This window comes from Solanum stenotomum, chromosome 2, assembly GCF_019186545.1.
Source record: "Solanum stenotomum isolate F172 chromosome 2, ASM1918654v1, whole genome shotgun sequence".
NCBI classification, from domain to species: Eukaryota; Viridiplantae; Streptophyta; class Magnoliopsida; order Solanales; family Solanaceae; genus Solanum; species Solanum stenotomum.
This window is the reverse complement of record NC_064283.1, coordinates 56309229-56570083: the sequence shown is the minus strand read 5'-3', so window position 1 is coordinate 56570083 and position 260855 is coordinate 56309229. Positions and strand designations below refer to the sequence as shown.

Sequence of the window (260855 nt, the reverse complement as noted above, 5' to 3'; positions counted from 1 at the left end):
GGGGTTGGGGTAAAATAATAAAAATTAAAATTATAAATATCTTTTAAAAATAACTTTTAATATTTTTTTGGATGGGGTGGTGGTAGGGGGCTGGGTGTAGGGGTGAGGGTGGGGTAAAAAAATTGAAGTTAAATACATTTTTTAAAAACAAGCTTTAAATTATTTTTTTTAGGGAGGGGGGGGGTGGTTTAAGATTAGGGACAAAATAAATTGATTTTTTCAACCAAAAAAAATTGTAATTTAAAGTTGGAAGAAAGTTTTGGAAACCTTAAGTTTTGAAGGGAAGTCATTTTCCTTAAATTTGAGGAAAATGAGTTGATTTGAAAAACATTTAACCCAACCAAACATGAGAAAATTGAAAAACATTTTCCGGAAAATGTTTTCCTTCAAACCAAACACACCCCTAGTGTGTGCTATTAATGGTGCATTTTTAATTATATTTACTTCATCACGAAAAAAGGTAATCATGTGTATTAAAATAAGATCGAGGTACATTCTATTCAATAAATGAATAAACAAATAAATAAATGAATTAGATCTGAAATTCGTCAAAATTTCTTTTTGATAATCCATAATTGTTTTGGGGACAAAATTATTCATCACAAACTTGCAAGGATTATGATATTTCAAAAGAAATTAGCTTTTCTCAAGTTAAATCATAAAAAAATAATAGAATAATCAATCAAATCTTGATTCAAGCAAGTTTTATATATATAAAATACAAGAATTCATAATGATTATGTATAATGGTGAAAAATTGAAAAATTGATATTTGTTACATTAAAGCTAGCTCTTCTAGTATATAATCATGCCCTAATACTGATATCGAACACGAAACCAAAAAAAAAATCTTCTAGTAATTTGTTGTCCTCCTCCAATTAGTTTCCTCATTCTTTGAGACTAACACTGGTTGGTACCTAACCAAATTCATTGACAATGGTGTTGACACTTTAAGAATCTTGTCTTGTGACATGTTACGGCGGTCCACGGCAGTGCTACTCGCCGGATTTTCAAGAACACCGCCACACACCGCTGCCTTGGTCACCGCAACATCATCAGTAGAAATCTTTTGTTGCCTTGGATAGTAGAAATCAGTAGGAAAAAAGTAATATTGAAGCCCTGCCATTAATATTAAAAACTTTGCTATAAAATTTCTTTGAGTGATTTTGTATGTTGGTATATTATTTTTGGCTTTTTTGTTGTGTATTTTATAGATAGAGGAAAAAAAATTGGAAATCCTAAAAGGAAAAAAACAAACAAAAGATTTGACTATGCCTTGTTCATCAAGTAGTTCCCTTATTCAATTCATGTGTACCAACATGATTTCTAGAAAAGAAAAAAAAAGTTGTATAAAAGGAAAGTGGCTTTAAGGACAAGTGGAAAATAAAAAATCTCTTGAGAGTTGGGACTGGAAGGAGTAGTATAATATACCCTTACCATTTATTTTTTGACAAAAAAATTGTAGTAATATACTTTCACAAAATAATTTTGCGTACTATTTCACATTTATATGTCATTATTGATATTTGAGAAGTTAAATAAAATATACACTCCTTCGATTTCAATTTATTTATTTGAATTTGACTTGATAAGGCTTGGTCGTAAACTAAAGATATGTAAAATTTATTAGAATGACCTTTAATTTTGTGATTTTAAATATGTTTGTCTTTCTACAGGACCTTTAAGTAAAGAGACTTTTTTTAAAGGACTAAAATAGAGAGTAGGACAAACAAATTGAAACAAAGGAATAATATATTTTAGTTATAAATAACTCTTATTGTTATTTATTAGGGCTGTTTATTATTGATTGAACCTCCTCTTCTTCTTTTTTTTTTCTAGGATTTGACTTCTAATTATGTATATTGCTTATTAATATTTTTATAATTGATTTCTAAGATAAAGTTTCATTTATACATGTGATACATTTTTTTTTAGTTTGTCAAAAAAATGATACCTTCTCTTTTTTAAAACTAGTAAATCATGACATCCCATTTTATCCCTAATATCATGACCTATTGGGACTCATGTGGTATAAAATAAAAAGACACATGTAACTCTAGCAATTTAATTTTTTTTAATAACGAAAAAAATGAAAAGATTCTCACCATTATTCAAGTGCTATAATTTTTGGTATTTTGCATATATTTGGCTTACATGTGTGAAAGTTTGTCAATTTATTAAATTTTGTGCTCCTTCACATAAAGTAGGGATGGAGGGTATAAATGGTTTCATGCACATTTTCATTTATGTATTATTGTTGAGGTCTATCATGTAGAGGTACTCAAGTTTATGTGTGGTCTTTTCGGGTCGCCTCAAGGGTCTTGCAGGATCATTGGAAAGTAGTGATCATGATTCTTTAGGTGTGTTTGCCGAGTAATTTTTGTACAAGAAACAATGATATCTCTAATTATAACCCCCTTTGGAATGTAAAATATATCTCCTACCACCGTCTCCATAGAGTATGAGACAAGTATATGCATTTCGCTTAATTAGACTCAACATATTCTATGGTAATGGTTCTACAATATATATGGTCTATGGAGGCTCATATTTTGTGTGGTTCATGAGGTGTCAACTTTATCTCATCAAGGTTCAGAGCACAAAGGTCCTAGTACTTTCCAAGTGCAAGGAACCACAGAGGTGACTGCATGCAAAGAGCATAAGTCTCACTCACGAGGCTAAACAACGAGAAAATACTCGAACGTGAGAGAAAGGGATCACCCAACAAATTAATGGGTGAACACAAAGATAAGTGTTTATCAGTCAACATATACCACCATTACCTCTATCTCAATGGATTACTGTTGTCTATTGAACTTAATATTGGGTATCATTTGATTGTTTTCCAGTATGGTATAATCATGTATGTATAATGTAAAGAATATTATGGATGACATGAAAATATGCTATTTAAATACATACATGATCATTCTCAGAGCTTATCATATAATTGTTACAATAGCATGTAGAATACACTCTGTAGCAGAAAGTATAATAGAGCCTATCTACTTTTGTACAAAATCTCATATGCACCCTTACATCAAGTAGCTAATCTACCAATTGCTGCTCAAAAAAAAGCAGAAACCTAGTGCAAATACACCACAAGTCGACGACCATATATCCCACACGATCAACTTTCTGAAATTGCCTCTGTATAACCTGCATATTAGTCAGCAGAAATGAGAAATCCCTTTATAGTGAGTAAAATCAATAAGCATTGTCAAAGTTTGTCGTTCATCATTCTCACTTTCGACGTTTAGTGACTGGCTAGTTGTTCTTTGTAGCCTCACTATGTAGCTATAGCATTAAGAACTGCATAAATTGGCCTACACATATGTTAACTCTTAAGAGTTACCTATGAGTTTCCCTTTTTCATTTAGTAAATATTTTCCATAGGTTCTTTCGTCTAAATAACTGAATTAGAACGAATATAGGAATGTTTGCTCACCTTCATAATTCTTACAAGTAGTCAAAGAATTTGCCACCAATCTGACTTGGTTATACTTCTGGAAGAGGAACAACTGCTTCGAATGCTTCCACGAGCATTGCCACTCTTTTTTTCCTAGCAGGAGTTAGCGTGGTAACTATATGCTGCATTGCATAATCAAGCATCCATTTTTCTGCTTTTTTCCTTTCATCAGTCATTTGATGCCTCAAATCCACTTTTTCTGGTTCTTGATCAGGTGTTAGGGGCAAAAATTGAGGCGCTCGTGGGTTGAATTTCCTTGCTTTTTCAAGTGCCTTGATTGATCTCTTGAGGAGGATCAACTTCTTCAGCTTGCTCCAGTTCTTGGACTTTTGTGTCTCAGGTTTGTTCTTGGCTAGTAGAAGTGCTCTCTCTTCTTTTGGATCCTTCGTTTCTTGATCCAACATTTTTCCACCTTCAGTCGTGTCAAGATTTGTCAAGCTTTCTGTAGAATTTGAGCGAGTATTCGCTTCACCATCAGCTTCTGAGAGTTCCTGGTCCGGGATTATGTCACTGGTGACTGACTGTGTATCCGATGAATCATCTTGAATTGGCGTTGTAAGGATCTCGTTAACTGCCTCTCGTATGAGTTTGACAGCATCGTCTCTGCAGAAACTTCTCCCGTGGTGGCTTGGATTATGATCTTCCCTGTTTGTCTCAGAGAAATCCTCAAGAGAGTTGCACGTTTTCCTTTCAGATGGTGTACTACTGCTGTCTTCTACCTCATCATCAGTTCCATCAAGTAGTTCATTTCCAACTTTTGATGCAACGTCTGATAGCACATGTTGTGATATCATGTGCCACATGCTGATGTAACTCCGTTTGTCCGTCTGCCCCTTGGATGCTCCATCATCTTCTTTGGGATCAGACATTGATAATAAGAGAGAAAATCCACGAAGAGGTTTACGTGTTTTCTCACATTCTTTTGATGTCTCTTCCATAGTTACATTTTCTTGCATTGTTGCATCAGATGCTGAAGTTGAACTGTGGATGCTCACTGCAGTGAGTGAATTTTGGTCGCCAGCTGCAATTGAGCTCTGCGTTGTATCGGATGTTTCACTAGTAACGCCATCATGATTCTCAAGCTCCAACTTCCTGTCTCTCACAACTGACCCCACATCTTCTCGTGCTCCATCAACTGCATCTGAGGTTTCTTTCATAGAATCATTTGAACTATCTTCCCGATCTTCTTTCCGAGCTTTTCCTTCCACCAAATCCTCATCATTTGAAGCGCTTGTCACTTCATCCGACTTCTTCCTAAGCATAGACTGTCGAACATCATCATCTTTGTACATAGAGCAGTCATTTTCTTCAAGCTTTCTGTCTATGCCTGCAATAACTTTCTCTGCCTTACGCCCCGAATTGCCTGCTGTAGACATGAATTCATTCTCCTTTCTAGCTCTGGGCTTAGAAAATGCAATCTGGCTATTGTCGCCTTGTGGTGGAACCACAGTTTCAAATGCTTTTATAAGAAGTTCCACTTTCCTTTGCTGAGTTGGAGCAAGTTGACTTATCGCCTGCTGAAGCGCATAGTCAAGCATCCATTCTTCTCCTCTTTTCCTCTCATCAGCTGTTTGAGTTCTTAAATTCACCTTTTCTGCTTCAGGATCAGGATTCAACTGCAAAAACTGCGGCTTCCTTGGATTGATCTTTCTAACCTTTTCCAATTCCTTGACGAATCGTTGGAGAAGTATCCATTTTTTAAGATTGCTCCAGTGTTTTGGTGCTCTCTTCTCAGATTTGTTTTTCACTTCTTTTGGTGTTATCTCCTTCTTTGAGCCGCCAACGTCTTTTGTGTTCACAGTTTTTGCCATGGATCCTGCATCTACCTCCTCATTCTTGCTGTCTGAAAAATTCAGAAACATTCTTAAAGTGAATAAATACACACATTTTTAATAAACAAATGAAAGACAAATAGTGGTACTGATTCCTTACCTTGGATTTGATTCATTTCAAAGGATTCTTGGTCTACACTGGACTCACTTGTAACTGATTGGTTATCAGATTGAACTTCTGGAAGAAGAATCTTCTCGATTGCTTCTCGTACGAGTTTGATGGTGAAAAGCTTCCTCAATTCAATTTCTTGACTTTCTGCATCCTCATTTGCAGGTATCATTTCTCTTTCAGCAAAATCTGAACATGAGTCAGAACTTCCTGCTGAAGGCAATTTGCTAGCACCATCCTGTTGATTTTCTTCGTCGTTAGCGCCACTAGCTGGTTTGGTCTCAGGTTCAGCAGATGAGTCCGAGACCATATGCCTACGAATCAGACTCCACATGTTCATATACTTCTTTTTGGGTCTGGCAACTTCAGCTGGAGGACAATTCTGGGATTTTGAATCACCAACTGGACCTGATGTGCTATCAAGGTCCTCATTCGGATCAGCTTTACCATCCTTCTCCTGCATATTGCTAGCTGAAACAGAAGAGATTTCATTGCTACATTTTGCTCCATAAAAAATATCAAACACCGGTCTCGTTGTGATGGTGAATGGTCCATCTTTAGACGGTTCTCTGTTGTTACTTTCATTGTTATCAGATTTAGCAGCTGATTCTGTAACATTGCTATATTTTGCTCCATTAAAAAGATCAAACACCGATCTCGTTGTCATGGTAAATGGTGCATCTTTAGACAGTTCTCGTTTACTACTTTCATCCCCATCAGATGTAGAGACACCATCATCTTGCTTTAGGAGATGTGAACGATCCCTTTCCTGCACGAGACTGAATGCAGCTGATTCTGTAACACTGTCATCTTTTGAGTCACTCCGCCCTCGTGCCATACAATTGCAACACTCTGAAGCAGTAAGTAGGCTGTCCTTCTCTAGTGCAGAGTGTTTGCTCATTATGTTGAGTGTCTCCTTGTAACTTTGCTCCGGAAATGATGTTTCACCAAAGTCAATTTCAGCATATGCAATAGCCTCGTTTACATCGAAAACACCAGCATCTTCTGTTCCACTGCTTTGTTGTTCACCAAAGTCAATCTCAACAAGATCAGCATGTTCAATAGCCTCGTTTACATCGAAACCACCAGCATCTTCTGCAGCACTGCTTTGTCCACAAACTGAAGGATCAACACTGGAGCTCAATTGAGTATTTTCATCAGCAGTACTAAACTCTCTTTTTGCTCTAATGCTCTTTTGTGATTTCAACAATCTTTTCCTCCTATATACGCGTTTCACCGGGGGTGAAGGATCATCATAGTGTCCTCCATGGAGAGAACAATGATGATATGAACAAACTTTGAACTTAGACAACCTATCAGATTCAGTTTTTCCAGGATGAAACTCAACATGTTCCTTAAACTTAGAATCCTTAATAGTCGAAGAACACGTCGCCTTATCAGGAATTTGACAGCATTTTGAGGTACCCTTTTTAGATTTAAAACTAGCTTTGTTTATCAAAATCTTCACACTTCTCATACTAGTTGTTCTTGATAGAGTCTGCGAATATTTTCGCGGACTCCTACTTTGATCACTACTATCAAAGCTAGATTCACAACTATGATGTAAACAATTTTTACCTTGAGAACAACAAGTTGATTTTCTGTAATGTGGTGATGGTGATGATGATAATTCTGAAAACTCAACTGAAGATGGATTTCGAGTATTATGATTCTTCATTGTTGTTATTGATCTTGATGACCTTCTTCTAAATGACCTTGTACTACCAAAATTCTTCATTATTTTTTTCATTACTGGTCTGTTCTTGATTTTGTCATCCTTTTTTGGTGTACAAAATTCAGATGAATCAATTGAATTTACATCTACTGATCCAATACCTCTCTGAAACACAAAAGGGGTGTCACAAAAATGAGAAAATTTCTAATAAAATTTCATAATATAAAGTCTTTGTCAACACATTTTTTTATTCATCATAGTGATAGACTACTACAATTAAGACTTGGTCAACAGTAGTACTGTTTTAAGCAAAAATCAAGAATCAAGAAACTTAATTTACCTGAGAATTACTTCCTTTCTTTGCATCATAGCTAGTTGTAATCTTCATATAATTTGGTGATAAATCTGGCATTTTGATTGGACTTAGTTGCTCTGGGGTTGAGTTATTACTTGTTGGAACAATGGATAGACAAGAAAACTTAGATTTTTTTGAGCAATTTGAGGATGTTCTTCTCAAGAAAGACAGTCTTGGAAATCTAATAGATCTTAGCTTGTTTGGTTTCTTGTTGGAGTTTAATGTTTGTGGTGATGTTAATTCAACTACCATTACACCCCTTTTCAAGATTTCACTTTTGGGGTTGTAAAAAGGTAATTTTTTTATCTTTAAAGAATTTGAGATTTGAGAATTTTTTCTTATATATATGACATGAGTAGATTCCAATTTTTGGATTATAATAATTCAATGGTCAAAGTAAATTTTGGAGATGGGAATTCAAATTTCAGTACAAACAAAAATAATTGTGATTTTTCCTATCTGTTTAAGTTTTGGTGGCCGAGTTATCTAGTATTTGGATTGGTGAAATAATCGATAAAATATAGCAAGTATTTGATAAAATAATCGAGGTGCATAAAAGTTAGCTCGAAAATCATAGTGAGGAAAAATAAGGAAATGGTAAAAAAAATTAGATTTTTTTAATTAATGGCTGACATAGAGGATAGATTCCAAAATTTGTAATTGGATTTAAATGATTGGATTTTCTATGTTTACAACATCAAATTTAGCATTTACCTATCTAGTTAGATCTAGATGATGCAAGTGAGGTGTGCTATTAGTGCGTTGTACCTTGTGATGGAAAGTTTGTACCTTGACTTGTCAAAATTGGAAAAAGTTGCCCATTGACATCATATTCTCGATTTATTTTTTTTCATTAGAATGTGGTTGAGGTTTTCTGTTGACTCGTACAAAGTTGGTGTTCTAGACTTGGTCTGGTTGATTCTTGGCTTATCTTTTTGTGTGGGATGCCTCTTCTTTTAAAAAATTTACGAGAATTATTATACACTGATATTATAAAATTAATTTATTTTTACAAGTAATAATAATAATAATATATTCAATATAATTTTATAAATGAAATTCTAAGAAGATGGTGTGTATACAGTCTTATCCCCGCCTCATGAAGGTAGAGATTGTTTTTGACTCAAGTAAAATATATCAACAAATAAAAAAAAATATATAAATCAAATACAGTAAAAAGAAAGTTATATTGAAACCAATGAGGAGTAAAGCAATAGAGTAATACTTACCATATAAATTTATTTGCAATCACTATTTTATAAAGTAATTTTACTCTATAAATACAATGCATGCATTAGGTGTGTATTAGTAGTACCTTGTTTGGTATACTTTTTCATGCCATGTTATAACTAATGCTTGCATTAGTTATACACTCTATTGTGTATTACTAATACCAAGGAATTCTAGGTATTAGTAATACATAGCATTTTAACACTTGCATTAGATTAAATAATTACAAAACAATCCTTAAAGCCTTTTTATTTTCTTTGTTGTCATAATTTTTTTTTATTATTTTGATTTGCTTTTTAGTGTCTTTTAATTTGTTGGTGTCTTAATAGGCTTTATGGCCTCTTAAGTATCTTTTTCTTTTAAAAAAATAAATCTAATTTCAATATAATTTAATCAATTTTTTTACTATTGTGATGATAAATTTGATAAAAAAAACTCTTTGCCACTTTTCACAAAAAGAAGAAGATGTTTTATCAAAGATATCTTTCTCGGTGTTTTAGCAAAGAACTTTGTTGCAAAGGAAGTGTACAAATAAATAAAGTGTGAAGGGTATTTTTATTAATATATATTTTTTAATAGAAATTATGCAAGATTTGTTATTTCTAATACATCAAACCAAACTATGTATAAGAAATAATGTTTGCATAACTAATACATTCATTATTAATGCACTCTATTTTGCATTGTTTTTATACACTTTACCAAACGACCCCTGTAGAATTTTTCTAGAAAATGTCTTATCAATTCACAAATTAATGAATGAAATTCTATCTGTCAAATTGAACCAATCAAGGAGGTCTATCTGGCAAAGATCATTGAAATTTATACCATTTTTTGTACCTTTTTATATTCTTGAGTGTGGATGGCTTTATTATTTCATGGACTTTAGTTATTTAAGTTTACACATTATGATAATTTAAATGTTACACTAGATTATAAATAGAGTTATTTATAATTCCTTCTAGTTGACTTAAATTATAAATATTCTTTAAATGACTTGCATATAACACAATAATACTACTATTTGACATAATTTCAAAGACTTTTTAGAAGATTGTGCTATTTGGGTTTCAACCTAGAACTCATTCATTGAAATGAACACTCATAATCACTATGCTAAAACATACTCTCTCTGTCCCTAATTACTTATCTACATTTGAATTGACACACCTATTAAGAAAATAATTATTGACATAGCGTGTTTACCATTTTACCATTATTAATTATGAATTGAATGAACTAAAAACTTAAAATTTTCAAGAAGTTCTATCTTTTTAAAAGTAATTAATTGAGGGTATAATGGGTAAATTTTTTTTTGTCCTTTCTTGATTCGTCAAATGGACAAGTAATTAGGGACAACTATTTAAAGAAAAGTGGACAAGTAATTAGGGACAAAGGGAGTAACTTTTGTAAACGGTGTCCAACTTTAAATATATATATATATATCTTTAAATGTAGAATTTGACATATATATACATAACGTAATTTTCCAACAAAAGATGTTCAATTGGACACTCTAGGATAGCTCTAGCTACACTGATCCCGTGCTTAAGTCAGTCTTAAAAATGAATAGTCTTTAATAGAAAATATTTTATTCTTAAAATAAATTTTTAAAGGAAATATAATTAGTCCGACTTAAAACAGGTCTCATATCAGAGAAAACACAAAAAATGAAATTTTGATTTTTTTTCCTTCAAAAGATAAAATAATGTCATTAAATTGATTTTTAGAAAAAGTTTGAGGGTATAATTGTATTTTACATTCACGCGTTTGCATGGGAGGCCATGATAAATCAGCACCGACCAAATATTAAATTGAAAACTAACCTTTATCTCCTCTGTTTTTTTCCTTTTTAATATTTTAATAAATAGTTTCCACTTTATTATTCATTAATGTTATAAAAAAATGTTACTTCACTGATTTGCCAGATAGTACCCACCTGGTACCAAGTGTGCATATTTTGTCCCAAATGAGAAAAAAAATGTTTTCAAATGTTGTTTTATAACTTTTTTTTTTGTGAAGTCGAGGTATATCGAACACAACATCTCAACATCTCAGTCTCAGATAAACATAAGGCTTATGCATATATTTTTTTGATTTCACGAAATATGCTATTATAACTGCAGTAAATGTTCTTTTTGATTTTTCTGATCATATGATATCTTAAATATTCTATTTGACCAACTATATGAATTATATTCTATGCGTAATCAATATTTGAGAGGAAATCATTATGTGCATGTATTTTTCCGATTCCACAGTTCGTATATGAAATTATTGATTAAGAACGGAGGGATTTCAATCTATTTCACTAGACTTTTGGCGATCAAAGTTATATCCACTTCATTGCAAAGAGATATGGTGGAATGGTGTTGGAATATATACTATTAATCATGTGTTAAGAAATAATATTTATTATAGAATAAATATTTTCTCAATTTTAATAGATCATATATTTCTTTATGGTGTCTGTTTACTTATATAGTAGATGATTTAGTGTGTAGTGTTTTAGCTTATATACAGAGGATTAAATCATCGGTTCTTATAAGTATAAAGTTTTTTGTTCACAATCTAGGATGAAAATTGGACATGCCATCGGTATGATTGTAGCACAAGATTATATCTAATTTATCTTGATTATGGGAACGATATAGTTCTAACTTCTTGTGCTAGTGTATTTTGTATGTATTGAACGGGACCGAGTAGAGATAATTGTTTTAGATTGACTGACAAAACATATTCTCTAAACTATTAAATGTACTTATATTCTTAATCCTGATATAACTATTATGATCTCTATATATTAATTATCGTTTTGATTTATTAAAAGGTGAGATTCTGAGATGGGTCAATATGCCTGGTAAGCTGGATGATAATAATATATATTGGTGAAATAATAAGTTAGTTGATGGAATTCATGTTGCGTTGTAGAGATTGATTGATATGCCTTTTTGAGAAACTTATAAGTTTTCATCGTGTCAAACCTTGCAAGTGAATTTATGAATCCGACACATGAAAGAAGTTAAGTAGTGCTCTTAAGGAAATTAATCATTAAGTTAAATTCGTCAGTAATTTAATTTATTGATTAGTATCTGAAATCTTAACATGGGGAATTACATAAGTGTTTAATGGGGAATTACGAAATATAAATAGAGGAGTGCAATTATGAATTTCTAGTGGAATGATTTGTAATTTATTATGGTAAGAATAATTCAAATTAATTATTTGGAATTATTTCCATAATAGGAAGCCTCAGTAATTAATTCCGTGGTCCCTCCAGTGCCCATATTTAACTAGAACTCAGAATCCTATTTCTTAAGGGAAAAAGGAGTCAAGCGTGTGTTTTCTTGTTTTTTGTTGGTCTTCAACTTTCGACCCTAGCTTACCTTATGAACAAAAGTTCAAGTTTAAAATTTAAAAATGTTGTTCGTGGCCAAGCAAGGGGTAACACTTGTTTCAAGTCACTTTTGCCTATTGTAGCATGCAATTTATCTTATTTTAAAAAATGTAAATATCTTTTTGCCAGTTTACTTAAACCAAAACCTAGTACCCCAATCCCCACCGTCCCACCCAAGCTAGTGATAATACTTCATGGTGAACCGAGCATCATGTGCAAAACATCGGAAGTCAAATCACTTATCATTAAGGAGAATTTACACTATGTCATCATAGGAAATTTTTCGTATGGCAAACCAAATGTGAAGGTACTGTGGAAGACAATACCAGGGCAATGTGAAATTAAAAGTGAATGCACGATAGATGTGTTGGACACGAGGCACATACTAATCAGACTTACGACAATGGAAGACTACGTGCATCTATTATCTACTTCAACCTTTCATGTCAATGCAAAGGAGAGTTATTGATAGATGAGAACCCTCAAAAGGGATCCATGGTTTGAACTGGATGTTGAAACAACTATTGGTGTTGCTTGCATATCATTCTCAAATCTACCACCAATTTTTTTCCGCTAAGGAGGCTATTTCTCAATACCGAGTGTGATTGGCAAGCCCTTACCGGTGGACATGGCGACAAAAAATTAAACACGACCAAGTTGTGCAAGAGTTAAAATTGAAGGCGAAATGACTGCAAAGCTACCCAACGAGTAAAGGTTAATGAAGAAGATGATATTGTAGGAAAAATAAAATCCAAGTGGAACACAATTGCTGGACAATACATCTTGAATTGTATGAAACAAGGAGTGAAGAGGATCAACAGAAGGAAGAGAAGGAAAACATACATAACTTTACAGGTTCGACGGTTGATCAAAGAAGAACCTTGACAAGTGGAAATGTGGTGGGCAATAAACAGGATCGACAAGAGTTGATGGTAAGGAGAAGAAATAAGTATAAAAGAGATAAATAAGGGCATATTGAAGGAGAAATTTCCTATCAGGATGAAAACTCCTTTGAGGCACTTAGGGAGGAGGATGAGCATGATACAAATGAAGTCAATGAAGACAAAGAAAATGACAAAAGCACCAAGGATTGGGTAAATAAAACGTTTGTTTATAAGGAGGATAAAAAAATTCAAGAATAAAAAGGCACTACTACTGATCACAAAATTGAAAACACTAAGAAAGGACAAAGCCACACCGAATCCACACAATGTGAACAAAGGGGCAGAGCAAGAAGAAGGTAATAAGAAAAATAAAGAAAGTCATTATGAGGTGAATGAAAGAGCTTTGGTGATTGTTGAAAATAAGCAATGAGGAAGTACTTCCGCTGGAAATTCAAAATGACAATGATGAGGAAAGTATTGGAGCATAAGGAGAATATCAGGGAGAAAGTTGACCCAACTCTAAATATAGCTAGGACAACTATAAAAGATGATTTATCCCCTACATAGATAGGAAAACTGAAGGGTAATCATACAAAGCAAAGGAAACAAATTGGAGGAGAATCAACACGGGCTCAAACATAATCTAGCTAATCTAAAGAACGATTGTCAAAATCCCCAAATATCAATGAAGGATTTAATATGGAATATTAGGAAATATCCACTCTAGAGGAAGCCATTAGAATTCAAGAGTTGGAGTTTGAAGGGAATCCATCATGAGGTAATCGAGAAAATCTCCATAAAGCAAAAGTAGAGCTGAAAAACAATTACGTAGGGAGGAGGAATTCTGAAAACAAAAAGTGGAAATGGAGTGGTTTGAAGAAGGTGAGAGACTCACAAAATTATTTCACACAATAGTGAAGGGCAGAAGAAGCTGGTTGAGGGTCAGAAAAATACAAAATGATGAAGAAAAGTGGATGGAGGTTCAAGAAGACATTACAGGTGCCATAGTTGACTTCTATATCAAGCAATTTACTAGGAAAACAACTTGCCAAGATTTTGAAATGTTAAATGAGTTGGCAGAAATGGTGAACAGTGATAAGAATGGGGAAATTCAGGAAATGCATACAGTTATAAGGTTGAATCGAAATAGTGCAGGAGGACCAGATGGTATGACATAGGCGTTCTATAAAAATACTTGGGAAATCATTGGAGAAGACATTCATAATATAACTTAAGCATTTTTTTCCTGTGGTGCATAACTTCCTTGATTTATTACCCATACAAACTTAGTACTGATTCCGAAGAAGACAACGGTGAATACTTTTTCAGATTTGAGGCCTATCTCTTTTGAGTAACTTTGTGAATAAGATTTTTTCACAGATTATTCATGAAAGAATTGAGGTTGTTTTACCTCAATTTATATCACCAGAGAAAGTAGGTCTTGTGCAAGGGCGAAGCATAGCTGAGAATGTATTAATGATGCAAGAAATAATCTTACAAATAAGGGAAAAGGGAAAATCGCTTAATTTTGTAATTAAGTTGGACATGATGAAAGCCTATAATAGGGTTGAGAGACTGTTTTTAGCCAAGGTATTAAGAAAATTGGGGTTTGGAGATAGAATAATTGATATGGTGTTTAGACTGATTAGTAGTAACGGTATTCAATTCTACTAAATGGTCAACCCAACAATTTTTTCAAGTCCTTAAGGGTATTAAAACAGGGCAATCCTCTCTCACCCACCCTCTTTATACTGGCGGCGGAAGTTATTTCAAGATCTTTAAATGCTCTCATGAGAAAGAATTTGGTATGTCTAAAGGGAAGCTGAAGCTAAATCACCTTACTTTTGGGGATGATATGAACATACCGTGCAATGTGGAGGTTGAAACAATGAATATGATTAGTGAGGTACCTAGGAGGTATGAAAAAGTATCGGGGCAGATGGTGAATAAAGAAAAAAGTGCAATCTACCTGCATCACAGTGTTTTAGGAGGAAAGCTAGTGATTGCTGAAGTAGCTACATGAATACTAAGGAAGAAGTTTCAATTTACATATTTGGTGTCCTATCTTATATAAAAGGAAACCAAAGGCATACTATCAGCAAATAATTCATCGGATTGGGGCAACGATACAAAGGTGGAAAAGTAAGCTTTTAACATATGGGGCCGAGCCATTTTGATTAAACATTTCCTACAAAACACTCCTATACACTGTTTATTAGTTATAAACCGTCCTAGAAATGTATTGAACCAAGTGCAAAAAATGATGGACCAATTTAATCTGGAGTAGTTGCATAGAGGGAAGAGGTAGATAATAGAGCACATGGTGCAACCTTTGCCTACCAGAGGAGGAAGAAGAACTTGGATTCAGACTTATGCATAATGTGTTGAGAGCTTTATTCTGTAAGTTATGGTGGAACTTTAGAACGGGGCAAACCCTTTGGAGTGAATACATGAAGAACAAATATTGTAAGTCAAGGAATCCTAACTTAGTAATGTGGAAAGTTGGAGGAGGATGTTCCCAAGTGTGGAAGAAGATGTTGCAGCCACGAGGTTTGATTGAACACCAAATATTGTGGCAGACTAGAAAAGGATCAACATCAATGTGGCCTGATAATTGGACATGGTTAGGAGATTTATACACAATCACATGGGATGACTTTGAATGGGATGATATATATGATAAGGTGGAGGAGCTTGCTAAATAGGGAGAATGGGATGTGGAGGTTCTACAGGAAATTCTCCCATGGAGTTAGTGGAGCATATCATTTATTACATAAAACCTCTTAAAGGTAGTGTGGAGAAAGATAAATTGTGTTGGTTATTATATTCAAGGGGAAGCTTCATAATCAAATCAACATGGAATTGTATAATACACAAGGAAGATCTAAATAGAATACATAAGTGGATTTGGACTAAAGGAATTCCCTTCAAAATAGTTTTTATGATGTGGAGGTTGTGGAAATTCTAGATTCCAGTAGATGATAGACTGAGAAGATGGGGTCTAGAAGGCCTATCAAGATGTTGGTGTTGTGATAAACCTGATCAGGAAACACTTGCACATGTGTTCATAAGATCGGAAATTGCTAAAATACATTTTTCAAATTATTTTGCTGCAAGAGAAAATTTTAAAGTTACTATTTGAAGAATGTAAGCTCTAAATTTTACCACTTTCGGAGTAATTTTGATGTTCTACTACTCTGGGAATGAAGTTCTAAGTTCTACTACTTTGGGAGTTAGTTTCAAAGTATTTACTACTTCAGGAAGTGAATTTTAAGTTTATGTCACGTCCCAAACTACCCCCTAGGCATGAATGGCACCAACACACTTCACCATTCAAGTGAACCCAATTTACATACCTTAAACCATTAATTCACAACATTTGATGAACTAAATAAGTATTCAAATGATATGATAAATAATTATGAACACTTGGTATCTTAAAATATTAATCTAACACTCTTGCCCAAATCCCACACTAGACCATGAAGCATTATAAGGAATCACAAAAGGACTCGGAATAAATGTTAATAACTCTTTTGAAACCCTCCACGAACAATGCAACAGTTCACCTTAACAACTGGATCAACTCTAGCGAACGCCTCAACTACTTGGTTCGTCATCACCAATAGTATCTGCATAGACAGCAATGTAAGGAGTGAGTTATCCATAAAAATTACCCACTAAAATCCTTGACCTTCCCCTTTAAATATCCGTGCAATAAGAGTTAGAAAATACAAACACACGACAAGCACATAAGTAAATTTGCACAGGAATTATATATTAATATAATTATCCAACAATTTTGAAACAATTGTTTATCAAGTATACTATAAATCTCAACATAATTTGCACTAAGAACTTGTCCTAAAAGGCAGTTAAACCAACTAATCAACACCATGAATCCATAACAACATACACAATGCGCCAACTATATTGAGAAGACTACAAAATGCTCAGTGCTTTCAAGAAGCATACACACTCCTCAACACCCAAAATACGTTTTGAAAATGGATTTGAAAAGCAAACACCCAAATCTTTAAGGAATATATTTTCATATTATTCTTTGTTGGGATAGCAAAAAAATTGTTGAGAGTTTATCTTTAAGCAAGAAAAGAATAAGATTATCTTGACGAGAGGAAAAAAATAGGTGCATCAAAATTTGCATGGTGTTAAAGGATATAAACATGTAACGATGTAAGAGAGTAAAAATTCTAAAAATGTGAAGTAGCCTTACATGCTCGTTGAATATGAAGCTTTGCTGATGATTAAAGAAGGGGTGTTAGCTTGAGGTTGGATTATTTAGCAGGGTATTTTTAGTAATTTAACTTTTAAGTTGGAATTCCCGCTTTTAATATAATATAAATAAATATGGATAAAAAAGATGAACATATTTATATATGACATAATACATAAACATGACTCTTAACTTGGCGTCAACTGACAACTATGATCTTTAACTTTGGGTGTGCACAAGTATGCACTTAAACTTGTATAAATTTAACAAATGGACACATTCGTCCTACATGACACCCTATATGAAAATTTTGTGGTCTACATGGCATCCTACGTGTACAATGCCATGTAGGACACATGTGTCGACTTATTCAATTTTATACAAGTTTAAGTGTCTATTTGTGCACACTTAAAGTTGGAGGGCATAATTGTCCGCGGAAGCCAAGTGAAGGGTCATGTTTATGTATTATGTATTAATATATATATATATATATATATACCCATTCTTAGATAAGTACATTTAGATGACAAATATAATGTATCTATATACCTTAAATAATATCTAACATTGTCCTAAAATTTACCTGAAATTATAATGTTGTAAGCAATCAACTTCTTATTTTATGCTATACTATTGTAATGACCCGGAAATCTAGTAAGTGAAACTAGAGCCTAATGATTGTATGTTTGAGTTGTAATGGGGTTTCATGGGGTAGAATGTCTTCCCGAGCTTGGGTTGAGGGGTTTAGGGGTTATACGTCAAGGTACGACTCCCCAAGGACCACCCAAGGGGTCCTTGAGGAGGACCCTAAAGCCTAACCCCCAAGACCCCAAGAAACCAAAAAGCTGCCAAATATATAATGATCTACGGATGGCCATCTACGGCCAGTAGATGGACCCACGCCCCGTAGGTGGGGGTCGTGGGTCAGGCCCCAAAGTGACATGTTCCAGCCCCAAACCATGGACCAACAGGATGGGGCGTCACCCCACCTACGGTCCATAGGTCATGGGGCGTAGGTCATGATTGCTATGCTGTCAAGATTCAACCAAAGGTAAGGGTAGGTTAGTAATTTCCTATTTAATTTAGTTTAGTTAATGGACGATTATTATTCGTTTATTAGTGTATTTTAAGGGGTTTTAAAGTATTAAAACACCTTTTCAATTCATTATTTCAAAACCCAAATTATAAGCCTTCCTCCTCTCCAAAAATCCTTCTCTAGAAACCTCCATTGGAGAAGAAGGAGGCAAGCTTTGAAGGTCAAGTTTTCAACTTTCTCAAGTGATTTTCGTGGAGTTCTTCCATAAGAGGTATGGTAGTCTTCATCCTTGACTTAGTTTCTTTCGAGGAGCCATTTTCAAAGATGATTTCAAGTCTCCAAAATCCTCCAAAAACCTAGGGTTTTCAATCTATGCATGGGTTCAATTCCAAACGTTTTCAAAATGCATTTAAGTGATGAATCATGGTTTAATTGATGTTTTAATGGTGAATTAATATGATTTTACCCTATGAACCCATGTCTACCCCAAAACCCTAAGTTGTGAATTGTGATTAGGAATTGAGTGATCATGAAAATATGTAGAATTGTTTATGTTTATATTGAATTAGTTATTGAATCATGTTAATTCCCTTATCTATTGTAGTATCTTAGATGTTTGAGTTGTGATTGATGTATAGATTTGGAAGGCAATTTCATGAAGGATTTATGTATGATTATGATGTGAAGTGTATGTGTGTGATCTCAATGAAAGTGTTATGATCATGTTTAGAATGCAATTGTGTTATGATTGAAAGCTTATTCTCAATTATGCACTTATAAATGATGATGATATAATGTGAATGGTTTCTTCAATGTAATGTTGTATCTTGAATTGGTAGGCTTATGCATCTTTTTCTTGTATAAATGAAAGTAAGTGGTTTGATGTATCTTGAATTGGTAGGCTTGAGACATCATTTTCTTGTATTGATGAATGTGACCTTGAATGTTGTATCTTGAATTGGCAGGCTTATGAATCCTTTTCTTGTATAAATAAAAGTAATGTGATGATGATATCTTGAATTGGTAGGCTTAGGCATCCTCTTCTTGAATGAATGAAAGTATTGTTGATTGTTGAATCTTGAGTTGGTAGGCTTAGGCATCCTCTCTTGTGTAATGGATGTGTATTGACTTAATGAATATGAATCGATCTGCCTATGGCATTCCTTTCATAAATGACTAATGAATGTGTCTTGAATTAATAAACTTGAATCGGTAGACCTAATGTTGGTAACCCTTGCTTGATGAGTCTATGACCTATTCTAATGATGTAAGTTGGATCGGTAGGCTAATGGCACCCTCCCATGCATGTTAATAATGAACCTTTGGATCGGTAGGCTAATGACACCCTCCCATGCATGTTAATACTGAACCTTGGGATCGGTAGACTTATGGCACCCTTCCATAAATGATGTTCATGAACTTTGGGATCGATAGTCTTATGGCACCCTTCCATGAATGTTGATGATAAACCTTGAATCGATAGACCTAATGTTGCTAGCCCTTTCATGTGTGAAATGATGAACCTTGAATCGGTAGGCTTATGGCACCCTTTCACGAGGATTCAATGATCTATCCTTATAATGTACCTTGAATCGGTAGGCTTATGACACCCTTTCATGTGTAATGCATTTTGGGTCGGTAGGCCAATGACACCCTCTCATGTGTAATAATGCTAATGTGAATGAACTATTCTATGGGAATAAAGGCTAAGCACTGAGTGGATATGGTAAGATGAAAACTCTCCCCATGTTTAGGTCGGGTTCCAATGAATATCTTCCTATACCATAACTATGTGCCCACATAGGATATTAGCTAGTGGATTCCACTTAAGCTAAAATGTTACCGGTCCTACCTTAGGCAAGTACACCAACCCTTACGATGTGGGATAGTACATATGATTCCATGATTTAGATCTCATGGTCTATGTCGGTTAAACTCTTATTCCCATCATGTGAGATGTGCACTATGGTTTCTTGAGAAGTTATATAAAGTGTGGGTAGTAGTATGGGATGCCATCCATGCATTGCACGAGTACGCTTTGAGAGGGCTATAGTGAGTTCTCTAATGTCTTCATGACTAATGAATGAAAGTGCTCTAAATGAAGCTAATGAAGAATGTTGACTCTTATATGCTTAATGTAATGATGCATGCTTTACTTGGATCGTATTATGAGTTACTTCCTTGTCATGCCTTATGAAATGCTTATGTTTCTTATGTATGTGTATTGTTTAAAGGTGAAAAGGATGAATGGTAAGTTCACTTTTGATGGCCTTAATGTGGTACTTAGTGTGGATGGTGGTATGGAACGCTATTCATACATTGCACAAAGTATAGATTAGGGTTACTTAAGGACTAAGGTAAAGGCTCTAATGTGATGAAATGGCTTATATGTTGAATATGTTGTATCTTATGTCTCTTATACTTATGATCATGAAGTTTTCTCAAAATTGGCATAAAGCATGATTTTCAAATTAAATGTCCATTTTAAGCATGGTTTTTGCATGTCTATCATACTTAGTACATTCAATGTGCTAACCCATATTTCTTCATTTTCTACAAAAGTGTAGGGTTTGGAGATGTGATGTCATATACTTGGAAGATAGGTTTCTAAGGTGCAAGGATATGAAGATTTGGTGAGTCCTCATAGTTTTGAGGACGAACCCACTATTTCCCTTTTATGTCTTTTACTTTATGTTTAGAGCTTTTGTATGGGCTAAATCCCAAAGTTATTCAAAGTGTTGTAGATGGTTTGAGACAGTATAGAAAAGACTTCCGCTTGCTTTTTATGAAAAATGACTTCGGTTGTATTTAAAGAAAAGTTTTAAATTTCGAACTATTTCCTATGATCTTATGTTCAAGATATGCTAAGAGGCTTGTATGAGACTTTTCGGAGTCTTGTATGCCGTGTCACGTCTAGGGGATAGTATCGGATTGTGACAACTATTGTCTTCAATTTTGTTTTATTTGTAGCACTTTTATATTCTTCAACTAAGATGAGAAATGCAAATGGAGCTGATTGGAAGGAAGAGGTTTACCAAAAGGTATAATTTATGATGGTGCTTTTGTTTTGTGTATATATTGCTATTTTTTTTCTTTCTTTCCTACATCAGTTACATTTATTTTGAGCCAAGGGTCTATCATAAACGATTTCTCTACCCCGCCAAGGTAGAGATAAGGTCTGTGTACATTCTACCCACCCAGGCCCACTTATGGGATTACATAGGGTATATTGTTGTTGATCTTTTTGGTTTTCTTCTAAGATTTTCTCAATGTAAATTGAATGATCTCTTGCTAGTTTACTCTTAAGTTACAAAATTATGTCATTCAAATATATCCTAAGCAAGCACCAAATACATATGCACGTCAGCCAGCTACTATGGATTCCAGTGGGTTATGTATGGAATGGTTTTGGTATTGATAGTTTGGGTTCTAATTTGATGGATTGAGTTGTCACGCCCTGAGCCTACACAATGGACGCGACTGGCACTCAAAAATCATTTCTGGCCGCAAGCGAAACCTTGGCTTGGCTTAACTCTTAGCGGAAGACTTACTCAACATAGAATAAACTCAAATGACAGCCTTAACTCAAAAAGGTCTCAAATCAGACAACTTAGAATAGTTTAGAAATAAACATTCACCAGCTAAAGAGGCAACTCAAGTCTCAACATAAACAGCTGAAAATGAAAAGACTCATGAACTAATGTCTATCTATCTATGAAGTCTCTACTAACTGAGATGGACGTCGGGACAAGACCCATGACATCCTAATAACAAAAAGAAATGATTTAAATTGAACAAGGGATCCTCCGGAAGCAAGGAGGCTCACCAATAGCTCTAAAGCTCAACTTGATCAATGAAGCCCTAGATGCTGATCCTGGTTTCCTGTATCTGCATCATAAAAGATGCTGGCCAAATGGCGTCAGTACATGAAATGTACTAGCAGGTGAGAGGAAATCTAAACATGACATAAGCTTGAACTGGAACTGAAGAAACAACTACCTCGTCTCAACTCAATTCAACTCATTTCAATATAAAGTAGTGATAAAGATGCAATATAAATAAAAGCTTTTAAAACAGTAGACAATAACTCAATGTATTAGAAAATACAATATAAATCAGTTTGTATATAAAAAATACAAGTAACTCTGTGGGAGATTCTCTAACAGACAACCATTACTATGAGCTATTTGATGATACAACATCTAGCCCACGCTGCTAGAACTGTGCTATACTTTGTCGGGGTATATGACCTACTACTAAGTGGATCTACTAGTCTATGCTAAAAACATTAAGGAATCATCTAAAAAGTATGACCCTTTCTACCCATGTTGGCTACATGGTTTATGGAGACTTTGAGTTATCTGAACTCGTCCCCATATTGGTGCTCAATACTACTCCCAAATGTAACTAGCTTATATGTTTAAAAACATAACTCTTTTTGTGGTTTGAGATTATTACTCAAAAATCTTTCTCGTAAAAGAGATGGTACTGAAAAATGCTCATGAAAACTCTTTCGGAAATCGGTGTTTCCTCTCATCTTAAATGTGAAAACATTTACTCTTGGGAATACTTAGTTCCCATATATCATTGTAAAGAAAATGATCTCAATTTTACTCTTTCTCAACTCAAGTGCTCAAGTATTAAAACAAGTTTAAAAAGTTTTGAAAAAGACTTCTTAAAAGACTCGAAGGAACTCTCAAGACTTGACTCTTAGCTCTACCTTGAATTTGAATTATGAATTCAAGGTTATGATTCATGTTATGAATGATTTTCTCGATGTTTAGAAGTAGTTTCGAGTGTTTAGAATCAATAGGGATTGAAGGAACACTTTAAAGGAACTCAGATGGGTTAAACAACTGAACACTGGATGGGGCAGGCGACCCTGGCGCACTAGTTGGCGCGGGGTGTCAACCCCTGAACCACTGAAGTGTAGTTGGGGCGCACTGGCTGGCGCAGGGCGCCAACCTCTGCCCAGATCCTTTTCCAACGAATTTTCTTCTTGTATTATGATCCCAACTCGTCTAGAATCGAATGGTTTCTTCCCTAATCACTTAGATTTGAATACCCAACTAAAGTGCACATGAATATACTCAAAACAACTCTTAAAATACACAAACTTATCTCAAGAACTCATCAAAACCCATCCCAATTTAAGAACAGAAACAATACTTCAAGAAACAAATCAAGAATTCAAACTCTTCAACTTCAAGAACTAAATTTCACTGAAAATAACATGATTGGGGTGTGGGTGAACGAACCTAACACTATGAGAACTCACATACCTCTTATGGATCAAACCCTTGGCGAAACGACCTTCGATTCTCAAGCAAACTTGAAGAACGCCTTGAACTTTCTCCTCTTTTCTTTTCTTGAACTTTCTTCTAAAACCCTAAGCATAATTAGGATTGTGAAAACTGAACCAATTCAGTTCAGAACCCTAAATATTACTAAAATTTGCTTAAATCTGATTAGGTAAGGAAAAGACCAAAATACCCTCTTAAATTCGGGTAACTTTTCATAACTGGGCAGCCCGACTTCAAACGGCCAGATCTCCCTCATACGAGCTCAAAATTTAGCACACTTGGTGGCGTTGGAAAGAAGATTCCAAGACCTTTCATTTGATATCTTATGGGTCATCTAACTCATCATGTACTGAAAGTTATGGTCATTTGAAATTGACTAAAACTCATAACTTAAGCATAACTTGAAAAATTTCATATTTAGTTTATTTCCAATTTAGTTCTTTCTTTTTTTTAGCTCTTTCAAATAACGAGGTGTTATAATATCTCCTCCTTGGGAACATTCATCCTCGAATGAGATTACTCTATGTAGACTAAGGGTGGTAACATCTAACACCTAGCTCAAACACTCAATTGCAAAGTAACACAACATTTCAACTAAAATAAATGCCAAGAAAAAGATTAGTACCTTAATTTGGAATTTCTCCGAACTCAAAGAGATGTGGATATCTCTTCTTCATATCCTCTTTCGCCTCCCAAGTAGCTTCCTTAATAAACTGATTCCTCCATAAGACCTTGACTGATGCTACCTCCTTGGTTCTCAACTTGCGAACTTGACGATCTAGAAATGGACGAGAATATCCTCATAAGATAGGCTGTCCTTAATACCAATATCTTCAGTCGGTATTTTAGGCGAAGGATCGCCCATACACTTTTTCAACATTGAAATGTGAAATATTGGATGAACTGCTGCTAACTCTTGTGGTAACTCTAACTCATAAGCTACATTACCAATCCTCTTGGATATCATGTAAGGAATAATATACCGGGGACTAAGCTTCCCCGTCTTACCAAATCTCATGACACCCTTCACGGGTAAAACCTTAATGTATACCCAATCATCTACTTCAAACTCTAAGTTCTTTCTCCTAACATCAGTATAGGTTTTATAACGACTCTGCACTGTTTTCAACCTTTCTTGAATAACTTTCATTTTCTCCATAGCTTGATGGACCAAGTCTGGCCCTATCAACCCAGCTTCACCAACCTCAAACCATCCAATAGGAGATATACATCTTATCCCATAAAGAGCTTTAAAAGGAGCCATCTAGATGCTAGAGTGATAACTATTATTGTAAGCAAACTCTATGAGAGGTAAGTGATCATCCCAATTACCCTTGAAATCGATCACACATGCCCTCAACATATCCTCTAAAGTCTGAATTGTACTCTGCTTGACTATCGGTCTGAGGATGAAAAGCAGTACTCAAGTTCACAATCGAACCCAAACCTTTCTGGAAAGACTTCCAGAATTGTGCAGTAAATTGTGCACCTCTATCTGAAATAATCGACACTGGAACTCCATGAAGTCTAACTACCTCTTGAACATATAACTTGGCATAATCCTCTGCTGGATGGTTAGTCTTTACTGGCAAAAAGTGGGCTAATTTAGTCATTCGATCTACGATCACCCAAATAGAATCATGCTGTCTGCGAGACTGTGGCAAACCAGTAATAAAATCCATATTGATCATCTCCCACTTCCATTCCAGAATTTCTATTTTCTGAGCCATACCGCCGGACCTCTGGTGCTCTACCTTGACTTGTTGGTAATTCAGGCACTTAACAATGAACTCTGCAATACTCTTTTTCATACTATTCCACCAATAGACTTCTTTCAGGTCACGATACATCTTTGTTGAACCCGGATGGGTAAAATATGGAGCTATGAGATTCCTCTATGATCCTCTCTTGAAGTTCATCCACCCTTAGCACACACAATCTACCTTGATACCTCAATACACCATCTCCTCCTTGTTCAAAAGCCATCACTTTATGCTTATGAACATTTGCCTTTAATTCAAGCAAAACAGGGTATTGGTCTTGTTTCTCTTTCACTTCGGACACTAATGATGATTCAACCCCATTCATCACCATCACTCCACCTTCGTTGGAATCCATTAACCGGACTCTCAATTGTGCAAGTCTGTGCACATATTTTGCTAACTCTTTATTTCCTTCCTCAACATGGCCGTACTACCCATAGATAACCTGTTCAAGGCATCAACAACAAAATTAGCCTTACTCAAGTGATAGAGAATACTCATGTCATTACCCTGGAGTAACTCCAACCACCTTATATGTCTGAGATTAAGCTCTTTCTGACTGAATATATACTAAAGACTTTTATGATCGATGAACACATCCACATGAACACCATAAAGATAGTGACACCATATTTTCAAAGGAAAAACTACATCAGCCAACTCTAGATCATGGGTTGGGTAATTCCTCTCATGAATCTTAAGCTGTCTGGAGGCATAAGCTATAACCATGCCATTCTGCATCAATACACAACCCAATCCAACTCTGGACGCATCACAATACACAACAAAACATTGGGTACCTTCTGGTAAGGTCAACATTGGAGCAGTAGTCAATATAGTTTTCAATTCCTGAAAGCTTTTCTCACAAGCTTCAGACCATTGAAACTTAACTATTTTCAGAGTCAACTTAGTCAAGGGGGGTGAAATAGATGAGAACCTCTCGACAAACCTGCTATAATAACCAGCCAATCCCAAAAACTTCTAATATCAGTTGGAGATATGGGTCTAGGCCAGTTCTGCACTACCTCTATCTTTTAAGTGTCAACTCAAATCCCATTACCAAAAATAATATGGCCTAAGAATTCCACATACTCAAGACAAAATTCACACTTAGAATCAATGAAAACGTTAACAAACATATCTAGATAAGGCTTGAATACTCTGTTCATAAGATCCATGAATGTTGCAGGAGCATTAGTCAGACAAAAAGACATGACCAGGAACTCATAATGACCATAGAGGGTCCTGAACATTGTCTTAGGGATGTCACTTTCTCTTACTCTCAACTGATGATTGCCTCAGCTGAGGTTTATCTTAGAAAAACAAGTGGCACCCTGAAGTTGATCGAAAAGATCATCAATTCCCAGAAGTGGATACTTATTCTTGATAGTAACCTTATTCAACGGACGGTAATCTATACACATTCTAAGAGAACTATTTTTCTTCCTCACAAATAAGATCGGAGTGCCCCAAGGTGAGATACTTGGTCGAATGAAACCTTTCTCAAGGAAATCTTTCAACTACTCTTTTAACTCTTTCAACTCTGCTGGTGCCATTCTATATGGCAAAATCAAGATAAGACGAGTATCAAGAAGAATATCTATACCAAAGTTTATTTCTCTCTCAGGACGGACTCCGGGAAGATCAACTGGAAAGACTTCTGGAAACTCACTTACTACTAGAACTGACTAAATAGGTGGTGTCTCAACACTAGAGTCATCAACTCGGATTAAGTGATAGATGAAGCCCTTGGAAACTAACTTTCTCACCTTAAGAGACGAAATAAAATGTTCCTTAGGTACTGCTAAACTACTCCTCCACTCTATAACTGGCTCATTAGGAAATTGGAACTTAACTACTTGAGTTCTACAATCAACTGGGGCATAACAAACATGAAGCCAGTCCATACCTAGAATAACATCAAAATATACCATGTCTAACTCGACTAGGTCAGCCATGGTGTCCTTGTAATTGTCGGAAATGGTACAATCACGATAAACTCTCTCAACTAGAATAGACTCACCAACAGGTGTATAAACACTGAAAGGCTCAAAAAGTTGCTCGGGAAGAATATCAAAATTTATAGCAATATAAGAAGTCACAAAAGATAGACTCGCTCCTGGATATAGCAAGACATATACATCAAAATTAAAGACTTTGATCATACCAGTGACAACATCTGGATACTTTTCTTTCTCTTGGCGACTGGTGATTGCATACAAATGGTTTGCTCCTTCACCTGTCCCTGAAGTAGCTCCTTTAGTTGCAGCTCTGTCTGGTGGAGCCACTGAAGAAGATTGGGCTCTATTTCCCCCATTACCACCGCCCTGCCTGTTCTTAGGGCACTCTTTCATGAAGTTACCATTCTGACCACACTTGAAGCAACCATTGGAGCCATCATGACACAGTTCTGAATGGGTCCTACCACACTTAGCACATGCAGGAGTCCAATTACCTTCTTGTGCCACACTACCTTGAGACTGTGCGGTCTAGCTCTAACATTCTGCAAATTCAGATTCTTGAACTCACTTCTGTTCCTTGGTGTAGGTGCACTAGCAGATGATGGAGCAGGTCCATTTTTCTTATGTTGAAAAAAGACCGGTTTGCATTTCTTTTCTGCTGTCCGGACTTATTTCCTATCGTCTTAGCTTTCTTGTTCCGGAACTCTTTCCTATCTCTTAGCTTATCTTCCTCAACCTACTGCAGATGGATCATAGGTCTTGCTATGTCCATATCTCTTATCAACATAGCTGTCTTGCCCTCCTTACTTGATAGACGAGACAACCCAACAACAAACAGACTCATCCTGCTCCTCATGTCAGCAACCATCTTCGGGCATAACGAGACAGTTGGGTGAACTTAAGTCTGTACTCATGTACGCTCATGGATTCCTACTTAAGAGTAAGAAACTCCCTTACCTTGGCCTCTCTCAGTTCACCGAAAAAGAAACTCCACAAGAAGGCCTCCTCAAACACAACCCAGCTCACAATCGGTGCCTCTCAACTCTATTATTTTTCTATTGGTCAAACTAGATCCTAGTGACACCCTTCAACTAGTATGCAACTAGTTCCACTAGCTCAGCAAAAGTAACATGCATAACCTGAAAAACCTTCTAAAGCTCTTCCCCAAAGTTTTCCAGATCCTCAGTGACACTTGAATCGGTGAAGTTAGGAGGATTCATACTTAAGAACTCATAGATCCTTGACGTATCAGCCACATCCTATCATATCTCTCTCTGTTGCCTAGCTTGGGTTGGTCTCAAATTGGCTCAACATCCCGATAGCTTCCCGGAACTCAACATTAGTGACCTCTCCTTGGGGTTGCACTTCTGGTGCATTGGGGACCCCTTGATCCTGAGGATCAACATTTCTCGTAGCAGGACGACCTCAGAAAGCTCTTCATGGAGGCATGATCTGAAAGATATGCGTAAGCATGAATTAGAGAGAAACTTTATAGAGATGTACTCTATCGCACAAAAAAGTATGAAAGAAGTGAGATAGTTCCTAAATGTCCCAGCCTTCTAATTATAGATGTGGCACGCTTCATACTGATAATTAGGACTCTAAGGACACGACTTCAAAGACACCCTAAGACTCTTGAACTATGTGCTCTGATACCAAGTTTGTCACGCCTCAAGCCTACACCCTGGATGCGACTGCACTCAAGAACCATTTCTGGCTCCAAGAGAACACTTGGCCTGGCTTAACTCTAAGCGGAAGACTTACTCAACATAGAATAAACTCAAATGACAGCTTTAACTCAAAAAGGTCTCAAATCAGACAACTTAGAATAGTTTAGAAATAAACATTCACTAGCCAAAAAGGCAACTCAAGTCTCAACATAAACAACTAAAAATGAAAAGACTCATGAACTAATGTCTATCTATCTATGAAGCCTCTATTAACTAAGATAGACACTGGGACAAGACCCACGACATCCTAATAACAAAATGAAATGACTGAAAGTAAAAAAAGGATCCTCCGAAAGCATGGAAGCTCATCAACAACTATGAAGCTCAACTGGATCAACGAAGCGCTGGATGCTGATCCTGGTTTCTGTATTGTATTATAAAAGATGCAGGCCAAATGACGTCAATACATGGAATGTACGAGCATGTGAGAGGAAATATAAACATGACATGAGCTTGAACAAGAACTGAAGAAACAACTTACCTCGTCTGAACTCAACTCATTTCAATATAAAGTAGTGATAAAGATGCAATATAAAGAAAAGTTTTTAAAACAGTAGACAATAACTCAATGTATTAGAAAATACAATATAAATCAGTTTGTATACAAAAAATACAAGTAGCTCTGTAGGGGATTCTCTAATCAACAACCATCACTATGAGCTATGTGATGATACATCGTCTAGCCCACATAGCCAGAACTGTCCCATACTTTGCCAGGGTATAGGACCTACTACTAAGTGGATCCACTAGTCTATGCTAAAAACATTAAGGAATCATCTAAAAAGTATGACCCTTTCTATCCACATTGGCTACATGGTTTATGGAGACTTTGAGTTATCTAAACTCGTCCCCATATCGGTGCTCAACACTACTCCCAAAATGTAACTAGCTCATATGTTTAAAAACATAACTCTTTCTGTGGTTTGAGATTATTACTCAAAAATTTCTCTCTTAAAGAGATGGTACTGAAAACTGCTCATGAAAACTCTTTTGGAAATATGTGTTTCCATGTATCTTAAATGTGAAAATATTTACTCTTGGGAATACTTAGTTCCCATATATCATTTTTAAAGAAAATAAACTCAACTCTACTCTTTCTTAACTCAAGTGCTCAAGTCTTAAAACAAGTTTACAAAGGTTTGCAAAAGTCTTCTTAAAAGACTCGAAGAAACTCTCAAAACTTTACTCTTAGCTCTTCCTTGAATTTGAATTATTAATTCAAGGTTATGATTCATGTTATGAATGATTTTCTCGATGTTTAGAAGTAGTTTAGAGTGTTTAGAATCAATAGGGATTGAAGGAACACTTTAAAGGAACTCAGACGGGTTAGACAACTGAAGACATGACAGGGAAGGCGACCCTGACGCACTGGTTGGCACTGGGCACCTTCCCCTGAACTACTGAAGTGTAGTTGGGGCGCACTGGCTGGCGCAACCTTTGCCCAGATCCTTTTTCGACGAATTTTCTTCTCATTTTATGACCCTAACTCGCCTAGAATCGAATTGTTTCTTTCCCAATTACTTAGATTCAAATATCCAACCAAATTACACAAAAATCTTCTAAAAAAAACTCTTAAAATACGCAAACTTATCTCAAGAACTCATCAAAATCCATCCCAATTTAAGAACGGAAACAGTACTTGAAGAAACATATCATGAATTCAAACTCTTCAACTTCAAGAACGAAATCTTGCTAAAAATAACATGATTGATATGTGGGCGAACGAACCCAACACTATGAGAACTCACATACCTCTTAGGGATCAAACCCTTGGCGAAACGACCTTCGATTTGCAAGCAAACTTGAAGAACGCCTTGAACTTTCTCCTCTTTTCTCTTCTTGAACTTTCTTTTAAAATCCTAAGCGTAATTAGGATTGTGAAAAATGAACCAATTCAGTTTATACTTCTAAATATTACTAAAATTCGCTTAAATCAGATTAGGTAAGGAAAAGACCAAAATACCCCTCTTAAATTCGGGTAACTTTCCTTAACTGGACAACCCAACATCAATCAACCATATCTCCCTCATACGAGCTCAAAATTTAGCAAACTCGGTGGTGTTGGAAAGAGGGTTCCAAGAACTTTCATTTGATATCTTTTGGGCCACCTAAATCATCTTGTACTGAATGTTATGGTCGTTTGAAGTTGACCCAAACTCATAACTTAAGCATAACTTGAAAATTTTCAGATTTAGCTTATTTCCAATTTAGTTCTTTATATTTTTAGCTCTTTCAAATACCGAGGTGTTACATGAGTTCTGGTACTAAACATGATGAATGTTTAGCGCATGCCCAGATCGGATTTACATGGAAAAGGTATGAGCTCACATGAACCCATGATCCCCTACCTAGACTATGTAAAATACTCGTGAACATATGCAACCCTTCTTAGATTATGTAAAGTACTAGTGAACCTATGCATTCTTCCCTAGATTATGTGAAGTACTGAAATTATTTTGATAAATTACTTAAATTTTATGTGGGAACTCAGACTAAAATTCGAATTATCATCTCCAAAAGAGTTTATGTTTGAATCTTTAGCAACATTTTTACAAACAAAGGTTACAATTTTTCTCAATATTTCTATGGTCTTTTTTTTTTGTCTTTCTACTATTCTTTTCTTTGATTTGAGGTGTGTTTCCTTAAATAATGAACTATTTAAATCATTTTAAAAATATAAAAAATTGTTATTTTTTCTGTGATGGCAATATTAATTATAGTTTACTTGTGAAGTCGTTGTCTTGGCAAAAATTTATAGCATTAAATCTAACGATAGTATAGTGACCCTAATGAATTGATTATGAAGGTGACTCTTAGCTACATCAACACTCAAATTCCTAAATCGTTATTGCCCAGGTTTCGATGATCAACCCCTGACACATTTTGGTTGTTTTGAAATCTTGGATACACCTTTGGGAACATGTTTAGGAATGATTAGAAAAAATTGAGAATCGTTCCAAAAAGTTAGAAAGATTGTTGGCCAGGAGTGGAGCTAAGTAAGACTGAGGGGTTCATCCAAACTCTCTTCGGCAAAAACTTACATTGTTTATACATGCTTAATATTTTTTTTTATGTATATGTAATAGATGTTGAACCCCCTTTGACTTTTTCATGTATTTACTTATTCATATTTTGAATCCTCTAAGTGAAAATTCTGGCTCCGCTACTGTTGTTGGCTAAGATCCTTTTAAAACTCTTGAGATAATTATGACTCGCAAAATTTGTAATCTATCTAGTCACAAATTCATTTATCTTTTTGTTTTGTTCTAAGATCTCATGTATTTAAAATAATTTTTTGCAATTTGTATATCTTTTCAGTTACTAATGATATCTCAATTTTTCCTTTGAACTCTCTTCTTAAGACCAAAATGGTTATTATCCTTTCTTTGTTTTATAATAATTTAACAATGGATTTTTTTTTTTTAAAAAACATTTTTGTTTTTCTCTTTCAAGATCTGCCCTTATAATAAGTTTCTTTTTTAAAGCCAAATCGATGATTTTATTAGAAACAAAAGAGGATCAATAATTACAAGGGTATAAGCCCAAAAGTGGCCCAACCCCGAAAAAGAAACAGGAAACAAATAAATCTAAAGAAAAATCAGAAAAGGAAAAGTCACAAAAGCTGAACCATTTCCAAAAAATCTGGACCTTCATTAACTCCAAGCTTCCCCATGTAGGGGAAATCGACCTCTCCGATGAAGGGACCGGTGAGAAGAGGATGTAAAATAGTTCAAACACTTCCAATCTGTAGACATATATCGAAACGGATTCGTTATGAACTCATTATATATGCTAATTTCTTTTGTGATCACTCAATCAACATGATTTTGTAAGTGAAATGATAACAATTAAGTGATTTTTCTTTTATAAACTATAGTTGAATAACTTTTCAAAATAAATAGGAAAAAGGCACAAGTACCCCCTAGACTATGCTCGAAATCTCAGAGACACACATTAACTAAACTAAGGTCCTATTACCCTCCTGAACTTATTTTTTTTGTAATTTTGTACACCTTTTTGGCTTACGTGACATCCAAATATCTCCCACGCGCCTCAATTGCGTAAGGTGTGTCTCTGAGATTTCGGTCATAGTCTAGGGGTACTTGTGCTTATCCCAAATAAATAGCATTAGTTGAGTGACCTTTATGTTACAAAACAAAGTTGAATGACTTTTAAATTATAAAATAAAATTGAATAACTTTTTGAGATAATTGTCATTGGTTGAGTGACCTTTGTCTTACAAAATAAAATTTAGTGCTTTTGTGAGATAAAAATTATTACTTGAGAGACCATGCCAAGAATTAATTCTATATTATATAAATATACACTAGGGCTCACATTAGGGGGAAAAAGTTGATCAAAATTGATATGTATAGTAATACTCAAGATTGTGAGAGTACCGCCCCGACCATGGCTGCCACCGGAGCTTCGACCGTAGAATGGCCAACAAGAAGTAATTTCATTTTTCTGATTTTAACCACTACTTGTTTTTTTTTTTTTTTTTGTCAATGATTATACACTACTACTACTACATATTCGTGGAATTGTAGGGGATCTCCCACCGGGAGTCTCAGGTTTGAAATCTTCCTCTATGATTCCTCATGGGGGATTGTCTAGTATGATTTATCTCTCCTATGTAGTTTGTGGGCAAGTTTTACTCTGTGAACCCTAAAATGATTAGTGATCGTGGTTCTCTTGTCATAAATAAAAAAAAAGGAAATGATGAAGGGTAGAGGGTGGACCCATTATCTTATGAGTTTCTAACTCTAGGCGACTACATCATTGACCATAGGGATTTCTTGGCTATAAAAAAGGGTAAAAAATAGTAAACAACAACAACGGCATAGATGGTTTTATTTTATTGGACCACTATCAATTCTTCATTCATCGAAAGAGTACAACAATATACTTAGGGGTCATTTGGTTGGGAGGGATAAGTTATCCCGATATAAGTTATCTCTTGACTTCATGTGTATGAATAACTTATCCCATCACTAAGGTATAAATTGTGGTATCAATAATCTCATGACTACCTAATACCTCCAGCCAAATACATGATAAAATATATAATCCTATATTTTATCCTAGAATTATTATACTTTATACCTCAAACCAAACAACTCCTTAGTATAATCCTACTAGTGGTATCTGTGGTGTTTGGGGAGGGGCGTAGCTACATACAATGAACGGTAGCCAGTTACCCTACTGTGAAGAATTATATTGCATATGTAAAAGTTTATACGAAATATATAATTTAAAAAATATTTTTCTTGTGAAAATATTAACTTTTGACGCTGAGGGTAGGATGTATACAATCCTTACCTTACCTCTGTAGGGTAGATAGACCCTCGGCTAAATAAATGGCATAGATTTGTAAAATTAATTGTAATTACAATATTATCCAATACAAAGTGCACTTATGAATGGTAATAAAAAAAATTATGTTGGAGGGAAGTTAAAATGTTTTAGACAAGTACATTTAGAGGGAAGTTAAAATGTATTAACATCTGAAATATTTAACACTGTCCCAAAATTTGCTTGAAATTTTAATGATGTAAGAAATCAAGTTCTTTAATAATTGTGCTATACTTATTTTTTTTTGTTTGTAGCACTTTTAGATTCTACAATTCAACTGCAAATGCAAATAGAGGTGATTGGCAGGAAGAGGTTTATGAAAAGGTATTGTTTCCAATGGTATTTTCTTCTACACAAGATTTTGAAAATTGTGGAAATTTGACATGTGGAGTTTGATACACCGTCTGCTTTTAACTTCACAAGAAATAGCTGAATATTTCCTATGATTATAGAGTAGCCTTTTGAACTCGCGTCATATCCAACAAACACATGCTTGACACTTCGATCATAAAGTTTAGCTCTCCCTTGATGTGGAACATGATCATAGGCTATGCTCCCAAAGGTTCTCAAGTGCTTGACACTTCGCTTTCTTCTGCTCCATGCTTCCTGAGGAGCTTGATCTCGAACATTTTTTGTTGGAGACCTGTTGCTTAAATAAAGTGCACAAGAAACAGCCTCGGCTCAAAATTCATTTGGTAGATATTTAGCTTTCAACATACATATAACCATATTAAGAATTGATCTATTCTTTCTGCAAATCCATTTTTTAGGGGCGAGTAAGGTACCGTCAGAGGGCGACAAATTCCATGAGATTGAAAAAAATCATTAAATTCTTTTGAAGTGAATTCGCCTCCTCTATCTGACCTTAAGGCTTTTATTTCATAGCCACTTTCTTTTTCTACAAGTGCTTTGAAATTTTTAATATAAACAAAAACCTCAAATTTTTGCTTTAAAAAGTATACCCAAGTCTTTCTACAAAAATCATCAATAAAGAGCAAGAAAGATTTACTTTTACCAAAAGAAGGTGGATCGATTGGACCACACAAATCAGTGTGTACAAGTTGGAGTGGCTTACTTGTTCTTGATGTAGTCTCCTTTGGAAAACTCTTCATCGCATGTTTTCCAAGAAGACAGGCTTAACACAGCTGATTGGGATGGTTGATTGACGGAATTCTATCAGTCGTGTTCTTGTCTCCCATTGATTTGAGCACTTCAAAGTTCAAGTGTCTAAATCGCATATGCCAACACCATGAGCCATCTTACACATTAGCCTTCAAACACTTTGCATCGATTGTCTTAAGATTCAAAGGGAACAACCTATTCTTTGCCATATGAACTTTAGCAATTAAGTTGTTAATTGATTCTCTAAGCCAAAAATGCATATTTTTCATACGAATATCATATCTTTTTTTAAGAAGTTGACCCAAACTCAAAATATTACTTTTCAATTTTGGCACATAATAAACATCGTTGATAAATTTATGGTCATCATCTTTACAAGATATTTGATTCGTACCTATTCCTTCAATTTGGATCTTTGAGTTATCTCCAAAAGACACATTACCTTTCATAGTCTTCTTTATCTCTACAAACTTGTGTCTTCATGGCCACACATATGATTGCTTGCTCTATTTACAAGATACCATGAACTACAGTTATCCGTATTTTCTTCTTTAAATGTCAATAACAATGTTGACTCATCTTAATCTTTGTTGTTGTCAACGAGATTAGCTTTCTCTTCAACATTACTACGACATTTCCAAGAATAATGTCCAATTTTTTGACAGTTATGACACTCAATTTTAGATTTGTCATACCTCATTTCATTGGTACCTTAATAGGCTCCATGTCTTCCACCTCCTCCTTGACCATTGTACGACCTCTGAATGACTGGTGATTTTTATCTTCATTATTGAATTTGTTGATATAACTTATTCCTCTTCCACTGCCTCCACGATCGCCATGACCTCGCCATTGTCCATTTCCTTTGTAATTTTTTTCACCTTCAAATCCTTTGAAGGATGCCTGAATTTTAAGAAGTTGCTCTACTGGCTCTTCTTTTCTCCTTTTCATATTTTCTTCGTGGACTTGTAAAGAACCTTTCAATTGCTCTACCGTCATAGAGTCTAAATCTTTAAACTCTACAATAGCACACACCACATAATCAAATTTAGGTATTGAAGAAAAAATGATCTTTTCTACGGCACACACATCATCTACTTCCTCCTCATATCTTTTTAGTTGATTCACATTAACCATCAATCTTGAACAGAAATCCGACATGGATTCAAATTCTTTCATTTTTAATCTTCAAAATCAGCCCTTAGAGTTCGAAGTTTTATCTTCTTTACTTTATCAACTCCTTGGAGAGAATTTGTAAAATCCCACAAGCTTCTTTTGAAGTGGTTGCATCAGTCACCTTCTCAAACATGCCATCATCCAAACATTGATTAATGCGAGTGAGAGCCTGTTGTTCTTTCTTTCTTTCCTTTAACAAGACCTCCTTTTCAGTTGGGGATAAAGTTTCCTCATTAACGGGTTTTGTATACCTTTTGTCTACAATGTCTCAAACATCTTGAGAGCTAAGAATGAGTTTCATATGTAGACACCATTTTTCATAATTTTCTCTTGTGAGTTAGGGGTACTGAAAGGACACCAGGCTATTACTTTCAATTACTCTGATACCATGTTGTTGGACAAAATGATAATCACACTCAGGATAATGTCCATACAAAATAGCAATAAGAAGAGAGTAACAACGACACCAAATATTATAATAAGGTAAATATGATATCCTAATAAGTAATACAATAATATTAATGAAAACTTGGTAGTGTTATAAGACTACTACTCATTTATAAGAACAATACTCTTTTATTTCTTACCAATAATATATATTACTCTCACACTATAACAAATAGCTTATTGATTACTCTCACTACTCTCTATTGTTTTCTCTATTTGATGTGTCCTTACATTGAGCATAAGTGCTCTATTTATAAGGAAAATATTTGCCCCATTTGATGTCACTAATGACATCAATGATAAATAACAATTCAAGCTTGTAGGCAAACAAATCTAAACCTTTTTGACATTGTTGCAATCTTGCAACAATTGAGGACTATTGTTGTTGGCTTATTGTAGCAAATGAAGTCTTTATATATATATATATGGACCCCAAACTCACATCAAGAATACAACTTCTATAATGTGATCATAGCCCAACCCAACGAGGAGGAATTAGACTATATTTTTTTAAAGTTAGGATGGGAGATATAATGCAGTTGAATGTCAATCATCATTTTTTAAACCACTTTACACATTTATCATCGATGAAGTAAAACAATGAAATAACAACGATATAGTTGGCTTCACAAGTGAAAAACGACGGAATGGAGTCTCCCAAGCATGTTAGCTAGTGTTATATGTTTATTCTTGGTGAAGTCAAAGTATTCCAACTTATACCTAGCTAGTAATCCAAGTCGAGGATGTAAGTAGAGAAGGATAGAGGGGGAGACCTGTTACCCACCAAGTTTCCTAGATAGAAGCATTGAATTCTCTATAATAAAAAATAAAATAAAAGATCAAATAAAGTATACCAATGAATACATATGAACATATGTCTTTTGACAGAGAGCATCTTCTTATCAGGGGCGGATCTATAGTGTGTCCAGGGGGGTCATCCGACCCCCCTCGAAAAAAAATTACATTATATATATAAGATCAATTTTTTTGTGTACATGTATATATTTAAAATTGAACCCCCTGAGCATATGTCAAAAGAGTAGCTCAATGGTTTATGGGGGTCAGGATTCAGCCTATGTGAGCTTTGGGTCACGGGTTCGATTCCAGGCAACAACATTTTTTTTATTTGAACCCCCTTGATAGAATTTCTGCCTCCGCCACTGCTTCTTATAGCCATATGCCAAGTATATACTTCTTGAACCAATAGGTCTATCCCTCAAACTATAAAGTAAAGATTTTAGTTGCCTGGAAATAAAGCAAATTGGTGACATGCCATGGATACTATGACCCAAACTTATATACATAATATTACCTCATGAACTTTTAGACAATATGATCAAATCATTCAACAACTAATTTTCTATAATCAGTTAATTATCAAATAATACTTCACTTCTCAATTATGCCGTGCTTCTGAAACTATTTTTTTGTTGTTGACAATATTGAACCAAGAAAAGCTTAAACAGAGCGTCATCTACAATGAGGATTCATATAGGCAACCTCAACTTACTTGGTACTCCTCAATTGACAATATACCAATTTCTAACTCCTTGTGGGGAGGGGTACGACCATGAATTTAACTACACACTTGGTATGGTAAACCTTAGATTACTCTATAATCACAGGAAACTAGCAAAATTATCCACGCTTTGCGTGAGAATTTAATATCACCGAATTTATAAAATAATACTTAAAACCGATCATCATTAAAACTAAAACACTATATTATTTTACATACAAGATTACGTAGTAACAAACATTAATAATGTAAAGGAAAATGAAAATTATTGCATCTTATCATTTATCATTAATAACATAATCATAAATTAATGATTGTAAAAATACATATCAGAATCTGTAACATAAGCAATGGTGTTAGTGAACCACTCAACAGGAGCAAAGTACACAAATATTTAATTGTGAAGAAGAAGAAGAAGAGGAGGTTCAAAATTTTCGTTGTTTTAAAATGAGAGGAAATCCCTCTATTTATAGACAACAAAGGGTAGTGTGAACAAATGTTTACTGTTCCTTATCAGAAAGGTTACAACTATTTGAAAAAGTTGCAACCCTTCGGAAAGGTCACAACCTTTCATAAAAGTTGCAATTTTTCATAAAAGTCACAACTCTTCATTAAAGTCACAACTTTTCATAAAAGTCACAAATCTTCATAAACGTCGCAACTCTTCATTAAAGTCGCATTTATAAAAGTCACAACTTTTTATGAAAGAGGAAGGCTAAGTAAATTAAAAAGGAATTCTAGTTTGTAGTGGCGCCACGTAGGCGGGCCTAAGATTCTCCTTTATATATATATATATATATATATATATATATATATATATATGATATTTCAAAATGTTCACCTATTTCTTATAATGTTAAAACCAGACTGTGTATCAAACTCCACATGTCAAATTTCCACAGTTTTCAAAATCTTGTGCAGAAAAAAAATACCATTGGAAACAATACCATTTCATAAACCTCTTCCTGTGAGTCACCTCCATTTGCATTTGCAGTCTGAACCGTGGAATCTAAAAGTGCTACAAACAAAACAAAAATTGAGTATAGCAGAAATATTAAAGAACTTGATTTACATCATTAAAATTTCAGGCAAATTTTGGGACAATGTTAACTATTTCAAATGTTAATACATTTTAACTTCCTTCTAAATGTACTTGTCTAAAACATTTTAACTTCCCTCCAACATAATTTTTTTTATGACCATTCATAGGTTCACTTTGTGTTGGATAATATTCTAATTACAATTAATTTTACAAATCTATGCTAGTTATTTCGCTGTGGGTCTATCTACCCCACAAAGGTAGATATACATCCTACCCTCACTGCCAAAAATTAATATTTTCACATGAAAAATAATTTGTAACTTATATATTTCGTATAAACTTTTACATATGCAATATAATTCTTCACCGTAGGGTAACTGGCTACCGTTCATTGTATGTGATTACGCCCCTCCCCAAACACCACAGACACCACTAGTAGGATTACACTAAGGAGTTGTTTGGTTTAAGGTATAAAGTATAATAATCCTAGGATAAAATGTAGAATTAGTTTATCCTGAATTTTGATGGAGGTATATATTAGGTAGTCATGAGATTATTGGTCCCACAAATTATACCTTAGTTATGGGATAAGTTATCCATATACATGAAGTGAAGAGATAACTTATCCCTCCGAACCAAATGACCCCTAAGTATGTTGTACTCTTTCGATGAATAAAGAATTGATAGTGGTCCAATAAAATAAAAGCATCTATGTCATTGTTGTTCACTATTTTTAGCCTTTTTTATAGCCAAGAAATCCCTGTGGTCAACGGCGTAGTCGCCTAGAGTTATAAACTCATGAGATAATGGGTCCACCCTCTACCCTTCATCATTTCCTTTTGTTTTTAGTTATGACAAGAGAACAACGATCACTACTCTTCTTAGGGTTCACAAAGTACTCTGTGAACCTTAAGAAGAGTAGTGATTGTGGTTCTCTTGTCATAAATAAAAAACAAAAGGAAATGATGAAGGGTAGAGGATGGACCCATTATCTTATGAGTTTCTAACTCTACGCGACTACACCATTTACCACGGGGATTTCTTGGCTATAAAAAGGGTAGAAAACAGTGAATAACAACAATGACATAGATGCTTTTATTTTATTGGACCACTATCAATTCTTTATTCATTGAAAGAGGTCAACAACATACTTAGGGGTCATTTGGTTGGGAGAGATAAGTTATCTCTCCACTTCATCTATATGGATAATTTATCCCATCACTAAGGTATAAATTGTGGGATCAATAATCTCATGACTACCTAATACCTCTAGCCAAATACAGGATAAAATAATCCTACATTTTCTCCTAGGATTATTATACATTATACCTCAAACCAAACAACTCCTTAGTATAATCCTATTAGTGGTTTCTGGGGAGGGGCGTAGCCAAATACAATGAATGGTAGCCAGTTACCCTACGGTGAAGAGTTATATTGCATATGTATTAAGTTACAAATTATTTTTCGTGTGAAAATATTAATTTTCAACAGTGAGGGTAGGATGTTTACAATCCTTACCCTACCTTAATGGAGTAGATAGACCCTCAGCTAAATAACTGACATAGATTTGTAAAATTAATTGTAATTACAATATTATCCAACACAGAGTGCACTTATGAATGGTAATAAATAATTTTATGTTTGAGGGAAGTTAAAATGTTTTAGACAAGTACATTTAGAGGGAAGTTAAAATGTATTAACATCTGAAATATTTAACACTGTCCTAAAATTTGCCTGGAATTTTAATGATGTAAGCAATCAAGATCTTTAATATTTGTGCTTTACTCAATTTTTGTTTTGTTTGTAGCACTTCTAGATTCTACAGTTCATACTGCAAATGCAAATGGAGGTGACTGGCAGGACGAGGTTTATGAAAGGGTATTGTTTGCAATGGTATTTTTTATGCACAAGATTTTGAAAACTGTGAAAATTTGACATGTGGAGTTTGATACACCGGCTGGTTTTAACATTATAAGAAATAGGTGAATATTTTGAAATATTTCCTATGATTATAGAGTAATCTGAGGTTTACCATACCAAGTGTGTAGTTATATTCATGGTCGTACCCCTCCGCACAAGTTGTTAGAAACTGGTATATTGTCAATTGAGGAATATCACTGCAACTACATTTCAATACCAAGTAAGTTGAGGTATCCTATATGAATCCTCATTGTAGATGACACTCTATTTAAGCTCGTCTTGGTTCATTATTGTCAACAACAAAAAAATAGTTTCAGAAGCACGACATAATTGAAAAGTGAAGTATTATTTGATAATTAATTGATTATAGAAAATTAGTTGTTGAATGTTTTGATCGTATTATCTAAAAGTTCATGAGGTAATATGTATATAAGCTCATGCCATAGTATTCATGGCATGCCACCAATTTGCTCTATTTCCTGACAACTAAAATCTTTACTTTATAGTTTGAGGGATAAACCTATCAGTGCAAGAAGTATATAAGAAGATGCTCTTTGTCAAAAGAAATGTTTATTTGTATTTATTGGTATACTTTATCTGTTCTATTATTTTATTTTTTTATAATAGAAAATTCAATGCTTCTATATACGAAACTTGGTAGGTAACAGGTCTCCCCCTCTATCCTTCTCTACTTATGTCACTCCCCGAGCTTACACCCTGGGCGTTACCGACACTCGAGAATCATTGGTGGCCCCAAGCGAACCCTTGACTTGACTCAACTCTTAGCGGAAGACTTACTCAACATTAGATGAAATCAAAAGTAAAAATTTAACTCAAATGTCTGAAAATAATAAACTCAAAAATGTGTAAGAATATTCAACTAGACAAAAATAGGCAACTCAAGTCTTCAAAACATTTAACAAAGAAATAAAAAGACTCATGAACTACTACTGTCTATCTATGAAGCCTCTAATATTATGAAGGATGTTGGGACAAGACCCTCGATCATTATAACAAGATTGAAATAACATAAATAAATACGGGATCCCCTAGAAGCAAGGAGGCTAACCAAACAACTCTGAAACTGCAATTGGTATCAACGAATCGCCTGTTGATGACCCTAATCTCCTGTATTTGCATCAAGAAATGATGCATGCCAAATGACGTCAATACATTGAATGTACGAGCATGTAAATGAAGGACTGAACATAACATAACAACTTGAGCTTGGAAAGAAGGAAACATACTCACCTCGACTCTACTCAACTTAACCTCAACTCATGGATACTGTAACATCTCCGATCTCGAAATGTAAAAAATCCTAGTTTTCAGAAAATTGGTGCCAGTACCAACGGAACCACCCACGGACCGTAGGTAGAACCATGGACCGTAGGTGGCGTTCCATCATTAAGGTCAAAATTTTAATAGTCTCTGATCCCACCCACGGTCGACCAATTCGGTCTGTGGTTGGACCTATAGACTGTAGGTCTGCCCGTAGGTGAGGGTCGGCAGCTATTTAGAGGAAAATGGTTGTTGGGTCAACTTTAAACGTTCATATATTTTAGAAATAAATTAATTAAGTGGCCCATGACCTATCAAATTAAAGATATTTGAATCCTCTTTCCAACACTACCGAGTTTGCTAAAATCCAAGCTCGGAGTAAAAAGTTATGCTAATTTCAGTGAAGCCTTGTCGGGCAGAGAATTAACGATGACCCCAAACGATGGTTGGTAGTTCAAACAACGGCCTGTTAGTCTTGTAGTAGATGGCACTCGTCAGTTTTAAGTCAAAGTCGTTTTGGTCCTTTTCCACTTAAACTATGTCATTTGATGAACTACGTCGTTTTACTCAGTCTTAACCTAATAATCTGGTCAGAACCTACCCAAAACCTTTATTCTCCAAAAATTACCCAAATTAGAGCAAAAAGAAGAGGAAAGTCGACCAGCCCTCTCAAGAACAAGCAAGAGGTCTTCTTCAAGTTCAGCTCCAAAATCCAAAGGAATTCTCCGTACTTTTCGTCACCAGGTATGTGTGATTTCACTAGTGGATTCCTTTCATCCACTAGGTCCCTAGAATTCAGTCAGTTCCTTGATTCTCCATATCTTGTTTAGACCTAGGGTTTCTAAAACCTTGGAGATTTGTTGTGATTTAGTTGTTGTAGTATCCTTAATCGAAATAGCACGTTTCTTGGAAAATGTGCTTAATTCCTTGTATAAAACTCAGAACCCTAGTTTGTGTAAATTCTCTTAATTCATGAATTATACTTTCTAGGTCAGTTCAACATAAAATAATGCACCAGATTTCGAATGTCACATTCTTAGTGTATTGTCACGACCCAACCTTCCGGGCCGTGCGGGAACCCACTCTAACACCTAAGTAGGAGAACCCTTATATCTTAAAAGTTTAAACATGCAGAAAATTACCAAAAAATGGAAATAAAATAGTAAGAACCTTTAACAGAATTTTAGTTAAGACTTGTAAAGTAAGTAACACCCCCAAGGATCTAGTCTAAACAGGTACATGAGCTACTAAGAGTACAACTGGACATAATAAATAAAAGACACAACTCCCACCATGCGGAAGGAAGAGTAGAAGCTGCTAGAGAATTTCTTCATCTTCACCTAATGCAACATCACCAACCCTGCATCCAGACTATGTCAAAAGACATAACAAGAGTAGTATCAGTACAAAACACATGTACTGGTAGGCATCATCGGTCAACCCAACACCCACCGTATAATATAAGAATTCAACTATAAGAACATGCAATAACACCCATCGCTTCTCCACCTTTACCCTCTCCCAAATATCTCAGAATCACACTAGTACTCTTACCCCAACTACTTCCCGATCAACCTACTTACTAGGTTCTTGATCATAGCCTAGTCATTCTAACATGTAGAAAAGTCCACAACACGCACTACAATAATTCCGACTAACCACCCACGACATACCCTTTACTTTCTCTTCTAAGTTGCCTTGTCCTTGCCACATATCACATTACCACGAGCTGTCAAACTACCAACCAAGAATTCTTCCCTCCAAGGTGAAATCCACCTAAGTAATAATGTCACGTATACTACCCCCACTTCTCACCCTTACAACACCCGGACAACCCTTACCCTCACTATTTCGACCCTTGAACCCTTTACCTTTCCAATTTATTCGACAACACGATACACAACCAGTTCACTCGGCTCGAAGAGCAATCAGATATAAGACCTCATAACCATATAACCACTCCGGGAAATACAATATCAATTATCATTACAAACAACGATCAATTTCACATTTTCCAGGATACACAATTATATCACATCATTGGTCCTCCCCAAACCCAAACTGTTAGCATACCGGAACGTGGTACCCGATCCAAAGATTATGCTAGAACGTGGCAACCATCCTATAATTATGCCAGAACGTGGCAACCGATCCAAGTTACTGTGTCAAAACGCAACATCTGATCCACAATCACAACCACAATGTATATCATCACATTCCTACGACAAGAGTGATTCACAACATATAGTTGTTCATTCATACTTATTTATGTTAGGTGTGATCAACAAGCTTCTTTCACATACATGCACTTATTATAATGAATCAAGAACAAACCTACCACACACAATCATAGAATCACAACCATCCCAATGAACTACTCATCGACGTATAAACTTTAACAATTAATTCAACCATACTTAGCCCTATTTCATCATCTAAGGGCTTCTTCCTAGGATTTAATCATGTTTAGTTCTGTGCACAAAGGCCTACACATACATCGTACCGTTGATTTACGTATATAACGCAGTGAGCACAAATTTTGTAACTACTCAATTCATAAAAACCTAGACTACCTGGGCGCCAAGTAGTTGCACGGAGTTTTGGTCTTCGATTCTTGTTTCTGTAACTGGTGATGGTAATCTTGACCGAAAATCCGCAATCCATCGACATCCTTGTGCTAGAAATCTCTCTCTGCATCTTTCCTAAGCTTGGAGCAGATTTTTGGGGGTTTCTAGGGTGTTTTACGACTAATTTAGGTATTTTAGGAAGAATGAGTAAATAGAATTTCACGTTATTTACATTCTGTCTCGCCTATCCCACTCTGGCGCCAGTATACCCCACCGTGGCACCGCCGCCCTGGCGGGACAGTGGCCTAAAATTCCTTGAATTTTCACTTTTCCTAAATAATGACGGTTCGGGTCGTTACATACATAAATTTTGCATTCTCAGTTAGCATGTCAGTATTTTGAGCTATTTAGTATTTTGTGCATTTTAGCTTCATATGTATTCAGTTGGGAGTAGGCTTAGCATTGAGTTGGACTAGGGTTCAACGTACCCTCATAGTCCTTGAACTATGTGCCCGCGTAGGATTATAAGTCCCTTCTGTTGGGCATCGGATTTAGTGATCATGCCAGTCATGCCTTTATACCCCTGACAAGGTATATTGGGTCCTCTCGATGGGGTGTATACATCGGACTCAACGTTTAGCTCACATTATTTATGTCGGTTAATAGTAGCTCCCACAGTCAGACTCTTAGTGCATTTGACTAGGTTTTCAGCATTTATATCAGTATACAATTCAACATGTTATCTTCATGATTAGTACTTGGTCATTGCATTCATCTTAGCTTTTCAATTATGTTTCAGTATTTATATTCTTGTTGAGATTATGTCATTGCTTAGTTATGCTTTGTTCAGCTCGTGTATATTTGTTCAGCCTAATATCTATATCATGTTTGCTCAATACATTCCAAGTACTGACGCATACTCTGCGTTACATCCTTTCATGATGTAGGTTCAGGTACTCAGCATCCAGATCACACTTAGATCGATTCTCGGTCCGCATTTAACAACTTCAATGGTGAGTCCTCATATTCTGAGGACAATAGACATACTTTCATTTTAGTCATTATTTTTAGTTTCAGTTTTGTTAGAGTTAGCTGGAGGGCATGTCCTAGCAACTCAACTCAGTTAGATGCTTTTCAGACATAGTAGTATATTCAACTTGAGTTGTCAAGTGATTGTTTCAGTTATCACTAAACTGTTAGTATGTTTTACATATTCAAACTAGTTGGGTTTTTCCCCATTTTCAGATATCCACTATTTTTAGCTTCCGCATAGTTCATGCTTTACTTAGTTATTTTCAGTATGCTTATGATATGCCAGACTCATGGTTAGCTTGAGGTCACTCGTGATCCTAGGTCCCGTGTTACGTCAAGGAGGTAGCCTTGGGGTGTGACATTCACAATCAAAGATGAAGTTTGAAAAACATATTCTTGATGATTATAGCACAAGATTGAATATACTTTGATCTTAATAATGAGAATGGTGAAGTTTCAACTTCTTGTGTTAGTACATTTTGTATATATTGAACGGACCAAATTGAGATATTCATTTAGGTTCTAAATTTTACTAAACAATATCTCTAGTCCATTACATGTACTTATACTCTTAATCTTGATTTAATTATTATGATCTATGTAGTTTATATATTGTTTTAATCTATTAAAGGTGAGACTCTATGATGAGTCAAAATATTTCTAGTGGACTGGATAATGACAAATCACATTCATGAAATATTAATTAGTTGATAGAACCATATCTAGGGACTAGGATATGAGAAAGAAGACATCCCTTAGTGGTTGCTTATAAGTTGTCATGTGAAAACCCTACAGGTGGATTTTATATTTATCCGTCACGTGAATTATATAAGCATAAGAATAAAGGATTAAAGTAATCAATGGATTACATTTTTTATAAGTTTGATTTAATTGATTGGTGTCGGTAATTCTAACATGGGGAATTAAATAAGTTGTAATGGTAAAATTTAAAATTAAATAGAGGAGTACAATTGCAGATTTTAGTGGTACAATCTGTGATTTATTATGATATGGTTAATTCATATTTTTACAAATTAAATATTATAATTGGAAGCCTCTGTTGATAAATTTGTGGTCCCTACTATGTATGATAAATTGATCGAGTTCGAAAAAAAAAAGACGGCATCTTTTTATTTCCTTAAAAAATGAAAGAAACAAATATTGTTGTTTATGGCTATTGATGGTGTTTAATGACTGCTGAATACTCTTAATGGTCTTTAATGAGTACTATTAATGGCTATTGATCATGATTGAATATGTTTTTATCTTTCAAAGTTTTCCCCTCTACTAAAAAGTATAAATAGGGGTGGTGGTTCTTAAAGAAAGAGCATCATTTTTTGAAAACATTCTTGCCCACACAAGACTTGATTGAGAGATTTGGTCAGGAATTAGTAGAAGGATGCAATCCTAGAGTCCTTGTAACAATTTGTGTGAAAGCGTTAAAAGGTCTTGAGTTTCATAATTTATTCATTTTACATTATTATGCAATTATGTATGTTCGTGATCATGAATAATGTTTCCACTGTGCATATTCTAACACTTTTGAGTGTGTTGAGGAACTATTTAGAGAAAATTGAGACTCAGTCGGAAAAGGTAAGAGGAAACATCAGGTAGTTGGCTGAGATAGTCTGATAATTGTATCAAAATTTGCATTTATTTGAATCTATTAGTGATTGACTTCGAGATGGGGTTTGATAGTAGTACCAAATTCCACTTTTAAACTAATGTTTTTTTAAGTTAGAAATGTAAAAAAGTTGTTCTTCAATATTTTAGGAAAATGAATTTATTCAGATACCTAACTGTTCCAGCGATAAATATTTACCAGTTCATATCATAAAGTGCTTGCATACTCTTCAATCACCAAACTATGTTGAATTAATGTATATGTTTACCTTATTTATTAAGTAATTATGGTAAAGTATACTAATTTGATATACATACTCCATATAGATAAATTTTATTATGTTCTACTTTTTTTGTACAAGGTAACATATTATTATAGTTGATACCTAAAGACCATGTTAAATTAGAAATAAACGTGGTGCGGTAGATATAATAGATTATACAGAAATAGAAATTGTGATACCATGATTTTGATATTTTCATAGTATTTATATGCATTCTAAAAAAGTTTGATATTTGGTATCTATTAAAAATATACTTTATATTGTACTGAGATATATGCTACATATAAATTCATATATATTATATTATAACTAGTTGCACCGCAAACTACATTAAAGTTATTATTTTAAAATAACTAATACAATTTATTATGTAATTAGTAATATTTTTAAATCATAATATGATCATTAAATTATTTCATTGAACACATTAAATTAGTATTTTATAATTTTTTTCTTTGTAACTGAAAAAATTAAATTTGGTTTTGATCTAAATTTGAAGAGGAGAAACTTAAGGAAAAGTCTAGGGAGGCAAAGAGCGTAAAGAATGATGATGGGGACTTTTCACATTCAAGGTTCGGTGTACATGATCATTCTAAGTTTTGAAAATGGTTTTCCGATCAAGTTTCCTCCAATGTTACGGCTCCAAAGTTCAACAAAGTTAGGGTGCATAACCCTAAATCTTAAGGAAGAAATAGTGGTGGATCTTCATTTACTACTTGTGCTAGATATGGAAAGAAGCACGAGGGTAAATGCTTAGCCAGTACGGATTGTTGCTTTGGTTGTGGTAAGAGTGGTCACAAGATAAGGGATTGTACATCAGTTACTACTAAGGGAGGATAAGGTAGACAAGTTTCGTCTAATGGTTCGGGATCAAGCGCTCCAAAGCAAAACCAATTTTATCTACTTCAAATTCGTCATGAATAAGAGCGTTCTCCCGATGTGGTTACAGGTATGTTGAAAGTCTTTTATCTTGATGTTTATGCTTTGCTTGGTACCGGTGCTACTTTGTCTTTTGTGACGCCATATGTGCCTATGAGGTTTGATGTTCTTCCGGATGTGTTGATAGACCTTTTTTCAGTCTCCATACCTATTGGTGAATTTATTGTGGCTAAGAGAGTCTATAGAGATTGTCTCATCTCGTTACCTCATATGACTAGTCACTCATGTTGATCTTGTAGAGCTAGACATGTTAGATTTTGATGTTATTTTTGTTATGGATTGCCTCCTTTCTTGTTATGCATTTGTTAATTGTAGGACCTGAGTGGTTAAGTTTCAATTTCCTAATGATCCCATTCTAAAGTGGAAAGGGGGAAGTTCTATGCCTAAGGGTCAGTTTGTTTCTTGTCTTAAAGCTAGAAAAATGATTTCTAAGGATTGCATATATCATCTTGTTCGGGTTAGGGATACGGATCCTGAAACCCTACTCCTTAGTAGATCCCCGTTGTTAATGAGTTTCTGTAAGTATTTCCTGATGATTTACCCGGTGTTCCTCTCGAAAAGGAATTAGACTTCGGTATTGACTTTCTCCCAGATACGCAACCTATCTCTATTCTTCTTTATTGTATGGCTCCGACAGAACTTAAGGAGTCAAAAGAGCAATTGAAAGATTTGTTGGATAAAGGTTTCATTGGACCAAGTATTTTTCCATGAGGTGCTCTAGTTTTGTTTGTTCGAAAGAAAGATGGTTCACTTCGTATGTGTATTGACTACCGGCAGGTGTACAAGGTTACAATTAAGAAAAAAATATCATGTTCCTAGGATAGATGATTTGTTTGATCAACTACAAGGAGAAAGTTACTTTTCTAAAATCGACCTCCGGTCGGGTTATCAACAATTGAGGGTGAATGAAAATGACATTCTGAAGACCACTTTTTGAACTCGATATGCTCATTCTTAATCTTCTCATTATGAATTTTCGGTAATGTTGTTTGGCTTGACTAATGCTCCAGCCGCATTTATGGATTTTATTATTAAGGTATTTAGACAATACCTTGACATGTTTGTGATTATGTTTATCGATGACATGTTGATTTACTCAAGGAACGAAGATAAGCATGTCTACATTTGAGAATTGTGTTACAAGTCCTCAAGGACCAACAACACTTTGCAAAGTTAAGTAAATGTGAGTTTTGGTTAAGATCCATGACTTTTCTTGGTCACATTGTTTCCGGTCAGAGCATTGAGGTAGATCCTATGAAACGGATGTGGTTAAGAGTTGGCCTAGACCTCTATCCCCTTTGGATATTCAAAGTTTCTTGAGTTTGGCTGGTTACTATAGAAGTTTTGTTGAAGGGTTTTCTTTGATTGCCTCTCTTTTGACGACATTGACCCAAAAAAATGTTAAGTTCACATGATCTTAAGCGTGTGAGAAGAGTTTTCAAGAATTAAAAGATAGAATAACCTCCGTTCCGATTTTGACTTTACCGGAAGGATCTGATGGGTTTATGGTTTATTTGATGATGCAAGGGTTGGACTAGGGTGTTTCCTTATGAAAAATGGGAAAGATATTGTGCATGGTTCACAACAACTTAAGATTCATGAAAGAACTATACTATCAATTATTTGGAACTAGCGGTAGTTGTTTTTGCCTTCAAGATTTGGAGGAATTACCTATATGGTGTTCATGTTGATGTATGTATCAACCATAAAAGTTTTTAATATGCGTTCAAGCAAAATGATCTAAATCTTCACCAATGGAAGTGGCTTAGATTACTAAAGGCTTATGGAATGAGTTTGATCTATCACCTTGGCAAGGCGAATGTGGTGGCAAATGCTTTTAGTCGGTTATCAATGGGTAGTGTTGCTCATATTGAGGATGATTAAATGGAGTTGGTTCGAGATGTTCATAGATTGGCCCGATTGGGTGTTCGTTTGGTTGATTCCACCAAAGGTGGTGTTATGGTTCATAATGTATGGTACATAATCATCTTTTGTGTTAGATGTGAAAGCCATGCAAGGTCTTGATCCAATTATGGTTGAATTGAAGTAAACGGTGCTTAAGAAGTCCGTTGAGGCTTTCTCCCAAGGGGGAGATGGTGTGCTTCCGTATCAAGGTCGTTTGTAAGTTCTTAATGTTGATGATTGAAGGGAGCAGGTTTTATCGTAAGCCCATAGTTCTTGATATTACATTCACCCGGGAGCTACCAAGATGTACCATGACTTGTGGGAGGTCTATTGGTGGAATTGGATGAAAAAGGATATTGCAAAATTTGTGGCTAAATGTCCTAACTGTCAATAAGTGAAAGTTGAGCATCAAAAGCCAGGAGGCTTGTCCCAAGATATTAGAATTCCTACTTGAAAGTTGGAAGATTTGAATATGGACTTTATTGTCGGTTTAGAGCTATGAATAATAAGAAACATGGTAAGAAACATATGAGTAGAAAATCAAGAAAAATAAGAAGAAAATTAAACAAATTATATTCGGAATATAAACAACTTAATATCACAAAGACTGACAACGAAAAATTAGATCAATTAATAGATAATATATCTAAAATAGAATATAAATATATTCAATATTTAAAAATACAATGAATAACAGGAATAACGAATATAGACAAAAACTTAATGAAATAATTATAGCAAAAAGACAAGAATTAGAACAAGGCAAAATAGACTCAACAATAATATATTCGCAGAAATTTGTCACAAATTTATAATAGCACAAAGAAAGACTATTTTATATCTAGAAATACAAATAAATAACTTAGAATATAAACTACAATAAATGAATAAAGAAGAATACGCAATAGATGAAAAAACATATGAAAATTATGATGGATTAAAAATAAAGATAATATTTTCTAATCTAGGAAGAAGATATAAGAAAATAGGTGACAATATAAGTTTAATTTTAAAGAAAGAAACGATAAAACTAGAAAATAGTTTAACTGCTATGATAAGAATAACAAAAGAAAATGAAGAAATAGATAGAAAAACGAAAATTGAAAAAATAAAACAACAAGCAAAAAAGGAAGTACAACAATTAGAAGAAGTAAAAAATACCAAAATAATAGAGCTAGAAAAAGAGCTAGCAATATTAAAAGAAATGTATGAAATTAAACAAAAAGAAAAAGAACAAAAAACAAAATTAGCAAATGAGATAATTAAATTTAAAGAAAACTTGCAATTACAAGATGAATCACAAGAAAAAGAAGAAAATAGCCAAGATAATCTATCTGAAATAAGAATTGATGAAATAAACGACGATGATCTAGAACAACATTCGGAAACAAGCGAAACATATACAGAACTTTTAGCAAACATAGATAATACAAAGAATTTAGAAGTAAATACAGAAAACGTAGACATGGACGAAAAACCTAGCACATCAGGAGTAAAAAACCCAAAAAATTTTAATCCAAAATATTATAATGAAAATTATGAACAATATGATAAAGAAAAAACTACATGGGATAAAAGATTAAGTAAAAAATGGACGCCTAAACCAATAACTGGACAACTTGATTTTTTAGATTTAGACTGTGTAGCAGATATAAATAAAACAATCCAATTATGGATAGGATACATATCAAAACAATTAATAGATAACAAGATAGTAATAGCAGAGGCACCAGGATACATAGAAAGAACACTTATAGGAACAGTAAAATTATGGCTACAAAATTTAACAAGTGAAAGCTTAACAACTTTAAGAAATAATAAAAAATTTGATGGTGGAATAGCCACTACAACCATGGAAATATTATATAAATACGAAATAGCTATAAGAAATGAATTTAGTAGTATGACAACAGAGGTAGAAGAACAAAATAAAGAAAAAATCATAAATCGGAATCTAATGACAAAATTAGCAATATGTAATATGTGTTACATAGATGAATATACATGTGCATTTAGAGAATACTATTATAAAGGAACATATAGCATAGAAGAAGGTAAAGAAATAAGAAAATTATATTTTACAAAATTACCAGAACCTTTTAATTCAAAAATAATAAAAAGTTGGAATGAAGCAGAATTAACAGATACCTTAGGAGCTAGAATAAAATTCTTACAACGATGGTTTATAGAACTATGTGAAAAACATAAAGAAGAAATAAAAATGGAAAAAATATTAGTAAAAAACTTGGCATGTTGCAAAAATAAGACAGCACCCCAATTTGGTTGTACGGATAGATATTATAAAAATAAAAAGAAATATAATAAAAAATATAGATCAAAATATAAATATAAAAAACCAAGAAGAAGGTACTATGTAAAAAACTACAAAACCAAAAGACCATATAGACCAAAAAGAAAACTAACGGAATGTACTTGTTATAATTGTGGAAAATTAGGACATATAGCTAGAGATTGTAAATTACCTAAAAATCCAAAGAAAAAACAAATATCAGAAATAATAATAGACGATGAAAAATATACACAAATAGAGTACGTAGATTATGAATTAGAAAGCAATGATAGTATATATGAATTATCGGAAAATGAAATAGAAAATAGCTCAGTAATAGAATCGGATAATGAATACGATATCAATGACTGAAAAAGATATACAAATAATAACTAAAGAAAAATATCAAGATGAAGAATCGACAGAACAAAAAATAATATTTGATAATAATATATTTGAGCAAATAAAAGGAAAAGAATTAGACCTAAGTGTAGCAAAAATATTCGAAATACCAACAATAAGAAACTGGTTTAAACGACAAAAAGAAGAATATTACGTAGTAAGTCAAAGAGAACATATCATAGATTGCAAATACACTAAAGGAAAAGCTAAAATACCAATAATAAATAAACGAATAATAAATAAAGAAATACAAGATATTAAGGCTAAAAATCCAATTAAATATGTACATTTAGGAGGAACAGAAATACTAATAAAAGCATGTTTTAGAGAAGGAATAGATACACCCATAGAAATATACTTAGCAGATGATAGAATTATACAACCTATAGAAAAAAGCATAATAAGTGCGGTAAAAGGTAACCTCATATACCAAAAATTTAAATTTATAATAAGTGCTAATTACTCAGTAGCAGTAAATGACAGAAATATAGATAAATCATTAGTATTATATTGGAAAATGTCAGGAATAGAACTAGCCCCGGGAAGTAAAATATTTACAGCTAGATGTAAAAACTTATATGTTTTAACGACAAAACACAAAATAACAGCAAAAAATAAAATAAATAAAATAAAAATAGAAGATCCCTTTGAAAGAATAGTTACAGTCATAGATAAAAATGATTATAGTTATAATGAAATTGATATAGAAGAAGATTTAGAAATAGTAAAAGAAAGACTAAGCACATCGAAAAGAATAAACAATGAGATACCCCAAATATCATCAAAAATGAGTACCTCAAGGAGAATAGATAAAACCCCACTAAAATCAATGGAAGAAGACATAAAACCATATCATTACTACATCACGGGAATAATGGAACAACGAAAATATTTAATACTAATAGATACAGGACGAGAAGAAAATTATATTACAAGAGAATTAGTGACGGAAGATGAAATAATAACTATTGAACAATCATGCTCCGAACTACCAAAAGCATTAATATATACCGAAGAAACTACAGAAAAGGAAATAATCATCGGAGGAGTACCAATAGTGATAAAATTCAAAATATATCAAGGAAATGAAAATATCATCTTAGGAATAAAATGGTTAGAACAAGTAAAACCATATAATCTAGAAGACAAACAATTAACAATAAATTATGAAAATAAAAGGGTAATAATAAAAAGGACTTTAGTATGATAAAAATATGAAAATATATATACTTGCGAAGATAATAATAGAAGGATATTACAACCGATATTATACACCAATGATAGATACGGGAGCAGAAGCTAATATATGTAAATATAATTGTTTACCAGAAGATAAGTGGGAAAAATTAAAAACACCTATAGTAGTAACAGGATTTAATAATGAAGGAAGCATGATCACATATAAGGCAAAAAATATAAAAGTACAAATATGGGATAAGATATTAACTATAGAAGAAATATATAACTTTGAATTAACTACAAAAGATATGCTATTAGGAATGCCATTTTTAGAAAAATTATACCCACATATAATTACAAAAACACACTGGTGGTTCACGACACCGTGTAAACAAAAAATAGGAGCAAAAAGAGTAAATAATAAAAAACGAAAAACAACGGAATGGATAAAAGGAAGTGAAAAAATTACACAAAAATTAGAAAATATAAAAGAAGAAGACCCTAAAATAGAATTAATTATATTCTCTATAGATAAAGTAAAAATAATTCAAGATAAGTTAGAATTATTATATAGTGAGGATCCTTTACAAGGATGGGAAAAACATAAAACAAAAGTAAAAATTGAGCTAATTGATAATAACAGTATAATAACCCAAAAACCATTAAAGTATAATTTTAATGATTTAACCGAATTTAAGATACATATAGATGAATTACTAGAAAAAGGATATATACAAGAAAGCAATAGTAAGCATACAAGCCCGGCATTTATCGTAAATAAACATAGTGAACAAAAAAGAGGAAAAAGTAGAATGGTTATTGATTATAGAAATTTAAATGCAAAAACTAAAACATATAATTATCCGATACCAAATAAAATACTAAAGATAAGACAAATACAAGGATATAATTATTTTAGCAAATTTGATTGTAAATCAGGATTTTACCACTTAAAACTAGAAGAAGAATCTAAAAAACTAACAGCATTCACTGTACCACAAGGATTTTATGAATGGAATGTATTACCATTTGGATATAAAAACGCACCAGGTAGATATCAACACTTTATGGACAATTACTTTAAACAAATAGAAAATTGTGTAGTGTACATCGATGATATATTATTATATTCTAAGACACAAGATGAACATATAAGATTATTAGAAAAATTTATACACATCATAGAATATTCAGGTATAAGTCTAAGTAAAAAGAAAGCTGATATAATGAAAAATCAAATAGAATTCTTAGGAATACAAATTGATAAAAACGGAATAAAAATGCAAACACATATAGTACAAAAAATAATTAACTCAAATGAACAACTAGACACAAAAAAGAAATTACAATCATTCTTAGGACTAGTAAATCAAGTAAGAGAATACATACCAAAATTAGCAGAGAATTTAAAACCATTACAACAAAAATTAAAGAAAGATATAGAATATCAGTTTGATAAAAAAGACCAAATACAAATACAAAAGGTAAAATTATTATGTAAAAACTTACCTAAACTATACTTTCCAGATGAAAATAAAAAATTTACTTATATAATAGAATCAGATGCAAGTGAAAAAAGTTATGGAGGAATATTAAAATACAGGTATGATGACACTACGATAGAACATCATTGCAGGTATTATTCAGGAACGTTTAATAATACAGAAATAAAATGGGAAATAAATAGAAAAGAATTATATTCAGTATATAAGTGTTTATTATCATTTGAACCATATATTGTATATAACAAATTTATTATAAGAACAGATAATACACAAGTAAAATGGTGGCTAACAAGAAAAATACAAGATTCGGTAACAACAAAAGAAATAAGGAGATTGGTATTAAATATATTAAATTTCACATTTACAATTGAAGTAATAAAAACTGATAAGAATGTTATTGCAGATTACTTATCAAGACAAAGCTACTCAGACTGAGAACGAAAATACAATGGAAGAGATACTCAAAGCCATAACTACACTTTGTATAAAAGTGGACAGTATGGACAACGAGATACAAAAGCTAAAAACTAATGAAGATAATATGAAGTCTAAAGCTAGTCAGCAGCATGACTATAAAAATGCGGAGCTACGTCGATCGGAAGACGGAAAAAATCCAGAGCTAAAAGGAGACGATGGGAAACTCCTTAAAACCCATAACGTTTGTTTAAATACAGCTGCAGGTACAAGCAAACAAGTTAGCGATAAACAACATAAAAATGCTAACTTAAACCAGCTATTTGCAAAACCATTTACCCAAAGAACACCTAAACATGTGTCCATAGAACCACAAACATCTACATACGCAGATAGTTTGCAAAACCAAAGTGAGAAAAAGACATATAATTACATCACACGGACCTATATTGAAAATATCCACAAAATTCAAACCTATTTAAACCGCAACCCCAGATCAACTACAAAAGAACCAAACCAAGATTATTTAACCCAAAGACTGCAAGGTTATAATAAACTAATTGCACAACCAAAAACTAACGCCAACTTAGTTAGGACATGTTATAACTATGGATTACTAAATACTGTATATACATATGACGGAGAAGAACTAAGCGGAATACCGGAACTATATAGAGCATTTATTACTTATAAGAGAGTTACTAAGGGAAATCTATTCTTTGTAAAGTTTTATACGGCAACAGCAGAGATATTATACGAGGAAATAAAACCTCCAATACAAGTTATCAAGATAGGGTTAACCAAAGATATGATTATACCCGAGGATATCGGACAACAAGAAGAGATATGCAAATTAGAGATACCAAGTTTTTATGCCAATAAAAGAATAATTGGTATATCAACTATCATACAAGAGTTAGCAAACAATTATTTAAATGGAAATGCTATATGGAGCTACTATGCAAGAGATCAATTAATGATTTATTCCAATTCAAGGGAACTAAGGAAAGCAGATATGGATGAAGTCCAGAGATGGATTTTATCACTACTAAAGCCAGAAGAACGACCTACGACACGAGCATTAAAAGAAGGATTTATTTCAGCAGAATTATTAACCAGATATTGTAAATTAATTGGTCATAAATATCCGGACCATATATGTTCAAAGTGCAACGGAGAAGATAATATAATTCCAGATGTCCAGTTGGAATAATTAACGAGGAAGAAAACAAGAAGAAGATAAGAAGCGGAAAAAGTTATGTAATAATGTAATGTGAAGTTGTCAAAGATAAGAACGGAAAGAAGATAGATTGTCAAGATATGTGTAAAATTGTCAAGATATTGTCAAGATATGTGTAAGATATGTCATAAAGTAGGTATGGAATAGGTATGGGTCTTTTGTCAAAAAATGACAAATGTAGTAGATAGTGTACATTATTGTGCAAATAAGTCGTAAAGTAGATAGTAGTAGACAAAATAAAACTATTCATGAATAGTAGTCATGAATAGTAAGTAGACATGTGTAAAAAATGTGTTAGGATAAGCTTTTAGAATTGTAAGTTTGTGTGTCTATATATAGACTTAGTAGGAACCATTGTAAAAAGCAGGCAATGCCTAAAGCAATAAAACTCTTCTACATAAAAATCCTCTCTTTTCAAAATACTCTCTTAAGATATTAAACACTTAAAAGTTAATATGGAGAAATCTGAAATCCAGTCAGATATTTCAGATAGCATGGCAAAGCAAGAAGCAAAGGTATTTTGTTCAAAATATATGCGGAACTAATTTCATATATTCCTGAATATCATATATGTGATTGAATAAATTTATGTTAGTTATTATGTATTAGAATTATTTGAATCATGATTTCTAGTTTATTAGCACACTGGAAACAGGGAGAAAACTTCTATACTATGCCATCCTAATGTTGAAACCGGTAGGCGAGGAAAGCCGTTTAGGGGAGTAAACAAAGTTGAGGCGCTGATAAGAAGGAAGTATCCGCTAAAGTACGATGCTAGTAGTGACAGGAAAACATGATAAAGATAATCTAGTTCATAATGATCTAATATGAATTTAATCAATTATGAATATGATAGGAAAGAATAATTGAAAAACATTGCTAGGTTGCATGGAGTTCCCTTATCCATTATCTCCAATTGGGGTACCCAATTTACTTCTCAATTTGGGAAATCTTTCCAAAAGGGTCTTGGTATTCGTGTTAAGCTTAGTACGACCTTTCATCCTCAAACTGGTGGGTAAGTGAAGTGTACTATCCAAAATTTGAAAGATATATTGAGAGTTTGTGTGATTGACTTTTAGGATAATTAGGATAATCATTTTCCTTTTATTGAGTTTGCTCACAATAATAACTTCCATTCAAACATTCGTATGGCTCCATTTGAGGTCTTTTATGGTAGGAGGTTCAAATCTCTTATAGGTTGGTTTGAAGTTGGTGAGGTTTCCTTGATAGGTCCCAAGTTGGTACATGAGGCTATGGAGAAAGTTTGATTTATTACAGGGAGGTTGAAAATATCTCAAAGTCAACAAAAGTCTTATGCCGATGTTATAAGGTGAGATTTAGAATTTGATGTAGATGATTGAGTCTACTTGAAATTGCACCCATGAAGGGTTTAATGAGATTTGGAAAATAAGGAAAACTTAATCCCCTTTATGTGAGCCCATATCAAATTTTGAGGCATTTTAGCAAGGTTTCTTATGAACTTGATTTGCCTAATAATTTAGCATCGGTACACCCGGTTTTCCATGTCTCCTTGTTGAAAAAATGTGTTGGATATCCGACATCCATTTTCCCTTAGACGGTTTGGAATTAAAGAGAATCTTTCTTATGAAGAAGTTTTGGTAGAGATTTTGGACCGGGAAGTTAAGAAGTTGAGAAATAAGGAAGTTGCATCCGTAGAAGTCTAATGCAGGAATCAAAGGGTTGAGGGTGCTACTTGGTAGGTCGAGGCCGATATGATGCCGAGTTATCCCCATCTCTTTACCTCCGAATAGGTATTTAGTTCCTCATGGTCAATCATTATATATTAGTCATTATCATGTTTCCTCATGAATGCATGCTCATGGAAACTTGCTTTTGAGATCTTGATGTAGCTTTGATTGATTTCTTCATGATTATGTGCATTTGAGTATGATTTGCATGTAGACCTTATGAAATGATGTCTAAATATGTTAAGCTTAGAATTGATGTTCCTCATTGGTTATGTGTTGTTGATGAAGTTGTATTCTTGTTGGGCAGTTAGATATCTTCCCCTACCCTTCTTATGTTGTCTTGAGTCCCATTCGAGGGCGAATATTCACAAGGGGAAGATATTGTAACACCTCAGAATATGGAAAAGGGAGAAACTGAATTTTAAGGTTGCACAGGCTGTGTGTACGGTTTCCATATTTGGGCCGTAGAAATGGAAAAAAGAAAATTTTCAAAAACAAGTCCCACTACCCTTTTTACGGTTCACCAGTACGGTCCGTCATTCTATGTACGAGTCGTAGATAGGTCTTGTAGGTGACTCTCAGACTTAGTGAAATTTTAAAGTTTAAAGTTAGAATCTACGGTTGCCATGTAAGGGACCGTAGGAAGACCTACTAACCATACTGTCACGACCCAAGGGTACCCCCTAGACGTAAAAAGGCACATAGGACACCGAAAGGAACCATGTAAGCCACTTAGCATATCATAACATAAGTAAAGAACAATAAAGAGTAAAACACATTTTCAAGTCCAAAATTTTCATAAAGGAAAGCGGAAGTCTAGACCTCTCTCAATTAGTCATCTATTACAATCTTTGAATCAAATAGGGTCACAACCCTTACACGTACATGGATTCCCTCAAAGATGAGTTATTTTTAAGGTCCCATTACTTGGTCTACGGTTGGCAGTACGGATTGTAGAAAGTTCTATAGTCCGTAGGTCTGAACTGTAGGTCGATTCGTTAGTTATTTTTAAGGGCTTTTAAGTCTTTTCCCATATTGATTAATATCTAAACTAGGTCATTTTTATCCTAATCCTGAGCCCTATATAATCCAATTAAGCCTAAAAACTACCCATTCTTCTAAAATCCCTAAATCCCCTCCGATATCACCCACAAATTTCCCTCAAGAACTAAGGAATGAGAAAGATAGGGTTTGGCTTTAAGACCTCTAATTCACCATTGATTGTGGGCATTGATTTCTAATGTATAATAGTATTCATCTATGGAGTCCTTTCAACCAAAGGGTTCCTAAATTCTTCAATTTTACAAGTTATATTCTCTAATCAAAGTTAAGGCTTTTTTCAATCTTCATGGGTTCTTTTCAATTATGATCCAATTGATTTTAAAAAAATATTTTTATGCATGATCTGAAGTAATTACATGTTTTTATGTTGAAATTACATGGACCCATGCATGATCCATGATTTGTAGATGATGATCATATGAGGAAGCTTATGAACTATGGAAGATGAATTTATGATGATATGTATGTTTCTTTATAAAACTGATATAAATGATCTAACGTTGTTTTGAGAGTAAAACACTGACGTTGTTGTTGTTGATGATGTGAAAGGATTTCTCACATATTACTCAAAAACATGATTGTGAAAGGGTTGTTCTCACAAAAGGATTCATAAGGTTGAAAGGTTTTCTCACCTAAGTTGAATCAACATGAAGGAGTAATTCTAAATGAACTCTAGCTTAGATTGGTGAATAATTGTGTTTTTCCATGGATAATAAGCCAAACTATGATTAATGACTATTCCATGGGATTTATACTTAGCACCGAGGATATTAAGATGGAAGCTCTCCCGTTAGTTGAAGCCGAGTTTCTAATAGCAATCACCCTATCCCATAATTATGTGCCACCATAGGTTGACTTAGATAGACATTAGCTAGTGTACCCACTTTAGCTCAAGTTTTATGGTTCTTACCTTGGCAAGTAAGGACATCTCTTTTTGATGTGGGATAGACACCGGATTCAATGTTATAGCTCACATGGTCTATGTCGGTTAAAGGTAAACTTCCTATAATAATGAACAAAGGTTACTCTCTAAAGTATCTCACATGTGTTTTATAAGATGTTTAGCTTGCATTGACCACATTTATGACTTTTGAAATACCAAAATTACTTTCTAGCATATGGTTAGTAGCATTTATGTCAGAAATGTCTCTTTTGATAATCAACATGTCATCAACATAAAAACAAACAATGACCTTGTGATTTGGAGTGTCTTCAATGTAAAATCATTTATCTCATTCATTAATCTTGAATTCATTTACCAACATAGTTTGGTCAAATTTTGCATGTCATTATTTGGGCGCTTGTTTTTAATCCACAAATTGACTTAACAAGTATACAAACTTTCTTTTCTTTACCAGGAACCAAAAAGCCCTCAGATTGTTCTATGTAAAGTTCTTCCTCCAATTTTCCATTTTTAAAAAAATGTTTCCACATCCATTTTGACGAATTTGAAGGTCATATACAACAATTAGCGCAATTAACATTTGAATTGATGTGATCCTAGTTAGTGGCTATTATGTATAAAAATAATCAAGGCTTTCTTATTGTCTAAAGCCTATGACAACAAGTCTTGCTTTGTCAATAGTTTCATCAACTTGCTTTTCTTTTTGTAGATCCACTTTGAACCCAAAGGTTTATTTCCTGGAGGAAGATCAACCAATTCTCAAGTATGGTTCCTCAGAATTAAATATATCTTACTATTGATAGCCTCTTTCCAAAAAGAATGAGTTCACAGAGGGCATAACTTCTTCAAATTTATGAGACTCATTTTCAAGAAGAAATGTTACAAAATCAAACTCAAAGGAAGTAATTTGTCCATTGACATTTACTACGCCTCTGATTCTCTTTATTAGGTACATTCTCCTTTGGTTCGTTCCAAGGTCGTTTAGATCCTTCAATTGACTATCCGACGATTCGGACTTATGAACCACAAATTGACATGCTTTACTATTTGTAGCATATCCAATGAACATACAATCCACAGATACAACAAAGCCTGAACACACAAAACTTTTTGTTTCTCCCATTCTTAAAAAACAATTTTTTTTAATCTCCCTTTACTAACATACAAAATTTTTTGTTTCTGTCTTTTTGAGTAGACAAACTTCTTGTTGTTCTCTTTTGCTATAATGACAACACCTCCTACAAATTTTGTGGTAAACCTGAACTTATAAGTAGGACATTCAACATTTCCTTCAAAGTTTGGTTTTTTCCTATCAATAATTTCATTAGATTGAGGTGAGTATGTGCAGTAATTTGATGGATGATTTCATTTTTCAAATATACTAGTTTTTCGACACGTGCGTTGCATGTGATTATCAATTCAGAAAATTTAAGCGAAGATTTTAATAATAAGCTTTGCACAAAATAATATTGCAGATTCTTTTGTGAATGTTCAATGTGAACAAAGATATAGTTCAAACAAGCATGATTCGTCTAAGGAAAAATAACAATATCGTGTTATCACATCTATAGGGGCGGTATAATAATATAAAAAATTATTAGTCAAAAGTTAATATAAGGAAAGATGAAAGATAGAAATAATAAATGTAATAACTATGAGAATTCATAATATTATAACTAAAGAGTGTAAAAGAGTGTAAAAACATTTGCAATAATTTGTAATAACTAAGAGAATTTATAGTGTTTTAACTAAAGAATTAAGGTGCAATAGATGAATTTCTAATAAGTTTTATACTTACATAAATAAGTAGGACTTTTAATTAATGTTACTACTTTTTTTTATAGGTATTAGATTTTAATTTAGTGTAGGGACAAAATGAAAATGTTTATTCCATATTACTAAATATAAAATTTATTTTGTTAATGATAAATTTAAAATGAATCATATATATATTCACATATTACTTCATCAGAATAGTGGTACCTCACATGCCACTAAACTTTGAACTCACTCAACGACAATAAATCACATGAAAAATTTTAAAATGCAAGAAGAAGAAAAGTAGAAGATTAAAACAAATTGTGGTTGAAAAATGAGAGGAAACCCATCTATTTATAGTCAACAAAGAATAGTATGAACAAGTGTTTTTTGTGTCTTATCTGAAAAGTCTTGACCTTTCCAAGAAATCACAACCCTTTGGAAAAGTCAAAACTTATAGGAAAAATCACAACTATTTGAAAAAGTCACAACTCATCGAAAAATCACAACCCTTTGAAAAAAGTCACAATTTATCAGAAAAGTCATAGCTCATTGAAAAAGTCACAACCTAAGTTAGGGATATTATAGTAATTTAACATTCAAGTTAGGAGTTCATGCTTTTAAGGAAATATAGATATAGATAGATAGATATAGATTTCTGCAAAAGAAGATTCATATTCTCCATATCTACCACTTCTAATCATGACAATCTTTTTATCCAACTGATTTTCAACTTTAGTTTTATATTGCCTATATGTTTCTATTGGTTAATCCTTACCATTCAGCAAATAGACATAACAATATCTAGTGCAATTGTCAATAAAATTTAGGAAACACTTTTTCCCACCACAATTTGATTCAAGCAAGTAAGAACAAACAAAAATACTTTGTTTGAAAAGACCTTCCGTGAGGTAACTTTTTCCTACAAATATTTCGTTCTTTACATTTTATAACTTTGTCAAATACAAACATAGTTTTAGAGTCAACACCTTGCCAGATGTCCTTTTTCAGAAGGGCCTTTCCATAACATTCAATTTGTTATAGAATTACCCATGACCATAGTCTAATCGGTCTAATAAGGGCAATATGAATGTTTGTTTTACAAAACAAACATAACATATTACTTTTCACCAATCTTCACGTCTATACAAATAAATTTATTTTAATAGACATATATTTTCATGAAAAATCACAATATTTTAAGTGACACTTTTTCATCAAAGAGTACAATTCTTTTGAATGAGTAATATAATTTTGTGGTTTTATACTAGTCATATCATATACTAGTAAAAAGAGACTCAACGACCACAATATTAAATATACTCCAAGAATTTTGTGGATCTAACATAATACAAGAATGTCGTTAAATTTCATATCTTGTACTTTCAAATTTGAATTAGATAGTAAGTCTAATTTTGTCTTTATCACAAGTAAAGAACCCCCCACATTTTAAATATGTTCTCAAAAATATTTTTCAAGTATTTGAAATTATTTTCCATATATTTTTCCCATGCTTTCAAATTGTATACCATCAAAATACACATTGGCAACACGAGGCCTTATTTTGGAGATTTAATCCATATAAACACCCATTACAGGCACAAAAATCACTAATTTTATGTCACTAGTTTTTTTTACCTTTCCGTCACAATTAGACAGACTACTTAGTATTTAGAATACTAACAATAAAGATTCAATCTTTATACAACTTGTTTCTATAATTTTCAAATCGTTAACCGAATGAACTTTGAATTCTGATGAAGTTTCTTTTTTATATTCTTCGAATCAGTTTTACAGAGTAGTAAACCAAAAAGGTTTTAATCTCCAGAAACCTCAAATACAACATTGTTTCTAGCTAACGTTGAAAAGTTTATCTTTTTGAAATCATTTAGCCTTAGTATTCCTGATGAAGATTTTGTACTCTTCAAGTCAGAATATTCATTCAAACAGAGTATTTAACAAATTGGTGAAGTTTCTATATTCTTCAAACCAATGGCCAATTGGATTTGTTCGTGAAGTTCTTCTATTCTTCAACCCAAAGGAGTTAAAATTCGAAGATTTTAGTCTCCAAAAATCAGACACAATCAAATTTCACATTGAGTAGAAAACTACAAAAGTTTTTCCTCCTCCTCTAAACAGAATACGTATTAATAATAATAAAAATATATCTGAGATCATCACATAATGACCATCTATCCTAACATTTATGCAATAAATCTCACAACTTATAAATGATAGAAAATATGATAATAATCAAGGGAAATAAAGATAGAAATTGATTTTTACTCCCATTAAATCATATTTTATCTGTCAGCAATGATTCCATGCAAGTCACTTTTGTTGCTAATTTTTTCCATTCTTTCCTAGTTTCCATCATATTACAATTTTCCTTAGAAGACATTGAATTTCAACGAGAAACTAAACTCATGTTCAAATATTGTTAGGAGACAACATCTGTTCATTTACTTCTTCACATAGTTATATAAAACAAATAATATAGGAAAAATAATCAAAGTGCACATCTTAGCCTTTATGCACAAAATAACTTTTTTGATTGAAAGAAAACTGAAGGGGTGCAATGCTTGAATGCACTTGGAAAGAAAATAAAAATAATCTTTCTCATCCAAGAAAAACTTACTACAGAAAATATACTCGAACATATTAAAGTAGTACTAATTCACCCAAATCTCTTTTACCATGTGATAATTTTTTTTCTTTTCCAAATAAAAAGAACACAGAAAATAAAAGTAATTTTCATACCACAGAAAATACCAAAAATTAAAATTTTTTAAGCTTGTTATTTCATGTTTTTCCTGTATTCAGATTATGAAACCAGAAATAATAAAAGATGTAAAGAAAAAACAAAGAACTATCCAAGTCCACATAACCCACTTGTGTCCTTAAGAAATTTGATCCCCCACAAGTACCCGAGGTTGTATATTAATTCCTCCCAAGATAAAATGGATTAACCATTAAAGAGGTAGCAGTACCTCAAACTTTGATAATTTCAACGAACTCAAAAAGACAGCACCGAACAGACACGATCGATTGATTTTGTTTTGTAATAATTGTATTCAAAAGAAGGGAAGAATTTGATGCAGAAAAATATGAGAAAGTGTAACGACCAGATTCCGTCATTAGGGAAAAGCCAATGGGGAAAGAATTAGGGTCAGAAAACTTTTGGATAGTAACTTGGAAATTCCTAGCCTAGTCCAGATTTGGACGAAATCGAAGTCATGAGAGGTCTAGGAAATATGGTAATGAATGAGAGATCTAATAATAATAATTTTGATCACATGAGTAGATAGCTGAGTCATTAAGGAACTCGTATGACTTACGAAATCAAATTCGGGCGAGTAGAACTCCAAAAACCAATCTTAGCGTGAACAGGTAGTTTTAAATGTCATAGGTTGAAGGTGAGTTGTGAAATGGGGGTTTGAAACTCTAAATTCGACTCTCTGTCTCCGTGCAAGCCACCAGGGCGGGGCCACTTAGCGGGATAGGGCCCGCTGTAGCGGAACAGATGTGACTTAAGTCAAAATTAAACCCCAAAAACATTATTAATCGGCAACATTCGTCCTTGAGAGCTAAGAAACGACCCAAGGCTATATCTTGAAGGTTTTCCACCTCTTCTAGCACTAAAGGTAAGGATTTTACTCCCCTAATCTATCTTTCGATCCGTAGAACTTAGATTCTTGGGTAATTATTGTTGGTAGAAGGTTTTGATATGAGATTAATGGTGGAAAAAGCCCTACTTTGGGTATTGGGAACTTGGGTTTAGCCTAGGGTTGATAATTTCGATTATAATCCGGGAAATTAGGCCTCATATATTGATCCATATATTTTATTGTTGTTTTAGACCACGAACTAGCGGAAAGAATCCGGAAAAAGAAGAATCAAATGCCTTAGGAGGATTCAAACTTGGTTTCGAGGTAGGTGATGGTTTGATTTCATGTTTGTGCGATGTATGTTAGTATTTGCTTCATTGTAATGCATGTATGTATGCGAATCTTTCACTATTGATTACACCTAATGTAAATGAGTATGAATGAATGAAGGTAAGCCATGAATCAACACTTGATTGTTTGATTATGAGAATGTACATTGTGATTGTGATTATGGCATGTTGAATGGATCGAGTGTCACGTTTTGACACACTAACTGGGAATAGATGTCACGTACCGACATACATTTGGATCGGGTGTCATGTTCTGACACACTAACTTGGATCGGGTGTCACAATCCGGCACACTAACACTTTGGGTATGGGTTTTATGAGAGGACTATTGACTTGTCATATATGCGTATTTATGAGAATGTGGAATTGTACATTGCTTCTGAAATGATAATTGATATTGTATATGTTCGGTATATACGTGTTTACTTTGTTGTGACTGCTTATATATATGTTTCACTTACTGGAATAGCCACGTGATCCTACCAGTACACTGTGGTTGTGTACTAATTCTGCACTTGCTTTTTCTTTGTTAAGTACATGGCATCTTCAGGCGGCTACTGACAGGCCTAGGTGAGTATTGAGCGTGATCGGATTCAAGGGTGATCCATTTCTTTCAGGCTGCCATGGATATCCCTTGTTTAAGTCCACTCTTTTAGGACTCAGACTATTTGTTTAGTGTGTTTTTTTTGTTTTCGGGGTTGCGCCCTCGTTTGCTTAGACTTGTTAGTTAATAAGAGTTTTGGTACAATGACTTTCAGGTTCTGGGGGTTATTTCCGCATTAGTTGATTAGATGTTAGTTGAACTTCTAGAGTTTTTAGGAACTCCATGTTAATTAGTTATTTAAACCTGCTTTCGTAGCTTTAAACACATAGTATTTGGTTAAATTACTTAGTTGGTTAGTATTACTGGTTCTCCCATCAAAGGGTTAGTGTGGGAGTCAATCACAATGGTCTGGGTCGTGACAAAGTTGGTATCAGAGCCCTAGGTTCGTTGATTTCATTGTACCAAAACGAGTCTAGTAGAGTCTTGTGGAATGGTACAAAGATGTCTGTACTTTTCTTCAAGAGGCGATAGGACTTTAGGAAATCTCTTTGTTTCTACTCCTTTCGTGCTTTTACTTGAATCCAATTGGTATCTTTTCTCCTTCACTCTATGGTCCGAACTAGAGAAACAGAAGTGGTAACACAAACACTAGCAATAGAGGATGTGTATAGGCTACCGACAGTTAAATAGAGTCACCATTTGAAACAAGTATCCACTGCCTCAGATAGATGATCTTTTTGATCAGTTGCAAGGGGCATCGATTTTCTGTAAGATTGATCTAAGGTCTGGTTATCATCAGCTAAAGATTAGACCTGAGGATATACCAAAAATGACATTCAGGACCTGCTATGGGCACTACGAGTTTCTAGTGATGTCGTTTGGGTTGACAAATGTGCATACAACTTTTATGAGTTTGATGAATGGGGTGTTCAAACCATTTTGAGATTCATTTTTTATGTTGTTTATTGGTGGCATTTTATTTTATTCTAAGAGTGAGAAAGAACATGCTGACCGTCTTCGTATAGTTTTGAGTGCCCTTGAGAGACAAAAATTTTATGCTAAATTTTCTAAGTGTGAGTTTTGGTTGAGTTTGGTTACCTTTTTGGGGCATGTAGTTTCAAGGGAAGGGGTAATGGTAGATCCCCAAAAGATTGAAGCAGTCAGGAATTGGGTCCGACCTAGTTTTGTGACTGAAATTAGGAGTTTTGTGGGGCTCGCTAGCTACTATCGTCGCTTGTGAATGGATTAAGGTCAGATTTGCAGATTTAAGCTTATAGGTGACAACATTCAAGAAGTTTTTGTAAGGAACGACTAGATAATGAACACCCTTACTTTGGAAAATGCATTTAGTATTGTTGTCATAACATGTACGGGTTGTTTAACGAATGATGAAATTAAGTTATGCCAATTGAGGTTAGAAGTTATACTACGATTTCATGGATTGGTTGTATATTAAAAAGGATCAGGATACAATTGCTCCAATAGCAACGATGCTTACTTGGTTAAGTTATTAGTGTATTAAAATTGTGGAGAACCTGGACATATGAGGAGAGATTGTCCCTATCCGCGCATGTCTGACCCTGTGCCGAAAAAGGCCATAGCAGTGGTAGTAATGGCAGATGATGTCCATAAGGTAGGAGATGAGGAAATTAGCGAGGCCGTGGAGGCCGAGGAAATGGTAATGCAGGTAGAGGAGGAGTGCAGCCAGGCAAAGAGGTTGCCTATCAAGATGACAGGGCTCAATTTTATGCCTTTCTGGGCAAAACCGAGGCTGAGGCATCTAATGCATCACGGTTACTATTCTTGTCGGTGACCGGATGACTACTGTTTTATTTGAATCCAGGTTATACTTTTTCATATGTGTCAGTTCAGTTTTCCTTGGGATTTGATGCGGTTTGTGATTTGGAGAGTCTGTCATAGTCACTCATTTCTATCGTGCTTGTGCTATCTTGTTTATGAGTTTTCAGACTTGGGCTGATTTGGTATGCTGGATATGACTGGCTTGATCTAATCTTAAGCATGACTTGGTTGTCCCCCTATTATGTTGTGCTTAATGGTAATGCTAAGTCGGTAACTGTAGAGATCTCGGGTAGGGAAAAGTTAGAGTGGGAAGGGGTGTACAAGCCTAAGTCAACTAAGGTCATATTTTTTGTGTGGGGTAGGAAACTGGTGGGGTAGGGGTGTTTGGCGTAATTGGCTCATATTCGGGATGTTGATGTTGAGTCTCCCTCTATTGAGTCTATTCCTGTAGTGTCTGAATTCAAGAAAATGTTTCCTTCCAATTTGCCTGGTATGCCTCCGGATAGAGATATAGATTTCTGCATTGACTTGGAAATTGGCACTCACCCCATCTCCATTCCTTCTTATTGCATGGATCTGGAAGAATTGAGAGAGCTTAAAACTCAAATCTAAGAGCTTATTGATAAAGGTTTCATCCGTCCTAGTGCTTCCCCGGGGGGGTGCTCCTGTCTTGTTTGTTAAGAAGAAGGAAGGTAGTACAAGGACGAGTGATTTTATCTTAAGCCACAAAGGAGTGGATTGATACCGGAATGACAAGCTTATGGATAAAGAAAGTCTCATTGAGTATACTTGGGTGAAGACAATTGAAGATTTTAGTAAGAAAGTGCATATAAAATTGGGTTAGTCCTTTGAATTTGATGAGTATACTTAAGTTTGTAGTGTCATGTCGATGAAAAGGTTGATTTCGTAGTGATAGGTAGGGCTAACTGAGCATAATGGTAATAAAAGTTCGTGATGGATTGTTACGGGATTCAACTATATAATAAGATTGTTGGTTAAATGAATTTTGTATAGTAATTACGACTTGCGAGTATCTAAGGTCGTGAGTTTCTAATATTTGATGAGTAATGTGGTCGTATGGAAAGTTTTAATAGATGGTGGGACACCGCTCGAATTGAATTTAAAGGAGCTAGAGTCATAATGAAGAAAACATAGTGGGATGTATTACAACCTTTAGAGAGAGGTGAGAGAAAAATATTGTATTTGATTGCAAAGACTAATTAAGAGGTATCTTCAGAGGGGTAGATACTTGGGTTCGGAGACGTGTGATTTCATTTGCTCCGCTGTGACTATGGTAATAGTGTCATAAGTCCATCAGATTGGTTAAAAACTATTGAAAAGGACTTGAGAAATGAGTGTACAAACATTAGCTCGAGTGTGATGATAAGTGTTTGGTTTTTGTTTTTGACTTTAGTAATGAGTATGATTGAAATTTTAGCGAAAGATATAGTAAGATCGATGGAGATGCGATAAAAAATAAACAAAGATTCATGAATTCATAAAAATCTTCAAGGTACAAGCTAATGTTGATAGATAAGGGGATTGTGTTATACTGTTGAATTTATAATTAAGATTTTTCATTGTAAGTCTACATTTGTGGTGATATATTTTGTCAAGGTATGACTTTGCAAGGTGAGAAATGATTAATTGTATCAGGTATGGAGCATTTGAAAGGACTTACACCTGGGTTGAATCATAAAGTTGATTTATGTTGATTGTTAAAGTACCTAAGAAAGGTTTTCATTTAAAAAGTGTTGGTTTAAAGTAAGGTAAATGGTCGGAGTGTTTATGATGGTTGTTAGTATTGAGAGTGTGGGCTTAAGTGGAATGATGTGAAGAGTATGTGGAGTCAACTAAATGGAAATGGCTGGTATCGACTCTTCAGAGGAAAACATTTAGAGTTATTCGATAAATTCTTATGTGACCATCTATTTCATTTTGTACATGGCTGTGAATATGATGCACTAGCTATGCTTACCTGTGCTTTCACTTTTGTGGGTGGATCCCTAGTGGTGGATTAGGTGTATCGATCTTGCAATGTTTACTTGGTTAAGTGGGATGATTGGGAAGAGTTGGTTATTTCAAATGACTTATGTGGTGTTGTCTTGGAGTTGTTAAAATATTTCAGTGGTTCTACATATACCACCTTGCTTATGAGAGTTTGTAGAAGAGCTACCATGTGTATCTATGGTTGTTCGATAATCTTAATATTCATCTACTCGTCGAGGTCATGTATTGATTATATGTGGTTGAATGTGTGGATCATTGGGTCCAATTCTACTGTTCTTAAGGGTAATCTACAATTACTAAATCTAGTATTTCGATAGTGTTGTTGGAGGGTTTGTATGCTTGGACATATCCCTTGATGAGTATCGGATGTTTAAGGATCAAATTTTTATAATTTAAGCTCATGGAAATTTATGTTGTGAGAAGGAAATTTTGATAAAAACTATGATTGTTTGAGTATTATGAGTGTGTGTTGGTTGGTTCAGGTCCACCTTTCATCGTAGCGAGTATTGACTTAGAATCTTATCATGCTTTTGTGAGAGGGGATTAGTTCTGCTGATTGTGTCAAGGTCCTTGATAACATATGGCAGACGTGTGTACAGTCAACTTTGGTGGTTATTGAGAATAACTTTTGTTGTTAGTTGAGTTTACATACAACAATATTTATCACTCGAGTATTGGGATAACTTCAATTGAGGCATTGTATGAGAGGATGTGTAGGTATTCAAGTGGTTGGTTTGAGGACCAAGTAAATAGAGTCCATGAAAGTTTAATGGAAGTATCGTCCGGTTGAAGAAGCTACTTGGGAAATCGAGAAGGACATTCAAGACAAGTATCCCTAACTATTTGACGAATCAGATACTACTCTACTCTTACGTTAGCCAGTCTTTCCTAGTTGATCACTCGGGGACGAGTGATGGGTAAATTGGTATCTATTGTAACGACCTAATTCTGTTTTTAGAGAAAAGCCAATGGGGAAAGAATTGGGGTCAGAAAACTTTGGGTAGTAACTTGGAAATTCCTAGCCTAGTCCAAATTTGGATGAAATCGGAGTCATGAGAGGTCTAGGAAATCTGGTAATGAATGAGAGATCTAATTATGATTTTGATCACATGAGTAGATAACTAAGACGTTAAGGAACCCGTACGACTTTAAGGAATCAAATTGCGACAAGTAGAACTCCTGAAACTGATCTTAGCCTGAACGGGTAGTTTTGAATGTCATAGGTTGAAGGTGTTTTGTGAAATGGGGGTTTGAAACTCTAAATTTGACTCTCTGTCTCCGTGCAAGCCGCCAGGGTGGAATTTATCCCTCCAGGGCGGGGCCGCTGTAGTGGGATAGGGTTCGCTGTAGCGGGACAAACGCGACTTAAGTAAAAATTAAACCCCAAAAATGTTATTATTCTGCAACATTCATTCTTGAGAGATAAGAAACGACCCAAGGATATATCTTGAAGGTTTTCCACCTCTTCTAGCACTAAAGGTAAGGATTTTACTCCCCTAATCCGTCTTTCGATNTCTAATTATGATTTTGATCACATGAGTAGATAACTAAGACGTTAAGGAACCCGTAAGACTTTAAGGAATCAAATTGCGACAAGTAGAACTCCTGAAACTGATCTTAGCGTGAACGAGTAGTTTTGAATGTCATAGGTTGAAGGTGTTTTGTGAAATAGGGGTTTGAAACTCTAAATTTGACTCTCTATCTCCGTGCAAGCCGCCAGGGTGGAATTTATCCCTCCAGGGCGGGGCCGCTGTAGTGGGATAGGGTTCGCTGTAGCGGGACAAACGCGACTTAAGTAAAAATTAAACCCCAAAAATGTTATTATTCTGCAACATTCATTCTTGAGAGATAAGAAACGACCCAAGGATATATCTTGAAGGTTTTCCACCTCTTCTAGCACTAAAGGTAAGGATTTTACTCCCCTAATCCGTCTTTCGATCCGTAGAACTTAGATTGGGGGAACGTTTTGATATGAAGTTACTGGTGGAAAAAGCCCTAATTTAGGTATTGCGATCTTGGGTTGTCCTAGGGTTGATAATTTCGATTGTAATTTGGGAAATTAGGCCTCGTATATTGGTCCTTGTATTTTATTGTTGTTTTAGATCACGAACAAGCGGAAAGAATCCTGAAAGGGAAGAATCAAGTGCCTTAGGAGGATTCAAGTTTTGTTTCGCGGTAGGTGATGGTTTGATTTCATGTTTGTGCGATGTAAGTTAGTATTTGCTTCATTGTAATGCATGTATGTATGCGAATGTTGTATTGTTGATCACACCTAATGTAAACAACACTTGATTTTTTGATTATGCGAATGTACATTGTGATTGTGGTATGTTGAATGGATCAGGTGTCATGTTCTGACACACTAAATGGGATCGGATGTCATATACCGACATACATATGGATCGGATGTCACGTTCTGAGACACTAACTTGGATTGGGTATCATGATTCGGCACACTAACAGTTTGGGTATGGGTTCCATGAGAGGACCATTGAGTTGTTATATATGTGTATTGTTGAGAATGTTGAATTGCACATTGCTTCTGAAATGATAATTGATATTGTATATGTTCGGTATATGCGTGTTTACTTTGTTGTGACTGCTTATATATATGTTTCACTTACTGGAATAGCCGCGTGATCTTACCAGTACACTGTGGTTGTGTACTGATTCTGCACTTGCTCCTTCTTTGTTGAGTACATGGCATCTTTAGGCGGCTACTGACAGACCTCATCTAGGTGACTATTAAGCGTGACCGGATTCAAATGTGAGCCAATTCTTTAAGGTTGCCATTGATCTCTCTTGTTTAAGTCCACTCTTTTCGGACTCAGACTATTTGTTTAGGGTGTTTTGTTTAGTTTTTGGGGTTGCGCCCCCTTTGGTTAGACTTGTTAGTTAATAAGAGTTTTGGTACTATGACTTTCAGGTTTTAGGGGTTTTTTCCACATTAGTTGATTAGATGTTAGTTGAACTTCCAAAGTTTATGGAACTCTGTATTAATTATTTAGTGATTTAAACCTGCTTCTATAGCTTTAAAGCGTAGTATTTGGTTAAATTGCTTAGTTGGTTAGTAGTAATGGTTCTCCCACTAGAGGGTTAGTGTGGGTGTCAATCACGATGGTCTGGGTCGTGACAGAAAACCTCTTTATTAATAGCCAACAAAGGGTAAAGGTCACAACTCTTCGGAAAAAAAGACGACCTTTCAAAAAGGTCACAACTTGTTGGAAAAGGCACAACCTTTCAAACGGTCACAACCCTTTAGAAAAGACACATACTTTCATAATGGTCACAACCCTTCAGCAAAGTCACAACCCTTCAAGAGAGTCAAAACCCTTCATTTCATTTTCACACCATTAAAACCCAACATTTTGTTCATAATCTTATACACTGCTATCATACTTGGTATGTTCCATGTTCTAATGCATACTTGTGCCTAAAATGTTTCACTAATATAGGGTCTGACAATCCTATTCCCCATACTCGTGGCTAGTTGATCCTTTTGAGCTTTTGAAGATTGGTGTGTAACACCCCGTATTCGAAAATAGACCAGATCGCAGATTTCTGGTATTGCAGGTGGCATTCACGGGCACCATCCACGGACCATAGGAGGACCCACAGTCCATCCTGCAGGTCCGTGGTTCGTGTCAACAAACTCCCCCAGAACTCAGCCAAAAATTCGGCCAAGTGTTGACCCACGGCCGAACCTACGGTCTGTAGGTCAGGTCACGGACCGTGGTTCATGTCCGTGGATTAATACTCCTAAAGCCCAGCTTCAGTCCAGATTGACGGTTGACCAGCACAAACCGTCATTCGATGCACGGTCCGTAGGTCTGACCTTAGGTGAGGGTAGTAGCCAGTTAGATGAAAATTGTGATTGGGTTAACTTCAAATAGTCGTAACTCTTAGCATAAAAAGAATTGTGTGTCCCATGACCTATGATAGATAATTGAATCGTCTTTCCAACGCCACCGAGTTTGCTAAAATTCGACCTCTGAGTAAAAAGTTATGCTCGTTTTAGTGAAGTCCTATCTAGCAGACTTGACCGACGACCCCAATCGACGGACCATCGATTGACCTACGGCCTGTAGGTCCAATCCGTCGGTCACTCTGACAACAATTAAGTTAGGGGTCTTTTGGTCTTTTCCTATTTCATTGGACCCCTAAGATACGTCGTTTAGACCCTAAATCATGAAGTTTTAGTCTGTTTAAGCCTAGAAACATAACTAACACTTACCTTAGTCAAAATCATTAATCAAAACTTAGAAAATTAGAAGCAAGAGAGGAGAAAAAGGTCAAGAACCCTAGTTCAAGAACGCAACAAGTTTTCTTCAGTTCCAGCCCAGAAGTCAAAGGATTTCTCTGTGAAATTCGTCACCAGGTATGTGGGATTTCACTGGTGGGTTCCTTTCGCCCATTAGGTCCATAGAATTCAGTCAGATTCTTTACTCCATGATTATGAACAAACCTAGGTTTTAAAAATTTCAAAAGATCATCATGAATTAGTTATTTAAATGTTCCAAATCAGATTATCAGGTTATTTCTCAGTTTATTGCATGAATTTCATAACCTTAGCTGTGTATTTCTTTATTTCTTGAATTACACATGCTAGGTCAAATATTTCAGTACTCAGTTATACATGCCTCAGTTTATGAATGCATCATTATCAGATTAATTGTTGAATTCTCAGTTTGCATGTTCAGTTCAAGCTATCCAGTATTTATTAAAATTCAGTCATAATCAGTTAACTACTTAATTAATTGGGAGTAGCATAATACCGAGTTGGACTAGGGTTCAGCATACCCATATAGTCCCAGAACTACGAGCCACGTAGGTGTAAGTCCCGTCTGTGGGCAATATCAGTTAGTGATCACGCCAGTATGCCTCTACACCTTTGGCCGGGTGTATTGGGTCCTCTCGATGGGGTGTATACATCGGACTCCACATTTAGCTCATGTGGTTTTATGTCGGTTATTAGTAGCTCCTACAGTTCAGTTAGATTCTATTGCATTGACCATTTATCAGCATAGTCAGTATTCAGTTTCAGCATGTTATAAATTGGTCACTGCATTTAGTTAGCTCAGTATTCAGTATCTATATCATGTCCAAATTATTTCATTGCTTTATTGCTTTGTTCAGTTATATGTTCTTTCAGCTTTACTCTATCCTGCATGCTCAATACCTTTCAAGTACTGGCACATAAGTGCGCTGCATTTTCTCGTGATGTACTTCAGGTTCTCAACATCCAGATAACGCTTAGATCGGTTCCCGATCTCCAGTTCAGCAGAATCAGTGGTGAGTGCTCATTCTCCGAGGACAATTGTCAGTAGTTTCTTTTCGATATTCTAGTCTTCTAGTTTCAGTTTTGCTAGACGTAGCTGGGGCATGTCCCAGCATTTCTAGTCAGTTAGAGGCTATTTTCAGACATAGTTAGATTCAGCTTAGTATTGAGTTAATATCTTCTTTGTATTAAAATTATCAGTTATCATTTATATCAGTTATAGTATATGGGTATTCCCCATCTTTTCATTTTATTTATGATTATAGCTTCCGCATCAGTTTATTATCTTTAGTACGCTCATGATCATGCCAGCAGGGTTAGTTTGGGATCATTTGTGGTCCTAAGTCCCGTGTCCGCGTCTCGGGGATAGCTCGGAGCATGACAAACTTGCTATCAGAGCATTAGGTTTAAGTGTCCTAGGATGTCTGAAAAGCCGCACTAGGTAGAGTCCTTTTCATGGATGTGTAGTGCGCACCACATCTAATGTGTGGGAGGCTACAAAGTGTCTTAGGAAAAGTCTTCATTTTCTTGTTACTCTTATCGTGCGTAAGGTATGATCTAATTCCGTTCTAACTCGATGTTCTACGTTTCAGTGATCATGCCTCCTCGTAGAACTTATGCCCGGAATGCGAATGACAGGAACGCAGATGCAGCTCCTCCAGTTCCAGATCAGGAAGTCGCAAATGTTGAATTCAGGAATGCCATTCAGATGTTGGCTCAGAGTGTCGCTAACCAGAACAATCAGCGGGTTCAAGCTCCTGTGAATGCAAATGGTGGAACAGCAGCAGCAAGGGTCCGTGACTTTGTTAGGATGAATCCACCTAAGTTCTTAGGATCGCAGACTGGTGAAGATCCTTAGAATTTCTTGGATGAGATCAAGAAGATATTTGAGGTGATGTAGGTCACTGGGAATGATCGGGTTGAGTTAACATCTTACCAACTTAAGGATGTGGCTCATATCTGGTATACTCAGTGGAAAGACAATAGGGGCTACTTTGTCTTTGTAACTCCTTATATAACAGTCCAATTCAGTGTTAGCCAAAAACTCTCTAAGAACCCTTTCTCAGTCTCTATTCTAGTTGGTGACCCATTTATAGTTAGACGGGTATACAGAAATTTCCCTGTCACAGTCTCCCAGAAAGTCACCTCAGTAGATCTTGTAGAGATAGAAATGGTAGACTTCAATGTCATTCTAGGCATGGATTGGTTACATTCATGTTATGCCTCAGTCGATTATAGAACTAGGACTGTTTGTTTTCAGTTTCCAGACAAACCAATCTTAGAATGGAAGGGAAGTAACTTAGCGCCTATGGGTCGATTCATTTCTTACCTTAAGGACAGAAAGATAATCTCTATCATCTAGTTTGGGTTAAGAATTCTAGTTTCGAATCCCCAATCTTGAGTCAATCCATATAGTCAATAAGTTTCCAGAAGTGTTTTCCAGAAGATCTTCCCGAAGTTCCTCCTGAAAAGGAAATTGACTTTGGAATAGATCTCCTTCCAAATACGTAGCCTATCTCTATCCCTCCTTACAGAATGGCTCCAACTGAGCTTAAGGAATCAAAAGAGCAGTTGAAAGACCTTCTAGATAAGGGTTTCATCAGACCTAGTATTTCACCTTGGGGTGCACCAGTGTTGTTCGTGAAGAAGAAAGATGGTTCTCTCAGAATGTGCATTGACTATAGGCAGTTGAACAAGGTCACAATCAAGAATAAGTACCCTATCCCCAAGTTTGATGACTTGTTTGACCAACTTCACGGTGCTAGTCATTTCTCAAAAATAGACCTCAGATTAGGTTATCATCAGCTTAGAGTCAGAGATAGTGACATTCTGAAGACATCCTTCAGAACTCGGTATGGTCATTACAAATTTGTAGTTATGTCATTTGGACTAACCAATGCTCCTGCAAATTTCATGGATTTGATGAACAGAGTGTTCAAGCAGTACTTAGACTTGTTCGTTATCGTCTTTATTGATGATATCCTCATTTACTCTAGGAATGAGGAAGGACATGGAGTCATTTGAGAGTTGTTCTGCAAACTCTCAAAGAGCGCCAGTTATTTGCAAAATTTAACAAGTGCGAGTTTTGGTTACAATCAATTGCTTTCCATGGGCATATTGTGTCTAGAAAAGGAATTCGAGTAGATTCCCAGAAGATAGAAGCAGTGAAATAATGGCCTAGACCTACCTCTGCTACAGATATCTGAAGTTTCTTGGGTTTAGCAGGCTATTATAGAAGGTTCTTGGAAGGATTTTCATTCATAGCCTCACCATTGACTAGGTTGACTCAGAAAAAAGGTTAAGTTTCAGTGGTCAGATGATTGTGAGAAAAGCTTCGCAGAATTGAAAACTAGGTTGACTACAGCTCCTGTCTTGACTCTACCAGAGGGTTCAAATGGTTATGTGATCTATTGTGATGCATCTAGGGTCGGCGTAGGTTGTGTGTTGATGTAGCGAGGTAAGGTTATAACTTATGCTTCTAGACAACTTAAGGTACATGAGAAGAATTATCCGACTCATGACCTTGAGCTCGCAGCAGTGGTGTTTGCACTCAAGATTTGGAGACACTACTTGTATGGTGTTCATGTAGATGTGTTCACAGACCATAAGAGCCTCCAGTTTGTATTCACCTAGAAAGAGTTGAATCTTCACCAAAGAAGGTGGCTTAAATTCCTCAAAGATTATGATATGAGCGTGCATTACCATCCGGGTAAGGCAAATGTAGTAGTAGATGCTCTTAGCAGATTATCCATGGGTAGGGTAGGACATGTTGAGGAAGAAAGAAGAGAGCTAGCAAAGGATGTTCACAGACTTGCTCACCTAGGAGTTCGTCTTATGAGCATATCAGATGGTGGTGTAATGGTTCAAAATGGGGCCGAATCTTCTTTGGTAGTAGGGGTTAAGGAAAAGCAAGATAGTGATCCAATCTTGCTTGAGCTTAAGGGTGCAGTGCACAATTAGAGAGTGGAGGTTTTCTCCCAAGGGGGAGATGGTGTACTTCGCTATCAGGGTAGATTGTGTGTTCCTAATGTGGGTGAATTGAGACACCATATTCTCGCAGAAGCCCACCATTCCAGATATTCTATTCATCCAGGCGCCACTAAGATGTACCACGATCTACGGGAAGTCTATTGGTGGAATGGTATGAAAAGAGATATAGTAGATTTTGTGGCTAAGTGCCCAAATTGAACATCAGAAACCAGGGGGTATGCCTCAAGAGATTGACATTCCTACTTGGAAGTGGGAAGTGATCAACATGGACTTCATCACAGGTTTACCTCGTACTCGCAGACAACATGACTCCATTTGGGTGATTGTTGATAGGGTTACTAAGTCTTCTGACTATTTGGCGGTCAAGACTACAGATTCAGTGGATGATTACACCAAGATTTACATTAATGAGATTGTGAGGTTGCATGGGGTTCCTTTATCTATCATCTCCTCAGTTTACCTCTCATTTCTGGAAGTCATTTCAAAAAGGTCTTGGTATTCAGGTTAATCTTAGCACAACATTTCATCCCCAGACGGATGGTCAGGCAGAGCGTACCATTCAGACCTTAGAAGACATGTTGAGAGCTTGTGTGATCGACTTCAAGGGTAGTTAGGATGATTACCTTCATCTAATTGAGTTCGCCTACAACAATAATTACCATTCCAGCATTCAGATGGCCCCTTATGAGGCATTGTATGAGCGTAGATATAGATCTCCAGTTGGTTCGTTTGAAGTAGGTAAAGCAACCTTGATAGGACCAGATTCAATCCTTGATGCTATGGAGAAAGTGCAACTCATTAGAGATAGACTTAAGACTGCTCAGAGTCGCCAGAAGTCTTATGCAAATGTGAGAAGAAGGGAACTAGAGTTCGAAGTTGATGATTGGGTTTTCCTGAAAGTGTCACCTATGAAGGGGGTGATGAGATTTTGCAAGAAAGGGAAGCTCAGTCTTAGATATGTAGGATCTTACCAGATCTTGAAAAGGATTGGTAAAGTGGCTTATGAGTTAGAGTTGACAACAGACTTAGCAGCAGTGCATCCAACCTTTCACATTTCTCTTTCGAAAAAGTGTGTGGGTGATCTAGCATTCATAGTTCCATTAGAGAGTGTGGCCGTGAAAGATAGTCTCTCATATAAGGATGTACTAGTTGAGATTCTCGATCGTCAAGTTAGAAGGTTGAGAAACAAAGAAGTCGCTTCAGTCAAGGTTTTGTGGAGGAGTCAGTCCGTAGAGGGAGCCACTTGGGAAGCAGAAGCAGCCATGAAGTCCAAGTATCCTCACCTCTTTCCTTCCGATTCCATTCCAGCTTGAGGTAATAGTTCCTCTTCAGTTTTTCAGTCGTTCATACATAAATTCAGTCTTAGAATCATGTTCCTTCAGTTTGTACTTGCATTTTCAACGTATTTTCATGTTCTTGGAACTCAGTTCAGTTAGAAATTCAGTTCTCAGTGTTTAGTGGTAGGGATTGCAGCCCTCTCCCTCCATTTCAGCTAGTTTATTCTCATTTGAGGACGAATGGTCCCAAGGGGGAGATAATATAACACCCCGTATCCAAAAATATACCAGATTGTAGATTTTTGGTATTGCAAGTGGCATTCACGGGCACCATCCACGGACCGCAGGAGGACCCACTGTCCGTCCTGTAGGTTTGTAGTTCGTGTCAGCAAACTCCCCTAGAACTCAGCCAGAAATTCGGCCAAGTGCTGACCCACGGCCGGACCTACGGTCTGTAGGTCAGGTCACGGACCGTGGTTTGTGTCCGTGGATCGATGCACCTAAACCCCAGCTTCAGTCCTGATTGACGGTTGATCAACACGGACCGTCATTCTATGCACGGTCTGTAGGTCTAACCGTAGGTGAGGGTAGCAGCCAGTTAGATGAAAATTATGATTGGGTCAACTTCAAATAGTCGTAAATCATAGCATAAAAAAATTGTGTATCCCATGACCTATGATATGATAGATAATTGAATCCTCTTTCCAACGCCACCGAGTTTACTAAAATTCGACCTCCGAGTAAAAAGTTATATTCGTTTTAGTGAAGTCCTATCGGCAGACTTGACCGACGACCCCAATCGACGGACCATCGATTGACCTACTGCCCGTAGGTCCAATTCGTCGGTCACTCCGACAACAATTAAGTCAGGGGTATTTTGGTCTTTTCCTATTTCATTGGACCCCTAAGATACGTCGTTAAAACCCTAAATCATGAGGTTTTAGACTGTTTAAGCCTAGAAACATAACTAGAACTTACCTTAGTCAAAATCATTAATCAAAACTTAGAAAATTAGAAGCAAGAAAGGAGAAAAAGGTCAAGAACCCTAGATTAAGAACGGAACAAGTTTTCTTCAGTTCCAGCCCAAAAATCAAAGGATTTCTCTGTGAAATTCGTCACCAGGTATGTGTGATNTATTTCATTGGACCCCTAAGATACGTCGTTAAAACCCTAAATCATGAGGTTTTAGACTGTTTAAGCCTAGAAACATAACTAGAACTTACCTTAGTCAAAATCATTAATCAAAACTTAGAAAATTAGAAGCAAGAGAGGAGAAAAAGGTCAAGAACCCTAGTTCAAGAACAGAACAAGTTTTCTTCAGTTCCAGCCCAAAAATCAAAGGATTTCTCTGTGAAATTCGTCACCAGGTATGTGTGATATCATTGGTGTGTTCCTTTCACCCATTAGGTCCCTAGAATTCAGTCAGATTCTTTACTCCATGATTATGAACAGACCTAGGGTTTCTAGAATTTCAACAGTTCATCATGAATTAGTTATTTAAATGTTCCAAATCAGATTATCATGTTATATGTCAGTTTATTGCATGAATTTCAGAACCCTAGCTATGTATTTCTTTAGTTCTTGAATTATACATGCTAGGTAAGATGTTTCAGTATTCAGTTATACATGCCTCAGTTTATGAATGCATCATTATCAGATTAATTATTGCATTCTCAGTTTGCATGTTAGTTCGAGCTATCCAGTATTTATTGAAATTCAGTCATAACTAGTTAACTACTTAATTCATTGGGAGTAGCATAATGCCGAGTTGGACTTGGGTTCAACATACCCATATAGTCCGAGAACTACGAGCCACGTAGGTGTAAGTTCCCTCTGTGGGCAATATTAGTTAGTGATCACGCCGACATGCCTCTACACCTTTGGCTGGGTGTATTGGGTCCTCTCGATGGGGTGTATACATCGGAATCCACATTTAGCTCATGTGGTTTTATGTCGGTTATAAGTAGCTCCCACAATTTAGTCAGATTTTATTGTATTGACCATTTATCAGTATAGTCAGTATTCAGTTTCAGCACATTGTTAATTGGTCACTGCATTCAGTTAGCTCAGTATTCAGTATCTATATTATGTCCAGATTATTTCATTGCTTTATTTCTTTGTTTAGTTATATGTTCTTTCAGCTTTACTCTATCCTACATGCTCAATACCTTTCAAGTACTGACACATAAGTGCGCTACATTTTCTTGTGATGTAGCTTCAGGTTCTCAACATCCAGATAACGCTTAGATCGGTTCCCGATCTCCAGTTCAGCAGAATCAGTGGTGAGTGCTCATTCTCCGAGGACAATTGTCAATAGTTTCTTTTCGATATTCTAGTCTTCTAGTTTCAGTTTTGCTAGACGTAGCTGGGGCATGTCCCAGCATTTCTAGTCAGTTAGAGGCTATTTTCAGACATAGTTAGATTCAGCTTAGTATTGAGTTAATATCTTCTTTGTATTAAAATCATCAGTTATCATTTATCTCAGTTATAGTATATGGGTATTCCCCATCTTTTCATTTTATTTATGATTATAGCTTTCGCATCAGTTTATTATCTTTAGTACGCTCATGATCATGCCAGCAGGGTTAGTTTGGGATCATTTGTGGTCCTAGGTCCCGTGTTCGCGTCTCGGGGATAGCTCGGAGCGTGACATGGTGAGTCCTCATGAATAGAAGGCCGAGGCTTTTATGTTTTTTTCTATTTTCAGCATTCGTATGTGATGTATGGGTTACGTCCCAATAACTTTTCTTATGATGTAATAGATGGCATTGAGACTTATATTAGACTTCCGCTGTTGTCAAACTCTTTTGTATGGAATGTTATCTGTTGAACTGTTTACTTCTGTTTTCTTGTATGATGTATGCTAAGTGGCTTGGGTAGGGCCTCTCAGGGTTCTATCCATCATGTAACGCCTAAGGTCTACATTGGGTCGTGACAAGTAATCTCTTTCAATTCTCTTACATTCTACTTTAGAATTCTTGTGATATTTTGTCTAACTTCAAAAATTAATCCATCCAGTGTACTTAGTGTGATATTTGTAGCATGAAAAAAGTAGAATGGCCATAAATCTTATCCTTATCTTTGTCAGAATAATCATTTTTAAAAACATACGACAAACAAAGAAAGAATGTCTTCAAATAAGAGAAATATGAATCCTACATTGTGAGATAAAAAATCTAACGAACACTATTACCAACAAACACGGTAAAAAAGAAAGAGAAAATGGTGAACCACCTCAAAAATGACAAATATAATTATAACCAAAGAAACATTGAAATCATGCAAAAACGTGAGTAGCATTTACACCAACTAATGCTTCCATATCTGAAATAAAATAAAATAAATAATAATAATAATAATAATAATAATAATAATGATAATTAAATAATTAAAATTAATATTTCACATTCAATTATTGTATGATTTTTTTTCTCTTAATATCGGACTAAAGCTAAATATTTGTTACAAATTCAAACATAGCCATCACAAAAAATTCACGTCAACACAAATAAAGAGAAAGGTAGTGAGAAATACCCACAAAAATACTACAGTTTTTTACATTAACATTTCCTACAATAAAATTGTTTTTCTCCTTCTCACATTTTCAAATCTCTGTTTCGTGCATCTTTGAGAGCATCTCTTCCCCGTCAATGAATATTCTTCAACAATCTACCAAATAGAAGACGAACAATAAAATACAAAAAAACATACAGTAATAGATGACATCGAGGTGTATTTTAAATAAAATTTAATAATGGAGAAACCTTTTGAAAACAATTATTTGTCTTTTGTTTCAAAATTTGTGCTTTTAAAATGAAGTCCTAAATTCAGTACTATATGCTAATTTCATATATGGTCATACACCTGACATTTCTAGTGGAGCTCTCTCATGGTTAAGAATGTTACCCATCAATCATTTATATTGAAGTATGATTCACTGCGGATGATAGTCATACATCCACCAACAGTCATTACACAAATTAAATTCATTAATAGCTTATCACCTTTGGATAAAAGCATGGTAATAAAAATAAAGACACTAGGGTCTTCTAACAAACGATAAAGGAATGGTAATTGAATCAATATTTCTAGTTACTAGACTAGAACTTAAATTAGTTGTGACAGTATCGGTTGATGCGTCTCATATATTTGATTTTAATGAGTTTGAATAGAAGATATTAATGATTCCTTGGAGGGAGTAATTCCTTATGTGAAAAATCAATAACATTAGATTTAGTTCTTTTCTTCTTTCTTTCTTACTTTCATGGGTTGATCTGGACCTTTTTCGAGCTAATAGCATAATTAAGTGATTTTTCTATTATACAATAGAGTTCAACAACTTGTTGAAATAATTATCAGTAGTTGAGTGACATTTATGTTACAAAATAAAATTGACTGACTTTTTAATATAAATTAAAATAATATATTTTTTGAAGAATATTATCATTACTTGAGTGACCATAGTTTTACAAAAACCAAAGTTGATAAAAAAATATTACTACACCCTCTGTCCTATTTCATCTGATTTAGTTTGACTCGTTACAAAGTTTAAGGAAAAAAAAAGAATTTTGAAACTAATGGGCTAAAATAAGTGATAGATATTTATTTGGCTATAACTCATTTCATGCAGTATAAAATGGACATTTTAAAATTAAATTATTACTTAATATAAAAATATTTATTCTTTTTTTGGACTGACCAAAAAGGAAAGTAACTCATAGATTGGACAGAAATAGTACTTGAGAAACTATACAAAAAATTACCTCCATATATATACTAGGGTTCAAGTTAGAGGGTCAAAAGATTGATCAGAATGGAGATGAACATTGATAATAATACTCTAGGTAGTGAAATTTCTTCTTTTTATTCTGATTGTTACCTGTACTTATCTTTTTTTCTTTTCTTTTGTCATTGATTTTACACTATTAGTATTACTAGATATTCGTAGAATTGCAGAGGATCTTCCATTGGGAATGTAGGATTTGAAAATTTCATGTGTTGTTTGTGGGCTATCACACTGGAGCAGGGTTTACTTTATGTGAACCCGGAGGTAGAACGTGTGGGTTTTGGTATGAACAAGTTATCCTTTCAGGATCCCAATTTGGATCTGACTGTAAGTTGCAATTTTCAAAAGTAAATCCACTTAGTTTTTTGGGGACCATTTTCTCTGATTTATATAAACTGAAAAAATGGATGTCTAAGACAATGAAATCGAATACTAATTAAATTTAAGATAGCTGGAATGAGTGGGTATCCATGTCGAATCTGCAGAGGAGAAGGTCAGAATTAGAGAAGAAGAGAATAGAAAGGAAGAGAGAAGAGAAATACGGGAGGATTTGATTTACCCGAAGTTTATTGTTGCATTCTCTCCCCTTATGCTATTTATAATAACAACCTTCAAATAACGTGGCGAGATCCTGACTCTTATGCCTCAATAATTGAGATTTAATCTTCGTAGTTTATTTGCCAAGTAGTTACCCTCCTTCCTTGATTCAGCTTCAAATTAAGCTATACTATGTAAGATCTTTACATTTCCCGAATTAATTATCCTCTCAGAATTGTTATCCAATAAAAATAACACTATAATCTGGATTAGTTGTCTCAGATCCCTCGTATGTCTTAGTGTAATCCTTCTAGTGAGGTCTCTTTCGAGCTCTTAGTGTAAGAGAGGCACATCTTACTTGAACATAGACTCTTGGCTCAAAAGAAGTGAGACTCTTGGCTCAAAAGAAGTGTAAAAATTAAGTGTAATGACAATATTATCCAACATAGATGCATATATTAATGGTAATTAAATTTAGTGTCGGAGGTTCGTACTTTTATAATAATGTAGATTAAAAGATAGAAATATTAATATTTTACCAAATATTCATAAAAGTGGAAACTTAGCTTATTAAGACATGTGGACGGCGGAGTGTGGTGTATTGGTCAATGAATTTGTTGAGAACCATGAGATCTCATGTTTGAATCCCAGCAGAGACAAAAAAGAAATATTATGTGATTTTCCCCATCTTTCATAGGCTTAATGGACAGACTTACGTAGTACATATTGTTAGTGGGAGGTAATATGCCTGAAATATGTAACATTGTCATCAATTTTTCCTTTACTTATAGCACCTGTACATTTACAGTTCAGACGGAAAATGCAAATGGAGCTGATTGGCAGGAAGAGCTTTACCAAAAGGTATGGTTTGATAAACTGGCTGGTTATAACACTATAAGAAATAGCTGAATGTTTCGAAATATTTCCTATGATTATGGAGTAATAGACGAGGTTACTCCATAATCCTATGGTTATAACTATAAGAAATGTTAGAAACGAACATTATTCATCCCCACTGTCATTGTGCTCTGTAAAGCCTGTCTTGGTCCCATATTGCCAACGACAAAAAAATAATTTTGCATGCCCTGCCATAATTTAGAAATGACGTATATTTTGATAAATTAATTGATTAGAGAAAATTAGTTGTTGAGTACTGCGATCATGTTAACTTAATTCATGAGATATATAATATTTCTGTAAGTTGGGGTAAAAGTTCTTCATGGCATGTCACCAATTTTCTTTCCGGCAACTAAAATCTTTAATTGCTAATTTGAGGGATAAACCTATTCATGCAAGAAGTATATACCTGAATATATGGCTATAAGATGTTCTCTGTGAAATGACATCCGTTCATCTATATTAATTGGTATACTTTTTCTATTTTTTTTTATTTCTTATTATAGATAAATTCAATGCTTCCGTCTTCGAAACTTGTCCTTCTCTACTTACATTCCCGACTTGGTTTACTAGCTAGTAATAAGTTGGATTACTTAGACTTTCCAAGAATAAACATATAACACTAACATGCTTTGTATTCTCCATTCCATCGTTTTTCACTTGAGAAGCCAGCTACATTGGTGATTATTTCATTGTTTTCCCTCGTTTTACCTCATTGATGATAAAGGTGTAAAGTGAAAAAAAATAATGATTGCCATTAAACAGTGTTATATCTCGCAACCTAACTTAAAAAAAGTATATTCTTATTTTTCCTAGTTGAACTGATCTATGATCGCATTGAGGAAGTTGTATTCTTGAATTGAGCACCAAGAGGCTAAAGGAAGCAAAGTTTAGTAACTTAGTTTACCATTTACATGTTAATCAGTATTATCACCTAACCACATGGGAATGCATTCTTGACATTTCCGCAATTGACTTATTGAAAATTTGTAATCCAGATCAAGTCTATGAAGGAGATGTATTTATCAGACCTCAATGATTTATACGAGAAAATTGCTTATAAAGTGCAGCAGGTATGTCATCAACATCCCTCTAAGTTCTTCCTAATAGTTCCAAATTTTGCTTCTTTGGTTCCTATCCTATTGATTGTCATCTTGAGAAAAGGTGTTCTCATAGTGGGAATATGTTGTAATGCGGCTAATTCCTTTTCATTTCTAGCAGTTGCATCATTTGTTTCTATTGAAGCATTGTGAAAGTCAAGGTGGCCGGTAGTGGACATCATAAAAGAGTTATTTTCATAAGTCATTTTATGGTTGCTTGTTTTGCTTTCAGTAAAGGAATTAAGGCTTCCCTAGTTCTTCGGGCAAGCGCTTGATTTATCTGAATTTAAAAGCATTTGAGTCAACATTCTGCTGAATTGTGTGAACCTTGTGAGCTATGTTATTTGTCTCTTTATGTCATTTCTTAACTTTCCTCCCTCTTTTGTTGCCGTGGGAAGTTCTTGAAGCATGAAGTTCAAAGGTTTGCAAAGGGCAAGAAACAAGACTCACTAAACTGATTCTTTTTTTTTCTTTTGATTTTATGCATGACTCTCTTAATCAGAGTCTTCCAAATGAGAGAATTGAAAGACTCAAGATGACGTTGGAACGCATTATGATTTTCTTGCGGCTTAACAAACATGATATTAATCTTGTTCACAAGGAAAGACTACTTTCAGTTGAGAAGCACATAAGTTTCTTTCAAAGTTGCAAAAATCTGCACAAGCCTACTTCTTCTCCATTGCAGGGGCAACTTCCTCAGCCTTCCATCCATACAAGTCAGGTATGCAGTCCAAACTTGTTTGGATAATTCAACTATCTTCACCTTGTTGAAGTTGTTTTCCTCTTGTGTTAATATGCATCTACATTTTCAGTAGAGTTTTTTTTTGCGGGGGGGAGGGTTGATAACTTCGGGACTTGTGATTTTTTTCCCAGTATAAATCTCTTAAGTTATGACCGATAACTCATGTTACTTCTACTTTTTTCTAAGATCTCATGTGTTTAAATAGGAAGGTATAGAGGTCAAAGATTTGAGTAGAAGGTTAGTAAAGAGTTGAATGTTGTCGTACTTCTAGTAGAATGATTTAGGCAGCTCGGGGTTTCTTTTTCTCCTTGGTGTATTAATATTTGTTGCTACACTTGTTTCTTACATTGCTACTACGTTTCTTTTGAGCCGAGGGTCTATCGAAAACAACCTATTTACGGTAACGTTTGCTTACATCATACCCTCCCTAGATCCCACTTGTTGAATTACATGGCGATGTTGTTGTTGATTTCCTTTATTTCTTTATAAGATTTTGTGTGTAAAGCTAACGATCTCTCACAATTTACTCGTAAGTTACTAATCATATCTTGCACGTTATATCCTTCGCAGGAACAAGATACATATGCACGTCAGCCGCCTATTTTGGATTCACGTGGGAGAGATATTGCTTCTGAGTTTGATAGGCTTCTACGTTTGATTGATTAGATAGTAGTTATGATGGATTGTGTTAAGTATGGAATGGTTTTGGTACGTTTGGTATTGATAGGTTGAGTTCTGGCACAAAACTTGATGAGCGTTGAGAACATGAATGGTTATGTAAAGTGCTCTTGAACCCATGCACTCCTCCCTGGATTATGTAAAGTACTTGTGAACCAACGTATGAATCCTTCCCTAGATTATATAGAAAGCACTGCAATTATTCTAATAAATTACTTAAATTTTATGTGGGAACCAGACTAAAATTTGAAATATCCATCTCCAAAATTTTCTTTGTTTGAATCTTTAGCAACACTACAAACAAAAGTCACATTTTTCCTCAAAAAAATTTATGGCCTCTCTTTTTAGTATTTTCTTCAATTTATTTCTCTGATTCGTAAAGTGTGTTTCCTTAAATAATGATGATATTTTAATCATTTTCAAATATAAAATTCGTTAAGAACCATGATAAGCTGATTTTTCTTTTGTGATAATAATATTAAGAGAAAATGGCCAAATGCCCCTTCAATCTATTACACAATTCTCAACTACACACCAATACTTTACAGGGGTCCTATTACCCTCCTGAAATATTTTAAACTAAGATATTAACACCCTTAAAACGTCACCCTCAAATCTTTGTTGGCAAGTGTAATACACACGCCTATTTTTCTCAGAATAAAAAAAATACCAATTTTCGCTACCATTCTTGCCCTAATCACCATTACCAAATCTCATCGTCATTCTTCCTCTTCATAAATCTTCTTTTTATTTTTTCTTCGTTGTTTTTGGATGACTCATCTCCTTCAGTCCACCTTCATCTCCACCACACCACACTATACCCACCGACCNCCCCCCCCCCCCTCCCTTTTTTAATGTTTTCCCAATCATCTATTTGCACAAAAATCAATTGTTATTGTTAAATTTGTGTTCATCGTTATCTTTGAAGATAGTTCTTTTCCTATTGTTTCTCAATTGCACTTCTTGATGAATTTGAAGATGAATTTTTTCTTGAGAAATCTCAAATTTTAATACCCATTTTCAATTGCAGTTAAGAAACTTCGGTTGCTACTATAAATGAAAAGATGTCTCCGATGGAAGCTGCAATTTTATCTTTTGGGGTCGAGCTAAAATTATTCTCCATCAAGGTGAAGGGTTTGAAGTGGTCTTTTTTCTTTCTTTTATTGTTCTGTCTAAAATTAGAGGAAGATTTAAAAGGTATTGCTACTGAAAAGTATTGTGTGAATTAAAAATGAAAGTATGAAACGATAAAATTCTTGTATTGATAGCCATGGAAACAAGTCGAGTTGAAGAGATTTGTAAAAGAGGGGATGGTTAGAGATGTGCGAGAGTGTGTGTGCTTGTGAGTGTGACTTTAGTTGATTAAATTTATTAATTATTCTAGTATCTAATTATGAACTGACATCTGTCAAATAAAGTAATGTTGACTTGTTTATTTGTCTCACACTTGCCAATAGGAAAGTGAATACACTTGCTATGCCACATGATGATTTAAGGGTGTTAATATATCTATTTAAATACTTCAAGGGGGTAATAGGACCCCCATAAAGTATTGGTGTATAGTTGAGAATCAGACAATAGAATGAGGGGGCATTTGACCATTTTCTCTTATATTAATTATAGTTTACTTGTCAAAGTCAATATTTTGGCAAAATTTTATAGCATTAAACCTCACAATAGCTAGTATTGTGCACCCATTTTCTTGAACTCTTGGAAATGCCTCTGAGCGCATGCCACCATAGGTTGTCTTAGATAGACATTAGATTGTGGATCTAGTTCAGCTCAAGTTTTATGGTTCTTACCTTGGCAAGTAAAGACATCACTTTTCAATATGGGATAGACACCGAATTCCATGTTATAGCTCACATGGTCTATGTCAGTTAAAGGTAAACTTCGCACAATAATCATCATGCCCCGAGCCTACACCCTGGACGTGGCTGACACTCGAGAACCATTTCTGGCCCCAAGCGAATCCTTGGCCTGGCTCAACTCTCAGCGGAAGACGTACTCAATACAAGATGAACTCAAATGTAAAACTTTAACTCAAAAGTATCAAAACATTAACTCAGAATATAATATAATATTCTACTAGCCAGAAATAGGCAATTCAAGTCTTTAAAACATTTAATAAAAGAAAACGAAACAGACTTCTCAAACTCCACTGTCTATCTATAAAGCCTCTAAATGACAAATATGGAAGTCGGGACAAGACCCACGACATCCTATCAAAACTGAAAAAGTAACTTGAATCCTCCGGAAGGAAGAAGGCTCACCAAAGCTAACTCGAACTGTTGTGGTATCGACGAAGTGCCTGTTGATGACCCTAATCTCATGTATTTGCATCATTTCATGATGCAAACCAAATGGCATCAGTACATTGAATGCACGAGCATGTAAGAGGAACACTGAACATAACATAAAAGCTTGAACTTGGAAAGAAGGAAACGTACTCACCTCAACTCAACCTCAACTCATGGATACTCAACTTAATACAGTATAAAAACAACAATAAAGATGCAATTTATATAAATCATTTAAATAGTAGATAACAACTCAATGCATTTACAAATACAATTAGAACTCTTATTTGGGATATTCTGTAACCCACAACTATCAATATGACCTATGTGATGGTACAACGTCTCGCCCACGCTGCCAGAACTTTCCTATACCTTGCTAGAGTATAAGACATCCTCAACTAAGTGGATCCACTAAGTTTTCCTTAAAAAGCAATAAGGAATCATCCAAAAAGTATGACCCTTTATACCCACATTGGCTACATGGATTATGAGGACTTTGAGTTGTTTAAACTCGTCACCATATCGGTGCTCAATACTACTCCCAATAATATAACTCAACTCATATGTTTAAAAGTATTTCCTCGTCCTCAAAGTTTGAGACCATTACTCAAAACATTCTCTTAAAAGAGACTATACTCAAAAACTCCTCATGAACTCATTTAGAAATCGATGTTTCCTCTCATTTTAAATGTAAAAACATCTACTCTTGGGAATATTTAGTTCCCGTATATTCATTTTTAAAAAATGAAAACTCAACTCTCCTTATCCTTATACTCAAGTCTTAAGTTTTAAAAGATTGTACAAGAATTATCAGAATGACTCTAAAGAACTTTGAAGACTTTGCTCTTAACTCTACCTTGACTTTGAATTATGAATTCAAGGTTTATGATTCATTTTATGAAGGATATCTCGATGTTTAGATGTATTATAGATTGGTTAAAAATTGAAAGAAGTTAAGGTACACTTTAAAAGAACTTAGACGGAGCAAATGACGGAAAAAGAGTGGGGGCTGGCAACCCTGGCGCATTGCTGGCATGGGGCGCCAGACCTTGAACTTCAGAGGGATCATTTTGGTGCACTACAAGGGTGGCGCACCATCCCTCCTGGCGCATCTGTGGCATGTCGCGCTTCCCCTCCCCTAGAACGACTCGACAATTTTTTATTCTCATTTTCTAATTCGCCTAGAATGCATTGATTTCCTCAAATTTTTATTAGTTTCAATTACCAAATACATGTACATGAGAATCTACTCTCTTTTTCTCAAGAGCAACCCTCAAAGATTGAAATCCTCACCTCAAGAATTCATCAAACTCCATAATCAAAGCATGAAGAACAAAACCTCAGAACCATCCATCAAGAATTCAAATCATTCAACCTCAAGAATGAAATTACGGATGAAATTTACATGATTGTCATGTGGGTGAGTGAAACCAGTACTATGAAAACCTACGTACCTTAATTTGGCGAAATTCCTTGACAAATCTCAAGAATCTTGATGAACGCCTTGAACACCTCCTCTTTAAATCCTCTCAAAACCCTAAGAGTAACTTAGAGTTGTAAAACTGATCCAAATTATTTTACACCTCTAAAATATTACTATTTTTTTTAAAGCTGATGGGGTAAGGAAGAGACCAAAATACCCCTCATTAATTCGAGTAAATTTCCTTAACTGGACATGCTGACTTCAAACAGGCATATCTCCCATATTAGAACTCAAAATTTAGAAAACTCGGTGGCATTGGAAAGAAGATTCAAAGAACTTTTATTTGATATCTTATGGGCCACCTAACTCATCCCATTCTGAAAGTTATGATCGTTTAAAGTTGACCCAAAACTCACAACTTAAGCATAACTTGCAAAATTCTCAACTTGGCTTTTTCCAATTTAGTTCTTTCTAAATTTAGCTCTTTGCTAAGGCGAGATGCTACAATAATGAACAAAGGTTACTTTCTAAAGTATCTCATATGTGTTTTATAAGGTTTTTAGCTTGCATTGACCACATTTATGACTTTTGATTTCTAACATGTTATTTTATTATTTAGCTTGGTCATTGCATGTCATGTAAAGCCTTTTTAGCATGATTTCTTAACTCTTATACATTGTTATCATACTTGTGCCTACAATGTTTCACTAATGTAGGGTCCGACAATCCTATTCCCCATACTCGTGGCTGGTTGATCCTTTTGAGCTTTTGAAGATTGGTGAGTCCTCATGATCTGAGGGTCGAGATTATTTTATTGATTTTAGGTTTTTTTCTATCTTGCAGACTTCTTATATGATGTATGACTTGCGTCCCAATATCTTTCTCTATGATGTAATAGACTGCCTTGAGACTTATGTTAGATTTCCAGTTTTGTCAAACTCATTTGTATGAAATGCTATCTTTTGAACTCTTTACTTCTATTATATTGTTTGATGTATTCTAAGTGGCTTGGGTAGGGACTCCCGGGGTTCTACCCGTCATGTTACGCCCAGGGTCTACTTTGGATCATGACATGTAATCTCTTTCAATTCTTACATTCTACTTTAGAATTTTTCTGATATGTTGTCAAGCTTAAAAAATTAATCCATCTTGTGTACGTGTGATATTTGTAACATGAAAAAACGTAGAATGTTCATAAATCTTATCCTAATCTTTCTTATAATAATCATTTTTAAAACATACGACAAACAGAGAAAGAATCTCTTCTAATAAGAGAAATATGAATCCTATATTGTGGGATAAAATATCTACCGAACATTATTACCAACAAACACGGTAAAAAAGAAAGAGAAAATGGTGAACCACCTCAAAAATGACAAATATAACTATAACCAAGAAATATTGAAATCATGCAAAAACGTGGGTAGCATTTACACCAACTAATGCTTCCATATCTGAAGAAAAATTAAATTAATAATAATAATAATGATAAATAAATAATTAAAATTAATCTTTCAGATTTAATTATTGTATGAATTTTTTTTCTCTTAATATCGGACTAAAGCTAAATATTTGTTACAAATTCAAAGATAGCCATCACGAAAAATTCATGTCAACACAAATAAAGAGAAAGGTAGTGAGAAATACCCACAAAAATAGTACAATTTTTGACGTAAACATTTCCTACAATAAAATTGTTTTTTCTCCTTCTCAGATTTTCAAATCTCTATTTCGTGCATCTTTGAGAGCATCTCTTACCCGTCGATGGAGATTCTTCAACAGAACTACCAAATCAAAGACGAATCATGAAGTACAAAAAAAAAACAATAATAGATGGCATCGAGGTGTATTTTAAATAAAATTTAACAATGGAGAAGCCTTTTGAAAACAATTATTTGTCTTTTGATCCAAAATTTGCGCTTTTAAATTGAAGTTCGAACTTCAGTATTATATGTTAATTTCATATTTGGTCATGCACCCGGTCTTTCTAGTTGAGGTATCTCATGGTTAAGAACGTTAGCCATCAATCATTTATATTGAAGTAAGATTGACTGCGGACGAAAGTCATACATCCACCAATAGTCATTGTACAAATTAAATTCATTGAAAACTAATCACCTTTAAGTAAAAGCATGGTAATAAAAAGAAAAACACTAGGGTCTTCGAACGAAAGATATAGGAATGGTAATTGAATCAATAATTCTAGTTACTATACTAGAACTTAAATTAGTTGTGATACTATCGGTTGATGCGTCTCATATATTTGATTTTAATGAGTTTGAATATAGGATTTTAATGATTGCTTGGAGGGAGTAATTCCTTATGCGATAAATCAATAACATTAGATTTAGTTCTTTCCTTCTTTCTTACTTTCATGGGTTGATATGGCCCTTTTTCAAGCTATAGCATAATAAAGTGATTTTTCTATTATAAAATAGAGTTGAACAACTTGTTGAAATAATTATAGTTATTAGTTGAGTGACATTTATGTTACAAAATAAAATTGACTGACTTTTTAATATAAAATAAAATAAAATATTTTTTTGAAGAATATTATCATTGCTTGAGTGACCATAATTTTACAAAAACCAAAGTTAATAAAAAGTATTACTACTCCCACTGTCCTATTTCATATGAGTTAGTTTGACTCGTTACGGATTTTAAGAATTTATTTTTGAAATTTATGGTCTAAAATAAATGATAGGTATTTCTGTCGCTATAACTCATTTCATTAAGTATAAAATGGACATTTTAAAATTAAATTATTACTTAATATAAAAATATTTATTCTTTTTTGGATTGATCAAAAAGGAAAGTAACTCATAAATTCTACAGAGATAGTATTTGAGAAACTATACAAAACATTAACTCCATATATATACTAGGGTTCAAGTTACAGGGTTAAAAGATTGATCAAAATGGAGATGAACATTGATAATAATACTCCAGGCAGTGAGATTTCTTCTTTTTATTCCGATTGTTACCGGTACTAATCTTTTTTTTTCGTTTCTTTTGTCATTGATTTAACACTATTAGTATTACTAGATATTCGTAGAATTGCAGAGGATCTTCCATTGGGAATGTAGGATTTGAAATTTTCCTGTGTGGTTTGTGGGATATCACACTGGAGTGGTGTTTACTTTATGCGAACCCGGAGATAGAAAGTGTGGGTTTTGGTATGGTCAAGTTATCCTTTCAGGATCCCAATTAGGATCTGACTGTAAATTGCAAATTCAAAAGTAAATTCAATTAGTTTTTTTGGGACCATTTTCTTTGATTTATATAAACTGAAAAGATGAATGTCTAATACAACGAAATCGAATACTAAGTAAATCTAAGATAGCTGGAATGAGTGGGTATCCATGTCGAATCTGTAGAGGAGAAGATCAGAATTAGAGAAGAAGAGAATATAAGGGAAGAGAGAGGAGAAATAAGGGAGGAATTGATTTACCAGAAGTTTATTGTTGCATTCTCTCCCCTTCTACAGTTTAAAACAACCTTCAAATAACGTGGCAAGATCCTAAGTCTTATGCCTCACTAATTGATATTTAATCTTGGTCGTTTATTTGCCAAGTAGTTACCCTCCTTCCGTGATTCAGCTTCGTATTAAGCTATACTAAGTAAGATCATTACATATCCCAAATTAATTATCCTGTCAATATTGTTATCCGATAAAATAACATTATAAGATCGATTAGTTGTCCTGAATCCCTCATACGTTTTAATGTAATCCTACTAGTGAGGTATCTTTCGAGCTCTTAGTGTAAGAGAGGCACATCTTACTTGGCTCAAAAGAAGTGTAAAAATTAATTGTAATAACAATATTATCCAACAGAGGTGCACATATGAATGGTAATCAAATTTTGTATCGGAGGTTCGTACTTTTATAATAGTATAGATTAAAAGATAGAAATATTAATATATTACCAAATATTCATAAGAGTGGAAACTTAACTTTCTAAGACAAGTACATTTTGATGGAAGAGTGTGGCATAGTGGTCAATGAAGTTGTTGAGAACCATGAGATCTCATGTTCGAATCCCAGCAGCAACAAAAAAAAGACTAGGTGACTTTTCCGATAATTCATAGGCTTAGTGGACAGAGTTACCTAGTAAATATTGCTAGTGGGAGGTAATATGTATGAAATATGTAACATTGTCATCAATTTTTTTCTTTACTTATAGCTCCATTTACATTTGCTTTACTTATAGCACCTGTAAATTTTATAGTTCACTCCAGATTGACAGTTGACCAGCACGAACCGTCATTCGATGCACGCTCCGTAGGTATGATCGTATGTGAGGGTAGCAGCCATTTAGATGAAAATTCTGATTGGGTCAATTTCAAATAGTCATAACTCTTATCATAAAAGGAATTGTGTCCCATAACCTATGATATGATATATAATTGAATCCTCTTTTCAACGCCACCGAGTTTGCTAAAATCCGACCTCCGAGTAAAACGTTATGCTCGTTTTAGTGAAGTCCTGTCTGGCAGACTTGACCGACGACCCCAATCGACGGACCGTAGGTCCAATCCGTCGGTCACTCCGACAACAATTAAGTCAGGGGTCTTTTGGTCTTTTCCTATTTCATTGGACCCCTAAGATACGTCGTTTAGACCCTAAATCATGAGGTTTTTAGTCAGTTTAAGCCTAGAAACATAACTAGAACTTACCTTAGTCAAAATCATTAATCAAAACTTAGAAAATTAGAAGCAAGAGAGGAGAAAAAGGTCAAGAACCCTAGTTCAAGAACGTAACAAGTTTTCTTCAGTTCCATCCCAGAAATCAAAGGATTTCTTCTTGAAATTCGTCACCAGGTATGTGGGATTTCACTGGTGGGTTTCTTTCGCCCATTAGGTCCCTAGAATCCAGTCAGATTCTTTACTCCATGATCAAGAACAGACCTAGGGTTTCTATAATTTCAATAGATCATCATGAATTAGTTATTTAAATGTTCCGAATCAGATTATCATGTTATTTCTCACTTTATTGCATGAATTTCAGAACCCTAGCTATGTATTTCTTTAGTTCTTCAATTACACATGTTAGGTCAGATATTTCAGTATTCAGTTATACATGCCTTAGTTTATGAATGCATCATTCTCAGATTAATTGTTGCATTCTGAGTTTGCATGTTCAGTTCGAGCTATCCAGTATTTACTGAAATTCAGTCATAATCAGTTAACTACTAATTCATTGGGAGCAGCATAATACCGAGTTGGACTAGGGTTTAGCGTACCCATATAGTCCCAGAACTACGAGCCACGTAGGTGTAAGTTCCCTCTGTGGGCAATATCAGTTAGTGATCATGCCAACATGCCTCTACAACTTTGGCCGGGTGTATTGGGTCCTCTCGATGGGGCGTATACATTGGACTCCACATTTAGCTCATGTGGTTTTATATCGGTTATTAGTAGCTCCTACAGTTTAGTCAGATTTTATTGCATTGACCATTTATCAGTAAAGTCAGTATTCAGTTTCAGCATGTTGTAAATTGGTCACTGCATTCAGTTAGCTCAGTATTCAGTATCTATATCATGTCCAGATTATTTCATTGCTTTATTCAGTTATATGTTCTTTCAGCTTTACTCTATCATGCATGCTCAGTACCTTTCAAATACTGACGCATACTTCAGGTTCTCAGCATCCAGATAACGCTTAGATCGGTTCCCGATCTCCAGTTCAGCAGAATCAGTGGTGAGTCCTCATTCTCCGAGGACAATAGTCATGAGTTTTCTTCGGTATTTTACTCTTTTAGTTTCAGTTTTGCTAGACGTAGCTAGGGCATGTCCCAACATTTCTAGTCAGTTAGAGGCTACTTTCAGACATAGTTAGATTCAACTTAGTATTGAATTAATATCTTCTTTGTATTAAACTCATCAGTTATCATTTATCTCAGTTATAGTATATGGGTATTCCCCATCGTTTCATTTTATTTATGATTATAGCTTCCGCATCAGTTTATTATCTTTAGTATGCTTATGATCATGCCTGCAGGGTTAGCTTGGGATCACTTGTGGTCCTAGGTCTCGTGTCCGCGTCTCGGGGTAGCTCGGAGCGTGACATAGTGAGTCCTCATGAATAGAAGGCCGAGGCTTTTATCTCTTTTTCTATTTTCAGCATTCGTATATGATGTATGGGTTACGTCCCAAAAACTTTTCTTATGATGTAATAGATGGAATTGAGACTTATATTAGACTTCCGTTGTTGTCAAACTCTTTTGTATGGAATGTTATCTTTTGAACTCTTTACTTCTATTTTCTTGTATGATGTATGCTAAGTGGCTTGGGTAGGGCCTCTCAGGGTTCTATCCATCATGTAATGCCTAAGGTCTATTTTGGGTCGTGACATGTAATCTCTTTCAATTCTCTTACATTCTACTTTAGAATTTTTGTGATATTTTGTCTAACTTCAAAAATTAATCCATCTAGTCTACTTAGTGTGATATTTGTAGCATGAAAAAAGTAGAATGTAAATCTTATCCTTAGCTTTGTCATAATAATCATTTTTAAAAACATACGACAAACAAAGAAAGAATGTCTTCAAATAAGAGAAATATGAATCCTACATTGTGGGATAAAATATCTAACGAACACTATTACCAACAAACAAGGTAAAAAAGAAAGAGAAAATGGTGAACCACCTCAAAAATGACAAATTATAACCAAAGAAATATTGAAATCATGCAAAAACGTGGGTAGCATTTACACCAACTAATGCTTCCATATCTGAAATAAAATAAAATAAATAATAATAATAAAAATGAGAATTAAATAATTAAAATTAATCTTTCAGATTTAATTATTGTATGAATTTTTTTCTCTTAATATCGGACTAAAGCTAAATATTTGTTACAAATTCAAACATAGCCATCACAAAAAATTCTCGTCAACACAAATAAAGAGAAAGGTAGTGAGAAATATCCACAAAAATACTACAGTTTTTTACATAAACATTTCCTACAGTAAAATTGTGTTTCTCCTTCTCACTTTTTCAAATCTCTGTTTCGTGCATCTTTGAGAGCATCTCTTCACCGCCCATGGATATTCTTCAACAGATCTACCAAATAGAAGACGAATAATGAAATACAAAAAACATACAGTAATAGATGACATCGAGGTGTATTTTAAATAAAATTTAATAATGGAGAAACCTTTTGAAAACAATTATTTGTCTTTTCTTTCAAAATTTGTGCTTTTAAAATGAAGTCCTAAATTCAGTGTTATATGCTAATTTCATATATGGTCATACATTTGACATTTCTAGAGGAGCTCTCTCATGGTTAAGAACGTTACCCATCAATCATTTATATTGAAGTATGATTCACTGCGGATGATAGTCATACATCCACCAACAGTCATTGTACAAATTAAATTCATTGATAGCTTATCACCTTTGGATAAAAGCATGGTAATAAAAAGAAAATACACTACGGTCTTCTAACAAAAGATAAAGGAATGGTAATTGAATCAATAATTCTAGTTACTAGACTAGAACTTAAATTAGTTGTGACAGTATCGGTTGATGCGTCTCATATAATTGATTTTAATGAGTTTGAATAGAAGATATTAATGATTCCTTGGAGGGAGTAATTCCTTATGCGATAAATCAATAACATTAGATTTAGTTCTTTTCTTCTTTCTTTCTTACTTTCATGGGTTGATCTGGACCTTTTTCGAGCTAATAGCAAATTAAGTGATTTTTCTATTATATAATAGAGTTGAACAACTTGTTGAAATAATTATCAGTAGTTGAGTGACATTTATGTTACAAAATAAAATTTACTGACTTTTTAATATAAAATAAAAAATATATTTTTTGAAGAATATTATCATTACTTGAGTGACCATTGTTTCACAAAAACCAAAGTTGATAAAAAAATATTACTACTCCCTCTGTCCTATTTCATGTGAGTTAGTTTGACTCGTTACAAAGTTTAAGGAAAAAGAAAGAAGTTTGAAACTAATGGTCTAAAACAAGTGATAGATATTTATGTGGCTATAACTCATTTCATGAAGTATAAAATGGACATTTAAAATTAAATTATTACTTAATATAAAAATATTTATTCGTTTTTTGGACTGACCAAAGAGGAAAGTAACTCATAGATTGGACAGAAATAATACCTGAGAAACTATACAAAAAATTAACTCCATATATATACTATGGTTCAAGTTAGAGGGTCAAAAGATTGATCAGAATGGAGATGAACATTGATAATAATACTCCAGGTAGTGAAATTTCTTTTTTTTAATTCTGATTGTTAACTGTACTTATCTTTTTTTCTTTTCTTTTGTCATTGATTTTACACTATTAGTATTACTAGATATTCGTAGAATTGCAGAGGATCTTCCATTGGGAATGTAGGATTTGAAAATTTCATGTGTTGTTTGTGGGCTATCACACTGGAGCAGGGTTTATTTTATGCGAACCCGGAGGTAGAACGTGTGGGTTTTGGTATGAACAAGTCATCCTTTCAGGATCCCAATTAGGATCTGACTGTAAGTTGCAATTTTCAAAAGTAAATCCACTTAGTTTTTTGGGGACCATTTTCTCTGATTTTTATAAACTGAAAAAATGGATGTCTAAGACAACGAAATCGAATACTACTGAAATTTAAGATAGCTGGAATGAGTGGGTATCCATGTCGAATCTGCAGAGGAGAAGATCAGAATTTGAGAAGAAAAGAATAGAAAGGAAGAGAGAAGAGAAATACGGGAGGATTTGATTTACCCAAAGTTTATTGTTGCATTCTCTCCCCTTATGCTATTTATAATAACAACCTTCAAATAACGTGGCGAGATCCTGACTCTTATGCCACAATAATTGAGATTTAATCTTCGTCGTTTATTTGCCAAGTAGTTACCCTCCTTCCTTGATTAAGCTTCGAATTAAGCTATGTAATGACCCAAAAGGTCATTTTGGTAAATTTTTCATGGAAATGACTATTTTGCCCTTTCGGTAGTTGCCCCGAGTCCCATGTTTTGTGGTTGTAAAATTGGTTTGAGGAAAAGTTGGTAAAAAGTTGAGTTTTTGAGAAGTTGAGTTTTTATGAGTTAAAGTTGGTTAAAAAGTGTTTTTTCGAGTCATTTGGAGTTTCGAGACACGGATCAGATGTCCGTAGATTCCGGCAGTTTTAGAATGTCGAAACGGGTCTGTGTGAAGTTACGGAGTTGAAAAGAAGAATTGAGGTCCTAAGTTGCTAAAGCTGTGAAATTTTGTTAAAGAGTTGACTTTGGACAACATATGAGGTTCCGAGGCACAGATTGAAATTTTGAGAGAACCGTTGGTTTCGGGAGGTGATTCTAAGTCTAGAATGAGCCTTGGTTGAATTTTTAGACGCTCCGTTTGAGTTTCGAATTTTTTTGGCGTTAAACTAGTTTCTTGGCATCTTATTGAATTTCGGGTCAAGGGGTCCTCGAAATAAATTTCCGACGGTTCCATTGAGTCCGGAACACCGAATTTAGTGGGGGTGCATATTTAGTTTGTGTGCATGAGATTCTGAACGAATCCCGAGGGTCCAACGGGGACTTAAACTTTGGTGTTATTGCTGTGTTTCAGCTGCTGCGTTTTAGTTGCAACAACAGTCTTTTTTTTAAAGTCAAAATCAGTAGCTATTTTCCCACAACTTGAAAATACCCATTTCTCCATTTTTAGACTTTGAGAGCTCGAAAATAGGCGATTTCAAGTGGTTTTTCGCAAGGAATTCATTGGGTAAGTTATTTCCAACTTATATCTTTGATTTCCATCGATTATTTATGGATTTTAACATCAAAATTTGAGATTTCAAGTGTAAAATTTGGGGGTTTTTGCCTAATCCGAATTTAATAGAAAATTTGAGTTTGTGAACTCATTTCAACTCCTTTTTCGAAACGGTTTTCACTATTGGATTCTAAATTTCTTGGGGAACATTTTTCACTAAAAATTTCCAGATTTCGAGAATATTTTTCGGAACGAGATTTTTTTTGACCATTTTACCCTTTTCTCCAAATTTCACGATATTGGTGTTGTTAGATTCGTATTGATTGTGGGATTCCATTTATGAATAGATTGTGGTGATTTGGAGCGTGCTCGGAAGGGTAAAACTCAAATTTGAGTTACTAGTTGAAGTGTTTTGAGGCAAGTGACTTCTAAACTTTGTTAAACTCTTAGACTACACATGACTACTTTCCTAATTGTGTTGGGGAGTAATGGGGATTGAGGATGAGTTTTATTTGTTGATTGAAATTGTTGTAATTGAAAGATGGGGAATAAAACGAGCTAAATGTGTTATATGTGACTTGAATTTGTTGAATAAGTCATGTGATAACTGATATTGAGGGGATAGAAGAGCATGAGTAGGCTATGATTGATACAGACATTGATGTTGAGACAGATGATGTGTAATACTATGATGTGGTCGTGATATGGTTGTGATTGAGACAGATGATGTGTAATACTATGATGTGGTCGTGATATGGTTGTGATTGAGACAGATGATGTGTAATACTATGATGTGGTCGTGATATGGTTGTGATTGAGACAGATGATGTGTAATACTATGATGTGGTCGTGATATGGTTGTGATTGAGACAGATGATGTGTAATACTATGATGTGGTCGTGATATGGTTGTGATTGAGACAGATGATGTGTAATACTATGATGTGATCGTGATATGATTGTGATTGATGACATGTGCATATTCATTATTCATCCCATGTGTGAACTATCTGTTGCATGAGTTCTGAGACACTGATATGAGGATGGATGGATATGAGACACAGTTGAGACTAGCTCCGGCTAGAGATATATGAGATGGACTAGCTCCGGCTAGCGATTTGGATGCCGATGGGATCTGGTTCCGGCGGTGATACATGGTCCATGTGTGGCCCCCATGGGTTCTGATTTGAGTATTCAGCGCGGACTGATTACGTCAACAGATGTGTATCGTAGGACAGACATGCATCACGACTACATGACATCATTATTGCATTTGCATCGCATTTGACTTCATCTTTGTCTGTGGTGTGTGGATTTTACCTATTTGCCCCTCTTCATGTGATATATGATCTATTTGCTCTTACATGAGGATATGAGGTTGATGTTGAGACACTGTTGGATATATCTGTTGATTATGAATTGTGTAGTATAGGTTGTTGGTTCGCTGTTAGAATGAAGTTTCGGTGGTTCGGTTGGGATTGAAAGGAGTTGTTTGTAGCTGCTAGTTTAGCTTAGTTTAGTGTTACTTGCGAGTACCTGTTGATTTTGGTACTCAGCCTTGCTTCTACACAGTTGTGTAGGTTGACAGCTCTATCAGATTCGGCTTATTACTCATCTTCAGATTAGAGCTTCCAGACTTACTTGAGAGGCAGTGACTCATTCCAGACGTGCCCTCAAGTTATATATATTTACTGTTCTGTTCTGTTCTAGAACTTTACTATGAGACTTGTATATTTTATTCAGATTCTGTATTAGAGGTTTGTACATGTGACAACCAATTATGGGGTTATGTTGAGTTTAGTTAAAGACTTTCGCTTATCTTTCTATCTATTTCTTGTTTTATTAATTCTGTATCGTCGAGATTTTGGGTGTTAGGCTGACGTTACCGGTGGGGTTTGGGCACGTGCCATCACATCCGGTTTTGGGTTGTGTTAAATGGTATCAGAGCCCAGGTTCGAAGGTCTCACATGTACAAACCAAGTCTTAGTAGAGTCTCGAGGATCGATACGGAGACGTCTATACTTATCTTCGAGAGGCTATGAAGACTGTTAGGAAAGACTTCTTTTTTTTTCATTACGTTCTTATCGTGCGAGGTTGTTATCGTGGGTGCTGAGTATCGCGTGTTGTTTTTGGCAGATGTCGAGGACTAGAGCTACCGGAGTTAAGGGGGAGACAGCCCCCGAGGTTAGAGTTGAGGCCCCAGTGGGGGGTAGAGGTCGGGCTAGAGGCCAAGGACGTGGTCGAGGCCGTACCAGAGGAGTGGCACCTGCCGAGGCCGAGGTAGAGAGCCTTCACCTGAGCCTCAGATTGGAGTAGCTGCAAAGCAGGCTCCTGTGGGCCATGCACCCCCAGTTCATGATGACAGACTCGACAGGATGTTGGGGTTATTGGAGCGTCTTGCTCAGGGTGCAGCAGGTATACCAGCGGGGTTACAGGCTGGGGTAGGGGCACAGGCCCCTGGTTATCAGCAGCAGATTCCAGTGGTTCCCAAGTCGGTGGTTCAGCCACTGCAGGTTCCAGCACCGGTTGTAGGTGTATCGGCGGCCCTTGAGGTGGCCTTGGCAGATGATGACCAGGTCTGCTATGAGCGGTTTCAAAAGTTGAAACCACCTCAGTTTCATTGTACTAAGACTGATGATGCTCACGAGTTTTTGAACATGAGTCGAGAGATGTTGGCGGCGGTACGCATGTTAGATGAGAGGGGCGTTCGATTTGTGTCCCTTCAGTTACGCAGTGTCGCTAGGGAGTGGCTGAGGACCTTGATGAGTTTGAGACCAGCGGGATCTCCTCCCATGGAGTGGAGTGAGTTTGCTAGTGCCTTCGAAGGTCGTTTCATCCCTTGGAGTGTACAAGAGGAGAGCTGTATGAGGTTTGAGAGTTTGGTGCAGGGTAGCATGTCAGTAACAGATTACGAGGCTCGGTTCTGTCAGTTGTCGAGACATGCCTCTGCTTTGATTTTGGGTGAACTTGAGCGGATTCGTCGATTTGTTAGGGGTTTGACTCCCACTATCCGTAGTTATGTGTTCAGATCATCTCGAGAGGGTGTTTCTTTCCAAACTATAGTGAGTGCAGCCAGAGAGGCTGAGTTGCTTGAGCGGGATGATTTTGGTGGGCCCAAGAGGGTCCGTACAGGTGGTCAGTATTCGGGTACCTCGTCAGGAGGTAGGGGCCCACACAGGGGAGGCGGGTCCTTCCAGCGTAGAGGCCAGTACATGCTTCATTACCAGCTATCGAGGGTGGGCCAGCAACCTGGGGTCCTCCAGGTTCGAGTCGAAGTGGTTATAGCATTACTTCGGGTTCTTCACAGTCAGGATCCACGCCGAGGTCTTGTTATGGTTGCGGTGATCCAGGCCAGTTGATTCATCAGTGTCCACATCAGACTCAGTCTGGACCACACCGTACTATCTCCGCGGTCCCAGAGAGAGATTTAGCACCTCCGGCTAGAGGTCAGGGTCGGAGTCGGGGACAGGCATCTGGTAGAGGCAGATGAGCTTCGGGTAGAGGTGCTAGTGGCGCCTCAGGTTCACAGAGTGGGGGTAGAGGTGCCCAGTGTTATGCTTTTCCTGGGAGGCCCGAGACTGAGGCTTCTGATGCAGTTATCACAGGTATCGTCTCAGTTTGTCATCGGCCTGCTTCTGTGTTATTTGATCCTGGTTCTACATTCTCATATGTTTCTACATATTTTGCTTTCGGCCTTGAGTTGACTTGTGATCGTATGTATGTGCCTATTAGAGTCTCTACACCCGTAGGTAAACCCTTAGTGGTGAATCGAGTATATCGATCTTGTCTTGTTGTCTTATCGGGGTATGAGACTTGGGTGGATATGATTCTTCTTGATATGTTAGACTTTGATGTCATATTGGGTATGGATTGGCTTTCCCCCTATTATGCGCTTCTTGATTGTTATGCTAAGACTGTCACCTTAGCTATTCCGGGTATTCCTAGAGTGGAGTGGAGAGGGACTAGTGGTTCGTATCCCAACAGAGTCATATCTCATATTCAGGCTCAGAGGATGATTGACCGGGGTTGTTTATCTTATTTGGCCTTTATTCGGGATATTGGAGTTGAGTCACCAACCATGGAGTCTATTCCAGTGGTTCAGGAGTTCCCTGATGTGTTTCCCGAAGATCTACCTGGTGTTCCTCATGTTCGTGATATTGACTTCTCTATTGACTTGGAGCCGGGCACCAAGCCCATATCTATTCCACCTTATCGTATGGCTCCAGCTGAGTTGAAGGAGTTGAAGGATCAGATTCAGGACTTATTGAGTAAAGGATTCATACGCCCTAGTGTGTCGCCTTGGGGTGCACCGGTCTTATTTGTGAAGAAGAAAGATGGGTCGATGAGGATGTGTATTGACTATAGACAGTTGAACAAGGTAACGGTGAAGAACAAGTATCCCCTTCCCCGTATTGATGACTTATTTGATCAGCTTCAGGGGGCAGCCTTGTTCTCTAAGATTGACTTGAGATCTGGGTATCATCAGTTGAGGATTAAGCCTTCAGATATGGCGAAGACAGCTTTTCGTACACGATATGGTCATTACGAGTTTTTGGTGATGTCATTTGGGCTCACTAATGCCTGGATTCCTTTGTGATTGTGTTTATTGATGACATCTTGGTATATTCCAAGACCGCGGCAGATCATGTTTGTCATTTGAGGGCCGTGCTATAGAAGTTGAGAGATGAGAAGCTGCATGCCAAATTGTCTAAGTGTAGTTTTGGCTTGAGTCAGTGGCTTTCCTAGGGCACGTGGTGTCTAAGGATGGAGTTAGGGTTGATCCGGCCAAGATTGAGGCGGTTTAGGGTTGGACTAGACCTACATCACCTACCGAGATTCAGAGTTTTGTTGGCTTGGCGGGTTATTATCGACATTTTGTTCAGGGATTCTCTACTATAGTTGCGTCGTTGACCAGATTGACTCAGCAGACGGTTCCTTTTCATTGGTCACCCGAGTGTGAGGCGAGCTTCCAAAGGCTCAAATCCCCATTGACTTCAGCACCTGTCTTGACTTTGCCAGAGGAGGGTGTTGGATTTACTGTTTATTGTGACGCTTCGGGTGTTGGACTTGGAGGTGTTTTGATGCAGAAGGGTAAGGTTGTAGCCTATGCCTCTAGACACATGAGAGGAATTACCCCACTCATGATTTGGAGTTGGCGGCTGTGGTTTTTGTGCTTAAGCTGTGGAGACATTACTTATATGGTGTTCATTGCGAGGTATTTACTGATCATAGGAGCCTACAGTACATATTCACTCAGCGGGATCTGAACTTGAGACAGCGTAGGTGGCTTGAGTTGCTCAAGGACTACAACATGACCATTTTGTATCACCCCGGGAAGGCCAATGCTGTGGCCGATGCCTTGAGTAGGAAGAGTCCTAGTATGGGGAGTCTTGTCGCGATCAGTGTTGAGAGGCGGCCTTTGGTTCGGGATGTTCAGAGGTTATTTGACAGCATACTGAGATTTCAGGTTTCTGAGGAGAGTGTAGGTGTGTTTGCCTTCGTTGAGGCTTGTTCATCTTTGATGGAGCAGATTAGAGAGCATCAATATGAGGATGGGAAGTTATGTCTCATCCGGGACAAGGTGATGAGTGGTGAAGCCAAGAAGGCTAAGATTGACTCTGAGGGTGTATTGAGGATTGAGGGCCGGATATGTGTGCCCAAGGTTGGTGATTTGATCAGATTGATTCTTGAGGAGGCTCATTATTCTAGGTATTCTATTCATCCTGGAGCGGCGAAGATGTATCATGATCTTAGTCAGCACTATTGGTGGTGCGGGATGAAAAGGGATATTGCAGTGTTTGTGGCTAGGTGCTTGGCATGTCAGCAGGTCAAGTGTGAGCACCAGAAGCCTGGTGGTGTGACTCAGAGGATGCCCATTCCTACTTGGAAGTGGGAGAGGATTGCTATGGACTTCGTAGTTGGATTGCCTACCACCGTGGGTGGTTATGATTCTATATGGGTGGTCGTCGACAAACTGACCAAGTTTGCCCATTTCATCTCGGTCTGAGTGAGGTATACAGCGGAGAAGTTGGCTCATATTTATATTATCAGATTGTGCGGTTACACAGAGTGTCGGTGTCCATTGTGTCTGACAGGGTTTCAGTATTCACTTCTCATTTCTGGAGAGCATTACAGCATGATTTGGGCACTAGACTCGACATGAGCACAACTTTTCACCCTCAAACTGACGGTCAGTATGAGAGGACTATTCAGGTGTTTGAGGACATGCTTCGGGCTTGCGTGATCGACTTTGGTACTAGATTGGATCAGCATTTGCCTTTGGCAGAGTTCGCCTACTACAACAGTTATCATTATAGCATTGGGATGGCACCTTTTGAGGCACTGTATGGTAGGCGGTGTAGATCACCTATTGGATGGTTTGATTCAGCGGAGGTGGACTCCCTTGGTACTGGTATTCTTAGATAGGATATAGAGCGTGTTCGTGTGATTCAGAGTAAGCTCTTGACTGCCAGAGTAGGCAGAAGAGCTATGCTAACAGGAGGGTTCGACCCTTAGAGTTCATGGTGGGTGATCGAGTTTGGCTTCGGGTATCGCCCATGAAGGGTGTGATGAGATTTGGGAAGAAGGACAAGCTCAGCCCTAGGTTCATTGGCCCATATGAGATTTTGGAGAGGATGGGAGAGGTGGCTTACAAGTTAGCCTTGCCACCTAGTTTGACAGCCGTGCATCCAGTTTTCCATGTTTCAATGCTCCGGAAGTATGTTCCGGATGAGTCTCACGTGATTTCGGTTAAGTCAGTGGAGTTGAGTCCAGATTTGACATTTGAGGAGGAGCCTATAGCTATTTTGGATAGACAGGTTCGCAAGCTCCGGACCAAGGACATCATTTCAGTGAAGGTTCAGTGGAGGCATCGATCAGATAGGGAGGCGACTTGGGAGTCTGAGGATGATATGCGGGTCCGATATCCCCAGCTTTTCGAGGCTTCAGGTACTTTCTTTTACTTTATGTTCGAGGACAAACATGATTTTTAGTGTTGAATGATGTAATGACCCGAAAGGTCATTTTGGTAAATTTTTTGTGGAAATGACTATTTTGCCCTTTCGGTAGTTGCCCCGAGTCCCATGTTTTGTGGTTGTAAAGTTGGTTTGAGGAAAAGTTGGTAAAAAGTTAAGTTTTTGAGAAGTTGAGTTTTTATGAGTTAAAGTTGGTTAAAAAGTGTTTTTTCGAGTCATTTGGAGTTTCGAGACTCGAATCGGATTTTCGTCGATTCCGGCAGTTTTAGAATGTCGAAATGGGTCTGTGTGAAGTTACGGAGTTGAAACGAAAAATTGAGGTCCTGAGTTGCTAAAGCTGTGAAATTTTGATAAAGAGTTGACTTTGGTCAACATATGAGGTTCAGAGGCTCAGATTGAAATTCCGAGAGTACCGTTGGTTTCGGGAGGCGATTCTAAGTCTAGAATGAGCCTTGGTTGAATTTTTAGACGCTCCGTTTGAGTTTCGAATTTTTTTGGCGTTAAACTAGTTTCTTGGCATCTTATTGAATTTCGGGTCAAGGGGTCCTCGAATTAAAATTCCGACGGTTCCATTAGGTCCGGAACGTCGAATTTAGTGGGGGTGCATATTTAGTTTGTGTGCACGAGATTCCGAACGAATCCCGAGGGTCCAACGGGGACTTAAACTTTGGTGTTATTGCTGTGTTTTAACTGCAACAACAGTCTTTTTTTAAACTCAAAATCAGTAGCTATTTTCCCACAACTTGAAAATATCCATTTCTCCATTTTTAGACTATGAGAGCTCGAAAATAGGCGATTTCAAGTGGTTTTTCGCAAGGAATTCATTGGGTAAGTTATTTCCAACTTATATCTTTGATTTCCATCGATTATTTATGGATTTTAACATCAAAATTTGAGATTTCAAGTGTATAATTTGGAGGTTTTTGCCTAATCCGAATTTAATAGAAAAATTGAGTTTGTGAACTCATTTCAACTCCTTTTTCGAAACGGTTTCCACTGTTGGATTCTAAATTTCTTGGGAACATTTTTCACTAAAAATTTCCAGATTTCGAGAATATTTTTCCAAAACGAGATTTTTGACCATTTTCCCCTTTTTCTCCAAATTTCACGATATTGGTGTTGTTAGATTTGTATTGATTGTGGAATTCCATTTATGAATAGATTGTGGTGATTTAGAGCGTGCTCGGAAGGGTAAAACTCAGATTTGAGTTACTAGTTGAAGTGTTTTGAGGCAAGAGACTCCTAAACTTTGTTAAACTCTTAGACTACACATGACTACTTTCCTAATTGTGTTGGGGAGTAATGGGGATTGAGGATGGGTTTTACTTGTTGATTGAAATGGTTGTAAATGAAAGATGGGGAATAAAACGAGCTAAATGTGTTATATGTGACTTTAATTTGTTGAATAAGTCATGTGATAACTGATATTGAGAGGATAGAAGAGCATGAGTAGGCTATGATTGAGACAGATGATGTGTCATACTATGATGTGATCGTGATATGATTGTGATTGATGACATGTGCAAAGTCATTATTCATCACATGTGTGAACTATCTGTTGCATGAGTTCTGAGACATTGATATGAGGATGGATGGATATGAGACACAGTTGAGACTAGCTCCGGCTAGAGATATATGAGATGGACTAGCTCTGGCTAGCGATTTGGATGCCGAAGGGATCTGGTTCCGGCGGTGATACATGGTACATGTGTTGCCCCCATGGGTTCTGATTTGAGTATTTAGCGTGGTCTGATTACGTCAATAGATGTGTATCTTAGGACAGACATGCATCACGACTATATGACATCATTATTGCATTTGCATCGCATTTGACTTCATCTTTGTCTGTGGTGTGTGGATTTTACCTACTTGCCCCTCTTCATGTGATATATGATCTATTTGCTCTTATATGAGGTATGAGGTTGATGTTGAGACATTGTTGGATATATCTGTTGATTATGAATTGTGTGGTATAGGTTGTTGGTTCGCTGTTAGAATGAAGTTTCAGTGGTTCGGTTGGGATTGAAAGGAGTTGTTTGTAGCCGCTAGTTTAGCTTAGTTTAGTGTTACTTGCGAGTACCTGTTGCTTTTGGTACTCACCCTTGCTTCTACACAGTTGTGTAGGTTGACAGATCTATCAGATCCAGCTTGTTACTCATATTTAGATTAGAGCTTCCAGACTTACTTGAGAGGTAGTGACTTATTCCAGACGTGCCCTCAAGTTATCTATATTTACTGTTCTGTTCTATTCTAGAACTTTACTATGAGACTTGTATATTTTATTCAGATTCTGTATTAGAGGTTTGTACATGAGACAACCAATTCTGGGGTTATGTTGAGTTTAGTTAAAGACTTCCTCTTATCTTTCTATCTATTTCTTGCTTTATTAATTCTGTATCGTCGGGTTTTTGAGTGTTAGGCTGACGTGTCCGGTGGGGTTTGGGCATGTGCCATCACATCTGGTTTTGGGTTGTGTCAAGCTATACTATGTAAGATCATTACATTTCCCGAATTAATTATCCTCTCAGAATTGTTATCCAATAAAAATAAAACTATAATCTCGATTAGTTGTCTCAGATCCCTCGTATGTCTTAGTGTAATCCTACTAGTGAGGTTTCTTTCAAGCTCTTAGTGTAAGAGAGGCACATCTTACTTGAACATAGACTCTTGGCTCAAAAGAAGTGTAAAAATTAATTGTAATAACAATATTATCCAACAGAGGTGCATTTATTAATGGTAATGAAATTTTGTGTCGGAGGTTCGTACTTTTATAATAGTGTAAATTAAAAGATAGAAATATTAATATATTACCAAATAATCATAAAAGTGGAAACTTAACTTCTTAAGACAAGTACATGTGGACGGAAGAGTGTGGTGTATTGGTCAATGAATTTGTTGAGAACCATGAGATCTCATATTTGAATCCCAACAGAGACAAAAACAAATATTAGGTGATTTTCCCCATCTTTCATAGGCTTAGTGGACAGACTTACCTAGTACATATTGTTAGTGGGAGGTAATATGCTTGAAATATGTAACATTGTCATCAATTTTTTCTTTACTTATAGCACCTGTACATTTTACATTTTACAGTTCAGACGGAAAATGCAAATGGAGCTGATTGGCATGGTTTGATAAACTGGCTGGTTATAACACTATAGGAAATAGCTGAATGTTTCGAAATATTTCCTATGATTATAGAGTAATAGACGAGGTTTTCCATACCAACTGTACATCTAAATTCATGACCATACCCCTCCACTCAAGGTGCTTTATGTATTCCGTTTCTTAGAGGTAATAGATTTCTAATCATGTTAACAGGTAACTTGTTAGAAACGAACATTATTAATCCTCACTGTGATGGTGCTCTGTAAAGCTTGTCTTGGTCCCATATTGCCAATGACAAAAAAATAAATTTGTATGCCCTGCCATAATTTAGAAATGAAGTATATTTTGATAAATTAATTGATTAGAGAAAATTAGTTGTTGAGTACTGCGATCATGTTAACTTAATTCATGAGATATATAATATTTCTGTAAGTTGGGGTAAAAGTTCTTCATGGCATGTCACCAATTTTCTTTCCGGCAACTAAAATCTTTAATCGCTAATTTGAGGGATAAACCTATTCATGCAAGAAGTATATACCTGAATATATGGCTATAAGATGTTCTCTGTGAAAAGACATCCGTTCATCTGTATTAATTGGTATACTTTTCCTACTTTTTTATTTTATTTCTTATTATAGATAAATTCAATGCTTCCGTCTTCGAAACTTGTCCTTCTCTACTTACATTCCCGACTTGGTTTACTAGCTAGTAATAAGTTGGAATACTTAGACTTTCCAAGAATAAACATATAACAGTAACATGCTTTGTATTCTCCATTCCATCGTTTTTCACTTGTGAAGCCAACTACATTGTTATTATTTCATTGTTTCCCCTCGTTTTACCTCATTTATGATAAAGGTGTAAAGTAAAAAAAAATAATGATTGCCATTAAACTGTGTTATATCTCGCAACCTAACTTAAAAAATTATATTCTAATTCCTCCTAGTTGAACTGGTCTATGATCGCATTGAGGAAGTTGTATTCTTGAATTGAGCACCAAGAAGCTAAAGGAAGCAAAGTTCAGTAACTTAGTTTACCATTTACATGTTAATCAGTATTATCACCTAACCACATGGGAATGCATTCTTGACATTTCCGCAATTGACTTATTGAAAATTTGTAATCCAGATCAAGTCTATGAGGGAGATGTATTTATCAGACCTCAATGATTTAAACGAGAAAATTGCTTATAAAGTGCAGCAGGTATGTCATCAACATCCCTCTAAGTTCTTCATAATAGTTCCAAAATTTGGTTGGCTCCCTTGCAAGTTCCATAAAATGACACACCATCATTTGCAAATAGCATGCACCAAGGTGTAATGCATATTGTATGCTATTGGTTATTGCCTTATTGGAACTGATGTTGAAAGCTCAACACATTTAATTCTCGTTTTTGCTTCTTTGGTTCATATCCTGTTGATTGTCATCTTGAGAAAAAGTGTTCTCATAGTGGGAATATGTTGTAATGCGGCTAATTCCTTTTCAGTTCTAGCAGTTGCATCATTTGTTTCTGTTGAAGCATTGTGAAAGTCAAGGTGGCCGGTAGTGGACATCATAAAAGAGTTATTTTCATGAGTCATTTTATGGTTGTTTGTTTTGCTTTCAATTAAGTAATTAAGGCTTCCCTAGTTCTTCGGGAAAGAGCTTGATTTATTTGAATTTAAAAGCACTTGAGTCATCATTCTGCTTAATTGTGTGAACCTTGTGAGCTATGTTATTTGTCTCTTTTTGTCATTTCTTAAACTTTCCTCCCATTTTTGTTGCCGTGGGAAGTTCTTGAAGCATGAGTTCAAAGGTTAGCAAAGGGCAAGAAACAAGACTTACTAAACTGATTCTTTTTTTTTCTTTTGATTTTATGCATGACTCTCTTAATCAGAGTCTTCCAAATGAGAGAATTGAAAAACTCAAGATGACGTTGGAACGCATTATGCTTTTCTTGCGGCTCAACAAACATAATATTAATCTTGTTCAAAAGGAGAGACTGCTTTCGGTTGAGAATTACATAAGTTTCTTTCAAAGTTGCAAAAATCTGCACAAGCCTACTTCTTCTCCATTGCAAGGGCAACTTCCTCTGCCTTCCATCCATACAAGTTAGGTATGCAGTCCGAACTTGTTTGGATAATTCAACTATCTTCACCTTGTTGAAGTTGTTTTCCTCTTGTGTTAACATGCATCTACATTTCTAGTAGAGTTTTTTTTTCTTGCGGCGGGTAGGGGGATTGATAACTTCGGGACTTGTGATTATTTTCCCAGTATAAATCTCTTAAGTTATGACTGATCACTAGTGTTACTTCTACTTTTTCTAAGATCTCATGTGTTTAAATAGGAAGGTATGGAGGTCAAAGATTTGAGTAGAAGGTTAGTAGAGAGTCGAATGTTGTCGTACTTCTAGTAGAATGATTTAGGTAGCTCGGAGTTTCTTTTTCTCCTCGGTGTATTAATATTTGTTGCTACACTTGTTTCTTGCATTGCTACTACGTTCCCTCTTTTTCTATGTTACTTTCCTGTGTTGGTTACATTTCTTTTGAGCCGAGGGTCTATCAGAAACAACCTATCTACGGTAACGTTTGCTTACATCATACCCTCCCTAGATCCCACTTGTTGAATTACATGGCGATGTTGTTGTTGATTTCCTTTATTTCTTTCTAAGATTTTGTATGTAAAGCTAACGATCTCTCGCAATTTACTCGTAAGTTACTAATCATATCTTGCACGTTATATCCTTCGCAGGAACAATTTACATATGCACGTCAGCTGCCTATGTTGGATTCATGTGGGAGAGATATTGCTTCTGAGTTTGATAGGCTTCTACGTTTGATTGATTAGATGGTAGTTATGATGGAATGTGTTAAGTATGGAATGGTTTTGTTACGTTTGGTATTGATAGATTGAGTTCTGGCACAAAACTTGATGAGCGTTGAGAACATGAATGGTTATGTAAAGTGCTCGTGAACCCATGCACTCCTCCCTGGATTATGTAAAGTACTTGTGAACCAACTTATGAATCCTACCCTAGATTATATAGAAAGCACTGCAATTATTCTAATAAATTACTTAAATTTTATGTGGGAACCAGACTAAAATTTGAAATATCCATCTCCAAAATTTTCTTTGTTTGAATCTTTAGCAACACTACAAACAAAAGTCACATTTTTCCTCAAAAAAATTTATGGCCTCTCTTTTTAGTATTTTCTTCAATCTATTTCTCTGATTCGTAAAGTGTGTTTCCTTAAATAATGATGATATTTTAATCGTTTTCAAATATAAAATTCGTTAAGAACCATTATAAGCTGATTTTTCTTTTGTGATAATAATATTAAGAGAAAATGGCCAAATGCCCCGTCAATCTATTACACAATTCTCAACTACACACCAATACTTTACGGGGGTCCTATTACCCTCCTGAAATATTTTAAACTAAGATATTAACACCCTTAAAACGTCACCCTCAAATCTTTGTTGGCTAGTGTAATACACGCGCCTATTTTTCTCAGAATAATTAAAAAAAAATTCTCTACCATTCTTGCCCTAATCACCATTACCAAATCTCATCGTCATTCTTCCTCTTCATAAATCTTCATTTTATTTTTTCTTCGTTGTTTCTGGATGACTCATCTCCTTCAGTCCACCTTCATCTCCACCACACCACATTATACCCACCAACCTTTGCCCCTTTTTTTTTTAAATGTTTTCCCAATCATCTATTTGCACAAAACTCAATTGTTATTGTTAAATTTGCGTTCATCGTTATCTTTGAAGATAGTTCTTTTCCTATTGGTTTCCAATTGCACTTCTTGATGAATTTGAAGATGAATTTTTTCTTGAGAAATCTCAAATTTTAATACCCATTTTCAATTGCAGTTAAGAAACTTCAGTTGCTACTATAAATGAAAAGATGTCTCCGATGGAAGCTGCAATTTTATCTTTTGAGGTCGAGCTAAAATTATTCTCCATCTAGGTGAAGGATTTGAAGTGGTCTTTTTTCTTTCGTTTATTGTTCTGTCTAAAATTAGAGGAAGATTTAAAAGGTATTGCTACTGAAAAGTATTGTGTGAATTAAAAATGAAAGTATGAAAAGATAAAATTCTTGTATTGATAGCCATGGAAACAAGTCAAGTTGAAGAGATTTGTAAAAGAGGGGATGGTTAGAGATGTGCGAGAGTGTGTGTGTTTGTATGTGTGATTTTAGTTGATTAAATTTATTAATTATTCTAGTATCTAATTATGAACTGACAGCTGTCAAATAAATTAATGTTGACTTGTTTATTTGTCTCACACTTGCCAATAGGAAAGTGAATACACTTGCTATGCCACATGATGATTTAAGGGTGTTAATATATCTATTTAAATACTTCAAGGGGGGTAATAGGACCCCCATAAAGTATTGGTGTGTAGTTGAGAATCAGACAATAGAATGAGGGGGCATTTGACCATTTTCTCTTATATTAATCAGTAGATTACTTGTCAATGTCAATTTTTTGGCAAACTTTTATAGCATTAAACCTCACAATAGCTAATATTGTGCACCCATTTTCTTGAACTCTTGATAATGCCTCTGAGCGCATGTTGAGTAAAAGGTTAGGCATGGTTGAGGAACCATTTAGAGAAAATTGAGATTCATTCGAAAAAGATGGAGACATTATTGGCTAAGATTAACACAAAAAATGAATTATTCGATAGGGATATGAACTCCTCTTGTATATGTACTGATAATTGACTGAACAGGAAACATAAAGTAGTTGACAAAATATGATTAATGACTATTCCGTGGTATTTATACTTAGCATCGAGATAAGGTCGGGCTTCTAATAGCGATCTTCCTATCATATAACTATGTGCCACCATAGGTTGTCTTAGATAGACATTAGCTTGTGGATCCAGTTCAGCTCAAGTTTTATGGTTCTTACCTTGGCACCGAATTCCATGTTATAGCTCACATAGTCTATGTCGGTTAAAGGTAAACTTCGCACAATAATCATCATGCCCCGAGCCTACACCCTAGACGTGGCCGACACTCGAGAACCATTTCTGGTCCCAAGCGAAAACTTGGCCTAGCTCAACTCTCAGCAGAAGACGTACTTAATACAAGATGAACTCAAATGTAAAACTTTAACTCAAAAGTATCAAATCATTAACTCAGAATATAATATAATATTCAACTAGCCTGAAATAGGCAACTCAAGTCTTTAAAACATTTAATAAAAGAAAATGAAACAGACTTCTCAAACTCCACTGTCTATCTATGAAGCCTCTAAATGACAAATATGGAAGTCGAGACAAGACCCACGACATCCTATCATAACTGAATAAGTAACTTGAATCCTTCGAAAGGAAGAAGGCTCATCAAAGCTAACTCGAACTGTTGTGGTATCGACGAAGCGCCTGTTGATGACCCTAATCTCCTGTATTTGCATCATGAAATGATGCAAGTCAAATGGCATCAGTACATTGAATGTACGAGCATGTAAGAGGAACACTGAACATAACATAAAATCTTGAACTTGGAAAGAAAGAAACATACTCACCTCAACTCAACCTCAACTCATGGATACTCAACTCAATATAGTTTAAAAACAACAATAAAGATGCAATTTATATAAATTATTTAAATAGTAGATAACAACTCAATGTATTTACAAATACAATTAGAACTCTTATTTGGGAGATTCTCTAACCCACAACTATCAATATGACCTATGTGATGGTACAATGTCTCACCCACACTCCAGAACTTTCCTATACCTTTCCAGAGTATAAGACATCCTCAACTAAGTGGATCCACTAAGTTGTCCTTAAAAAGCAATAAGAAATCATCCAAAAAGTATGACCCTTTCTACCCACATTGGCAACATGGATTATGAGGACTCTGAGTTGTTTAAACTCGTCGCCATATCGGTACTCAATACTACTCCCAATAATATAAATCAGATCATATGTTTAAAAGTATTTCCTCATCCTCAAAGTTTGAGACTATTACTCAAAACATTCTCTTAAAAGAGACTATACTCAAAAACTCCTCAGGAACTCATTTAGAAATCGATGTTTCCTCTCATTTTAAATGTAAAAACATCTACTCTTGGGAATATTTAGTTCCCATATATTCATTTTCAAAAAATGAAAACTCAACTCTCTTTATCCTTATACTCAAGTCTTAAAGTGTTAAAAGATTGTACAAGAATTCTCAGAATGACTCTAAAGAACTTTGAAGACTTTACTCTTAACTCTACCTTGAATTTGAATTATGAATTCAAGGGCTATGATTCATTTTATGAAGGATATCTCGATGTTTAGATGTATTATAGATTGGTTTGAAATTGAAAGAAGTTAAGGTACACTTTAAAAGAACTTAGACGGAGCAAATGACGGAAAAGGAGTGGGGGCAGGCAACCCTAGCGCACTGCTGGCGTGGGGCGCCATACCTTGAACTTCAGAGGGATCATTTTGGTGCACTACAAGGGTGGAGCACCATCCATCTTGGCGCATCTGTGGCACGTCACGCTACCCCTCCCCTAGAACGACTCGACAATTTTTTCTTCACATTTTCTAATTCGCCTAGAATCGATTGATTTCCTCAAATTTTTATTAGATTCAATTACCAAATACAAGTACATGAGAATCTACTCTCTTTTTCTCAAGAGCAACCCTCAAATATTGAAATCCTCACCTCAAGAATTCATTAAACTCCATAATCAAAGCATGAAGAACAAAACCTCAAAAACATCCATCAAGAATTCAAATCATTCAACCTCAAGAACGAAATTACGGATGAAATTTACATGATTGTCATGTGGGTGAGTGAAACCAATACTATGAAAACCTACGTACCTTAATTTGGCGAAATTCCTCGACAAATCTCAAGAATCTTGATGAACGCCTTGAACCTCTCCTTTTTAAATCCTCTCAAAACCCTAAGAGTAACTTAGAGTTATAAAACTGATCCAAATTATTTTACACCTCTAAAATATTACTATTTTTTTTAAAGCTGATGGGGTAAGGAAAAGACCAAAAAACCCCTCACTAATTCGAGTAAATTTCCTTAACTGGACATGCTGACTTCAAACAGGCATATCTCCCTTATTAGAACTCAAAATTTAGAAAACTCGGTGGCATTGGAAAGAAGATTCAAAGAACTTTTATTTGATATCTTATGGGCCACCTAACTCATCCCGTTCTGAAAGTTAATGATTGTTTAAAGTTGACCCAAAACTCACAACTTAAGCATAACATGCAAAATTCTCAACTTGGCTTTTTCCAATTTAGTTCTTTCTAAATTTAGCTCTTTGCTAAGGCGAGATGTTACAATAATGAACAAAGGTTACTTCCTAAAGTAACTCATATGTGTTTTATAAGGTTTTTAGCTTGCATTGACCACATTTATGACTTTTGATTTCTAACATGTTATTTTATTATTTAGCTTGGTCATTGCATGTCATGTAAAGTCTTTTTAGCATGATTTCTTAACTCTTATACATTTTTATCATACTTGTGCCTACAATGTTTCACTAATGTAGGGTCCGACAATCCTATTCCCCATACTCGTGGCTGGTTGATCCTTTTGAGCTTTTGAAGATTGGTGAGTCCTCATGATCTGAGGGCCGAGATTATTTTTTTGATTGTAGGGTTTTTTCTATCTTGCAGACTTCTTATGTGATGAATGGCTTACGTCCAAATATCTTTCTCTATGATGTAATAGACTGCCTTGAGACTTATGTTAGATTTCCAGTTTTGTCAAACTCTTTTGTATGAAATGCTATCTTTTGAACTCTTTACTTCTATTATATTGTTTGATGTATGCTAAGTGGCTTGGGTAGGGCCTCCCGGGGTTCTACCAATCATGTTACTCCCAGGGTCTACTTTGGATCATTACATGTAATCTCTTTCGATTCTTACATTCTACTTTAGAAATTTTTTGATATGTTGTCAAGCTTCAAAAATTAATCCATCATGTGTACTTAGTGTGGTATCTGTAGCATGAAAAAAAGTAGAATGTTCATAAATCTTATCCTTATTTTTCATATAATAATCATTTTTAAAACATACGACAAACAGAGAAAGAATCTCTTTTAATAAGAGAAATATGAATCCTATATTGTGGGATAAAATATCTACCGAACATTATTACCAACAAACACGGTAAAAAAGAAAAAGAAAATGGTGAACCACCTCCAAAATGACAAATATAACTATAACTAAGAAATATTGAAATCATGCAAAAATGTGGGTAGCATTTACACCAACTAATGCTTCCATATCTGAAACAAAATTAAATTAATAATAATAATAATGATAATTAAATAATTAAAATTAATCTTTCAGATTTAATTATTGTATGAAATTTTTTTCTCCTAATATCGGACTAGAGCTAAATATTTGTTACAAATTCAAAGATAGCCATCACGAAAAATTCATGTCAACACAAATAAAGAGAAAGGTAGTGAGAAATACCCACAAAAATAGTACAATTTTTGATGTAAACATTTCCTACAATAAAATTGTTTTTCTCCTTCTCACATTTTCAAATCTCTATTTCGTGCATCTTTGAGAGCATCTCTTACCCGTCCATGGAGATTCTTCAACAGAACTACCAAATCAAAGAAGAATCATGAAATACAAAAAACAAACAATAATAGATGGCATCGAGGTGTATTTTAAATAAAATTTAACAATGGAGAAACCTTTTGAAAACAATTATTTGTCTTTTGTTCCAAAATTTGCGCTTTTAAATTGAAGTTCGAACTTCAGTATTATATGTTAATTTCATATTTGGTCATGCACCTGGTCTTTCTAGAGGAGGTATCTCATGGTTAAGAACGTTAGCCATCAATCATTTATATTGAAGTAAGATTGACAGCGGACGAAAGTCATACATCCACCAATAGTCATTGTACAAATTAAATTCATTGATAACTTATCACCTTTAGGTAAAAGCATGGTAATAAAAAGAAAAACACTAGGGTCTTCTAACGAAAGATATAGGAATGGTAATTGAATCAATAATTCTAGTTACTATACTAGAACTTAAATTAGTTGTGATACTATCGGTTGATGTGTATCATAAATTTGATTTTAATGAGTTTGAATATAGGGTTTTAATGATTGCTTGGAGGGAGTAATTCCTTATGCGATAAATCATTAACATTAGATTTAGTTCTTTCCTTCTTTCTTACTTTCATGGGTTGATATGGCCCTTTTTCGAGCTATAGCATAATTAAGTGAGTTTTCTATTATAAAATAGAGTTGAACAACTTGTTGAAATAATTATAATTATTAGTTGAGTGACATTTATGTTACAAAATAAAATTGACTGACTTTTTAATATAAATAAAATAATATTTTTTGGAAGAATATTATCATTACTTGTGTGACCATACTTTTACAAAAACCGAAGTTGATAAAAATTATTACTACTCCCACTGTCCTATTTCATATGAGTTAGTTTGACTCGTTATGGAGTTTAAGAATTTTTTTTTGAAACTTATGGTCTAAAATAAATGATAGGTATTTCTGTTGCTATAACTCATTTCATTAAGTATAAAATGGACATTTTAAAATTAAATTATTACCTAATATAAAAATATTTATTCTTTTTTTACTGACCAAAAAGGAAAGTAACTCATAAATTCGACAGAGATAGTATTTGAGAAACTATACAAAAAATTAACTCCATATATATAATAGGGTTCAAGTTACAGTGTCAAAAGATTGATCAGAATGGAGATGAACATTGATAATAATACTCCAGGTAGTGAGATTTCTTCATTTTATTTCGATCGTTACCTGTACTAATCTTTTTTTTTCTTTTCATTTGTCATTGATTTAACACTATTAGTATTACTAGATATTTGTAGAATTGCAGAGGATCTTCCATTGGGAATGTAGGATTTGAAATTTTCCTGTGTGGATTGTGGGATATCACACTGGAGTGGTGTTTACTTTATGTGAACCCAGAGATAGAAAGTGTGGGTTTTGGTATGGTCAAGTTATCCTTTCAGGATCCCAATTAGGTTCTGACTGTAAATTGCCAATTCAAAAGTAAATTCAATTAGTTTTTTTGGGACCATTTTCTTTGATTCATATAAACTGAAAAAATGGATGTCTAATACAACGAAATCAAATACTAAGTTAATCTAAGATAGCTAGAATGAGTGGGTATCCATGTCGAATCTGCAGAGGAGAAGATCAGAATTAGAGAAGAAGAGAATAATGGGAAGAGAGAGGAGAAATAAGGGAGGAATTGATTTACCAGAAGTTTATTGTTGCATTCTCTCCCCTTCTACAGTTTATAACAACCTTCAAATAACGTGGTAAGATCCTAAGTCTTATGCCTCACTAATTGATATTTAATCTTGGTCGTTTATTTGCCAAGTAGTTACCCTTCTTCCGTGATTCAGCTTCGTATTAAGCTATACTAAGTAAGAACATTACATATCCCAAATTAATTATCCTCTCAATATTGTTATCCGATAAAAATAACACTATAATCTCGATTAGTTGTCCCGGATCCCTCATACTTCTTAATGTAATCCTACTAGTGAGGTCTCTTTCGAGCTCTTAGTGTAAGAGAGTCACATCTTACTTGGCTCAAAAGAAGTGTAAAAATTAATTGTAATAACAATATTATCCAACAGAGGTGCACATATGAATGGTAATCAAATTTTGTATCGGAGGTTCATACTTTTATAATAGTATAGATTAAAAGATAGAAATATTAATATATTACCAAATATTCATAAAAGTGGAAACTTAACTTTCTAATACAAGTACATGTGGATGGAAGAGTGTGGCATAGTGGTCAATGAAGTTGTTGAGAACCATGAGATCTCATGTTCGAATCCCAGCAGCGACAAAAAAAAGACTAGGTGACTTTTCCGATAATTCATAGGCTTAGTGGACAGAGTTACCTAGAAAATATTGCTAGTGGGAGGCAATATGTCTGAAATATGTAACATTGTCATCAATTTTTTCTTTACTTATAGCTCCATTTACATTTGCTTTACTTATAGCACCTGTAAATTTTACAGTTCAGACGGAAAATACAAATGGAGCGGATTGGCGGGAAGAGCTTTACCAAAAGGTATGGTTTGATATGGGCACTTTTTATTTGCAAACAATTTAGAAAACTGGGGAAATTTGATATGTACATTTTGATAAACAGGCTGGTCAAAACATTATAAGAAATAGCTGAATGTTTCGAAATATTTCCTATGATTATAGAGTAATAGAAGAGGCTTACCATACCAAGTGTACAACTAAATTCATGACCATAGCCCTCCACGCAAGGTGCTTTATGTATTCAGTTTCTTAGAGGTAATAGATTAATTTCTAATCATGTTAACAGATAACTTGTTAGAAACGAATATTATTAATCCTCACTGTCATGGTGCTCTGTATATCCTATCTTGGTCCCGTATTGCTAACGACAAAAAACTAATTTCACATTCCCTGGCATAATTTAGAAATGAAGTATAATTTGATAAATTAATTGATTACAAAAAATTAATTTTCTTTCCGGAAACTAAAATCTTTAATTGCTAATCTGATGGATAAACCTATTCATGCAAGAAGTATATACTTGAATATATGGCTATAAGATGTTTTCTGTGAAAAGACATCCGTTCATCTGTATTAATTGGTATACTTTTTCTATTTTTTATTTTATTTCTTATTATAGAGAAATTCAATGCTTCCATCTTCGTAACTCGTCCTTCTCTACTTACATCCCGGACTTGGTTTACTAGCTAGTAATTTGTTGGAATACTTCGACCTCTCTAAGAATAAACATATAACACTAACATGCTCTGTATTCTCCATTCCATCGTTTTTCACTTGTGAAGCCAACTACATTGTTATTGTTTCATTGTTTGCCCTCGTTTTACATCATTGATGATAAAGGTGTAAAGTGAAAAAAAATAATGATTGCCATTAAACTGTGTTATATCTCGCAATCTAACTTTAAAAAAGTATATTCTAATTCGTCCTGGTTGAACTGGTCTATGATCACATTGAGGAAGCTAAAGGAAGCAAAGCTTAGTAACTTAGTTTACCACTTACATGTTAATCAGTTGTAGTATTCCTCTTCTACTTCACTTTTAACCTTTTTATCTAGAAGGTTCTTTTGTGAAGTTTCTCTAGTTTGTTCTCTATTGTATCGTACAGTTGTTCTAATTATCACCTAACCACATGGGAATGCATTCTTGACATTTATGCAACTGACTTATTGAAAATTTGTAATCCAGATCAAGTCTATCAAGGAGATGTATTTATCAGACCTCAATGATTTGTACGAGAAAATTACTTATAAAGTGCAGCAGGTATGTCATCAACATCCCTCTAAGTTCTTCATAATAGTTCCAAATTTTGGTTGGCTCCCTTGCAAGTTCCAAAATTTGCATATAGCATGCACCAAGGTGTAATGCATATTGTATTCTATTAGTTATTGCCTTATTGGTAACTCCTCAAACTGGGAACTGATGCAGAAAGCTCAAACACTTGATTCTCGTTTTTGCTTCTTTGGTTCCTTTCATGTTAATTGTCATCTTGAGAAACAGTGCTCTCATAGTTGGAATATGTTGTAATGCGGCTAATTCCTTTTCATTTCTAGCATTTGCATCATTTGTTTTTGTTGAAGCATTGTGAATGATAGTGAAAATCAAGGTGGTAGTGGACATCATAAAAGAGTTATTTTGAATGATTGTTAAGTCAAGGTGGTAGTGGACATCATAAAAGAGTTATTTTTACATGTCATTTTATGGTTGTTTGTTTTGATTTCAGTAAAGGAATTAACGCTTCCCTAGTTCTTCGGGCAGGCGCTTAATTTTTCTAAATTTAAAAGCACTCGAGTCAACATTTTGCTTAATTGTCTAAAACTTGCGCACTATGTTATTCCTCTCTTTATGTCATTTCTTAAACATTCCTTCCTTTTTTCGTTACCGTGGGAGGTTCTTGAAGCATGAATTTCAAAGGTTTGCAAAGGGCAAGAAACAAGACTCACTAAACTGATTCTTTTTTTTTTATTCATGACTCTCTTAATCAGAGACTTCCAAATGAGAGAATAGAAAAACTCAAGATGTTCAAGATGACACTGGAACGCATTATGATTATCTTGCGGCTTAACAAACATGATATTAATCTTGTTCACAAGGAGAAACTGCTTTCGGTTGAGAAGCACATAAGTTTCTTTCTAAGTGGCAAAAATCTGCACGAGCCTATTTCTTCTCCATTGCAGGGCTAACTTCCTTAGTCTTCCATCCATACAAGTCAGGTATGCAGTCCGAACTTGTTTGGATAATTCAATTGTTTTCACCTTGTTGAAGTTGTTTTCCTCTTGTGTTAACGTGCATCTACATTTCCAGTAGATTTTTTTTTCTTGGGGGGGGGGGAGGTTGATAACTTCGGGACTTGTGATTATTTTCCCAGTATAAATATCTTAAGTTATGACTAATCTCTCGTGTTACTTCTACTTTGTTCTAAGGTCTCATGTGTTTAAATAAGAAGGTATGGAGGTCAAAGATTTGAGTAGAAGGTTCGTAGGGAGTTGAGTGTTGTTGTACTTCTAGTAGAATGATTTAGGTAGCTCAGAGTTTCTTTTTCTCCTCGGTGTATTAATATCTGTTGCTACTCTTGTTTCTTACATTGCTACTTTGTTCTCTCTTTTTATTTCTTACTTTCCTACTGTGGTTACATTTCTTTTGAGCCGAGGGTCTATCAAAAATAACCTATCTACGGTAACGTTTGCGTACAGCTTACCCTCCCTAGATCCCACTTGTTGAATTACATGACGATGTTGTTGTTGATTTCCTTTGTTTCTTTCTAAGATTTTGTGTGTAAAGTTTACGATCTCTAGCAATTTACTCGTAATTTACTAATCATATCTTGCTCGTTATATCCTTCGCAGGTACAAAATTCATATGCACGTAGCCACCTATGTTGGATTCATGTGGGCGAGATATTGCTTCTGAGTTTGATAGGCATATGCGTTTGATTGATTAGATGGTAGTTATGACGAATTGTGTTAAGTATGGAATGAACGTTTGGTATTGATAGATTGAGCTCTAGCACAAAACTTGATAAGCGTCGAGAACATGAATGGTTATGTAAAGTGCTCGTGAACCCATGCACCCCTCCCTGGATTATGTAAAGTACTTGTGAACTAACTTATTCATCCTTCCATAGATTATGTAGAAAGCACTGCAACTATTCTGATAAATTACTTAAATATTATGTGGGAACCAAACTAAAATTTGAAATATCCATCTCCAAATTTTTCTTTGTTTGAATCTTTAGCAACACCACAAACAAAAGTCACATTTTTTCCTCAAAAAAATGTATGGTCTCTGATGTTTTTAGTAATTTCTTCAATATATTTCTCTGATTCGTAAAGTGTGTTTCCTTATATAACGATGATATTTTAATCGTTTTCAAATATAAAATTAGTTAAGAACCATTATAAGCTGACCTTTCTTTTATGATAATAATATTAATTATAGTTTACTTGTCAAAGTTATTGTTTCGGAAAAAAAATTATAGCATTCAACGTTACGATAGCTAGTATTGTGCACCCATTTTCTTGAACTCTTGGAAATGCCTCTATGCGTATTTTGAGGAAAAGGTTAGGCATGGTTGAGGAACCATTTAGACAAAATTGAGACTCATTCGAAAAGGATGGAGACATTATTGGCTAAGATTAACACAAAATAAATGAATTATTTGTTAGGGATATGAACTCCTCGTGTATATGTACTGATAATAAACTATAGAGGAAACATAAAGTAGTTGACAAAATATGATTAATGACTATTCTTCGGGATTTATACTTAGCATCAAGATGATATTTAGATTGAAGGTCTCTTGTTAGTTGAGGTCGGTTTCTAATAGTGATCTGCCTATCACATAACTATGTGCCACCATAGGTTGTCTTAGATAGACATTAGCTAGTGGATCCCGTTTATCTCAAGTTTTATGGTTCTTACCTTGGCAAGTAAGGACATCACTTTTCATTGTGGGATAGACACCAGATTTCATGTTATAGCTCACATGGTCTATGTCGGTTAAAGGTAAACTTCCCACAATAATTATCACACCACGTGCCTACACCTTGGACGTGGCCGACACTCGAGAACCAGTTCTGGCCCCAAGCGAACCCTTGGTCTGGCTCAAATTTCAGTGGAAGATGTACTCAATACAAGATGAACACAAATGTAAAGCTTTAATTCAAAAGTCTCAAATCATTAACTTAGATGACAAAGATGGAAGTCGGGACAAGACCTAAGACATCCTATCAAAACTGAAAAAGTAACTGGAATCCTCCAGAAACAAGGAGGCTCACCAAAACTAACTCGAATTGTTGTGGTATCAACGAAGTGCATGTTGATGACCCTGATCCATTGTATCTGCATCATGAAACGATCCAGGCCAAATAGCATTACTACATTGAATGTACGAGCATGTAAGAGGAACACTGAACATAACATAAAAGCTTGAACTCGGAAAGAAGGAAACATACTCACCTCAACTCTACTCAACTCATGGATACAAAACTCAATACAGTATAAAAACAACAATAAGGATGCAGTTTATATAAAGCATTTAAAACAATAGTCTCAATGTATTTAAAAATACAATAATAACTCTTATTTAGGAGATTCTCTAATCGAGAACCATCACTATGAGCTATGTGATGATACAATGTCTCTCCCACGTTGCCAGAATTGTCTTATACCTTTCTGGAGTATAAGACATCCTCAACTAAATTGATCCACTAAGCTATGCTTAAAAATCAATATGGAATCATCTAAAAAGTATGACCCTTTCTATCTACGTTGGCTACATGGTTTATGAGGACTTTGGGATGTTTGAACTCTTACTCATATCGTTGCTCAATACTACTCCCAATAATATAACTCAGCTCATATGTTTAAAAACATTTCCTCATCCTCAAACTTTGAGATTATTACTCAAAATATTCTCATAAAAGAGATTATACTCAAGAACACCTGATGAACTCATTTGGAAATCGATGTTTCCTCTCATTTTAATTGTAAAAACATTTACTCTTGGGTATACTTAGTTCCCATATATTCATTTTGAAAAAAAAAATGAAAACTCAACTCTCCTCATCCTCATACTCAAGTACTCAAGTCTTAAAACAAGTTTTAAAAGATTGTAAAAGACTTCTCAAAATGACTCGAACGAATGCTCAAGACTTTGCTCTTAACTCTACCTTGAATTTAAATTATGAATCCAAGGGTTATGATTAATGTTATGAGAGATCTATCGATGTTTAGACGTAGTTTAGAGTAGTTAGAATTAGAAAGGAGTGAAGGTACACTTTAAAAGAACATAGACGGAGCAAATGACAGAAACAGAGTGGGCGCATGCGACCCTAGCGTACTACTGGCGCGGGACGCCAACCCCTGAACATCAGAGAGCTCATTTTGGCGTAGTGCAGGGGCGGTGCACCAGCCCTCCTAGCGCATAAGTGGTGCGTCGCTCCACCCCTTCCTGGAACAACCAGACAAATTTTTCTTCTCGTTTTCTGACCCTAATTCGCCTAGAATCGATTGATTTCCTCGTATTTTCATTTGATTAAATTACCCAATACAAGTGCACGAGAATCTATTCACTTTTCCTCAAGAACAACCCTCAAAGATCGAAATCCTCACCTCAAGAATTCATCAAACTCCATAAACAAAGCATGAAGAACAAAACCTGAAAAACACCCATCAAGAATTCAAATCATTCAACCTCAAGAACGAAATTACGGATTGAATTTACATGATTGGTGTGTGGGTGAACGAACCCAACACTATGAAAACTTACATACCTTAATTTGGCGAAATTCCTTGACAAATCTCAAGAATTTTTAGAGTTGTAAATACTGATCCAAATCAGTTTAGACCCCTAAAATATTGCTACAAACGTTTAAAGTTGATAGGGTAAAGAAAATACCGAAATACCCCTCATTAATTCGGTTAAATTTCCTTAATTGGACATGATGACTTCAAACGGGCAAATATCCCTTATACAAACTCAAAATTTAGACAACTCGGTGGTGTTGGAAAGAGGATTCAAAGACCTTTCATTTGATATCTTAGTGGCCATCTAACTCATCCTCTATTGAAAGTTATGGTCGTTTGAAGTTGACCAAAAACTCACAACTTAAGCATAACTTGCAAAATTCTCAATTTGGCTCTTTCCAATTTAGTTCTTTCTAAATTTAGCTCTTTGCTAAGGCGGGATGTAACAATATGTCTCCTTGGTAACATTCATCCTGGAATGATATAACTCTAATTAGACTAAGGGTGGCAACATCTAGCACCCTGCTCAAACAGTCAACATGCAAATTAACACAACATTTCAACTTAAAAAGTACCAAGAAAAGAATTAGTACCTTGGTTTGACGCTTCTTCGGGAGAAAAGAGATGTGGGTATCTCTTCTTAATGTCCTCCTAAGTCTCCCAAGTAGCTTCCTCAACAAACTAGTTGCTCCATAAGACCTTAACTGATGTTACCTCCTTGGTTCTCAACTTGCGAACTTGACGATCAAGTATTTCAATAGGCATTTCCTCATAAGATAGCATGTCCTTAATACCAATATTTTCAGTAAGTATAATAAGTGAAGAAGTGTCCATACACTTCTTCAGTATTGGAATGTGAAACATCGAATGGACCGCTACAACTCTGACAGTAGCTCCAACTCATAGGCTACATTGCCAATCCTCTTGGATATCATGTAAGGACCAATATATCGGGGACTAAGTTTTCCCTTCTTTTCAAACCTCATAACACCCTTCATGGGTGAGACCTTCAAATTAACTGATGTTACCTCATTAGTTCTCAACTTGCGAACCTGACGGTCAAGTATTTCAATGGGTATCTCCTCATAAGATAGCAAGTCCTTAATACTAATATTTTCAGTAGGTATAATAAGTGAAGAAGTTCACATACACTTCTTCAACATTGAAATGTGAAACACCGCATGTCCTTAATACCAATATTTCCAGTAGGTATAATAAGTGAAGAAGTTCCCATACACTTCTTCAACATTGAAATGTGAAACATCGGATGGACTACTGACAACTCTGATGGTAGCTCCGACTCATAGGCTACATTGCCAATCCTCTTGGATATCATGTAAGGACCAATATACCGGGGATTCAGTTTTCCCTTCTTGTCAAACCTCATAACACCCTTCATGGGTGAGACCTTCAAATAAACCCAATCGTCTACCTCAAACTCCAAGTCTCTTCTCCTAACATTGGTATAGGATTTCTGATGACTTTGCGTTGTTTTCAACCTTTCTTGAATGATCTTCACTTTCTCCATAGCTTGATGAACCAAGCCTGGTCCTATTAACCCAACTTCTCTAACCTCAAACCATCCAATAGGAGATCTAAATCTTCTCCCATAAAGAGTCTCGTAAGGAGCCATCTGGATGCTAGAGTGATAACTATTGTTGTAAGTAAACTCAAAGAGAGGTAAGTGATCATCCCAATTACACTTGAAATAGATCACAAACGCCCTCAACTCATCTTCTAAAGTCTGGATTGTGTGCTCTGTTTGACCATCAGTCTGAGGATGGAAAGTAGTACTCAAATTTATCTTCGAACCCAAACCTTTCTAGAAAGACTTCCAGAATTGTGCGATGAATTGCGCACCTCTATCTGAAATGATGGTCACCAGAACTCCATGAAGTCTGACTACTTCTTAAATATATAATCTGGCATAATCTTATGATGAAAAAGTAGTTTTTACGAGTAAGAAATATGCTGATTTAGTCATTCGATCTACAATCACCCAAATCGAATCATGTTGTATGCAAGACCACGGTAAACCCGTAATGAAATCCTTATTGATCATCTCCCACTTCCATTTTGGAATCTCTATATTCTGGGCCATACCACCGAGCCTCTGGTTCTTTACCTTGACTTGTTGGTAATTCAGGCACATAACAACGAACTCTGCAATACACCTCTTCATACTACTCCACCAATATACTTCTCCCAAGTCACAAAACATCTTTGTGGAACCATGATGGATAGAGTTTCTAGAGCTATGAGCTTCCTCCATGATCCTCTTTTTGGGTTCATCCACATTTGATACTCACAATCTATCTTGATACCTCAACATACCATCGCCCTTGTTCAAAAGCCATCACTTTCTGCTTATGAAGATTTTCCTTCCATTCGAGCAAAATAGGGTCTTGGTCTTGTTTCTCTTACACTTCGGACACTAGTGATGATTCAGTCCCATTCATCTCCACCACTCCACATTCATTGGAATCCATTAATCGGACTCCCAATCATGTAAGTCTGTGCACATATTTTGCTAAATACTTTTTTCCTTCCTCAACATGGGAAGTACTGCCCATAGATAACCTGCTCAAAGCATCAGCAACAAGATTAGCCTTACATAGGTGATAGAGAATACTCATGTCACAATCCTTGAGTAACTCCAACCATCTCCTCTGTTTGAGATTACGCTCTTTCTGACTGAATACATACTGAAGACTCTTGTGATCGGTGAACACATCAACATGAACATCATAGAGGTAGTGACACCATATTTTCAAAGCAAACACCACAACATCTAACTCTAGATCATGGTTTGGGTAATTCTTCTCATGAATCTTAAGTTGTGTAGAGGCATAAGCTATAATTTTTCCTTTCTACATCAATACACAACATAGTCCAATCTGGACACATCACAATACACAACAAAGCCTTGTGTACCCTCCGGTAAAGTCAATTCTGGGGCAGTAGTCAACCATGTTTTCAATTCCTGAAAGCTTCTTTCACAAGCTTCAGAGCATTGAGTTTTTTTTGTCTTCTGAGTCAACTTTGTCAAAGGGGATGAAATAAATGAAAACCCCATGAAAAACCTTCTATAATAACAAGCCAATCCCAAAACACTCTTAATATCAGTTGGAGATGTGGATCTACGTCAATTCTTTATTGCCTTAATCTTCTCAGTGTCAACTCAAATCCCATCACTAGAAACAATGTGGCCTAAGAACGCTACTGAATCAAGCTAAAACTCACACTTGGAAAATTTGGCATACAACTCTCTATCTCTAAGAGTTTGAAGAACTACTCTGAGATGACTAACATGATCCTCCTCATTCCTCGAATAAATTAGAATGTCATCAATGAATACGATAACAAACATATCAAGATAGAGCTTAAACACTCTGTTCATAAGATCCATGAATGTTGCAGAAGCATTAGTAAAACCAAAAGACATGACTAGAGACTCATAATGACCATAGCGGGTTTTGAAAGCTCTTTCTGGAATATCACTCTCACTTACTCTCAACTGATGATAGCCCGATCTGAGGTCTATCTTAGAAAAATAGGTGAGAGCCTGAAGTTGATCAAAAAGATCATTAATTCTCAGAAGGGGATACTTATTCTTTATAGTAACCTTGTTCAATTGGCGGTAATCAATACACATCCTAGGAGATCCATCCTTCTTCCTCACAAATAAAATCGAAGCTCCCCAAGGTAAGACACTTGGTCGAATGAAAACTTTATCAAAAAGCTATTTCAACTGCTTTTTTTACTCTTTCAACTCAGCGGGAGCCATTCTGTATGGAGGAATAGAAATTAGTCGAGTATCAGGAAGAATATCTATACCGAAGTTTATTTCTCTCTTAGGAGGGACTTCGAGAAGATCATTTGAAAGACCTCTGGAAACTTTCTCATAACTGGAACTAACTGAATAGGTGGTGTCTCAATATTAGAGTCATTAACTAGGACTAAGTGATAGATGCACCCCTTGGAAACTAAATTTTTGTCCTTAAGGTACAAAATAAAATGACCCTTAGGCACTGTTGAACTACTCCTCCACTCTATAATTGGCTCATTAGAAAACTGGAACTTAACTACTCGATTTCTACAATCAACGGAGGCATAATAAGCATGAGGCCAATCCATACCTAGAATAACATCGAAGTCCACTATATCTAGCTCAACTAGGTCAGCCATGGTGTCCGTGTGATTGAGAGAAATGGTACAATCACGATAAACTCTCTCAACTAGAATAGATTCACCAACAGGTGTGGAAACACTGAAGGGCTCAAGAAGTTGTTCGGGAATAATATCGAACCTCATAACAACATATGAAGTCACAAAAGATAGACTTACACATGAATCACACAAAGCATATACATCAAAAGTAAAGACTTTGATCATACCATTGACAATATCATGTGAATTATGTTGCTCTTGGCGACTAGTGATAGCATACAAACGATTTGCTTCTCCGCCTATCCCTAAAGTATCTCCTCTAGGTGAAGCTCTGTCTGGCGGAACCCCTGAAGAATATTGGGCTCTAGTGTACCCATTACCACTACCCTGCCTGTTCTTAGGGCATTCTCTCATAAAGTGGCATGTTTGACCACACTTGAAGCAACCAGTGGAGCAATCATGACACATTCCTGGGTGGTTCCTACCACACTTAGCACATGCAGGAGTCCAATTACCTCATTGTGCAACACTACCTTGAGACTGTGCAGATCTAGCTCTGAAGTTCTACGAACTCTGATTCTTAAACTCACCTGTGTTCTTTGGCGCATGTGCACTAGCTAATGATGGAGCAGGTCCATTTGGCTTTTGTTTAAAAGATGACCGGTTTGCATTACTCTTCTACTGTCCGGACTCATTTCATGTTGCTGAGCCTTCTTGTTTTGGAACTCTTCTCTATCTCTCAGCTTATTAGTTTCAACATGTTGCACATGGATCATCAACTTCGCTATGTCCTTGTCCCCTATGAACATCGCATCCCTACCCTTTTTGCTTGATAGATGAGACAATCCAGAAACGAACAAGCTCATCCTACTCCAAATATTAGCAACTATATTTTGGGCATAATGGGACAATTGAGTGAACTTGAGGTTGTACTCATGCACACTTATGGATTCCTGCTTAAGAGTGAGGAATTCTCTTACCTTTGCCTCTCAGTTCACGGGGAAAGAAACGCCCCATGAAGGCCTATTTGAACACAACCCAGCTCACATTGGTGCACCCTCAGATCTACTCTTTTTCCATTGGTCGTACTAGACTCTAGCAACACCCTTCAGTTAGTATGCAACTAGTTCCACACGTTCAACATCTGCAATATGCATTACCTAAAATACTTTCTGCAACTCCTCCACACAGCTTTTCAGATCCTCAGTGACACTTGACCGATGAAGTTTGGAGGATTCATCCTTAACAACTCACGGATCCTGGATATATCAGCCACATCCTGTCGATTCCCTCTTTGTTTCCCATCTTGGTTTGTCATAGCTTGACTCAACATCCATATAGCATCTCGAAACTCAGCGTTAGTGACCTCTCCTCGGGATTGCACTTCTGGTGCATTGGAGACCCTTGATCCTGAGGATCAATATTTCTCCTAGCAGAATGACCTCAAACAAATCTTCGTGGGGGCATGATCTAAAAGATAGGCACAAGCACGAGTTAGAAAGAAACTTTATAGAGTTGAACTCTATCGCACGAAAAGAGTATCGAATATGTGAGATAGTTCCTAAATGTAGCAGCCTCCTAATTATAAATGTAGTGCGCTTCACACTGATAACTAAGACTTTACGGACACAACTTCATAGACACCCTAGGACTCTTGAACTATGTGCTCTGATACCAAGTTTGTCACGCCCCAAGCCTATACTCTAGACATGACCAGCACTCGAGACCCATTTCTGGCCCCAAGCGAACCCTTGGCATGACTAAACTCTTAGCAGAAGACTTACTCAATACAAGATGAACTCAAATGTACAGATTTAACTCAAAAATCTCAAGTCATTAACTCAAAATATAATAGAATATTCAACTAGCAAGAAATTGGCAACTCAAATCTTTAAAACATTTAACAAAATAAAATGAAACAAACTTTTAATACTCTACTGTCTATCAATGAAGCCTCTAATAACAAAGACGGAAGTCGTGATAAGACCCACTGTCACGCCCCGAGCTACCCCCAGGATGCGAACACGGGATCTAGGATCATGAGTGACCCCAAGCTAACTCTCCTGGCATATCATAAGCATACTTAAAGATTTTCAACATAATAGACGTACTGAGCGGAAGCTAGAAACATATCATAAAGTGAAATGATGGGGAACACCCATTCTAAGTCTGAAAAAAAAAACTAAGAGTGTAACAACAACTGAAAGGTCAAACTAAAACTAAAACTAAATCTAACTATGTCTGAAATAAGCCTCTAACAGACTAAAGTTGTTGGGACATGCCCCAGCTAACTCTAGCAAAAACTGAAACTAAAAAGACTGAAAATAGAAAGATAAGCATATCAATCGTCCTCTATGAATGAAGACTCATCACTGATACTACTGAACTAAAGATCGGGGACTGATCTATGCGTGATCTGGATGCTGAGGACTTGCACCTACATCAGGAGAAGATTTAGCGCAGAGTATGCATCAATACTTGAAAGGTACTGAACATACATGATAGAATAAAGTTGAACAATATACATAACTGAACAAAACATATAACTGAGCAATGATATAAGATGAGCATGACACTATACTGGAAACACCAAACCTAAACTAATTGAATGTAAAGACCAAGTTTATACATGCTGAAACTGAATAATGAACTGTAACTGGTACCCTGGTCAATGCATTAGAATCTAACTGTAGGAGCTACTAATAACTGACATAAAACCACATGAGCTAAATGTGGAGTCCAGTGTATACGCCCCATCGAGACGACCCAATATACCCTGCCAGAGGTATAGAGGCATGACTAGCGTGATCACTAATCTGATGCCCACAAAGGGGATTTAACCTACAGGGGCACTTAGTTATGAGACTATCAGGGTGACTGACCCTAGTCCAACTCGGTATAAAGCCTATTCCCAAATGAATACGTGTAAATAATAACATAGCTGAATTAAACTTGGTAGCGCAACAATCTGACATGTAAATCTGGAAATGTAACATTTATTCTGATAATGAAACATTCGAAAACTGAGGCATGCATATCTGTTTATCTGTCCTAACTAATGTAATTCATGAACTAAAAGAACTACCTAACTAGGGTTCTGAGTTTATGCAAGAATCAATGCAAAACAATACTAAGACATGATAATCTGATTAGGAACATTAAAATAACTAAATCATAGTAACCTACTGAAATTCTAGAAACCTTAGGTCTAAACAATATGGAGGGAATCAAGAATCTGACTGAATTCTAGGGACCTAATGGGTGAAAGGAACCCACTAATGAAATACCACATAACTGGTGCTGAATTCCACGGAGAAATCTTTCGATTTCGGGGCTGAAACTGATGGAAACCTGTTGCGTTCTTAGAGAAGGGTTTGGTTAATTATTTCTCCTCTTTTTCTCTAGTTTGATCGATTTCTTAATGAATGATAGATTAGGTTCTAATTTAGTCGCTAGGCTAAAACTAACTAAAACCATGTAGTTTAGGGGTCCAACGCATAGGAAAAAGACCAAAAGGTTCTGACCTAACAACTGTCGGGGGTCACCAACGGGCCAAATCGATGGACCGTGGGAAGACAGACGGTCCGTTCTGGTTGGGCGTTAACGGGGGTTAAGAGAGGATTGATGAGGAGTCTGATCCACGGACCAGAACCACGGCCCATGGTCTAACCTACGGTCCATGGGTCTGGCCGTGGGTCGACCCTTAGATTTTTATTTTATAGACTGTTTTTGGGGAGGGCTGCAGGTGGTGCACCACGGACCACCAAGAATGACCATGGGTCACCCTACGCTCCGTGGGTGGTGCCCATCGGTGGCACCTACAACTTTTTGAAATCGGCGTTTTGGTAGTTCTAGTATACGGATTGTTACATTATCTTCCCCTTGGGAACATTTGTCCTCGAATGAAGACTAAACTAGCTGAAATGGAGGGAAAGAGTTGCAAACCTTACCACTAAATACTGGAAACTGAAATCTGACTGAACTAAGTTCCAAGAACATGCAAATATGCTGAAAATGCAAGTATAAATTGAAGGAACACGATACTAAGACTGACTATATACGCATGAGTAACTGAAAAACTAAAGAGGAACTATTACCTCAAGCTGGAGTGGAATCGGAAGGAAAGAGATGAGGATACTTGGCCTTCATGGCTGCTTCTTCTTCCCAAGTAGCTCCCTCTACGGACTGACTCTTCCACAAAACCTTAACTGAAGTGACATCTTTGTTTCTCAACCTTTGAACCTGCCGATCAAGAATCTCAACTGGCGTATCCTCATAAGTGAGACTATCTTTCACACCAAACTTTCCAATGGTACTATAGACGATGGATCACCAAAACATTTCTTCAACAACGAAATGTGAAAGACTGGATGGACTCCTGCTAGTTCTGCTGGCAACTCTAACTCATAAGCCACATTACCAATCCTTTTCAGAATCTTGTAAGGACCTACATATCTGGTACTGAGTTTCTCTTTCTTGCCAAATATCATCACCCCTTTCATAGGTGACACTTTCAGGAAAACCCAATCTTCAATCTCAAACTCCAAGTCCTTTCTCCTAACATCTGCATAGGACTTCTGACGACTCTGGGTTGTCTTAAGTCTATCCATGATGATCTAGACTTTTCCATAGCATCATGAGCCGAATCTGGCCCTATCAAGGCTACTTCACCTACTTCAAACCAACCAACTGGAGATCTACATCTATGTCCATACAATGCCTCATAAGGAGCCATCTGAATACTGGAGTGGTAGCTATTATTGTAGGCGAACTCTATAAGAGGAAGGTGATTATCCCAACTACCCTTGAAGTCGATCACACAAGCTCTCAACATGTCCTCTAAGGTCTGAATGGTACGTTCTGCCTGACCATCTGTTTGTCGATGAAATGTTGTGCTAAGATTAACCTAAGCACCAAGACCTTTCTGAAATAACTTCCAAATGAGAGGTAAACGGAGGACCTCTTTCTGAGATGATAGACAAAGGAACTCATGCAACCTAACTATCTCATTAATGTAAAGCTAGGCATAGTCCTCCACCGAATATATAGTCTTGACAGCCAAAAAGCTAGCAGACTTAGTTACTCTGTCAACTATCACACCCAAATGGAATTATGTTGCCAGCGAGTACGAGGTAAACCTATAATGAAGTCCATGTTTATCACTTCCCACTTCCATGTAGGAATGTTGATCTCTTGAGTCATACCTCCTGGTTTCTGATGTTCTACCTTCACTTGCTGACAATTAGGGCACTTAGCCATAAAATCTGCTATATCCCTCTTCATGCCATTCCACCAAAAGACTTCCCGCAGATCACGGTACATCTTAGTGGCACCTGGATGAATAAAATACCTGGAGTTATAGGCTTCTGCAAGAATCTGTTGTCTCAACTCACCCACCATAGGAACATATAAACGACCCTAATAGCAAACACACCATCTCCCCCTTGGGAGAAAACCTCAACCCTCTGCTGATGAACGACACCCTTTAGTTGAAGCAATATAGGATCACTGTCTTGTTTTTCCTTAACCTTCACTAACAATGAATATTCTGACCCATTCTGAACTGTTACACCATCATCTGATATGCTCATGAGGCAAACTCCTAAACAAGCAAGTCGGTGAACATCATTCACGAATTCCTTCCTTTCTTCCTCAACATGCTCTACACTACCCATAGATAGCCTACTAAGAGCATCTGCTACTACATTGGCCTTACCAGAATGGTAGAGCACATTCATGTCATAGTCTTTGAGTAATTCAAGCTATATCCTCTGGCAAAGATTCAAATCTTTCTGGGTGAACAGATACTGAAGGCTATTATGGTCTGTGAACACATCTACGTGAACACCATACAAGTAATGTCTCCAAATCTTCAGGGCAAATACTACGGTTGCAAGCTCGAGGTCATGAGTCGGATAGTTCTTCTTATGCACCTTAAGTTATCTAGAAGAATACGCTATAACCCTACCTCACTACATCAACACACAACCTAGGCCGACTCTGGATACATCACAATAGATAACATAACTGTCTTAACCCTTTGGTAGAGTCAAAACCGAAGTTGTAGTCAACCTAGTTTTCAGTTCTGCGAAGAACTTCTCACACTCATCTGACCACTGAAACTTAACCTTTTTCTGAGTTAATGTATTCAATGTAAAAGTTATGGATGAAAATCCTTCCACGAACCTTCTGTAATAACCAGCCAAACCTAAGAAACTTCTGATATTTGTAGGAGAGGTAGGTCTAGGCCATTGCTTCACTGCCTCTATTTTCTGAGAATCCACTCGGATCCTTTCCCTAGACACTATATGACCAAGGAAAGTAGTAGATTGCAACCAAAACTCACAGTTGCTAAACTTAGCGAATAATTGATGATCTTTGAGAGTTTGTAGGACAACCCTCAAATGAGTTGCATGTTTTTCCTCATTCCTTGAGTAAATGATGATATCATCAATGAAGACAATAACGAACAAGTCCAAATACTACTTGAATACCCTATTCATTAAATTCATGAAAGCTACAGGAGCATTGGTTAATAAAAAAGACATAACTACAAATTCATAGTGACCATACCGAGTTCTGAAGGTTGTTTTCTGGATGTCACTATCTCTGACTTTGAGCTGATGATAACCAGATTTAAGGTCTATTTTCAAAAAATGACTAGCACCCTGAAATTGGTCAAACAAGTCATCAATCCTGGGGATAGGATATCTGTTCTTGATTGTGACTTTGTCCAACTGCCGATAGTCAATGCATATCCTGAGAGAACCATCTTTTTTTTTCACAAACAACACTAGTGCACCCCATGGGGAAATACTAGGTCTGATCAACGCCTTATCTAGGAGGTCTTTCAACTGCTCTTTCAATTCCTTAAGCTCAGCTGGAGACATTCTGTAAGGAGGAATAGTAATGAGTTGGGTAATCGGAAAGAGATCAATTTTGAAGTCAATTTCCCTTTCGGGAGGAACTCCGGGAAGATTTTCTAGAAACGCGTTTGGGAACTCACTTACTACAGAGTTGGGGTTTCGGAGCTTGAATCCTTAACCCAAACTAGATGATAGAGATAAGCGTTAGAGATCATCTTTCTGGCCTTAAGGTAAGAAAAGAACTGACCCATAGGCACTAAGCTACTACCCTTCCATTCTAGGATTGGTTCGTCTGGAAACTGGAAACCGATCATAGTTCTACAATTGACGAAGGCATAACAAGAATGTAACCAATCCATGCCTAGAATGATATCAAAGTCTATCATTTCTAACTTTACAAGATCTGCTGAGGTGACTTTCTAAGGGACTGTGACGGGCAATTTTTACATACTCGTCTAGCAATAACTAGGTCACCAACTGGAGTAGAGACTGAGAAGGGTTTTTGGACTAACATCGAAGTTGACTGCTATATAAGAGTTACAAAAGAAAGAGTAGCCCTTAGATCTAACAAAGAATAAACATCTAAGTTAAAGACTCGTAACGTACTAGTGACCACATCGGGCGAACGTTCCTGATCCTAGCAAGCCCGAAAAGCATACAACCTATTTTGGCGCTAACCACCACCTATACTAGATAAGTTACCCTGTTGGGCCGGGCGACCTGTTGGTGTTGCTGAAATTGTAGACTGAGCCATACCAATATTGCCTCCTTGAACCTGTTTAGAAGGAGGACAATCTCACAACCTGTGACCAGACTAACAACACCCAAAACATCCTTCCTTTCCTGAAAGACATTCACCCAGATGGTTCTTACCACACTTAGGACAAGTTGGGTAGGTCCTATTAACTGAGACTTAGAGCGAGATGCCCCTACCTATCTGATCCTGTCGAAACCTAAAGGATGGAGCACTAGTTGATGAAGGTGTTGGAGCTGAAGACTTTTGCTGAAACTGTGAGTGATTTCCACCACCTAATTTTTGTTGAGAATACTCATAGTTGTATGTCGTAGCATTTTTGTTCTCCTTAGCATATTTCTTAAGCTTATCTCCCTCAACCTGCTGAGCATGAGTCATGAGCCTAGAGATGTTCATATTTTCCAGCATCATAGTATTTCTACACTCCGTCTTCACTAAGTCGGATACCCATAAAGAAACTTGATCATTTGAGCCCTAGAATCGGCAACCATGTGAGGAGCATACCTAGAGAGTTGGGGTAACTTGTGACATATTCTTGGACTGACATTGTACCTTGCCTCAAATTCATGAATTCCAGAGCCTTAGCCACCCTCAACACTCTTGAAAAGAATCTGTCCATAAAGGTTTCACTGAAACACTCCCAAGTGATAGGAGCCACATTCTCACCCCTATTTTATTTCCACTGCGTGAACCATATGTGAGCTACATCCTTGAGCTGGTAGGACGCCAAATCTACACTATCATTTCCAGTCTTCTTGACCTCATCTATGAAGTTTTGGGGATCCTCACCAACTTGCGACCCTAAAAACTCAGGCGAATTCACCTTAACAAAATCATGAACCCTGGCTTCCACTGATCCACCACTTGAATTTTCAGGAACTAGAACCTGCTGGTTATACTGGTTGGTCACACTCTGAGCCAAAAGTAGGATAGCGTTCTGAAACTCTGCAATCGAAACATTCTAATCTGGGACTAGAGGAGCTACGTTAGCATTGCGGGCATTCACATTCCTTGCGTAAGCACTACGAGGAGGCATGATCTAAAATGCATAACGAGTTAGAAGGTTGATCATACCCCCGCACGATAAGAATAGCAAGAAACTAAAGTTTTCCTAAAACACTTCGTAGCCTCCTTCTCATTAGATGTGGTGCAAGTCACACCCATGAAAAGGACCCTACTTAGTGTGGCTTTTCAAACATCCTAGGACTCTTAAACCTAGCACTTTGATACCAAGTTTGTCACGCCCCGAGCAAGCAGACACGGGACCTAAGATCACGAGTGACCCAAAGATAACCCTACTGGCATATGATAATCGTACTTAAAGACTTTCAACATAATAGACATATTGAACGGAAGCTAGAAACATATCATAAAGTGAAATGATGGGGAATACCCATTCTAAGTTTGAATAAAAAAAACTGAGAGTTTAACAACAATTGAAGGTCAAATTCTAACTAAAACTGAATCTAAATATGTCTAAAATAAGCCTCTAACTGACTAAAGTTGCTGGGACATGCCCCCAGCTATCTCTAGCAAAAACTGAAACTAAAAAGAGTGAAAATAGAAAATAATCATGTCAATCATCCTCGAAGAATGAGGACTCACCATTGATACTGCTGAACTGAAGATCGGGGACTGATCTATGCGTGATCTGGATGCTGAGGACCTGAACCTACATCACGAGAAGATGTAGTGCAGAATATGCGTCAATACTTGAAAGGTACTGAGCATGCATGATAGAATAAAGTTGAACAATATACATAACTGAACAAATCATATAACTAAGCAATGATATAAGATGACCATGATACTATACTGGAAACACTGAATATGAACTAACTGAATGCAATGACCAAGTTTATACATGCTGAAACTGAATACTGAACTGTAACTGGTACCATGGTCAATGCACTAGAATCTGACTGTGGGAGCTACTAATAATCGACATAAAACCACATGAGCTAAATGTGGATTATGTTGTATACGCCCCAATGAGAGGACCCAATATACCTTGCTAGAGGTATAAAGGCCTGACTGGCGTGATGACTAATCTGATGCCCACAGAGGGGACTTAACCTACGGGGGCACGTAGTTCTGGGACTATGAGGGTGACTGACCCTAGTCCAACTTTATATAAAGACTTCTCCCAACTGAATACGTGTAAATTATAACATAATTGAATTAAAATGGATAGCTCAACAATCTGAACTGAGACATATATATCTTGTTATGTGTCCTAGCTAATGTAATTCATGAACTAAGAGAACTACATAACTAGGGTTCTGATTTTATGCAAGAATCTACCCCAAACAATACTAAGACATGATAATCTAATTAGGAACATTAAAATAATTAAATCATAGTAACCTGCTGAAATTCTAGAAACCCTAGGTCTAAACAATATGGAGGGAATCAAGAATCTGACTGAATTCTAGGGACATAATGGGTGAAAGGAACCCATTAGTGAAATCCCACATACCTGGTGATGAATTCCACGGAGATATCTTTTAATTTCGGGGCTGAAACTGATGAAAACCTATAGCGATCTTGGAGAGGGGTTTGGTCAACTATTTCTCCTCTTTTTCTCTAGTTTGATCGATTTCTTGATGAATGATAGATTAGATTAGGTTGGGGTCACCGACGGACCAGACCGATGGACCGTGGGAGGATCGACGGTCTATTCTGGTCGACCGTCAACAGGGTTTCAGAGAGGACTGCTGAGGGGTCTGATACACGGCTCGTGGTATGACCTACGGTCCGTGGGTCGACTCTAAGACTTTTTTTCTGGACTATTTTTGGGGTGGGCTGCAGGTGGTGCACCACGGGCCACTAGGACAGACCGTGGGTCACCCTCTGGTCCGTGGGTGGTGCCCGTCGATGGCACCTGCATCTTTCTATAATATGCATTTTGGTAGTTCTAGCATACGGGGTGTTGCACCCACGATATCCTATCAAAACTGAAAAAGTAACTGGAATCCTCCGGAAGCAAGGAGGCTCACCAAATCTAACTCGCACTTTTGTGGTATCAATGAAGTGCCTATTGATGACTCTGATCTCTTGTATCTTTATTATGAAAAGATGTAAGACAAATGTCATTAGTAAATTGATTGTATGAGCATGTAATGGGAACACTAAACATAACATAAAAGCTTGAACTTGGAAAAAAGGAAACATATTCACCTCAACTCATGGATACTCAACTCAATACAGTATAAGAACAACAATAAAGATGCAATTTATATAAAGCATTTAAAATAGTAGATAACAACTCAATGTATTTTAAAATACAATAATAACTCTTATTTGGGAGATTTTCTAACCCACAACCATCACTATGGGCAATATGATGATACATCGTCTCGCCCACGCTGCCAGAACTATCCTATATCTTGTCGGAGCATAAGGTATCCTCAACTAAGTGGATCCACTAAGCTATGCTTAAAAGACAATAAGGAAACATCTAAAAAGAATGACCTTTTCTACCCACATTGGCTACATGGTTTATGAGGACTTTGAGTTGTTTAAACTCGTCCCCATATCGGTGCTCAATACTATTCCCAATAATATAACTCAGCTCATATGCTTAAAAACATTTCCTCATCCTCAAACATTGAGCTTATTACTCAAAAGATTCTGTTAAAAGAGTTTATACTCAAAAACTCCACATGAACTCATTCGGAAATTGATGTTTCCTCTCATTTTAAATGTAAAAACATTTACTCTTGGGAATACTTAGTTCCCGTATATTAATTTTGAAAAAAATGAAAACTCAACTATCCTTTTCCTCATAGTTAAGTACTCAAGTCTTAAAACAAGTTTTAAAAGATTGTAAAAGAATTCTCAAAATGACTCGAAAGAACTCTCAAAACGACTCGAAAGAACTCTCAAAACTTCACTCTTAAATCTACCTTGAATTTGAATTATGAATTCAAGGGTTATGATTCATGTTATTAAGGATCTCTCGATGTTTAGATGTAGTATAGAGTAGTTAGAATCAGAAAGGAGTGAAGGTACACTTTAAAAGAACTTAGATGGAGCAAATGATAGAAAAGAAGTGGGGGCAAGCGACCCTGACGCATTTCTGGCGCGGGGCGCCAGCCCTTGAACTTCAGAGAGCTCATTTTGGCACAATACAAAGGCAGTGCGCCAGCCCTCTTGGCGCATCAGTGGCGTGTCGCGCCACCCCTCCCCTAGAATGACCCAACAAATTTTTCTTCTCATTTTCTGACCCTAATTCACCTACAATTGATTGATTTCCTCAAATTTTCCTTAGATTCAATTAAATAATACAAACACATGAGAATCTACTCACTTTCCTCAAGAAAAACCCTCAAAGATCGAAATCCTCACCTCAAGAATTCATCAAACTCCATAAACAAAGCATAAAGAACAAAACCTCAAAAACACCCATCAAGAATTCAAATCATTCAACCTCAAGAATGAAATAACGGATGGAATTTACATGATTGGCATGTGGGTGAGCGAACCCAACACTATGAAAACTTACATTCCTTAATATGGTGAAATTCCTCGACAAATCTCAAGAATCTTGATGAGCGCCTTGAACCTCTCCTCTGGAACTCCTCTCAAAACCATAAGTGTAATTTAGAGTTGTAAAAACTGATCCAAATTATTTTAGACCTCTAAGATATTACTAAAAATCGTTTAAAGTTGATGGGGTAAGGAAAAGACCAAAATACCCCTCATTAATTCGGGTAAATTTTCTTAACTGGACAGGCTGACTTTAAATGGGCATATCTCCCTCATCCAACTTGAAATTTTGAAAAATCGATGGTGTTGGAAAGAGGATTCGAAGAACTTTCCTTTGATATTTTATGGGCCACCTAACTCATCATGTTCTGAAAGTTATGATCATTTGAAGTTGACTATAAAACTCATAACTTAAGCATAACTTGCAAAATTCTAAATTTGGATCTTTCCAATTTTGTTCTTTCTAAATTTAGCTCTTTGCTAAGGCGGGATGTTAGATAATGAACAAAGGTTACTTCCTAAAGTATCTCACATGTGTTTTATAAGATGTTTAGCATGCATTGACCACATTTATGACTTCTGATTTCTAACATGTTATTTTATGATTTAGCTTGGTCATTGTATGTAATGTAAAGTCCTTTTATCATGATTTCATAACTCTTATGCATTGTTATCATACTTGGTACATTCCATGTGTTAATGCATACTTGTGCCTACAATGTTTCACTAATGTAGGGTCTGAAAATCCTATTCCCCAGACTCCTGGCTAGTTGATCCTTTTGAGCTTTTGAAGATTGGTGAGTCCTCATGATCAGAGGGCTGAGATTATTTTATTGATTTTAGGTCTTTTTCTATTCTCAGACTTCTTATGTGATGTATGGGTTACGTCCCAATATCTTTCTATGTGATGTAATAGACTGCCTTGAGACTTATATTGGATTTCTACTTTTGTCAAAATCTTTTGTATGAAATGCTATCTGTTGAACTCTTTAATTCTATTATCTTGTATGATGTATGCTAAGTGGCTTGGATAGGGCCTCCCAAGATTCTATCCGTCATGTTATGCCCAGTGTCTACTTTGGATCGTGACATGTAATCTCTTTTAATTCTTACATTCTACTTTAGAATTTTTCTGATATTTTGTCAGGCTTCAAAAATTAATCCATCCAGTGTACTTAGTGTGATATTTGTAGTATGAATAAAGTAGAATGTCCATAAATCTTATCCTTGTCTTTCTCATAATAATCATTTTTAAAACATACGACAAACAGAGAAAGAATCTATTCTAATAAGAGAAATATGAATCCTATATTGTGGGATAAAATATCTACCGAACATTATTACCAACAAACATGGTAAAAAAAGAAAGAGAAAATGGTAAACCACCTCAAAAATGACAAATATAACTATAACCAAAGAAATATTGAAATCATACAAAAACGTGGGTAGCATTTACATCAACTAATGCTTCCATATCTAAAACCAAATTAAATTAATAATAATTATTATTATTAATTACTTCTTATATTACTTGAAAATAGGACTCAATTACAACTAACCTTATATTAGAGAATGCAACAAATGAAAGTAACAATAAAAGACTGAAATATAAGATAGAGAAGAAGGGGGATGAGAAGCTCAGATTTCTCAAAATTGGGGATGAGAGACTCAGAAAATTTCCATAACAATAACACCCTACTTTTTGCTACTGATATCACTTATTTTATAACTAACTCATAATGCCCACATGTTCTCAGATTCCTTCACACATTTTTTACCAACCTTTTATTCAATATCAGTTAATTTTTTTGGCCTTCTATTAACTCGTGTGTTGTGCCTAGCTGACACAATTGGTTCAGCCACGTTGGCCCCCACCTCACTATTTTCATTGATGACACCTGTGTATTAATATATGTTGCTACACGTATTTCTTACATTGCTACTTTGTTCTCTCTTTTTCTTTCTTACTTTCCTGCGTTGGTTACATTTCTCTTGAGTCGAGGTCTATCGGAAACAATGTATCTATGGTAAGGTTTGAGTATATCCTACCCTTTCCAGATCTCACTTGTTGAATTACATGGCTGTGATGTTGTTGATCTCCTTGGTTTCATTCTAAGATTTTGTATGTAAAGTTAACGATCTCTCGCAATTTACTCGTGAGTTTCTAATCATATATTGCACGTTATATCCTACGTATGCACAAGATACATATGCACGTCAGTCGCCTATGCTGGATTCCTGTGGGCAAGATATTGCTTCTGAGTTTGATAGGCTTCTGCATTTGATTGATTCGATGGTAGTTATGATGGATTGTGTTAAGTATGGAATGGTTTTGGTATGTTTGGTATTGATAGATTAAGTTCTGGTACAAAACTTGATGAGCGTTGAGAACATGAATGGTTATGTAAAGTGTTCATGAACCCATGCACCCCTCCCTGGATTATGTACAATACTTGTGAACCAACTTATGCATCCTTCCCTAGATTATGTAGAAAGCATTGCAATTATTCTGATAAATTACTTAAATTTTATGTGGGAACCGGACTAAAATTTATAATATCCATCTCCAAATTTTTCTTTCTTTGACTCTTTAGCAACACTACAAACAAAGGCGACATTTTTTCTCAAAAAAAAATTATGGTCTCTCTTTTTAGTTTTTTCTTCAATTTATTTCTATGATTCATAAAGTGTATTTCCTTAAATAATGATGATATTTCAATCGTTTTCAAATAAAAATTTCTTAATGAACCATTCTAAGCTCATTTTTCTTTTTTGATAATAATATTAATTATAGTTTACTTGTCAAGTCATTGTTTGGCAAAATTTTATAGCATTAAACCTTACGATAGCTAGTATTGTGCACCCATTTTCTTGAACTCTTGGAAACGCCTCTGAGCGCATGTTGAGGAAAAGGTTAGGCATGGTTGAGGAACCATTTATAGAAAATAGAGACTCATTCGAAAAAGATGGAGACATTATTGGCTAAGATTAACACAAAAAATGAATTATTCGGTACAGATATGAACTCCTCGTGTATATTTACTGATAATTGACTAAAGAGGAAACATAAAGTGTGATATTAATTCTCACGTATTCATTTATTGTAATGCAAAGAACACAAAGTAAAATATGTTACAAAGAGAATAAATTTTCCGTTCCAAAAATAAAACAAGAGATTCTGTAGAATGTGATGTAATGATCTTTAATGCCATAAACATTCACAATGCGGTATCAAAATTAACTCTTGACTCTACAATAACTCCTATAGAAATTGGCTTAAGTCATTTGCGGCCCCTTATAGTTGTCCGCATAATTCACTTAAACACCTCAACTAGGACTGGTACCTATTGAACACTTTTATCTATCCAAAATTTGTTCCTATTAGACCTTTTTTGATAATCAGTAAAAAAAAGTAAAGTGTGTGTGATACACTTGCTATGATGTGACAAAAATGACTAATTAAAAGATGACATGTGTCACTTGACCCCAACAACTATGGATTTTTTTTATAATGTTTTAAAAAGAATGAAAATTATTTCAAATAAATTTTATATCTATTTTTTAATTAAAAAACAAATGAAATGACAACACATTTTACTCAACCACACCCTACCCAACCCCCTTTCTTCTTCATCTTCTTCTCACCAATTTTTTTTCTCAAACCACATAAACCAACTTACTGCAAATTACTTGCAGATTCCATTCTTTTTTAATATTGGTATTCCTAATGCGTGAGAGAGAAAGATATTCAAAGAGACTGATACAATAGTGATGAAGAAGTTTGACAATGGTTACTCATCCGGAAATCGATTGCAACGAAAAATCGAAAGGACCCAAATAAATTTTATCGAAAATTATTTTTCATTCCTGATACGTGATAGAGAAAGATATTCGAAGAGTCGGTACAAGAGAGATGAAGAAAGGAGGTTTGTCAATGGTTAATCATCTTGAAATCGATTGCAAGGAGAAATCAAGAGGAGCTAAATTAATTTTATCGAATTATTTGATATTGTTTTTGAGAAGTTTAGTGGGTTTACAATTTAATTTGAATTGAGATATTTATTCAAAGGTTACCGGAAATGGAGATGGAACATCGACTTACTTTTTTCATCCCAATGTTTAAAAATCTACTTTAGTTATTTTTCTTGCAAATTCAGTTACATGATTCAGTTTTTTTTATGAATACTGAAAAGAAATAGAAAACAAAAAAATAAAATTAAAAATGGAGATTCTTTAGTTGTCCTTGAAAATTTAAATTTGGGGGAAAATATGACTTGAAAGAGGGTAGGGTGCTTTTTCTTTTTTTGGATTAAGAATTATTATTTTAAAAAATATTTAAAAAATATTTTAATTTATAAATGCCAAGTTTAAATTAAAGAAGAAAAAGTGTAAGTTTTTTTGGAAAAAATAAAAATAAAACAGAATTCAAAAAAAATTCATGCGCCCAAAGGAAGTGAAAAACACTTTTTTTGTCATATCAACATTTTGTGTTTAATAGTTACATTTTCTGAACAATTTAAGTGTTCAATAGGTAATAGTCCTAGTTAAGGTGTCTAAATGAAATATGCGGACAACTTTAAGGGATCGTGGATGACTTAAGCCATAGAAATTTCCAATATAAGTAGTGCCTTTGTGAATGCTAACACAACCAACAAAAAGAAAAGAAAGCATTTCTCTCCTTTCATCCTATTCTTAGAATATTTTTGGGCAATTGGTTTTGAGCAACCTCCAAAGTCTTAGCCACGAGTGCACGTGTTTGAGAGTAACTATGGAACCTTGGGGAGAGACCGGCTACAACGATTTGCACCGGAGTCGAGCCAAAATCACTTTCAAGCCAGTGGCTTGCAACGACACAGTGTTTGTGATAAGTTATTTACTACTTTATAATTCCAATCTAATATCAATATTGTAGTATTTTTCCCAATAATTTGAAAGCGATTTACTAACATACAATATTGATAAATGGCTATTTCTTTGAACAAAACTTCTTCTGATTTGTCAAAACTTAAGCCTTTGGATGGAAATAATTTTAAACGATGGTCACAAAAACTTTTAATTTACTTTGAACAATTAGAAGTTTATTATGTTTTGTTTAAAGAACCTTCAATGAATGGTTCTAACACCACTATTGATTCTAGCAATGTTATGACTGTTGTGAGATATTTCAGGCTAATGTTCTGCTTGAAAAATTCCCACCATCTTGGAGTGATTATAGAAATCAATCAAAACATAAGAAAAAGAATTTAACTCTCCAAGAACTTATTAGTCATATGAGGACTGAAGAGGCCAACCGTCTCAAAGATAAGATGGAAAAACTTTCTTTTAATTCTTCTAAAGCTAATCTTGTTGAATCTTCTGGTACTGTTGTGAAAGACAAGTTCAAAGGCAAACAAAAGAAAGTCTCGAAAAAGGATCATATGAAGAAGAAAAATCAAATTCAACAAGCCGGAGAGCCAAATTCAAAAATTTAATGGTTTTTGTTTTGTCTGTGGAAAACTTGGTCATAGGGATGCCGATTAAGTGTTATCAAAGAAAGGGGTAGGACTCAAAGAAGGAAGGACAAAGTGATGTCCAAGCTCATATTGATGAGGATAATGAAATGATTGTTGTTGTAGTAGTTGAGGCAAATCTGGTGACTAGCAAAACTGACTGGGTGCTAGACATAGGCGCTTTAAGGCATTTCTGTGTCAATAAAAAAATATTCCATGACTTTGAGGAGTCCAGTGATGGAGAATGTGTTTACATGGGTGACTCAACTACTGGGTAAAGGAAAATTTTTACTTAAATTAACTTCCGGAAAAACTTTATCCTTGAACAATGTTTTGTACGATCCCTCCCTCCATAGAAACTTAGTTTCCGGAGCACTTCTCAACAAATGAGGCCTTAAACTTGTTTTTAAAGCTAATAAAATAATTATTTATCATGGAGGAGACTTTTTTGGGAAAGGATATCTAAGTGGAGGATTATTTGTATTGAACATTGTTCAAGAGATTGTCAATAATGCAAGTATTTCAAATTCTGCTTATATTGTTGAGTATATTAATTTTTGGCATGGTAGACTAGGTCATGTTAATATTGCTTCTATTAAAAGCCTTAGAAAAATGGAATTAATTCCTATGATAAAAACTGATTATTTTTTCAAATGTCATGTGTGTAGAAGCAAAACATGCCAAGAAACCTATCAAATCTATTATTAGTAGAAAGACTGAATTACTTGAACTAATACATTCAGATTTAGCAGATTTCAATAACACTATTAGCAAAGGTGGAAAAAAGCATTATATTACTTTTGTTGATGACTTTTCTAGATACATTAAGCTATATCTTCTTAAATCTAAAGATGAAGTTGAAAGCATGTTTTTGAAATTCAAAGCAGAAGTGGAAAATCAATTGAACACAATAATCAAGAGATTTAGATCTGATAGGGGCAATGAATATAATACTAAAACTCTAGAAGATTTTTGTGAGAAAAATGGTATTATACATGAGGTTAGTGCTCCCTATACTCCCCAACAAAATGGTTTAGCCGAACGGAAAAATAGAACCCTTAAAGAAATGATGAATTCTATGCTTTTAAGATCTGGTCTATCTGACAATATGTGGGGAATAACAATCTTATCTGCATGCTATATTCTTAATAGAGTCCCTCGTAAGAAGTTAGATAAGACCTCATATGAGTTGTGGAAAGGATTTGCTCCTAACTTGAAATTTCTTAAAGTGAGGGGGTGTTTGGCTAAGGTTGGTCTACCTGATTTTAAACGAGTAAATTTTGGTTTTAAGACTTCTGATTCTGTCTTTATTGGTCATGCTCAAAATAGTGTTGCATATAGGTTTATGTCTCTAAGTGATCATTCTATTTGTGAATCTAGAAATGCAGAATTTTTTGAGCATATTTTTCCTTTGAAAAAAACATATGCCGAGTGATGTGCAAAATAATGCTTTTGCATTTATGTCAAACAATTCTCATGAAGTGCCTTCTTCTAATGTTATTTCTAATGAGCATGAAAATGAACTCAGAAGGAGTAAACGACGTAGAAGTGAGACAAGTTTTGGTGCTGATTTTATCACTACTTTTTTAACTGAAAATTTTGATATTAATATTTTCAATGATGAATTATTGTCTATCTATTTAATATAAGAAGACCCTAAGACTTATGATGAAGCAATGAGATCAATAGATGTTATATTTTGGAAAGAGGCTATTAAAAGTGAATTAGACTCTATAGTTTCTAATCACACTTGGGACTTGTATGATTTACCTGAAGGTTGTAAGCCCATAAGTAGCAAGTGCATATTTAAGAAGAAATTGAGAAATGATGGTACAATTAAATAATATAAGGCTAGACTTGTGATTAGGGGTTTTAACCAAAAGAAAGGTGTCGATTACTTTGATACATATTCTCCTGTGACTAAAATAACGACCATTAGGACTCTTACTGCTTTAGCCGCTATTCATGATTTAGTGGTACATCAAATGGATGTCAAAACAACATTTCTAAATGGTGATTTAGAAGAAGAGATCTATATGACTCAATTGAGGGTTTTGTGGTTCCAGGAGATGAGGATAAAGTATGCAAATTGAGAAAGTCCTTGTATGGACTAAAACAAGCACTTAAGCAATGGTATGAAAAAGTTAATATCACATTAGTGGATAATGACTTTGTTGTAAATTCATTTGATACCTGTGTTTATTCTAAGATGATAGGTTCAGATTGTGTGATTATATATGTTTATATGTAGATGACATGTTAATCTTTAGTCCTAATGTGAATGTTATTAATGAGACCAAGAACTTTTTGTCTTCTAAATTTGACATGAAAGACATTGGTGAAGCAGATGTGATTTTGGTTCAAAAAAATGATGAAAAAGTTTTATTGTTTTGATGTAATTCCAGTGAGAACTCCTTATGATCCTAGCATACACTTGAAGAAGAATAAATAATCTAGTGTTTCTCAAACTTAATATGCTAAAATAATTGGGAGTGTAATGTTTCTCATGAACTATACTCGTCCTGATATAGCTTATGTTGTTAGTAGATTGAGTAGATATATTCATAATCCTAGCAGTGAACACTGGAATGCTCTTCATCTCTTTCTAAGGTATTTGAGAGGTACTATGAATTGGTGTTGGCACTTTAAAAAATTTCATGTTGTTTTAGAAGGTTTTTGTGATACAAACTGGGTAACTGACAATGATGAAGTTAGCTCTACCAGTAGCTATGTGTTTACTTTAGGTGAAGGTGCTATTTCGTGGAAGTCTTCCAAGTAGACTTGTATAGCACATTCTACCACGGAATCTGAATTTATTGCTCTTGAGTTAGCAGGGCAAGAAGATAAGTGGCTGAGAAATCTTTTGGAAAATGTGCCATTGTGGGGAAGACAAGCTTCACCAGTCTCTTTTCATTGTGACTCACAGGAAGCAATTGGAATTGCTAAAAATAATGTGTACAATGGAAAAAAGAGAAATATTCGCATCAGACATGGTGCAGTAAAACAATTGTTGAAACTGAATGTTATTTTCTTGGAATATGTAAGGCCTGAAAGAAATTTCGCGGATCCTATGACCAAGGGCTTGACAAGAAAAATAATCCTTGAAAGGTCGAGGGGGAGGGGGATAAATCCCATTGATTGAGGTAATGTGGTGGACCTGTTAGGCCTCAATATACACAACATTTTCTATACCTGTGGCGTAAGGTAGTGTGTTATAAGGTTGAGCTTATTTTGCTGTTAATGATCCTATAGCCTTAAGGTGGCCTATTTGAGATAGACTTGATGGAATCACCTACGTGAGTGTAAAGGTGTGGTCTCCTTTTATGAAAGACTTGGGTCGTCTTTCTAAAGCACTCATAAGACCCAAGGTGTGTGTGCATGACCATTAAAGCACTTTGTATCGCGGAGGTTGCTTAAATTTAAGGATATAGTATGTGTTATGGGGGTCTCAATTTATATCCACTTGGTTCAAGAGTACTTCACTTTGTGTATATTAAGTTGTTGCCTCATATCACTACCTATTAATTCAAATCGAAACATATTGACACTTCCGTACATGTTCCTTCCTTTTGTCCAAATTTTGTTCTTACCCTTTGTATTTGCATTAGTGGGGGATTGGATATTAATTCTCACTTATTCATTTATTGTAATGCAAAGAACACAAAGTAAAATATGTTACAAAGAGAATAAATTTTCCATTCCAAAAACAAAACTGGAGTTTTTGTAGAATGTGATGTAATGGCCTTTAATGCCATTAACATTCACAATGTGTTATCAAAATTAACTCTTGACTCTACAATAACTCCTATAGAAATTTCCTATATAAGTATTGTGTAACATATCGCAACTAGAAAGAACTAGAAGGAAGTTTAAAATCTGGAAATAGTTATTTTTGGAAAGTGCAAGGAAATCTAGAAATTTTTAAGTTAAAGTGAGCTTTGGGTCCACTTCAAACGACCATAACTCCTAGCTCAGGATGATTTAGGTGTAGTTCCAGATATGGTTGAAAATCTCTTGGAATGATATTTCCAACGCCGCTAAGTTTGCGCGATTCCGAGTTCGTATGAGTGAGTTATATCCTTTGGAAATTGAGCTATGCGAATAAGGAAATGCCCAATTCGGATTTTGAAGGGTAGTTTGGTCTTTTCCTTACCCAATTAATTAATTCCGTTTTTGATAAAATATTTGGGGTCAAAACTGAGTTAGTTCAGTTTTCACTTTTGAGAAATAGAGTTAGGGCTTTTGGAGAAAGAACACAAGAGAAAAGAAAAGAGGAAAAGCAAGATTCGCCAAGATCGTCAAAGTTTAGCTTGTGGATTTCGTCGGAGGTGATCCCTAAAAGGTATGCGAGATCACAGACCATTGGGTTAGTTCACCCACGCTCCAAGCATATTTAATTCAGCAATTTTCGTTCTAAAAGATTTAGAATTTGATGATTCTTGAATTGTGTTCTTGAATTGTTTTCATTCTTGAACTTACATGTGATTGATGGGTTTTCTTGAGACGTTTTAGCAATTGATAAGAGTTGTTTCGGGTTTAATTCTAGTGTACATGTAGTGGGTATCTGAATCTAAGAAAGTATTGAGAAAACAAATTGATTTAAAACGATTTAGGATCAGAAAACAAGTTGAAAAACTCGTCAGATGCACCTCGGGAAGGCCAGGAGCGTCGTGCCCCCATAGCGCTAGGAGGCTAGGGCGGTGCGCCAGGGACGCGTCCGGATCGGCGTTTTTCACTAGTTTTCCGTCGTTTAGCCTATTTATGTTATTCTAAAGTGTCCTAACACTTTCCATTGATTCTAACTACTCTAAATGACTTCTAAACACCTAGAAATCATCCATAAACATGAATCATAACCTTGAATCCATAAATTCAAATTCAAGGAAAGTCAAGAGCCAAGTCTAGGAAGTTTTCAAAGACTTTTCAAGAATCTTTTGCAAATGCTTTTAACCTTGTTTTAAGACTTAAAGTTCAAGTTGAATAAAGAGTAAATAGTATAGATTTAAGTTCATTTCTTCAAAAGTATATGGGGACTAAGTATTCCCAAACAGATTTTAAATGTTTTCACATTTAAACAAGATCGGAAACTGAGATTTCCAAAGAGCCTGCGGGCTAGTTTTCAGAAAAGTAATCGATTTATAAATGAAGCAAGAGGGGAAACTTTGATTTCCAAGATATCATTTGAGCTATGTTTTTGAGAACTAATCTCAAATCACAGAAGATGTATGTTTTTAAAACATAAGAGCCAGTATATTTTGGGAGTAGTATTGAGCACTGAATTGGGGACGAGCATGAGTTTAGATAACTCACGTCACCATAGAACCATGGTAGCCACCATGGGTAGAAAAGGGTCATACTTTTTAGATGAATACTTTTTGCAATAGACTAGTGGATCCATTAGGCAGTTCAGGTTCTATACCTTCGGCCGGGTATAGGATGTGCTGGTAGCGTGAGGTAGATCGATGTATCATCACTATAGCTCTTATGTAATGGCTGTCGGTTAGAGAAACACCCACAGAAGTTATTGTATTTCAATATACATCAGTTTATTGTATTTTTACATACATTTCAGAGTTGTGGTATCCTTGTATATACACAGAGTTGACATCATGTTTTTAAACAACTTTTCTTTATATTGCACTTGTTTTAAACTGCTTTATATTGAAATGAGTTCAGTAAGTATTCATGAGTTGTGAAGAGCCAAGGTAAGCGTTTCTTTCAGATTTCCTTTCAAGCCTATGTTTGTTAGCATTCCAACTCGCATACTCGTACATTCCATGTACTGATGCCAGTTGGCCTACATCTTATTATGATGCAGACACAGGTAACTAGGATCGGCATCCGGCGCATCGTTGATCTAGTGAGCAGTTCAGAGTCTGTTGGTGAGCCTCTTTGCATTCCAAAGGACTCCTTTTTATTGATTTCTAGTTTGTTCATTAGGATGTTTGTAGGGGTTGTCCCAACATCTATCTCAGTTGTTTTAGAGGCTTCATAGATAGTCAGATGTTAGTCTTCTGAGTCTTTTCATTTCCATATCTTATTGTTAAGACTTGGGTTGTCACTTTTGGCCAAGTTGAATGTTTAATCTTTTAAAAAATATCATTTATTTTATTATTCAGTTCAGTTAAGTTCATTTATCATGATAGATAAGAATATTGTCTTCCGCTGAGTTAAGTAAGCTAGGCCAAGGGTTCGTATGAGGCCAACAATGGTCTTCGAGTGCCAGTCCCGCCCAAGGTGTAGGCTCGGAGCGTGACAAACTTGGTATCAGAGCACAAAGTTTAAGAGTCTTAGGGAGTTTATGAAGTCGTGTCTGTAGAGTCCTAGTTATCGGTGTGAAGCGCGCCACATCTTTAATTAGAAGGCTGCAACATCTAGGAACTACTTTACTTCTTTCACACTCATTTCGTGCTTTAGAGTTTAACCTCTAAAAGTTTCCCTCTAATTCATGCTTACGCGTGCTTTTCAGATAATCATGCCTCCATGAAGAGCAGTCAGATGTGGTCCACCTAGAAGGAATATTGAGGAACAAGAGCTACCCAATGCACCTGAAGTGCAACCTCAAGGGGAAGTGACCAATGTTGAGTTCAAAGAGGCTATAAGGATGCTCAGTCAAGTTGTGACCAACCAAGCTGGGCAGCAGAGAGGAGCTCGACAAGAAAAGGCTGACACTTCAAGGATTCGAGAGTTCTTGAGGATGAATCCTCCAAGTTTCACTGGTTCAAGCACTTCTAAGGATCCGAAGATCTTTGTTGATAAACTGAAGAAGGTGTTCGATGTGATGCATGTTACTGACACTATGAGAGTTGAGCTAGCTGCATATCAGATGAAAAATGTTGCTAGGACTTGGTTTGATCAGTAGAAAGGGGGTAGAGCTGAGGATGTACCACCTGCGAGTTGGGCCTATTATGAAGAGGCTTTCTTGGGGCGTTTCTTTCCCCGAGAACTGAAAGAGGCCAATGTGAGGTCCTCACACTTAAGGAGGATTTTCTAAGCATTCATGAGTATGGGTTGAAATTCACCCAACTGTCTCCCTATGCTCCGGAAATGATTGCGGACATGAGGAGTAGGATGAGTCTGTTTGTTGTTGGGTTGTCCCGTCTATCGAGCAAAGAGGGCCGGGCAGCAATGCTTATTGGGGACATGGACATTTTGAGATTGATGGTCTATGTGCAACAAGTAGAGGAAGAGAAGCTAAGGGATAGGGAGGAATTCAAGAACAAGAGGGCTAAGACAGGAAATGAGTTCGGGCAGCAAAAAAGTAATGCCAACCGGTCATCCTTCCAACAGAAACAAAAGGGCCCTGCTCCATCATCTGCTAGTGCACCTGCACCTAACAACAAAGGTGAGTACAATAATAAGAACTTCAGAGCTAAACCTGTTTATTCTCATGGTAGCGTGGCACAAGGGGGCAGTAAGCCTCCTCCATGCGCTAAGTGTTGTAGGAACCATTCAAGTATTTGTCGTGAGGGCTCTACTGGTTGTTTCAAGTGTGGTCAGAGTGGGTATTTCATGCAAGAGTGTCCAAAGAGCAAGCAGGGAAGCGGTAATAGGGGCAATAGAGCCCAGTCTTCTTCAATTTCTCCACCATACAGAACTGCACCTAGAGGGGCTACTTTCGGTACTGGCGGAGGGATAAACCGCTTATATGCTATCAACAGTCATCAAGAGCAAGAGGATTCACTAAATGTTGTCACTGGTATGATTAAAGTCTTTGACTTTACTGGTTATGCCTTGCTAGATCCAGGAGCAAGTTTATCTTTCGTAACTCCATATGTTGTTATGAACTTTGACGTTATTCCTGAGCAACTTAGTGAACCATTCAGTGTTTCTACACCTGTTGGTGAGTCTATTCTAGCAGAGAGAGTCTATTGTGATTGTCCCATTTCCGGCAATCACAAGAGTACCATAGTTGATCTAGTTGAGTTAGACATGGTAGACTTTGATGTCATTCTTGGTATGGACTGGCTTCCTGTTATGCCTCAGTTGATTGTAGAACTCGAGTTGTCAAAGTTTCAATTTCCAAATGAGTCAGTCTTAGAGTGGAAAAATAGTTCAGCAGTGCCTAAGGGTCGTTTCATTTCGTACCTTTAAGGCAAGGAAGTTAGTTTCTAAGTGGTGTGTCTATCACTTAGTCCGAGTTAATGACTCAAGTGCTGAGGTACCTCCTATTCAGTTAGTTCCAGTAGTAAAAGAGTTCCCAGAAGTCTTTCCTGATGATTTTCCCAGAGTCTCTTCTGAGAGAGAGATAGACTTCGATATAGATCTTCTTCTAGATACTCGTCCTATATCTATTCCGCCATATAGAATGGCACCAGCAGAGTTGAAAGAGTTGAAAGAGCAGTTAAAGGATCTTTTAGATAAGGGCTTTATTTGACCAAGTGTCTCACCTTAGGGAGCTCCGGTCTTATTTTTGAGAAAGAAAGATGGTTCCCTTAGGATGTGTATAGATTACCGTCAGTTGAACAAGGTTACCATCAAGAATAAGTACCCTCTTCCGAGAATTGATGATCTTTTTTATCAGCTTCAGGGTGCTTCCTGTTTCTCAAAAATTTTCCTCAAATCAGGCTATCATCAATTAAGAGTAAGGGAATGTGATATTTCAAAGACAGCTTTCAGAACCAGATATGGTCATTATGGGTTTGTGGTCATGTCTTTTGGTTTGACCAATGCACCAGCAACGTTCATGGATCTTATGAATAGAGTCTTCATACCTTATTTAGATATGTTTGTTATCGCCTTCATTGATGACATACTAATCTATTCAAGGAATGAAGAAGATCATGTTGGTCATCTCAGAATAGTTCTTCAGACTTTGAAAGATAAGGAATTATATGCTAAATTATCTAAGTGTGATTTTTGGCTTGAATCTGTGGCATTCTTAGGCCATATTGTGTCTGGAGAGGGGATTAAAGTTGATACTCAGAAGATTGAGGCAGTGCAGAATTGGCCTAGGCCCACATCTCCAACTGATATTAGGAGTTTCTTGGGTTTAGCTGGATAATATAGAAGGTTTGTAGAGGGGTTCTCATCTATTTCGTCTCCTTTGATGAAGTTAACTCAGAAGACTGTTAAATTTCAATGGTTTGAAGCTTGTGAGAAAACCTTTCAGGAATTCAAGAAGAGGTTGACTACTGCCCCAGTTTTAACCAGATATGGTTGGAAAGCTCTTGGGATGATCTTTCCAACACCGCTATGTTTGCGCGATTTCGAGTTCGCATGAGTGAGTTATATCCTTTGGAATTTGGGCTGTTCGAATAAGGAAATGCCCAATCCAGATTTTGAAGGATAGTTTGTCTTTTCCTTACCCAATTAATTAATTCCATTTTTAATAAAATATTTGGGGTTAAAACTGAGTTGGTTCAGTTTTCACTTTTGAGAAATAGAGTTAGGGCTTTTGGAGAGAGAACGCAAGAGAAAAGAGAAGAGGAAAAGCAAGATTCGCCAAAATCGTCAAAGTTTAGTTTGTGGATTTCGTTGGGGGTGATCCCTACAAGGTATGCGATATCACATAGCGTTGGGTTAGTTCACCCACGCACCAAGCATATTTAATTCAACGATTTTTGATCTAAAAGAGTTAGAATTTGAAGATTCTTGAGTTGTGTTATTGAATTGTTTTCATTCTTGAACTTACATGTGATTGATGGGTTTTCTTGAGACGTTTTAGCAATTAGTAAGAGTTGTTTCAAGTTAAATTCTAGTGTACATGTAGTGGGTATCTGAATCTAAAAAAGTATTGAGAAAAGTAATCGATTTAAAATGATTTAGGATCAAAAAATGAGTTGAAAAACTAGTTAGAGGCACCTGGCGAGGGCCAGGCGCGTCGCACCCCCCATAGCGCCAGGAGGCTGGGGCGGTCGCCTGTAGTGCGCCCAAAACAAGCCCCAGTAAGTTGGGGCCTGGCGCCGTGCACCAGGGACGCGCCCGGATTGGTGTTTTTCACCAGTTTTCCGTCGTTTAGCTTATTTAAGTTATTCTAATGTGTCCTAACACTTTCCATTGATTCTAACTACTCTAAATGACTTCTAAACACCTAGAAATCATCCATAAACATGAATCATAACCTTGAATCCATAAATTCAAATCCAAGGAAATCAAGAGCCAAGTCTAGGAAGTTTTCAGAGTCTTTTCAAGAAGTCTTTAGCAACTGCTTTTAACCTTGTTTTAAGACTTAAAGTTCAAGTTGAGTAAAGAGTAAAGAGTATAGATTTAAGTTCATTTCTTCAAAAGTATATGGGGACTAAGTATTCCCAAACAGGTTTTAAATGTTTTCACATTTAAACAAGATCGGAAACTGAGATTTCCAAAGAGCCTTCGGGCTAGTTTTCAGAAAAGTAATCGATTTATAAATGAAGCAAGAGGGGAAACTTTGATTTCCAAGATATCCTTTGAGCTAAGTTTTTGAGCACTAATCTCAATTTATACAGAGTTGACATCATGTTTTTAAACAACTTTATATTGTATTTTTACATACATTTCAGAGTTGTGGTATCCTTGTATATATACAGAGTTGACANAAAAGTATATGGGGACTAAGTATTCCCAAACAGATTTTAAATGTTTTCACAAAAAAATAAGATCGGAAACTGAGATTTCCAAAGAGCCTTCGGGCTAGTTTTCAGAAAAAGTAATCGTTTTCTAAATGATGCAAGAGGGGAAACTTTGATTTCCATGATAGCCTTTGAGCTAAGTTTTTGAGCACTAATCTCAAATCACAGAAGATGTATGTTTTTAAAACATAAGAGCCAGTATATTTTGGGAGTAATATTGAGCACCGAATTGGGGATGAGCATGAGTTTAGATAACTCACGTCACCATAGAACCATGTAGCCACTATGGGTAGAAAAGGGTCATACTTTTTAGATAAATTTTTTTCGCAATAGACTAGTGGATCCATTAGGCAGTTAAGGTTCTATACCTTTGGCCGGGTATAGGATGCGCTGGCAGTGTGAGGTAGATCGATGTATCATCACTATAGCTCTTATGTGATGGTTGTTGGTTAGAGAAACTCCCACAGAAGTTATTGTATTTCAATATACATCAGTTTATTGTATTTTTACATACATTTCAGAGTTGTGGTATCCTTGTATATATACAGAGTTGACATCATGTTTTTAAACAACTTTTCTTTATATTGCACTTGTTTTAAACTGCTTTATATTGAAATGAGTTCAGTAAGTATTCATGAGTTGAGAAGAGCCAAGGTAAGTGTTTCTTTCAGATTTCCTTTCAAGCCTATGTTTGTTAGCATTCCAACTCGCATACTCGTACATTCAATGTACTGATGCCAATTGTCCTACATCCTATTATGATGCAGACACAGGTAACTAGGATTGGCATCCGGCGCATCGTTGATCCAGTGAGCAGTTCAGAGTCGGTTGGTAAGCCTCTTTGCATTCGAGAGGACTTCTTTTTATTGCTTTCTAGTTAGTTCATTTGGATGTTTGTGGGGGTTGTCCCAACATCCATCTCAGTTGTTTTATAGGCTTCATAGTTAGTCAGATGTTAGTCTTCTAAGTCTTTTCATTTCCATTCCTTATTGTTAAGACTTGGGTTGCCAGGTTTGGCCAAGTTAAATGTTTAATCTTTAAAACATTCTCAGTTATTTTATTATTCAATTCAGTTAAGTTCATTTATCATTATAGATATGAATATTGTCTTCCGCTGAGTTAAGTAAGCCAGGCCAAGGGTTATCTTGGGGCTAGCAATGGTCTTCGAGTGCCAGTCCCGCAGGGTGTAGGCTCAGGGCGTGACATAGTGCCTTGGTGAATGCTAACACAACCAACAAAAGAAAAGAAAGCATTTCTCTCCTTTCATCCTATTTTTAGAATATTTTTGGGCAATTGTTTTGAGCAACCTCCAAACTCTCAACCACGAGTGCACGTGTTTGAGAGTAATTGTGGAACCTTGGGGAGTGATCGGCTACAACGATTTGCACCAGAGTCGAGACGAAATTGCTTTCAAGGCAGTGGCTTGCCATGACACAGTGTTTGTGATAAATTATTTACTACTTTATAATTCCAATCTCATATCAATATTGTAGTATTTTCCCCAACATAAAGTAGTTGACAAAATATGATTAATGACTACTCCGTGGGATTTATATTAGCATCGAGATGATATTAAAATGGAAGGTCTCTCGTTAGTTGAGGCTGAGTTTCTAATAGCAATCTACCTATCACATAACTATGTGCCACCATAGGTTGTCTTAGATAGACATTAGCTAGTAGATCAGTTTAACTCAAGTTTTTTGGTTCTTACCTTGGCAAGGAAGGACATCACTTTTCGATGTGGGATAGACACCATATTCCATGTTATAGCTCACATGGTCTATGTCGGTTAAAGTTAAACTTCCCACAATAATAAACAAAGGTTACTTTCTAAAGTATCTCACATGTGTTTTATAAGATATTTAGCTTGCATTGACCATATTAATGACTTTTGATTTCTAACATGTATGTCATGTAAAGTCCTTTTAGCATGATTTCATAACTCTTATGCTTTGCTTTCATACTTGGTACGTTCCATGTTCTAATGCATATTTGTGCCTACAATGTTTCACTAATGTAGGGTCCGACAATCCTATTCCCCATACTCGTGGTTAGTTGATCCTTTTGACCTTTTGAAGATTGGTGAGTCCTCGTGATCATAGGGTCGAGATTCTTTTATTGATTTTATGTATTTTTCTATTTTTAGACTTCGTATGTGATGTATGGGTTATGTCCCAATATCTTTCTCTATGATGTAATAGACCGCCTTGAGACTTATGTTAGACTTCCACTTTTGTCAAGCTCTTTTGTATGAAATGCTATCTTTTGAACTTTTTACTTCTATTATCTTGTATGATGTATGCTAAGTGACTTGGGTAGGGCCTCTCGGGGTTCTATCCGCCATGTTATGCCTAGGGTCTACTTTGGGTTGTGACATGTAATCTCTTTCAATTCTTACATTCTACTTTAAAATTTTCCTTATTTTTTGTTAGGCTTCAAAAATTAATCCATCCAGTGTACTTAGTGTGATATTTGTAGCATGAAAAAAGTAGAATGTCCATAAATCTTATCCATATATTTCTCATAAGAATAATTTTTTATAACGTACGACAAACAAAGAAAGAATGTCTTCTAATAAGAGAAATATGAATCCTACATTGTGGGATAAAATATCTACCAAAACACTATTACCAACAAACACGGTAAAAAAGAAAGAGAAAATGGTGAACCATCGCAAAAATGACGAATATAACTATAACCAAAGAAATATTGAAATCATGCAAAAATGTGGGTAGCATTTACATCAACTAATGCTTCCATATCTGAAACAAAATTAAATTAATAATAATGATAATGATAATAAAATAATTAAAATTAATATTTCAGATTTAATTATTGTATGAATTTTTTTTCTCTTAATATCGAACTAAAGCTAAATATTTGTTACAAATTCAAACATAGCCATCACAAAAAATTCACGTCAACACAAATAAAGAGAAAGGTTGTGAGAAATACCCACAAAAATACTACAATTTTTGACATAAACATTTCCTACAATAAAATTGTTTTTCTCATTCTCACATTTTCAAATCTCTATTTCATGCATCTTTGAGAGGATATCTTCCCCATCCATGGAGACTCTTCAACAGAACTACCAAATAGAAGACGAATAATGAAATACAAAAAACATTAAGTAATATATGACATCGAGGTGTATTTTAAATAAAACTTCACAATGGAAAAACCTTTCGAAAATAATTATTTGTCTTTTCTTTCAAAATTTGTACTTTTAGAATGACGATTTTAAATTCAGTAATAAATGTTAATTTTATATATGGTCATGCACCCGCCTTTCTAGTGGTGCTATCTCATGGTTAAGAACGATACCCATCAATCATTTATGTTGATGTAAGATTGATTGCAGACAATAGTCATACATCCACCAACCGTCATTGTACAAATTAAATTCATTGATAACTTATCACTCTTGGGTAAAAGCATGGTAATAAAAAGAAAAACACTGGGGTCTTCTAACGAAAGATAAAGGAATGGTAATTCAATCAATAATTCTAGTTATTAGACTAGCACTTAAATTAGTTGTGACAGTATCGATTGATGCGTCTTATATATTTGGTTTTGTTGGCACTAAATAGAGGATACTAATGTTTGCTTGGAGGGAGTAATTCCTTATGCGATAAATCAATAACATTAGATTTAGTTCTTACCTTCTTTCTTACTTTCATAGGTTAATATGGCCTTTTTTCGAGCTATAGCATAATTAAGTGATTTTTCTATTATAAAATAGAGTTGAATAACTTTTTGAAATAATTATCATTAGTTGAGTGACATTTATGTTACAAAACAAAATTGACTGACTTTTTAATATAAAATAAAATAAAATAATTTTTGAAGGATATTATCATTACTTGAGTGACCTTAATTTTACAAAAACACAAAGTTGATAGAAAATATTACTACTCCCTTTGTCCTATTTCATATGAGTTACTTTGACTCATTACGGAGTTTTAAAAAAAAGAATTTTGAAACTTATGGTCTAAATTAAATGATAAATATTTGTGTCGCTATAACTCATTTCATTAAGTAAAAAATGGACATTTTAAAATTAAATTATTACTTAATATAAAAATATTTATTCATTTTTGGACTGACCAAAAAGGAAAGTAACTCATAGATTGGACACAGATAGTATTTGAGAAACTATACAAAAAATTAACTCCATATATATACTAGGGTTCAAGTTAGAGGGTCAAAAAGATTGATCAGAATGGAGATGAACATTGATAATAACACTCCAGGTAGTGAGATTTCTTCTTTTAATTCCAAGCGTTACCTGTTCTTATCTCTTTTTTCTTTTCTTTTGTCAATGATTTTACACTATTAGTATTACTAGATATTCGTAGAATTGCAGAGGATCTTCCATTGGGAATGTAGGATTTGAAATTTTTCGTGTGTGGTTTGTGGGCTATCACACTGGAGCGGGGTTTACTTAATGCGAACCTGAAGGTAGAAAGTGTGGGTTTTGGTTTGGACAAGTTATCCTTTTAGGATGCCAATTAGGATCTGTAAGTTGCAATTTTCAAAAGTAAATCCACTTAGTTTTTTGGGGACCATTTTCTCTGATTTATATAAGCTGAAAAGATGGACGTCTAATACAATAAAATTGAATACTAATTAAATCTAAGATAGCTGGAAGGAGTGGGTATCCATGTCGAATATGTAGAGGAGAAGATCAAAATTAGAGAAGAAGAGAATAGAAGGGAAGAGAGAAGAAAATAAGGAAGGAATTGATTTACTAGAAGTTTATTGTTGCATTCTCTCTCCTTCTACAGTTTATAACAACCTTCAGATAATGTGGCGAGATCCTGACTCTTCAGCCTCATTAATTGAGATATAATCTTGGTCGTTTATTTGCCAAGTAGTTATTCTCCTTCCGTGATTCAGCTTCGAATTAAGCTATACTAATTAAGATCATTACATATCCCGAATTCATTATCCTCCCATTATTGTTATCCAATAAAAATAATACTATAATCTCGATTAATTGTCCTAGATCCCTCGTACGTCTTAGTGTAATCCTACTAGTGAGGTCTCTTCCTAGATCTTAGTGTAAAAGAGGCACATCTTACTTGAACATAGACTCTTGGCTCAAAAGAAGTGTAAAAATTAATTGTAATAACAATATTATCCAACAGAGGTGCATTTATGAATGGTAATCAAATTTTGTTTTGGTGGTTCGTACTTTTATAATAGTATAGATTAAAAGATAGAAGTATTAATATATTGCCAAATACCCATAAAAGTGGAAACTTAACTTTCTTAGACAAGTACATTTGGATGGAAGAGTGCGGCATAGTGGTCAATGAAGTGGTTGCGAATCATGAGGCCTCATGTTCGAATCCCAACAAAGAAAAAAAAAACACTCTTGGTGATTTTTCTCATCTTTCATAGCCTTAGTGGACAGAGTTACGTAATACTTATTGATGATGGGAGGTAGTATGCCTAAAACATGTAACATTGCCATCAATTTTTTCTTTACTTATAGCTCTATTTGCATTTTCTTTACTTATAGCACCTGTACATTCTACAGTNGTGAGGATTTTGTATAACAAAGATGAGGTAGGTAAGACCGCCCAACAGCTGATGAATCTCTCTTTCGCGATCCCTCTTAATATCAATCCACCAGCTCCTTAGCTTGTAGTTTACATCTACGACCATTTGCGGGTTTGGGGAGTTGAAAATGTCCATGATTCTGCAAACAAAACAACAAACGATTTCTAAACTTCATTTTGACAAATTTGGCTTAATTTAATTATTATGACCACATTGACACATAATTATGTAATTTGTCTAAAGGGTGTTGGGGCCCTTTAGACGATAAGGTGGCTACTAATCATGCGGATTGACACCAAGAGTCAAACCACCTAGGGCTTATGCAACATGTATGACCTAACTAAGATTTCTAAGAGTTGGCTTGACACAGACTTGAAAGTAATTCTATGCAAGAAGGTTCGTGGTTTCACGGTAGTAAAACTATCCGTTCCGTCCACGCATATGTCGACCCTCTATAATTGAGTATTTGAAGAGAATTGGAGTAGTTGTGAGAAGTGCAAAGGCACAACATCACGGTAACAAAAATAAAAAAGGAAGAGGATCCCAATTGGGGGAAGTATGAACGGAATGTCAATTATCGAAGCAGTAACATTTAGCACTTAGGTGAAAAGTAGTAACACATAGGCAGTTTTATGAAAGCGGTAAATAAGTAAATAAATACACGCATAAATAAAAAGAGGTAAACATATTAAACAATAGAGAATCAAGCAAAAAAAGGAAAGAGGGTATGGGATCATGCAAACAAGTAAACAAATAAAGGGGAGATGGGAAAAGGTGAAGCATGGAATAAACAAATAAGGAAGAAGGGAAAGGGCGAAGCATGGAAATAAACAAATAAGGAAGAAGGGAAAGGGGTGGAATATGGAAAATAGAAAATAAATAAGAAAACAAATAAACAAGGAAAACGAATAATAACTTAACATGCTAGTAATCAAACAAACAATGAAATAATTCAGTAAACCCCACATAAAGCACGAAACATGTAATGGTTAGAACCTAATATTCCCAGCAGAGTCGCCATTCTATCGCGCCCTGTTTTTCTCAAAACGAATTTTGGTGCACGACCTAACAACTCTTTTGGGCTTTGGATGGATTGAAGAGTCGCCACCTAACGAATTAAGGCGTGTTAGGGCACCTATCTAACCTAACTAAGTCTAGCTAAGGTCAATGAACCAGAGATTAGGGTAAGGGTTCAAATTACCTCGAGGGGAAGATGTTAGGCATCCCTCGAGGTCCACAAATGTGGGTCCCGGCTATATCTCATGCAATTTATATGGGGGTTACAAATAGCATTTAAGGTCACTTCATTTATTGATTATTTATTAAACATGATTGCTAAGTGATAACTAATATTAAACAATTAAGATCAATTTATTTATTTATTAGTTAATTAAACATACAAAACTAAGTGATGACATGACAATAAACAATTAAGGAGCACTTTAGTTATTTTAATTAATTAGTTAAACATGCAAGACTAAGTGATAACAAATAAATATTAAACAATTAATAAAGAGATAAGCAAGAAGACAAAAGTTACACAAGTAGATAAGCAAATATTTAAATTTTATTTTAACTACCCAAATGATTAATATAAACATATGAAGAGGAAAGGGAAGGGAGAGGAGGAGGAGCAACCTTGCTGCTTTGCTCGCTGCTTCTAGCAGTTGTTTTCACCGCCGCCAACTGGAGCTGCTGCTTCTCGGTGGTCCTCGCTCGGAGCAGCTAGAGCTGCTAGCTTCGTATTCCTTGTTGCTGGAGTTGTTGCTGTTGTCGCTGACTAGAGCTGCTGCTCTCGCCTTCCTCGCCGGGGTGCCGCTCGAGTTCGCCGGAGAAGAGAAAGGGAGGAAGTGGAGGGGCGGCCGATCTCTTGAGAGAGGAGGAGAGAGGTCAAATTTTTAGGGTATGGGGTCTTTTAGGTTAAAATAGGAAAGATATAGGAGATTTGATCTAAGCCATATACATATTTAAGATGAGCGGTCAGGATTAAATAGAACAAGATCGACGGTTAGGATTAAAAGGCTTGGTGATTTGAAATTGAATTAAATAAGCTAAAGTTGGAATAGATAAATGGTTATAATTGACATGAGAGATTGAATTGGACTGGTTAAAATTGAAATAACTTGAATATAGCTGGCTATAATTTAAATGATTTAAGAGAAGATTTAGGAAATGCTATCCAATTAATAAAATACTACACAAATTATAATATTTTCACAAATATTAGACACATTTAAAATTTAAAATATTTGAGTAAAATAACTATTTCAACTTTAACTATCGATAAATATAATAATAAGAAAATAATTTAATGAAAATTACAATAATTTTTTTTTTAAAATCATGCATACTGAATACGCCATTTTTAGACAAAATCGATTAAAATTTTAAACTCGAAATATTTTCAAGAAATACGTATTTAGTCGAATAGCATCCTTTAAATATTTTCACAAATGATGTCTTAGGCTATGATGTCTAGGGTCATGATACGCAAAAATTATATCCTCAGGTTATGAAATATTGTCTGCGGGCCATGAAAATGATGACTTTAGACTATGACACATTTAGATCATGATAAGCAGAAAATAAATCCTTAGGCCATGATATGATGTCCGTAGGCCATGAAAGATGCCTTTAGACCATGACGCCGTCAGAATATGAGTAATGAGCAAAGAAAGCGTATTTGTAATTCGGGCATCTTTTGATACTTGTAGCTTGTTTGGAGTTTATTCAGACATATGCAATTCTCGAGCACAATGCAATCTCGAGCACATGCAATATCGAGCACAATGCAACCTCGGGCTCAATGCAATCTCGGGCACAATGCAATCTCAGGCACATGCAGATGATGTAATTCTCGGGCACATGCAGATCTCGGGCACAATGCAATCTCGGGCATAATGCAATCTCAGGCACATGCAATATCGGGCACAATGCAATTCTCGGTCACATGCAATACCGGGCACAATGCAATGATATAATTCTCGTGCACATACAATATCGGGCACAATGCAATTCTCGAGCACATGCAATATCGGGCACAATGCAATTCTCGAGCACATGCAATATCGGGCACAATGCAATCTTCGGGCACATGCAGATGATGCAATTCTCGGGCACATGCAATATCAGGCATAATGCAATCTTCGGGCACATGCAGATGATGCAATTCTCGGGCACATGTAGATCTCGGGCACAATGCAATCTCGGGCACATGCAGATAATGCAATTCTCGGGCACATGTAGATCTCAGGCACAATGCAATCCGGGCATAATGCTATTCTCGGGCATAATGCGATTCTCGGGCACATGCAACAGTTGATTGGAGGCATAGACCTTCGTCTTATTGAAAGGATTGAGTGTCATTTGTTGATGAAATTGGAATATTGTAGCTTTGACCCTTCGTTCTATTGTAATGAGTGGGTGCAGTTGAATGTTGATTTGTCGGGCTTGATATAAAGTAGCTTGATTTGATTGTACCAATAATTAGCGATCTGTCGGGTTCAAAATAACTTGGTACTTCATTCATGTTAGAAGAATAGGGCGTCGTTTATTAGCGATATGTCGAGCTCAAAATAACTTGGCCCTTCATCCTGTCGGAAGGATAGTATGCCATTTGACTGGCGATTTAGGCTCAGTATAGAGTAATTTGGTCTTTCATCACGTCGGAAGGACAATATGCCATTTGACTGGCGATTGTCGGGGCTTAAAATAACTTGATCCTTCATACTGTTGGAAGGATAGTATGCCATTTGACTGGTGATTGAGATCAGTATAGATGAGTTTGGTCCTTCGCCGTTGATTAGCGATTTGTCGGATATATCGGCACATTGATCTTTCAAGTAGTGTTGAAATTGTTTCTTGTATATGTACTTGTCTTTTTTGCATTCAAAGAAAAATAGTTAGTTAAGTGGGAGGTTGATCTGTATCCCTGATTCGACGTAGCATACTCATTTGACGTCTTCTAGAATGTCTTTTGAAGTGTTGTCAAAAATTTTGAAGTCCCTTCAAAATTTTCTGCCCCAATGTAGAACTTCTGTTATTCTGATTTTTGATGTAGATTGTAGCTTGATTATTGTGAATTTTTGAGATCCTCTCAAAAATTCTGCCCCGGTCTTGATTTGCAAGAAAATATGTTCTTGAAGGAATTTTTGAAACCTTTTCAAAAATTCTGCCCCAGTATCGAGATTTAGCAAGGAGAATGCTCTTTGAAGGAATTTTTGAGACTCTCTCAAAAATTCTGCCCCAGTTACACAGTCTAAAGGGGAAAATGAGATTTTTATTATGATAAGACCGAACTCTAAAGGAGCGCCTACGTATCCCCGCTTAAACAGGAATCAGGTCTGACGTAGTTCCAAATACAAAGAGCATAGTTCAAGACATTAAACGGAGCATACATCAACAACCAAAAGATGGATTCTGACCAAACTTTATTGCCTATATGCTAACATGGGTACCTTCCTTGTCAGAACTTGACGGAACATGAATGTAGAGAACTTAAGCTTAAATGACATAAGCCTTTATTGGAAAGTGCTTCAAATGACCTTCAACATGTTTTCTGTTGGGATTTCTTTGGTGCACAGTCCTCCAAATATATGATCTTGGTATCAATCAATTGCTGGATCTTGTCTTTCAGATCACGACATTCTTCTATGGTATGTCCTTTCATACCTGAGTGGTAAGCGCAAACCTTAGAAATTTCAATCCACCTTCCACGTGTGTTCATCCTTATTTCACTGACAGGGGCGATGTGACCAGCAATCCTCAACTTTTCATAGAATTTATCCATGGGCTCAGTCAAAGGAGTGTAAATTTTGATGGGCCTCTTCTCCACGTTGATTAGACTTTTGTGAATATGTTTTTGAGTGAGGGTTTTGACATTGTGAACAGGATAAATAGGCTTTTGATATGGTAGAGGAGGCCTTTGGGATGGAGGCATTTGATATGGAGACATTTAAAGTGGCGCACAATACCAAGGGACTCGGTGTAGAGGTGTTTGATATTGAGGAGCGTGTAAGGGAGGACTCGACAGGCTCAGAGTAAGATATGGAGGTCTGGAACCATAAGCATGATATTGAGGAGGATATGGGTAATTTGAAATGTGAGTGTTCTCTGGAGGCATTTGAATGGAGCTTGGTTGATTTTGAGAACTGGAGTAAGTAGATGGAGGATGAGAAATAGGGTGAGTGGGTGGAGGATTATCTTGGAGAGTGGCTTGACTTGTGACAGACGACTTATCCATGTCTGTCTCCAGAGTGGGATCGACAGAGAGTAACAACTTGGCCCACTCGCGCATATCCGACACCTCTTCTTCTAACTTCTTTATTTTCTGTTTCAAGCTTGACACCAACTCATCCGAAGGATGCTTCTTTTCAATAGTCTCACTCATAACCTTCTCATTAGTCGCTTTCCTCTTCCCTTTGCGGTTCTCATTTGGAAGAGAAGGAAGAGCGTCATTTGATCGCGTATGGTAAACTATGGTCTACAGATCAACCATTGGGGAAAGGTAAAAATAACAGTAAAAACAAAAAGAAAACTCAAGTTAGAGCGTTGCATTAATTGAGATAACAAACACATTATTTTAAGATAAACGCCCTAAATGCAAAGAGCCTCATTCAGCCAAAGGTAGGCCTAAGACGACATATAAGTGATGCACAATAATTAATTCAAGCCTTATTTGCCAATTGGAGTTTAGAGTTAGAGAAATAAAAGTGATCTTTATTTATTAAAAAATTCGAACAATACATCATAATTGAAAAACGAAAAACTGAAATAAACTATGGGAAAGAGGTAACAAATGGGAAAGTCATCCTAAATTCTGAAAATCTTAAAGATATTGGTTCCAAGAGCTTGGCGCCGATTGACTTCTTGTACAGGGAGTGACTTTATTCTTGATCTTCAACACGTTGCGTGCCCATATGTTTTCTCTTTCATCAGTGAGCCCATAGTACCCTTCCTCACTCACTTCTCTGTCTTTGACCTCCTCTAGGATCCATATGTAATATTTACGTGTGCATAAGGCCTGTCGTGCACCCATAGGAATTATTAACACTTGCTCCCATCTTCGAAGTATGATGTGGACTTGGGGTTTATCTAATCCAAATTCATACTTAAACTGCTCCATGTTAGACCAGAGTGGTATTAGCTGAGTTCGCCCAAATTGGCGGAGTACTCGAAAAGGAGAGTATGGTTGAACACCTTTTAAGCCAATGAGCTCAATGAAGTATCGGTCATCGCATCTTACTATTGCATGAGGGGTGGACAACCAATGGAGCTTCCATTGGATGCGGTAGCTCTCGAGCTTTATCAAGAATATCTGCCAGTCTACGAATCCTACAGGGCAGTGAAAGCTACCATTCTTCTTGGATGATTATCAATCTTGTTGCCATAACCAAGAAAAATGTCTACCACATCAGACCGTAAGTAGAAGTGTTCAATAACCCATAATTGCAGCAAAAGGTTGCATCCCTCGAAAAATATTTGACCATCGACGCATGCTGACAAACTCCTCATTATTTCCGCCAAGATCATAGGTACGAGGGTTTTCCTAAGTTTGCCCTCTCTTTGGGCTAAATCTCGAATCACATAACCCAAGCGTGTGTCAATCATTCCCCTTATGTTAGGAAAAACTAGGGACCCTAATAGGCCAATGGCAAAGGCATTTAGGCGATATGTTTCCCATTCCTCGACGGAGCATTCAAACTCATCAATAAAAGAGTAATAACTATCATCTCGGCCAAAGCGTGAATACAGAAAGTCGAAATGAATCCACCCAAGGTCTAGAGAAGGCAATGTTGGATTTGATTTCATTCCCAGACTTTTTAGGAACTCCCTCGATGATGGCTTATATGGTACTATCATTTCACACTCGTGGTATGGCATGTCAATGAAACCACTTATCTCCTCAATCATTGGTGCCAAGTTGAAATCCACGAATTTGAAAACCATCCTCACAGGGTCCCAAAATTCTAGCAAGACCCTAATCAAGTGAGGATTTTGTATAACAAAGATGAGGTAGGTAAGACCGCCCAACAGCTGATGAATCTCTCTTTCGCGATCCCTCTTAATATCAATCCACCAGCTCCTTAGCTTGTAGTTTACATCTACGACCATTTGCGGGTTTGGGGAGTTGAAAATGTCCATGATTCTGCAAACAAAACAACAAACGATTTCTAAACTTCATTTTGACAAATTTGGCTTAATTTAATTATTATGACCACATTGACACATAATTATGTAATTTGTCTAAAGGGTGTTGGGGCCCTTTAGACGATAAGGTGGCTACTAATCATGCGGATTGACACCAAGAGTCAAACCACCTAGGGCTTATGCAACATGTATGACCTAACTAAGATTTCTAAGAGTTGGCTTGACACAGACTTGAAAGTAATTCTATGCAAGAAGGTTCGTGGTTTCACGGTAGTAAAACTATCCGTTCCGTCCACGCATATGTCGACCCTCTATAATTGAGTATTTGAAGAGAATTGGAGTAGTTGTGAGAAGTGCAAAGGCACAACATCACGGTAACAAAAATAAAAAAGGAAGAGGATCCCAATTGGGGGAAGTATGAACGGAATGTCAATTATCGAAGCAGTAACATTTAGCACTTAGGTGAAAAGTAGTAACACATAGGCAGTTTTATGAAAGCGGTAAATAAGTAAATAAATACACGCATAAATAAAAAGAGGTAAACATATTAAACAATAGAGAATCAAGCAAAAAAAGGAAAGAGGGTATGGGATCATGCAAACAAGTAAACAAATAAAGGGGAGATGGGAAAAGGTGAAGCATGGAATAAACAAATAAGGAAGAAGGGAAAGGGCGAAGCATGGAAATAAACAAATAAGGAAGAAGGGAAAGGGGTGGAATATGGAAAATAGAAAATAAATAAGAAAACAAATAAACAAGGAAAACGAATAATAACTTAACATGCTAGTAATCAAACAAACAATGAAATAATTCAGTAAACCCCACATAAAGCACGAAACATGTAATGGTTAGAACCTAATATTCCCAGCAGAGTCGCCATTCTATCGCGCCCTGTTTTTCTCAAAACGAATTTTGGTGCACGACCTAACAACTCTTTTGGGCTTTGGATGGATTGAAGAGTCGCCACCTAACGAATTAAGGCGTGTTAGNAGTTTATTGTTGCATTCTCTCTCCTTCTACAGTTTATAACAACCTTCAGATAATGTGGCGAGATCCTGACTCTTCAGCCTCATTAATTGAGATATAATCTTGGTCGTTTATTTGCCAAGTAGTTATTCTCCTTCCGTGATTCAGCTTCGAATTAAGCTATACTAATTAAGATCATTACATATCCCGAATTCATTATCCTCCCATTATTGTTATCCAATAAAAATAATACTATAATCTCGATTAATTGTCCTAGATCCCTCGTACGTCTTAGTGTAATCCTACTAGTGAGGTCTCTTCCTAGATCTTAGTGTAAAAGAGGCACATCTTACTTGAACATAGACTCTTGGCTCAAAAGAAGTGTAAAAATTAATTGTAATAACAATATTATCCAACAGAGGTGCATTTATGAATGGTAATCAAATTTTGTTTTGGTGGTTCGTACTTTTATAATAGTATAGATTAAAAGATAGAAGTATTAATATATTGCCAAATACCCATAAAAGTGGAAACTTAACTTTCTTAGACAAGTACATTTGGATGGAAGAGTGCGGCATAGTGGTCAATGAAGTGGTTGCGAATCATGAGGCCTCATGTTCGAATCCCAACAAAGAAAAAAAAAACACCCTTGGTGATTTTTCTCATCTTTCATAGCCTTAGTGGACAGAGTTACGTAATACTTATTGATGATGGGAGGTAGTATGCCTGAAACATGTAACATTGCCATCAATTTTTTCTTTACTTATAGCTCTATTTGCATTTTCTTTACTTATAGCACCTGTACATTCTACAGTTCAGACGGAAAACGCAAATGGAGCTAATTGGTAGAAAGAGCTTTACCAAAAGGTATGGTTTGGAATGGTACTTTTTATTTGTACAAGATTTTGAAAATTGTGGAAATTTGATACGTGGATTTTGATAAATTGGTTGGTTATAACATTATAAGAAATAGTTGAATGTTTCAAAATATTAACTATGATTATAGAGTAATAGAAGAGGTTTACCATACCAAGTGAACAACTAAATTCATGACCATACCTCTCCACGCAAGGTGCATTATGTATTCCATTTCTTAGAGGTAATAGAAATCTAAGCATGTTAACAGGTAACTTGTTAGAAACGAACATGAATCCTCACTGTGATGGTTCTCTGTATAAGCTTGTCTTGGTCCCATATTTTTAACGACAAAAAATTAATTTCAAATGCCCTGATATAATTTAGAAATGAAGTATATTTTGATAAATTAATTGATTACAGAAAATTAGTTGTTGAGTGTTGAGATCATATTAACTTAATTCATGAGATATATAATATGTCTGTGAGTTCGGGTCAAAGTTCTTCATGGCATGTCACCATTTGCTTTCTGGCAACTAAAATCTTTAATTGCTAATTTGAGGGATAAACCTATTTGTTCAAGAAGTATATACATGAATATATTGCTATAAGATGTTTTTTGTGAAAAGACATTCGTTCATCTGTATTAATTGGTTTACTTTTTCTATTTTTTAAATTTTATTTCTTATTATAGAGAAATCCAATGCTTCCGTCTTCGAAACTCGTCCTTCTCTACTTACATCCCTGACTTAGCCAGTAATAAGTTGGAATACTTTGATTTCTCCAAGAATAAACATATAACACTAACATGCTCTGTATTCCCCATCCCATCGTTTTTCACTTGTGAAGCAAACTACATTGTTATTATTTCATTGTTTACCCTCGTTTTACCTCATTGATGATAAAGGTGTAAAGTTAAAAAAAATAATGATTGCCATTAAATTGTGTTATATTTCGCAACCTAACTTTAAAATATTATATTCTTGATTTGAGCACCAAGAGGATAACGGAAGCAAAGCTTAGTAACTTAGTTTACCATTTACATGTTAATCAGTTGTAGTCTTCCTCTTCTACTTCACTTTTAACCTTTTTATCTGGAAGGTTCTTTTGTGAAGATTCTCTAGTTTGTTCTCTATTGTATCATACAGTTGATCTAATTATCACCTAACCACATGGGAATGCATTCTTGACATTTCCGCAATTGACTTATTGAAAATTTGTGATGCAGATTAAGTATATGAAGGAAATGTATTTATCAGATGTCAATGATTTATACGAGAAAATTGCTTCTAAAGTGCAGCAGGTATGTTATTAACATCCCTCTAAGTGCTTCATCATAGTTTCAAATTTTGGTTGGCTCCTTTGCAAGATTTGTAAAATGACACACCATAATTTGCATATAGCATGCACCAAGGTGTAATGCATATTGCATTCTAATAATTGGTTATTTCCTTAGTGGAAACTCCTCAAACTGGGAACTGATGCAGAAAGCTCAAAACTCTAAATTAGCGCTTTTGCTTCTTTGGTTCCTTTCCTGTTGATTGTCATCTTGAGAAACAGTGCTCTCATAGTGGGAATATGTTGTAATGCGGCTAATTCCTTTTCATTTCTAGCATCTGCATCATTTGTTTCTGTTGAAGCATTGTGAATGATTGTGAAAGTCAAGGTGGTAGTGGACATTATAAAGAGTTATTTTCACAAGTCATTTTATGGTTGTTTGTTTTGCTTTCAGTAAAGGAATTAAGGCTTCCCTAGTTCTTNGAAGTCTAAAGTTAGTCAGCAGCATGACTATAAAAATGCGGAGCTACGTCAATCAGAAGACGAAAAAAACCCAGAGCTAAAAGGAGACGATGGGAAACTTCTTAAAACCCATAATGTTTGTTTAAATACAGCTGCAGGTACAAGCAAACAAGTTAGCGATAAACAACATAAAAATGCTAACTTAAACCAGCTATTCGCAAAATCATTTACCCAAAGGACACCTAGACATATGTCCATAGAACGACAAACATCTACATACGCAGATAGTTAGCAAAACCAAAATGAGAAAAAGACATATAACTACATCACACGAACCTATATTGAAAATATCCACAAAATCCAAACCTATTTAAACCGCAACCCCAGATCAACTACAAAAGAACCAAACTAGGATTATTTGACACAAAAGTTACAAGGATATAACAAGTTAATTGCACAATCGAAAACTAACGCTAATTTAGTTAGAACATGTTACAACTACGGACTGTTAAATACCGTATATACATACTACGGAGAAGAAGTTAGTGGAATACCAGAACTACACAAAGCATTTGTCACATACAAAAGAGTTACGAAAGGAAATTTATTTTATATAAAATTTTATACAGCACCAGCGGAGATATTATACAAAGAAATAAAACCTCGAATACAGGTTATCAAGATAGGATTAACTAAAGATATGATTATACCCGAGGATATCGGACAACAAGAAGAGATATGCAAAATAGAGATACCAAATTTTTATGCCAACAAAAGGATAATTGGTATATCAACGATTATACAAGAGTTAGCAAATAATTATTTAAACAGAAACGCTATATGGAGCTACTATGCAAGAGACCAGCTAATGATTTATTCCAATTCAAGGGAGCTAAGGAAAGCAGATATGGATGAAGTCCAAAGATGGATTTTATCACTACTAAAGCCAGAAGAACGACCTAAGACACGAGCACTAAAAGAAGGATTTATTTCAGCAGAATTATTAACCAGATATTGCAAGCTAATTGGTCATAAATACCCGGACCATATATGTTCAAAGTGCAATGGAGAAGATAATATAATTCCAGACGTCCAACTGGAATAATCAACGAGGAAGAAAACAAGAAAGATAAGAACAGAAAAAGTTATGTGTAAAATAATGTAAATGTAAAAGTCATAATAGTTGTCATAAAGTAGATATGGGTCTTTCAAAATAAGTGTACAACTAATGACAAGTGTATGTGGTAGATAGTGTACATTATTAATATGTGCAAATAAGTCGTAAAGAGGATAGTGGTAGACAAAATAAGAACTATTTATGAATAGTAGTCATGAATAGTAATAAATAGTAGTGGACATGTGTAAAAAACGTGTTAGGATAAGTATTTAGAATATTAAATTTGTATGTCTATATATAGACTTAGTAGTAAACATTGTAAAGGCGGGCAAGGCCTAAATAAAAACTCTCCTCTCAAAAAACTCTCTTAAGATACTAATTACTTAAAAGTTAATAGATAAATCTAAAATCCAGTCAGATATTTCAGATAGCATGACTAAACAAGAGCCAAATGTATATTGTTCAAAAAATATGCGGAACTAATTTCATATATTCCTGAATATCATATATATGATTGAATAAATTTATGTTAGTTATTATGTATTAGAATTATTTGAATCATGATTTCTAGTTTATTAGCACACTGGAAACAGGGAGAAAACTTCTATACTATGTCGTCCTAATGTTGAAACTGGTAGGCGAGGAAAGCCGTTTAGGGGAGTAAACAAAGTTGAGGCGCTGATAAGAAGAAAGTATCCGCTAAAGTACGATGCTAGTAGTGACAGGAAAACATGATAAGGATAATCTAGTTCATAATGATCTAATATGAATTTAATCAATTATGAATATGATAGGAGGAATAATTTGAAATAAAAAATCTGCATAATAAAGAACATGACTACATACATGCATGATGAAATGATAAAAAACTACGAAACTTTAATCTTATATGTACTTAAAAATATAGAAATAATCGAATTAAGAAGAATAATATGGGAAAAAATATTTAATGATTACGAATCAGAAGATATATTAAATCAAGAATGATATGAAATAGACCTACATGATTTAGACTTCGAAAGAATAGAATGGTATGATTTAGAAATAAATTCAGATTAAAATGAACTACGAATATTTACAATATTGGATAAAATCTATGGAAGATATNCATAATGGTGGATCTTCCTTTAGAACTAGGCAAGCAAGTGATGAAATCCATGGCGATGTCCTCAAAGACCAATTCAGGAATGGGGAGGGTCTATAAGAGACCAGCAGGAAGCTGGTGAGAGCATTCATTTACTGGCAAACTTGGCAAGAAGCTAAGTAAGTCCGAGCATCCCGTCGCATGTGTTTCCAAAAGAAATTTGATGCCAAACGATGGTAGGTACGAGCTATGCCAGCATGTCCATCTACAGAAGTGGAGTGAAACTCATATGGCTGTCATTAGCATAAAGGAGAGTCATCCGGGATAACCAATCTGCCACAGTGAAAGAGCAGTCCTTCACAAAAAACATAGCCAGCTGAGTCAGAGGACTGTGTAGTGAGTGTTTGTTGAATGGCTAAGAGGTCTGAATGAGATTGATTCAAAGCCTTTAGCTCATGTTCCAATGAAAAAGTTTGGATAGAAAGAGCAAAAAGAGTGGCATTTGGTTGGCGAGTGAGCCCTAAAAAACCCCGAACATCCTTGACCGACTTACGTGCTGGCCATTGTTGGATAGCTATGATTTTACCTGGATCGACAATGAGACCTTTGTTAGAAATCACATGCCTCAAATAATCAATGGTCTTTTGGCCAAATAAACATTTACTCCTTTTAGCCACCAATTGGCGAGAGCAAAGAAGCTCTAGGACAATGGTGAGATGCTCCAAATGGGACTTCCCGTTTGTACTATAGACAAGGATGTCGTCGAAAATAGCCAACACAAAATGGCGAAGACTAGGCCGAAATACCTCATTCATAGTAGCCTGGAAAGTGGAGGGTGCATTGGATANACATTTACTCCTTTTAGCCACCAATTGGCGAGAGCAAAGAAGCTCTAGGACAGGTGAGATGCTCCAAATGGGACTTCCAGTTTGTGCTATAGACAAGGATGTCGTCGAAAATAGCCAACACAAAATGGCGAAGACAAGGCCGAAATACCTCATTCATAGTAGCCTGGAAAGTGGAGGGTGCATTGGATAACCCAAAGGGCATTAGCAAGAACTCATAGTCCCCCTCATGAGTTCGGAAAGCTGTTTCCGTAATGTCATCAGGCTGGACACGAATCTGATAGTATCCAGACAATAAGTCAAGCTTTGAAAAATAATTTGTGCCATGAAGTAATGCATTCAAAGTAGCCCACACAAAAACGCCATGTACCATCCTTCTTTTGTACAAGAAGCACAAGAGATAAGAAAGGGCTGTTACTTGGTCAAATAACTCCATCATTGAGCATATCTGTCACAAGTTGCTCCATAATTTGCTTCTAAAAATAGGGGTAGCGATATGGCTTGACATTTATAGGCCCGGCCCCAGGCGTTAGATCTATAGCATGATCCTGGAATCTCATTGGTGGTAAGCTGGGGAGCTTATAGAAAACATCAGCAAAGGATTCCAATAGAGGCGCTAATAGAAGAGACTTATCAATGAGGCTTGTGCTCCTAGTATTAGTTAACTTTAAGCAATAAAAAGAAGCAATGGCATCCGTGGTGGCCAAACGTCACAAACTATGGAAGTGTACTCGTTGCAGCTCAGTTGGAGAGTCCCCCACCCAACGAACAAGAGAACCACTCATGGAGAATTCGAAGATGCGGGCTGCATAGGCAGTGACAACTGGTCCCAATGTTGCTAACCACGAGACACCCAAAACCACATCTACTCCATGAAGAGATAAAAACATACAGATCCATATGCAAATCATACCCCTGAATGTGTAAAGGAACTCCCGCACAACCCCATCACAACGGAGACATTGGCCACTGCCAATTACCACAGAAAAACTAGGAATGGATTCAACCACCATGTGCAAGTAATTGGCTGCCCTTGCTTGTATAAAATTATGCGTACTACCCCATCCATAAGTATTTGAATTGGAGAACCATTAACAATGCCTATAAAATACAAAGTAGTTGGTAAATCTCCACCAAACAAAGCTTGATAAGAAATAGAAGAATGATCTTGTACCTCCAAAAGTTTCAAGTCTTCGGCCAAAACTTCATAGATTCAAATGGTTCTGTCCACTCTAGCAATGACTCTGAATATTCAGTAAGCAACAGTAATTAGGGTAGCGCCTTAAATTTGTGAGAAGGAGAGAATTTCTCATCACAATTGTAGCATAAGCCTCTTTCACGACGACTATGTAATTCAACAGGGGATATACATTTGAAGGGTATGCGATTCGGGAGTGCATGTGGTGGTGCAGTAGGGACTAATGCCGATGAGGAAGGTTTAAAGAAGTGGTGCATCAGAGTAGGACTAGGTAAAATTAGATTTGTTCTAGTAAAGGCAGGCCGGGTTGACCTTTTCTCAGAGCTCATCCGTTGTTCATGCACAAGGGACAGAGACATAGCTTGATCCAGTTTAGTAGGCTCATGATCCATCACTACTGATTTAATTCGGCTCAGAGCCCAGAAATCCAAAAATGTACTAACCAGTGCTCACCGATGGGAGTAGTCTCATTGGTGAGAGCTTCAAGTCTACTTCGATATTCTGCCACTGTCGTAATCTGTTGTATCTTAGCCAAACATCCCTCTAGTGCGTCTAACTCCCATTTTCAATATCGATGAACCAATTTCTCAGCAAAGTGGTCCCAATTAATCAACTGATTATTGCGATATAACCAACGGTACCATTCGAGAGCTTCACCATCGACATAGTGAAAGGTGCAAGTGGGGGAGGTGAATTGCTCTTTTTCATTTTTCTTCTTCAAATAGTCGACTTGTGAGATTCACTAGTTGACTATTAGATCCAAAAGTAAATACTTAAAATGAAAGTGCAGAAAATAAGATTGACACAAGATGTTTTTATACTAGTTAGAATCCAATGTGGATATTACGTCGAGTCCCCTTGGGCTGCAAGGGTGTTGTCGTCTAGCCTTTTTGAATCTTTCCTTTTATCCTAAAAGGATCATAATTTTTCATTATTAAAATAATTCTTGCACTAACAATCTCTTTCTTTTTGATGATGACAATATGTAGTAGTGATACTTCCATGTTTCAATAGTCGACTGGTAGAGCTGACTGAGACTTCATTAGCTCCCCCCGAATGGTATTACTATTTTCCCCCCTGAACTTATTGTGCCTCGTAGTAGTATTCCCATGTGGCTTTTAAGATAGAGACAGGACAACCTCTAACAAAACAATTATAAAACAACAGAGCAACAATCATAATAGCAACGACACCCTAATAGCAACAACATAAAATAATAGCAACACATAATAGTTCAATACCTTAATAGCAGCAAATAATAGTTCAACACCATAATAGTTCAGTCATTCTCCCCCATTGACATCAACAAAAAGGAAAGAAGAAAGCATAAAAAAAAATAAAACAACAGTTTTAAAGATAGGGCAACACAGCCCTTTACAAAACCAGCAGATTGTCATAAACACAATAAAGACAGATAAATTAGCGAGGGAGCAGGAAGTAGGTAAGAGTGTTGACAATGGTAGTGGACATCTCCGCGAACCTGGAGGAAAGAGAGGTAGAAATGGATTTAGAGCCTGCCTGGACCTTAGTAGCAATCCTAATAACCTCTTTGACAATATGGTTGAGCCTTAGACGATGCGAGCCACATCGGCACCAGTCTCTTTGGTGACTTCCTTAACAACATCTATCTTAAAGTGAGCAGCAAGTAGTATATCTTTGAGGAGTCCACCTTTTCTCTCATTGCAGTCATAGAAGACATAAGGTCACTTACTTGAGTGACACATATGGTTAGAGCATCCAATTTGACATCTATGTCAGTAAGCTTACGTGAGCATATGCCACACAGAGATACAGAGTTGAGTGAGACCCAACCCTTGGAAGAAGAGTGGTGGCAACAATATGAGTGATCACCCTAGTCTCAAATGAGAGATCTTTAGGACCAAGATGGGAAGGACGAGGAGCAGAGGGATCAATATCAAGTTCACGCTTGGCCTGATCAAAGGAGGCAACACACTTAGAGGGTCAAATTTTTTTAGGAGGATCCATGATACCTGAACAAGAGATATCAAAAATGGAATCAACTTTTCTTCAGTCAAGAAAGATATGTCTACCAAGAACCAAGGATTTGATTTCTGCTACCTTAGGGAATCAAAGATTTGCATAAAAGAGTCGAATGAGAGGTTCATAAACTTCCATAGGAATAAAGAAGATATTGGCCCAACCTTGAAACTCAAAGAATGGTTTGATGGGACAGTCTAACAGGGAGAGAATATCAAGGTCGACTACCTTGCCATGCACAAGGGATGTGTCTTTTAAGGAATGGAAAAGAGTTTCATGGGAAGAGTTCAAGAAATCTACCTTTTCATCTAGGGTATTGTCACGACCCAAGGGTACACCCTAGATTTAACATGGCGTACTAGACCCCGAAAAGCCTAAAAGAAGCCACTTAGCATATCATAACATAAAGTAAATAGAAATGATGCAGAAATTTTAAAACTTTTCTTTACAATCTAAGTCTTTATAAAAGAAAGAGGAAGTCTACAACACTTTGTCTCAAACCATCTAAAACAACTTGAATAACTCTTTGGGATGCTGCCCATACAAATGTCTAAAACATAAAAGAAAGAACATAAAGGAAAGGTGATCACATCCTCGATGCTATGAGGACTCACCAAGTCTTCAACTCCTTGCTCTACTAGAACCTAGCCACGAGAATGGAACTCAATATCGCCGGACCTTACATTTGATAAGAATGTAGGCAAGAGTATGTGTTAGTACAAAATGTACTAAATATGTTAGCTAGCATAACATCATAAGAGCATAACAAAAGTGTTAGCCAACATAAGACATAAGCCATGAGCATAAGAGATAATAACATAATTATAGACATAATCTCCAACATAGAAATAATGTAAGCATTAGTCATCATAAGGCATGATCCATATACTTAGTTAATACTTAGACCCTGATATCATAAAGAACCTCTTCATAAGTAACCTCCAAGTATACTTGTGCAATGCATGAATAAGACCCCATAATCACATCCATGCTAAGTATCCCTTTGGTCATCATAATCATACTTACCATCTTATGGTCTCATCCTTAGCTTATTTCTCATAGACAAGGGAATCTCTCACCTTTAGTCAAACATATCATGGAAGGCAACTATAGCAACAATCCATCAAAACATACATCATTAAGAAAAACACTTCTTAATTAGCTTCAAGTCATACTTGTGCAATGCATAGAAAAGACCCCATAATCCTACCTATACTAAGTACCACTTTTGGCCCTCATACAAACTCATTAGATAGGGACTAGTCCCTCTCATAAAACCTTACAACACTATGAGGTACTCCCTTAAGCACATCTTAGTTCATTATTAGGTTTGAACACTATGAGATACTTCTTTAAGCATGTCTTAGCTCATTATTATCTTGAACACTATGAGATGCTTCTTTAAGCATGTCTTAGTTCATTAATGTTTTTGAACACTTCGAGATACTTCTTCAAGTATGTCTTAGTTCATTTACTCTTGGAACACTATGAGATGCCTCTCTAAGTATGTCTTAGTTCATCTTCTTGAACACTACGAGATACTTCTTTAAGCACGTCTTAGTCCCTTGGATACGGAGATTGCTACTAGAAACCCGGACTTCACTATGCAAAGGCTTCCATCTCATGAGACCTACTTTGGGAAAACCCAGACTCTAGTATGTGAGAGTCCCCTCCTTTTTACTTGGAAGTCCGGACTCAACTCGGTGTGGTTCTCCTTTACCTTGGAGCCCGGACCCAACTATGTGTGAATCTTCCATCTCATTATTAATATCCACTTGGGGACAAGCATACACCACTTAGATTAGTTATTAAGCCTTACTTAACATTCATATCTCATGGAAGAATGTCCTTGACAATCAATCAATGTTTCAAGTGATTCTATCACCTTATGCATTCAAACATTCATAATGTAGACTAGGTGGGTAAAGGCCTTCCACCACAATTCTGTCCATTAATTTTTTATTCTCATATAGACCTTACTCTCAAAGCCTTTTCATACTTAATTCATCATATTAGATTTACTTTCAAAGCCCTAGTGATCAACATTCATGACTACAAGCCTTACTCTCAAAGCTTAACTTCTTGCAATCATCATACATATCTAGATCACAAAATATTCTAGTCACAATCTTTATTCTTAAGCCATTCTAACCATATATCATCATAAAGATTCAATCTCAAAAATTACTAGTCATGATCCATCATATATACTTTAATCAAATTCAATTCATGTTTACATGCTTTTATTTTTGAACAATTACTATAGATATCATCAATTCTAGAAGATCATCTCTAAGTATTCAATTTCCCTTTTTAAGGCACAAACCCACATTACTTCAATTTCATCATTTAGACTAGGGTTAGGCATAGAAACATATAATTTCATCATAATAACTTGATTTACTACTAATTCAATCATAAAAAATCATTATTCACTCAATTGGATCAACATCCATCATAACCCACAACATTGAAGAAACCCTAACTTGAATTGGGGAAATTCTTCATCAAATTGGGGAATTCTAGGGGGCTCCATGGATGGAAGAATCCATGGATGAATAAGCTAACATACCTTGATTATAAAGCCTCACAAAGCTTGCAACAATGTAGTCGTTTTCTTGACCTAGCTTCAAGCTCTATCTTCTTCTTCAAGTTTTAGAGAGAGATATATTTGAGAGAAGAGCTTTTGGGGATTTGATTTGGGTCTTGGGGAATAATGACTTAATTGGGGTGGTCAAAGGGTTAAAATAGCTTATATAGGTGTACTAAGACTATACAAAATGACCTCACTTAATAACCACTTAATTAGGAATTTTCCATTTTAACCTTCACTAAGTAGCCTACTCCCAGGCACCACGGCCAGCTCCAGAGTCATGGTCCTGCCCCTGGTCCTTAGGCAGTGGCTAGGCCATGATTCTTTGGCCTCCAAACATCCTAAGGCATCTTCACGAGCCTTCCCACGAGTCGTGGTCTTCACCACAGGCCGTGAAGTGGCTCGTGAAGGTGAGCCATTCTTAGGCAGCTCAAGGTAGCTACTGCCTTAGCCACCACGAGCGGTGGTGGTGGTCGTGAAGTGGGGTAGTGCTTTGAGGCCTTGGGGCAGCCTTGCCCCTTGGCCTTGGCTCTTACCCCTTGGCCTTGGCTGTTATTTCCCTCACACTTATCCCTAGTTGGCCTACTAAACTACGGGGTGTTACAGGTATTGTCATAATCAAACTTGAACTTGTTCTTCGAGGAGCCACAGTCGGCAGAGTCTAAAAGAAGTTTGCCAACAGAGAAAGCAACAGAGAATGGAGGCAGCATATCATAAGAACAATCAAATTCAATATAGACAAAAGACGAAGCTTTTTCCTTGTTCTTATTGCGATAACTTTTACGAGTACCAGGAGTAGAAAAGTTTTGAGTTTTCATGATTAGAGAGAAGGAGAAGCAAAGAAAAAGTAAGAAGAAGGGGAGAGAAAATAGGGATAGATAAAGGCAAAGAGAGTGAAGAAGTTAAAGGGTTTTGGACAAGACCATTTAAAAGACAGAGTAAGCAACGGTTGAATGATTAAAATGATTCAGACAGAAGTGTAAATAAAGAGCCAAATTCAGAAGGAAATAAATTAAATCAAGGAAACACAATATACGAGGCGACAAAAAGCTTTATGAAAAAGGAAAATAATTAATACATGCCATAATAATCATCAATTTAAGGGATTTTCAACAATACTCAAAGATTTACGAAGGGTGCAGAATCTTTCTTCTAAAAGAGGTTTAGTAAAAATATCAACTAATTGAAAATCAGTGCTAATAAAAGAAATTTTAATATCTCCATTTAAAACATAATCACGAATAAAATGATGCTTAATGTCAATATGCTTAACACGAGAATGATGCACAAAATTTTTTGAAAGACAAATAGCAGTAGAGTTATCGCACATAATTTTAACAGGCTTGAAAGACAGATCATAATCACTTAATTGATGTACCATCCATAGAATTTGTGCACAACATTAACCTATAGCTATATACTCAGCCTCTGTGGTAGAAAGACATACAAAACCTTGTTTTTTGCTATTCCTGGAAATTAGAGATTTTCTAAGAATTTGACATGTGCCACTGGTGCTTTTCTTGTCGTCTTTGTCACTTGCATAATCAGCATCAAAAAATACTTTGAGAAAAAAATTCTTTAGGATACCATAATCCAAAAAAAATTGGCTCCTACCAAATATCAAATAATTCGTTTTACAGCAGTAAGATAAGATTCTTTAGGAGTTGACTGGAATGTTGCACATTTACATATGTTGAATAGTATGTCTAGTCGACTGGTAGTGAGATACAATAAGGAGCCAATCATACCTCGATATTTTGTTTCATTGACAACTTTACCTTCTTCATCTTTATCAAGAGAACATGTGGAGCTAACGGGAGTGCCTAAAGATTTGGCGCTTTCAATACCAAATTTTTGAATTAATTCCTTACAATACTTGGATTGTCATAAGAACGTACCTCTTTGATTGATAGATTTTTAGTCCAAGGAAAAATGTTAATTCTCCCATCATACTCATCTCGAATTCACTTTGCATTAGGTGATCAGAAAAATCTTTGCGTAAAGAGATATTAGCACTTCCAAATATGATATAATCAACATAAATTTGAATAATAAAATTTTCAGAGAAAGATCTTTTGATGAAAAGAGTAGTATGTATTCTTCCTCTTGTAAGCCCGTGATTAATAAAAAAAAAAAGTGCTTAGACGATCATACCAGGCACAGAGTGCCTGTTTGAGACCATAAAGAGCTTTAGATAGTTTGAAGACATGATAGGGAAATTTGGAAATTTCAAAACCTGAGGGTTGTTTTACAAACACTTCTTCTTCAATAAAACCATTTAAAAAATCACTTTTAACATCCATTTGAAATAATTTAAAACATTTATATGCCACATATGCAAGAAGTAACCGAATAAACTCTAACCTTGCTACAGGGGCAAAAGTTTCATCATAGTCGACTCGTTCCTGTAGGGAATAACCTTGTGCGACTAATCGAGCCTTGTTTCTTTTCACTTCACCACAATCATTGAGTTTGTTTCTGTACACCCACTTGGTTCCAATAATAGACTTATTTTCAGGTTTAGGAACCAGAGTCCATACCTAATTTTTGTCAAATTGATTCAATTCTTCTTTCATAGCCTTAATACAATGTTCATCTATGAGAGCTTTATTTATCTTCTTAGGTTCTAGATAAGAGATGAGCGCAACATTTGCTTCATTTCTTCTCGATGCTCTAGTCTTCATTCCTTCACTGAGATCTTTTATGATGACCTTTCTTGGTAATTTGGCTAACTTTATCATTCGTTTGGAATTGTTTCATTTATTTGTTCGATAGGAGTTTCTTCAACAATCGATTCTTCTGGGTTGTTTATTTCCTTTTGGGTTGATACTATCATTTGATTTGCTTCTTCGTCTGTATTGAGTCTAATCTCAACAGTTTTATTAGAGTCATCAAAAATAACATGAATGGATTCTTCAATGCTTAAGGTTCATTTATTAAAGACTTTATAAGATCTGCTAGAATTTTAATAACCAATAAATATACCTTTATCGCTTCATGCATCAAACTTACCAATGTTGTGAACGAAAACACTTGCATCCAAATGGATGAAAATATCCAATGTTGGGTCTTCTACCATTCCATAATTCGTATGGAGTTTTCTTCAAAATTGATCTGATTAGACAATGATTTAATACATGACAAGTTGTACTTACCGCTTCTTCCCAAAACTTATGTGGGAGAGAATGTTCAACAATTATAGTTTTTGCCATATCTTGTAGATTCTATTCTTCCGTTCTACAACCCCATTTGAATGGAGAGATGAGAAATTGTGAGAGTACCATTTTTCATTATAGAAATCTTCAAACAACTTATTTTCAAATTCTCCTCCGTGATCACTTCTTATTGATGTGATGTAGTACCCTTTTGACTTGTTGAACTTTTTCACAAAGAACTCAAAGTTTTTGAGAGTATCATCTTTATGAGCTAAAAATATTACCCTACTAAAGTGAGAATAATCATCAAAAATTAAAAATGCGTACCTTTTTCCTCCAATGTTGGTTGTTCTAGTAGGTCCAAATAAATCCATATGTAGTAGCTGCAGGGGTTTATTAGTGGAAACAATATCTTTACCAAAAAATGAGTATCTAGTTTGCTTACCCTTTTGACATGCATCACAAATATGGTCTTTTGAGTAGTCCAGCTTAGGTAGTCCAATGAATAGTTCATTCTTTGCAAGTTTTTCTATTAGTCGCATACTTGCATGGCCTAGTTTCTTATGCCAAATCAAGGGATCATCGGTCCTTTAATCTAGGCATATATGTTCTCCTGTACTTTTTACTGAGTCAAGGATGTAAACATTCTTCCTCTATTTCCTTGTAATAGTTTGTTTCTAGATATATCTTCTATTGTGCATTGATTTTTTTGAAATCAAACTTCCAGGTCTGAGTCTCATAGTTGACTGATGCTTAGAAGATTATACTTTAGTCCAGTCACTAGATATACATTTGTTAGATCACAAGATTCATTGAAAGAGATTGTACGAATACCAATTATTGTTCTTTTTGAGTTGTCACCAAATCGAATGTTTCCTCCTTTATATTCATCAACAGATTTAAATAGGTTCTTATCTCATGTCATTAGATTTGAACATCTGCTATCCAAATATTGCTTTTCTGCGGAGTTCTTGTAAAATAAAGAAATTATCTTCTCTTAGGCACCCAAAGCTTTTTGGATTCTTTGAGGTTAGAATGATCATGATTTCTCTTGGGTTTCCATACCCAATTAGAAGTATCATAGTTATGAAATCTGAAATTAAAAGATAAGTGCCTAGACTTTTCACAGTAATTGCAATTTTTAGGAATGTCTTCTTCTGAGATGGAGTTGCTACTATTAGTTTTAGACTAAGTCCACTTATAGGATAAGTGTGATTGATTGCAACTAAAGTTGCTTCCATTTGAGGATTTTTTACAGCCAAAAACCTTCCTGTGTTTTTTAAATGAGTTATTAGATGAATCGGATTTGTTTTGAAAATTTTCAAGCATGGTTTTTATTTCATGAATCTCTTCATACAAGAGATCATTTTCACCTTCACTGAGTTCTAATTTTATTTCTAAATTTCTTTTCTCAATTTGAAGGTTCAGAAAATCACTAAAAACTTGATTCATATCAGAGACAGTACGATCTAACAATTTTTTTAATTCAATGTAATTGTTACATACCTCAGTGCTCGATTCTCCAATTTCCATGAAGCAAATATTTCCAATTTCTTCATTCTCATTTTCAAAGTTATCTTCATCGCTCCAGTTGCTTAGTGTTCTGTTCTTCTGATTTCCACAGGAATAATTTTCTTCTTTTCTAGACATTCACCGGGTATATACTCATATTTTCCACATTCATAGCATTTTCCATCATTTCTTGGTTGATTAGCAATATGTTTACCTCTTCCAAAGTTTCTTCCTTTTATGTTGTTTGTGGACTTCCTAAATGATTCCACGACTGACCGAGTGATTAAAGCAATTTAATCTTTTCCTATTTCTTCTTCTCCTTTGTCCTCTTGGTTTGCTTTGAAAGCCACAGTTTTCTTCTTGGTGTCTTCTTGACCTCGTTTGTTAAGGTGCATTTTCTCAAAAGCAATTAGATCTCCTCTTACCTCATCATAGGTTAGAGTGCTTAAATTCATGTTTTCAAGTGTAACTACTTTAGCATGGATTGAGGTGGTAAGATCTTGAGAACTCTTCATATATGCTCAATTTGAGGATCTCTTTTTCCTAAAACTTTTAGTTTACCAATGATATTACTGAGACGTGCAAACATGCTTTCAATAGTTTCTCCTTTCTTTATTTGAGAAATGATAGTTCCTTTAACTTTGTCAGTTCCTTCATAAGTGACTTCCAGTTTATCCCACATTTCTTTAGTAGTTTCACAGCATGATATCATTTCATATTCTTCCTCACTAATAGCATAGTATAGGACATTTTTTTCTTTGGATTTTATTTGAATAATCTCCATCTGTTTATTCGTATAGTTCCCCAAGTTTGGAGTGATTGAGGATTGACTATCATCTGAGCTTTTTGAAGATGGAATGGGAATGTCTCCAAGTTTGATAGCCCTCCAGACTTTCAAATCATATGATTTTATAAATGTTTACGTTCTTACTTTCCAGAGAGAGAAATGTTTTCCATTGAAATAGGGAGGTCTTGTCTGATATGTCCTTCTTGGGATAGTGTGCCCATAATTTGTTGTGCCATGATCTTTATCTCACCTGTAGTTAAACAAAGATTAGTGAGACGAAGTTCTAATACCAATTGAAGGTGAAAGAGAGGGGGGGTGAATTGCTCTTTTTTGGATCTCTTATTCAAATAGTCTACTTGTGAGATTTCATTAGTTGACTATTAGATCTAGAAGTAAATACTGAAAATGAAAATGCAGAAACTAAGATTGACACAAGATGTTTTTATACTAGTTAGGATTCAATGTTGATCTTACGTCCAATCCCCTTGGGTAGCAAGGGTGTTCTCTTCTAGCCTTTTGAATCTTTGGGATTAGTACAAGTTTAGAGTATAGTTCCTATGTCTACACTCAATCTTTTTTCTTTTGATACACAGTCTTACCAACAATAGTTTTCTTTCCTCTCTTTTTGTTTACACAGTAAAACCAAGTAGTACAATGTTTGTTAAAAGTATAATAGAGAATGTGTGAAGATTCGGACTCAATGTATGTCTCATTCCTTGGCTTTCTTCGAGCTTTTATAGAGAATCTTCTTTTGTGGAGAGATAGAAACTCAAGAGAATTGATNTTTTCTTTCCTCTCTTTTTGTTTACACAGTAAAACTAAGTAGTACAATGTTTGTTAACAGTATAGTAGAGAATGTGTGAAGATTCGGACTCAATGTATGTCTCATTCCTTGGCTTTCTTCGAGCTTTTATAGAGAATCTTCTTTTGTGGAGAGATAGAAACTCAAGAGAATTGATCCTTGGAAAGAGGTAATTGAGAATCCTTCTTTCCAAGAATAACGCAAAGGCTAATCTTCAGCTTCCTTTTCGTAATCTTCAGCTTTCCTTTGAGTGATACTGATCTCTGAATTCTCCATAATCTTTAGCTTTCCTTTGAGTGATATAGATCTCTAAATTTACTCCTTGATGATTGTATGTCCTTTCATTAAATTTAATTGAGGCCATTTGTTTTATAGCCGTTTTACAGATCCTTTGATTGAAGATTTTGTAGCCATTTTAGATCCCTTGAATAAAATCCCGATTGTTGTGTTTACAGGATTTGATTCCCATTGATTATGCATCTTGTTTGGTCTTGATTGATTCTTTCATTTTTGATATTTTGTAAGGATCCATAATTGTTCATTATTAAAATAATTCTTGCACTAACAGATAGAACGAAGCCAGGAACAATTTACGGTCTTCGACAATATGATAAAAATAAAAAATACATTCTACCTGAAAGATCCTAGCCTCTGGATTAATGCCATAGAAACGCCCTAAGTCCACCAGGGCTAGCTTGTGACAAAGAGTTGGAGGGACCGGCAGTGACTCTGGGCGGTTAACCCACGACTCCGGTTCACGATAATGATCTAGATCCACTGAAGGGACAAGAGTAGGTGGAACTAAGGTAGCCATGGAAGCTACCAATTGTTGTATAGAGGAGCGTAGATCCGCAATTTCCCGGGCAACTGATATGTGGTCCGTAGCCTTCAAGTGTTGGTCCACCATTGGACACCCAAGGATGAGAGCACCAATGTAACAATAAAACCCCAATTACTGCTTATATTACTTGGAAATAGGACTCAATTACAACTGACCTTAAATTAGAGAATGCAACAAATGAAAGTAACGATAAAAGACTGAAATATAAGATAGAGAAAAAGGGGGATGAGAAGCGCATAGTGCCCACATGCTCTGATATCACTTTTTGCTACAGAAATTTCCATAACAATAAACCCTACTTTTTGCTACTGATATCACTTCTTTTATAACTAACTCATAGTGCCTACATGCTCTCAGATTCCTTCACACATTTTTTCCCAACCTTTTATTCAAAATCAGTTAATTTTTTTGGCCTTCTCTTAACTCATGTGTTGTGTCTAGCTGGCATAATTAGTTCAGCCATGTTTGTCTTCACCTTACTATTTTCATTTATAACACATATGTGTATTAATATATGTTGCTAAACTTGTTCCTTACAAAGCTACTTTGTTCTCTCTTTTCCTTTCTTACTTTCCTGTGTTGGTTACGTTTCTTTTGAGTCGAGGTCTATTGGAAACAACATATCTATGGTAAGGTTTGAGTACATCCTACCCTCCCCAGATCCCACTTGTTGAATTACATGGTTGTGATGTTGTTGTCTCCTCAGTTTTTCATTCTAAGATTTTGTGTTTAGAGTTAACGATCTCTCTTAATTTACTCGTAAGTTACTAATCATATCTTGCACGTTATATCCTACGCAGGCACAAGATACATATGCACGTTAGCCGCCTATGTTGGATTCCCGTGGGCAAGATATTGCCTCTGAGTTTGATAGGCTTCTGCATTTGATTTATTAGATAGTAGTTCTAATCGATTGTGTCAAGTATATATGGAATGGTTTTGGTATGTTTGGTATTGATAGATTGAGTTCTAGTACAAAAATTGATGAGCGTTGAGAACATGAATGGTTATGTAAAGTGTTCGTGAACCCATGCACCCCTCCCTGGATTATGTAAAGTACTTGTGAACTAACTTATGCATCCTTCCCTAGATTATGTAGAAAGCACTAAAATTATTCTGATAAATTACTTAAATTTTATGTGGGAACCGAACTAAAATTTGAAATATCCATCTCCAAATTTTTCTTTGTTTGAATCTTTAGCAACACTACAAACAAAGGCCACATTTTTTCTCAAAAAAAATTATGGTCTCTCTTTTTAGTTTTTTCTTCAATTTATTTCTATGATTCGTAAAGTGTGTTTCCTTAAATAATGATGATATTTAATCGTTTTCAAATATAAATTTCGTAATGAACCATTATAATCTGATTTTTCTTTAGTGATAATAATATTAATTATAGTTTACTTATCAAGTCATTGTTCTGGCAAAATTTTATAGCATTAAACTTCACGATAGCTAGTATTGTGCACTCATTTTCTTNTTCGTAAAGTGTGTTTTCTTAAATAATGATGATATTTAATCGTTTTCAAATATAAATTTCATAATGAACCATTATAATCTGATTTTTCTTTAGTGATAATAATATTAATTATAGTTTACTTATCAAGTCATTGTTCTGGCAAAATTTTATAGCATTAAACTTCACGATAGCTAGTATTGTGCACTCATTTTCTTGAACTCTTGGAAATGCCTCTGGCGCATGTTGAGGAAAAGGTTAGGCATGGTTGAGGAACCATTTAGAGAAAATTGAGACTCATTCGAAAAAGGTGGAGACATTATTGGCTAAGAGGAAACATAAAGTAGTTGAGATGATTAGTTAATCGTGACAAAATTTGCATTTATTTGAATCTATTTAGTGATGAATTCGCTAATTTCTTTGATCCCACTCAAAGCACGGTTTCGATATGGACTCCGAGAGTGATACCAAATCAAGTGTAAAAAGTTGTTCTTCCATATTTTAAAAAAGAGGATTTATTCAGCACCATAGCCAAGTTATTCCAACAGTACTTACTTACCAATTCATAGCATAATATGTGTTTGCATACTCTAATTACCACCGTATGATGAATTAATGCATATTTTTACCTTATTTTTTAAGTTAGTTGGGTGGTTGGTATTGATTTCGAGGTGTTCGGGAGGGATGTGACTCACATCATGTGAGTTTGGTTGATTTCTTAAGTATTAAGAAAGTTAAGTTGATTTCATCAGGCACTGACCAAGTTCATGAAGGGTGATGGAGTCCGGGTTGAGGATCAGGTCAGGGTTGTACGTACTACACCTTTAAGATTGAGTTGTCGCGGTAGTGAGAATCGAGTCCGGTTCAACACCACATTTACGATAGCCCATCATGTTTATGAAGAAGGGATATTAAATTCTTGATAGAATTATAAAAATTCGTAAATGATTTCTGTTGGTGAATATTACAAGATTACAAATTACAATTAAAAAAATGAAGAAATAAAAATCTATTCTGGCTGAGGCGCAGATATCTCATTCTTTTTAAAGAGATCCAAGTCCACTACAACAAATGTTTTCATCGGTCCAGGAATAGTCCTCTTGACTTGTCCCCTCCAAGATACAATAGCATGATGAACCAACAATATTTTGCTTGGAAGTTTTGATAATGACAAATGTGAACCAGGTTCACAAAGCTTGTTCCAGAACAAAGATAAAAAGAGCGGGAAAAGACAAATTCTAATTAAGGAAAAGAAGTTCAGAAGACTCCATATAAGGAAATAAAAACTTTTTCAAGAAAATAGAATTTGTTTCCTTGTAGGATTCAACTAGGGTTTAATCCATCCTCATAAAAGGATCATCGACAAAGAGAATCACATTTTTTGCAATCCAGAAATCGAGAGAACTTTGTGGCAAGAACTTGTGTGGCGCTAAAGAGAAAGACTACAGAAGAAAGAAGAACTAGAGATATGTTTTCTTTCTAAAGCTTAGTTTGCATTGTTTCATCTTAGAATTATTGTTGAGCGATAATTGTTCCAAGTGTGAAAGAGAATTCGTGAGGTTTGTAATAAGAAGTGGATTTGACTTCTTGGAGAGAAGAGAACACAACTAAAGTTTTTTAGTGTGAGTAACAAGAAGTGGGTTTGGCTTCTTGCAGAGTAGAGTATATAGTTATAATTAATCGTGGAACAGTTTGAATAAACTGTTGAGGTGAGGTACTAGAGTTAGTCCCTTTGATTGTTGAGTTGTAATCTAAAGTTGCTCGTTAATTATAGTGAAGTTGTGGTGAAAATCCTACGAGTGTAGGGCGTGGTTTTTCTTCCCTTGAGCAAGGAGGTTTTCCACGATAAAATTGGTGTTTTGTTTATTGCGTTTTTATCTCTGCAATGATCAAACAAGAACCTAGTTCTTGTTCAGGTGGTTAAGGTTTCTTCATAGCCTAATCACAAAAGAATAACTCAACAAACTTTGGACAAGATTTGAGTCCAAAGATACACAAAATAACACCTCCCTTCAACTAATAAGAACTCTCTTTTTGACAAGTTACTTTTATGCACTCTCTATTTTCTTGAACTCAAACAAATTATGACTACCACTTTTTATAGTTGAGGAATTCTTCCTAGCAATGAATAGGAAGATAATGGGGGTTGTAAATAAAGAAGATAGATGGATTAGAACTTACATAAGTTACAAGGTATAATAGAGAAAGAATAATGAGATTTCAACATAGAGAAGTAATGGTCAAAGTTGACCACTACACATTCTGCCATGAAACACAAAACTGACAACTAGTGATGGCAAATGAACAGGTTGAGTAATATTTGAGAGGGTTGAAAATGGATCTAACATATTAGTGACAATCATTATATGCCAAATGACAATAAAGATACCACCAATTTTCATCAACTGACAACAGGAAGTAATGCCCCAAAATGTGTAATAAGGTAGGGGAAAAAGGTTTGAAATATATCCGAACTTTGACCAAAATTGCTGTAACAATCCAAAACTTTGGGAAGGACATTTTACCCCTGCACAATTTAATAGCATATTTTAAAGGTATATATGTATCTATGTGGATATCATAAATATTGTGTCATTATAAATAGTAACTTGTCCATGTGGACACGTAGATACCTTTAAAATACATTAAATAGTGCAGGGGTAATAAGTCCTGCTCAAAGTTTGGGATTGTTACAATAATTTTGGTCAAAGTTCAAATATTTTCGAACCCTTTTCCCTAAGGCAGGTAAGAAAAGGAATTGGAAAAAGCACTTTAACATAATTTAAAAATATTAAAATGCTTCACAAAACCAATAATTTCATTGTTCTTTTCACCTCGATTTTCTTTTACGTAGTTTTCATATATAATGTAGTTGCAAACAGATGGCAATGATTCAAAATGATTTGTTTGACCTCACAACATATCATGGAATACATATGTATAAAACGCTAGCAATAATAAACATATATAAAAATTAATTATTTATATAACTTTTTGAAAATAACGTTAAATTTTAAAGATGAAAATATATATTTAAACAGGAATATAATAACTCGTCATTGCACTAACAATCGAGGAGCGAAATTAGAAGGAGCGAAGAAAATTTTGTCATTAATATCAAAAGTCAAAATTATATTGGTATCAATACACAATAACACATCCTAAAAGACAAGGTAAAGAAAAAACTACATTATATATGAGCATAATAATGTAATATATACTAATGATGAGCATATTAATCTTGTATAATGTATGTTATTAAACTGATAGACAACTCAAAAATTAGGACTTGTGTTTTGTGAATTTAGGATGAGATAAGGATATATATTGATGTATAATTGTATAATATAATAAATATAATATAATAGTCACAAGAGAATACAAATAAAGAAGAAATTGAAAATAAAAGTTAAATAATAATTTTCCTTCCTTTTTTTAATCCAATTTTTCCATATATACCTTACGGATTTTATTATTTTTGAATATTTTTTAAAAAATTACTTGCTTAAAATTTTCAAATAATTTACGTAAGGTTTTCAAAAATCCTAAGGTAATAATTGCCTAATGTTTTTTCAGTGAGTTTTATTTGGAAGAAAAATCTGCAGGAAATTAGATTATTTATGATTTTTTTTGGTATAATCTCTATAAATTATCACATAATTTACAATTTTTTTAGAGACTTAATGTCACGTCCTGAGCCTACACCTTGGACGTGGCCGGCGCTCAAGAACCATTGTTGGTCCCCAAATGAATCCTTGGCCTGGCTGACTACTTAGCAGAAGACTGTCTCAAGCAAATATGAGCTTTAAAAGCTTAAATAAATCACTTATCTCAAAATACTCAATTTAAATTGTCTGAAATATACTGAATGAAAGTAGTAAGAATTTGTAAAACATCTCAAAAGAAATACTAAAAGACTCTCAATACTATCTATCTATGAAGCCTTTATTATTCAAGATGGATGTTGGGACAAGACCCATGACACCTCAAAACAACTAAACTGGAAATAAAAATGGACTCCTCCTGGAACAAGGAGGTCTCACCAAAAGAGATGTCAATGAGTGCAAAGTGATCTCAACGAAGCGCCTGTTGATGATCTTGAATATCTATATCTGCATTATAAAAAGATGCAGGTCAAATGACATCAGTATATTAAATGTATGAGTATGTAATATATTTGAAGCAACAATACTGAAAGGGCTGAAATATATAGATATAATAAAAATAGTGTTTACTCTATTAGGGAGTTTCTCTAACCAACAACCATCACTACCAGCCTCATGATAATACAACATCTAGCCCACGTTGTTAGAATTATCTTATATCTTGTCGAGGTATAGAATATACTCAACTCATGCATCCATCTAACAAACCTTCTCAGAGGCAGTGAGGAGTCGCCTAAATGTCGATACGATCCAATCCCATGCTGGCTACGTGGTTTATGAAGAATTTGAGTTGTCTGAACTCTTCCCATATCGGTACTCAATATTAATCCCAAAATATATAACTCAATGCTCGAGTAAAATTACTCTCTCTGGTTGAGATAAGTTCTCAAAAGGACCTCTTTAAGGTGTAACTGTTTTGTACTCAATTTCTTGTAAACTCTGAAAACTCTTTATACCATTCTGAAAATAGTACTCTATTTTCAACGTAAAACTGATACATTTGGGAATCCTTTAGCTCCCTTAAACTCTTTTCAAAATAGAAGTTTATACTTTGATTTGCTCTTGAACTCATGCTAAATTCTCAAAAATCAATTTAAGAGAAAATATCCATTTTAAAGATTCTCAATCAAAAACAAAAATTAGGGTTCATGTGGGATTATCAACATGAATAATAACTCAAAGATCTCAAAGCTTAATATAGTGCAACTCATAATCAAGAATTTAAAATTCATAAACAATAACTCGACTCATATAAGAGATTCTCAAAACTAAGGGTATAACCCTAGATTTCACTCGTACTGACTGAATTGAGATGTAGGCCGTGAGGATGAACTTAGTCCATCACTATGAATAGTCTTACATACTTGGAAGAATGAAGAAGAATATGATTGGAAGCCTTGAAACCCTAGCTTTTGTCTTCCTCGTAGTTTTCTTTTTGAGTTGGGGAGTTGAGAGTGTAAAATAAACTAAATTGGGTATTTGGTGGAATATATCCCCCTAATTGAATTTAAAACGTTATGGCCTGGCTTAGGAAAAGTGGAAAAAGACAAAAGAAACCCCACTTTAAAAGTTGTCGAAAAATCTTTCATAGGGTTATCTACAGTTCGTGGTTTTGATCTACGGACCCTAGATCACATCCGTAGAATTCATATTGAATTTCAAGGCTCAAAATTTCATTATATGGGTCCAAACTGTGTCCCATAGAAGTTTCTACAAACCGTAGAATTCATATTGAATTTTAAGGCTCAGATGTTCATCCTAAGGGCCAAAACTACGGCCCGTGGATGGTTCTATTGGAATTGAACCTCAAAAACTGACTCTTTGAAATTTTTGCCCGACTTGACAGTATGTGAAACATCTCGTAATTTGAAATAAATAGAAAAGAAGTGTAAAATCTGGAAATAGTCATTTTTTGGAAAGTGTAAGGAAATTTGGAAAATTTTAAGTTAAAGTGAGTTTTTGGTCAAATTCAAACGACCATAACTCCTAGCTCAGGATGAGTTAGCTATATTTCCAGATATGATTGGAAAACTCTTGGAACTATCTTTCCAACGCCGCTGAGTTTGCACGATTTCAATAAAGTATGAGTAAGTTATGCCTTTCGGAAGTTGGGTTGTTGGATTAGGAAATGTCCAATCCGGATTTTTGAAGGGTAGTTTGGTCTTTTCCTTACTCGATTAATTAAATCCGTTTTAGTAAATTAAGTGGGGTAAAAAATGAGTTAGTTCAGTTTACGCTTTTGAGAAATAGAGTTAGGGCTTTTGGAGAAAGAACGCAAGAGAAAGGAGAAGAGGAAAAGCAAGATTCGCCAAGAACGATCGATTTTGTTTGTGGATTCGCCAAGGAATTGATCCTACCAGGTATGTGAGTCTCTCATAGCGTTGGGTTCATTCACCCACGCGCCAAGCATGTTTAATTCAGTGAGATTCGTCCTAGGAGAGTTGGAAAATTGATGTTCTTAACAAATATTCTTGAATTCGAATGTTGTTAGCGAATTAGGACGAATTGAGAAGTTTATGAGATCCTTACATTGAGTTTAGGGCTGCTTTGAGTTAGTCTCTTGAGTATACATGTTGAGCATCAGGATTTAAAACGAATTTGAGGAAGATAATTGAATTTGGGTGGATTGAGGCTAAAAAACGAAGAAGGAAAAAGTTGAGTAAGGTTCATGAAACAAGTCCGCGACCCGGTGAACAAAAATCTGCTCCGTGTCGCAGAGAGGATGCGGACTCCACTGTCTCAAAATTAATTTCGCGAGCATTTATTTAGGAGCATCTCTGCATCGCGGACTTGTTCCAAGACGGTGATTTCATAACTTTTCTGAAGTTTAGCTATTCGAAGTCATTCATAACATCAAGAGACCTTTCCTATCACAAATCATAATCCTTAAATCCATAATTCCATTCAAGGAAAGTTAAGAGTCAATTCAAGTGAAGTTAAGAGTCAAGTCAAGTGAAGTCATCAAATTTTTCAAGGGTCTTTTACAAATGTTTTAACTTTGTTTTAAGACTTAAGTTTCAAGTTAAGCAAAGAGTAAAAAGTTGAGTTCATCTCTCAAAAAGCTATAAGTATTCCCAAAGAGTTTATAAATGTTTTCACATTTGAGCAAGAAAAGGGAACATCGATTCCAAGAGAGCTTTTAAGCTAAGTTTTGAGTAATTATCTCAAACCAATGAAAGAAGTTGTTTTTAAAACATATGAGCTAAGTATATTTTTGGGAGTATTATTGAGAACCGATATGGGGATGCGAGTTCATATTAACTCAAGTCTCCATAAACCATGTAGCCATCATGTGTTTTAATGGGTCATACTTTTTAGATGATCACATAAGTTAAGCTAGTGGATCAACTAAGTTAAGCGCTCTATATGACGGCAAAGTATAGGACAGTTCTAGCAGTGTGGGCAAGAGGCTGTATCACCACTTAGGCTCATAGTGGTGGTTGTCGGTTAGAGAATCTCCCACAGAAACTATATTATTTTATTATATGAGTAAAGTTAAGTTTGTTACTACATTTCCTTTAACGAACTAAGTTGATTTTACTATTTTATAAAGTTGTTTCATACATTGCATGTGTTCATTACTTTATTCTGAGTTAAGTTATTCATGAGTTGAGAAGAGCCAAGGTATGCATTTCTTTCAGAATCTTTTCAAGCCTATGTATTGTTTAGCATTCCAACTCGCATACTCGTACATTCAATGTACAGATGCCAGTTGGCCTACATCGTCTTATGATCCATACACAGGTAACCAGGATCAACATCCAGCGCCTCGTTGATCTAGCTTGAGCACTCCGAGTCTATTGTGAGCGTCCTTGCATTCGGAGGACTCATTTATTTGCTTTCTAGTTTAGTTCATTAGGATGTTGTGGGGTTTGTCCCAACATCCCTCTCAGTTGTTTTAGAGGCTTCATAGACAGTCGGTTATTAGTTATTTAGTCTTCTCATTTTATATTATGTTAAGACTTGGGTTGCCATTTTGGCCAAGTTGAATGTTTAATTCTTCTAACATTCTAAGTTATACTATTAAGCTATTCGAGTAAGTTCATTTGATCATTGTAATCATGCTTAGAGTCTTCCGTTGAGTTAAGTTAGTCAGGCCAAGTGTTCGCTTGGGGCCAACAATGGTTCTTGAGTGTCAGTCCCGCCTAGGGTGTAGATTTGGGGCGTGACAAACTTGGTATCAGAGCACAGAGTTCAAGAGTCCTAGGGAGTCTATGAATCTGTGTCTGTAGAGTCCTAGTTATCGGTGTGAAGCGCGCCACATCTATAATTAGGAGACTGCGACACTTAGGAAATTATCTTACTTCTTTCACACTCTTTTCGTGCGTTAGAGTTTGATCTTGAAAAAGTTTCTACTAATTCGAGCTTGCGCGTGTTTCAGATAATCATGCTTCCATGAAGAACAGTCAGAGGTCGTCATGCTAGACGTAACGTTGAGGAACAAGAGTTACCCAATGCACCTGAAGTGCAACTTTAAGGGGAAGTTACTAATGATGAGGTCAGAGAGGCAATTAGAATGTTGAGTTAAGTTGTGACTAACCAGGTTGCTCAGTAAAGGGGAGCTCAACAGGAAGGAGCTGACACTTCAAGGATTTGTGAGTTCTTGAGGATGAATCCTCCAAGCTTAACTGGTTCGAGCACTATTGAGGATCCAGAGAACTTTATTGAGGAGCTGAAGAAGGTATTTAAGGTTATGCATGTGGCAGATACTGAGCGAGTTGAACTAGCTGCATATCAACTGAAGAATGTTGTTAGGATTTAGTTTGACCAGTGGAAATGGGGTAGAGCTGAGGATACACCACCTGCGAGTTGGGCCTGTTTTAAGGAAGCTTTCTTGGGGCATTTCTTTCCCCGAGAGTTGAAAGAGGCCAAGGTACGCGAGTTCCTCACACTTAAGCAGGATTCTTTGAGTGTTCATGAGTATGAGTTGAAGTTCACCCAACTATCACGTTATGCTTCGGAGATGGTTGCGGACATGAGGAGTAGAATGAGCTTGTTTGTTGTTGGGTTGTCTCGTCTGTCGAGTAAGGAAGGAAGGGCTGCAATTCTTATCGGGGACATGGACTTGTCAAGGTTGATGGTTTATGTGCAGCAGGTTGAGGAAGAGAAGCTGAGGGACAGGAAAGAGTTCAGAAATAAGAAAGCTAAGACTAGAAATGAGTCCGGGCAACAGAAAGGTAATGTGAACCGTTCATCCTTTCAGCAGAGACAAAAGGGACCTGCTCCATCATCTTCTAGTGCACCTACACCCGGAAACAGAGTCGAGTATAATGGTCAGAATTCACAGAACTTCAGAGCTAGACCTGCAGTCTCAGGGTAGTGCGGTACAAGGAGGTAATTGGGCTCCTGCATGTGTTAAGTGTGGTATAACCCACCCAGGTAAGTGTTGTGAGGGCCAGACAGGTTGTTTCAAGTGTGGACAAGAGGGTCACTTCTTAAAAGAGTGCCCAAAGAACAGGCAAGGTAATGGAAATCAGGGCAATAGGGCCCAATCTTCATCAATTGCTCCACCAGACAGGGCTGCACCTAGGGGAGCTACTTCCGGTACTGGCGGAGGAACAAACCGTCTTTATGCAATAATCAGTCGTCAAGAGCAAGAGAACTCTCCAAATGTTGTTACTGGTATGATCCAAGTCTTTGTTTTTTTATGTTTATGCTTTGCTAGACCCAGGAGCAGGTTTATCTTTTTTAACCCCTTACGTTGCAAATAAGTTTGAAGTTATTCTTGAGAAACTTTGTGAACCCTTTTGTGTTTCTACACCTGTTGGGGAGTCTATTTTAACTGAGCAAGTTTATCGTGATTGTGTCATTTCCATCAATCACAAAGACACCATGGCTGATTTAGTTGAGTTAGACATGGTGGATTTTGATGTCATTCTAGGTATGGACTGGCTTCATGCCTGTTATGCATCAATAGATTGTAGAACTCGAGTTGTCAAGTTTCAAATTCCTAATGATCCAGTCATAGAGTGGAGTAGTAGTTCAGCAGTGCCTAAGGGTCGTTTCATTTCGTACCTTAAGGCGAGAAATTTAGTTTCAAAGGGTTGTATCTATCACTTAGTTCGAGTTAATAACTCAAGTGTTGAGGTACCTCCCATTCAGTCAGTTCCTATAGTAAAAGAGTTTCCAGAAGTCGTCCCTGATGATCTACCTAGAGTCCCTCCTGAGAGAAATAGATTTCGGTATAGACATCATTCCAGATACTCATCATATCTCTATTTCGTCATATAGAATGGCACCTGCAGAGTTGAAAGAGTTGAAAGATCTCCTAGATAAGGGTTTCATTCGACCAAGTGTCTCACCGTGGGGAGCTCCAGTCTTGTTTGTGAGAAACAAAGATGGTTCCCTTAGGATGTGTATAGATTACCGCCAGTTGAACAAGGTTACCATCAAGAATAAGTATCCTCTTCCGAGAATTAATGATCTTTCGATCAGCTTCAGGGTGCTTCTTGTTTCTCGAAAATTGACCTCAGAACAGGTTACGATCAGTTGAAAGTAAGGGAATGTGACATTCCAAAGACAGTGTTCAGGACCCGTTATGGTCATTATGAGTTTTTGGTCATGTCGTTCGATTTAACAAATGCACCAGCAGCGTTCATGGACCTTATGAATAAAGTATTCAAACCTTATTTAGATATGTTTGTTATCGTTTTCATTGATGACATACTAATCTATTCAAGGAATGAAGAGGATCATGCTATCCATCTCAGAATAGTTCTTCAGATTTTGAAGGATAAGGAGTTGTATGCCAAGTTCTCTAAGTGTGAGTTTTGGCTTGAGTCTGTGGCATTCTTGGGCCACGTAGTTTCTGGTGATGGAATTAAAGTTGATTCTCAGAAAATTAAGGCAGTGCAGAATTGGCCTAGACCCACATCTCCAACTGATATTAGGAGTTTCTTGGGTTTAGCTGGCTATTATAGAAGGTTTGTAGAGGGGTTCTCGTCTATTTCGTCTCCTTTGACGAAGTTGACTAAGAAAACTGTGAAGTTTCAATGGTCTAAAGCGTGTGAGAAAAGCTTCCAAAAATTAAAGAAAAGGTTGGCTACTGCCCAGTTTTGACCTTACCAGAAGGTACTCAATGTTTTGTGGTGTATTGTGATGCATCTAGAGTTGGTCTGGGTTGTGTCTTAATGCAGAATGGCAAAGTTATAGTTTATGCCTCCAGACAGTTGAAAGTTCATGAGAAGAATTATCCAACCCATGATCTACAGTTGGCTACTGTAGTTTTCACTTTAAATATATGGCGCCATTAGTTGTATGGTGTTCATGTGGATGTGTTCACCGATCACAAGAGCCTTCAATAGGTGTTCACTCAGAAAGATCTCAAGCTCNAACCCATGATCTAGAGTTGGCTACTGTAGTTTTCACTTTGAATATACGGCGCCATTAGTTGTATGGTGTTCATGTGGATGTGTTCACCGATCACAAGAGCCTTCAATAGGTGTTCACTCAGAAAGATCTCAAGCTCAGACAAAGAATGTGGCTAGAGTTACTCAAGGACTACGACATAAGTATTCTTTACCACCCAGGTAAGGCTAATGTTGTTGCTGATTCCTTGAGCAGGTTGTCTATGGGTAGCACCACCCATGTTGATGAAGGAAGGAGAGAGTTAGCAAAAGATGTGCACAGACTGGCACACTTGGGAGTTAGACTTATGGATTCCACAAAAAGAGGAATAATGGTGACGAATGGGGCCGAATCATCATTAGTGTCAGAAGTGAAAGAGAAGCAAGAACAAGACCCTATTTTTCTTGAATTGAAGGCAAATGTTCATAAGCAACAAGAATTAGCTTTTGAACAAGGGGGAGATGGTGTATTAAGATATCAAGGTAGGTTGTGTGTACCTATGGTGGATGGGCTCCAAGAGAGGATCATGGAGGAAGCTCATAGCTCCAGATATTCCATTCATCCGGGTTCCACAAATATGTATTGTGATTTGAAAGAAGTGTATTGGTGGAATAGTATGAAGAAGAGCATTGCAGAATTTGGTGCTAAGTGTCCAAATTGCCAACAAGTTAAAGTGGAGCACCAAAGGCCCAGTGGTTTGGCGCAGAATATAGAACTTCCGGAATGGAAGTGGGATATGATTAATATGGATTTCATCACAGGCTTGCCAAGGTCTTGCAGGCAACATGATTCTATTTGGGTGATTGTCGACAAAATGACAAAATCAGCCCCTTTTCTGCCGGTAAAGACTACCCATTCAGCAGAACATTATGCCAGGTTATATATTCAAGAGGTGGTAAGACTTCATGGAGTCCCAGTCTCCATTATTTCAGATAGAGGTGCACAATTTACTGCACAATTCTAGAAATCTTTTCAGAAAGGCTTGGGTTCAAATGTGAACTTAAGTATTGCATTTCATCCTCAGACAGATGGTCAAGCAGAGGACACTATTCAGACATTAGAAGATATGTTGAGGGTTTGTGTGACTGATTTCAAGGGGAATTGGGATGATCACCTACCTCTCATTGAGTTTGCTTACAACAACAGTTACCATGCTAGCATCCGAATGGCTCTATACGAAGATCTTTATGGGAGAAGATGCAGATCTCCTATCGGATGGTTTGAATTTGGTGAAACAGGGTTAATAGGACCAGAGTTAGTTCACCAAGCTATGGAGAAGGTGAAGGTGATTCAAGAGCGGTTGAGAACGGCGCAGAGTCGCCAAAAGTCCTACACTAATGTTAGGAGAAGGTCTTTAGAGTTCGAAGTAGATGATTGGGTATATTTAAAAGTTTCACCCATGAATGGTGTTATGAGGTTTGGTAAGAAGGGGAAGCTTAGTTCCCGGTATATTGGACATTATCGCATAGTCAAGAGGATTGGCAATGTCTTATGAGTTGGAGATACCACAGGAGTTAGCAACGGTCTATCCGGTATTTCACATCTCCATGTTGAAGAAGTGCATGGGCGATCCTTCATTGATCACACCAACTGAAAATATTGGAATCAAGGATAGCTTATCCTATGAGGAGATCCCTGTCCAGATTCTAGATCGTCAAGTTTGCAAATTGAGAATAAAAGAGGTAACATCAGTCAAGGTCCTTTGGAGGAACCAATTTGTTGAAGAAGCTACTTGGGAAGCTGAATAGGATATGAAGAAGAGATATCCACATCTCTTTGAATCTGAAGAAAGTGCAGATCAAGGTACTAATTTTATTCTTAGTGTTCTTTAAATTATGAGTGAGCATGTTGTTTGTTTGCATTTACTTTTGAGATGGTTGAACTTGATGTTACCACCCTTAGCCTATTAAGGGTAATCTCATTCGAGGACGAATGTTTCCAAGAGGGAGATATTAAAACATCTCGTAATTTGAATAACTAGAAAAGAAGTGTAACATCTAGAAATAGTCATTTTTGGAAAGTGTAAGGAAATCTAGAAAATTTTAAGTAAGTTAAAGTGAGTTTTTGGTCAAATTCAAACGACCATAACTCCTAGCTCAGGATGAGTTAGCTATATTTCCAGATATGGTTGGAAAACTCTTGGAACTATCTTTCCAACGCCGCTGAGTTTGCACGATTTCGATAACGTATGAGTAAGTTATGCCTTTCGGAAGTTGGGCTTTGGATTAGGAAATGTCCAATCCGGATTTTTGAAGGGTAGTTTAGTCTTTTCCTTACTCGATTAATTAAATCCGTTTTAGTAAATTAAGTGGGGTCAAAACTGAGTTAGTTCAGTTTACACTTTTGAGAAATAGAGTTAGGGCTTTTGGAGAAAGAACGCAAGAGAAAGGAGAAGAGGAAAAGCAAGATTTGCCAAGAACGATCGATTTTGGTTGTGGATTCGCCAAGGAATTGATCCTACCAGGTATGTGAGTCTCTCATAGTGTTGGGTTCTTTCACCCACGCGCCAAGAATGTTTAATTCAGTGAGATTCGTCCTAGGAGAGTTGGAAAATTGATGTTCTTGACAAATATTCTTGAATTCGAATGTTGTTAGGGAATTACGACAAATTGAGAAGTTTATGAGATACTTACTTTGAGTTTAGGGTTGCTTTGAGTTAGTCTCTTGAGTATACATGCTCGGCATCAGGATTTAAAACGAATTTAAGGAAGATAATTGAATTTAGATGGATTGAGGCTGAAAAACGAAGAAGGAAAAAGTTGAGTAAGGTTCATGAAACAAGTCCGCGTCGCAAACTTGTTCCCCCTGTGAACAAAAGTCTGCTCCGCATCGCGGAGAGGATGCGGACTCCACTGTCTCAAAATTAATTTTGCGAGCATTTATTTAGGAACATCTCCGCGTCGTGGACTAGTTCCAAGACGGTGATTTCGTAACTTTTCTGAAGTTTAGCTATTTGAAGTCATTCCTAAACATTCAAGAGACCTTTCCTATCACAAATCATAATCCTTGAATCCATAATTCGATTCAAGGAAAGTTAAAAGTCAATTCAACTAAAGTTAAGAGTCAAGTCAAGTGAAGTCATCAAAGTTTTCAAGGGTCTTTTGCAAATGTCTTAACTTTATTTGAAGACATAAGTTTCAAGTTAAGCAAAGAGTAAAGAGTTGAGTTCATTTCTCAAAAAGCTATAAGGGAACTAAGTATTCCCAAAGAGTTTATAAATGTTTTCACATTTGAGCAAGAAAAGGGAACATCGATTCCAAGAGAGCTTTTAAGCTGAGTTTTGAGTAATTATCTCAAACCAATGAAAGAAGTTGTTTTTAAAACATATGAGCTAAGTATATTTTTGGGAGTAGTATTGAGAACCGATATGGGGATGCGAGTTCATATTAACTCAAGTCTCTATAAACCATGTAGCCATCATGTGTTTTAATGGGTCATACTTATTGGATGATCACATAAGTTAAGCTAGTGGATCAACTAAGTTAAGCACTCTATATGACGGCAAAGTATAAGACAGTTCTAGCAGTGTGGGCAAGAGGTTGTATCACCACTTAGGCTCATAGTGGTGGTTGTCGGTTAGAGAATCTCCCACATAAACTATATTATTTTATTATATGAGTAAAGTTGAGTTTGTTACTACATTTCCTTTAATGAACTAAGTTGATTTTACTGTTTTATAAAGTTGTTTCATATATTGCATGTGTTCATTACTTCATTCTGAGTTAAGTTATTCATGAGTTGAGAAGAGTCAAGGTAAGCGTTTATTTCAGAATCTTTTCAAGCCTATGTATTGTTTAGCAATCCAACTCGCATACTCTTCCATTCAATGTATTGATGCTAGTTGGCCTACATCGTCTTATGATGCAGACACATGTAACCAGGATCAACATCCAGCGCCTTGTTGATCTAGCTTGAGCACTCCGAGTTTGTGGTGTGCCTCCTTGCATCCGGAGGACTCCTTTATTTGCTTTCTAGTTTAGTTCATTAGGATGTTGTGGGGTTTGTCCCAACATCCCTCTCAGTTGTTTTAGAGGCTTCATAGACAGTCAGTTATTAGTTTTTTAGTCTTCTTATTTTATATTATGTTAAGACTTGGGTTGCCATTTTGGCCAAGTTGAATGTTTAATTCTTCTAACATTCTAAGGTATATTATTAAGCTATTCGAGTAAGTTCATTTGATCATTGTAATCATGCTTTAGAGTATTCTGCTGAGTTAAGTAAGCCAGGCCAAGGGTTCGCTTAGGGCCAACAATGGTTCTCGAGTGCCAGTCCTGCCTAGGGTGTAGACTTAGGGCGTGACGGAATGGATCGTAGCTCTTTCTACTGCCCATAGAAATTAAGGCTACTGACTCAGAAAACTCTATTGTGGTAGTCTCTGGTAAAACGGTCATTACTTTTTACTCCAAACTCGAAATGAGGCAAACTTAGTGGTGTTATAAAGAGGACTCGTAGAACTTTAATTTCATAGGTCATGGGACACCTAGTGCATTATGTTATGAGAGATATGATCGTTTAAAATTGACCTATGTAGAATTTTATATCAAAACATAATCGGTATGAAACCTTTCAACTCAACTTTGTGCTAGGGGATTCTAGTGGCTTTAATTCATACTCAAATGCATTCTCACACCTAAGAACTGACCTTAACATCTAAGAACAGTTTAAGAATCACCAGACACGACCTTTTCGCAAATGAAAAATGATTTGGGTCTTAGCTTTGAAATTTGTGGGGTGTTAGAATATCTCCCCCTTGGGATCATTCATCCTCGAATGATGGTTAAAATAAGCATGGAAGGGAAATGGGTGACTCTTATTATCTTTAAGACTTCTGAACTAGTTTATTAACATAGGCGGAATTGATCCATACTGAGATTTTGTAACTGTCTATAGCACATAAGTACGAACAATATGAGTTTGAACACAGTCACACTCTATCTGAAGCTATTTGCCATGAAGCAAGGATATCTAGTCACGAAGTAAGAATATTAATACTATGCCTTGAGTGATACAATTTGGTAGCTACCAAGCCTAGCAACACCTCTAAACTATGCTCTTCTTTCAGACTATCACACTTCATTGGTTGCAACTCATATCTCTCACAAGGGTATATATCTACCCTTACAAGGTCTAAGTCTAATTGAATGCTTTTACTGTTTTCAAGCCTAACTCTAAACCTGTTGGTGCTAAATATAAGATGAATATACTTATCCAAATCACAAGATTCAGGTTCTATGCCTCTATAGGAAATATCATCCCAAGAATACTACTACTTACTACCGTATTCAACAAAACTTCGAGTCCTAGTCAAGAAGCATCTAATGAATCATGCATTCATTCACATGTAACAATACCACATTCAAGACTAGAACTATAACCACTCAATATACTTTTACTAATCAATTCTTCTAAGAATTTCTCATGCTCTCGTCATATCTACCAACTGAAATTTTGTACATTACTACCGACATAGCTTGCTCATCTAACTAATACTTATAGTAAAACTTCATCTAATTCTTCCTCCACATTTATAACCTTAGATGGAATAAGCACATCACCACTACCACAATAAGAAACAACAATCCTCTCCTATCTATCATTACTCAACTACTATCATCAACATCACTATCAAAACTAAAAAGGATCATTGAATGAGCTTTAGGGTGAAAGATCATACGCATGATTCATTCATGAAATCTAATATAACAATATTCATGACATAATATTATTTCATTAGCCATTGAAGGTAAGTCATGAATTCACGATACTAAGCATATCACGAGACACGACTACTTCTATGATTAGGTTCATATCATAAGGTGGATATATTGTCACGACCCGATTCCTTAAATTATGATGGCACCTACTATAACCAAGCAGTAGGTAAGTCAACCCATAACCTGAAACAACAAGTAATAGGTCTGAGGGCAGAAACTAAACAAGACTAGGCAAAATTTAAGATAGCAACATAAGCAGGCGGAAGCAAACCAAAACATAGATACAAATAAAGATCCCTCCCAGAACCTGGAAGTCACTAGTACAGAGCTACTAACAAAACGAGTACAAGTCCCAAAAGTGGACCACAGAGACTGGGCTGTCTCGAAAGGTAAAAGATAAGTCTATATACACAGATGGAGACTGAAATAGTACAAAATGCCGTGTGCTCACCCCCGTCTCCGGATTAGACTACTCCAAACTGGAGCAACGCTGGCCACTGGTGCTCGGACCTACATCACAAATAAATGCAGAACGTAGCATGAGTACAAAAACAATAGGTACCTACTAGGCATCATATGCCGATTGAACTTGAAAAGTAAAGGCAATATGAAAAGAAGGAATAACACAAACCGAAGTCAAGAACGAAAATCTAACTAACAATGGAATTCACATGAGTGTAGAAAGAAGTAACTAAAGTAATATATAAGCTAACTACACCTAACTGGACCTCCATAAGCCTAGAAGGTACACTCGTATGCAAGTTAAATAAAAACCTGAATGGACCCCCATAAGCCCGATGAGTACACAAAATAACTATAACTAAAGAGAATTGCATATAAGAACACAAGAATGGAGAACAACAAACCAGAACCTCAACCCTAATTTGTAGAATCTAACAGTACGGAGGTCGTACCTCTAACCGGATGCTTCCCAGAAGTACCCAAGTAACCAATCACAAGTATCAAGTATCTGAGGTCGGAACTCTAACTGGATGCTCTATATAAGTATCTGGGAAATAGAGGCCAGACCTTAAACCGGATGCTCCATATAAGTATCTGGGCAATAGAGGTCGGACCTTAAATCGGATGCTCCATATAAGTATCTGGGCAATAGAGGTCGGACCTTAAACTGGATGCTCTATAAAGGTGCCAATGTAGCTGCTAAAAGAGTCCTAATTGATCCACGCTCATAAATGTCCATGGAACGCCGTCCATACTTAGCCAATCAATGTAAGTCCTTGGAACCGAATCAAAAATCAAATTCAAATCGTGAAGTAGAATTAGTTTTGCCGACGTAACTCGTGAAGCCGTAACAGCGGGGAAAAAAGGATAACTATAGTCGAGCAAGCATATCGCCTAGCTAAGGCCCAAACTATCAGTCTCAAGTCTGCTACACCAGTCTACAGGGATCTAAGTCAGCCAAGCGACGTCAGGGGAAAACTAAGGCCTATCGGTTTCGAATCATGTATTTCTAAGGCAAGCCCTAGTTAAACCTAAACTAAGGTTCAACATGTTTCACATAAATAGTAATCAAACATACAAGTACTCCACATCGCAAAAAGGGTCAATTCATAACACAAAGTATGCTCACAGTTACCCGATAATTCCCAAAATAGGCCGAAAACATGATTTCTAAACACATATGCATGATTCAATAACTACCCAATCCAAATCCCAACTAATCAACATGCATTCACATTCTCGAGCTCAATCTAGGAGAGGGAAGATGTAGCCTACCTATAGGCCGATCACACGCGCTCCAAAATCACATCTTCAGAGCTTTCCCTTTCCGAACATCCTCAAAACGCTGCCTCGCTATCAAAAATAGAGTCACAATGTTATTACGGTCGTTTAGAAACCAAATATACATAACTTTATGGAGTAAGATTGAGATCAATGGGCTAAAGTCTTGCCCCCCCCCCNCCCCCCCCCCCCCCCTCCCATTTTGGGAACTGAGCATAGATGTCAATCTAACTAGCGTGTATGAGCATAGGACATGGACACAAATCTGATATGAGAAACATCAATAGGATATTGTAACGAGTGCACTTTGGGGAATACACTAGAATGTGAATGGATTGATATAACACTATAACTCTTTCTAAACACATCAATATTTGATTCTTAACACTTGACTTGGTCCCTCACCTTATCAGCTCCCCTTTAGGTCTGAAGCTGCATCTTGTTTAAACTAGTTCATATTCGTTTTACTCTAATACTCGGGAGATGCTAATCTCATTGTTGTTGAACTCTTATGCGCAAATCTAAGATTCCTTCTAAGGCTTCTTTTCGAAATGTTTCTCTTAACCGCTTCCCTCGTCTATAGAAGTTTTTCTATAATCGTTACTCACATTGACTTATGAAGAGTTTTAATCTAACTCTTAATAGTCTGACTTCTCCTTCTTAACCCACTAATACTGTCCTTCCAAGTTCATAGCTATCTAATTAGAGGAAACTTGAACTATATTTAAGAGGCTCATCATTGGCTCTATAAAATATCTTCTACCAAACTCTGAAGGATAATAAATGATTCTTACATCAGCCTACTCCACATTGACGGATCAAATTACTATCAAGGCATACATGAAAATCATAAACTTAATTAGAATATTGTCTGACTACATGCGATATCGGCTACATCTCTTAATGCTCTTTCTAATCTAATGACTTAGCACACTTCATTGCTCTCATCTAAGTCATTATACCACACTTGTCCACATTTATAGAAAAGTAACACCTTAATTCCTCACATAATTTATGTCAAAGCTACTAGATCATATCTTTAAACTAACATTGTCGCCCTCATGTTGCCATCTTTTTTATCACGACACTCATCTCAAATTCAGTCTTAGAGTCTTCTACTAAAAGATATTAATATAACTGCTCACATACTATACTAACTTACGACTACAAGATAAATAAGAAACATTTTCCCACTAAGAGCTCATGACAAGTAGTCAATTTTTATCTCACAGCCTACCTATTTTACAGATTACCTCACATTCCCTTTCACAACTTAAGTACTATTTACCCACTTACTATACATCATTACTTAATTAGTTCTATAATCCTCGGAATACCATGGGGTTCTCCCTACAAAATCACAAGTCAATCGTAGATTTATCACCTCATAAATACTCTGCTCTCCTATTCAACACCTATATTTGGTCTTCAGTGACACAATGGCTCATCGATATAAACTCTCTTCTAGTTAAAATATACTCTAACTCATCCTGACTAGTTACTATTACTCTACCTCATATCATGAAATAACACACAAGATTACTATTCCTTAGCCCACACTTAAGGAAAAAACTCCTCATTAATGACTTACAAGGTACATGTTTATAACTTATATACTCTATTCAATAACTATCCCCATCTCTTATGTTATTACACTTCCAAATCCATATTTTTAACTCGGGGCACTTCTACTACTACTTTCTCATACTATTGCAAATCACACTATATTTTGGGCGACAATACTGCCCAAGAATTCTAAAACATACTCCCATTTTAAAGGGTATCACCTGAAACAAGGTTTCAAAAAAGAGAATCTGAGAGTAGATCTAGCATTAGCGCAAATGCACGATTCATATGAATAAGGGTGAATCATTTCAGATCAATAAACTTAAGCATACTGAAAGGCTTTTATCAAGCCCTTCTACAGTCTTTTGACTTTTCTAAAGACTTTATCTAAGAGTAACTCATCGATAAGAATCTGGGCTTTGCTATTTAAACCACCTTGAGTATGAGGGGTAGTCGAATAGATTTGAGAAACTCATGCGTATGAATAAGTTCCTTATGACATAGTTTTATAGCACGATTTAGAGTATGAAAGAAGGAAAACTTTTCTTAAATGTTTGTATTCCCTCCTCTATAAAAGTGGGGACTTCACAACCATAAATAAGATTCTACTGATACGGCTTCATAGACACCGTAGGACATTTGAACTCTGGGCTCTGATACCAAGTTTTTTACACCCCGATCCTACACCCTGGACGTGGCCGGCACTCAAAAACCATTGTTGGTCCCCAAGTAAGCCCTTGGCTTGGAAGACTACTTAGCGAAAGACTGACTCAAGCAAATATGGGCTTTAAAAGCTTAAATAACTCACTTGTCTCAAAATACGCGATTTAAATTGTCTAAAATATATTGAATAAAAGTAGTAAGAGTTTGAAAAATATCTCAAAAGAAATACTGAAAGACTCTCAACACTATCTATCTATGAAGAATCTATTGTTCAAGATGGATATCGGGACAAGACTCATGACACCTCAAAACAACTAAACTGGAAATAAAAATGGAATCATCCGGGAGCAAGGAGGTCTCACCAAAAGCTGTCAATTAGTGCAAAGTGATCTCAACGAAGCGCTTGTTGATGATCCTGAACACATAAATTTGCATCATAAAAATATGCAGGTCGAATGACATTAGTACATTGAATGTACGAGTATGTAATATAGTTGAAGCAACAATAACTGAATTAAAAGTGTTGAAACAATGTTCAACTGAATATAAAGCATAAATTGAGATAAAGATCATTTAAAACTTCACAAAGTAAAAGATGTTAACTCAAAGAACTGTATATATATATATAATAAAAAAATAACTCTTTACTCTATTCGGTAGTTTTTCTAACCGACAACCATCACTATGAGCCTCGTGATGATACAACGTCTCGCTCATACTGTCAGAACTATCCTATACCTTATTAGGTATAAAAACATCTTCAACTCATGGATCTATCTAATAGGCCTTGTCAAAAGTAGTGAGAAGTCGATCGAATGTCGATACGATCCTATCCAATGATGACTACATGGTTTATAGGGAATGTGAGTTGTCTGAACTCTTCATCATATTGGTGCTCAATACTACTCCCAAAATATATAACTCAGTGCTCGAGTAAAAATACTCTCTCTGGTTGAGATAAGTTTCAGAAGGGCCTCTTTAAGAGGTAACTACTATGTACTCAATTTCTTGTGAACTCTAAAAACTCTTTATACCATTCTGAAAAATAGTACTCTTTTTTCAACATAAAAATGATACATTTGAGAATCCTTTAGTTCCCTTAAACTCTTCTCAAAATAGAAGTTTATACTTAAACTTACTCTTGAACCCATGCTAACTTCTCAAAATTCAATTCAAGGAAAAATGTTCATTTTAAAGATTCTCAATCAAAACTCAAAAATTAGGGTTCATCTGGGATTATCAACATGAATAATATCTCAAAGCATAATATAGTGCAACTCATAATCAGGAATTTAGAATTCATAAACAATAACGTAACTCATATAAGAGATTCTCGAAACTAAGGGTATAACCCTAGATTTAACTCTTACTGACTGAATCAGATGTATGTCGTGAGAACAAACTCAATTCATCACTATGAATAGCCTTACATCCCTAGAAGAACAAAGTTCTTGCAGAAGTTTGAATAAGAATTTCATTGGAAGCTTTGAAACCCTAGCTTTTGTCTTCCTCACAATTTTCTTTTTGAGTTGGGGAGTTGAGAGCGTAAAATAAAAGAAAACTAAGTATTTAGTGGAATATATTCCCCTAATTAAAGTTAAAATGTTACGGCTTGGGCTTAGGAAATCCTAATTTTAGAAGAATTTCTAATTGTTGGAAATCCTAGTTCGCAGCTTAGGAGAAGAGATCAGTCCTAAATGGCTTGCTATGTCATTATCAATTTTGGTTCTTAACTTTTGAGGGGTATTTGTGGTCTCTAGGGATAATAGCGGGGGTATTTTTGATCTCAAAATGTAACGGAGGGTATAAGTGGTCTATTTCGCATAGTTCAAAGGCAATTTTGACCCTTTTCCATTTTTTTATGAGTTTGTTCGCTATGCTCAACTTTTAATTTTCTTCCTTTTATGCACTTTTTCTTTCTCCCATTCAGGTCAAATTTTGAGATTCTTTTAATAATTTTGTTCTCTATGTTTAACTTTTAATTTTCTTCCTTTTATGCGCTCCTTCTTTCTTCAGTTCAAACCAAATTTTGAGATTTTCTTAATGATTTTGTTCTCTATGCTCAACTTTTAATTTTCTTCCTTTTATGCGCTCCTTCTTTCTCCCGTTCAAGACAAAGTTTTAAATTTTTTTAATGATTTTGTTCTGAGTGCTCAACTTTTAACTTTCTTCCTTTTATACACTCCTTCTTTCTCCCCGTTCAAGCCAAATTTTGAGATTTTTTTTAACGATTTTGTTCTCTATGCTCAACTTTTAATTTTCTTCCTTTTATGCGCTCCTTCTTTCTCCCGTTCATGCAAAAGTTTGAAATTTTTTAATGATTTTGTTTTGAGTGCTCAACTTTTAACTTTCTTCCTTTTATACACTCCTCCTTTCTCCCGTTCAAGCCAAATTTTGAGATTTTTTTTAATGAATTTGTTCTCTATGCTCAACTTTTAATTTTCTTCCTTTTATGCACTCCTTCTTTCTCCCGTTCAAACCAAATTTTGAGATTTTTTTAATGATTTTGTTCTCAATGCTCTCTTTTAACTTTCTTCCTTTTATACACTCCTTTCTCCCGTTCAAGCCAAATTTTGAGATTTTTTTTACGGAAAATGGTCAAAATTGCCCTTAACTATATGAAATAGACCACTTATACCCTCCGTTACATTTTGAGCTCAAAAATACCCTTACTCTTATCTCTAGAGACCACAAATATCCCTCGAAAGTTAACAACCCAAATTTTTAATGACATGGCAAGCCATGTGTGAATGATCCTTCCACCTAAGCTGCCAATTAGGATTATCACTAACTTTTTTTTAAAAATCTAAATCTCCTAAAATTGTATTAATCCAACAAAGAAAACAAGAACAAAGTTAATATTATCGAGTCGTAAATTTTCCCTCATACATACGGAAGATACAAGTATGTTATACAAAAATCATCCTATCAAGTTAGATATATTATATATTAGTTATTTATCAAGTGGAAATATACTTGGTTAATAGTTAAACTACGATGAAAAAATAACTTTTAACGGCAATAAATATAAATATTAATAAATAGTGGAAAATATTTTCGTAATTAAAAATAAAAGGTTTTTAATCAAAAATATAAATATGTTTTATGTAATTAAAAATAAAAGATTTATTTATAATTTTAGAAGGATTTCTAATTGTTGGAAATCCTAGTTGGCAGCTTAGGTGGAGAGATCAGTCCCACATGGCTTGCTATGTCATTAACAATTTCGGTTGTTAACTTTTGAGGTGTATTTTTGGTCTCTAGGGATAACAGTGGGGGTATTTTTTATCTCAAAATGTAACGGAGTGTATAAGTGGTCTATTTCGCATAGTTCAGGGGCAATTTTGACCCTTTTCCATTTTTTTATGATTTTGTTCTCTATGCTCAACTTTTAATTTTCTTCCTTTTATGCACTTCTTCTTTCTCTCGTTCAAGTCAAATTTTTGAGATTCTTTTAATAATTTTGTTCTCTATGTTCAACTTTTTATTTTCTTCCTTTTATGCGCTCCTTCTTTCTCATGTTCAAGCCAAATTTTAGGATTTTTTTAATAATTTTGTTTTCAATGCTCAACTTTTAACTTTCTTCTTTTTATACCCTCCTTCTTTCTCCCTTTCAAACCAAATTTTGAGATCTTTTTTTATGATTTTGTTCTCTATGCTCAACTTTTAATTTTCTACCTTTTATGCACTTCTTTCTCCTGTTCAAGTCAAATTTTGAGATTCTTTTAATGATTTTGTTCTCTATGTTCAACTTTTAATTTTCTTCCTTTTATGCGCTCTTTCTTTCTCCCTTTCATGCAAAAGTTTGAAATTTTTTTAATGATTTTGTTTTGAGGCCTCAACTTTTAACTTTCTTCCTTTTATACACTCCTTCTTTCTCCCGTTCAAGCCAAATTTTGAGATTTATTTTAACAAATTTGTTCTCTATGCTCAACTTTTAATTTTCTTCCTTTTATGCGCTCCTTCTTTCTCCCGTTCAAGCCAAATTTTGAGATTGTTTTTACGGAAAATGATCAAAATTGCCCCTGAACTATATGAAATAGACCATTTATACCCTCTGTTACATTTTGAGCTCAAAAATACCCTTACTCTTATCTCTAGAGAACACAAATATCCCTCAAAAGTTAACAACCCAAATTTTTAATGACATGGCAAGCCATGTGTAACTGATCCTTCTACCTAAGCTGCCAACTAGGATTACCACTAACTTTTTTTAAAAATCTAAATCTCCTAAAATTGTATTAATCCAACAAAAAAAACAAGAACAAAGTTAACATTATCGAGTCGTAAATTTTCCCTCATACATACAGAAGATACAGGTATGTTATACAAAAAACCATCCTATCAAGTTAGATATATTATATATTAGTTATTTATCAAGTGGAAATATATTTGGTTAATAGTTAAACTACGATGAAAAAATAACTTTTAACGGCAATAAATATAAATATTAATAAACAGTGGTAAACATTTACGTAATTAAAAATAAAAGGTTTTGAATAAAAAACATAAATATTTTTTATGTAATTAAAAATAAAAGATTTATTTCTAATTTTAGAAGGATGTCTAACTGTAGGAAATCCTAGTTGGCAGCTTAGGTGGAGAGATCGGTCCCACATGGCTTGCTATGTCATTAACAATTTCGGTTGTTAACTTTTGAGGGGTATTTGTGGTCCTTAGGGATAACAACGGGGGCATTTTTTATCTCAAAATGTAACGGAGGGTATAAGTGGTATATTTCGCATAGTTTAGAGGCAATTTTGACCCTTTTTCCTTTTTTTATGATTTTGTTCTCTATGCTCAACTTTTAATTTTCTTCCTTTTATGCACTTCTTCTTTCTCTTGTTCAAGTCAAATTTTGAGATTTTTTTTTTGATTTTGTTTTCTATGCTCAACTTTTAATTTTCTTCCTTTTATGCACTTCTTCTTTCTCCCGTTCAAGTAAGATTTTGAGATTCTTTTAATGATTTTGTTCTCTATGTTCAACTTTTAATTTTCTTCCTTTTATGCGCTCCTTCTTTCTCCAGTCCAAGCCAAAGTTTGAGATTTTTTTAATGATTTTGTTCTCAATGCTCTACTTTTAACTTTCTTGCTTTTATACACTCCTTCTTTTTCCCGTTAAAGCCAAATTTTGAGACTTTTTAATGATTTTGTTCTCTATGCTCAACTTTTAATTTCCTTCCTTTTTTGCGCTCCTTCTTTCTCCCGTTCAAGTCAAATTTTGAGATTTTTTTAATGATTTTGTTCTCAATGCTCAACTTTTAACTTTCTTTCTTTTATACACTCCTTCTTTCTCCCGTTGAAGCCGAATTTTGAGAATTTTTTTTATGATTTTGTTGTCTATGCTCAACTTTTAATTGTCTTCCTTTTATGCACTTCTTCTTTCTCCTGTTCAAGTCAAATTTTGAGATTCTTTTAATGATTTTGTACTCTATGTTCAACTTTTAATTTTCTTCCTTTTATGCGCTCCTTCTTTCTCCCGTTCTAGCCAAATTTTGAGATTTTTTTAATGATTTTGTTCTCAATGCTCAACTTTTAACTTTCTTCCTTTTATACACTCCTTCTTTCTCCCGTTCAAGCCAAATTTTGAGATTTTTTTTATGATTTTGTTCTCTATGCTCAACTTTTTAATTTCTTCCTTTTATGCACTTCTTCTTTCTCTCGTTCAAGTCAAATTTTGAGATTCTTTTAATGATTTTGTTCTCTATGTTCAACTTTTAATTTTCTTCCTTTTTGTGCTCCTTCTTTCTCCCATTCAAACCAAATTTTGAGATTTTTTTAATGATTTTTCTCTATGCTCAACTTTTAACTTTCTTCCTTTTATGCACTCCTTCTTTCTCCTGTTCAAGCCATGTTTTGAGATTTTTTTTATGATTTTGTTCTCTATTCTCAACTTTTAATTATTTTCCTTTTATATACTTCTATTTTTTCCTTATTAATTCAAATCAAGTTGTGAGAAAATATATTTATTTTATCATGATTCTTTTCATATATTTTAGGAGTCTTTAATTATACACGTATCTCATATATTTTTGAAATCAATATTATAAAAATAATTAAATAATTAATTGTAGTGAGTGATAATTTTATCTATTCTAGAGTCTCCTAATAAAGTATAAAAACTTCAATTAACATTTTTAAGGACATTTATACTTTAAATATAACATAGATACTTGAAAAAAATATATTCTAAATTGTGTACTATCGAGTATCCAATCATTTTCTTGTTCACAGGTGTTCTTATTTTATTCTATACACTAAAATATAATGATTTTTTTATGACAATTGAAATGAAGTGTTAGATATAATTGTCACCAAACGAACAATGAAAGTATATACCATTGATCTGGAAAACAACTCATATGAAATACTTTAGTGCTTCTAATTTCTCTTGAAAATGAATGATATACTTTGATATTTATTGATATATAACAAATAACAAAGTAACTTATAAGTGCTAACAACGTATATCATCAATTTGTTTAATATTAAGGTTCAACCCCTTAACATTTGTTGTTAGCAAGAATGAAACAAAGAATATTATTGGTACCATTAAAAAGAAGTGAAACCATTTCAATCAAAATATTCAATTAGGCAGTCACATTGAATATAACACATTTACTCGTTTAAACCAACATATGTAATTCTCTTATTAGTTTTTTTAACTAGAAATCTTCTATTCTTTGACCAACTTATTCAAGCACATAAATTTATTTGTTAATAATTTTGATAAACTTATTTTTGGGCCACCTTAAGGCATTGATCTTTTATATTACACATTTTATTCAAGAAAAGCATTAAATATAAAAAAGTCTCAGGTTAAATAGAAAGAACTTGTATCATTTAATAACACTCGAAATCTTTATCTTTGGTTCAAATAGAATGTCAAATGGAAACTAAAAAACATAAAAATTAAAGACATTTATCCAAAAAAAGAAGAAGATAAAAATGCAGATTATTTGGCAAAAAAAGAAGAAGAAGAAGAAGAAGAAGCAGCAGCAGCAAATACAATACCAATTCAAAAGTCAATACATGTCGCATGATTATAGCCAATTCCAAACAAAAAAAATAAGAATTAAAAGAAATATCAAAATAGTCCAACAGAAAATTAATAAAATAATATTTTTTTTAAAAACTCCAGAACAATGAACGTATAAGACGCAGATGCAAGAACACAATAATATATGTTGATGTTAATTTTTCAATAATTTAAACAATAATAGAAAAATTAAGAACTTATCCTCAGGGAAAAATCAATGTAGAAAACTAATTGAAAATTTATGTATGATTTATTTTACTTTGTCGATTATTACAGTAAACTCATTGTATTTTCGATCTACTTTCATCAAATAGCTAAATAAATCTTTTTAAAAAAAGATAAAGAAGTCCCAATTTGAAGTAAAAAATTATTTATTTTATCCTCTCGATCTATCTTTAAAATAAAAAAAATTATAAATCAACTATGTAAAAAATTAAAAGTAATGTATTATCCAAATTAAATTTCATTTCCTTCATTTTTAAACGTTAATCATAATACGCAATGGAGATTTGATCAATGGTTCTTGTGCTAAATTTCTACGTTGTATGGCTATGGGTTATTGATAATCAAATGTTGAGCATGAATAATTTACTAATAAAGCAATACAATGTTAAAACAAGATAAAATATGTATGTCTTTCTGATAGGGTATACTCAACCCAAAAGGACACATTTATTTTTCTTTTGATAAATTATTATGTTATCAACTTAAATTATTGATACCATTTCTATGAGAATTGATGAGTCTGAGATTTTCACTCATTTTAGGTATTTTAGCTCAACAAAGAGTCCTCAATGCATATTTACGTCCTTATATGATGTTATTTTTGATGTTTTGCATCTATGAATGTTAAAGGACAAGGTAAAGATATGCAAAAAGGCCAAAAACATTGAAAAGAGTGAAAACTCCCAATTGAGGACCGCCTAGTATAATGAGTGGATCGCCCAAAGTGATTGGACCTCACCTAAAGTGACAGTGATAACTTATGAGAATATATAAGGCAGGTCGGCGAAGACAGGCACAAGCGGTGATTAACTAAAGCAGTTAGGCGAAGTGAAAGTCCATAGCCTATAGTAACTTGAGACTAGACCAAATGGAAGGCTAAAATAGGAGACCAAGGTGGTCATCAGTGATTCATCGAATGTGAAAGGTTGACTCAATCGAGTTCGCTAACTGAGATTCAAACACCTGAAGCCAAGAAAGGGCAATCTAAAAAACAGAGTGGAGATCTGCCAATTAAGTAGGCATGCCTGACTAATGTCACCTTATAGTCGCATTTGGAATTTTGGATTAATTTTTGGGAAAGTTATAAATATCTCAAAAGGAAAGAGAAAATGTAGTTTTTGATATTGAGAAAACGAGCTTTTGAAAATTAACTTAGAAACTTTACTCTCTAGAGTTTTGGGGTTTTGAAATATCTTGTAATTGACTATTGAAGGTTCAATTCAAAGTGGATGTTGAAGATTAATCCTAATTATCAACACTTCGATGACTGAAAATATAATTGATATAATTTATTTCCCTTTCTGATGTTTTGCTAAAACTCCAATTTAGTGGGTCTAGTGTCTTGCTCTGTTTTTCTGTTATTTATTCATAGATTTGAGCTATCAAGAATGAGGTCAAATTATGGGTTAAAATTGCAAACTTAATCCTAGCATAGATCTTTGATTGATGCTTGAAAGAGATTAATTGAAGTTGGTAAATAGCTTAATACTTGCAAATTGGGTTTGTATTATTGTACTTTACTCGAAAGAGAAATTGTAGTTTCTATTATAATTGTCAAATCTACTCGAAAGAGAGATTTTAGTAAGGTATTGAGTTGATTTATATTTTGCATGGAGGATACCAATAGAAGATTCTATAATATGATGCATTGAGATCGAAAGAAGAATTGTGTCGTTGACGATTTCCCAGCCTATCCATGTTTGTCTAGCATTATTAAGCAAGCACTTATACCTCAATTTGATGTTCATACCAGCTCACACACCCATAGATCGTCTTTTACTTGCTTAAACCCTATTTTTAGTTGAATTTTGATAATTGATTCCAAAATAATTTTCTTAAATTTGGTGGGATCTCCGCCCATTTGTCCTAATTGCTACAATGAATTGGTTTGCATTTTTAATTTCCTCTTTGAATTCTTAATTTTTGATCACTCTCTGTGGGATTCGACCCCAACTTTATTGTTTGGTATTTATATTGCTAGCGATCGCTTACTCAATTAATTGTTTTTGTGAGTAATTTGAGTGTTATAAAAAATAGCGTCGTAGCTAAAAATTCAATTTGTGAAGTTAATTTTTAAACTTATTTGTTTGTAGTAGAATACATTTTTGTTTGGTGTTGTTGTGCTCCATTTAAAGGTGAAATATGAGTATAAATGGAAGTGATAATTCTAGTCAGTATGGGCAAAATAATAACATTGGAGATATTGATAACATGCATGTTAATGTCATCAAGAGTATAGGAGCAATCCGGTCACCTCCTATTGCTTGGAGAGCTATATGTTTCATGTAATCGGAATGATGTTGCAATCACTCCAAATGTGAGGTATATTCGGAGGTCTTGCTCATAAAGACCCCGATGAGCATATTAGGAACTTTGTGGATGTTTGTAGACCTTTCGCATTCAAGAATATTTCTCAAGAATCCATTCGTTTAAGATTGTTTCCTTTTTCCTTAACATGAGAAGCAACCACGTGGTTGGCTGAATTACCACAAAATTCAACAACTTTGTGGAAGGAACTAACATAAGTGTTCTTTGAAAGATTTTTCCCTCATTGGAAGATGGTGAAACATAGAAATAACATCCAAAATTTCAAGAGAGTGGATGGTGAGCCTATCCATGAAACTTGGTTGTGATTCCAAAAGTTCTTATTGCAATGCCTGACACATGGCGTTCTGAACAACTTGTTGTTGCAATATTTCTATTGTAGCCTTGATACAATTAACAAAAGGTTAGATGACCAACTCATTCAATTAGGTTTAATGTGACAACCATTTGATGTGGCAACAATGTTACTTGATGACATGACCAAGATAAATCAAGCATGGCATACTAGGGAGGACCAATTGTCTTCTCTATAGTTGGGTATAAGCAAGGAACAAATGGAAAAGAACCAAGAGTGTACTAAGAACATGGCCAAGATAATGAACCAACTTTATTTGTTATCTTAACATGTCATGGGGTGGATTCAAATCGGTGAACTCAACTATGGTGTGAGCAGTGGGAAATGCCCGAATGATGCCAATTTTAAAGCATTATAAAATGAAGAAGTTCAATACTTGGGGAACCAAATGAGGGGTTCTCATCCGAACTATCCTAGACTGGGTGGAAACCAAGGTTAGACTAAAGATAGGGATAGTGACTAGAGAGATTAGCGAGACAGAGGAGGAAATTGGAGGGATCATGAGGCTGGCAAGGATAGGTTAATACCACCTCATGATCGTCCCAAACCCAAAGAGCAAGCTGGATCAGAAGGAAATTGAATTGATGATATGTTGACTAGGATCTTTAACAAAGTTGAAGGTTCTGACGAAGTGTTGAAAGAGTTGAAAAATGATTTCTTCACTTTGACTCAAATGGTTACTTTCCACTCCTTGTCAATTAAACAGTCGGAAACTCAAATGAGTCAAATCTCCTCTTATTTAAATCCAAGGCAAAAAGGAACTTTGCCTAGTGAAACCATCCACAACCCCAAGAATGATGTTTTATGAGTAAGAACTATGTCATGTCACGACCTTAAATAAAGTGTTTCTTAGAAGGTAACTCAAGATTATTGTATTGCTTTCAATAACATGTATTATGAGTGCAGGTTGAAATGAAGTCAAAAGTTGAAAAGGACAACATGGGTGATACAAATACCCATTCAATAATTTGTCGAATTGGTTTGGCGGACATTTTCATGTTCACCTTCTTAGACAAGAATTTTTTAAAATGGTACTGTTAACTTTCACGCATAGGTACCTGGTCAGTGATCCACCACATGGCATTTGGTAAACATCTAGTCTACCGAGTTAAACTTCAAGTTGGATATTTATATATGCATCATCAATTAGATTGAGCTCCTTCGGTGATTTGCTGAACGCGTTCGGTGATGTTAGTCGCAGACCGGTGAGTGCGTCTGACAGTGAGAGGTCAAGGGTCGTTTCTTTTTTAAATATTCATCATTTGATCTTTTTGAACTTTTTCACTTCCGACACTATATTCTTAGTCTAAATACAATATTATGACCTTTTTGCTTTGACTTGCTTTCTTAGAGTGCGTGCTTGCGTGTGATTCTCAACCCAACTCTTCCTCCCTTTTTTTCGAAGAACCCTTTCATATTGAGTTTGGTTTTCGAGTTAAAAACTCATGTTTTTACTTGCAAAATGTGCATATTATTGTGTTAGCTATTGATTTTGTTATTTTGATGTGTGAATCATGCTGGTACGCATTAAATTGGTCGATTGAATATTCCCCATGAGTTAAAATTGTTGATTTTGTGCCCAAATTGCAAAAAATTAATTGTGTGGGTTGCTAGTTGAAACTTGATTGATGAATATTATGGGTCTTGTATGAATTTTACTTGGGAGAATTCTAATTAGCCAAGTGTTGTCTAATAGGATTGAATTTTCCCAATGAGAGATAGGGTGACGTCTTTCTTAAGGACAAATCATCGATTTAGCAATATTTTGTTGATTTTGGGGGAAATCTAAGTACCCGGGGGTAAGAATGGGTCTATGGGTAGCATTTTAATATGTTTGGGTGTTGGATGTTGTCGAATTTTTGTGCTTAATTTGAAAATTGGGTGTTGGCTTAAATTACCTGTTCGGTGAGCTTGCCTTATCCAACCAAGGTGATTAGGCGAATCACCGAGTAACTCTCAGGTCGCCTTTTTGCCTAGGTACTATCACTGTTGATGAGCTTGTCTTAGCTCGCCTAACCATCTCGGAAAATCACCAATTTGGAGTTGGCATTGTCAGCATGCCTGGATTTGAACTATTTGACATTGTAACTTTTGGCGAGCTTGTCTAAGCTCGCCGAACCAACTTGGAAAATCACTGAGTTGGAGTTGAAATCGCCATTCATACCAGAGTGGAAATATTTTTTTATCTTAACAACTTCGGTGAGCTCATCTGAGCTCGCCTAACCATTCAGTGAGCCTCAAGAAACTCGTTTCAACTGTGCTTCTTTGTGCAAATATTTTCAACCAACCTTTACTCGATATTTCCTTTCAAATGTTGTGCTTTACAGGAAAATGGCCAAAACTAAAGGTCAAGAGACTAGAAGGGCATCTCTTTCTAACTCTGACTTTCTTCCTTCACTTCCACACAAAAATCAAAAGGGGGTGGTCATCAATGAGCCCTCAAAAAAAAAACAAGTCACTCTGCACACTTCTAAGAGTGTGAGTGAAAAGAAATAGAAGAAAGTTGTTGAGGCTACTAGTAATTGGGAGAGGGCATTAGTTGATGCACCCACATCTTTATCATTTAACCTTGAAGAGCCCCTACTAAAATTCTATTTGGACTGATGATGAGGGTGACAATGCAGCAGATAGTACACTAGCACCTAGAGGTGAAGGAAGTTGTATCAAATAATAGGAGCGCAATTCACTCCAAATTGATGTAGGGTCCCAATGAAAATGTTACTTCAAGGGTACTTCAGGTCATCACTCTAAGGACCCTCACCATGCTAAAAGCAATTGAGGAGTGTACTATTTTAACAGAGCGTAGATTGTCGACGGATGGGGTCATGAGTGACTCCCCGCCATTTGGGACACTATCAAATTCAACAAGTTTTAGCAGTTCACTAGAGCTCAACCACCATATGTCCTAGAATGGGTTCGGGAATTCTACAATGCCTATGCCAAGACACTCCCCAAGAAGAGAATATGGGTGGTTTGGAAGCCTTTGAAGGAAGTTGAAGTCTGAGGCAATATGGTACAGTGTGGCCAAGCAATGATAAATAATGTTTTGAGAATGGCTGGTCAGAAGACGAATATGTACAAGCTTTGGATGAAGCATAAACTAGATGAGTTGAAGGGGTGGTTGTCACCCTTAATTTCAGACATTACTCCCCCGTGGTTGATTGATGAGGTGAAGATTGAAAACAAGAATATCAATATTATGGCTTATTTTTTGTTTGGGTTCATCAATAACAACCTAATGCTTCATGGAACGAGTCAATCATCTGTTACCCAAAAAAAGTCTTAGTGGGTACAATCATTGAACGGGAGGTGATACATGAGGGCTAAATTATTACGGAAGAGATGTTCATGCAGGCTATGCAAGAGCAAATTTCTCTTCAATTCCCTACCTTGATCACTTAGTTATGTGAGGAAACTGGATTCCATTAAGAGAGAGGGCAGATATTAGAGTGACCCTCGCCTCATCAAATGATATTTGAAGGATTGAGGCTGATTACTTCAGATATGACGCGTCCAAAAGAAAGCCACCACCACTTGACACCACACCGGTAGTGGATCTTACTACCTTAGTGTCAGACGATGCTCATCCCACTCCTACTGTAGAGCCCTCAAGTATATTTCACACTTCATTTGAGCCTTCTAAATCTGCTACACCTCCCCTACATTCCAGCCTCCATTGACACAGGACTTGATCTATCAGATGGGCAACCTTTCCCATTATATGGATGTTAGGGTGTCTCTCCCTGAAATAGAGGTGCCTAAGATGATTAATGCGGCTATTGAGGTTGTCATTTCCCTATGCGGGATGAGGTTGTGAGCCATCAAGCTAGGTTAGCTTCCTATATGGAGAGGTTAGATAAATCACTTCTAGAGTTAAGGAGCGTGAGAGGAATGAGGGTAGTTCTATTGTGTTGACTGAGTTGAGGAGTGATATAGCTACTTTGAAGGGTATACGTGGACTAGCTAAGGTCCACCGATTTTTCTATGTTGCGGGGTGAGGTACCCTTGCCTTAGATGCCCACAACTTTACCTCCGACTAAATTTAGAGGAGATGGACCTTCTGGGGCAGCTGAGCAACTAGTAGTAGGTGAGTCTGAGCATATAGGAGATGAGGATGATGATGGTTTAGCTACTAAATTGATGAGAATGAGTTTGTGAGGGCTAATGATCAGATGAGTCTAGAGGACTTAGCAAAGCTACATAGATTAGAGAGTTGATTGTGCACGCTACATTGGAGAGATCTTATCACGCCCCAAAGATACCCCCTTGACATAACACGGGACCTAGGATCACGAGTGACCCCAACTAACCCTGTGTCTGGCATATCATAAGCATACTAAAAGATAACTGAATAAAACATACTATGAGGAAGCTTTAAACAGTATTAACTGAAAAGTGGGGAATATCCAACTAGTCTGAATATATGAAAATGTACTGAGAGTTCGATCACAACTGAAAGATCAAACCCAATCTAAAGCTGAACCAAATACTATGTCTAAAAAAACCTCTAACTGACTAGAGTTGCTGGGACATGCCCCCAGCTAACCCTAGCAAAACTGAAAACATAAATGAAAGATTGAATATAGGAAACATGTTTATTGTCCTCGGAGTATGAGGACTCACCACTGAAGCTGCTGAAATGCAAATCGGGATGCGTGATCTGGATGCTGAGTACCTGAACCTACATCATGAAAGGATGTAGCGCAGAGTATGCGTCAGTACTTGGAATGTACTGAGCATGCAGGATATAGAATATAGTTGAATAAACATAAGCTGAACAAAATACATAAACTGAATAAAGCATACTGAGCAATGATATAATCTAAACTGAATGTCAATACTGAAACATGTTGAACACTTAACTGAATACANTGAGCATGCAGGATATAAAATATAGTTGAATAAACATAAGCTGAAAAAAATACATAAACTGAATAAAGCATACTGAGCAATGATATAATCTAAACTGAATGTAAATACTGAAACATGTTAAACACCTAACTGAATGCAATGACCAAGTACTAAATCATGAATTGGACATGTTGATTGATTATTGAAGTATAAACTGAAAACCTAGTCAAATGCACTAAAGTCTGAATGTGGGAGTTACTATTAACCAACATAAAACCACGTGAGAAAAACGTGGAGTCTGATGTATATGCCCCATCGAGAGGACCCAATATACCTTGACAGGGGTATAAAGGCATGACTGTGTGATCACCAAATATGATGCCCACAAATGGGACTTATAAACTTATGGGGACACGTAGTTCTGGGATTACACGGGTACACTGAACCCTAGTCCGACTCGATGTTAAGCCTACTCCCAACTGAAAATGTGTACAATACAACATAACTGGAAATGTGTACAATACAACATAACTGAAATATGCTAGATAGCTCAATATTCTGACATGCTAACTAAGAATGCATCATTTAAGTACTGATAATGAAACATTTGAATTCTGAGGCATGTATATTTGTTTATCTGACCCTAGTGTAATTCATGAACTAAACAAATCTACACAACTATGGTTTCGAGTTTAATGCAAGGAACTAAGCAACAATGTTACGAAAACATGATAATCTGATTAAGAACACTATAACAACGACATCACCATAATTTTCTAAAGTTCTAGAAACACTAGGTCTAAACAAGAGATAAAGAATCAAGAATCTGAATGAATTCTAAAAATCTAGTGGAAGAAAGGAATCCACTAGTGAAATCCCACATACCTGGTAACAAGATTCACGGAGAAATATTTTGATTTCGGGGCTGGAACTGAAGAAAACTTATTGCGTGTTCTTGAGAGGCTGCTCGACTTTTCCCTCTATTTTGTTGTAAGTTTGATGAATTTTTCATGAAAGAATCGACTAGGGTAAGTCTTGACTAAGTTACTAGGCTTAAACTGACCAAAACTACATAGTTTAGGGGTTAAACGGCGTAGTTTAGGGGTTAAGCAATGTAGTTTAGGTGTCCAACGCATACGGGAAATGACCAAAATGACCTTACTTAAAAATTGATGAAAGCCTTCTATGGACCCTATGGTAGACCGTCAAAGGGACCACGGCCCGTCAAGTGGGTCATGCTCTATTGGACAGAGTTTATTGGTTCTGGGAGGGGGCCAACCACGAGCCCTACCACGGCCCGTGTGAAGGACCATAGACCGTGAAAGTCACTGTGGTTCTTCACTTGGGCTGAGGTCTGCTAGCTTAGGTCCATGATCGCCACCACAGCCCGTCGTCATGACCACTGTCTGTGAAGGACTACGTGGTATGATGCCTAAGCTTGGTGAGTTTTGCCTGGCTCCTACGAGCCTTCCCACGGCTCATGAGGTGGTCCACGGCCCATGAAGGGCTCTGTGGTCCATCACTACCGGGAGGGTGTGAACCACAGGCAGGTCAATGGACCGTGGTTCCTTTCACGGTCTGTTAACCCAACTGTGGTTCACTATTTTCTCATGTTTTTCTGCTTCAACTTCTAATTCTGATTTCCGAGGTATTACAATATCTCCCCCTTGGGAACATTCATCCTCGAATGAAGTCTAAACTAGTTGTGTATGGAGGAAAGGAGCTGCAATCCCTACCACGAAGTGAAAGAAACAGATTTCTGACTGAACTGGGTTCCAAGAACATGTAATTATGCTGAAAATGCAAAAACAACTAAAGGAATATGATCCTAAGACATTTACGCAAGAGTAAGCTAAGAGACTGGAGAGGAACTATTACCTCAAACTGAAATGAATTCTGAAGGAAAGAGATGAGGATACTTGGCCTTCAAGGCTGCTTCTACTTCCCAAGTAGCTCCATCTACAACTGATTCCTCCACAAAACAATCACTGAAGTGACTTCTTTATTTCTCAACCTACGAACCTGATGATCAAGAATTTCAACAGGCTCCTTTTTATAAGTGAGACTGTCCTTCACAGCCACTTTCTAATGGTACTATCGATGCTAGATCACCAACACACTTCTTCAACAAGGAAATGTGAAAGACCGGATGCACGGCTGCTAGTTTTGATGGTAACTCTAACTCATATGCCATATTACCAACCCTTTTCAGGATCTTGTAAGGACCTACATATCTTAGACAGAGCTTCCCTTTCTTGCCAAATCTCATCACCCCCTTCATAGGTGACACTTCCAGGAAAACCCAATCATCAATTTCAAACTCTAAGTCCCTCATCCTCACATCTGCATAGGACATCTGACGACTCTGGGTTGTCTTAAGTCTATCCTTGATGAGTTGAACTTTTTCCATATCTTCATGAACCGAATCTGGCCAAATCAATATTGTTTCACCTACTTCAAACCAACCAACTAGAGATCTGCATATACGCCCATATAATGCCTCATAAGGGGCCATCTGGATGCTAGAATGGTAACTATTGTTGTAGGCGAACTCTATAAGAGGAAGGTGATCATCCCAACTTCCCTTGAAGTCGATCACGCAAGCTCTTAACATGTACTCTAAGGTATGAATGGTACTCTCTCCCTGACCATCCATCTATAGATGAAATGTTGTGCTAAGATTTATTAGGGTACCAAGACCTTTCTGAAACAACTTCCAGAAATGAGAGGTAAATTGAGGACCTATATCTGAGCTGATAGAAAAATGAACCCCATTCAACCTGACTATCTCATTATTGTAAAGTTTGGTGTAGTCCTCCGCCGAATCTATAGTCTTGACAGCCAAGAAGTGAGCGGACTTAGTAACTCTGTCTACTATCACCCAAATGGAGTCATGGTGTCTGCGAGTACGCGGTAAACCCGTGAAGATGTCCATGTTTATCACTTCCCACTTCCATGTATGAATGTTAATCTCCTGAGTCATACCTCCTGGTTTAAGATGTTCTACCAAAATCTGCTATGTCTCTCTTCATGCCATTCCACCAAACGACTTCCCGTAGGTCACGGTACATCTTAATGGCACCTGGATGAATGGAATACCCTGATCCTCTGTAAGGATCTGCTGCCTCAACTCACCCACATTAGGAACACACAAGCGACCCTGGTAACGAAGCACACCATCTCCCCCTTGGAAGAAAACCTCTACTTTCTGCTGATGAACTGCACATTTTAACCAAAGCAATATAGGATCACTATCTTCTTTTCCTTAACCTCCACTACCAATGAAGATTATGATCTATTCTGAACTATCAGTCCACCCTCTGACATGTTCGTAAGACCAACTCCTAAGCGAGCAAGTCGGTGAACATCTTTTGCTAATTCTTTCCTTTCTTCCTCAACATGTGCTACACTACCCATAGATAATCTGCTAAGAGCATCAACTACTACATTGGCCTTACCGGGATGATAAAACACATTCATATCATAGTCCTTTAGGAATTCAAGTCATCTCCTCTGACGAAGATTCAACTCTTTATGGGTGAACACATATTGAAGGCTCTTATGATCTGTGAATACATCAACATGAACACCATACAAATATTGTCTCCAAATCTTTAAGGCAAATACTACGGCTGTAAACTCGAGGTCATGAGTCGGGTAGTTCTTCTTATGAACCTTAAGTTGTCTAGAAGCATAAGCTATGACCTTACCTTGTTGTATCAATACACAACCTAGGCCGACCCTGGATGCATCACAATAGATTACATAACTATCTGAACCGTCTGGTAGAGTCAAGACCGGAGTTGTAGTCAACCTAGTATTAGTTCTGAGAAACTTTCCTCATACTCATCTAACTACTGAAACTTAACCTTTTTCTAAGTCAACTTGGTCAATAGGGAAGCTATGGATGAAAATCCTTCCACAAATCTCCTATAATAACCGGTCAAACCCAAGAAACTTCTGATATCTATTGGAGAGGTGGGTCTGGGCCATTGCTTCACTGCCTCTATTTTCTGAGAATCCACTTGGATTCCTTCGTTAGATACCACATGACCAAGGAAAGCGACAGACTGTAACCAAAATTCACATTTGTTGAACTTAGCGAATAACTAGCGATCTTTGAGAGTTTGCTGAACAACTCTCAAATGAGTCGCATGCTCCTCCTCACTCCGAGAATAAATAAGGATATCATCAATAAATATAATAATGAATAAGTCCAAATACTGTTTGAACACCCTGTTCATTGAGTCCATGAAAGTTGTAGGAGTATTTGTTAGTCCAAAAGACATAACTACAAACTTATAATGAACATATCGTGTTTTCAAAGCTGTCTTTGGAATGTCACTATCTCTACTCTGAGCTGATGATAGCCGGATCTGAGGTCTATCTTAGAAAAGCAACTAGCACTCTGAAGTTGGTCGAACAAGTCATCAATCCTGGGATGGGATACTTATTCTTGATTGTGAGTTTGATCAACTATCGATAGTCAATGCACATTCTGAGAGAACCATCTTTCTTTTTCACGAACAATAAATGAGCACCCCATGGAAAGATACTAGGTCTGATGAAGCCCATATCTAGAAGGTCTTTCAACTGCTCTTTCAATTCCNCCTTATCTAGAAGGTCTTTCAACTGCTCTTTCAATTCCTTAAGCTCGGCTGGAGTCATTCTGTAAAGAGGAATCTAAATAGGCTGGGTATCTGGAAGGAGATCTATTCCGAAGTCGATTTTCTTTTCGGGAGGAACTCTGGGAAGATCTTATGGGAACACTTTTGGAAACTCGTTTACAACTAGGACTGTCTCAAGAATTGGGTTTCAGAGTTTGAATCCTTAACCCGAATAAGATGATAGATATACCCCTTGGAAATCATCTTTCTAGCCTTAAGATAAGAAATGAATCGACCCATAGGCACTGAGCTACTACCCTTCCATTCTAAGATTGGCTCGTTTGGAAACTAAAACCGGACTATTCTAATTCTACAATCGACTTAGGCATAACAGGAACGTAACTAATCCATTCCTAGAATGATATCAAAATCTACCATTTCTAGCTCTACAAGATCTGTTAGGGTGACTTTCTAAGAGATTGTGACAGGGTTGTATACCTGTCTAGATATAACTGGGTCACCAACTGGAGTAGAGACTAAGAAGGGTTCTGAAAGAGTTTCTGGACTGACACCAAAGTTTACTGCTATATGGGGAGTTACAAAAGAAAGAGTAGCCCCTAAATCTAGCAACGCATAAACATCTAAATGAAAGACTCACAACGTACTAGTGACTACATCAGGAGAATCTTCCTAATCCTAGCGAGCCTGAAGAGCATACAACTTGTTCTGGCGCTGACTGCCACTTGTACCAGACGAAGCACCCTGCTGAGTTGGGCGACCTACTGGTGTTGCTGAAGTTATAGATTAAGCCCTATTGTTGTTACCTCCTTGCCACTGCCTGGCAGAAGGGAAATCTCTCAACCTAAAGAAGCCTTTCTTGCATGCAAGACACTCACCCAAATGGTTCTTACCACACTTTGGACAGGTTGGGAAAGTCCTGAATTACTCCCTTGAGACTTAGAGCATGATGCCCTACTTTTCTGGTCCTGTCGAAACCTGGGGGATGGAGCACTAGATGATGAAGGTGATGGGCCCGTAGACCTCTGCTAAAACTGTGAGCGATTTTCACCACCCGATTTCTGTTAACAGTAATCATAGTTGCATGTTCTAGCCTTCTTGTTGTCCTTAGCCATTTCACTAGCTTATCTCTCTCAACCTACAAGCATAAGTCATGAGCCTAGAGATGTTCATCTCTTCTAACAACATAGCATTTTTGCACTCTATCTTCACTAAGTCAGATAGCCCAAACAGAAACTTATTCATATGCGCCCTCAAATCAGCAACCATTTGTAGAGCATACCTGGAGAGTTGAGTGAAATTCATCCCGTACTCTTGAATTGACATTGTACCTTGCCTCAAATTCATAAGCTTTAGCCTCTCTTAACTCCCTCGGAAAGAACCTATCCAGAAAAGCTCCAGTAAAACACTCCCAAGTCATAGAAGTTGCATCAGTACCCTTGTTTTCTTTCCACCGAGTAAACCAAATGTGAGCCACATCCTTAAGTTGGTAGGATGCCAACTCTACCCTATCATTACCAGTTATTTGCATCACTCTAAAGATCTTCTTAACCTCATCAATGAAATTATGTGGGTCATCACCAACCTATGACCCTAGAAACTCTGGCAGATTCATCTAAATAAAATCTCGAACCCTGGTTGCAGCTGACCCATTATTAGCATTTGTTGGAACTGGAGCAGGCTGGTTGTTCAGATTGGTAACACTTTGAGCCAAGAGCTGGATAACATTCTGAAACTCTGCATTCGAAACCTCATGGTCTTGGACTGGAGGAATAACATTAGCATTGCGTGCATTAGCATTCCTTGCGTAAGCTCTATGAGGAGGCATGATCTGAAATGCATAACGACAAATTAGAAAAGAGATCATACCACGCACGATAAGAATAACAAGAAAGTGAAGTTTTCCTAAAAATCTTCTTTGCCTCTCTCTCATTAGATGTGGTGCATTTCACACCCATGAAAAAACTCTACTTAGTGCAGCTTTCACACATGCTAGGACTCTTAAACCTAAGGCTCTGATACCAGGTTTGTCACGCCCCGAAGCTACCCCCTTGACGTAACACGGTACCTAGGATCATGAGTGACCCTAAGCTAACCCTGTGTCTAGCATATCATAAGTATACTAAAAGATAACTAAATAAAACATACTATGCAGAAGCTTAAAAATATATTAACTGAAAGGTGGGGAATACCCAACTAGTTTGAATATATGAAAATATACTGAGAGTTCAATCGCAACTAAAAGATCAAACTCAATCTAAGGTTGAACCTAATACTATGTCTGAAGAAACATCTAATTGACTAGAGTTACTGGGACATGCCCCTAGCTAACCCTAGCAAAACTGAAAACTAAAATGAAAGACTGAATATAGGAAACATGTCTATTGTCCTAGGAGTATGAGGAATCACCACTAAAGCTGCTGAAATACGGATCGAGAACCAATCTATACGTGATCCGGATGCTAAGTACCTGAACATACATCATGAAAGGATGTAGCGCAGAGTATGCGTCAGTACTTGGAATGTACTGATCATGTAAGATATAGAATATAGTTGAATAAACATAAGCTGAACAAAATACATAAACTGAACAAAGCATACTGAGCAATGATATAATCTAAATTGAATGTAAATACTGAAACATGTTGAAAACCTAACTGAATGACCTAGTACTAAATCATGAATTGGACATGCTGACTGACTACTGAAGTATAAACTGAAATCCTAGTCAAATGCACTAAAGTCTGATTGTAGGAGCTACTATTAACCGACATAAAACAAAGTGAGCTAAACGTGGAGTCCGATGTATACGCCCCATCGAAAGGACCCAATATATCTTGCCTGGGATATAAAGTCATGACTGGCGTGATCACTAAATATGATGCTCACAAAGGGCACTTACAAACCTACGGGGGCACGTAGTTTTGGGACTATTCGGGTACGCTGAACCGTAGCCCAACTCGGTGTTAAGACTACTCCCAACTGGAAATATATACAATACAACATAACTGAAATATGCAAAATAGCTCAATATTCTGACTTGCTAACTAAGAATGCATCATTTTAAGTATTGATAATGAAACATTCGAAATCTGAGACATGTATATTTGTTTATCTGACCTAGCTAGTGTAATTCATGAACTAAACGAATCTACACAACTAGGGTTTTGAGTTTAATGCAAGGAACTAAGCAACAAAGTTACGAAAACATGATAATCTGATTATGAACATTATAACAGCTAAATCACCACAATTGTCTAAAGTTCTAGAAACCCTAGGTCTAAACAAGAGATAGAGAATCAAGAATCTGACTGAATTTTAGGGACCTAGTGGAAGAAAGGAATCCACTAGTGAAATCCCACATCCCTGGTGACGAGATTCATGGAGAAATCTTTCGATTTTGGGGCTGGAACTAAAGAAAACTTCCTGCGTGTTTATGAGAGGCTGCTCAATTCTTCCCTCTATTTTACTCTAAGTTTGATGATTTTTTCGTGAAAGAACTGACTAAGGTAAGTCTTGACTATGTTACTAGGCTTAAACTGACCAAAACTACGTAGTTTAGGGGTTAAACGACGTAGTTTAGGTGTCCAACGCATAGGGGAAAAGACCAAAATGACCTTACTTAAAACTGACGGAGGCCTTCTACGGACCCTATGACGGACCGCTAAAGGGACCACGGCCTGTCAAGTAGGTCGTGGTCAGTTGGCCAGTGTCTATTGGTTCTGAGAGGGGGCCAACCATGAGCCCTGCCACAGCCCGTGTGAAGGACCACAAACCGTGAAGGTCACCATGGTTCTTCACTTGGGTTGGGGTCTGTTGGCTCAGGTCCACTGCCCGTCGTCAAGTCCACAGCCCGTGAAGGGCTCCGTGGTCTGACGCCTGATCCTAGTGAGTTCTGCATGTTTCCCACGAGCCTTTCCATGGCTCGTGAGGTAGTCCACGTCCCGTGAAGGGCTCTGTGGTCCACCACTACTGGGAGGGTGTGAACCACGGGCATGTCGACGAATTGTGGTTCCTTTCACCGTTCGTGTACCCTGTCGTGGTTCACTATTTTCTGGTGTTTTTCTGCTGCAACTTCTAAGTTTGATTTTTGAGGTGTTAGAGATCTCGTCTGGAGATCTCCGAGATTGGCACTAGAGGGATCTGTACTTTAGATTCCATTATTCCTCCTCTTGATGTTGTAGACACTAATGCCATGGTTGATGCTACACTCTTGCATCATCATTTAGATGTGTCGAGTACTGATGTCCGAGGTGATGTTGCCCCTACTGAGCCACAGGACCGGAGTTCTTCACAATCATAACCTGACATGAGAACTTTTAACCCATCTCATTCCAGTACATTTATTTTAGCATTGAGGACACTACTAGTTTATTTTTGGCGGGGTAAGGGCATCTGCGTCTATATTCCCCTTTTGATTGTATTTTGATACTTTAGAATTTTGGTTTTATGACATTTGGTTGGTTTTGATTTCATTTTTGTCTCTCTGTTAATTGCCCTGTGATTTTTGGAGTAATGAAATGATTGATGTTGATTGATGTTGCTTCTGTATTCATTGTTGATATTCAAGGATCAATTTTGTCTAATATTGATGTCATGGATAAAGCTCTTGATGAAAAATGTGTTTTGTGTTGGTATTGCAAGAGGAAGTCGGCGTTTCTTTACTTTTGAATAATCTTTTAGAATCTTGTGTTGACTAGCTACGTATTTATGTGATCCTTGCAATGACCATTGCACGCAAGCTTCTCAATTTTGTAGAGTTGTGTAAAACGATTCTGTTTCAAGTGTCCTGTGTGGTGAGATCCTACTTAAAAATATGCTTGTGGATTAGTAGATTTTGCCTTGTTAGTCTAATTATTTATCTTTGGTGAATGCAAGAGATGGCTGGGCATAAATTTTGAGAAGAAAGCCAAATCTTCATATTTTTTGTGACTACGTTGTGAGAGTGTGGAATCATCTTGACATCATTTGAGCCTATACCATTTGTTGGCAGCCTTATTGAAGCCCGTTGAACCAAATATGACCCTAACTTCTCACCCTTAAATCTTTTTCCAAGCATTGGTTTGTTTGAATAGCCAACTTAGGCCAAAAATCTAAGTTGGGGTATGGAAAGGAAGGAGGAAAGAAAGCCACGTGAAAAAAGAAGAAAGAAAAATGAGACTCAACCTTGATGTTTGTAGATAAAAAAGAACCTCTCCTTATAAAAAAAATTGATTAGCAAAAGCATGAAAATGGATTGAAAAAAAATCTTGATAAAATAAAAGGGGTTTTGAATGAGTCGAATGAAGAATTGAGGATGAGTCTCCATATAAAAAGAACTTGAGAAGAGGTAAAGATAAGTACAACAATTATTTGAAAAAGTAAAGTCACTAAGCCAAATTGACCATACCTTTGCCCTTAGCCCTATTACAAGCCTGAAAGAACCTTGAAATCTTGCTAAAATCGGGTTGTGTGATGATTGGAAAATATGGGCAAATCTATGGGATGAAGCTTGCATGTATTTCTCTTTCAGAGAATGAGAGTTGTAGTGATTCCTAACTTCTTTGTTTATGTCCTTTGTGAGAGCATGAAATTGTTTTTGTTGTGAGGGTATTTGAATGCTTTTGTTGAAGCATAGTTTTGCATTATAAGGGAGCATTAGTGAGCTTGAGCTTGAATTGATACTAGCTATTCATTATTTGAAGCTTCTTGAGCATGATTGAGATATTGCATATACTTGTTAGTAGTCTTTTGATGACACTTGCATATTAACTTACACTAAGACTATTGTAGACATCATTATTGAACTTGATTGTGTTCTTAATTTACTTGAGGACAAGCAAAAGTTTAAGTTGAGGATGTTGATGAGTCTGATATTTTGACTCATTTGAGGCATTTTTAGATCAACAAATAGTGCCTTCAATGCCTATTTATGTCCTTATCCGATGATATTTTGATGTTTTGCAACTATGAAGGTTAAAGGACTAGGAAAGGATGAATATATAATAAAGAGGCCAAAAATATTGAAAAGAGTGAAAACTCCCAATTGAGGACCGTCTAATATAATGGGCGGATCACCCAAAGTGACTGAACCTCGCCTAAGGTGACACTGTTCACTTATGATAATATTGAAGGCAGGTCGGTAAAGTAAGGAACAAACGACAATTTACCGAAACAGTTGGGCAAAGTAAATGTCCATTGCATAAAGTGATAAGAGACTGGAAAAAATTAAAGGCTAAAATAGGTGAAAAAGGTGATCATTGGCGATTCACTGATGTGAAAGGTTGACTCAATCGAGTTCACCAACTGAGGTCAAAACACCCGAAACCAAGAAAGAGCGAGCTGAGAAATAGAATGGTGATTCGCTGATCAAGTAAGCGAGCCCGACTAATGTCACCAGTCATGTCATGTATGAAATTTCGAATTAATATTTGGGAAAATTATAAATGACCCAAATGAGAGAGAAAATGTAGCTTTTTGATATTGAGAATATTAGCTTAGAAACTTTACTCTCTAGAGTTTTGGGGTTTGAATAATCTTATAATTGGCAAATGAAGGTTTAATTCAAAGTGGATGTTGAAGATTATTGCTAATTATCAACAATTTGATGCCTGAAAACATAATTGGTATAATTTATATTCCTTTTATGATATTTGGCTAAAACCCAATTCTAGAGGTGTGATTATGAAGTTGAGTGTTTATTTAATTTAGTAGGTCTAGTGTCTTGCCATGTTTTTCTTCTATTTATTCATGTATTTGAGTTATTTAGCACGGGGTCAATTTATGGGTTAATATTACAAACTTAATCATAGCTTAGATCTTAGATAGATATTCGAAAGAGATTAATTGAAGTGGTTAAATAGCTTAATACTTGCAAATTGGGTTTGATTGTTGTAGTTGGCTCGAAAGAGAAGTTGTAGTTTCGATTCTAATTGACAAATCTGCTCGAAAGAGAAATTTTAGTAAGATTTTGGGTTGATTTGTATTTTACATGGATGAGACCTAAAAGAGATTCTATGATATTATGCATTGAGATCGAAAGAAGATTTGTGTCGTTGACAATTACTGGTCTATCCATGTTTGTCTAGCATTATTGAGTAAATATTCATACCCCTAGTTGACGTTGATACCAACTTCCACCCCCTAGATAGTCTTTTACTTGCTTAAATCTTGTTTTTAGTTTAATTGTGATAATTGATTTCAAAATCCTTTTCTTAAATTTGGTGGAATCATCCATCCACTTGTCCTAATCGTTACAATTAATTGGTTTGCATTTTTAATTTCCTCATTGAATTCTTACTTTTAGATCCCTTCCCGTGGAATTCGACCCTGACCCTATTGTTGGATATTTACCTTGCTGGCAATTTTTACTCATTTAATTGTTTTTTGTGAGTAATTTGAGTATTATCAAAAATGGTGGCGCTGCTAGGGAGTGGTAGCTAAGAATTCAATTTGTGAAGTTAATTTTTAAACTTATTTGTTTGTAGTAGTACACATTTTTGTTTGGTGTTGTTGTTGTGTCCCATTTGCAGTTAAAATATGAGTATAAATGGAAGTGATGATTCTAGCAATTATAGGCAAAACAATAACATTGGAGATATGGACAACATGGATGTTAATGTCGTCGAGAGTACATGAGCAATCCGGTTACCTCCTATTACTAGAAGAGCTATGTTTCATGTAACCCAAACGATGTTGCAATTGCTCAAAATGCGAGGGATATTTGGAGGTCTTACTCATGAATACCCCAATGAACATCTTAGAAACTTTGTGGATGCTTGTGGACCTTTCACCTTCAAGAATATTTCTCAAGAATCCATTCGTTTGAGGTTGTTTTCCTTTTTCTTAACGGGATAAGCAACCAAGTGGTTGACTGAACTACCACAAAATTCAATAGCTTCGTGGGTGGAACTAACAGAGGTGTTCCTTGAAATATTTTTCCCTCTTTTAAAGACTGTGAAACTTAGAGATAGTATCCAAAATTTCAAAAGAGTGGATGGTGAGCCTATCCATGAAACTTGGTTGCGATTTCAAAAGTTATTGTTGCAATGCCTAACTTGGTGTTTCAGACAACTTGTTGTTGCAATATTTCTATCATAGCCTTGATACATTGAACAAAGAGTTAGTTGATCAATTCATTTAAGGATGGTTAATGCGACATCCATTTGATGTGGTAACAATGTTGCTTGGTGACATGACCAAGATAAGCCGAGCATGGCATACTAGGGAGGACCAAGTGTCTTCTCTACAGTTGTGTATGGGCAAGGAACAAATGGAAAAGAACCAAGAGCGTGATGAGAACATGGTCAAGATGATGAGCTAACTTGATTTGTTATCCAAACATGTCATGGGGTGGATTCAAATCAGTTATTCTACATTATTGAAGATTTGCGTCAAATTTAAATATAAGGCATTACTTATGTATATTGATTTCGTATTACAACAAATTACATACATATCGATCTCTTAATTTATTGCAATTTACTTTATGAATGCAGGAAGTTTCTCTATCAATGAGGATCCCTCAAATTAAGCATAATTTTATGGAGAAAAATAGAGTATCGACCTACTAATAAGGTATGACAATGAGGAATTTCATCAAAATATTTTTTGGAGACAATTATTATGAAAATTGAACAACAAGTACTCTGTTAAAATAATTATGAACCCTTAAAGTTTATTTTCATTCTACATTATCGAAGATTTGTATCAAATTTAAATACTAGGTCATTGCTTAGTATACTGACGTTATTGCAACGAATTACATATATGAATACCACTTAAGTTATAACAATTTAATTTATAAATGCAAGAAGTTTCTCTATCAACGAGGAACCCTCAAATTAAGCGTTATTTTATGGAAAAAAATAGAGTAGTCGATCTCCTAATAAGAATTTACTATGAGAAATTCCGTCAAAATGTTTTTCTTGGAGACAAGTAATATGAAAATTGAATCGCAAGTTTCTCTATTAAAATAACTACGAACTCTGTTATATATGTAAAATTTATTGTCATTCTACATTACCAAAGATTTGTATGAAATTTAAATTCCAGGTCATTACTTATGTATACTAATTCCGTTAGTGAAAGAAATTACATATACGATGATCACTTAATTTATTACAATTTAATTCATGATTGTTGAAAGTTTCTCTATGGACGAGGAAACCCCCAAACTAAGGATAATTTTATGGAGAAAACAGAGTGGCCGACCTGCAAATAAGGATTGACAACGAATCTTAGAATTTTTTTTTACTACACAATTTCCCCTTTATTTGCATTAGAAATAATCGAAGCAGTTGTAACTCTTTTTATTGGGTCAATAAGGTCATTATATATAACAAATAAAACTAACGACTCTAATATTTCAGTTACTACTGCTAACCACTATACTAGTCATACTAGTCATTCTTTTTGTGCCAATACATAACCTTTACTCAAGAAAATCAAGTGTTTTACTAAAAGAAATATATTTAATTATATGAAAACTCAAGCAACGAGAATTTTATCACTTTCGTCTCTACTCAAATCATTAAAAAATTATTTTAAAACTTCTAATATATTATGGAAAGCACGAACAAATTCATTATATCAAACATAAATTTTCTTAAAATAGAGTTCACTAGTGAGGCCAAAGATTTTGAGTTAATAACAACTGAACACAAGAGATAAACATGTTGGTATTAGTCAGATATTATTATTACTATATATGGGTGAATAATATTGAGACTTTGGGGAGAAAACGCCATAATAGTCCCTAAACTATTGGAGTAAGTCCAAAATAGTCCTTTAATTATACATTATCACATATAATTATCAAGTTAGGTCTTTAATTATATACTTACCATTTTTAATTATTTTAGTCCTTTAAATATTTAAAAACTTATCAGGCTTGATCTCTGTCAATTTTTTTTTATACAAATAGCTTAGGTTTACATTTACGAAACTCATACCTCCATGAAATTAAAATTTTAACCTATTTTTTAGTTGTTTGTCTCTCCCTGCTACTTTTTTTTGTCAAATTACTCTTATGTAAAGAACCTTAACCTCAAAATTTCAAAATAAAATTAATGAGGAAAGAAGATATAAATCTTAATTTTATTCAATTGATGTAGAATAAAGTATATTATTGTTGCTAATGACTTGAATATGCTAGAACTTATTATAAAACAAAAAAAGTTATTACCCCTTAAGTGTGAGGAGCAATTTTATTTATATTTAATAGAAATAAAAAAATTTTGTAATGAGAAAAAAATTAAAAGTTCTTTACTCAGATGTTTTGATTTCAAAATTTGTACTCCGATGACTTTATTGAAGATAATTTGTTCAATTTTTTAGAAGTTGAAATTTAGAAAATGGTAGATTTTCAAAAAAAATTTAAAATTTTTTAAATTTTGAATTAGATCAAATTTATTATTCTGTTCGTTATATTTGACGTAGAGAAATTTGAGTAATAAGATTAAATCTCATTCTTTTTTTGGTATGAAAAATAAAATTTTAAAAAATCACACTAATTATGAACCGTTAACCGCGAAAGAAGAGAACATAACATATTCCACTCATAAGCAACAATAATATGCTTCATTTTATCCTCCATTAAATAAAATAAGGATTTAATCTTCTTTTATCATTAATTTTATTTTAAATCGTTAAGATTAAGGTTCTTTTCATAAGAGTAATTTAAAGAAAAAATAGTGAGGAGAGAGAAATAACTAGAAAAATGAGTTAAGAATTTAATTTCAACAGAACCGTTAATATAAACACAAGCTATTTATATAAAAAAAATAGACAGAGACAAAATCTAATATTTTGAAAACTTAGAGGACTAAAACTTATAAGTGTAAAGTTAAGGAACTAAAAGTTTATAGTTAAAGACTAAATTTGATAATATTTTAAATAATTAAAATACTTAATTCGATAAATATATTATTAAGGACTATTTTCGACATACTGTGATAGTTGAGAACCATTCATGGCTCTCAGACTTTGGGAGTTTGGTTCCTTATATACACTCGGATCCTATCTGTTGTTGAGTTTTCATCGAAATATTGTGATATTTGATTGTGGATTAAGGATTTTTGGTCTGGAATTGATATGAATTGAAATAATTGAAGGGCCGTTCAGGCTCAGGCTCAGGCTCCGGGAGGCGGTGAAGGTAGCGAAACGGCTGCCGGAGCTATGGATTCCGGTGATTGGCGGACTCAACTTTTGCCTGATTTGCGTCAAAGGATTGGCAACATGATGTAAGTTTTTTTTATTTTTGGTTTTGCGACTTGCTCTTTAATTTGTTAAAAGATTTTGGATTTTGGATTTTGGATTTGTAATTTTGAATTTTAGGTTTTATTTCTTTTTTTGTGTTTCTTCGGTTTTCTGAAGAATTCCCACTCCGTTAGAAGTATTGTTTAATCAATCTGATACATGGTTTTTCAGTTTCTTTCTGTTTTATGGGAACTCAGTTTATCAGGTGAATTTTGGGATTTTTTTGCTACTGGTACTGAGTGAGTTAATTGTAAGTTTATGCCCTAGATATTTCCAATTTTGGTAATCAGTCAAGGGGTAACGTATGCGTACACTCTGATTCCACTCGTGGGATTATACTAGATTGTGATCTTATCAAGACTTTGTTCTTGATATGTCGAAATGACAGGTTGTTGCTGGAGCTAATTGGATTATAACTACTAATATTTGTTTAGAGGAAACAAGTTTTAGTCTTTTGTAGCAGGGGCGTGATGTCGAGTTATTTTTAATATATTTGAGAAGTATTTATCTAGATTGTGCTCCTATCAAGAGTTTATGGTGACCTTTTTTTGATATGGTTGTATAGAATGGAGACCTTAAAGAAGAGACAGGAGCTTAAGGAAATTGCAGTGACGTTTGAAGAAAAGATATATTCTACTGCTACAAGTCAGGTATGTAGTCTAAACTTGTTTCTATTTGTTCAAATTGTAAATATAGCTCATGAGGGCGGGGGTAATTTCCAAGACCTTATAGGGAAACCACCCCTCCCTTTTTCATCTGATGTGGGACTCTTGATGCATTTTGTTCTCCTTGAAACCACCCATCCCTTTTTTATCCGATGTGAGATTCTTCAACATGAATAATGCAATTTGTTCTCCACTTCATTGATGTTATTTCTGCTTGTATAAACTTGCATTCGTCTTTCCTGTCATCTAGACGCATTTTATTAGGGATGGCAAGCAGAGCAGTACGGTGCACTTGTATGCCAAACCTGCAAAGATTTCAATTCCCCACCCATATCATTATGTTTATGTAGAATTTCACACTTTTAAACGAACACATTAGTCACTATTTTAGCATTTTTATTAAAACATTGCTGTCATTAAAAAAATAAAAACTTGGATGCACTTATATTTGCTTTCATCAATGTTCTTATAATATGGAAATGGAAGAGTGTGATACTATATATCAGTTCATCTTAAGGCTGAGATCAGTAAATTTTATTAATTGATAATTTATTTATGTAAAATACCTATTACGTGATGATAAGATCTAAAAAACAGGGTTAATTTTGCATATTGACAGATTTTTCTCACACGTTAATATTATAGTATCATATTAATTATAATTCCCCAAGAGTACTCACTATATATTTATCAACACAAAATGGAAATAGTTAAGTTATATGGAATTAAATTAAATAATTTCATATTTGAGTAACCAACATAGATTCACAGAGTCTACTTTTTACACTAATTTTTGGAATTGACCACCACATAAAAATAATTAGATCTAATTTTAATGTCTTTGCTCACCCAAGGAACCACCATAAGGTAGGTTTAAGGTCTGCATATACTCTATCCTCCCCAGATTCAGTATGTTGTTGTTTGCATGCCTAAGGAAGTTTAGTATTAAGAACTTAATTTATTTATTTTCTTGTTTAAACTGCTGTTTTGAGATGTTTTACTTCATCTGAAGGTCTGCGATTCTGCGTACACTATACCCTGCATACTGTTTGCCAACACTATGTTGTATGTATTTTAACTTGTATTTATCTAATATTGCAGCAAGATTATCTTCAAAAGATATCTTCAAAGATGTTGATCGTGGAGACAAGAAGATCTCAAAATCTTATTCAGCCAAATCCTGCAAGTAGTCGTCAGAATGCCCTTGGTCGAGGTGAACAATGAATCTCATGTGCTGTATTTCTAATAGGGAAATCTTTTCTGACAGGACGTATTGTATAAACCTAGTTACTTCGTTCTACTGTTGAAAAGTTTGCTCTCTGTAGCTACTAAGCGTACAGGAAATTTTAGATGCTTGAACCATTGTGCTGATCTTTGAGTGATCTAAAATAATTTAGGTGCCTACTCCTAGTAAGTATTGTTTGTGCTCTAGATCAGAGTCCTGTCCCTGCTCTTTCTCTACATTCTGACTATTCTTTTCTTATTAGCTAAACCAAAATAAGGGACAGAAGAAAAGCTTATGATTTACCGTACAACATACTGTTGTTTATTTTGTCTAATAAGTAACTTAGTCAAAGTTCTCTTTTGTATTTTCGAATCAGTTTTCACAATGCAATGACTTCTGTTTCTTGTATCTTAAACTACAAAATATGTGTTTACTTTTGCTGCTTCTTTGTATTTTCTTCTAATGTTATTATTGTTAGAATAGGAATATGTTTATACAATCCTAGAATAGGAATTAGTTATTGAAATAGGAATAGTTAATATATCTTGTATTGTAGTGTATATAAATAGTGTTTCGATGTAATAATGTTGATACATAATTCAATAATATTCTTCTCCTATATTTCTCACATAATTCAAGCACATTGAGATTGATTGACATTATGCATCAAATCTAGTATTTCATGAGAAGACAAGAACATTGATATTGGTGAAGTCAAATGAGCAACTTGCAGATATCTCACCAACCCCTCATCGGTCCTCGTGTTGATTACATTTGTAACTAGCTAGGTACATGACTTGTATGCACTAGCTTGATGGGGAGTGTTAGAATAAGAATAGGTTTATACAATCCTCTTTAAAATAAGAATAGGAATAGTAATAGAAATAGGAATAGTAAATAGTATCCTACTTGGTAAAGGATTGTATTGTAGTGTCTATAAATAGAGTCTCTATGTAATAATGTAGATACATAATTCAATAATATTTTTCTCCTATATTTCTCACAATTATGTTTGCTAGTTATTTGATAGCATCTTGACTGGTTTCTTTTTGATTCATTTCTGTAGGATCGCACAACATGCAATCCCAAGTCAACAGCCAAGCACAGCAACTTCCTGTACCTACGGTGGCCAATCAAACTCAGATATGACAACCACTGTTGCAGCAAAACCTTCAGAACAACATGGCATTAATTGGGCTGCAAAATTCTCCTAGCTTGGCTCCTGCACTTCCTTCCGTGAGTAATTTGACGCAGGGTACCATGCCAAATGTCTTGGGCCAGAATTCAAATTTGCAAATTATGCTAAATGTTGGTCAAAACTCAGTAGGAAATGCCATTGGTCAAAACTCAGTAGTAATTAGGTTTTGTGTATACCTATTACTTTATTCTGCTGTTGAAAAGTTTGCTCTCTGTAGCTACCAAGTGTATATGAAATTTTAGCTGCTTGAACCATTGTGCTAATCTTTGAGTGATCTAAAATAATTTAGGTGACTACCCCTAATAAGTATTGTTTGTGCTCTAGGTCAGAGTCCTAGCCCTGCTCTTTCTCTACATTCTGACTATTGTTTTCTTATTAGCTATCCAAAATAAAGGACAGAAGAAAAGCTTATGATCACAGTACTTCATACTGTTGTTTATTTGTGTAATAAGTAACTAATTAGTCAAAGTTATCTTTTGTTTTGAGATAATAGTCAAAGTTATCTTTTGTTGAGGAGGAAGTCTCAAAATAGTCTATTATCTTTGGACTAGGCTCAAATGATCCTATTTCTTTTGTATGGAGCACTAATAGTTCCTCTTCTTTGATAAAGGGGTGAACTTTTAGTCCTAACTTTAAAACCGTTTATCTTTTAATAGAGACAAAACCTACCTGCTGTGGATGAAAGCAAGAATGTTGCAAATGTGCCTGAAATTTTCAATGAAGCTAGTCCCAATAAATGAGGTAAGTGTAGAATTTTAAGTGAAGTAATTTACAAGTACATTTTTGTTCTTGTTCTTTCTTTATAGATCTGTTCTTTTAAATGGCTTCAACTGAAAGAGAGAACAAGAACTTGGCAACCATGGCAAGCTCTTGTCCATGGACTTTAGATACTGGATTAAGTCCCAAATGTGAGAAATGAAAAGGATAAAATAGTGTAAGCCGGGGAATGGGTGTTAAAATAGTTATTTTATATACACCGTCAGTTTCTACTTGCTTGAGTAAATTATATCAAACAATGAGAATGTCCAATATTTACGCTAATATTCATGGAAAAATAGTCTTATTAATCATTTGGAGATCTTAGGTTTGATTTTCAAACTACTAAATGTTGATGCCAAGAATAACAAGCCTATATACTAAAAATTGTAATGATGTCAATTTTATTGGGCATGAATAAAGGTCAAGGGGCATGCATCCTGCAACTAATCCATGCTTAAATTTACAGTGGCATGCATAAATATTAATTATACAGGAGATTTTATCGCAACCAGCTCAATTTACAACTTCTGACTTATACTAGCTATCACCTGGACAAGAGAATCATTTTTATAAAAATCTAACAAACTAATCAATAGAATATCTACCCATCTAACAACAAGCCTTGTTTGTATAGTGAACTTCGAAACATTCATCTAGAAATATATTTACATACTAAGTAAGTGTAATTGAGAAACCAATAGTCCTCAACTTGTTATGGAAGACTAGGAAGACCATGTTTATAAACATAAGACTGAAGAAACGTAATACTATAAAAAGTTCTCTAGATAATCTAAACAAAATGTTTCTATCTTCCTTCATTACACAACAAGCTTTGTTGGTATAATGAACTTCGAAACATTTAGCTAGAAATATATTTACATACTAAGTAATTGTAGTGAGAAACCAATAGTCCTCAAGTTGTTATGGAAGACTAGGAAGACCATGTTTATAAACATCTAAAGTCCAAAGACTGAAGAAACGTAATACTATAAAAAGTTCTCTAGGCAATCTAAAGAAAACGTTTCTATCTTCCTTCATTACACAACAAACCTTGCTGGTATAATAAACTTCGAAACATTCAGCTAGAAATATATTTACATACTAAGTAACTGTAGTTGAGAAACCAATAGTCCTCAACTTGTTATGGAAGACTAGGAAGACCATGTTTATAAACATCTGAAGTCCAAAGACTGAAGAAACGTAATACTATAAAAAGTTCTCTAGGCAATTTAAACAAAACGTTTCTATCTTCCTTCATTACATAACTCTTGGAGAAGTTCACTAAGACTTATCTGGTTGAAAATCCATGAGCAGATCACGTGGAAGAAAACGATTTAAGGGAAGATCGAGAACAACAAAGATACAAACAAGATTACCGTGTATCTTTAGTTCTACATGTATATGTTTTGCTACAGGTGGTCTAAATTGAGAGGAAAGAGAAGAGCGAAGGTTAGAGATAAGTAGAAACACGTGAGAGGGTTATGACTGTAAAAAAGTTTCACGATGGTTAGGATTATGACCGAAAGTCCACCACTTTAACAAAGAATAAGGATTATTAGTGCTCCTGGAAAAGAAATACGGTAATTTTAAGCCTAAGTCTAAAGATAGTTGACTATTTCGAGACTTTTCTCGCATGTTGAGGAATAGTTGAGGAGAGATTAGAGAAAATTGAGGCGCTTATTTAAGAAAGGTGGAGACATTTTTGGCTATTACCAAAAAATGACTTATTCGGTGAAGATACAGAATATTAAAGTTTCTAAGTTTCTAGGGACATTAGACGTCCAGCTAAGTACGTGAACTCCCTCATGGACAGGTTATGGTCGACCAAAGAGGAAACAAATTATTTTGATACTTATCCTAATTTCATGCGAGAATGGTTTATGTTAGTCAAATATAGTGATCGGGGACTAGTTTTAGACGAAATTGAAGAAACACCTAAATTCAAGAATTAAACTTCAAAATTAATCTGATCGTGCTTCAATAAATAGTGCTTCATGGATTTGTTATACTTAAAAAATAATATCTTCATTAAACAAACAAGAGAATCAAAAATATAATCTGACTTTTGACGGATAAAAATTGTTTGTTAAATCTATAAAGTTTCCTTCATTTTCAACACTACATGAACATTACAATGTATTATTTTCATGCATCATCACAAAACGTCAATGGCGATAGATGAAGTGTTTAGGGAAGCGAGCGTTGGTTTTTGTCATCAACATAAATAATAAGTACAACAAACACCGATGTTGTTTTCTTTTAAAAAACACAAAAGCAAGCAAAGTCATTATTGTATTCTTCGTTAATGAATATTCATTAAGGTGATTAAGTCATTTCCTTTGATTTTCTCAATGTAAGGACAATGAACAAGTTTATTGAAACTTGTAAGTACTTCAAGCATTTCGAATCTTCAAGAATTTTCACATGAATTTGTCTAGTGACATATCCTGCATTCAATGTGTGACATCCTTTGATGCCTGGACTGTTGGTCCAATTAGCTTACACTTATTAAGATGCATGATGCATCATTTCACTTGATAATCATTTCTGTCACGCCCCAAGCCTACATCCTGGGCGGGACTGACACTCGAAGACCATTGCTGGCCTCAAGCGAACCCTTGGCCTGGCTTACTAACTCATCGGAAGACTATATGCATATTTATACACTACTCAACTTAACTAATGAAATAACTTAGAATGTTTAATAGTCAACATTCAACTTGACCAAAATGACAACTCAAGTCTTAACATATGAAATGAAAAGTAAAGACAACTGAATTCACTAACTGACTGTCTAACTATCTATGAAGCCTCTAAACAACTAAGACGGATGTCGGGACAGGCCTGCGACATCCTAATGAACTAATACTAAAACTGAAAGCAATGTGAAGGAGTCCTCTGGAATGCAAAGAGGCTCACCAACAGACTCTGAACTGCTCACTGGATCAACGAATGCGCCGGATGCCGATCCTAGTTACCTGTGTCTGCATCATAAGACGATGCAGGCCAACTGGCATCAATACATTGAATGTACGAGTATGCGAGTTGGAATGCTAAAACAACATAGGCACGAAAGAGATTATGAAAAAACACTTACCTTGGCTCTTCTCAACTCTTGAATACTTAAATAAACTCATTTCATTATAAAGCAGTTTAAAACAAGTGCAATATAAAGAAAAATTGTTGAAAACATGTTGTCAATTCATAATTATAATATCATAAAAATACAAACCATGCTCCCTCTCAAAGTCTACTTGTGCAATGCATGAATGAAGTCTCATACCCCCATTCACACTAAGCAGAACCCCTTGAGGAACCATGCTACTACTGCTGTGGGAGTTTCTCTAACCGACAATCATCACTTAAGAACTATAATGATGATACAACGCTTTACCTCACGCTGCCGAGGCCCATCCTATCCCTTGCCGTGATATAGGAAGCTAACTCACTAAGTGGATCCACTAGTCTATGCGAAAAGGATTCATCTAAAAAGTATGATCCTTTTCTACCCATGATGGCTACATGGTTTATGGAGACTTGAGTTAATATGAACTCGCATCCCCATATCGGTGCTCAATACTACTCCCAAAAATATACTTAGTTCTTTATGTTTAAAAACATACCTCTTCTGTGATTTGAGATTAGTGCTGAAAAACTTAGCTCAAAGGCTATCTTGGAAATCTCAAGTTCCCTGATTGCTTCATTTAGAAAGTTATTTCTCTTTTCTGAAAACTAGCTCAAAGGCTCTTTAAAAATCGAGGTTTCCTTTCTTGTTTAAATGTGAAAACATTTTAAACTCTTTGGGAATACATAGTCCCCATATACTTTTGAAGAAAGAACTTCAACTTTACTCTTTACTGAACTCAAAACTTAATCTTAAAACAAAGTTAAAACGTTTGCAAATGACTTTTGAAAAACTTTATGAACTTCTCTTAACTTGACTTTTGACTTCTCTTGACTTTGATCCTAACTTTCATTGAATTGGATTATGGATTCAAGGTTCATGATCTCATGTTTATGGAGGATCTCAATAACAATATATCAATTCGATAATTAGGAAAGAACTTTTAAAAGAAACATGAATTCAAGAACTCAAAATCAACTTATCTCAAGAATACTCAAATCTAGGAAAAGAATCCTAGATTTCTCTTTTACTGATTTGAAAGTAGATGTAAGGCATGAGAACGAACTAGTCCAACACTATGATAGCCTTACGTACTTGAAAAAAACAAGGTTCTTGAAGAATATTGAAGAAGAACTTAATTAGAAGCCTTGAAACCTTAGCTTGAAGGTAAACAATCAAGAAGACCTTTCTTGAGATTCTTGAATTGGTTTCTTGAAATCTCTATGGCCAAAAATTATGATTTTCATGAGTGAAGATGAAAATCTGATTTTTTTGAGCTTTTTATTAGTCAAGAAATTCATTTATGATTTTCTTGGAGGTAAAAAGACAAAAACGGCTCTTTTTAATATTTTCCCGTCGGCTAATTCGTAACAGCACTGTATATGTTACTAAAATAGTCATAACTTTTTAGTCAGCTATTGGATTGGCGCAAAATTGGTGGCGTTGGAAAGTAGATTCAACTACCTTTAATTGGCTAGGTTATGGATCACATAACTCCTTATATTCTAAGAGATATGGTCGTTTAAAGTTGACCCAAGTAGAATCTTACATCAAAACTTAATGAAACTTCAAGAACACTTATCAAGAACTCATCAAGAACTTAAATCCATAAATTTCAGAACGAAATTACGCTGAATAAATCATGATTGGCGCGTGGGTGAAAGAACCCAACGCTATGTGATCTCACATACCTTGTAGGGATCACCCCCGATGAATTCCACAAGTTAAACTTCGACGATCTTGGCGATTCTTTTTCTTTCTCATCTTCTTTTCTCTTCTCTCAAAACCCTAACCCTTTTTCCAAAAGCATAAACTGATCTAATTCAGCTTAGGACCCTAATTAATTACAAAAAAATGAATTAAAATAAAAGGGTAAGGAAAAGACCAAACTACCCTTTAAAATCCGGATTGGACTTTCCTTAATCCAACAACCCAACTTCCAAAGTGCATAACTCACTCATACGAACTTGGATTTGCGCAAACTCGGCGGCATTGGAAAGATCATTCCAATATCTTTCCAACCATAAATGTAATTACACCTAACTCATCCTTACTAGAAGTTATGGCCGTTTGAAGTTGAATAAAAACTCAACTTTTCCTAACTTAACCAAATTTCCAGATTTTTAATTCTTTCCAAAAATGACTATTTCCAATTATAAGCTTCTTCCTAGTAATTTCAAATTGCGAGATGTTACAATTTCTAATTTTGTCAAGTGACAATATCCAGTATTAAATGCATGACATCCTCTGATGGATCTTGGGCTGTTATTGAAACTTGTAAGTACTTCAAGCATTTTGAATCTTCAAGAATTTTCATCTGAATTTTGTCCAGTGACAATATCCTGCATTCAATGTGTGACATCCTTTGATGCCCGGACTGTTGGTCCAATTAGCTTACACTTATTAAGATGCATGATGCATCATTTTTTTTTAACCGGTAACTTTGTGTCTATTGATAGAAACAGACCATGTACTAGGGTCATATTTACAAGTAAATCCAGATCCTATGATCTCATGTCTATAATGAATCTAACACATCAATAATAGATGCAGGATCATTAGACCGAATCTGATTACACCAAAAACATAGAATCAAGATGCATCATTTCACTTGATAATCATTTCTAATTTTGTCAAGTGACAAGATATCCAGTATTAAATGCATGACATCCTCTGATGGATGCCTGGGCTGTTGGTCCAATAAGCTTACACTTATCAAGATGCATGATGCATCATTTCATTTGATAAGCATTTCTACGTCAGTATGCTTGAATAGATGTAGAATTCAGATTGTCACAATTTTTTACAATATTGTGCGCTATATTGTATCAAATATATCGTTGATGAGCTATCATTTTGTATCAATTCACAATGCGACTTAACTTACTAAGATCTCATCACATTATTATTTACAGGTACCTTAAGCTCTCATGAGGTTTCATAAGTCGTAGGCTCTTCAAGAGCACATTGTCTCCTTATTATGATCATTTTTCCCCTTTTCTAAGGATAATTGGAACCGACTGATTTACCATGCTTTATGCATGCCGTAGACTTTGTCCTTCTGGGACATTCTGAAATATGAGTTAATTTTGGGTCAGCTAATGATTCTAGCATTTGACTTGAATTATCTTTCGAATGAGTATTGTACGGATGAGGTACTTGAAGCTCTCATAAGTCGTAGGCTCTTCAAGAGCATGTTGCCTCTTTATTATGATCCCTTTTTTTTTCCTTTTTAAGGATTATTGCAATTGGAATCGACTGGTTTACCATGCTTTATGCATGTCGTGAACTCTGTTCTTCCGGGACATTTTAAAGAGCATTTGCAACTGAAATATGAAATTAATTTTGGGTCAGCAAATGCTTCTAGCATTTGACTTGAATTATCTTTTGAGTGAGTATCCTCGTACCTTCTATGACCAACCTCTGGCACTTCTTCATTGACGCATCTATTCAACTCCCCTTCACATGTCCAAATCATCTCAGCACCATAGAAGCCAGTCCCACCTTCATCCAAATATCTTCATATATCGCACTCTAAAACCTATTAGATGGAAATATTTGGTACTTGATCCTGAATCAATTGAGAAAGGGTAATTAGTCATAAATTGTTGGTCTGATGCATAGAAGTGTTGTTGAATACAGTATATCTTACCATTGACCAACACCCAAAGTTTTGTTCTCATAAGCAGTGGTTCAGGTATTTATTAAAGGTATTCAATATCAAATTAGCTTGGATATAGATCTGCATTATCACGATGAATTGTCTTGATTACACAATCTGAAAACTATGTTGTTAACTCAAGCAAAGAACTTTGTGAATGTCAAACTACATGTTTACAATAAATGCACATGTGGTCATCTTATAGATGCATCTATTTAAGATATCACATGATAGGTGAACATGCCGATACTGACCTTTTAAATTTTTCAGGTTTTAGTGGATTCAATTCAAATATTAATTGGTCTAATCAACTTATCATGAGAACAAACAACATAAAAGAATTTTGAAGAATTTTCTAGTTCAATATATTTTGCATACTTAATATGCACATCTTCAGGATTCCAAAATTATTCATGATTAACATCTAAATATTTTATATCCAAGCGGTAATTTTATATTATTGTCACTTCCTTTAGGAATGTGTATGAATTGTTAATTTGTTCAGGCAAATTAATTAAACATACCGTAGAAAGCATTCACCAAGATTTATTTCCTTCCGCCTTAAAATGATACTTAGATAACGTCATTCAAGATGTTTTTATGTACGACAAGTACATATTGCAATGACTTTCATACCACAAAAATAAAATGTATATGCTTTGTTATTTTATCTCTTCAGGAGACAAGTTGTGGTATTTCTTTCATTCATTTCGGGAAATGAATCCTGATTATTTGAATGTGCTTGAAATATAACATTCATCAATAGCTTACTCCCTCTGTCCCATTTTATGTGAGGTAGTTTGACACGACACGGAGTTTAAGAAAAAAATGTAGACTTTTAAAATTTGTGGTCCAAGATGAATGATAGAAATTTGTGTCCCTTAAATCATTTCATTAAGAGTAAAATAAACATTTTATAGTTAAATTGTCACTTAATATAGAAATGTGTCATTCTTTTTGAGACAGACTAAAAATGAAAGTAAGTCACATAAATTGAGACAGAGGGAGTATTATTTTTCTCAAGCACAATAAGACACTTCTTCAGAGTATTTCTCAGACATTTTTCAAATTACTTTTGCTTATGGAGAAAATTTTGAAGTTTTACTATTTGAAGAATGTGAGTTCAAAATTTTACCACTTTCGGAGTAAATTTTGAAGTTCTACTACTCCAGGAGTAAAGTTTAAAGTTCTACTACTTCAGGAGTAGATATCAAATTCTTACTACTTAGGGAGTTGGTGGCTAAGTGTTTACTACTTCTGGTAGAGAATTTTAGGTTTATGTCACGTCAGAAACTACTCCTAGACATGATTGGCACCCAACACAAACCACCGACCAGGTGAACCCAATTTCCATACCTTAAGCATTAATTCACAACATTTAATGGATTAAATAAGTATTCAAACAATATGAACACTTAGGGTCGGTTTGAAAGGCACTAGGTAATTGAAATTGGTGTCATTACTCATTACTAGGGTAGTAAATCCAGCCTAGTAATTACATAACCTAATAATTACATTGACATGTTTGTCAATCTTTCGGTGATTAGCTTAGAAATGATCTTGTACACCACTCCAATTAAGTTGATTGGTCCGAACTCTTTTAATTTCATTGCCTCAGGTTGTTGACCAATATCAATTAGAAAGGTGTACAAATTAAGATTGGTAGTCGAAGCTTTTCTTTTGAGTTTGTTAAGGATGATGATGCTGCTTGCTTGTACTCTCCCATTTCTAGTTCCTTTAACAAATTATAATTATTAAGGTTTTGGCCAATAATGACAAATGAAAGTAATTCTCCAATCTTGCAATAGTATCAGTTTACTATTTTGGGAGGAAAATTCAGATTTACTACTTTGTAAGTATATTTCAAAATATTCCTTTGTAATTATTTTACCCCGTCTAGAAATGTGTAGTGATAACTTCACAACTAGGGGTGGCAAAATGGGTAAATAATATGGATATCCGTTCATATTACCCATTTTAAATGGGTTGGCTATCCGACTCATTTAAAAATGGGTAAAAAACGAGTAATACCCATATTACCCATTTAAAAGTGGGTAGTTAAATGGATAAAATGGGTAAAAGCAAACAAAAAAAAAAGGTGATAAAGGTAAGAAGGTCTTTTTTAAAAAAGAAATCTATAAAAAAAATGAAACGTTTTTTTACATTTAATTTGGGATAGGGGGAGTGGGGTGGGGAGTTGGTAGGGAGTGGGTTGGTAATTTTTTTTAAATATTTTTTTTAAAAAAAAATAAAATTTTGTTAATTTTTTTTTGGATGGGGTGTGGAGGGGGAGGGGTGGTAAGGGTAGGGGGTGTGGTGGT

General features: G+C 35.6%; 3 protein-coding genes across 7 annotated transcripts in view; 2 read left to right on the top strand and 1 right to left on the bottom strand.

The window, feature by feature from the left end:
- LOC125856682 (calmodulin binding protein PICBP-like) overlaps positions 1–7737 on the bottom strand; it is a 64372-nt gene extending 56635 nt beyond the window's left edge. Inside the window, exons 1-4 of one of the 3 annotated variants that reach the window (XR_007445552.1) lie at positions 7426–7737; positions 5402–7250; positions 3449–5312; positions 2895–3159 (exon numbers count right to left, since the gene is read on the bottom strand). Coding sequence is in view for 1 of the 3 variants with exons in the window: in XM_049536285.1 (XP_049392242.1) it covers positions 3499–5312; positions 5402–7250; positions 7426–7692 (3930 nt within the window). In the remaining 2 variants the exon portion in view is untranslated. Of the gene's footprint in view, positions 1–2894; positions 3160–3376; positions 5313–5401; positions 7251–7425 lie in introns of those variants that run through there. The other 2 variants (XR_007445551.1, XM_049536285.1) reach the window with 2 other exon arrangements.
- Positions 7738–33346: 25609 nt separating this feature from the next.
- LOC125856733 (mediator of RNA polymerase II transcription subunit 15a-like) lies at positions 33347–195995 on the top strand. 3 transcript variants are annotated; one of them, XM_049536358.1, is made up of 5 exons: positions 33347–33431; positions 41447–41517; positions 88730–88804; positions 89334–89552; positions 195891–195995. In XM_049536358.1, the coding sequence occupies exons 1-5, from the start codon at positions 33347–33349 to the stop codon at positions 195912–195914; spliced, it is 474 nt and encodes a 157-aa protein (XP_049392315.1). In that variant the 3' UTR covers positions 195915–195995. The 3 variants fall into 3 exon arrangements, 1 of the variants encoding a protein (XP_049392315.1); XR_007445554.1 differs by lacking the exons at positions 33347–33431; positions 41447–41517; positions 89334–89552; positions 195891–195995 and adding exons at positions 86318–86355; positions 87643–87695; positions 115638–115673; XR_007445553.1 differs by lacking the exons at positions 33347–33431; positions 41447–41517; positions 195891–195995 and adding exons at positions 86318–86355; positions 87643–87695 and having other exon boundaries at positions 89334–89358.
- Positions 195996–247610: 51615 nt separating this feature from the next.
- On the top strand, positions 247611–251431 carry LOC125856740 (mediator of RNA polymerase II transcription subunit 15a-like). Its single transcript, XM_049536366.1, has 4 exons — positions 247611–247886; positions 248468–248552; positions 249669–249780; positions 250859–251431. Exons 1-4 carry the CDS (start codon positions 247822–247824, stop codon positions 250939–250941), a joined length of 345 nt encoding a protein of 114 aa, XP_049392323.1. The 5' UTR covers positions 247611–247821; the 3' UTR covers positions 250942–251431.
- Positions 251432–260855: the final 9424 nt, after the last annotated feature.

Bases quoted from the DNA above. Each gene is read 5' to 3' on its own strand.
- LOC125856740 (XM_049536366.1), top strand. From the start codon at position 247,822: ATGGATTCCGGTGATTGGCGGACTCAACTTTTGCCTGATTTGCGTCAA. The intron at 247,887-248,467 runs GTAAGTTTTTTT...ATGGTTGTATAG, and splicing joins CAAAGGATTGGCAACATGAT to AATGGAGACCTTAAAGAAGA. The intron at 248,553-249,668 runs GTATGTAGTCTA...CTAATATTGCAG, and splicing joins ATTCTACTGCTACAAGTCAG to CAAGATTATCTTCAAAAGAT.
- LOC125856733 (XM_049536358.1), top strand. From the start codon at position 33,347: ATGTATAGTAATACTCAAGATTGTGAGAGTACCGCCCCGACCATGGCT. The intron at 33,432-41,446 runs GTAATTTCATTT...TTTTGTTTGTAG, and splicing joins CGTAGAATGGCCAACAAGAA to CACTTCTAGATTCTACAGTT. The intron at 41,518-88,729 runs GTATTGTTTGCA...TTTGTAATCCAG, and splicing joins AGGACGAGGTTTATGAAAGG to ATCAAGTCTATGAAGGAGAT.